This window comes from Pelodiscus sinensis, chromosome 7, assembly GCF_049634645.1.
Source record: "Pelodiscus sinensis isolate JC-2024 chromosome 7, ASM4963464v1, whole genome shotgun sequence".
Classification (NCBI taxonomy): domain Eukaryota; kingdom Metazoa; phylum Chordata; order Testudines; family Trionychidae; genus Pelodiscus; species Pelodiscus sinensis.
The window spans coordinates 56965342-57246733 of record NC_134717.1 but is presented as its reverse complement, the minus strand read 5'-3'; the positions used below and the strand labels follow the sequence as shown (position 1 = coordinate 57246733).

The following is a 281392-nucleotide window of genomic DNA, read 5'->3' as shown; positions in this document are numbered from 1 at the left end:
GCCTTGAAGTTGCTCACCGAGTTCTGCTTCTGGCTGCTTTTCGTGTAAGGCTGCCAGCTGCACATAGAGGCCCGTCTCAAGGCCTTCCCTCCAATCCAATCTGCCCTAACTCATGTCTGCAAGAAACCAATCCAGTGCACCCTCTTCCATCAGACCCTCCAACCAGTATCAGGTGAAGAAAGGGGACAGATATATTTGGACACTAAGCCCAGCCACCTCATGACATAACCCCCCCGAAAAGCCACACTTACCACAGCTGCAGACTTTTTCCAGGAGACGCCCCTGTAAGCTGCTCACTCAGTTCTCTCTGGCTCCAAGCTCCAAGCAGAGGGGCCCAGCTCAAAGCCTTGCCCCCAGGTCTCCTTTGCAACAAAGCAATGCAGTGCACCCTCTTCCATAGGATCCTGCAACCAACACCAGTGAACGAAGTAGACAGACATTTGGATAGTTAGCCCAACCGCCTCCCAGCAGAGCCCTCTCCCCTTCCAAACCACACTTACCGAGCCTCACTTACAGCGGTTGGCCTCAGGAAAGTCCACGGGCTGCTTACTGAAGTCTCTCTGGCTCCCAACACCAAGCAGGGGGCACGGCTCAAAGTCTTCCCTCCAATCCAGTCTCCAGGGACCTATCTGCAACAATTCACTCCCAATGCAGCCTCTCCCATCAGGCCCTGTAACCCATACCAGTGAACCACGTAGACAGACATTTGGATACTTAGCCCACACACCTCCCAGTAAAGCCTGCTTCGCCCCGCCCCATAGAAACCCCCACACTTACCTATCTCCACTCGGACTTTCCCTCAGCCAAGTGCTCTGTGGGCTGCTCGCTCAGGTCTCTGGCTGCCAGCTCCAAGCCAGCAGCCCAGATCACAGCCTTGCAGTCGATCTCATCTGCCCCTGAAGTTGCAAGAAGTTATTACTAATGGACCATCTTCAAACAGACCATCCAACCAACACCAGTCAAGGAAGACATTTGGATACCTTGCCCAATCACCTCTCAGCACAGCAAAAAGCCACACTTACCTGAGCTCCTCTTAGATATTTTCTACACGACTCCTCCAAGCTGCTCACTGAATTCCACTTCTGGCTGCTTTCCATGTAAGACTGTTAGCTCCAAGAGAAAGACATATCAAAGCCTTACCTCCAATCCAGTCGGCCTCCAGAACTTAACCTTCAAACACACACTCCCAATGCACCCTCTTCCAACAAACCTTATAACCAACAGGTGAAGCAAGTGGACAGACATTTGGATACTTAACCCAGTCACCTCAAAGCATAGCCCCCCCCCCCCACCCCTCCCAACCAAAGCCACACTTACCACAGCTCCATCAGACTCACCTGTAAGCTGCTCGCTCAGTTCTCTCTGGCTGCATGTTTCAAGCAGAGGGGCCCATCTCAAAGCCTAGCCCTGAAGTCACACCTGCAAGAAACCAATGCAGTGCACCCTCTTCCATCAGGCCCTGCAACCAACACCAGTGAACCAAGTGCTCAGACATTTAGATACCTAGCCCAATCACCTCGCATCACAGCCTCCCATTTCCCCCCCCCTCCCATCCACATTAAAAAAGCCACACTTACCACAGCTCCACTCTGTCCATTTTCACCCCGTCGCTGTATACCAGAATGTTGCGGGGAAAAAAAAAAAAAAAAAAAAAAAAACCTCAGTCGGGTGTGATAGCTGCCCGGGTTCTCTCTGTTGCCGTTTACAGCAACGTATGGCCGTCCCGTTGATTTTTTTTGGAGTCCATACTTGGGGAATGGCCTCATGCAGGGGCTTAGCTTGATTTACAGCATCTTTTAGAAAAATTTCCAATCTTGATTTACTAGTGATAGAGAATTTAGACAACCCTTGTTACATTGTTTCCAAGTTAATTACAGACCTTGTTATACAATGGTGAAAGGCAACTTGATTCTTACATTTGTTCCAGTAGGCAGCGTCAGGACCAGTGTCTGGCAAATTAGAAGGACGCTCAGTGGTGGGCCAATTTGCTATCAGGAGCCATTTTTTTTTCTTGCTCGCTAGGGGTTATAAGTAGCTTACGCAGTTGCAGGAGGTCTGCTTCAGAGGATTCATAGGCATTGCACACTAGCAAAAATTCCTCTGCAAATTTGGTAGGGTTTTCCTGGGGCTCTGGAAAACCTTTTACAATTGAGTGGAGCTCCGTGTGGGTCCAGGCTTTATAGCTCCAAGTGGGACAGGTCTGAGTCTTCTCGGAGGACGGGGTAAAGGGAAGCGCTTGGTCTGGTGGTGGGAGAGGAGGTTTCCAATAAAGCTTTTTACTTATAATTAGAATTTTTAAGGGAGGCGAACTTCGATTCAGTCCATCTAAGATTTGCCTCGGCCCACCACTGCATGAAGCAATCTACCTCTCCTCTAGCCAATTTAGTTTTGGGACGGCCAAGTTTGTCTTTTAAGACGTCCACTTGGTCTTTGTTCCAAGATCCTAACAGTGGCCACTGAGTTTTGGGATCCCCCAGAGTCAATCTAGATCATTTTTCCAGAAGTTTACAGGGGTCCGGACCCTTTCTAAAATATATAAGCTGAGCCGGGGTCCCTTGAGGGAACTGCCCCCCGCTTAGACGTCTGGTTACCCATACAGGAGGGCTTCACACACCAATCACACAAGGAGGAAATCTGGGTTCATCAGAGCGGTGCCCAGTGCAACACACAAAAGAAGCCCACAGGCTACTGCCTCAATCGCCCTTGCGTTCACTCCAAGGATTTTATCCAAGATGCGGTGCGGCTGCGATAGTACAGATTCCAGTCACGCAGACCGCGGGGACAGGAGCCCCTTGGGTCAGCCAGTCCCTGGACAGGGATGGCTCCCAGACTCACTCACACCACAGGGAAGACGGATAGTCACAGAGACAAGACAGTCCTCAGTCCGGACAAAACACAGAAGTGACGACCTGACCAGAGTCCTGATGTTAGATCCCGGGATCCCTACCAGAACCGAGCGGGAACCAACAGGTTCCATGGCGTAGACTTCGCTGTGGTTGTGCACCTTTCCATTCTGGCAGAGGACCGCTCGGGCCAAATGCCCAGGTGCCGGCTGCCACGGTCATCCTGCAAGACAGTCAGGGATCACACAACCTCAGCAAAGACGGTTGCCATCTCGGTGGGACCTCCAAATTGTCAAAGTCATACAAGACTCAGATTTGTCAGACCGCTCTGTTTATTAGCAATGCCGCTCTGCTAAATGCACCCAGAAAATGTGAGTGCCATACAAAGTTCAAACCCCTTGATTTATACACTCAAAAGAAAGCCAAAATTAACAGGATTAAAAGAGGGGGCAAAACTTCACACGATTAGTGTGTGAGGCTAGTCAAGTATCTTCATTTCCACGTCAAGCACACAGCAATCTCCTGTCCATATCTCCTTGGTGATCTCACTTGCTTTCTCCCTAACACCTAATGTTCCTTTGCTAGCCAGGTGGGCCTGAGTTAATAGGAAATCTGATCTGCATCCCTACAGACAACAACAACATACTTTTCTTCTTCCTGTTCAGAGAAACAATATTCCTTCAGCTTATTCAATTACAGCATAATTCATCTTTCTCTTACAGTACAATTCTTTCTACTTTCACAGCTGCTCACTCAAGTCTCTCTAGCTGCCGGCTCCAAGAGAAAGGCCCAGCTCATGGGCCTTGTCTCCAATCCAACACTGCAAGAAACAAATCCAGTCAGATTCTCCCGAAAGACTCTCCAACCAACACCAGTTAAGGACATGCATGGATATTTGGATCCTTAGCCTGCTTCTCCCCAACCCCAAAAAAGCCCAAACTTACCGAGCTCCAGTCGGACTTTCCCTCAGCCAAGTGCTCTGTGGGCTGCTCACTCAGGTCTCTGGCTGCAAGCCCTGCCTCTGATCTTCGCTGCCCCTGAAGTGCTAGCTGCAAGAAATTACCACCGATACACCATCTTCAAACAGACCCTCCAACCAACACCGGTGAAGGAAGGGGACAGACATTTGGATACTTAGCATAGCCACCTCGCAGCATAGTGCCCCGAAAAGCCACACTTACTGCAGCTGCATCAGACTTTCCAGGAGACTCTTCTAAGTTGCTCACTCAGTTCTCTGGCTGCAAGCTCCAAGCAGAGGGGCCGGTCTCAAAGCCTTGCCCGCAGGTACCACCTGCAAGACACCAATCCAGTACACTCGCTTCCATCAGGCAACCAACACCAGTGAACAAAGTGCGGGGACATTTGGATACTTAGCCCAACCACCTCAAAACACAGCCAAACGCCACACTTACCAAACTCCACTCCGAATTTTCCCCAGGAGATTCACCTGTAAGCTGCTAAGTCAGTTCTCTCCAGCTACCAGGTCAAAGACAAAGGCCCGGCTCATGGCCTTCTCTCAAATCCAATCTGCCACAAAGTCCGATCTGCAAGAAGCCAATCCAGTCAGATTCTCCAACCAACACCAATGAAGGAAGTGAACAGACATTTTCATATCTTGGCTAACCACCACAGCCAAAAGCCACACTTACCTGAGCTCCCAGGCGACGCCTTGAAGTTGCTCACCGAGTTCTGCTTCTGGCTGCTTTTCGTGTAAGGCTGCCAGCTGCACATAGAGGCCCGTCTCAAGGCCTTCCCTCCAATCCAATCTGCCCTAACTCATGTCTGCAAGAAACCAATCCAGTGCACCCTCTTCCATCAGACCCTCCAACCAGTATCAGGTGAAGAAAGGGGACAGATATATTTGGACACTAAGCCCAGCCACCTCATGACATAACCCCCCCGAAAAGCCACACTTACCACAGCTCCAGACTTTTTCCAGGAGACGCCCCTGTAAGCTGCTCACTCAGTTCTCTCTGGCTCCAAGCTCCAAGCAGAGGGGCCCAGCTCAAAGCCTTGCCCCCAGGTCTCCTTTGCAACAAAGCAATGCAGTGCACCCTCTTCCATAGGATCCTGCAACCAACACCAGTGAACGAAGTAGACAGACATTTGGATAGTTAGCCCAACCGCCTCCCAGCAGAGCCCTCTCCCCTTCCAAACCACACTTACCGAGCCTCACTTACAGCGGTTGGCCTCAGGAAAGTCCACGGGCTGCTTACTGAAGTCTCTCTGGCTCCCAACACCAAGCAGGGGGCACGGCTCAAAGTCTTCCCTCCAATCCAGTCTCCAGGGACCTATCTGCAACAATTCACTCCCAATGCAGCCTCTCCCATCAGGCCCTGTAACCCATACCAGTGAACCACGTAGACAGACATTTGGATACTTAGCCCACACACCTCCCAGTAAAGCCTGCTTCGCCCCGCCCCATAGAAACCCCCACACTTACCTATCTCCACTCGGACTTTCCCTCAGCCAAGTGCTCTGTGGGCTGCTCGCTCAGGTCTCTGGCTGCCAGCTCCAAGCCAGCAGCCCAGATCACAGCCTTGCAGTCGATCTCATCTGCCCCTGAAGTTGCAAGAAGTTATTACTAATGGACCATCTTCAAACAGACCATCCAACCAACACCAGTCAAGGAAGACATTTGGATACCTTGCCCAATCACCTCTCAGCACAGCAAAAAGCCACACTTACCTGAGCTCCTCTTAGATATTTTCTACACGACTCCTCCAAGCTGCTCACTGAATTCCACTTCTGGCTGCTTTCCATGTAAGACTGTTAGCTCCAAGAGAAAGACATATCAAAGCCTTACCTCCAATCCAGTCGGCCTCCAGAACTTAACCTTCAAACACACACTCCCAATGCACCCTCTTCCAACAAACCTTATAACCAACAGGTGAAGCAAGTGGACAGACATTTGGATACTTAACCCAGTCACCTCAAAGCATAGCCCCCCCCCCACCCCTCCCAACCAAAGCCACACTTACCACAGCTCCATCAGACTCACCTGTAAGCTGCTCGCTCAGTTCTCTCTGGCTGCATGTTTCAAGCAGAGGGGCCCATCTCAAAGCCTAGCCCTGAAGTCACACCTGCAAGAAACCAATGCAGTGCACCCTCTTCCATCAGGCCCTGCAACCAACACCAGTGAACCAAGTGCTCAGACATTTAGATACCTAGCCCAATCACCTCGCATCACAGCCTCCCATTTCCCCCCCCCTCCCATCCACATTAAAAAAGCCACACTTACCACAGCTCCACTCTGTCCATTTTCACCCCGTCGCTGTATACCAGAATGTTGCGGGGAAAAAAAAAAAAAAAACAAAAAAAAACGTCAGTCGGGTGTGATAGCTGCCCGGGTTCTCTCTGTTGCCGTTTACAGCAACGTATGGCCGTCCCGTTGATTTTTTTTGGAGTCCATACTTGGGGAATGGCCTCATGCAGGGGCTTAGCTTGATTTACAGCATCTTTTAGAAAAATTTCCAATCTTGATTTACTAGTGATAGAGAATTTAGACAACCCTTGTTACATTGTTTCCAAGTTAATTACAGACCTTGTTATACAATGGTGAAAGGCAACTTGATTCTTACATTTGTTCCAGTAGGCAGCGTCAGGACCAGTGTCTGGCAAATTAGAAGGACGCTCAGTGGTGGGCCAATTTGCTATCAGGAGCCATTTTTTTTTCTTGCTCGCTAGGGGTTATAAGTAGCTTACGCAGTTGCAGGAGGTCTGCTTCAGAGGATTCATAGGCATTGCACACTAGCAAAAATTCCTCTGCAAATTTGGTAGGGTTTTCCTGGGGCTCTGGAAAACCTTTTACAATTGAGTGGAGCTCCGTGTGGGTCCAGGCTTTATAGCTCCAAGTGGGACAGGTCTGAGTCTTCTCGGAGGACGGGGTAAAGGGAAGCGCTTGGTCTGGTGGTGGGAGAGGAGGTTTCCAATAAAGCTTTTTACTTATAATTAGAATTTTTAAGGGAGGCGAACTTCGATTCAGTCCATCTAAGATTTGCCTCGGCCCACCACTGCATGAAGCAATCTACCTCTCCTCTAGCCAATTTAGTTTTGGGACGGCCAAGTTTGTCTTTTAAGACGTCCACTTGGTCTTTGTTCCAAGATCCTAACAGTGGCCACTGAGTTTTGGGATCCCCCAGAGTCAATCTAGATCATTTTTCCAGAAGTTTACAGGGGTCCGGACCCTTTCTAAAATATATAAGCTGAGCCGGGGTCCCTTGAGGGAACTGCCCCCCGCTTAGACGTCTGGTTACCCATACAGGAGGGCTTCACACACCAATCACACAAGGAGGAAATCTGGGTTCATCAGAGCGGTGCCCAGTGCAACACACAAAAGAAGCCCACAGGCTACTGCCTCAATCGCCCTTGCGTTCACTCCAAGGATTTTATCCAAGATGCGGTGCGGCTGCGATAGTACAGATTCCAGTCACGCAGACCGCGGGGACAGGAGCCCCTTGGGTCAGCCAGTCCCTGGACAGGGATGGCTCCCAGACTCACTCACACCACAGGGAAGACGGATAGTCACAGAGACAAGACAGTCCTCAGTCCGGACAAAACACAGAAGTGACGACCTGACCAGAGTCCTGATGTTAGATCCCGGGATCCCTACCAGAACCGAGCGGGAACCAACAGGTTCCATGGCGTAGACTTCGCTGTGGTTGTGCACCTTTCCATTCTGGCAGAGGACCGCTCGGGCCAAATGCCCAGGTGCCGGCTGCCACGGTCATCCTGCAAGACAGTCAGGGATCACACAACCTCAGCAAAGACGGTTGCCATCTCGGTGGGACCTCCAAATTGTCAAAGTCATACAAGACTCAGATTTGTCAGACCGCTCTGTTTATTAGCAATGCCGCTCTGCTAAATGCACCCAGAAAATGTGAGTGCCATACAAAGTTCAAACCCCTTGATTTATACACTCAAAAGAAAGCCAAAATTAACAGGATTAAAAGAGGGGGCAAAACTTCACACGATTAGTGTGTGAGGCTAGTCAAGTATCTTCATTTCCACGTCAAGCACACAGCAATCTCCTGTCCATATCTCCTTGGTGATCTCACTTGCTTTCTCCCTAACACCTAATGTTCCTTTGCTAGCCAGGTGGGCCTGAGTTAATAGGAAATCTGATCTGCATCCCTACAGACAACAACAACATACTTTTCTTCTTCCTGTTCAGAGAAACAATATTCCTTCAGCTTATTCAATTACAGCATAATTCATCTTTCTCTTACAGTACAATTCTTTCTACTTTCACAGCTGCTCACTCAAGTCTCTCTAGCTGCCGGCTCCAAGAGAAAGGCCCAGCTCATGGGCCTTGTCTCCAATCCAACACTGCAAGAAACAAATCCAGTCAGATTCTCCCGAAAGACTCTCCAACCAACACCAGTTAAGGACATGCATGGATATTTGGATCCTTAGCCTGCTTCTCCCCAACCCCAAAAAAGCCCAAACTTACCGAGCTCCAGTCGGACTTTCCCTCAGCCAAGTGCTCTGTGGGCTGCTCACTCAGGTCTCTGGCTGCAAGCCCTGCCTCTGATCTTCGCTGCCCCTGAAGTGCTAGCTGCAAGAAATTACCACCGATACACCATCTTCAAACAGACCCTCCAACCAACACCGGTGAAGGAAGGGGACAGACATTTGGATACTTAGCATAGCCACCTCGCAGCATAGTGCCCCGAAAAGCCACACTTACTGCAGCTGCATCAGACTTTCCAGGAGACTCTTCTAAGTTGCTCACTCAGTTCTCTGGCTGCAAGCTCCAAGCAGAGGGGCCGGTCTCAAAGCCTTGCCCGCAGGTACCACCTGCAAGACACCAATCCAGTACACTCGCTTCCATCAGGCAACCAACACCAGTGAACAAAGTGCGGGGACATTTGGATACTTAGCCCAACCACCTCAAAACACAGCCAAACGCCACACTTACCAAACTCCACTCCGAATTTTCCCCAGGAGATTCACCTGTAAGCTGCTAAGTCAGTTCTCTCCAGCTACCAGGTCAAAGACAAAGGCCCGGCTCATGGCCTTCTCTCAAATCCAATCTGCCACAAAGTCCGATCTGCAAGAAGCCAATCCAGTCAGATTCTCCAACCAACACCAATGAAGGAAGTGAACAGACATTTTCATATCTTGGCTAACCACCACAGCCAAAAGCCACACTTACCTGAGCTCCCAGGCGACGCCTTGAAGTTGCTCACCGAGTTCTGCTTCTGGCTGCTTTTCGTGTAAGGCTGCCAGCTGCACATAGAGGCCCGTCTCAAGGCCTTCCCTCCAATCCAATCTGCCCTAACTCATGTCTGCAAGAAACCAATCCAGTGCACCCTCTTCCATCAGACCCTCCAACCAGTATCAGGTGAAGAAAGGGGACAGATATATTTGGACACTAAGCCCAGCCACCTCATGACATAACCCCCCCGAAAAGCCACACTTACCACAGCTCCAGACTTTTTCCAGGAGACGCCCCTGTAAGCTGCTCACTCAGTTCTCTCTGGCTCCAAGCTCCAAGCAGAGGGGCCCAGCTCAAAGCCTTGCCCCCAGGTCTCCTTTGCAACAAAGCAATGCAGTGCACCCTCTTCCATAGGATCCTGCAACCAACACCAGTGAACGAAGTAGACAGACATTTGGATAGTTAGCCCAACCGCCTCCCAGCAGAGCCCTCTCCCCTTCCAAACCACACTTACCGAGCCTCACTTACAGCGGTTGGCCTCAGGAAAGTCCACGGGCTGCTTACTGAAGTCTCTCTGGCTCCCAACACCAAGCAGGGGGCACGGCTCAAAGTCTTCCCTCCAATCCAGTCTCCAGGGACCTATCTGCAACAATTCACTCCCAATGCAGCCTCTCCCATCAGGCCCTGTAACCCATACCAGTGAACCACGTAGACAGACATTTGGATACTTAGCCCACACACCTCCCAGTAAAGCCTGCTCCACTCGGACTTTCCCTCAGCCAAGTGCTCTGTGGGCTGCTCGCTCAGGTCTCTGGCTGCCAGCTCCAAGCCAGCAGCCCAGATCACAGCCTTGCAGTCGATCTCATCTGCCCCTGAAGTTGCAAGAAGTTATTACTAATGGACCATCTTCAAACAGACCATCCAACCAACACCAGTCAAGGAAGACATTTGGATACCTTGCCCAATCACCTCTCAGCACAGCAAAAAGCCACACTTACCTGAGCTCCTCTTAGATATTTTCTACACGACTCCTCCAAGCTGCTCACTGAATTCCACTTCTGGCTGCTTTCCATGTAAGACTGTTAGCTCCAAGAGAAAGACATATCAAAGCCTTACCTCCAATCCAGTCGGCCTCCAGAACTTAACCTTCAAACACACACTCCCAATGCACCCTCTTCCAACAAACCTTATAACCAACAGGTGAAGCAAGTGGACAGACATTTGGATACTTAACCCAGTCACCTCAAAGCATAGCCCCCCCCCACCCCTCCCAACCAAAGCCACACTTACCACAGCTCCATCAGACTCACCTGTAAGCTGCTCGCTCAGTTCTCTCTGGCTGCATGTTTCAAGCAGAGGGGCCCATCTCAAAGCCTAGCCCTGAAGTCACACCTGCAAGAAACCAATGCAGTGCACCCTCTTCCATCAGGCCCTGCAACCAACACCAGTGAACCAAGTGCTCAGACATTTAGATACCTAGCCCAATCACCTCGCATCACATCCTCCCATTTCCCCCCCCCCTCCCATCCACATTAAAAAAGCCACACTTACCACAGCTCCACTCTGTCCATTTTCACCCCGTCGCTGTATACCAGAATGTTGCGGGGAAAAAAAAAAAAAAAACAAAAAAAAAAAAACGTCAGTCGGGTGTGATAGCTGCCCGGGTTCTCTCTGTTGCCGTTTACAGCAACGTATGGCCGTCCCGTTGATTTTTTTTGGAGTCCATACTTGGGGAATGGCCTCATGCAGGGGCTTAGCTTGATTTACAGCATCTTTTAGAAAAATTTCCAATCTTGATTTACTAGTGATAGAGAATTTAGACAACCCTTGTTACATTGTTTCCAAGTTAATTACAGACCTTGTTATACAATGGTGAAAGGCAACTTGATTCTTACATTTGTTCCAGTAGGCAGCGTCAGGACCAGTGTCTGGCAAATTAGAAGGACGCTCAGTGGTGGGCCAATTTGCTATCAGGAGCCATTTTTTTTTCTTGCTCGCTAGGGGTTATAAGTAGCTTACGCAGTTGCAGGAGGTCTGCTTCAGAGGATTCATAGGCATTGCACACTAGCAAAAATTCCTCTGCAAATTTGGTAGGGTTTTCCTGGGGCTCTGGAAAACCTTTTACAATTGAGTGGAGCTCCGTGTGGGTCCAGGCTTTATAGCTCCAAGTGGGACAGGTCTGAGTCTTCTCGGAGGACGGGGTAAAGGGAAGCGCTTGGTCTGGTGGTGGGAGAGGAGGTTTCCAATAAAGCTTTTTACTTATAATTAGAATTTTTAAGGGAGGCGAACTTCGATTCAGTCCATCTAAGATTTGCCTCGGCCCACCACTGCATGAAGCAATCTACCTCTCCTCTAGCCAATTTAGTTTTGGGACGGCCAAGTTTGTCTTTTAAGACGTCCACTTGGTCTTTGTTCCAAGATCCTAACAGTGGCCACTGAGTTTTGGGATCCCCCAGAGTCAATCTAGATCATTTTTCCAGAAGTTTACAGGGGTCCGGACCCTTTCTAAAATATATAAGCTGAGCCGGGGTCCCTTGAGGGAACTGCCCCCCGCTTAGACGTCTGGTTACCCATACAGGAGGGCTTCACACACCAATCACACAAGGAGGAAATCTGGGTTCATCAGAGCGGTGCCCAGTGCAACACACAAAAGAAGCCCACAGGCTACTGCCTCAATCGCCCTTGCGTTCACTCCAAGGATTTTATCCAAGATGCGGTGCGGCTGCGATAGTACAGATTCCAGTCACGCAGACCGCGGGGACAGGAGCCCCTTGGGTCAGCCAGTCCCTGGACAGGGATGGCTCCCAGACTCACTCACACCACAGGGAAGACGGATAGTCACAGAGACAAGACAGTCCTCAGTCCGGACAAAACACAGAAGTGACGACCTGACCAGAGTCCTGATGTTAGATCCCGGGATCCCTACCAGAACCGAGCGGGAACCAACAGGTTCCATGGCGTAGACTTCGCTGTGGTTGTGCACCTTTCCATTCTGGCAGAGGACCGCTCGGGCCAAATGCCCAGGTGCCGGCTGCCACGGTCATCCTGCAAGACAGTCAGGGATCACACAACCTCAGCAAAGACGGTTGCCATCTCGGTGGGACCTCCAAATTGTCAAAGTCATACAAGACTCAGATTTGTCAGACCGCTCTGTTTATTAGCAATGCCGCTCTGCTAAATGCACCCAGAAAATGTGAGTGCCATACAAAGTTCAAACCCCTTGATTTATACACTCAAAAGAAAGCCAAAATTAACAGGATTAAAAGAGGGGGCAAAACTTCACACGATTAGTGTGTGAGGCTAGTCAAGTATCTTCATTTCCACGTCAAGCACACAGCAATCTCCTGTCCATATCTCCTTGGTGATCTCACTTGCTTTCTCCCTAACACCTAATGTTCCTTTGCTAGCCAGGTGGGCCTGAGTTAATAGGAAATCTGATCTGCATCCCTACAGACAACAACAACAACATACTTTTCTTCTTCCTGTTCAGAGAAACAATATTCCTTCAGCTTATTCAATTACAGCATAATTCATCTTTCTCTTACAGTACAATTCTTTCTACTTTCACAGCTGCTCACTCAAGTCTCTCTAGCTGCCGGCTCCAAGAGAAAGGCCCAGCTCATGGGCCTTGTCTCCAATCCAACACTGCAAGAAACAAATCCAGTCAGATTCTCCCGAAAGACTCTCCAACCAACACCAGTTAAGGACATGCATGGATATTTGGATCCTTAGCCTGCTTCTCCCCAACCCCAAAAAAGCCCAAACTTACCGAGCTCCAGTCGGACTTTCCCTCAGCCAAGTGCTCTGTGGGCTGCTCACTCAGGTCTCTGGCTGCAAGCCCTGCCTCTGATCTTCGCTGCCCCTGAAGTGCTAGCTGCAAGAAATTACCACCGATACACCATCTTCAAACAGACCCTCCAACCAACACCGGTGAAGGAAGGGGACAGACATTTGGATACTTAGCATAGCCACCTCGCAGCATAGTGCCCCGAAAAGCCACACTTACTGCAGCTGCATCAGACTTTCCAGGAGACTCTTCTAAGTTGCTCACTCAGTTCTCTGGCTGCAAGCTCCAAGCAGAGGGGCCGGTCTCAAAGCCTTGCCCGCAGGTACCACCTGCAAGACACCAATCCAGTACACTCGCTTCCATCAGGCAACCAACACCAGTGAACAAAGTGCGGGGACATTTGGATACTTAGCCCAACCACCTCAAAACACAGCCAAACGCCACACTTACCAAACTCCACTCCGAATTTTCCCCAGGAGATTCACCTGTAAGCTGCTAAGTCAGTTCTCTCCAGCTACCAGGTCAAAGACAAAGGCCCGGCTCATGGCCTTCTCTCAAATCCAATCTGCCACAAAGTCCGATCTGCAAGAAGCCAATCCAGTCAGATTCTCCAACCAACACCAATGAAGGAAGTGAACAGACATTTTCATATCTTGGCTAACCACCACAGCCAAAAGCCACACTTACCTGAGCTCCCAGGCGACGCCTTGAAGTTGCTCACCGAGTTCTGCTTCTGGCTGCTTTTCGTGTAAGGCTGCCAGCTGCACATAGAGGCCCGTCTCAAGGCCTTCCCTCCAATCCAATCTGCCCTAACTCATGTCTGCAAGAAACCAATCCAGTGCACCCTCTTCCATCAGACCCTCCAACCAGTATCAGGTGAAGAAAGGGGACAGATATATTTGGACACTAAGCCCAGCCACCTCATGACATAACCCCCCCGAAAAGCCACACTTACCACAGCTCCAGACTTTTTCCAGGAGACGCCCCTGTAAGCTGCTCACTCAGTTCTCTCTGGCTCCAAGCTCCAAGCAGAGGGGCCCAGCTCAAAGCCTTGCCCCCAGGTCTCCTTTGCAACAAAGCAATGCAGTGCACCCTCTTCCATAGGATCCTGCAACCAACACCAGTGAACGAAGTAGACAGACATTTGGATAGTTAGCCCAACCGCCTCCCAGCAGAGCCCTCTCCCCTTCCAAACCACACTTACCGAGCCTCACTTACAGCGGTTGGCCTCAGGAAAGTCCACGGGCTGCTTACTGAAGTCTCTCTGGCTCCCAACACCAAGCAGGGGGCACGGCTCAAAGTCTTCCCTCCAATCCAGTCTCCAGGGACCTATCTGCAACAATTCACTCCCAATGCAGCCTCTCCCATCAGGCCCTGTAACCCATACCAGTGAACCACGTAGACAGACATTTGGATACTTAGCCCACACACCTCCCAGTAAAGCCTGCTTCGCCCCGCCCCATAGAAACCCCCACACTTACCTATCTCCACTCGGACTTTCCCTCAGCCAAGTGCTCTGTGGGCTGCTCGCTCAGGTCTCTGGCTGCCAGCTCCAAGCCAGCAGCCCAGATCACAGCCTTGCAGTCGATCTCATCTGCCCCTGAAGTTGCAAGAAGTTATTACTAATGGACCATCTTCAAACAGACCATCCAACCAACACCAGTCAAGGAAGACATTTGGATACCTTGCCCAATCACCTCTCAGCACAGCAAAAAGCCACACTTACCTGAGCTCCTCTTAGATATTTTCTACACGACTCCTCCAAGCTGCTCACTGAATTCCACTTCTGGCTGCTTTCCATGTAAGACTGTTAGCTCCAAGAGAAAGACATATCAAAGCCTTACCTCCAATCCAGTCGGCCTCCAGAACTTAACCTTCAAACACACACTCCCAATGCACCCTCTTCCAACAAACCTTATAACCAACAGGTGAAGCAAGTGGACAGACATTTGGATACTTAACCCAGTCACCTCAAAGCATAGCCCCCCCCCCCCACCCCTCCCAACCAAAGCCACACTTACCACAGCTCCATCAGACTCACCTGTAAGCTGCTCGCTCAGTTCTCTCTGGCTGCATGTTTCAAGCAGAGGGGCCCATCTCAAAGCCTAGCCCTGAAGTCACACCTGCAAGAAACCAATGCAGTGCACCCTCTTCCATCAGGCCCTGCAACCAACACCAGTGAACCAAGTGCTCAGACATTTAGATACCTAGCCCAATCACCTCGCATCACAGCCTCCCATTTCCCCCCCCCTCCCATCCACATTAAAAAAGCCACACTTACCACAGCTCCACTCTGTCCATTTTCACCCCGTCGCTGTATACCAGAATGTTGCGGGGAAAAAAAAAAAAAAAACAAAAACAAAAAAAAAAACGTCAGTCGGGTGTGATAGCTGCCCGGGTTCTCTCTGTTGCCGTTTACAGCAACGTATGGCCGTCCCGTTGATTTTTTTTGGAGTCCATACTTGGGGAATGGCCTCATGCAGGGGCTTAGCTTGATTTACAGCATCTTTTAGAAAAATTTCCAATCTTGATTTACTAGTGATAGAGAATTTAGACAACCCTTGTTACATTGTTTCCAAGTTAATTACAGACCTTGTTATACAATGGTGAAAGGCAACTTGATTCTTACATTTGTTCCAGTAGGCAGCGTCAGGACCAGTGTCTGGCAAATTAGAAGGACGCTCAGTGGTGGGCCAATTTGCTATCAGGAGCCATTTTTTTTTCTTGCTCGCTAGGGGTTATAAGTAGCTTACGCAGTTGCAGGAGGTCTGCTTCAGAGGATTCATAGGCATTGCACACTAGCAAAAATTCCTCTGCAAATTTGGTAGGGTTTTCCTGGGGCTCTGGAAAACCTTTTACAATTGAGTGGAGCTCCGTGTGGGTCCAGGCTTTATAGCTCCAAGTGGGACAGGTCTGAGTCTTCTCGGAGGACGGGGTAAAGGGAAGCGCTTGGTCTGGTGGTGGGAGAGGAGGTTTCCAATAAAGCTTTTTACTTATAATTAGAATTTTTAAGGGAGGCGAACTTCGATTCAGTCCATCTAAGATTTGCCTCGGCCCACCACTGCATGAAGCAATCTACCTCTCCTCTAGCCAATTTAGTTTTGGGACGGCCAAGTTTGTCTTTTAAGACGTCCACTTGGTCTTTGTTCCAAGATCCTAACAGTGGCCACTGAGTTTTGGGATCCCCCAGAGTCAATCTAGATCATTTTTCCAGAAGTTTACAGGGGTCCGGACCCTTTCTAAAATATATAAGCTGAGCCGGGGTCCCTTGAGGGAACTGCCCCCCGCTTAGACGTCTGGTTACCCATACAGGAGGGCTTCACACACCAATCACACAAGGAGGAAATCTGGGTTCATCAGAGCGGTGCCCAGTGCAACACACAAAAGAAGCCCACAGGCTACTGCCTCAATCGCCCTTGCGTTCACTCCAAGGATTTTATCCAAGATGCGGTGCGGCTGCGATAGTACAGATTCCAGTCACGCAGACCGCGGGGACAGGAGCCCCTTGGGTCAGCCAGTCCCTGGACAGGGATGGCTCCCAGACTCACTCACACCACAGGGAAGACGGATAGTCACAGAGACAAGACAGTCCTCAGTCCGGACAAAACACAGAAGTGACAACCTGACCAGAGTCCTGATGTTAGATCCCGGGATCCCTACCAGAACCGAGCGGGAACCAACAGGTTCCATGGCGTAGACTTCGCTGTGGTTGTGCACCTTTCCATTCTGGCAGAGGACCGCTCGGGCCAAATGCCCAGGTGCCGGCTGCCACGGTCATCCTGCAAGACAGTCAGGGATCACACAACCTCAGCAAAGACGGTTGCCATCTCGGTGGGACCTCCAAATTGTCAAAGTCATACAAGACCCAGATTTGTCAGACCGCTCTGTTTATTAGCAATGCCGCTCTGCTAAATGCACCCAGAAAATGTGAGTGCCATACAAAGTTCAAACCCCTTGATTTATACACTCAAAAGAAAGCCAAAATTAACAGGATTAAAAGAGGGGGCAAAACTTCACACGATTAGTGTGTGAGGCTAGTCAAGTATCTTCATTTCCACGTCAAGCACACAGCAATCTCCTGTCCATATCTCCTTGGTGATCTCACTTGCTTTCTCCCTAACACCTAATGTTCCTTTGCTAGCCAGGTGGGCCTGAGTTAATAGGAAATCTGATCTGCATCCCTACAGACAACAACAACATACTTTTCTTCTTCCTGTTCAGAGAAACAATATTCCTTCAGCTTATTCAATTACAGCATAATTCATCTTTCTCTTACAGTACAATTCTTTCTACTTTCACAGCTGCTCACTCAAGTCTCTCTAGCTGCCGGCTCCAAGAGAAAGGCCCAGCTCATGGGCCTTGTCTCCAATCCAACACTGCAAGAAACAAATCCAGTCAGATTCTCCCGAAAGACTCTCCAACCAACACCAGTTAAGGACATGCATGGATATTTGGATCCTTAGCCTGCTTCTCCCCAACCCCAAAAAAGCCCAAACTTACCGAGCTCCAGTCGGACTTTCCCTCAGCCAAGTGCTCTGTGGGCTGCTCACTCAGGTCTCTGGCTGCAAGCCCTGCCTCTGATCTTCGCTGCCCCTGAAGTGCTAGCTGCAAGAAATTACCACCGATACACCATCTTCAAACAGACCCTCCAACCAACACCGGTGAAGGAAGGGGACAGACATTTGGATACTTAGCATAGCCACCTCGCAGCATAGTGCCCCGAAAAGCCACACTTACTGCAGCTGCATCAGACTTTCCAGGAGACTCTTCTAAGTTGCTCACTCAGTTCTCTGGCTGCAAGCTCCAAGCAGAGGGGCCGGTCTCAAAGCCTTGCCCGCAGGTACCACCTGCAAGACACCAATCCAGTACACTCGCTTCCATCAGGCAACCAACACCAGTGAACAAAGTGCGGGGACATTTGGATACTTAGCCCAACCACCTCAAAACACAGCCAAACGCCACACTTACCAAACTCCACTCCGAATTTTCCCCAGGAGATTCACCTGTAAGCTGCTAAGTCAGTTCTCTCCAGCTACCAGGTCAAAGACAAAGGCCCGGCTCATGGCCTTCTCTCAAATCCAATCTGCCACAAAGTCCGATCTGCAAGAAGCCAATCCAGTCAGATTCTCCAACCAACACCAATGAAGGAAGTGAACAGACATTTTCATATCTTGGCTAACCACCACAGCCAAAAGCCACACTTACCTGAGCTCCCAGGCGACGCCTTGAAGTTGCTCACCGAGTTCTGCTTCTGGCTGCTTTTCGTGTAAGGCTGCCAGCTGCACATAGAGGCCCGTCTCAAGGCCTTCCCTCCAATCCAATCTGCCCTAACTCATGTCTGCAAGAAACCAATCCAGTGCACCCTCTTCCATCAGACCCTCCAACCAGTATCAGGTGAAGAAAGGGGACAGATATATTTGGACACTAAGCCCAGCCACCTCATGACATAACCCCCCCGAAAAGCCACACTTACCACAGCTCCAGACTTTTTCCAGGAGACGCCCCTGTAAGCTGCTCACTCAGTTCTCTCTGGCTCCAAGCTCCAAGCAGAGGGGCCCAGCTCAAAGCCTTGCCCCCAGGTCTCCTTTGCAACAAAGCAATGCAGTGCACCCTCTTCCATAGGATCCTGCAACCAACACCAGTGAACGAAGTAGACAGACATTTGGATAGTTAGCCCAACCGCCTCCCAGCAGAGCCCTCTCCCCTTCCAAACCACACTTACCGAGCCTCACTTACAGCGGTTGGCCTCAGGAAAGTCCACGGGCTGCTTACTGAAGTCTCTCTGGCTCCCAACACCAAGCAGGGGGCACGGCTCAAAGTCTTCCCTCCAATCCAGTCTCCAGGGACCTATCTGCAACAATTCACTCCCAATGCAGCCTCTCCCATCAGGCCCTGTAACCCATACCAGTGAACCACGTAGACAGACATTTGGATACTTAGCCCACACACCTCCCAGTAAAGCCTGCTCCACTCGGACTTTCCCTCAGCCAAGTGCTCTGTGGGCTGCTCGCTCAGGTCTCTGGCTGCCAGCTCCAAGCCAGCAGCCCAGATCACAGCCTTGCAGTCGATCTCATCTGCCCCTGAAGTTGCAAGAAGTTATTACTAATGGACCATCTTCAAACAGACCATCCAACCAACACCAGTCAAGGAAGACATTTGGATACCTTGCCCAATCACCTCTCAGCACAGCAAAAAGCCACACTTACCTGAGCTCCTCTTAGATATTTTCTACACGACTCCTCCAAGCTGCTCACTGAATTCCACTTCTGGCTGCTTTCCATGTAAGACTGTTAGCTCCAAGAGAAAGACATATCAAAGCCTTACCTCCAATCCAGTCGGCCTCCAGAACTTAACCTTCAAACACACACTCCCAATGCACCCTCTTCCAACAAACCTTATAACCAACAGGTGAAGCAAGTGGACAGACATTTGGATACTTAACCCAGTCACCTCAAAGCATAGCCCCCCCCCCCCCACCCCTCCCAACCAAAGCCACACTTACCACAGCTCCATCAGACTCACCTGTAAGCTGCTCGCTCAGTTCTCTCTGGCTGCATGTTTCAAGCAGAGGGGCCCATCTCAAAGCCTAGCCCTGAAGTCACACCTGCAAGAAACCAATGCAGTGCACCCTCTTCCATCAGGCCCTGCAACCAACACCAGTGAACCAAGTGCTCAGACATTTAGATACCTAGCCCAATCACCTCGCATCACAGCCTCCCATTTCCCCCCCCCTCCCATCCACATTAAAAAAGCCACACTTACCACAGCTCCACTCTGTCCATTTTCACCCCGTCGCTGTATACCAGAATGTTGCGGGGAAAAAAAAAAAAAAAAAAAAAAAAAAACGTCAGTCGGGTGTGATAGCTGCCCGGGTTCTCTCTGTTGCCGTTTACAGCAACGTATGGCCGTCCCGTTGATTTTTTTTGGAGTCCATACTTGGGGAATGGCCTCATGCAGGGGCTTAGCTTGATTTACAGCATCTTTTAGAAAAATTTCCAATCTTGATTTACTAGTGATAGAGAATTTAGACAACCCTTGTTACATTGTTTCCAAGTTAATTACAGACCTTGTTATACAATGGTGAAAGGCAACTTGATTCTTACATTTGTTCCAGTAGGCAGCGTCAGGACCAGTGTCTGGCAAATTAGAAGGACGCTCAGTGGTGGGCCAATTTGCTATCAGGAGCCATTTTTTTTTCTTGCTCGCTAGGGGTTATAAGTAGCTTACGCAGTTGCAGGAGGTCTGCTTCAGAGGATTCATAGGCATTGCACACTAGCAAAAATTCCTCTGCAAATTTGGTAGGGTTTTCCTGGGGCTCTGGAAAACCTTTTACAATTGAGTGGAGCTCCGTGTGGGTCCAGGCTTTATAGCTCCAAGTGGGACAGGTCTGAGTCTTCTCGGAGGACGGGGTAAAGGGAAGCGCTTGGTCTGGTGGTGGGAGAGGAGGTTTCCAATAAAGCTTTTTACTTATAATTAGAATTTTTAAGGGAGGCGAACTTCGATTCAGTCCATCTAAGATTTGCCTCGGCCCACCACTGCATGAAGCAATCTACCTCTCCTCTAGCCAATTTAGTTTTGGGACGGCCAAGTTTGTCTTTTAAGACGTCCACTTGGTCTTTGTTCCAAGATCCTAACAGTGGCCACTGAGTTTTGGGATCCCCCAGAGTCAATCTAGATCATTTTTCCAGAAGTTTACAGGGGTCCGGACCCTTTCTAAAATATATAAGCTGAGCCGGGGTCCCTTGAGGGAACTGCCCCCCGCTTAGACGTCTGGTTACCCATACAGGAGGGCTTCACACACCAATCACACAAGGAGGAAATCTGGGTTCATCAGAGCGGTGCCCAGTGCAACACACAAAAGAAGCCCACAGGCTACTGCCTCAATCGCCCTTGCGTTCACTCCAAGGATTTTATCCAAGATGCGGTGCGGCTGCGATAGTACAGATTCCAGTCACGCAGACCGCGGGGACAGGAGCCCCTTGGGTCAGCCAGTCCCTGGACAGGGATGGCTCCCAGACTCACTCACACCACAGGGAAGACGGATAGTCACAGAGACAAGACAGTCCTCAGTCCGGACAAAACACAGAAGTGACGACCTGACCAGAGTCCTGATGTTAGATCCCGGGATCCCTACCAGAACCGAGCGGGAACCAACAGGTTCCATGGCGTAGACTTCGCTGTGGTTGTGCACCTTTCCATTCTGGCAGAGGACCGCTCGGGCCAAATGCCCAGGTGCCGGCTGCCACGGTCATCCTGCAAGACAGTCAGGGATCACACAACCTCAGCAAAGACGGTTGCCATCTCGGTGGGACCTCCAAATTGTCAAAGTCATACAAGACCCAGATTTGTCAGACCGCTCTGTTTATTAGCAATGCCGCTCTGCTAAATGCACCCAGAAAATGTGAGTGCCATACAAAGTTCAAACCCCTTGATTTATACACTCAAAAGAAAGCCAAAATTAACAGGATTAAAAGAGGGGGCAAAACTTCACACGATTAGTGTGTGAGGCTAGTCAAGTATCTTCATTTCCACGTCAAGCACACAGCAATCTCCTGTCCATATCTCCTTGGTGATCTCACTTGCTTTCTCCCTAACACCTAATGTTCCTTTGCTAGCCAGGTGGGCCTGAGTTAATAGGAAATCTGATCTGCATCCCTACAGACAACAACAACATACTTTTCTTCTTCCTGTTCAGAGAAACAATATTCCTTCAGCTTATTCAATTACAGCATAATTCATCTTTCTCTTACAGTACAATTCTTTCTACTTTCACAGCTGCTCACTCAAGTCTCTCTAGCTGCCGGCTCCAAGAGAAAGGCCCAGCTCATGGGCCTTGTCTCCAATCCAACACTGCAAGAAACAAATCCAGTCAGATTCTCCCGAAAGACTCTCCAACCAACACCAGTTAAGGACATGCATGGATATTTGGATCCTTAGCCTGCTTCTCCCCAACCCCAAAAAAGCCCAAACTTACCGAGCTCCAGTCGGACTTTCCCTCAGCCAAGTGCTCTGTGGGCTGCTCACTCAGGTCTCTGGCTGCAAGCCCTGCCTCTGATCTTCGCTGCCCCTGAAGTGCTAGCTGCAAGAAATTACCACCGATACACCATCTTCAAACAGACCCTCCAACCAACACCGGTGAAGGAAGGGGACAGACATTTGGATACTTAGCATAGCCACCTCGCAGCATAGTGCCCCGAAAAGCCACACTTACTGCAGCTGCATCAGACTTTCCAGGAGACTCTTCTAAGTTGCTCACTCAGTTCTCTGGCTGCAAGCTCCAAGCAGAGGGGCCGGTCTCAAAGCCTTGCCCGCAGGTACCACCTGCAAGACACCAATCCAGTACACTCGCTTCCATCAGGCAACCAACACCAGTGAACAAAGTGCGGGGACATTTGGATACTTAGCCCAACCACCTCAAAACACAGCCAAACGCCACACTTACCAAACTCCACTCCGAATTTTCCCCAGGAGATTCACCTGTAAGCTGCTAAGTCAGTTCTCTCCAGCTACCAGGTCAAAGACAAAGGCCCGGCTCATGGCCTTCTCTCAAATCCAATCTGCCACAAAGTCCGATCTGCAAGAAGCCAATCCAGTCAGATTCTCCAACCAACACCAATGAAGGAAGTGAACAGACATTTTCATATCTTGGCTAACCACCACAGCCAAAAGCCACACTTACCTGAGCTCCCAGGCGACGCCTTGAAGTTGCTCACCGAGTTCTGCTTCTGGCTGCTTTTCGTGTAAGGCTGCCAGCTGCACATAGAGGCCCGTCTCAAGGCCTTCCCTCCAATCCAATCTGCCCTAACTCATGTCTGCAAGAAACCAATCCAGTGCACCCTCTTCCATCTGTGGAAGAAAACAAGCCTTCACTCTGCGTTGTGTTTAAGCAACAAGTAGCCAGAGGCAGTTTATTTGAGCAATATTGCAAGGGAAGATGTCCATAAGCGCATCTTCAAATACAAAACAATTAAAAGCCAATATATACACTTTTTCTATTACATATAACATTAAACAATTACTTCCCTGCCCACTCAGTTCCCATCAGACACTGTCTTATCTCAAGGCTCTCACTGAGGTAAGCATTCCACTCTTATCAATAGTGGGAGAGACAGAAAGGCGAACACAGCCTCTCTTCTGGCTCTCATGTTAAGAGGAGTCAGAGTGACCCAGACTCTTGCTCTGCTACTGACAAACTCTGAAATGGTCACCCAAATCCCCTTTCCCTTAGTCCTGCTTCCACAATCCCCCCTTTTGTGCTCTAGGCACAATTACTTCTTCAAATCTCTATATTCATTAAACATTGTATTTCTGTTTTAACATCGAGAGGATTGACTTCACAGGTATGGATTGATTGCAATGGTAATATAGGATTAGTATAAACATGAAAATTATTTCTATTAGTACATCCTCTATAACAATAAAATAATCCTACAATAAGCAAAAGCAATATAATCATTAATATCCCCGCCATAACTCTATGATGGGGTCGCTGCATAGCCTTAGTTACATAACACGATACATCATAATTAGTACACAGGAGGGATGTTCTATAAACTGTGTGGAAAGCATGTGCCTCAATATGATAGGTATTTTGGAGAACATGAATTTGACCTTGTAATTCAGAGATTTTCTGGACCTCTGGTAGGAGTGAAAGTAAATTCTGGAATCGGTCAGGTACTAGGGTAGTCCAGTCGAGGGGTATTTGGAATCTAAGGGCTGTTTGTAGGACCTTGTCTGCGGGCCAATAAATGACATGATTTCCCATAACTGTGGTGAGATGAAAGTGCATGTCTTGTAAAATGGTGGTATTAGTGTGTACACAGCTATCATTGGCCTGAAAGAGCAGATGTCCTGTTAGGGTGCATCCTTGTCCCATACCTTCCCAGCAAATGCTGTCGTGCACAGTTACAACTTCACCTGGTCTCAGCTTTCGTATGCACTGAAGCTGAGGGGGTTCTAAAGGCCAAAGCATCCATTGATTTCCTATCCCTATCCAAATATCAGGTGTTATTCCAGGAGCACTGACTATGAACCGGCCGGGCGCACCAGGTGGTTTAATTTCCCAGATGTCTCGGTGAATCACCCAGTCCCACATGCATCCTCCCAACGGACCCGGCAAGATTCGGTATGTGGGGGCCCACACCCCTCCAACCGGCCCGTATGCTTGGAAGGAGCACTGTGAGTGCCTGCATCTCCACCCTGAAAATCTCCAAGTGTGTCTCCAGGGCCACAGTTCTGACAGTATCCCTGAGGCATTTGCAAGGGCAGTGGGCCAGGTCTGATGCCCAAGATCACTCTGAATGGCCATTAGCTGGTCATTCAGGAAATCCTGAATTTCCGAACAAGCCAGATCCCACTGCAATTCCTTCTCTGCCTCAGTGATATCCAGTATCATTTTTGTTAGCAATTCCTGGGTCATTGAACTGAGGGTGGAGATAACATGCAATTCACCGATTCCAGCCTGAACTTGGGTTAGCTGTGCTCCAGTAATAAGCCCAGTGGCTTCCCTCTATCTGTCCCAGCCTTTCCTCATGTTGTTGGCCCCTGTATATGTTCCACACTGCTGCTGCACTATTGGCACCATCCCAGAGATGGTCTCCTAAGTCCCTTTTCCTCCTAGTGGAAACCCATGCCCTCTCTTGTGCCAACCGAATGGCAGCCCCTTTAGAACAGTTTGGATACAAAGAGGTGACCTGAAAGCTGGGCAAAGGCAGTGTAAATTTTACAGACCCTAGTGTGGCATTAACTATGGTCCATCGATATCCTAACACATCATCTCTTTTAGACACAGTATCATACCACATCTGTTGATTAAAAACTCTAATATAATTTTTAGCAACATTAATATCAATAGCATAAGAAGGAGTATATTGCAAAATAGCGCAGGCAAAATTATCAGTTAAGGGAATTATCTTAGTATAGGTAAAATTTCCATTAGGTGAACACATTCTCTGAATCTGAATTTGGCCTTTTGCTAACTGGGAAACCAAACAACAATAGGGCCCTCTTCCTGTCAACAGATTACAAACCCTGGGGATGGCCATCATGTCAACCCCATCAGAAAACCCCCTTACCTCAATGCTAGAATTTAGTGGCTCACGTTCATATACAGTAATATCATAAACCCCTATCTCCACTGATCCATCTGACTTCCATTTAATTGTTCGCTCAAATGAAAAATTTGGAACCTTGAAAAATAGATTTTCTAGACAATACTTAGCTATGTCACTCAGATGTGACGGCCTTGGCCATTGAATTTCATCAGAATACACAATATCATCAGTATTTGGGTATGTTACCGGAATGGCAGTGGAGGTGGAGGAGGTAGTGAGAGCGGTGGCATCAAGGTGCTTTTGGTATTCATCGTCCGAAAGCCAATTGGGGAGTGCAGTACATTCTGCTGGTATTTGCCCATAAGCACAGATCGCAGCTCCTGGAAGAAACCCACCAAACCACTCAACACCACACTCCCAACTGCGAGTCCCACAAGTCCCTCCTTGCCAGTGTATAATGCTCCGCCTTTTCCACCAGGGCCAGTTCTTAATGTCCTTTGTTGTTAAAAAGTTCTGGACTCTGGCAGTGTAAGGGGAGCGAATTTTTCTTCTTCCTTGAAATAGTAGTGATTCTTCTTCATGCAGGGGAGAGGTTACTAGCACATCACCCTGTAACAATTTGGTCCTTCTGACATATACCAGAGGTATATTAGTTCTGTTAGTGGGCAAGGGAGAGGTTACTAGCACTTCACCTTGCCCTCGTTTCCTGCTATTTAGTAGGAGAAGAAACAGGAACAGGAAGAGGGACAAACCCATCAGTAGTCGAAGTTGAGTCATCTCGAGGTGGAGTGGTCCTTTTACAGTGAGAAGTATGGGTCCAAGTAGGCAGCCCTTGGCACTTCACAGTGGTGTTGGTGGTCAGCAGGACCTGGTAAGGGCCTTTCCAGCATGGGGCTAGAGCAGTCTTTCGCTGATGGACCTTTATGTAGACCCAGTCGCCGGGTTCCAACAGATGACACGGTTGCTCAGGGTCCTTGGGTAACGCTTCTTTTACCTGTGAATAAAAGGACCTAATACTCTTCATTAATGTCTGGCAATACTTAAGCATAATATCATCCACTAAATGAATGTCCATTTGAGCAAGGGTCAGCGGGGGCGCTGCTGGTAATCTCATCGGGCGCCCTGTCAGGATCTCATGTGTGCTAAGTCCAGTTTTCCGATTCGGGCTGGCCCTCATGCTCATTAATGCCAATGGAAGGGCATCTGGCCATTTCAAGTTAGTTTCTGCACAAATCTTGGCCAGTTTGTTTTTCAAAATCCCATTCTGGCGCTCCACTGTCCCAGCAGACTGCGGGTGGTGGGGGCAGTGGAGGTTGTGCTGGATCTGTAAAGCTGTACACAATTCTTTTACAATCTGTCCAGTAAAATGAGTACCACGATCACTGTTAATACTAACAGGTATACCAAATCTGGGTATAAAATCCTTAAGTAAAAGTTTCACCACAGTCTTGGCGTCTGCCTTCCTACAGGGGAAGGCTTCAATCCAGCCTAAAAACACATCAACTAATACTAGTACATATTCATAATTACAGCATTTATACAATTGAATAAAATCAATTTGAATATTTACAAATGGTCCCCGCGGAGGGGGATGTGCTGCCTGTTTTACCTTAACAGCCTTACCAACATTGTGCTGTTGGCAAATCGTACACTGTTGGCAGTAGTGCTGGGCCACAGGAGAAAAATCTGGTGCAAACCAGTCTCGACTAACAGCATTAATCATCCCCCCTTTGCTCACGTGTGCCACCCCATGGTGCACGCGAGCAAAATAGGGCAAGAGCACCCTAGGCGCAACCAGGCGGCCGTCCGGGGAGCGCCAAAGGTGATCAGGGTGTAATATGCACCCAGCAACACTCCAAGAATGTTTCTCAGCTTCTGGTGCCATCTCCTGGATCCTAGCAAGATCGTCTAGGGAAGCTAGAGGAGGTTGTTCCATTAAGGCAAAAGTACATTCAGCCCGAGGGGGGGGCAAAAAGGGCCGCGTGCTTGGCCGCCTTATCAGCCAAAGCATTCCCACGCGTAACTTCATCATGAAGGGTTTGATGTGCAGTGCACTTTACAACAGCAATAGCTTTGGGTAACAAAAGGGCATCTAAGAGAGCAGACACATATTGACCATTCTTGATAGGGGAACCAGAGGATGTAAGAAAGCCTCTGTTTCCACAGCAAACCATAATCATGTACCACTCCAAAAGCATATCGAGAATCAGTGTAAACAGTGACAGTTTTATGCTGAGCCAAAACACACACCCTAGTCAAAGCAACGAGCTCTGCAATCTGAGCCGACAGGACAGAAGTCAGAGCAGCACTTTCAATCACAGTATGCAAAGAGCATACAGCATATCCAGCAATTAATTTCCCCTTAGAATCACGCGAACAAGAACCATCTACAAAGTATATACGATCAGGGTTCTGCAGGGGCATGTCAGTAAGGTCATCCCGTGGACGGGTAAGGAGAGAAGTTACAGACACACAGTCATGAGGTGAGCCGTCTGTCGGCCCGGGCAGAAGGGAAGCCGGGATTAAGACAGGACAGCGAGTCAGAGTAATATGAGATTAGGTTAACAAAATAAGTTCATATTTAAGGAGACGAGAAGTAGACAGATGCTGTGTTTTGGTTTTTAGCAAGAGTGCTTCTACTGCATGAGGCACAGCAAGCGTTAAAGGTGAACTTAAAACTATAGCTTCAGATAATTGTACAGCCAAGGCTGCTGCGGCCACAGCCCGAAGACAAGGGGGTAAGCCAATTGCTACAGCATCCAGAGCAGAGCTGTAATAGGCAAGTGGCCGGTGTTTATCGCCGTGTTTCTGTGTCAACACAGCCAAAGCAAATCCATCACGTTCATGACAGAAAAGAATAAATGGCTTAGTATAGTCAGGGAGGCCTAAAGCAGGGGCACTAGAAAGGGCTTAATAGCCACAAAGGCTTGTTCAGCCTCTTGGGACCATGGAAGGGGTTCAGGGGTACCTGTTTTAATAAGCAGTTGTAACGACTTAATTATTGCTGCATAACTTAAAATCCATTGTCTGCAGTACCCAGTCATGCCCAGAAAGGTTCTCATCTGCGAGATAGTGACAGGTTTAGGCATTCTTAAAATGGCTGCAATGCGAGCATCTGATAAATGTCGAGTACCAAGTGAAATATCATGACCCAGATAATGAACCCTAGGCTGGCACAACTGAAGCTTTTCTTGGGAGGCCTTATGGCCTTTTGTAGCCAATGCTTTCAAAAGAACCAGAGTATCAATTTTGCAGGATTCAAAAGAAGGGGAAGCTAACAAAAGATCATCCACATATTGTATGAGTACAGATTTTTCTGGAAAGACTATGTCATCGAGGTCTTTCTTTAAGATTTGAGAAAATAGAGATGGGGATTCAGTATACCCTTGAGGTAACCGGGTCCAAGTATATTGACGTTCCCTATAGGTGAAAGCAAACAAATATTGGCTATCTTGATCAATAGGAATAGAAAAGAAGGCTGAACAAAGGTCCACAACAGTAAAACAAGTGGCTGTAGAGGGTATACAAGAAAGAATGGTAGCTGGGTTTGGAACCACTGGAAAAGATGGCAGGACAACAGCATTAACTGCACGGAGATCCTGCACAAAACGATAGGTATTCTTTCCTGGTTTTTTTACAGGGAAGATAGGAGTATTACAAAGGCTAGAAACAGGAACAATTATACCCTGTGCTATTAAAGAGTTTATTACTGGAGCAATCCCTTCTTCCGCTTCAGGGCGCAGCGGATACTGTGGCACTCTAGGAAGAGGCTTCAAAGGATCAACAAGAATTTTAACTGGTTTAGCTGTCCAAATCTGCCCCACCTCATTCACATGTTTGGACCATAAGTAAGAGGGGACTTGTGATAGTAACTCAACAAGTTCGTTACTGAGAGGCAAACCCTGCTGGGCTGGTTCCTCGGTTTGCAGGGTAGCCAGCACTTGATTGGTATTCTCCTCAGGGACATTTAAGAACACTCCATCTGGAGTACAGTAGATAGTGCAGCCCAATTTGCACAAAAGATCTCGTCCCAGTATATTCACAGGGGAGGATGGACTAAGTAAAAAGGCATGCTGATCTGAAATGGGTCCCAAAGTAACAGAAAGGGATTTTGTGACAGGATGAGGAACGGGTTGGTTCGAAATACCAACAGCAGTGACAGATGAGCATGACAAGGGAACAGAGGGGAAATCTGCTAGCACCAGTATCTACAAAACAAGCTACAGACTGACCTGCTATTTCACAATTAACATATGGCCCTGCTTGAGAAATGGGGAGCAAAGGATTCATGATGCAGTTACGTTCCCTCAGGCTGTCCTAGTAAAAATTAACTTGCGGAGAAAAGGCAGGTGCAACAGGGTTTGGGAAAGGAGGAGGGGGAAGAGGCAACGAGGGGTGTGGAGATGATAGGTTCGGGCACTCATTTCTCCAATGACCCTCCTGGCCACAGTAATGACATGCCGTACTCCTTTGCTGGGGAGGGCATGAGGAAACTCTTCCTCTCCTCCGTGCTCCACCCCGGGCTCTTCCCCCCCTTCTTCCATAGGTCTGTAACCGTAAAGCCATAAGCTTTGATTCAGCATTTTCCTTCTTCTGCTCTAAGCAAGCTGCACAATGATTTGCAACTACTACCAATTCAGAAAGGGGCTTGGCTTGCCAGCCAATGCAAATTGTCTTTAGCTGTTGCTGAACCTTTGGCAAAAGTCCCTGTACAAAAGCAGCCCCTACTGCCTCTTTGGCATTATCAGCTGGTTGGGCAATCCCGGAATGTTGCTCAAATACCCTTGTTAGCCTATCTAAATAATCGGCAGGGAGTTCGCCTTTGTCTTGCTTACAGCCACTGATTTTTATCCAATCAGTTTTCTTCGGGCAAACCTCTGAAACGGCGTCCAACAGACGGCCTTTAGCGTCAGCCAGGGGTTGCCCATTTCCAGGGTCAGCATTTGGCCAGTTTGCCTGAGCTGTGAGCCGTTTTTGGGCTTCAGGTGGCAATATGACTCGTAAGAGCTAGTTAACGTCAGCCCATGAAGGATCATAACATTGGAATACTATCTTGAGTTCTTCTTTAAATTCCCCAGGTTCCTCCCTGAATTTTGGAAATCCCTGAGCTAGATTAAGGTCCCCTGGTGTCCAAGGGGCATGTACAGTAACTAGGACATCTCCAGAACCAGGTAATTGTCGTAAGGGAGCCATGACTAAAGGGGTACCCTGGACTGTTGTGGCTATTTGATTTCTAGTGCGTGCTGCAATTGGGGTGTAGGACCCGGTAGAATTAAACGAACCGGGGGACTGGTCAGAATCAACCCCCCCGGTTTGTTGACTGCTAGGCAGTGTTGGTGAAGAAAAACTCTCTCCAGAAAGATGAATCTGTGGGGGTGAAGCCTGGGCTGATGAGTTTGATGCTACAGCCAACTGCTCGGGAGAGACAGCCTGCCAAGAGAAAGTTGAAGGGGGATGGACCGGCGGCGGCGGCCTTTGAGCAATGCTAAAGAAATCCACTATATCTTCAGCTGTCTCTTCCTCCCTCTTAGTCTTAATTAACTGGGGATACAAAGGAGCCAAGGGAGCTAAGGAGGTGGATTGGATGGGAAGACATCCAGATGCCTTACATTTTAATTTTAAATCCTGTACTTGTGTTTTTAGTTTTTCCTGAGAGTCCTTTAGACTCCGCATTCGGGACTCATGGAGTCTTTGTGGCTTCCTCCCAGCAATAGACAAATGGTCCCCACTGCTCATTTGGGATTTTTGGTGAACTAAGGGTTTCTCTGAGGTATAGAATCTTATCATAATCAAAAGTACCCTGGACTGGAAACTGTTTAGATGGATTACCACTTGTGAAAAGATTCCAATCATTCAAACACCTGCAAGTGTTTGAATTATAATGCATGTACATATAATGCGCAGGGGTGCCTTTCGAAGGCGAAGAACCTTGTTTAGACTGACCTCCCCCCATCCTAGTACTTAAGATTTAGACTTTAGCAGCAGTTCGTAAAATAAGGAGAGTCGTCACTCTCTCATATATCCGCTCGGTCTCGAGGTTCGGCTGACCCCCCTTGCTTTCAGAACTCCCTCGTGGGAGAGCCCTGGTGCGGCTGGAATCAGCTTACTTCTCAGAGACCTAGGCAGCGGCATTCATACTCATTACATTTACACTCAGCATGCTTTTTACACAGAAATTTCTTAAACATTTAGATGCATCATTCTTTGTGGACCTCGTCCACATTTGGGGCGGCAACCAACACTGTTCCCCCCAGGGGCAGCAAACAACACGTTTCCCCCCAGAACCACAGCAGTTCCCAGCACTGCATAAACCTAGGTGCCTTACGTCCGGACGCAATACAATTTCCTCCCGTACCCGGGGCGGCACCACCAATACCACAGCAGTTCCCAGCACTGCATAAACGTAGGCCTACTCGGGGGTAACAAAACAACCTCCCCCTAACCGATTTGCGTCTGACCTTGTTGCAGATTCAAGATGTTCGGATGGCGTGAGCCCAACGAGGCAGACGGCTCGACGGGCAGTCCTCCCTCTGACCCCCTCAGAGATTTCAAAAGGTCTCTTACCTCTCGCAAGGCGCCTTGGGGTTAGCAGGGGAGACGGCCCGCAGGAGCTGCCGCTGCCCTCACCCGGGCGTTGCCATCCGAGTCACGGCACCAAATTGTGGAAGAAAACAAGCCTTCACTCTGCGTTGTGTTTAAGCAACAAGTAGCCAGAGGCAGTTTATTCGAGCAATATTGCAAGGGAAGATGTCCATAAGCGGATCTTCAAATACAAAACAATTAAAAGCCAATATATATGCTTTTTCTATTACATATAACATTAAACAATTACTTCCCTGCCCACTCAGTTCCCATCAGACACTGTCTTATCACAAGGCTCTCACTGAGGTAAGCATTCCACTCTTATCAATAGTGGGAGAGACAGAAAGGCGAACACAGCGTCTCTTCTGGCTCTCATGTTAAGAGGAGTCAGAGTGACCCAGACTCTTGCTCTGCTACTGACAAACTCTGAAATGGTCACCCAAATCCCCTTTCCCTTAGTCCTGCTTCCACACATCAGACCCTCCAACCAGTATCAGGTGAAGAAAGGGGACAGATATATTTGGACACTAAGCCCAGCCACCTCATGACATAACCCCCCCGAAAAGCCACACTTACCACAGCTCCAGACTTTTTCCAGGAGACGCCCCTGTAAGCTGCTCACTCAGTTCTCTCTGGCTCCAAGCTCCAAGCAGAGGGGCCCAGCTCAAAGCCTTGCCCCCAGGTCTCCTTTGCAACAAAGCAATGCAGTGCACCCTCTTCCATAGGATCCTGCAACCAACACCAGTGAACGAAGTAGACAGACATTTGGATAGTTAGCCCAACCGCCTCCCAGCAGAGCCCTCTCCCCTTCCAAACCACACTTACCGAGCCTCACTTACAGCGGTTGGCCTCAGGAAAGTCCACGGGCTGCTTACTGAAGTCTCTCTGGCTCCCAACACCAAGCAGGGGGCACGGCTCAAAGTCTTCCCTCCAATCCAGTCTCCAGGGACCTATCTGCAACAATTCACTCCCAATGCAGCCTCTCCCATCAGGCCCTGTAACCCATACCAGTGAACCACGTAGACAGACATTTGGATACTTAGCCCACACACCTCCCAGTAAAGCCTGCTTCGCCCCGCCCCATAGAAACCCCCACACTTACCTATCTCCACTCGGACTTTCCCTCAGCCAAGTGCTCTGTGGGCTGCTCGCTCAGGTCTCTGGCTGCCAGCTCCAAGCCAGCAGCCCAGATCACAGCCTTGCAGTCGATCTCATCTGCCCCTGAAGTTGCAAGAAGTTATTACTAATGGACCATCTTCAAACAGACCATCCAACCAACACCAGTCAAGGAAGACATTTGGATACCTTGCCCAATCACCTCTCAGCACAGCAAAAAGCCACACTTACCTGAGCTCCTCTTAGATATTTTCTACACGACTCCTCCAAGCTGCTCACTGAATTCCACTTCTGGCTGCTTTCCATGTAAGACTGTTAGCTCCAAGAGAAAGACATATCAAAGCCTTACCTCCAATCCAGTCGGCCTCCAGAACTTAACCTTCAAACACACACTCCCAATGCACCCTCTTCCAACAAACCTTATAACCAACAGGTGAAGCAAGTGGACAGACATTTGGATACTTAACCCAGTCACCTCAAAGCATAGCCCCCCCCCCCACCCCTCCCAACCAAAGCCACACTTACCACAGCTCCATCAGACTCACCTGTAAGCTGCTCGCTCAGTTCTCTCTGGCTGCATGTTTCAAGCAGAGGGGCCCATCTCAAAGCCTAGCCCTGAAGTCACACCTGCAAGAAACCAATGCAGTGCACCCTCTTCCATCAGGCCCTGCAACCAACACCAGTGAACCAAGTGCTCAGACATTTAGATACCTAGCCCAATCACCTCGCATCACAGCCTCCCATTTCCCCCCCCCTCCCATCCACATTAAAAAAGCCACACTTACCACAGCTCCACTCTGTCCATTTTCACCCCGTCGCTGTATACCAGAATGTTGCGGGGAAAAAAAAAAAAAAAACAAAAAAAAAAAAACGTCAGTCGGGTGTGATAGCTGCCCGGGTTCTCTCTGTTGCCGTTTACAGCAACGTATGGCCGTCCCGTTGATTTTTTTTGGAGTCCATACTTGGGGAATGGCCTCATGCAGGGGCTTAGCTTGATTTACAGCATCTTTTAGAAAAATTTCCAATCTTGATTTACTAGTGATAGAGAATTTAGACAACCCTTGTTACATTGTTTCCAAGTTAATTACAGACCTTGTTATACAATGGTGAAAGGCAACTTGATTCTTACATTTGTTCCAGTAGGCAGCGTCAGGACCAGTGTCTGGCAAATTAGAAGGACGCTCAGTGGTGGGCCAATTTGCTATCAGGAGCCATTTTTTTTTCTTGCTCGCTAGGGGTTATAAGTAGCTTACGCAGTTGCAGGAGGTCTGCTTCAGAGGATTCATAGGCATTGCACACTAGCAAAAATTCCTCTGCAAATTTGGTAGGGTTTTCCTGGGGCTCTGGAAAACCTTTTACAATTGAGTGGAGCTCCGTGTGGGTCCAGGCTTTATAGCTCCAAGTGGGACAGGTCTGAGTCTTCTCGGAGGACGGGGTAAAGGGAAGCGCTTGGTCTGGTGGTGGGAGAGGAGGTTTCCAATAAAGCTTTTTACTTATAATTAGAATTTTTAAGGGAGGCGAACTTCGATTCAGTCCATCTAAGATTTGCCTCGGCCCACCACTGCATGAAGCAATCTACCTCTCCTCTAGCCAATTTAGTTTTGGGACGGCCAAGTTTGTCTTTTAAGACGTCCACTTGGTCTTTGTTCCAAGATCCTAACAGTGGCCACTGAGTTTTGGGATCCCCCAGAGTCAATCTAGATCATTTTTCCAGAAATTTGCAGGGGTCCGGACCCTTTCTAAAATATATAAGCTGAGCCGGGGTCCCTTGAGGGAACTGCCCCCCGCTTAGACGTCTGGTTACCCATACAGGAGGGCTTCACACACCAATCACACAAGGAGGAAATCTGGGTTCATCAGAGCGGTGCCCAGTGCAACACACAAAAGAAGCCCACAGGCTACTGCCTCAATCGCCCTTGCGTTCACTCCAAGGATTTTATCCAAGATGCGGTGCGGCTGCGATAGTACAGATTCCAGTCACGCAGACCGCGGGGACAGGAGCCCCTTGGGTCAGCCAGTCCCTGGACAGGGATGGCTCCCAGACTCACTCACACCACAGGGAAGACGGATAGTCACAGAGACAAGACAGTCCTCAGTCCGGACAAAACACAGAAGTGACGACCTGACCAGAGTCCTGATGTTAGATCCCGGGATCCCTACCTGAACCGAGCGGGAACCAACAGGTTCCATGGCGTAGACTTCGCTGTGGTTGTGCACCTTTCCATTCTGGCAGAGGACCGCTCGGGCCAAATGCCCAGGTGCCGGCTGCCACGGTCATCCTGCAAGACAGTCAGGGATCACACAACCTCAGCAAAGACGGTTGCCATCTCGGTGGGACCTCCAAATTGTCAAAGTCATACAAGACTCAGATTTGTCAGACCGCTCTGTTTATTAGCAATGCCGCTCTGCTAAATGCACCCAGAAAATGTGAGTGCCATACAAAGTTCAAACCCCTTGATTTATACACTCAAAAGAAAGCCAAAATTAACAGGATTAAAAGAGGGGGCAAAACTTCACACGATTAGTGAGTGAGGCTAGTCAAGTATCTTCATTTCCACGTCAAGCACACAGCAATCTCCTGTCCATATCTCCTTGGTGATCTCACTTGCTTTCTCCCTAACACCTAATGTTCCTTTGCTAGCCAGGTGGGCCTGAGTTAATAGGAAATCTGATCTGCATCCCTACAGACAACAACAACATACTTTTCTTCTTCCTGTTCAGAGAAACAATATTCCTTCAGCTTATTCAATTACAGCATAATTCATCTTTCTCTTACAGTACAATTCTTTCTACTTTCACAGCTGCTCACTCAAGTCTCTCTAGCTGCCGGCTCCAAGAGAAAGGCCCAGCTCATGGGCCTTGTCTCCAATCCAACACTGCAAGAAACAAATCCAGTCAGATTCTCCCGAAAGACTCTCCAACCAACACCAGTTAAGGACATGCATGGATATTGGGATACTTAGCCTGCTTCTCCCCAACCCCAAAAAAGCCCAAACTTACCGAGCTCCAGTCGGACTTTCCCTCAGCCAAGTGCTCTGTGGGCTGCTCACTCAGGTCTCTGGCTGCAAGCCCTGCCTCTGATCTTCGCTGCCCCTGAAGTGCTAGCTGCAAGAAATTACCACCGATACACCATCTTCAAACAGACCCTCCAACCAACACCGGTGAAGGAAGGGGACAGACATTTGGATACTTAGCATAGCCACCTCGCAGCATAGTGCCCCGAAAAGCCACACTTACTGCAGCTGCATCAGACTTTCCAGGAGACTATTCTAAGTTGCTCACTCAGTTCTCCGGCTGCAAGCTCCAAGCAGAGGGGCTGGTTTAAAGCCTGCCTCCAATCCAGTCTCCCGGGAATCCATCTGGAACAAAACACTCCCAATACACCCTCTCACATCAGGCCCTGAAATCCACACCGGTGAGAGAAGTGCAGGGACATTTGGATACCTAGCTCAACCACCTCACAGCACAAACCAAAGAGACACTTATCTGAGATCCTCTTAGGTATCTCCCAGGGTACTCCTCTATGTTGCCCACTGAGTTCTGCTTCTGGCTGCATTTTGTGTAACGCTGCCAGATCCAAGAGAAAGGCCCAGCTCAAGGCTTTGCCCTGAAGTCTCACCTGCAAGAAACCCTCTTCTATCAGGCCCTGCAACCAACACCAGTGAACAAAGTGCTCAGACATTTGGCTACTTAGCCCAGTCACCTCACATCACAACTTCCATTCTTCCCCATCCACCCAAAAATAGCCACATTTACCACAGCTCCACTCTGACTCTTGCCAGGCAGGCTCCCCTATTGGATGGTTATTAAATTCTCTTTGGATACTACCTGGAAGGAGGGAGGCCCATCTCAAAGCCTTGCCTCCATTTCAGTCATCCTCCAGAGGCCTATCTTCAATGAAGCACTCCCAGTGTAGCCTTTAACAACAGACCCTGCAAACAACAGCAGTGAAGTAAGTGCTCATTAGGGTAATTAGCCCAACCACCTCATACCACAGCCCCTCCCCAGAAGCACCCTCACACCGCTCCACTCCCTCTTTCCCCCGGCCAGCTGCTGTGGGTTGTTCTCTCAATTCTCCCTGGGCACCGGCTCCAAGCAGGGGGCCTGGCTCACAGCCTTGCCTCTTGGCCACACTGCCCCAGCCCCAATTGCAGGAAACCAACCCAGTCAGTCTCTTCCCCCTCTACCCAGCGGGGGAGGAGGGATCCCTGCGCCCCGCCCCCTCACGCTGCCCCCAAAAGCCGCACTCACCGCTCGCCACTGCAAGGCCAGATGCTGCGCGAGACCAACGCGCGTTCTTCGCGCCGCCATGTTAAGCCAGCCCAGGAGGGAGCCGCACGCGCCGGCAGCCCCACGCGCTGCAGCTGGAGACCCGGGAGCGGGCGGGGCGGGGCCCTCGCTGGGAGCCGCGGGACCGCTCGGTGCTCTGATCCCCCGCCCGGTTATTCACCAACCGGAAACATGAAGCCGGCTGCTTGAAACGTGCCGCGCGAGTCAATAACCAACTTTCTGCCAGGCAGCCAGCGGCACGTGCCAGGACAGCGAATCTGTTCCTGTGTGATGAAGCACGCGCCAGACCGGCCCTTTTATATGCTGGGCGATACCATCGCCTCACGAGGGCGGGGTTGGGGGAAACAGGTGGTGTTAATCCCGTTAAATGCCCCACCCTCTTTTGGCGCGAAAAGGTGGCTCTCGCGCCTGCGCAGTTGGGGAGCGTCTGTGTGCGCCAGAAGTCCGGCGGGGGCACGTGCTATGAGGTCAAGTCCCCGAGCAGGGGGACGCCCCCGCGGCGCGTGGCCCAGCGGCTCCGGGACCTGTACAGCCGCGGGCGAAGGGGCTACGCGGCGCGGCGGACGCGCAGGGCCTGGGCGGGGGGTGAGGCGGCGGCCGGCAGTTTCCAACGGGCGGAGGGACCCGCCGCTGCGGCAGGGCCAGGGGACCTTCGGGGGGAGCGGGGCGCGTTCTCCTGCTGGGCCAGGGGCGGGCGGCGCCGCGTGGTGGGCGGCTGCTGGGGGTCAAACCCGCGGGGCGTCTCCTTGTCTCCGCTGGGCTCCTCTGTTGCCGGGGGGAACTGCCCTGGGGCGGCCCGAGACGAGCTGCTGGCAATCGGCGCCCCCATCTCCAAACCTCTCCACGATATTGGGCCGCCTAGTTCTCCTGTATGGACGGGCGCCCCTGATTGCCCCCCCCCCCCGCGCTGTGACCCATTTCCACTGTCGCTTTGCAAACGTTGTTTCGGTGACTCCTTACTCTGCGCAAGGTGTGTCCCTCTCCCATTGGTTTGTCTTGTAATGGCCAATGGGAACAAACACAGGAGCAAATAGTAGGGACTGATTTTAGCAAGTCTTTCTGTGATTCTCTCATCTGCTGTGCTCCGGTTGGTTTTGTTATAGGGCTGCATGCTAGAGGGCATCATGTCCAGCCATGCAGACTCATGGAAAAATTGCTCCCTGCCCTTCCCTGTCTCTGCTTGCACTAAAGCCAGTCAGCAGACATAGGGGAAGACCCCCTTCTTCCCCTGCACCCCCCAAAGCTCCAGTAGCCACATGCGCATTGCTGCATTGTATACAGAATGGAGAACAGAAAGCTCAACAGAGGAACTGCACTGAAATCAGGGAAGCATTGCATGATGGGAAATCCCTGCTCCAGCTGATAATGACCCCTCACCTAACTGCACCCAGCTGCCTAATGATCAGGCCAATTCTAGGAATAAGTCCTTTGATATCCCAAACACTGAAGCTGCCTAATTGTATGATGAGGTCCTTCCAAGGCACTATTTGACTGGAGGGCCTGCAGGCTGGAATGCTCTATTCCCGCCCCTCCCCTGCAATAGGGCAACACTGCATTGGTGCTCCAGCCATGTGGGGGGAGGAGCTCTGTGGCTTGTTGCCCCCTTTATCCTGCATAGCTGCAGCACCAGCATGTCTTGCCCTATTACACGGGACCATGAGCTTGATAGGCTGAATCCTGCACTATGTGCTCCATAATATAAAGCTCACACTGCACAGCCTTCGGCTAGGAGCCGGTGCCTTCAGTGAGGAGCCGGCTTCCAACTTGCAGCTGGCGGCCATGCTTCAAGGTAGCCAGATTCTCTACAGTGTAAAGCTGCACAGTCTGGAGTGTGTATGATTGGGTAACTAGTAAGATTTTAACAGTTACATGCTTAACATTTTAGCTGGTGTTTACATCCCTAATGTATCAGTATTTGCACACCTATGGGAGATGTCCCAGGTAATTGGCCCTCTATCCCATCCTGTCCAGACCCTGCACCTCCACCCCTTAGCCCGCTCTTGCACCCCACGTCATGCCCAGACTGCCCATCTGCGCCTTGTTCTTGTACCCTATGTCCCAACCAGACCCTGAATCTCCACCACCCTAAGCCCACATCTATGCCCTAATGTGACCCACACAACTCGTGTGGTTCGTTGTCCCATGCAGTGGCACTTAGACCGCTTACAGCAAGAGATAAAAGTGAGTGGGCTCTACAGCCTAAGCTAAGAGCCAGCTTGCTTTTAGCTCAAGCTGTAGAGGTTCCCACACTAAGCTCCAGAGGGCCAGGTTCAAGTCTGCCCAGTGGCAGACAAGTGGGCATTTCACTTCTTTCACTGTCCATCATACAGTCTCCTCTAAAAACACAACTCAGAGAGAATAAACATGGCACAGACATCAGACTGTTTCCCTGATCAGGAGAATGCTTCTGAATACTTCCCCAGTCCTTTTACTTTCCAGTAGGGAGGTAGGGAACAAAAATATCTTGAGATGGAAGGTCAGCATAACCCCCATTCATAGCAGTGGGGTTGTCAGCCTCTAGTGGCTGGACCACACAAAGAGATTTATGAGACGGTACATTCCTCACAGGTGACCCACCCAAATGGGTTGTGACAAACACTCAAGCTACTTCCCCAGACTTCTTTCCTACAGAGCGATGATCTATGATAGGAATTCCTTCCAAGCCCCTCCCCATCCTTATAATCCCAGGAAGAAGGGTCACCAAGCCCCTAAGCAATCCTTTTGCTCAGTGCTGCAAAGGAAGGCAAAAACCCCTTTTATGAAAAATCTAGGCACACTAAACAGATATCGGGGGCTGGGGGAGAGGAATAACTCTAAGGCTGTGCCTACACTGGCATGAATTTCCGGAACTGCTTAAAATGGAATACTATTCCGTTTTCAGTTTTTCCGGAAAAGGAGCGTCTACATTGGCAGGCTGCTTTTCCGGAAAAGCCCTTTTTCCGGAAAAGCATCTGTGACCAATGTAGACATGCTTTTCCGGAAAAGAGCCCCGATCGCCATTTTTGCGATCGGGGCTTTTTTCCGGAAAAGACTACTGGGCTGTCTACACTGGCCCTTTTCTGGAACAGTGTTCCGGAATAAGGACTTATGCTCGAGCAGGAGCAGAATAGTTTTTCTGGAATAGCGGCTGATTTTGTACAGTAGAGTGTCGTTGCTTTTCCGGAAATTCAAGGGCCAGTGTAGACAGCTCGCAGCTTATTCCGGAAAAGCGGCTTTGCTTGGCCTGGAGTCCCTGCCCCCTGACTTTTGGGCAATGGAAAGGACCTGAAGCCGATGGGAGGGTGCTGGGGGCGATCCTCCTCCCAGAGTTGGAGGCTTAGAATTCACATAATATGGCTGGCAGCTCCTGGCCCCTCTGCTAATCTGTTGCCTGGCAGCCACCCAACAGGAACAAGCCCTGTGAACAGAAGCAGTTGAAAGGGCTCATGCCTCCCAGGCAGCTCCCAGGCAACAGGCCAGTGGGGCTGTGAGCCCTTTCAGCTGCTTCTTTTCAAAGGGCTGGAACCTGCCAGGTGGCTGCCAGGCAATTCAGCTGCCCAGCAAGCGCGAGCGCTTTAAATAAGCGGTTGAAAGGGCTTGCACGTGTCTGTCTCCCGGACAGTGCACTAGGGCAGTGGTCAGCAACCTTTCAGAGTGGAGTGCTGAGATTTCTATTATTCACCGCTATGTATGGGTCCAATTGCCAGTGATACTTTTTAATGTCACTAACAGTCCTACTTACAGCAGCTTAATTAATAAATTAAATCCAGATCTTACCTTTTAGTGCAGAGGTCTGCAACCTTCAGAAGTGGCGTATTGAGATTTAATTCATTCACAGATCTGTGTGCCGAGGGGAGAGGAGAGGCCAGGGCAGGCTGGGTACGGTGACCTTATTATCTGAACCAGGTGCAACTAGTGAGAACGGATTAAATTATGAAACAGATTAAGCGTTTTAACTGTCTAATGTTAGTTTATCAAACTTCATTTTAAATAAAGTAAAATATGTCCAACACAAAAGGTTTCAATGTTTTCTTTATTTATGGTAGGGGTGTGGAACCCTTTTTGGGTCAGGAGTCACTGACCCACATAAATATCAGTTGGGGACCACACAAATGAGAAGCAAAAAACTCCTCTAAAAACCCTCAATGCTCACTGATGTGGCCCTTAACTGTAATTAGTTTGCAGAAACATATCTACAGTTTGAAGACATCAGCAGAATACAGACCACATGAATGGCGCTAACTACAGTCAGAAGAAAAATAGCAATTTTATTAATGAAAGTCAGGTAACAGTAACAGAGTCACATTCTTAGTGGGATCCTAGCATATAATACCAGTATTAGTTCTCTAATGGTGGTTCTGCATGAATAATGTTTGGAAATACTATTTAAAATGTGGTGGGAGTGAAGGGTGCTATAGATACAGCAGGGAAATCTCTTTGGATACTATTATAATCACCATCATTAAACCAAAATGGGTAGAAACATAGGCTGGGTCTCCAAATATAATTTGACCCATGAGCCCCACTCTCAAAGAAAAGTTTGCAAAAGAGTTAATTTGTAATGGAATTGATGCTACTGAATAAATCAAGATTCTATTTAAAGTTTACATTGTAACCGTGCTTTGTCCACCTTTCATTGCTTTGTTTCAGAGAGAGCAGAGGACTATTGTTTATATTGCAATTCTGTGACTAGTAGTTAAAAAAAAAACAGCTGGAAGGATGTTAAGAAATACAAACTGGTGTGAGAAATTGAGCCCTGCAAATCCACAAACATCCGATTTGGATCCGGGAGTATCCACAGCCGCGGATGCAGATATATGCAGTTCATTTTTGTGGACTTAGATGCAGATACCAATTCTGTATTCAGAATGGAGTCTACTGAGAAAAACACAAGCAGTACAAGCACAAAGTTGGTAGCCAAAAATGTAACCAGTTGCCTATTGTGCCAATGTAATAACCTGTTTAAGGATCATGTTTCATGTAATACATTTCATAGACTCATAGAATACTAGAACTGGAAGGGACCTTGAGAGGCCATCAAGTTCAGTCTCCTGCATTCACGGCAGACCCAAGCACCATCTAACTTATCCCTTACAGATCTATATCTAACCTGCTCTCAAATATCTCCAGTGATGGAGATTCCACAATCTCCCTAAGCAATTTATTCTAATGCTTAAACACTCTGACTGTTAGAAAATTTACATTAGCAAGTATTTCTTCTCATGTGCATAGTCATCTTCAGTGGGGATTATCTGATGAAGAAATATTATTTTGTAATGTTTACCATTTTGTGAAAATTTGTATAATTGTGACTTTTTAATTTAATTTTCTCATGTATTATCAAGGAGAAGTGTGACTTTTGTGAGCATATGTGCCCTGCACTCCAGAGAACTGAAGAGAACCTGAGTGATGAGAATAAACAGTGCAGATGCAAGAAATGTGCATAGTCCCATTTTATGTAGCTAAAAGGTACATTTCACAGGGACTCTGAAAAGTTTTCTGCAAATAAGACTTCTGATTATATAAATGAGAACTAGAGATGTGTAATGTTGCCCTATACTTCAATACTGGAAAAACTATGAATAACTATGTAGAAGGACCAACATGATTATCCCTCAAGTATCAGAGGGGTAGCCGTGTTAGTCTGGATCTGCAAAAGCGACAAGGAGTCCTGTTACACCATATAGACTAACAGATGTATTGGAGCATAAGCTTTCGTGGGCAAAGACCCACTTCATCAGATGATTATCCCTTGAGACTTTAACTATCTAGAAGTATGTGCAGATGTTTGCTGTTCCAAAAAAGTTGAAATGAAAAATAAAATGTTCCAGTATATATATGTCTTATAACAATAACAGTTTTATATTTTAAAAAAAACACCTCTATCATAGTTTCCATGTGTAAAACTGACTGTTCCTTCCTAAGTGAAGCATTTTACATTACTCCTGATTGAATTTCATCCCCTTTAACTCTAATAATTTGCTACAAAGGCTACGTCTACACTGGCAAGATTTTGTGCAAATACTTTTAATGCAAGAGTTTTTGCATTAAAGTATTTGCGCAAGAGAGCATCTACACTAGCATATGCTTTTGCGCAAAAGCATCCGTGCCAGTGTAGATGCTCTCTTGTGCAAGAAAGCGCCAATGGCCATTTTAGCCATCAGGCTTTCTTGCGCAAGAAATTCATGTTGCCTGTCTACGCTGGTCTCAAGAACAGTTGCGCAAGAGGGCTTTTTCCTGAGAAGGAGCATCATAGTTCTTGCGCAAGAAGCACTGATTTCACACATTAGAACGTCAGTGTCCTTGCGCAAGAACTCCCCGCCAGTGTAGACAGGCAGCATGTGATTGTGCAAAATCATGCCAATGTAGAGACAGCCATAGTGTTTGCCTGCACCTCCAGCCACCCTGGTCATGAGGAAAACCTGAAAGTGGTGGCCCACGGGGAGGGGCGCAGGGAGCTGCCCCAGTCCTTCAGCGAGAGTGAGCTCAGGGCCCTAGGGTTGCCAGATCGTTTCACAAAAAATACTGAACATTTTGGGGAAAAAAATTGATTTGTTTTTTCACTGGACAGAAGATTAAAAAACCAGACACCTGGCAACCCTACAGGGCCCAGGGATGAATATTTAAATAGCAATCATTAACCATTCCGTTTCCCATGTGAGCACAGAGAGGGAAAGACACAGCCCAGCCCCACTCCTGCTCGTGCTGTCTCCCCGCCACAGGCAAGTGCTGGGGGGGAGGAATGGTGGTCTGCATTGTTAACCCCAGTAAAAAGGAGCCAGTCCCAGAGAGCCCAGGAATGTGTTCTTGTCCCACACGGGGAGCCCCTTGGAGCTAGTCAGCAACACCAGCCTGTTCCAAACACCCACCGTCCCCTGGGACGGGCCCTGCTGTGTCCTTTCGGTGACTTCCATGGACGGAATTTCCAAGAGTCCAAACGCCTTCGCCCCGGGCTGGTCCCTATGCGGTTAGGGCACGTCTACACAGCAGGGCTAACCTGGAAAAAAGCTGCACAACTGTAGCTATGCTAATTGCATAGCTGCAGTCGAAATAGCTGATTTCAAATTTGGGAGCGTCTGCACCGTACTTATTTGGAGATGGAGCCCTCTGCCCCGACTTCCCTTACGCCTCGTGCGAGGAGGGTTCCAGGAGCCGGAGTAGCTGCCCTCCAGCTCGACAGGATTTCGCCATTCTGTTGTAATATTGGCTTGTGTGTAGATGCAGGCCGTGTGATCTCAGAGTAACGTCCGTTATTCCGGAATAACGCTGCCGGGCAGATGGATGGGATGGGAGGGGCAGGGCGGAGCTGGGCAGGGCTTAGGGGAAAGGGTGCAGTGAGGGCAGAGCAGGGGTGGGAAGAGGCAGGGCTGGGCCTGCAGGGAGGGGAGCTGTCCTGGGCCTGGGGTGTGGAGCAGCCACATTCCTGCCCTGACTCCTTGCTCTCACTGGCTGGAGGGACCATTCAGGGGCCTCCCGGCCGTTTCCCCGAGTGGCTGCGGGAGGCAGGGCCCTGCGCGGAGCCGGGATCTCTGCTCCCACGGTGCCTGTGGGGTGGCCAGGCCGAGCGGTGGGTCGCTGTGTTCATGCCGGAGGCTGCTGGGCATGGCGCTCGCCCCCGCCCGACAGGCAGGTGATGGCTGTGTGTCACCCGCTGCCCAGCAGGAGAAACTCCAGGAGCCCTGGTCCTGCTGAGGAAGGCGCTGGCGAAGGGCCTGGCACTGACGTCTGAAGAGAAGACGAAGACCATGGAGTTGCAGGTGGGTGTCTGGGTTTCTCTGGCTGAGCTCTTCCCCCGGCAGGGCCCCAGAGGTTTGAAGGTGCGAAGCTCCCGGACGAGGCTGCAAATCTGCTCTGGACACTTGTCCCGTGACAAAGGCCTGGTGCCGGCAAGATCAGGCCGTGTCTCCGGCAGGGGGGCGGTCTCAGCACAGCTGCTTCCTGGCCCTGCTCTGGTGGTGGAGACTCACCTCCAGCCTCTCCCCTGGGACAAATTCTCACCAGTGGGAGCAGGTTGTCAAAGAACAAGCATCACCCGCATTCTGCTGTGATGGCTCCCATGAGTGGGTATGCGCCTGGCCCTGGACACCCAAATCCCCCCCAGACACCCTATGCAGCCCCCTGCACATCACCTCTGTGCCCTCAGTTTCTCCACTATGGAGCTCTCTGTGAACTCCGAGCTAAAACAAACCCTCTAGGGTTCAGAGAACCAGGAGTCTGGACTCCTTGTTTCTGGGGCAGCAACTGACCGGTCCCTGGCAGGAACTTTCTGGTGCATTTCCCAAGGAAGTAACTATCCTCCCACTCCTCCCACAGATCGGATCTCCTCTACTTCTCGGGTGCCTGTTTGCTCTCAGCTTTTCCTTCTCCAGAGGGAAGTACAGGCGAGGCAGGAGACAATTGCAGCTGGATTTAACAAGCTGCACATGCTGAGGAGGGACGAGGAGCAGCTGCTTCTGCAGAGGAGCAGAGGGATACTCTGCTGACCCCCATGGCTGGGTGGGGTTCATGGCCAGGGGAGTTAATGGCTGAGGAGAGTGGGGGGGGGGGCAATGAATGGCTGGGTGGGGTTAGTGGCCAGGGTACGAATGGCTGAGTTGGGGGTGACAGGACAGGGTCGTTAGCTGTCAGGTGGGTAGGGGTGAGGTTACTGGCTGAGGTGGGAGGGTTACATGCCAGGAAGGTTAGTTGTTGAGGTGGGGGATTTGAGTGCTGGGAGGGTGATAATGGAGTTGGGGGGGTTAGCAGTGGGGGAGCTAATCACTGAGGTGGGCAATTAGCAGCCTGGGCGGTTAGTGGCTGAGGTTTGTGTGGGGAGGCATGTTACAGGCCAAGAAGGTTAATGGCTGAGGTGCGGGGGGGTTAGTGTCTGGGGCATTTATTGGCGGACAGGGAGAGCTAGCGGTCAGAGGAGTTAATGGCTGATTGGTGGTTTAGTAGCCAGGAGGGTCAATGGCTGAGGTACAGGGGTTGGTGGCTGAGGTGGGGGAGAGTGGCCAGGGGGACTCATGGCTGAGGTGGAGGGGTTAGTGGCTGGGGGGTTAAAGTCTGAGGAAGGGGGTTACAGGCTAGAAGGATTAATGGCTGAGGTGGGGATTTATTGCCAGGAGAGGTAAATGGCTGAAGTGAGGGGGTTAGTAGCTGTGGCAATTAATGGCTGGGTGGGGTTAGTGGCCAGTGTGGGTTAATATCTGGGGGGAGTTACACACCATGGGGGTCAGTTGCTGGGTGGAGGGAATAATGGCTGAACTGAGGGGGTTACAGGCCAGAGGGGTTAGCGGCTCAGATGGGGGATTAGAGGTGAGAGGGGTTAGTGGGGGGAGTGGTTAGTGGCTGAGATGAGGGGGTCAGTGGCTGGGGCGGTTAATGGCCGGTGGGGTTTGTGGCATGGGAGTTAATGGCTGAGAAAGGGGGATGCATGCTAGGAGGGTTTATGGCTGAGGTGAGGGGGTTAGTGGTTGGGTCAATTAATGGCTGGGTGGGGTTAGTGGTTGGGGGGTTAATGGCTGTGTTGGGGGACAGACAGGACAGGGGCGTTAGCTGCTGGGCAGGTAGGTTATTGGCTGAGGTGCTGGTGATAGAGGCCAGGAAGGTTAGTGGTGGGGGGAGGAGGAATTGACAACTGAGTTGGGGGGGTTAGCAGAGGGGGAGCTAGTGGCTGAAGTGGGCAGTAGCGGCCTGTGCGGTTAGTGGCCAAGGTGAAAGGGGTTACAGGTGGGGGGGGGGGGGGTTAGTGGTTAGTGGCCGGGGCATTTAATGGCTGAGGGGAGTGGGGTTAATGGCTGGGGCTGTTAATACCTGAGTGGGGTTAGTGGCTAGGAGGGTTAATGCCCGAGGTAGGGGGATTAGTGGCTGAGGTGGGGGGGGGGGGGTTTACAGGCCAGGAAGGTTAGTCATTGAGATGGGGGGGGGTGAGTGGCTGGGGGGGCTCATGACTGAGTTGGGGAAATTAGCAGTGCGGGAGCTAATAGCTGAGGCGGGCAGTTAGCAGTGGTTAGTGACTTAGGTTTGTGTGGGGAGGGATGTTGCAGGCCAGGAGGGTCAATGGCTGAGGTGGGGGACATTAGTAGCCAGGGGGGTTATTGGCAGGGGGGGCGGTTAGTGACTGGGACAATTAATGATTGAGGTTGACGGGGGTAGTGGCCAGGAAGGCTAATGGCTGATGTATGGGGGTTAGAGGGTAGGCAGGTTATGGTGGAGGTTGGGGTTTAGCGGCCGGAAGTGGGGGGTAATGGCAGTGTGGCCCAATGGCCAGCGTCAGTACCTAGCCCCTTTTCTAAGGGCTGTGTGGCCCAATGGCCAGAGTTAGCCCTTTGCCCCTTCTCTCAGGACAGTGCATCCCAAAAGCCAGTGACAGTTTTTTGCCCCTTTAGTCAGGGCTGTGCAGCCTAATGGCTATAGTCTGCAAGCTGGTCTTGACTCACGAGGTTGTGCAGGTCCCTGTCCAGGGACAGGGGATGGGTGGGTGGTTCCATCCCCCGTGGGGGGCAGCCCCCCCCCCCTCTAGGGCCCGGCAGTGGCAGCGGCTCCAGACCTGGTGTGATCCCGCCGGCGGCTCCCTCCCCAGCTGCCTGGGGCAGCCCCTGCTGAGTTGTGGGCACCTGGGGCCAGGGTCATACGGGGGGAGCTGGCGCATCCCTGTGGCCGGGCTCCTCCTGTCCCAAGAGAGCAAGGGCCTGTCAGACTCAGTGTCTGGGAACCAGGGGGGCAGTAGGATGGGCGCAGTGCCGCTCTAGTGCCCCCAGGGCCAGACCGCTCCCGGGCTATCAGCATAGGAGTTACTGATGCCCTACTCCCACCCAACTCCTGCCCCTCTCTCTCCTCCCCACGCCAGCTGTTTCCCTCAGCTTTGTCTGGCTGCCCCATGGCCCTGGCTGGGGCTGGGTTCCCAGTGGGATGCCTCACTGGCCCCACAAAGAGCCGGCGCCTTGGTGCCTGGGAAGGGGCTGGTCCTACATGGAGCACAGGGGAGGGGAGGGGAGAGAGACAGACTCACCCTCCCGTGGGGCCGGTCCCAGAGGCTCTGGTGCGTAGCGACAGGGCTCCCATTCCCTGAGAGGGGGGCAGTCTTGGGGGGCGACATTTCAGTAAGGCTCCTGGCCTGGCATCTCAGTGTCAGTGCTCGGGGGCCCGGTGCCCAGCGGGGTCCCTTACCTCTGGCACAGAAGCAGCGGGCAGAGGGGCCAGACCCCTCCCTGGCCGGCCGGTGTCCTCGGCTGGGCCCGAGGGACAGTCCCAGCTGGGCCCCAAGCTCCCTAGTGGGGGCTGTGCTGAGCTGGGATGGAAGGGAGGAGACGGGCCTCATCAGTGTCCTGCTGCCAGCTCCCAACCCCCCTGGGCCAGCTGCCTCCCTCCCCATGTCCCTCTGCTGGAGCCACTGGGGAGAGGAGCTTACGAGACTCCCAGCTCCTGGAGCTTACGAGACTCCCAGCTCCTGGAGCAAAGGGGGGTGGGCAGGGCCCTCGATGGGAATTTGTACCCCCAGATGCTCCAGGGGGACAAGGGCCCAGGTCAGGGCAGGAAACTGGCTGCAACATGGGCCCTTAACGTTCCAGGGTCTCTCCTGAGCCAGAAGAAGATGAACTGGGCCCAAGTCTGGCTCAGGCCTGGGGTTGCCAGATGGTTTCAACAAAAATACCCGACACACTTGACCTTCCATCACAACCAACATTCCATTGTCCTCGGGAAATCCCATTGTCTCATTTCTATTGTCTCCATTTCTGTCCCACACAGAAACCTCAAATACTGGCCTATCTGGTTCCAAACCAGACAACTGGCAACTCTGCTCAGCCCCAGCTCTGACTCTGCCCTCCCCAGGGGTCGCTGCCAGCCCCCAGCCCTGCCACTGCTGGCCCTGTGGGAGCCACCTGCCCATCCCAGAGTCAGGGGGCCGGCTCAGAGGTCACACCTCCAATGCAGGGACGGGGGGAGTTACAACTGGGCTCTGCTGCTCCCTGGGGCCTTGGCTCTTCCCTAGGACACTGGGTGCGATACAGGAGTTGACGCGCTGCAGGGGAGAGAGGTGGGGCAGGGTCAATAGACCAGTGCCCAGGCTGTGTCAATGAGCTGCCCCTTCCCCTCCCCCCAGGTGTGTGGGATTTGAGGGTCCCTATCCCAAAGCCAGCCAGGCCCTGACTTCAACTTCCATCTCCTTCCCCTGTCCCTGATGGAGGAAAGTCCCAACACAGCCCTGCCCCAGGGTCCCCAGTCTCCCCTTCCCCCTCGCCCAGCACTAAGGGAAAACTGCCCCCCTGCCCAGCCCATGCTCACCCACCAGCTCTCCTGGCCTGTGTGGGGCTCTGCCCGCAGGTCCCCTTGCAGGGCCAGCTGGAGGCCCGACCCCGCTTGTGCAGAGCCTGCAAAGGAAGGGCGGGGGGTCACACCCGGCAATCTGAGAAACCTCCTCCCTGTCTGTGGCCCCCTGCTCAGCCAATCAACAGCGAGATTGGGTGAGGGGGCGGGAGAGACGTCTCAGGGACGCCCCAAGGGCTGGCCCAGGTCACCCCCAAAGGGATCAGTCTCAGAGCGATTCCAACCCAGCCTCTTCGGGGGGCTCCCACACAGCCAGAAAGGGTAGGGGGGTGACTGAGGACCAAGCACTGTTAAGCCCATTGCTGCTTGTCCTCTTCTTGGAGGCCAAGGAGAACAGTTTGTCTCCTCCTCCCTATAACCCAATTTTAGGTACTTGAAAACTGCTCCCCTGTCCCCTCTCAGGCCTTGTGTATACTGTGGTATCCCAGAAACACCCCCCACACACCCTCACCCCCATTGCCCAGCGGGGTCCCTTACCTCTAGTGCAGCAGCAGTGGGCAGAGGGGTCAGGCCCCTCCCTGGCCAGCTGGACAGTGTCCTCAGCTGGGTCCCAAGCTCCTTAGTGGGGGCTGTGCTGAGCTGGAATGGAAGGGAGGAGACAGGGCCCCATCAGTGTCCTGCTCCCAGCTCCTGGAGCATGGGCCCTTAACGTCCCAGGGTCTCCCCTGAGCCAGGAGAAGATGAACTGGGCCCAAGTCTGGCTCAGGCCTGGCCCTCCCCAGGGGTCACTCCCAGCCTGCAGCCCTGCAGCTGCCAGCCCTGCAGCATGTCGGAGCCGCCTGCCCATGATGAGGTCAGGGGGCTGGCTTAGAGGTCACTCACCTCCAATGTGGGGTGGGGGTGAGGTAGTTACAACTGGGCTCTGCTGCTCCTTAAGGTCAAACTGCTTCCTCTCCCCCACCCATGCTCACCTCCCAGCTGTTCTGGCACCTGTCTGGGGTTCTGCCCGCAGGTTCCTCTGCAGGGCTGGCCAGAGGCCAGACCAGACCTGTCCAGAGCCTGCAAAAGAAGGGGGGGGGGGTGTCACTGCCAGGAAACTGGGAAACCTCCTTCCTGTAGCGAGACTGGGAGAAGCAGCTGGCCAAGAGGTCACAGGGGACATCCCAAAGGCAGGCCCAGGTCACCCCCGAGGGGTCGGGCTCAGAGCAATTCCAGCGCCCCCTATTTGGGGGGCTCCCTTCCCATGGCTGGTGTCCTGCCCCCAGCCAGCCCCTTAGGACACATGGACAGTCAGAGCCCAGAGCTCTGAAACCAGCTGCAGCCCAATCACCGCTCATGGGCACCCGTCATCAAGTGTGTGAATAGCCCTGGCCCCTTGGAGAGACTCAGGAACTGTGCCGAGAAGCAGGAACTGCAAAGAAGCAGCTCAACCCGCCCCCAATCCCTGCTGCTCTGGGACTGATCGGTTTGGTCTGTGAATCACAGAACAGTAGAACTAGAAAGGACTTAGAGAGACCATCAAGTCCAGCCCTCTGCCCTCACGGCAGGACCAAGCACCATTTAAACCATCCTTGACAGGTGCCTGTTCAACCTGCTCTTAAATATCTCCAGGGATGGAGACTCCACAAACTCCCTACGCAATTTACTCCAGAGTTTAACCACTCTGTCCAATCTAAACTTCCCTTGCTGCAGTTTAAGCCCATTACTTCTTGTCCTATCATTAGAGGCCATGGAGAACCATTTTTCCCTCTTCCTTGTAACACCCTTTTAGATACTTGAAAACCACTATCGTGTCCCCTCTCAGTCTTCTCCTTTCCAAAGTAAACAAGCCCAGTTCCTGCAGTCTTCCCTCATAGCTCATGCTCTCTAAACCTTTCATCATTCTTGTTGCTCTAGTCTAGACCTTCTCCAATTTCTCCACATCTTTCTTGAAATGTGGTGCCCAGAACTGGACACAATACTGCAACTGAGGCCTAATCAGTGCAGAGTAGAGCAGAAGAATGAATTTGTGTCTTGCTTACAACACACCTGTTAATGCATCCCAGAATCATGTTTGCTTTTTTTGCAGCAGCATCACACTGTTGACTCCTATTTAACTTGTGATCCACTCTGACCCCTCAATCCATTTCTGCAGAACTTCTTCCTAGACAGTTGTTTCCTGTTCTGTGTATGTGAAACGGATTGTTCCTTCCTAAGTGGAGCACTTTGCATTTGTCCTTATTCAACTTCATCCTATGTACCTCAGGCCATTTCTCCAATTTGTCCAGATCCTTTTGAATTATGACCCTCTCCTCCAAAGCACTTTCCACCCCTCCCAGCTTGGTATCATCTGGAAACTTAAGAAGTGTCCTCTCTATGCCATCGTCTACGCCATCGTCTACATCACTGATGAAGACTGAACAGAACCGATCCAAAAAAAGACCCCTGCAGAGCCCCCCCTTGTTAGGCCCTTCCAGCATGGCTGGGAACCGCTAACAACGACTCCCTGAGAACAGCTTTAAAGAGAACAAAAGGCCACGAGTCTCCCCCGTCAGTAACCACCTGCTCGGCCAATCCGCAGTGAGACTCTGGGAGCTGGGAGGCAGGTGGGGTAGGTCTCAGTACACTCCTAAAAGCACAGGCCAGGTCACCTCCGGCTCCCAGCGCTCTGTGAGCCCCAGCTCTGTGTGAGGCCGCCCACAGCCCAAACCCACCCACCCACCACCCAACACCCACCTACCCACCATGCTTGGTGGGGCAGGGAAATGGGAAGGGGGAAGACACAGGAGAAGGCGAGACAGAGGGAGGGGAGGGGACAAACCTCTCTGAGGCGCCGACCATCTTACTGGGCCCAACACGATCGGCCGCAGGGAAGGAGAAAAAAGCTGACGAGGCTCCTCCTGCCCCCGCCCCTAGGTCCCAATTGTCCATCTGACCCCTGCAGAGACCTGGGAAGGGGCCGCGTTGCTGCCAAGCCGCAGGAATCTCTGAGCTTGCCCCGGCCTTGCATCTCTGTCCTGATTGGCTGTTGTCAGGGTCTTTGTGAGGTCATCCCTGTCCCCAGTCAGCTGAAATTCTGCCACAGGCCTTTGTGATGTCACTGCCACCTCCACCCCTCCCACATAAGGCCACTGTCCTGACCCTGGCCAGCCTCTGTGGATATTTGAGGGGTTCCCTTGGAGCCCCACTGAATGTCAGCTGGGTGTGGGGCTGAGCAGGCCAGGCAGTAATACCCATGGGGCTGCTCCCTCGGACCCACCCAGCTTGTCAGTCCTTAGCAGAGTGTAAGGCCAGAGGGGCCCACTCTGGATTCACAGGGAAAGTTGCCCCTCCCCCCCTTGGCATTGGCTACCCTGGGGAGTCAGGGGTGGCCAGAGAGTGGCCAGAAGGCTCTGGGAGAGATGCAGCCCCCGTCTGACAGCCTGGAACTCACCTTGAGTTGCAGGCCAAGCACCAAGCCAACACCAGAGACATCAGACCAGTGTAACGAGGGGGGATTGTTAACGATACTGGTCTAAGCCCTGGCATGCACACATGGGCACTGCTATAAAGGGCCCTTCTCTTGCTAGAGTGTAATGTACGTCTTGTGCTGGAATCAGCCCCTGCTAAAAACTCTTCACATGGGTAGGACCTACTCCCTGGTAGTTTTTTCTTTCCTCCACTTTATCAGTAGTTAAATGATACATTGGCAATTGCCTTGAGCTTGCCTCATCCGCAGCGCTCAACTGACTTTCCAAAGGAGGGCAGGTTCATTATGGGGAAACTGAGGCATGGAAAACGGTGGCACCTTGCCCAAAGTCACCCTGCTGGAAAGTGATAGACCCAGGTCTGCTGAGTCCCAGTCTAGTAGATCATCATAATTACTGCCAGCTTGTGGTATTCCCCTGAAATGGCACTGAGATGGAGGATAAGCTTTTTTCCTCCTTCTGCCATGATTAAATCATTTCAGTTTCAATTCAACAAGAATAAGCTATTTGTCTCTTTTCTTCAGGAGACAGAAAATCTTGAATTTGGGTCCTAATATAGGTCCCGAGTCTAATGGGGGCACTGAACTATTAACAGATTCAGTAATTTATACCTGTATGCTTTCCTTTTTGGTTTGACTCCTGGCGGTAGCCAATTCGTGAAGAAATAGAGTTATTTTTTGAACTTTACCTGGTAGACCAAAAGGATGACAGGTGACAGGTTTGTCACCATCATGTTTAATTAGTTTTTCTTGTCCTCTGGGACTTGGTGACAGGTATACCTAACTGCTATAGTGGCGAATTCTATGAGACTTAAAAATAGTAAATAAAATATTGTCAAAAGCAATATCCACTGATCATTTATCGAGAACCCGAGATCCATTGAAGGCAAATCCTAATCACTATTACCCAACAAGCGAGGAAGCAGAGGATTGCTAAATACATTTAAATGACTTCCTTGTAAATGTTATTGACAATATTGTCTCCTGTGAATTTTATAGAATAGGTTTTTAAGTAACTGTATCCTGACAAATCAACCTGGTCTCTTCTCCCTCATTTTATGTGCTGGATGTTTCATGCTAGCCAATGTTTTACAGGGAGCCTGCACAGAACGCCTCTCCAACACTCTCCTTTGTTTATTGGGCAGGGTTGGTTACCGTATCTGGGCGGTGGTGAAACCCAGTTATCACTTAAAATAAAATGCCTTTCGGTATATTCTCCGGATTCTATATTAGTAATTTTTAAACAAAAAAAATTAGCTGTTTTCGCCAAGGATTAGTAGGATCGGACAAACTCGGAGTCAACAGACCTGCCGTGATGCCGGTCTTATTTACTGGAATAATCAGAGACGGGGATAATATGAAAATAGAACCCAAATCTATCTAAAGTGTTAGAAATAATCTGTTTTATTTTAGGGTTTCCTTCTAAAATTTTCTCCAATTGAGTATGAGCTACTTTGGTATTATCCCAATTATAGTCTGGATTACTGGTACAATACTCCTTCCACTTATCCTGACGGTGCTGACCTAAGTATATTACTATAAATTGAACTTTATTGCGAGTGCACTTACACTGATAAAACAATAGCGACACCCTTTGTCTAGGCATTAACACATCCTCATTGGGATCAAAAAATCGCCTCCCCATATCCTTCTGACTACGCCAAGTGGAATTTTGAATACCTATGCATACCAGTAGGAGGAGCTAAGGGCCCAAATCATGCTCTCCCTCTGAATCGTAGAGGCATTCAAAATTCCACTCCGCTCAAACTTTTCCCTTGTTGTCTGTAATTCACAAACATGGATGGTTTGGGAGCTGACCCCATTAAATCCTGCCACTGTTGCTTTTGGTAGGAAACAGCTGCCCCGAATCATTTCCCCACATACTGGATGTGAGGGTGCGTTAGATGTTAAACTGCCTATGATCAACTACCATACGTGATTAAATCCCTTCTCCTTTAGTTCTTAGTTATTGATCTGAAATACTTCCTGCTTAGCATCTTCAGTCTAATGTCCAAAAACTCATCTAACATGCCGTCAGCCCCTTTTCTCACTAATCAAATTCCAACATAAAATCATCTCCGATTTTATTCCCTTTCCTCTCTAATCCTTGAATGTTGATATGAAACTGCTTCACAAATAACTTCTCACTGTCTTTATAGCTACAATATAGATTAGAGCAGTGTTTCCCAATTGGTACTCCACAGAACCCTGGGGTTCCGCGAAGCAAAAGTAGGGGTTCTGCGAGGAGCCAGCACAAGAGCTGCTGTAGCTGTTTCCCTCAGTCAGCCCTTACATGGCTTCAGGGATTGCTGCTGGCTGTTTATCATCATTAAAAAGGAGTTTAGGGGGCAAATCGGAGTGGGGGGAGGGGCAGGGTGTGAGCAGGGGGCAGAAATTTACAAGTTTGGGTGGGTCAATTAACTGTCTGGAGTGGCAGAGCGGGGGCATGAAGGGAAAAATCAGGCTGGGGGGGAGGGATTGGAGTTGCAGTGAGACATGACAGCCCCTGTAGTGAGGTTTTGCCCCCACCCAGGGAGGGACGGGGGGGGGGTGCTGTTACACAGGGGGTGATTCCCCTGCCAAGGGTCCAAGTCTGGGGGTGGGGGGAGCACGAAGGGGGATGGAGAAGGGTTTTTATTTGCCTTTTCAGAGAGAGGTGTGTCTGAGCACAGGGCAGCTTCCTGTTTGCTTTTAAAGGTCCAGCTGCTCTAAAGCCTTGTCTCTCCCTACCAGCCCCTGCAGCCCCTCCCTCTCTGCACTGCTACAGGACAGCAGGCAAAATGCTGCAAGCACCCCACATGCAGCTGTGAGAAAGAATGTCATACATTCTGAAGATTTATAAGTCTCATTCAGTTTAAACATGAAGTCTTATAATACAATAATTACTCGTTTAACACGTTTTCACAATAGGGAATGTTTTTTGAACAACACGACCGTCCTTGAAATAACACGAAAATAATCAAGTGATAGACTACTTCACACAGTGGTATAAGTTGGTAGAAACAGTGGGAATATACGAGCCGATGAATACATGTGGTCACAGCGCTCCTCTGCTCACTCACGTGTTTATCTTTGTATTTTAACAAACCGTGGCAACTTGTGTTGCTAGATATCTTGTGTTGCTAGATATCTAATGCTGACATTGACGACCCAGCACCAACAAAAAATTGACTTTGCCACCAGCACCTGAGACACAACCCCTACCTTTTCCATTATTTTTAATGGGAAAATTGACCCCACATAGCACGTTTTCACTTAGCACAAGCATTTTCAGAAACGCATCTATTGTGCTAAATGAGGAATTATTGCAGTTAAAATGTGTGTTCTCTTGCAGCGAGTCCCTGAATTACATTCTCAACCTTCCAACACACTTTAATAGTAGCTTTGATCTTTTATCAATGTTATTTTTATTACTCTTCTTAGGGGGCTGCATCTTCTGCTTGCTATTCTTGCCAGTCAAGCCCCCCTCTAGTTTGGGAGGTTTGAAGGGGTGGGGTGGGGTGGCAGTGTGGGTCTGAGCTTGGAAAGTGGGGGTCACTTTCATGTGTCTCCCAGCACCATAGCTCAGGCCCTGTCTAACAACACTTTTAAAATCCAGCTAATTTATTTTGCATTAATCATTTGAATTAATTGTGAACCTTACTTTTCATGGGATTCTATAATTTGAGAGTTTGCCCTCACCTGCACAGCTGTGTTCACTTTTGTTCACCCTACTCCAAGAAGAGGTAGCATATATGGGGAGATTTCCAAGCCAGGAAGGTAAAATGCTTAGAGACTCTGAAAGGTTTTGTGTAAAGACACACTGGACAGGTTAGGACTGCTTTGTGCTGCCGGCAGACAGCCCTGTGGCATGCCAGTATTACACATGGCAATGAATAAGCAGTTACATGTTGGTGTCCCCAATGGTGTAGGGGTTGGTGCCAGGGCTGGCTGCAGCAGCAGAGGCATGTGATGATGTCAGTCTGTCATCCACACGCAAATTCTTTTATTTGCATAGTGAGCGCTTACGCTGGATGTTTGTTTCATTGTGCAGCTGGACTAGCATTACTCATCCTGTCGGATAGTAGCCGTACCCTCCGGTTGGCCTGGTGCGTGTCTTACCTCTCTGTGCACACTGAAGAAGGGGGAGTCCGCTAGCCTTTCCAGAACATGTTGGTGAAACCTCAACTGCTGCCCCCCCGCAGTCCTCTCAGTGGGGCTCAGCCCCTCTCTCAGGTGGCTCCCACCGAGGCTCTGAATCCCACTTGCTGCCACTGGCCTGACACCCTTCCAGGGTGGTCCCCACCACAGAGCTCAGCCCCGTTCCTGGGCGGGCTCTGCTGCATGACTGAAACTCCTTCACCCCCTTTGGCCTCAGCCCTGTCCCCACATCTCCCCCACTACCCCCTACTGAGGGGTTGAAGTCCTGTGTGGTCCCCCCAGCAAGCTCAGCACTGTTCTCATGCAGGCCCTGTGTGGCTCTGCAGCCCTTTGGCCTCATTAGGCTCCGCATCATTCCCAAGTCCCCCGCCCCCGGTAGTGCTCAGCCCCCTGCTCAAGTGGCCTCCACCACTGGGAGGAAGCCCCTTCACCACCATGGGGTTGAGCTCTGCAGGGGGGAACAGCTGGGAATAGGGCGTAGCTGTGTCTGGCAGTGCCACCCAGGAACTGGACTGAGTTCCACAGCTTGGGGGACACCTGTGGATTCAGCTGAGTCTGAGAGTAGGAAAAGGGCTTCAGCCTACTGGTTTTGTCACTCTTCCACAAAGAGGCATGTGTGGGTGGGGTAGAGGAAGTTTTCAAAAAAAAAAGTAAAAGAAAAAGCACAGGTGCCTTAGCAGCCATTCCATCCATTTTAATCAAAGCTTTAATGTGAAAGAGCATCCAATCACTGTAGATGCTGTGCTTTTTCAACAGACATCACTTTTTCAACATGCTTTTCCTGGCTACAAAGTCACTACAAGGTTTTTGTGCAAAACTGGCTGTTTTTGTGCACAAACCTGAGGAGCATCCATGCCTCAAATGTGTTTGTGCCAGAAAATCTACAGTCAATTGACAGAACAGAGGACTTTTTGCAGTGTAGGTATGCTTCCTTCGGAGGCATAACTCAGCTCTTGCACAAAAAGGCATGTGTGGACATTCCACAGGGGTTTCTTGCACTAAAAAGAGCCTATCCGAAGAAGCACAGGTGCTCTGACGGCCATTCTATTAATTGCCATTGGAGCTTTCTTGTACAAGAGCATCCATGCAGTGTGTACACTCTTGTGCAAAAGCACTTTGCACTTTGAGGTCTGGATGTGCTTTTGCACAAGACGTTTTTGTGCAAGAACTCTTCCACTGAAGTCTTGAGAAAAATTTTTGTACTGTAGCCATAGCCCTGGTGTTGACACTTTTGAAAGAATTTTTCTTCTTTTGAAAGAGCTCTACTGAAAAGGCTTGTTTCTATAGAAGCCTGCTGTCTAGATATACACTCTAGAGAAGGGTGATAGAATTACTGAAACACCCCTCGCCTCATCTGCATTGAAGATAGGACAGAAAGACCTCTCTATAAGCATACAGAATGGAGAGCATATCCAAAGCATAAGCCACTCTGAACCATGCAATACTGAAAGAAGGAAAGCATTTCCTTTTGTGATATCTGCTCCAGATGATAATGCATTCACATCCACACACACTCATCAGTTATCAGACCCATTGTTGTAAGAGATGTTCTATTTATATCCAAAATAGAGCAAGATAATGCAGCTTCACTCTCAAAGCATACCACCAACGATTGGTTTCTATTGCCTAGCATAAATAAAACTGTACAATACTCCCTGAATCATCTGTTTATCTATAAAAATATATTCAGTGTAACGTTTAGCATTGTTATGTTCTGGGTCCTTGATATAAAGTGTACATCAGGTCCATTTGGACTTCATCTGTTCCAGACTCATTCTGCTGTGAGCTGGGCCCTGCTCTGCCTGTCCTCCATAATTCTGGACTCCAAGCTACCATCTGTATTAGTTTAAGCTTCATGGGGTTGTATGCACTTTCCTCTCTTATTCCCATTCCCACCTCCACCCCCTCTATGCATAGCCTCCTGACCCTGCCTTATGTGGTCATTTATATAGTTACAGTGTTAACAAGAACAGTTTCAAATGTAAATTTATTCTGCTTGCAATTATAGCGTAATGTCTGATTATTTCGCTTCCCTTGTTTCTCTGTCTCCTACCCCCCAGGAATGCTTTGGCTTCCCCCTGTGGCACATAGAAATCTGGTGCAGTTTGTTCACCTACTGGATTAACATCTGAATGATTGTTATGAATGTGGGGATTGGGAGGTGTCGAATTTTGGCCTCCATGAGGGTGGCAGCTCAATGTGCTGTTTAACCCAGGCCACTGAGTCCAAGGGCATGTAATGGGTACAGCTTGGCATTGCTGTATAATCCAGCCTACTGATTCCAGGGACATACAAGAAGTTAGTTGGTGATTGCTGGTGAACTGGTCCTCTCAGCTGCGCTCTGCTACTTAATGTCAGTCTCTGTATTTGTCTGACTCTAGGCTCAGATGAAAAAAGTTCTGGGAAACATTGTTCCTACAGAAAAGCTCCATTGATAGGGAGTTGGCAGCAGGGAACATTCACCTCCTTATGAGCGCGAGCAATAACACAAGCAGCACACTGCGGCTATGTCTAGTTTTTTTATCCTGGAAAAAACTGTTCCACATCCAGGGAACATGGTTGCTTTTCCGCTTTTTTTTTTCCTAGGAAGAAACACACTCTTTTGGAAGCCCCTGTATTTCTCGTGCCACGAGGAATACAGGGACTTCCAAAAGAGGGGTTTTGTCCAACGTGTGGCCCAGAGTAGATGGGCCAAATGTCAGAAAAGACTTTCAACCAAAGAATCCACAAAAAATTATGCAAATTGCAGAGGGCATTTCGAATACTTTTTTTGAAAAAAGGCAGCAGTGTAGACCTAGGCTGACAGAATTAATAACCTCCCCCTTTCACTCAGAAGTGAACATATCAAGACTCAATTGGATTGAACTGGGGGCGGGGAGGGGGAAGGGGAAGGAAGAAGCAGCAGGCTACACGTCCTCCAAGAATGAGCTGTAAGAGTGGTTCAATCTGTTTCTCTCCTATACATTCCTGTTCTAATGACAGGACTAAATCAGACTCCATGAGGGGTCTTTTGATTATCTGCTCACCTCCACTGTGGGTCAAGAGCTGAAATCACTGAGAATCTGAGCTCAGAGCTACATCATGCCCACTGGCCAGCACTGCTGTAATCTTTTCCAATGCCTACATTTAGGGTTAACATTATTTGTGACCACACACAGCCAAATTAGTTACAGTAGGCAAAATCCCATTCTAACAATTGACCATTCGTCATGCATATAGCACTGGCTAAAATTGAATGACATAACCACACCCAGGATTACTTCTTTATTTCAGCATGATGTAAAATGCTAGTCTACTATTTGATAAGGATTTGCTTATCAGACAGTATGTTGACTAGTCAAGTCAATTACCCCACCTCGTTGATGCCTCTATAAAATGGCACTGCCACTTTGAAACCCACAGTGGCTACTTCTACACTGTGCTGATCTTGTGGAAGAGGAAATGCAAATGAAGCACAAGAAGTTTCTAATGAACACTTCATTTGCATGTCCTCTTCTGCAAGATCAGCACAGTGTAGATGTAGCCCATAACAGCTTTTCTAAGGGGCAGACATTGCACAGCTGATCCCCAATAAACTGTGTGGTGGCTGTCACTTTAAAATGCCACCTGTGTGCCTTTCAAATGAGGAAGCTGTGGAGCCGGAGATCAGCTGGGGATTTCCCAGCTGATCCCAGGCTCCTGGCATCAGCTAGTGAGTCCCCCAGCTGACCCTGGCCTCCATGACAGCTGCCCCTTTGAATTGCCATGCCACCTGGGACTCTTGTGCATTTCAAAGCAGGCACCCACATGCAGCCTGGCGTCGTCGGTGGGACTTCCTGCTGGCCCCAGGCTGTACACACAGAGCCACATTCCTCCTTTGAAATGTACAAGAACGCCTGTACATTCCAAGGGAGACAGAAGTGCACATCAATTAGTCAATGGAAATTCCATCAACTAGTCAACCACTGTGACAAGGTCAGTCCTGCTCCTGGGCCCCAGACCCATATGCCATCCACAATCTCCTGTCTAGGTACCACAGCTCGGCTGTGTCAAGACGGGCAAGTTTTTCCCGCAAAAAACAGCTGCTTTTGTGGAAGAATTGGCCAGCTGTCTACACTGGCCACTTGAATTTCCTCAAGAACACGGACACTCTCATGTAAGAAATCAGTGCTTCTTGCAGAAATACTATGCTGCTCCCATTCAGGCAAAAGTCCTTTTGCACAAAAGGGCCAGTGTAGAGAGCTCAGATTTGTTTTGCGCAAAAAAGCCCTGATCACGAAAATGGCAATTGGGGATTTTTTTTGCAGAAAAACACATCTAGATTGGCACAGATGCTTTTCTGCAAAAAGTGCTTTTGCAGAAAAGCATCCGTGCCAATCTAGACACTCTTTTCCGCAAATGCTTTTAACAGAAAGCTTTTCCATTAGAAGTATTTGCAGAAAATCATGCCAATCTAGACGTAGCCCACAGGTTTTGCCTACCCCCTTCTTTAGTAAAATAGCTGTCAGCTTCAGCTGGGTTACCAGTCCTCCCCAGTTACCTCCTCGCTTCTCTGACTACTGGGGAAGGGAGACCAAACACTCCCTGGCAGAGCGCCTACCTTGCCTCTCCCTTGGTAAAAGCTACCATTCTTTTTAGCCACCTCTTCTATTCCTTGTTTGTTTGTTTGTCTGTCAGTCAGTCCTCCACCTCCCACCCAGGGAAGGCTTTTAAAGAGGTCCTCGGGCAGCCTTAATCAGCTCACCTGGCCCTTATTTGATTTACAGCCACCCTATATCAGCTGCCCCTAATTAACTAGGGCAGTTACTGTTTTTAAAGCTGCCTTCCCCTCCCCCGTTTTAGAAAGAGTCCTATAACCTGTCCTATCACATCGCATTTTAAGCTCCTTAATTTACACATTAAGAGTAGAATTCCTTGCAGGGCTATACAACTGAGACCATGTCTGGACTGCAGGCTTTTTACACAAAACTCTTTTTAAAGAAGAGCTCTTCCTAAACAATTCTTATGCAAGAGAGTATCCACACTGCAAAAGTGCATAGAAAAAACAATCTTTTTCTAAAGATAGCAAAATTGGGTCTAGTCATGATGGTGTCCAGGTCTCCGACACAGACAGTCCTATGCAACCGCTCCGAATTGATGGCTGTCACCATCTGCAGAAAGGGACAATTAGAAACACACAACAGGAAATTAGAGGGCATGCCAGAGCTGTTGAGAGGTGCTCCCCCACCCCTCCCCTCCAAGACTCCAGGAGCCTCTCCTCAGGTGGACCCCCTCCCACCCCTCGGCACCAGGGCAGGGTAAGGCCAGGGTAAGGCCACTCCCTCTGCCCTTTCCTGCCCCCCCTTGGACTGTCCCGAGAGTGACTTACCTCCATCAAGATGGCCCCAACACTAAACCTCCCCATGCCATCTGGTGTCCCACAGAACGGTAGCTCTCGGAGGTCGCCAGCTTCCATAGGGCAATAGCGACCTGCTTCTCCAGGGGGGTGGCGGGCTGCAAGTGGATGTCCTGGCGTTTTAGGGCAGGGGAAAGCCAGACACACAGGTTGCGTCTGGTAAGATTATAAAAGATGGGGTGTGTTGCATGGTTCTTGGAGTCATGCCAAGGTGGGAGCATTACTGTGGAGAAGCTCAGATCCTCCCTTGAATTTGATGTTGCTTTATGTGAGCAACAGACTGGTAACTATAACATCAACAGGACTGTGTGTGTGCATGCATGTATGTGAATATAGTATATGCATATGACAGAATGTTACATTATCAATAAATATGGTGTTCTGCCTTATTCCCCTGAAAAAGATCCATGGGCTTCTTTCAAGTTAGCATGATGACATTGAGGCACTGCAAGATCTTGAAGTGCCTTCTGAATCATCAAAGATGAACTTAGGTTCAGCATAGTTTGTGTTGTGTATTTTTAGGAGTCTGGGTGTATGCCATGTGCTGGCCATAGTGATATGTAGAGTCATAAGGTAACTGATTGTATAGGAAACTTTACCTATGTACACCTAAGTGCTTCAAAAATCAACCACTCTGCAGTGCCCTACTAGTGGATTTGTGAGTACCTGTTACTATTGCATACTTTATTTGGGTGGGTTTTTTAATGAATTCTAAATCTTTGCACGCTGATGTCCCAGTGGGAAAGTAGAAGTTACCAGAATATTCAAGGAACCGGCATCCCACCATATGGGGTGTGTCGGGGGGGGGGGGGGGGGGGGGTAGATTATGCAAGGCACAGGACGCTCATTCCCAGGTCCTTATCCCACCTCTTCCCTACCCTCTCCCCCCTCTTGCCCCCATTCCACCCCTGTCCCCGGGGGTGCAGCCTGGCCCCAGCCGCTGGAGCCGGGCCCATGTCGGCCCTGCCGGGCGGTGGTAGGAAGCACTGCCCCATCGCCGGCCCCCAGATGCATCGCTCCGCGGGCGAGTGCAAGGGGGGGGGGGGGCGGCTCGCTCTGCTTCGCGGGGAGGGGGCAGGCGGGCTCGCGCGCGCCGCTGCTGGCAGCACGTGCAGCGTCCTCCAGCGCAGGGCCCGGAGCCTGTCGCACGCCATGCGCAGAGCCCCTGCGGCCTCGCGCTCCCCTCCCCTCTCCGGCCGGGCGCGCGCGCGGGCAGGAGGCCGTTGCGGCTGCGGCGCGATGCCGGGCCCCGGGGCGCAGGGCTCCCAGGCCCCCGCCAGCCGCGCCTCCCCCCGCCTCGGCTCGCTGGACTCGGTGCTGAGCTACTTCAGCCTCGAGGCGGCCAAGCTGGGCAAGGCCCGCTCCGTGCTCAAGGTGGGGGCGGGGCGTGGGCCGCCAGTGGGGGCGCGACCCTGCTGTGTGGCCACCTGTCTGAGGTGGCCCTGTGGGGAGGCGTCCGCCTTCGCCCGTGTGCGCGGCAGCGCCGAGGAGCCCGGCGCCGCAGAGACGAAGGGGGTCGCTTGGGCCCACTCTGGTGGAGAAAGACCCGCGTCGCCGTCTAAGCTCGCGCCCGAGTCCCTCACGTCCTCTTCGCCGCTGTACACGCGTCCTCCGTTTCCAAGTTCTGTGACTCCCAATAGGCCACGTCGTCACTTGCCCGAAGATCGCGGCTCTGGCGGTTGTTCCTACGGAGGTCTACGTAGTGGGTCGAGTAAAAACCCACCAAAATTGAACGCTGAGGGTGCCCCCATCAATGCTAGAACTCCCGCTCCTTGGCTGTGTCTACACTGGTGGCGGTTCTTGTGCAAGATGTCTTGCTCAAGAAAACGTCCCCACTGCCGTGTGCGCGCTGTGCTTTTGCGCAAGGGTGCCCATGGCAGTGTGGACGCGCTCTTGCGCAAGAAAGCTCTGATGGCCGTTTTAGCCATACGGCTTTCTTGAGCAAGAAATCCCTGCTGAGTGTCCACGCTGCCCTTTTGCTCAAGAGTTCCTACACAAGAGGGCTTATACCTGTTAAAAAAGTGTAGCTCTTGCACAAGAAGCCCTCTCATACCATGCCGTACTGTAAATCTTCTTGCGCAAGAGCAGGTGGGCAATGTGGACACTCTGCAGATTCTTGCGCAAGAACAGCCATTCTTGCGTAAGAACCCACCAGTGTAGACATAGCCCTCGTGAGGGAATAGAAGGGTGATTCTCCAGTTCACCTCCTGCTGTACAGACAGCGCCAAGGCTCAGCTTAAGGTAAGTCCACTCCAGCTATGTTTTTTACATAGCTGGAATTGCTGACCTTCGAGCGTGGACCTGGCCTAAGATTAAGTAGAGCAACATGTGTTATTGCCCATGAAAATCAGAGGTATGTCTATTAATATACATAAACATGTTTACAGTCCAAACAACTGTGTCAGGATGCTTTCCTATGGAAGACTCATATTATTATACTGTTTTAGACTTTATTGGTTTCTGTTCACTGGTAGAGTCATAGGAGTGTTTTCTTCTGTTGGAAGCTGCATAATATACTTATTTGGTAATGTTGTAATCTTGGAATTAATTAGGAAATATTGTACTATATTTTCTCTTTGAAAGGTCAGTTGCAAAATCTTTTTTATTTCTTTTGGTAGTTGTTGCAGAAAATCCTGAAGACATCTGAGAAAGGAACTGAACAAACTGCTAATGTCCATAGTTTAGTCCCTTGTGGAGATGTGGTATGTATACCACAGATCATTGGTTCTTCAACAGTGGTCTGTGGTACTTCAAGGACTAGCTGGCAGTCAATTAAGAGTTGGCCGGTCTTATAGGGCTGCATTTATCTCTTTATTTCCAGCTACTAAATTACATTTAAGACATATAAAAGTAATATTAAATTAGTGTTTTGTGAGTTTTAGTTAAGTACTTATTCTAGCGGTTACATGGATATTAATGTGACGAGACAATTCTTAATTAGAGGGGGATTGTTCATGTGATCGATAATGAGAGGAGGTGTGAGTCTATGAGAATCTTTATTAAGATATCTACAAAACAATGAAGTTTGAAAATCCCTTTAAGTTTTTACAGAGATTTAAAAATTACTATTCAAATCTTGCTAAAATTTAATCGCCTAATTTACTTGAATGTACTTGTTCAGGAATGTGCTTGAAATTGTTTATTGCAGAATAGTTATTGATGTTGATTTCACTAAGCTTCTGCATTCTCAGCTAAAGCCAAGGAAACAAATTGTTTGGTTTACTAGTAATTTTTTGACTTGTGGATCAGACATTGTGTAACTATAAAGGGAGACATAGGGTGTGTCTAGACTACAGAGTTTTGTCGACAAAAGTGGACTTTTGTCGACAAAACTATACGTGCATCTACACTACCGCTGAGTTCTGTCGACATAACGTCGACAGAACTCAGCAGTTTTGTCGACACTGGTAAACCTCATTTTACGAGGCATAACACCTTTTGTCGACAGAGTTCTGTCGACAGAAGGTGTTATTGCATGTAGGGTTGTGTCTAGACTACAGGGTTTTGTCGACAAAGCAGCTTGCTTTGTCGACAGAACTAAATGTGTCTAGACGCTCTTTGTCGACAGAAGCCTGTAGTCTAGACGTACCCATAGCCTCCATCTATATGAGTTCATTGTCTTTTATAAAGCAACTCCAAATTTTGCCTTTACCAAATGAAGATTTAATACCAGATCTATCGATTGGTCTATAAAAATGTGTGGAGGCAGGAAAAAGGGAATAAGTGGATTTGTGTGCAGCCATCTTAGTCTTGTTGGCAAGAGAGCAAGAGTCAGGCTAATTCTGACTCTTGACAATGCGAGAGCTGTAATAAAACTCTGCCTTCGCCTCTCGCCTCCATACAGAGATAAGGATGGAATGCTGACTCCAGTGAGAACTTTGAAGATAAGGTAGCATCTGGGTGGAACTAAAATAACTGTTAGACATTGGTGTTTGTAATGGGAAGGAGACTAATTGTTTATTGTTATTATATGTAATGCATAGTCTATAAGCTGCTTCATAATTATTTGTGTTCGAAGATCTGCCTGGGGGAGGGGGCCTTCCCCCCACCCCGTCCAAATCAGGCTTCCCTTGCAATATTGCTCGAATAAACTGCTACTTGTTGCTTAAAAACGCAGAGTGAAGGCTGTTTTCTTCCACAAATGTAAATAAATATTGTATTTCTCAAACCAATTATTTAATGTTATTTAAAACATTGTTAAAGAAGTAATAATATCTTGCCTAAAATATAGATATGTTTGGGTTGTGTCCCAGATGATCTCCAAAATGGAATTTATTCACCATCTCGTGTACTTTATAGTGCCTTATTACTTTTAAAAATAACTTTTATGCTGTTATTTTTTTTCTCTCACTATATGTCTTTCAAACTATTATATTTCTGAGACATATGTTTTACCTTTCTAAAAGGAGTAATGGGTTTCTGTGTTGACTGAATCCTGAAATACTCCCTTAGGCTGTGTCCAGACTCAGGGGTTTTTTCCGAAAAAAGTAGTCTTTTTTCGAAAAAACTTCACCTGCGTCTCACCTCATTAAATCGAAAGAACGCGGCTTTTCTTTCGACGGCGGTAAACCTCAATTTACGAGGAAGAACGCCTTCTTTTGAAAGTTCCTCTTTCGAAAGAAGGCGTTCTTGAATGTAAATAGGGCTTCTTCGAAAGAGAGCATCCAGACTCACTGGATGCTTTCTTTCGAAAAAGCAAGCCGCTTTTTCGAAAGTTCAACGTGCAGTCTAGACGCTCTCTTTCGAAAGAGGCTCTTTCGAAAGAGGCTTGCAGTCTAGACATAGCCTTAGGCAAAATTAAATAAGGGTTCCAGGATTTGTCCCAATAGTTAGAAAGAAAAGCTTTCAGCCTTTGTGGGTTTTCTGGAAGCTTGTATTTATCTGAAACGCTATGTATCTTCTCACCATTTTATAAAGATTAAGTTATTACATTGTTTTGCCACAAAGCAAAACATGAATTTATAAATAACTTCTTGTGTTAAGAAGTGCTTACAAAAATTGCTGTTATCAGGGCCTAAAGAAAGTTTCAAGATTTTTCTGGAATTAATTTATCATTTGTCCTCTTTTGTGTTTCATTAGGTTGGTTGCCTGGCTGTTCACGTGAAGTTGTGTAAAGATTTTACGTCAAAATGTATCCCTTTTCTATTTCCCTACCTTCTGCTAAGCATATTTTCTTCTATCTTTGTATTGACAACACCTTTAGAATACAACACCTTTAGAATACTCTGGGAAGTATAGAATATCTCACTTTGTGGGTTAATATAGTTCACTTAAGAGATAATGCTTTCTTTTTCTATCTATTGAGCCTGACATTCACGTAATGTATGAGCATATGAGGAACATAGCAGAGAACCAGACTCCAGTAATAGAATCCTAAGGAGTCTCACTGAGTAGACTTCCTTGTTCATGTACTATAGAAACAAAAGGCGCATTTAAATGGAGAGAACAGTTATAATTTAAAAAAGCAAAGGTATTAGAATTGTTACATAGCAATCAGCATTCTTTCTAGACTGAATTGTTGACTCGTGAAAGGGTGACAAATTATTTTAAAACGATTCACATTGTTACTGTTAGTGACCGGACGATATTTGGGAAAACTGAAATACAGTTTGCAAAAAACTTCCTGTTTGAATAAATAGTATGTTGTTCACATATTTATATTTTTAAGTTACCTTATTTTTATTGTAAAAAATGAATATACATGATATAAAGGCAGTGATGGGGGATTAGGCGGCTCCCCACCATTACCAGCTCCTGCCTGTCTGCCTCCCCGCACTGCTGCTTATGATACAGAAGCAGCAGCACGGGGTTGGGGGGGTGGAGGAGGGCTATCTGTAACCATCCACGTTAACTGATGATCTCAGGCTCATTAGTTAACCGTATACATGTTTACACTTTCACATCCCTAGTTCGCATACAAGCAGTGAGGAAAATTACAGCTCAGTGTGTATTGCTCATTATTTTCATTTACCATGTAATAAACCCGTTTACTGTTCCTGGCTCACTAAAAAGATTTATCTGCTTCCTAAATTGATGACTTTCAGTTAATGTACAGCATAACACAAACTTGCTGCTTCGCATTAGTGTTAATGAAGTTATGAAATGCACAAATCCACAAACTTTCAAATCACAGCTAAAGAAGAGCAGAAAAGACATTGTGATTCATTTTGAAGATGTGAAGTATTTTTCCGTACAGGTATTATTACGGCTTCTGCTTTTTGGTAATGTAATTCTCATTATTGGTTTAATAGCATGGTAGCCCTAAATATCTAGAGCTGGCTTTTTTTCATTCTGTCACTGATCAAGCTAAATTGTGAACAGGCATACAGTTATTCCATAGTTTAGAGTAGAGAATAAAAGGGCAGTTTTAAGATTGCTTTGGGTATTTAAATTCTGCATTTCTGTGATTTCCAGTGTTTGACTCAAGTGTAATCTTAACTAAATTTCTGGGCTTTCAGATAGTAGTATTTTTTTAAAATTGCATGTTGTATTAAGATTTTTTTCTCTTATGTTATTGATATATATGTGCAACCTTATGTACAGCTTAACTTTTTTTATGTAGACTTTTTTTTGGCTTATTTTTAAGAATAGCATGTAGGTGTATGTTACTAAAAACACACTCTTCACTTCCCCCAAACTCCTTCCCCCCAGGGGTGCAGCCTGACAGATTGCTGGGGGGCGTGGCCCCAGCAGTTGGGATCGGTATGTTACTCAAAACACACTCTTTACTCCACTTTCGCCAGTTGTACTACACCGCACCATCTTTATCACAATAAGCATGCTTAACCTGGGCTGTGCCACCAGGAGGGAGAAGGTAGTGGGATTGATGTGAAGCATGACTGGGTGTTATGAGGGAAAGTCAGGATTCTTATGCTAGGGGGTGGGATTAGGCTCTCCATTTAGCCTTTTTCATGGGGAATGAATTTCTATTATTTCAGGTAAACAAAACTTAGTGTTACCGATGTTTAATCAAAGTGATAAGCCAAAATTCAGAATGTTTTATATTGTTTCCTTTATGAAAACTTGATGTAAGTCAGATGTTTGTGTGATGCAGTCCTGTTTACTTACAAAGAAGGTACACAAAGTCCTGTGTATTTACAAAGAACATGTACACATCTTATTTCTCTGAAGGCAGTAAGGTCAACCAGCAGGCGGTAGCTTCCATTCTCATAATTCCAAGCCTAGTTCTTCATTGGAAGTTTCCATTATTTCAACTATTACTAAATAAAGGGGCATTTAAGTATTCTCCCGTTTAGCCTGAATGGAAGGTGCATGCTATCACGGCATTTGTTTCAAAGAGATCTGTGGGAGTCTAGCCTGCACTTGTCCTCAGAACTCTGCAGTAAGTACTGTAGCAGATAGGTCAGTTTGCCCCAGATTTAACCCTTTTCTCCATGCAACAAAAATGGTGGTAATTATGTGGATAGCATGTAAACATTGTGTTTTAACTGTCAGGTTCCAAGGCAGCAGCGGGATGAACGGAATAGAATTATACTAGAATTGGTGGGATTTCAAGGTCCAAAAGACTTTCCAAGGTTACTGGGAAGTGCAACTGTACACCTTTATGAAGTCATTAAGGTGGGTCTGGCAGAGGAAAAAATTATCTGGGTTCTAAATTGTTTCTTCCACACATGCTTTGGCGAGTAGTACACAAGATAAACAATACTGACAACACCAGGATACAAATTAATACATAATATTTGTATGCTGGCATATTAAAACAATAGAGAAGTTAATATAAGAAAGCAATATTTCCTTGTGTGTCCAACTGTTAGTTGAGTGGGTGATAGTGTACTATAATAATAATAATAGTTGGTACTTATATTATGCTTTCTATCTTTAAAGTGCCTACAAAAATGTAATCTCCACAAGACTTGCAAGATAGTGTAGATAATTACATTTCAATAGCCATAAGATACTGTGGGCGTAAGCCCAATTTTTCAAGCTTGGGTGTCAAAAATAATCATAGTTCCTAAAATAACTGCTTGAGCACCTGTAGTGTGGCAGCGTGGCTTCCTCTGACCCAGAAGGGTAAGAAATCCCCAGGACATGCTGGTGGGCAGGGCCAGTCTCACCCCTAGGAAGCAGAGGGCCAGTGCCAGAAGTATAAAGGCTGGAGATAAGAGCTCATTTGGGCCCCAGCTCCAGAGGAAACCAGATGCCTTGCCCAAGCTCCCGAGGTGGGAGGCTTGGCCACACGACTGGGAAGAGGAAAACTGGCCAGGACTGCTGGCATGTCCAGACAACTGGCTAGGACCATTGACAATCCCAGGCCTTAGCCGATGGAAGCTGCCATAGTTTTTTTTCCCTGCAGGCCTGAAAGAGTGGGGACCAAGCCAGGGAGGACCACAGAGGGAGCTGGGAAGTAGCCCAGGGGTAGCCAACCCATGTCTGGCTGAGGATATAGAAGTGAACTGGTCCGCATGTTGTGGTCAGGATCCCGCTGACGCAGCAGCAATCTAAGCCACCATTGTTAGGGTCCTGGGCAGGGATGTCTCCCCCTGCCTACTCCATCCCACTCACTGGGTGGCAGTCTACTCCTGTTTTTGGCAAAATGCCCACTAATTGTTTGTTGCCCAGCCCTGAACTAGGGCCAGGACATACTGACTTCTGATCAGCCTGCACCCAGGCCTGCGTCTCTAACTATTTGTTCCCCCACTCTGAACAAGGGCCTGGGCCTATTAATAGTAACTCTGCCTAAGCAGAAGCCTGAGCGCCTGAACAATATGTTTCCCCGCCCCCTAAGCTAGGACCTGCGTGTATTGATTGCTGCTCAGCCAGAAAATAGGACCAAGACTCTTGTTGCCCTGCTCTGAACTAGGGCCTGGGCCTCTTGATAGTTGTACAGCTTGAGTATAGGCCAGAGTATCCAAACTATTGCAGGCCCACCCTGAAATAGAGCTGGGTTGAACTGCTAACCTGATCTGCTTTCTTGTGGTGTGCAGCTTGGCCTCCCTCTGGACCCAGGCCAGTACAGCACCTCTATATGGAATTGTGTCCCAATCCTGCAATAACTGGCATGTGCATAACTTATGTGATTAGTAGTATTAAACTCTGGGGGACTATTTGAATGCATAATACTGGACTCTTGGCACCTAATTTTCACACTCAGGTTTGACAATCTGGTTCTAAATTACTTTCGTAAAGACAAAAAGTGACGGTGGCAGGATTAGGATTTGAATTCGGGAATTGCTGAATTCAGGAATTGCTCACAATCTCAATGCCAAACATCTAGAGTGCTTAACTACCTTTCCATGCATGTAAACTATAATCATGAATGGGAAAAGAATGTGATGTCTTCATCTGTTGTAGTTGCAAATATTGTGTATTCCTTTACGTACTTGATTAATATATTGCTATAAAACACTAGTTTTGGAGCTTTGTGAGTCTAAATTGTTCATTTTCTTTCTCTCCCCACCTACCCAGAAAGGCCAGTTCACTGAAACATGTGCCATGAGGATTGGAAACATGGTAGGATTTCTTTGGTGAAAATTACAAATTAATAACACAGGTGACTTCATGTCATTGCAAAATTTGAGTTGCATACAGACACATGCATATAAATTGAACACTTCCAGAAGCACTAAATGTTAAAGTGACTAAAAAGAGAGAGAAATGGATAGTGAAAGAGAAGATGGTAAGTAGACCCCAGTCCTTGACTGAGGTAAATCAGCATAACACCAGTAAGATCATAAAGTTTACATACAGTGCATAGACCATAGTCTACTCCCAGTGGTGTCAGCTCAGCCTCATTGACTTCAGAGGAGTAAGTTGCACTAATATTACTGACAGCGAATTTAGATAAAGTCTGTATCATAAAATTTCAGACTTAAAATGATCAGGGAGAAGTAATACACAAAAATCAGTCTCTGAAAAACACTGTGCTAACCTACTGTAGGCTATGTACATTTTCATAATCTTCTAAACCAAGTGTGGGGAACCCTTTTTGAGTTGGGGGCCCCCTGACCCTCAGAAAAATAAGTTGAGGGCCGCACACAAGTGAGGGGAAAAAAGCCAAATCCTCACTGATCCAAATCCAACCCCACCAACTGAAGAAGACACTCCCCTTGCACACCAGAGCCTAGTGGGGCCCAGGCTAGTAGATTTTATGTGCTCCAGTCCACAGGAAGGTGGCAGGGGGGCTGGAGCACCAGCTTGGGCTCCCCAATGCCAGGGATGGGAAGGGCAAAGACATGAGTCTTGGGGGACTGGATCCAGGCAAGTTGGGGGCTACATCCAGCCCCCGGGCTTTAAGTTCCCCACCTCTGTAAACCATCTCCAGTTTCTGACACACATTGGTTTGTAGACTTGGCAGTGTAATTCAGGCCAGGATTGAGATTGTGGGAAGATAGGGCCTTCCCATGGTATAATCCTTGAGAGCAACAAAAACTGCAGAAAAACCCATTTGCCTATTATATCCACAACAGAGGATAGTGCTGAGTAGAAAGAGGGCATAGCCAGAATGAACAGACAATTATCAGTGGAGTGCACCCCCTTGCAGACTCTTTTTGTGAAGGTCCAATGGAATCCTTGATCGAAACTAAACTCTCCTTCCAACGGCATTACTCTTGAGGAAAGTTGGCATAAAAACAATGCCTGCTCTTTCCCCAGGATGTATTTCCCTTTTACGCTGCATAGGTGAATGTAGCCCAGGGTGGGCAATAATTTTTGCAGGGCAACCACTTAATGAATTTTGGTACATGGTCATGGGCCAGCTGCACTACCCGGAAGGGGCAGGGCTGGGGATTAGCCTGCCCCCAGAGTTGTCTGAGGCTGAAGGCTTTGAAGTAAAAACAGAGCAAAGGGCTCGTGGCTCCTGGACTTGCTGCTACCACCAGGGCCAGCTTGAGCCATCCCCCTGGGCACCCTGTGTACCTTACAGCTGCAATTGGGCGCACGGCGCCTGATTGCAGCTCTAGGGGGTGCCGCACAGCCCCTGGCTGCGGGCGCACAGCTCCTGATGGCGGTTCTAAGGAGTGCTGCGCAGCCCCTGACCCCAGGAGCACAGCACCCCCTACAGCTGCAATTAGGCACCCCTTCCATAAGTTGGCGCCCCAGGCAGCTGCCCGGCTAGTCCTCCCCCCCCTTAATCCGGCCCTGGCTACCACATTGCTTGGCAGCCATCTGGGATTGCTGCAGCTATTTAAAAGGCTTGCAGCTCTGGCTACTTGCTGGGTAGTGTCGCGGCCATGAGCCATTTAAATAGGATCCTACTGCCTGAGCCGCCACCTGGAAATTCGGTGTCACAGGCAGGAGGATATAAATAGAAAGTGGCCACGTACTGTCTGTGGGCCAGATCAAAGTGTTAGGCAGGCCAGATCTGGCCCCCGGGCTGTATCTTGCCCAGCCCTTGTCTAGCCCATTGTGTCTATACTATCTAGAGAATACAGGCTGGTAAGATTAATATTGCCATTATGTATGAACCATAGCAGTATGAAATTAGCAGTATGTTACTTTATGTATTTTATTAATGTATGCCATGTTCTATGAGAAGTTTGAAAATGCATCAGACAGATTAAACAATGATTTTTTTTTTTTTGGTACATTAACCTTTTGAAGACAAAGTCTGTAAGCGAACCTGGACTTTCTGAATTCAGTGCTTAACTGAATGTGTGTATTATCAGGAGCAACTGATACATGAAAGTAGACAGGGGAAAAGTTCTCCTTTGAGTGATAGTATCAGAAGTATATGTACGTGTGCCCAGTGCACACGAGAATTTGTTGGCCATACCCGCGAGCAGCAGATGGGCTCCCATTTTTCTAATGTGCAGAGCCCCTATAGGGCTGTGGTTGCCTGTTCCCTTTCTGTTGGATTTTACTACCCATGGAGAGAGATGGATTTCCCCTTCATCCTTGAACTACAGATAGTAAGCCTTTGAATATAAGAAACACTTCTTTTATAGAGCTGTACAGTTTGAACCTCTGTGTTCTGGGACACTCTGGTCCAGCAGTACCATGGATGTTACCGAACTAGTGAACCCCAACATAAAGGAGTGCACCAGAGCCTTTAACCAGCTAGGCTGGGAAGCCGGTGGGGTTGTTGGCACCTGGGGGGCAGCAGAGCTAGCAGCTGGAGGGGCTGGGAAGCCAGCGGGGCCACTGGAGACCACAAGACAGGGGGACTGCCGAACCCACAGCCAGTGGGGCCAGGAAAAAGGGACTGCAGAGCTCACACCTAGTGGTGCCACAAGTGCCAGCAGGGCTAGTGGGGTAGCAAGTGCCTGCGGGGCCGCCACTGGAGTTTATGGGGCTGCCAGAGCTTGCAGGGCTGCCGAGCCCACATGGCTGCCATAGCCAGGCACCTGAGGGAAGTGGTACCAGGTAGCTAGGGAGAGGAGGCCAGCGGAGAAGTTGGCACCCTTCCCCCGTAGACCTTCCCTGATCTGGCAAACTCCGTTGTCTGGGACCGGTCAAGTCCCAAGGGAGCTGGACCAGGGAAATCCAACCTGTTGTTTAGTTTAGTGTAGTTAGTAAATTAGTTTGTGGTATTTACTATGCAGAGGTATTAAACTATGTGCCACATGGAAGGCTGTGATCCCTGTTAGTTGCCTAATCTGCTTATGCAAGGGGTATGTGAAGGATAAATGTCCTATTAGTTCCTCTTTCTTCACAAGAATAAAGAAACACAGGGATTTCTGCCTTAAAGTACATTTTTTCAGCGAGGCAGTGCATCTTTCCTCAGAGACTGACCCTGACCACAAGAGGTCAGTGAATTTTTCTGGAAGAGTGCCTTCCCACTGCCTCAGCCACTAAGCTGAAATCCAGGAAGAAATATTACTATGTTTCTCGTTTTCCTCCTCAGCCTCTTCGAAGCACTCAGAGCTAGCTTTGCCATCACAGACTGATATACTTTTGATGACTCATTCTTGACCTATCAAAAAGGCTCTGAAAAAGTCATCTGTGCTCTACTTGGAAGCACTGACACTCACCACCATCGTACGATGTGGCATTGTTGACTCCAGATTCAATGGCTCTGTTAAAACCAGTGCCTATACTGCTACCAGAGAGATATTCGACCCTGTCACTTTTGTCCCAGCACCTTTGGTGTCAGCCGCCAAGCCCTTATCTCCACAGTCAGTGTCATTGATGTCCAATTCATCTGATGAAGTAGGTTTTACCTACGAAAACTCATGATTCTATATATTTTGGAAGCTTCAGAGGGTAGCCGTGTTAGTCTGAACAGGATAAACTTAAAAAACAACAAACAGTCTGGTAGCACTTTAAAGACTAACAAAACATGTAGATGGCATCATGAGCTTTCGTGGGCACAGCCCACTTCTTCAAATGACTGGTCATCTACATGTTTTGTTAGTCTATATATTTTGGTTAGTTTTTAAGGTGCCACAGGACTACTTGTTAGTGTTGACCTCATAGGCTTTTTCATGACAAAAGATCTTTTCTCTCTCTTCCAGGGTCTTCCTTGCTCTCTTGTCTAGTCCTGATCTCACTGGCTTCCAATCCATCTGCGCTACAGATCACTAGGACTCTGTGTCCGCTGCAGCAGTCAGCATGGCTGACCCTGTATGGCTCTAGTCCCCAGCCTCAGTCTACTGCTGGTGTAGTCCTGGCTGTCCGCAATACTGGTCTCTGCTCTGGTCGCCCCAGCCAGCTGGCCCAGGGGACAGCCTGAGCAGTGCCTGATGTGGCTGGCCCCTGGGACCACCTGAGCAGTGGTCCCAGGGTTGGTAGGAGCAGCCAGAGTAGTGGCTTGATCCAGGCCTTGTGTGCCTCCTTCCCCCCCCCCCCCCCCCCACCGAACTCTCTTTCCTGGCAGCAGCCAGAACAGCTGCTCTTCCCCAGGGGCTACCTCCCCCACTAGAAGCTGGAGCAGCAGTGAGGCCCTCTGGGCTTCCTCCCACTGGCAACTGGTGCCATCAGCCAGCAGGGCTCCTAGCCACCAGGCTTCCTACCAGGCTTCCAGCTGCTGCCCCCCGCCAGCAGGGCTCCCGGCCAGCAGCGCTCCTGCCATTTGACTCCTAGCCACAGATGTTTCAGGACCAGAGAGTCCCAGTTTAGAGAGGTGCAAATTGTGTCAAAGCAGTCAAGGGAGCACAGCAGGCTGGGGCTGGGTCAGGGTCACTCTGCTTCTCCCTGCCATCAGTGAGTGTAGTGATGGGCTTGACTGCTACTGGTGGCACTAGGCACTCTGGTAAACCCCATGCTGTGTTGGGCCCAAAACTATCCTATAGATGGGACAGCTCTGTCCATGACCTTCCCACCTTCCCTGCAGCTTTGGGTTTAGTTTACCAACTGTGCAAAAGAACAAAGAGAGGGACATGTATTTTTTCCCTTTACTTACCATACTTGTATTTGTTTTCTGTGGAACTTGTTTGGGAATGTATTTGCTGTAAGAGTTAATTACTTGTTACATTTAAAAAAGAAAAATGTTACATTTTCAGGTTTTCTGCACAGCGGAAGTGGAATTTATGTTCTGCTATGGAAGTTTCGGATATGGCTACTCGCACCAGGTTAGGATCTCTCTCTCTCTCTTTCTCTCTCTCTCTCTCTCTTTTTTTTTGGGGGGGGGGGCTCTATAATAACTTTGGAGTAGAGCTAGTCCATTCCAAAACTCAGACATATAATTTCCATAAAAATATTTGAAGATGATATTTCTCAAACTTGAACTGATCCTTATGTGGTATCCTTTTGTAAAGATTGGACAAAATTATTTGATATGGTATTTGAGTGAGATGAAGATGAAAAAAGTATGCTTAAAACTATATTTAGTCAGTAATTATATTCTAATGGTGTAAGCAGGGTCAGGATAAGCTCTACCCTGACATCTGGTGGTGAACTGTGGCAAGTGGTGCAAAGAGACTTCAGGGGCTGATCTCATTTGCATAGATACACCCAATTTGCATAGACACACTCACCCTGTCTAGTATGTGCTCACAGCAGCCCAAATGGTCACTTTGGTCACTATGGGATCCCCAGTCTCTCTGTTATTGAGGCGGGGGGATAAAAGTGTTGTTACCCTGATTATGTGAATCAAGGACAATGGAATGGTGGAACTGTTTATGACAAAGGGATTTGCCATAAACTAAGTAGCACTTGTTAGACAAGGGGCATGGGTTCCAAACCCAGTCAAGTTGAGAGAGGCTGGGGACAAGTCTTCATACCTGGTGGTGGGGCCCTGTCTGAGGGCCTAAACAACACTGATTGCACCCACTCCTCTCTTCAGTGTGGAATATCAGAACTAATTTGGATTCCATTAGGAGTCTAGTTGTGAGCTGCTGAGTTGACTTCACTGTGGGCCAGTGGAGCACTAGCACTGAGGCTCCTCTATTATGAGCTGAGCTTGCTGAACAGCTGAAATCACTGTATGCTGTGGGGAGCTTGGCGCTATGCTGCTGAGCTATTAGCAGAGCAGTTGCAGGGACAACCAGCAAGTGCAGGCGGACAGCAGAGTGGTTTGCGGGGATGACCGGCGGGTTCAGGCGGCCAGCAGAATGACTGGCGGGGACGACCTGCGACCGGTAGGAGTGGCAGCAGACAGCCAGTGGAGCAGCTGCAGGAGCAACCAGCTGGAGGCCCGGGGTGTGGACTGAGATGGCTGGCGGAGCTGGACAGTTCATGGGACAGCTGAGACGGCTCACTGGACGACAGGTGGAATGTGACGGAGTGACTTGTGTTGACGGCGGCAGCAGAACCCTACGGAGAGGCGGAGCTATCGGCGGACCTCATAAGGTGTATCAATCCCTGCCCCCTCCAGGTTGGGATGGTAAAACCCTGCTCGGTGAACTTTTGAACCCTGGGGTGGCACTGACCCGGGGCAGAGACTTTTGGGGTGTTGGACTTTGGGACTTTGGGTGATTCGTGGCTGTGCGGTGGGTCTTTGCTCATGTTTGGTCTATGAATCCAAGTTGTGGTGTTTTCCCAAGTTAATGCTGATGTCGGTTACCTCATGTTATTAAAGGTTTTCTGCTATACTGAGGCTCTGTGCTTGCGAGAGGGGAAGAATTGCCTCTTTGAGGCGCCCAGAGGTGTATGTACGATTTCCCAGGTCACTGGGTAGGGGCTCGAGCCGGTGTTGTATTATCTTGTTGGGAGGAGACCCCTAGATACTGAACCCGGCCCTTGCTGCTATTAACTCAGCCTGGCAGAAGGATTACAATGGTATAACTTGGCTTTCTGTACTCTTGATAACTCTCATAGGGTGTATAGAACCCATGCTGACATGAGAGTTGGGAGTTAATGCATTACCAGCCAGTGTTGACTGACACAGCCTCACAACAGCTGGAAAGAATAAGGGTATGTCTACACTGCCACCCTAGTTCGAACTGGGAGGAGTTTAATGGTAGTTCGAATTAGGAGCTTTAATTCGAACTACCTAGTCCGTGCCGCGTGTAGCCGGGGGCAGGTAGTTCGAACTACGGGCATTTAAACATGGCGCCTGCCCGGGAACATGCAAATGAAGCCTGGTATATTCAAATCCCGGGCTTCATTTGCAAGTTCGAATGCCTACATTAGCCACCCTAGTTCGATCTAGACATACCCTAAAAGGGCTGAGAAGCACGACGGAGTGGTTTCCAGAGGAACAAGCAGCCTAGAGAAAGGAAGTCCTGCTGGCCAACTGGTGAGAAGTCAGCCAGCGACAGCCCTTTAGAGAGGGGATGGTTGGCCCACAGGCTGAAGAAGCCCCCAGAAGCAAAGAAGGTAGGAAGGTGTCATGTTACTGGATTTTGAGGGGAGCAGCCAGATCGCTGCTGCACCCATAGGTGGGGATGTTGGCCCCAGAAAATGGTATAAAAGGGGGGCCATGTGGGGTGTTGAATAGAAGCTCACTGTCTGCTAATCCTATGTATGCTGTTCATGTGTTTGTATAATGTCTGTGTGTGCAATTATAAGCATGTGCTTGTATGGATACTGAATATTTCCCTGCATGTGGTTGAGCATTGGGCAGTGCCTGGCCTATGGACATGCTAATCAGCAAGGCCCTGTGGGACAATGGCACTCAATGGGCCAAGGACAAACCTTAAGAATGAGTGGTGACTCATACCTAAGGGCTGCCAGCAGCCCACCAAGTCTCTGTTATCCCAATTAAGTCATATTTCTTGGTCTGGGCCAGGGCCTCCAGTTCTTCCTGTTTGTTGCCCAGGCTTCTCACATTAGTGTACAAACACTTCAGGTAACCAGTTGATTGTCCTATCTTCTCCATTCGAAACAGGGGTCCTCCTTTCTTGCCCCTTTCTCTTTGCATTTCTTCCCGGCATCTGACTTTCCCACTCCCCTCAGGGTTTTGGTCACCGTCCCCCGACGAACCTAGTTTAAAGCCCTTCTCACTAGGTTTGCAAGCCTGCCCGCTAAGATGTTCCTTCCTCTCTTCGTTAGGTGGATCCCATCTCTTCCTAACAATCCTTGTGCCCGGAACAGAGTCCCATGGTCTAAGAAACCAAAGCCCTCTCTGCGACACCACCTGCACAACCACGCATTTACGTCCTCAATTCGACGATCTCTGCCCAGTCCTTTCCCTTCAACAGAGAGGATGGACGAGAAAACCACTTGCGCTCCGAATTCTTGGATCCTTCTTCCCAGCGCTACATAATCCGCAGTAACACACTCAAGATCATTCTTGGCTGTATCATTAGTTCCCACGTGGAGAAGCAGGAAGGGGTAGCGATCGGAAGGTTTGATCAACTTGGTAAGCCTCTGTGACATCCTGAATGTGAGCTCCCGGTAAGCAGCACATCTCTCGAGATTCCAGGCCCGGACGGCAGAGGGTTGGCTCAGTCCCTCTTAGGAGAGAGTCCCCGACCACCACCACCCGTCGCTTTCTTTTGGGGGTGGTGGCTGTGGAACCCCCATCCCTAGGACTACGCATCCCATGCCTTCCAATAGATGTTGTTCCCTTCTGGTTTCTTGCTTGTGAGTTCCCTTCCAGAGCTTTCAGCACTGTAGAGGCTGTGGAGAGAGCTTGAAAGCGATTACTTACCTCTATAGCATCGGGGGATTCCCGTGCTGGCCTTTTTCCCCTTCTAGAAGTTACATGCTGCCAGTTCTCTTCTTGGTCACATACTGCCCTCTCTGGCTCTTCCACCTACCATGCTTGAAGGATTAAACACTGCCTTCTATCGAGGAAGTCTTCATCCTCTCTGATCGAGCGTAGGGTCGACACTTGGGCCTCCAGTCCTCTAATTTTTTCTTCCAAAATGGCGACCAGCTTGCACTTCGTGCAGATGAAATCCGTTCTTTCTTCCGGGAGGAAGACAAACATGGCACACACTGTGCAGGTAACAACAGCAGACCCATCACCATCCATCGCTGCTGTCCTGGAGAAGGGATTTAAAAGAAAGGCAAGAAAACCTCCCGCCCTTCCCAACTCCCTCTCACAACTCCCTGTTAGCACTCACCTGTTCGCAAGCTCCTTGGTTGCTTGCCCACTGCCTTATAAAGCTCCTCCCCCTACCAAGGCTCAGCCAATCAGCAGAGGCTTCTAGAATTGGGAGCAGCATAGTATTTCCACAAGAACACTGACAATCTTACATGAGATCATCAGTGTTCTTGCGGAAATTCAAGCAGCCAGTGTAGACAGCTGGCAAATTTTTCCGTAAAAGCAGATGCTTTTGCGGAAAAACTTGCCAGTCTAGACGCAGCCTTGAAGTCTAGCTGTACCCTCGCTGGGTAGAGACAGGATATATAGACTCTGGGGTGGAAATGAGGGATTTGGGTGTGGGAAGGAGTGAGAAGTGCAAGCTCTGGGAGGAAATCTGGATGCAGGAGGAGGTGGAGAAGGGGACTCTGGCTCAGGGAGGGGGCTCCAGGCTGGGCAGTGTAGGGGTACTAAGCAAGCCACAGGCTTGTGGATGTGAGGGTGCAGGAATTTGGGGATGGGGTATGTGAGGGGCTCAGGGCAGGGGGTTCCAGTGTTTGATAAGCTCAGATCTATGGTCTGGGGGAACGGGGAGTGCAGGAGTGACTGTGGCCAGATGGGGGCTTGGCCCCAAATGGGGGTTTGTTGGCCAGGCTTCATTTTTAAATAAAATACTATGTCAAACACAAAAAGTTTCTGCATTGTCTATTTCTGAGACAGGCAGGGAACCTGTCTTGAGTCAGGGGTCACTGACCCACAGAAAAGTCAGTTGGGAGCAGGGGACATGGTACTGGGGAAGGGTGCTAGGGGGTGCTGGGATAGGGAACAGGGTGCCAGTGGGGGCAGGGGCGAGGGAACAGGGTGTGGGGAGGGCAGGGGACAGGTTTCTGTAGTAGGGGAGAGGGGGCCAGTGGGAACACAATTCTGTGGCTGAGGGCAGGGGAGAGGAAACAGGGTGCCATGAGGACAGGTTTCTGCAGTGGGGGGCAGGGTGTCGGGGACGACAGGTTTTTGCAGTGGGGCGTAAGGTGCTGGGGGGCAGGTTTCTGCAGAGGTGAGCGGGGGGACAGTTCTGTGGCTGGGGGCAAAGGAGAAGGAACGGGGGCAGGAGGGGAGGGGACAAGGTTCTTCGGCAGGGGGCAGGAACAGGGTTCGGGGGCAGGGTGCCAGTGGGGTCAGGGAGTCCCCTACACCAGCCTCAGAGGGAAGCCTCCGTCGCACGCTCCCTCCGGGGCTGACCCCTCTTCCCACCAAGCAGAGAAGCCTGCGTACATGACCCCCCCGCCCGGACGACCTCCCCCCTCCCGCTGCCACCGCCGCCAAGCAGAGAAGCCTCTGTTGTGCGCTCCCTCTGGGGCAGGACCCCCTCCCCCGAGGAAGGAAGCCCCATTGCGTGCCTCCGCCGGGCCTGACTCCCCCCATCCGTGGAGCCGGGAAGCCCACACATGGGACTCCTCGGGGCCAACCACCCCCCTCCCACTCCCGCAGAGCTGGGAAGCCCATGCACACGCTCCCTCCAGGCCCAACTCCCCCCTCCCACAGAGAAGGGAAGTCCCAGTGCGCGCCTCTGGAGACTTACCTGGTAAGTTCCCAGAACACCAGGGAGCTGGGGCAAGGAAGCAGCTAGTGCATTTCCGCAACACCCAGAAGTGATGCACAGCTGTAGGACTTCCATTCACCACGTGGGAAGCTGCCACTACCTCCATTGTTGCTCGTAGTAGGTAGTGGGGCTTCTTGGAGGTGGGGGAAAATGGGGGGCCCAGAACGCCATGCAATCAACTGGTTGGTGACCAAAGCCTGCATCTGTTGTTGCTCCTGTACCTTTGGTTGCTGATCCAGTGCAGGGAACCCACTGCTCGACTAGCAGTCTGAGTGCTTCCTCCATCTTAGGCCTTGCTGAGGGTTCAGACACAGTGAAACCCTGCTTCTGGTACCATGTGTGAGCTGGTGTGCTAATATATTGTAAGGGGACTGTTGGCTCTTTACTAAAACTCAGTGGCGTTTTTTGGTTAATAAGCTTTCAGTATCAAAAGGAAGGAGAAGGGTCTATATAGTTGGGATTATGTTTTCCAATGCTAATTTTTTTGCATTTATCAATATTGAATTTTATCTGCCAGTTTGTTGCCCACTCACTCAGTTTCGTGAGATTCTCTCTATAACTTCACAGTCTGCTTTGGACTTAACTGTCTTAACTAGCTTGATATCATCAGCAAATTATTCCAACTCACTGTTTATCCTCTTTCCAGATAATTTGTAAATATGTTGAATAGGATTGGTCCCAGTCTGTGCCCCCAGGAGCACAATTTACCTCTCTCCAGCCTGAAAACTGACCATTTATTCCTGCCCTCTGTTATTTTTTAAGCAGTTACTGATCCACGAAAGGACTTTCCCTCTTATCTCATGATAGTTTATTTGGCTTAAGAGCTTCTGATGAAGGACCTTGTCACAGGCTTTCTAAAAAAATCAGAGTATACTATACTATATTGAATCTCCTTTGTCCACATGCTTGTTGTCCCCTTCAAAGAATTCTAGTAGATTGGTGAGGCATGGTTTGTCTTTACAAAAAACATGTTCCTTCTTCACCCAACAAATGTTTATCTGTGTGTCTGATGATTCTGTTTTTACTATAGTTTCAACCAGTTTTCCTAGTACTGAAGTTAAACTTACTAGCCTTTAATTGCCAGTGTAGACACCAACTCTGGGGTGCTGCAGGGCTAGAGTGCCCAAGAAAAACAATTAGCGGGTGCTTAGCGCCCACCAATAGTCAAGCTCCCCCTCAGTGCATCCCTCCTGCTGGTGGCCTTTCCAATCAACTTTCCTTCTCCCATTGCCCCAGAGCTTCTGCCTGCTGCAGATCAGCTGTTCTGTGGCATGGAGGCACTGGTCAGTACATTCAAGGAGGTCTTCCTAGAAGTGCATGAAGTTCCACTACATGGAGAACAAGCTAGGGAATATTGTGAAAGAAACCATACATATAGCCCATACCTGAGAAAATACAGGCGATAGTCAAAGAGGAGTTAGTGAAGATACAGAAGTTAGGGATCATATAATCACAGAGTGTGTGATGAAACAGATAATCCTTGTCCCTAAGCCCAATGACTCGGTCAGGTTTGTATAGATTTTCACAAAGTAAATGAAATAGCGAAGTTCTGTGTCTACCCAGGGCCTAGATAATCTCATCAACATCTGGGATAAGCACATTACATAACAATCTTAGATCTGACCAAATATTAGAGGAGGGATCCTTGACAAGAGCATTATGGGAAAAGACCTCTTTCTCCATCCATTGGACATTGTTTGAGTTCAGAGTCATGCCATTTGGTCTACTGCTTTCAGCCCCTATAGGACAAGGTCCTGTGGCCGCATAACAGGTATATAACGGCTTTTTTAAACACTGTAGTGGCTGCATCTAGACTGGCAAGTTTTTCCGCAAAAGCAGGTGCTTTTGCGGGAAAAACTTGCCAGCTGTCTACACTGGCTGCTTGAATTTCCACAAGAGCACTGACTTCCTACTGTCTGAAATCAGTGCTTCTTGCAGAAATGCTATGCTGCTCCCGTTCGGGCAAAGCCCTCTTGCGCAAATGCTTTTGCGCAAGAGGGCCAGTGTAGACAATGTGGTATTGTTTTGCGCAAAAAAAAGCCCTGATTGCGAAAAAGTGCTTTTGCGGAAAAGCGTCCGTGCCAATCTAGACACTCTTTTCCGCAAATGCTTTTAATGGAAAACTTTTATGTTAAAAGCATTTGCGGAAAATCATGCCAGTCTAGACGTAGCCTAATAACTTTCCAGTGGGTCTGGGAAACATACATACAGAACATAATTAGAGTGCTATGTTCCTTAAAGACTACTGGTTGGAAAAACCCAGCTAAGTATTTATTAGCAAAAAAGAGATACAGAACCTCGGGTACCTACTGGGTGAGGATGATCAAGCTCATAATTGACACAATTAAGGGACTGTCCCACCCCATGATTCAAAAGAAATGTTGTCATTTTTGGGACTAGTGGGCTGTGACAATAAATTAGTAACTATGTGTACAATTCTAGTAGCACGTGACTGAACTAACTAGGATTTCTATCCTCCAAAATATGTGGTGGACTATAAATGCCAGGCATCCTTCCAAAAATTTAAGAGGCTCTATTTAGCCATTAAGTTCTGTGGATTCTAGACTTTAATAGTCCTTTTGTACTCCAGACTGATGCCTCTGAAGTTGAAATAGGTTCAGTACTATCCCAAGAATATTACAGTGAAGGGCACCAGAATCGAACCTAAGATGTAACTTACTCTCCTGTGGAAAAATACAATAATTGAAAAGGAATTGGGTAGTTGAGACATTAAGGTATCTAGTGACTGACTACACCACATTAAAATGGCTGAGCCACATGAAAGAAATAGTCACAAGAGTAATTAAGTGGTCCCTTGGCCCACAAATCATACTTCTCAGTAGAGCATCGCCTGGGCAATCAAAGCAAGAATGAGGATTTCTTCTTTCAAGAAGTGGGGAGCACTTCCACAGAGACCACTTCCATCCAAAAAGGGAGATCTGTTGTTGGGAGTATAAACCACTATGCTGGCCTGGCCAATGCAGCAACCACCAGCTATCATCAGTTGGCATCCTTTCAGCAGCTGGAACAATAGATGAACCAAGAAGTAGTGGGGTGGGCCAGCTATAAGAGGAGCAAACAGACTAGAGAAGTACTGTCCTGTCAGCAAATCAGTGAGGAGCCACCAGATACAGTTCTTTAAAGAAGGTATGAGGGGAACCACTGCAGCTAAGGAGGTGGTCAGGATTTACTGCTGAGGTGTCCTCACAGGTTTCTGGCTCTGTTGATGATGAGAACCAGAAGGCTGCTTGTGTGTGTGCTCAGTGATGTGTGCGTGTCGACTTGTGCACTTAATCTCCACAGCAGACCCTAAGAGAGCCCCCAAAGACCACAAACCAGATAAGGATTGAAGGTGCCAGGCCAGGTTTATTGTTAAGCGAAGTACAGTAATAATTGTCAGTGGACTCTACTGAACCAGGATGCATAACAATGGAATGATTCAATCAGGGGGAAATTTCCATTGCCCCCAGGTCATACAAAAACTGTCCCCCCAAGACACCACTTTACAGGTACAACAAATCACACATCACTGCTGACACTGTTAGGTTGCCATCCTCTGATGCTACTTAGATACCACCCATCACCCTATACTTCGTGGTTTGGTTTGATTAGATCATCTCTATCCATCATGCTGTCATTTTAGACCTGTTCCTGAACCTGAGTTTGTATCTGTGAGGAGTGGGTACCAAGATCTTTTTTAATGAGCTAGGGGTATCATGTGCTTTCCACTTACAACCAGTACCAATTATTGTTCCGCAGTTGGTATCTAGCACCAGTTAGGCTATGTCTACACTGGCGCGATCTTGCGCCAGAAGTATGCAAATGAGGCTAAGCGTGGAATATTGCTGAGCCTCATTTGCATACCTAATGAGCCGCCATTTTTGCAGAAGAGGCTCTTGAGCCAGAAGGAGCTGTCTACACTGCCCCTTCTTGAGCAAGAAATACCCTCTTGCGCAATGCCACTACGCTGATTATTTTCAGGAATAACAGCATTGCGCAAGAGGGTTTTTCTTGCGCAAGAAGGGGCAGTGTAGACAGCTCCTTCTGGCGCAAGAGCCTCTTCTGCAAAAATGGCGGCTCATTAGGTATGCAAATGAGGCTCAGCAATATTCCACGCTTAGCCTCATTTGCATACTTCTGGCGCAAGATCGCGCCAGTGTAGACATAGCGGTCGGTAGGTTTTCGGTATAGGGTGGTATTGATATGACCGTCACTTATTTGTATCGTGGTGTCCAGGAAATGGACCTCCCGTGTAGATTGGTCCATGCTGAGGTTGATGGTGGGGTGGAAGCTGTTGAAATCATGGTGAAATTCTTCCAGAGTCTCCTTTCCATGGGTCCAGATGATGAAGATGTCATCGATGTAGCCTAGGTAGAGAAGGGGTGTAAGTGGACGAGAGCTGAGGAAGCATTGTTCCAGGTCAGCCATAAAAATGTTGGCGTATTGTGGGGCCATGCAGGTGCCCATAGCAGTGCCACTGGTCTGGAGGTATATGTTGTCACCAAATCTGAAATACGACCGCTATACTGACCTGCATGCCTCCAGTTTCCATCCCGGACACACCACACGATCCATTGTTTACAGCCAAGCACTGAGGTACAACCGCATATGCTCCAACCCCTCAGACAGAGACCTACACCTACAAGATCTTCAACAAGCATTCTGTAAACTGCGATACCCAGTTTACAGAATGAGGAGTGAGGAGACAGATTGACAGAGCCAGACGTGTACCCAGAAGCCTCCTGCTACGGGACAAGCCCAAGAAAGAAACCAACAGAACACCACTGGCCATCACCTACAGTCCCCAGCTAAAACCTCTCCAACGCATCATTAGTGATCTTCAGCCCATCCTGGACAATGATCCCTCGCTTTCACAGGCCTTGGGAGGTAGGCCGGTCCTTGCCCACAGACAACCCGCCAACCTGAAGCATATTCTCACCAGCAACTACACACCGCACCATAATAACTCGAACTCAGGAACCAATCCTTGCAACAAACCTCGGTGCCAACTCTGCCCACATATATACACCAGCAACACCATCACAGGACCTAACCAGATCAGCCATACTGTCACTGGTACATTCTCCTGCACATCCACCAACGTAATATATGCCATCATGTACCAACAATGCCCCACTGCTATATACATCGGCCAAACAGGACAGTCCCTACGTAAAAGAATCAATGGACACAAATCTGATATTAGGAATGGCAACATACAAAAACCTGTAGGGGAACACTTCAATCTTCCTGGACACACAATTGCAGATCTAAAAGTAGCCATCCTGCAGCAAAAAAACTTCAGGACCAGACTTCAAAGAGAAACTGCTGAGCTACAGTTCATCTTTAAGTTTGACACAATCAACTCTGGATTAAACAAAGACTGTGAATGGCTTGCTAACTACAAAAGCAGCTTCTGCTCTCTTGGAATTCACACCTCCAGATCAGCTGCTAGAAGTGGGCCTCATCCTCCTTGATTGGATCCACCTGGTCATCTCCAGCCTGATCCTGGCTTGCATATTTATTCCTGCCTCTACTACATGCATCTGACGAAGTGGGTCTTTGCCCACGAAAGCTTATGCTCCTACACTTCAGTTAGTCTATAAGGTGCCACAGGACTCCTCGTCGCTTTTGCAGATTCAGACTAACACAGCTACCCCTCTGATACTTACTACTTCTGACTTTCAATACAGAATCTCTATAAACAGCAGCTATGTGCCACTCCAGTTCATTGCTGCTTGTTCCCTGAGCCTCTTCCCACCTGCACCTCAGGCTCTCCCAGGTTCAGCAAAATGCAACCTGACCCAAACTCTGATTGCCCTCCAAGCTTTTTGAGCAGAGAGGCACATCCTTCCTGGCTCCTGTGTAATCCCAGCTAGTCTCTACATCCACTTTTATCTGAGCCATCTGGCATATGATTCACTGCTTTCGTGCAGCCTCTCTAAGCAGGGACCTGGGGGATCCATCTTCTCTGCTCCTTTGCTGGCACGGGTGTATGGCAGGACCATACGGCCTCCAGCAGGGAGCCACAAAGGCCTGTAATACCCTCTCACACACCCCAATAAAATGTATGGAAAAACACTTTTGCTCTGGAACTCTTGGAGAAGTGAAGATTGATTTTAATGTGACTCTTTACAGAGGTATTAAAGGCCAAAATAAGCCAAAAAGGCACTGAGGAAAATTTGAATGACCTAGAAATTGTATGCCTCTCGTGTCTCTAATAGTCCTGGTTTGATTTTAAAAAAAATCTAACCTAGAATGGGATAGGAGGTAAGAAATTTCATATAGATTGATTTGTTTTTAGTGAGATAAGGTTTGGTTTTGATAATCAATCTTCTAATGACTTTCACCTTTATTATGGAACTAGCATCCTTCTATAATAGGAACCCTATGACTAGGTTTTATAAAATATTTTTATTTTAGTACTGTGCAATCCACAAATTTGTTTCAGTAATTGGTTTTGATAAATTACTAGCAAATCTGTATTAGCCTCACTTCTACAGTTTTTTCTTGTGCCCTCCCAAATTTTTTATTTTCTCTGGTTTTACTGAAGAATTCAGATATTTCCTGAGTCTATCAAATCATTAGGGTGGAACTGTCTATAATACCATTGCTATTTATTTGCTATAATATCAGTGTTTTTCTTTTGTAGCTAAAATATCCTGAGGCAGATCTTCGGAAAACACTTAAACATTCCATGTTTATTCGGATTCCAACACCTGAAGACAGAACAGATCCTCAAAGGTTCTTAAGAATCATATTTGTTTATGATATGTGAAAATTCCATGGACTTGGGATGTCAATGAGTAGTCGACTATGTGATTAACCAATAAGCCTAGACTTATTGGTTAATCTTGTCAACTACACACGTTTCCCCCTCTCTTGCTGCCTCTGTATCTCTTGCTGCCATCCTGTCCCGTGCTGCTGCCTCTATCAGAAGCACAGTAGAGAGTGATAGTCTGTCCTGTTCTGTATCCTGCCACCCTTCTACCCCCTTCCCTGTCTCTCGTCAGGGACTCTACTCATGAGCAACTCCTTCCTCAAGAGGTGTAATCACTCCTTGCTCTAGGGGTGATAGAGGAGGTTTCTCAGGAATTCAGGGGTAAGGGGTTCTAATCCTGATATTTCCTCATCCCCAAAGCCAAGTGTGGTCTCAGGCCTATCTTAGATCTGTGAGACCTCAACACATTCATAAAGAAAGTGAAGTTTCACATGATCTCCCTGACCTCCATCATTCCTTCCTTGGATTCAGGGGACTGGTACTCTGCTCTCAACTTGAAAGATGCATATTTTTCATTATCCTGTCTCATAGTCCGTTTCTGCAGTTTGTGGTTAGCGATCAGCACTACCATTTCATGATGCTCCCTTTGGGCTCTCAGCATCCCCTCAGACATTCATGAAGTTCATAGCAGTCATGGCAATCTTCCTCTGCAAATGTCAGGTACAGGGTCTTCCCTTACCTAGATTATTGACTCATCAAGGCCAAGTTGTAAGCATGATTAGAGGAACGTGTGTCTCTTTGGCTCATGCACCTTTCTCAGATTGAGCCTCATACTGAACATGCCCAAATCCATTCTAGCCCCGACACAGAGAATAGAATTCATAGGGACTCTTTTAGAATTCATGCAAGCCAGGGTGTACCTGACACAGCTAGGCTTCCAAGCCCTCAGGGATATCATAAAGAACCTTCACTGAGTCCCAACAACAATGGCTGGAAATTGCATGGAATTACTGGGGCATATGGCAGCTTTCACATACATAGTCCAACACACCAGATTACCTCTTCAGCCCCTTCAGGCATGTTTGGTGCAGGACTACAGGCCCTGCCAGAACCCCAAAGAATACTTTCCCTCCCAAGCAGGGGTGAAAGTAACTTACATTTCTTACAGATACTGTTGTATAGCAACTCCCCATCGGGGGGAGGACCCTCAGGGCAGGAAGAAGGGGGGGTTACAATACGACAGTATCTGTAAGACATTTAAGAGTGGGGGAGAAGTGCGGAGAGCTCACGGCAGGGGATTGGGGAGTGTTAAGGTGGGCGTAGGGCTTGTGGCAGGGGGGCAGTATATGGGGGTTGCAGGAGTCAGGGTTGTGGGAGTCAGTAGGGGCTTGATGATGATGGAACTTTATGAAATCGAGTTTTGTAAAAAAATTATAAAATGATTTTTCTCTTGGCTGAGAGAGAGCATGAGAAACTCAAACTAAAGGGGTTCTTTTTTTTTTAGAAAGGGTGTGAAAACAATGATTATACAGAACACACTCTTAACCATAGCTATAGCATTTTTATAATTTAAATTTATTTTTTTAAAGAATCCCTTTAAGGCCCCTTCCAAAATAAATTCTTAACATCTAAGGTCTTGACAGGGGAGGGAAATCAGATTTATTACCTGCGACATTATAATAACACTGAAGTAGCATAGAGATTATTCACTGTTTCTGTAAAGATGATTTTTGCATTATCTTTATTCAGCTTTCTTTTACTGCTTGAACTTTCAGTGATTTGTTTTATTGTAGTAATACTATCACATCACAACACAGGGGATACTCGGCATTCCTTTCCCCAGATATGAATGTGACAGAAGAGACTCTTGAGAGGGATATTCCCACAACATCTGGTGTGCCTTCTGATGGTTTAGAAATACTTCAGAGTGCTCTGAATAAAATGTCTCCTCGAAACAGGCAAGAAATGTGCACTTTTGTATGAGGATACAAAATGGAATTCTTATTTTACTTGTGCACTTAAGCCTCATTGTTTTGGGGTTTTTTTAAGTAGCAGTAATTTGGATATGGAAGCATGAGTAGGTGGTAGTTCATTTTGGTACTTATAGTTTCTGCCTTCATGCTGTTCAGAATCATGTTTCACAATCTGCGCTGATAGCAGACCAGTGATTTGCAGTTTTCCCCTTTATCTGGTAATTTTACCATCTGTGACTTAGACTCATAGGCTACGTCTACACTGGCCCCTTTTCCGGAAGGGGCATGTAAATTTCACTAGTCGTCGTAGGGAAATCCGCGGGGGATTTAAATATCCCCCGCGGCATTTAAATAAAAATGTCCGCCGCTTTTTTCCGGCTTTTAAAAAAGCCGGAAAAGAGCGTCTAGACTGGCCCCGATCCTCCGGAAAAAGTGCCCTTTTCCGGAGGCTCTTATTCCTACTTCAAAGTAGGAATAAGAGCCTCCGGAAAAGGGCACTTTTTCCGGAGGATCGGGGCCAGTCTAGACGCTCTTTTCCGGCTTTTTTAAAAGCCGGAAAAAAGCGGCGGACATTTTTATTTAAATGCCGCGGGGGATATTTAAATCCCCCGCGGATTTCCCTACGACGACTAGTGAAATTTACATGCCCCTTCCGGAAAAGGGGCCAGTGTAGACGTAGCCATAGACTTTAAAGTCAGAAGGGACCATTATGATCATCTAGTCTGACCCCCTGCACAGTACAGGCCACAGAATCTCACCCATCCCCTCCTAGAAATTGATTATAGACTTGATTATACCAAGGCAGACATTCACCCAGAAAAGATTTTGTTTGGGAATTGACAGAGTTGGTCTTGTAAATAAAGGTAGAACTATAATAAAGGTAATGTGCTAAATTAATTTATGGAAGTACTCAAAGAGCAACAAGACTTAATGAGATGAGGAGGACCTCTTTGACCATCTTAATTGTAATTGCTGTCACCTATCTCTCCGACAGCATAGTGGAAGAATATTCTTCAAATTGCATTGATCAAACTGCCATTGAAACTGAGTTAGTTCATGAGGAAAATGTCTTTTTGTGTATTGCAAGTATAGATATAAACAACTTAGCTGATTCTTCACTTTAGATTGGAAAAAATGAAAAAGGAATATCGAAGTCTGAAAACATGGCCCGAAAAAGCTGAGTATTTAGACCAACTCATCATGAAAAGGGGACCTAAAATGACTACAGAGCAGAATATGGTAACTAAGGAGCACATAGACAGCATTTATTAATGTTGCTCTTCTTGTTGGTGAAACTTCACAAGTAAATCAGACTAGTTTTCATTAAATTTTGGATTTATTAAAAGCTCAGTATAAACTGGAGAACATGTTGGTGCATGCAAATATTTCTCAAACAATATCCTCCTAGGGCCTGGTCTACACTAGGAGTTTACGTCAAATTTAGCTGCATAAGGTTGATTTTTCTAAACAATGAGTCTACACTAGTGATATAAGCGAGTAGTTGACTGCTCGCACCTCCCCTGCTGTGTCAGAGGCAGCAAGGCAGGGGAGCAGGAACTGGTGCTGGGGGGAGCCGGCTTCAAAGCTGGTTTTCCCCCAGCACTGTCTCTGCAGTGCCACCTGCCCCACCCCCCGCCTCGCGAGCTGCTGCCTCTCTTAGAGGCCAAAGTGCAGGCGGTGGGGAGGGCAGGTTGCTACGAAGCAGCTGCTGTTCACATAGGCCTGGGCTGGCTGTAGGCAGAGGCTGCTCTTGCAGCAGCCCCTGTCGGCAGGGGATCCCAGTGAGAGTGCTGGGACTCCACGCAGACAGGGGCTGCTGGACCCAGTGCAAGCTGGGATTGAGCAATCCTGGCTCAGTCCTGGCTTGTGCTGGATCTGGGAGCTACTCCTTCTGCGCCTCTGGAGTTTAAATGGAGTAGGAGACGGGCTGGCTGCATGCCTGGCTCGTTCTATATTTAATCTCCAGAGGTGCAGCAGGAGTAGCTCCTGGACCCAGTGTGAGCTGGGACTGAGGAAGTCTTACCTTATTGACTAATCATGTAGTTGATACAAATTTTATCAACTACATGATTAGTGGATTATCTGCCTCTTAACATTCTTAGTCTACACCCGTGGTCACCAACCGGTCGATCACAATTGACTGGTCGATCGCGAGGCCTTGACCAGTCAATTACGAGGTGTTTGGGCCCCCCCATGCTCCATTTTCCCCCCACCCCTGAGAAGCCCCACTACCTACCTCCAGCGTAGTGCTGGCTTCCCGCGGGGTGGACGGAAGCCTGCAGCTTCGCACCACTTCCAGGGGTTCTGGAAGTGTGCTGGCTGCTCCCCTCCCACAGCTCTGTTGTGTGCTGGGCACGCTGCAGGAGGAGGCGTCGGCCCCGAAGGAGGAGTGTGGTGGCTTCCCTGCGCTGCAGGAGGGGTGAATCAAGCACAGGGATTTTCCTGCACCGCGGGAGTGGGGGTCGGCCCCAGGGTTTGGCCTCAGGGCAGGCAAGTGCAGGGGTTTGGTTGCCTGGCCTGGAGCCCCCTCCCCGAGCCAGCGTTCCCTTATCCACCTCCTCCTGCATCTAGATTTCCTCCCAGAACTTGCACCACCCACCTCTTCCCACACCCAAATCCCTCATTCCCACCCCAGAGCCTACACATCCTATTTCAACCCAGCGAGGGTCCAGCTAGCCAGCAGGACTTTTTCAGGATTCCAGAGATATCCCAGAAAAACTCTTCTGCATCCAGGGATGTGTTTGTTCTTCCACTTCTTTTAGTGGAAGCGCAAACATGATATTTCGGTCACCCCTATATTCCTCTTTCCACGAGGAATAAGGGGGTTCCAAAAGAAGGGGTTTTTCTGACATTTGGTCCAGTCTAGACAGGCCAAATGTTGGAAAAACTTCTTCCTACAGAAGAATTGGGGGAAAAAAGCAGCAGTATAAGGGTTGGGGATAGCAAGTGATGGAGAGGAGGAGAATAGAGAGGGTGGGCCTTCAAGCAAGGGGCAGGGCTTCAAGGAAGGGGCTGGGCTACAAGGAAGGGGTGGGGCAGTAGATCTTGGCTTGTTCTGTCATTTAAAAAGTGATCTTCGGTGTAAAAAGGGTGGAGACCTCTGGTCTGCACTATCAAGCCGGTTCCATCGGCTTTAAGGGCTGCTAAAGTCAGTATCACAATTCCTGTTTTTCACAGGGAGTAATGCTAAATTAGACCTTGCTTGATTGACTTTACGGTAGTGTAGATGCAGCATTGCAAAAGTTGACATGTTGGCCTCAGGAGTCATCCCACAGTGCCCCACTGTGACCACTCTGGCCAGAACTTGTGACTACTATTTTCCAGGTGAACAGGAAAAGCCCCAGAAAACTTTGTATTTCATTTCTTGTGTGGGCAGCCTGGCAAGCATACCTAAGAGCAGGCAGCACACTTGAGCAGCACATCTGTGTTTGTTTGGTGTGTGGTGGTGGTGTTTTTTTTTATTATTATTTATTTATTTATTTATTTATTTTCTTTTCCTGTTGCAGTGAGGCTTTAGAGAGGGAGTTCTCCAGGTAGAGGAGAAGCAGATACAGGAGTCTTGAGGGAAGTAGGTGTTGTGTTTGGGGCTTTCTTGCTGTGTGCTGAGCTTGTGTTTGTGAGTGAGGGTTGGTGTGTGTTCTTTTTTGTTTTTTGTTTGTTTATTTATTTATTTTCCCCTGTGTTTGAGAGTGAGGCTTCCCCCCGCCCACCTCCCCTCTGCCCTCCCCCTCCCCTTGATGGAGTTTGTGCTGTGATTGGCAGGTGGAAACTGTTGGCTTCTAATTAAAGTTTGAATTCTAGAAGCCTCTGCTGATTGGCTGAGCCTTGGTAGCGGGAGGGGCTTTATAAGGCAGTGGGCAAGTGACCAAGGAGCTTGCGAACAGGTGATTGCTAACAGGGAGTTTTGAGAGGGAGTTGGGATGGGGAGAGAGAAGGGCGGGAGGGTCTCTTGCCTTTCTTTTTAAATCCCTTCTCCAGAACAGCAGCGATGGTTGGTGATGGGTCTGCTGTTGTTACTTGCACAGCGTGTGCCATGTTTGTCTTCCTCCCAGAAGAAAGAACGGATTTCGTCTGCACCAAGTGCAAGCTGGTCGACATTTTGGAAGAAAAAATTAGAGGACTGGAGGCCCAAGTGTCGACCCTACGCTTCATCAGAGAGGATGAAGACTTCCTCGATAGAAGGCAGCATTTACTCCTTCAAGCACGGCAGGCAGAGGAACCAGAGAGGGCAGTACGTGACCAAGAAGAGAACTGGCAGCATGTAACTTCTAGAAGGGGAAAAAGGCCAGCACGGGAATCTCGAGAGGTGTGCTGCTTACCGGGAACTCGCATTCAGGATGTCACTGAGAGGCTTACCAAGCTGATCAAACCTTCGGATCGCTACCTGCTTCTTCCTGCTTCTCCACGTGGGAGCTAATGATACGGCCAAGAATGATCTTGGGTGTGTTACTGCGGATTATGTAGCGCTAGGAAGAAGGATCCAAGAATTTGGAGCGCAAGTGGTTTTCTCGTCCATCCTCCCTGTTGAAGGGAAAGGACTGGGCAGGGATCGTCGAATTGAGGGCATAAATGCGTGGTTGCGCAGATGGTGTCGCAGAGAGGGCTTTGGTTTCTTCGACCATGGGACTGTTCCGGGCACAAGGATTGTTAGGAAGAGATGGGATCCACCTAACAAAGAGAGGAAGGAGCATCTTCGTGGGCAGGCTTGCAAACCTAGTGAGGAGGGCTTTAAACTAGGTTCATCGGGGGATGGTGACCAAAACCCTGAGGGGAGTGGGAAAGTCGGATACCGGGAAGAAATGCAGAGAGGAAGGGGCAAGAAAGGAGGACCCATGTTTCGAATGGAGAAGATAGGACGATCAACTGGTTACCTGAAGTGTCTGTACACTAATGCGAGAAGCCTGGGCAACAAACAGGAAGAACTGGAGGCCCTGGCCCAGACCAAGAAATATGATTTAATTGGGATAACAGAGACTTGGTGGGATGACTCGCATGACTGGAGCGCTGTCATGGAAGGGTATAGACAGTTCAGGAAGAACAGGCAGGAGAGAAAAGGAGGGGGAGTTGCACTATATGTAAGAGAGCACTACGATTGCTCTGAACTCCACTATAAAGAGGGAGAAAAACCTGTTGAGAGTCTATGGGTTAAATTTAAAGGAGCAAACAACAGCAATGATGTTGTGGTTGGTGTTTGCTACAGGCCACCGAATCAGGTGGATGAGGTACATGAGACTTTCTTCGGACAACTGAGCAAAGCTTCCAGATCGCAGGCCCTGGTTCTCGTGGGGGACTTTAATCACCCTGACATCTTCTGGGAAACCAATACGGCAGTACACAGGCAATCCAGGAAATTTTTGGAGAATGTTGGGGATAACTTCTTGAGACAGGTGCTGAAGGATCCGACCAGGGGTCGTGCGCAGCTTGACCTTCTGCTCACAAACAGGGAGGAACTAATAGGGGAAGTGGAGGTGGGTGACCACCTGGGAAGCAGTGATCATGAGATGGTAGATTTCAGGATCCTGACCAAAGGAAGAAAAGAGAGTAGTAAAATACACACCTCGGACTTCAAAAAAGCAGATTTTGACTCCCTCCGAGATCTGATGGGCAGAATCCCCTGGGATGTTAGCATGAAGGGGAAAGGAGTCCAGGACAGCTGGCAGTATTTTAAAGAAGCCTTATTGAAGGCACAGAAAGAAACCATCCCGACGCGTAGCAAGAGAGGCAAACATGGTAGGAGACCGGACTGGCTTACAGGGGAAATCCTTGGTGAACTTAAGCACAAAAAGGAAGCTTACAAAGAGTGGAAACTTGGACAAATGACCAGGGAGGAGTTTAAAGGTATAGCTCGAGAATGCCGGGGAGTTATCAGGAAGGCGAAAGCGCAAATGGAATTGCGACTGGCTAAGCATGTGAAGGATAACAAGAAAGGTTTCTACAGGCATGTTAACAAGAAGAAGGTGATCAGAGAGGGTGCGGCCCCTAATGGATGAAGGAGGTAACCTAGTGACAGATGATGTGGGGAAAGCTGAAGTACTCAATGTTTTCTTTGCCTCTGTATTCACGGACAAGGTCGGCTCCTGGACTTCTGCGCCAAGTGACGCAAGATGGGATGAAGATGGACAGCCCGTGGTGGGTAAAGAACAGGTTAGGAACTATTTAGAAAAGCAAAACGTACATAAATCCATGGGTCCGGACTTAGTGCATCCGAGGGTACTGAGGGTGTTGGCAAATGTCATTGTGGAGCCTTTGGCTATTATCTTTGAAAAGTCATGGAGATCGGGAGAAATCCCGGATGACTGGAAAAAGGCAAATGTAGTGCCCATCTTCAAAAAAGGGAAGAAGGATGATCCAGGGAACTATAGGCCGGTCAGTCTTACCTCGGTTCCTGGAAAAATCATGGAAGGGATCCTTAAGGAATCCATATTGAGGCACTTGGATGAGAGGAAAGTGATTAGGAATAGTCAGCATGGATTCACAAAGGGCAAGTCATGCCTGACCAATCTGATTAGCTTCTATGATGAGGTAACTGGCTCGGTGGACGTGGGGAAGTCAGTGGATGTGATATACCTTGACTTTAGCAAGGCTTTTGATACGGTCTCCCACAATATTCTTGCCAGCAAGCTAAGGGATTGTGGATTGGATAAATAGATGGTAAGATGGATAGAAAGATGGCTAGAAGGCCGGGCCCAGCGGGTAGTGATCAATGGCTCGATGTCAGGATGGCGGTCGGTTTCTAGCGGAGTGCCCCAAGGTTCGGTTCTAGGACCGGTTTTGTTCAATATCTTTATTAATGATCTGGATGAGGGAATGGATTGCACCCTCAGCAAGTTTGCGGATGACACTAAGCTGGAGGGAGAGGTAGATATGCTTAAGGGCAGAGATAGGGTACAGAATGACTTAGACAAATTGGAGGATTGGGCCACAAGAAATCTCATGAGGTTCAACAAGGACAAGTGTAGAGTCCTGCACTTGGAACAGAAGAATCCCAAGCATAGTTACAAGCTTGGGACCAACTGGTTAAGTAGTAGTTCTGCAGAAAAGGACCTGGGGGTTACAGTGGATGAGAAGCTAGATATGAGTCAACAGTGTGCCGTTGTAACCAAGAAGGCTAATGGCATATTAGGTTGCATTAAGAGGAGCATTGCCAGCAGATCCAGAGATGTCATCATTCCCCTTTATTCGGCTTTGGTGAAGCCGCATCTGGAGTATTGTGTCCAGTTCTGGGCCCCCCACTTCAAAAAGAATATGGACGCACTGGAGAGGGTCCAGCGGAGGGCAACCAAAATGATTAGGGGGCTGGAGCATATGACTTATGAGGAGAGGCTGAGGGACTTGGGTCTGTTTAGTCTGCAGAAGCGAAGAGTGAGGGGGGATTTGATAGCAGCCTTCAACTTCCTGAAGGGAGGTTCCAAAGAGGATGGAGAGAGGCTGTTCTCAGTAGTGACAGATGGCAGAACAAGGAGCAATGGTCTCAAGTTGTGGTGGGAGAGGTCCAGGATGGATATTAGGAAAAACTATTTCACTAGGAGGGTGGTGAAGCACTGGAATGGGTTACCTAGGGAAGTAGTGGAGTCTCCATCCCTAGAGGTGTTTAAGTCTCGGCTTGACAAAGCCCTGGCCGGATTGATTTAGTTGGAATTGGTCCTGCCTAGAGCAGGGGGCTGGACTTGATGACCTTCTTAGGTCTCTTCCAGTTCTATGATTCTATGATTCTATGATCTGGCCAAGAGTTCCAGGAGTGTTCATGTTTTGTAAGTCCCATGAGCTCCAGTTCCCATGGGCACAGACGAGCACCAGCATGGATTGTGAAGGAGATCTTGGAACACATCCGTGTGTGGGAGAGGAATCCTTTCTTGTGGAGCCCCAAACCAAGAAACAAAACACAGAGATCTATGCAAATATCGTAAAATCCATGGTAGTAAAAGGATACACCAGAAACGGCCAGCAGTGCTGTGTGGAAAAAAAAAGGAGTTGAGGCAGTCCTTCCAAAAGACAAAGGAGGCAAACAGACACTCTGGAGAATTGCAGCAAATATGCCACTTTTACAAGCAGCTACATTCACTCCTGGAGGGGGCGGAACCATACCCGCTTCCCAAGCTAGACTGTGGAATCCTTCCAAGACACTCAGGGCAGCATCAGAGAAGATAGCATGGTGGAGGAGGAGGATAAGGAGGAGGAGAATGGTCAGCAGGTGAGTGTGTCAACCAATGTGACCAATAGCCTAGAACTTTTTATAACCTTGGAGACAATCCCCTCCTTACTGATCCTGGGGAGGACCCTTCTAGTGAGTTTACATTTTGTATCTTGCCATACACAGGTTAAGGCATTTTGGTGAGATGAGTAGTGGATTCTGTGAATACACAGTGTGGGGGGGTCCCAGAACAGATTGTTAATTTGTCTGGAGACAGAACGGGAATCCTCCCTGCACATCTTCATAAAGTTCTCATACAGGAACTCTTTAATCCATATCACAAGGTTTCTGGGGAGACCTGCCTTATTCCATCCTTCATGGTAGAACACCTCCTCATGCCATGTCACCAGAAAATGGTCTGGTATCACTGCAGTATAAGGACTGGTTGTTGGCCACGTTCAGTTAACATCAGCTCCCTATCTCTGTGTGTGATTTGGAGATGACTGGTATTTCGCATGGCAACGTGAATGAAGGAGGGGAAGCTACTAGCTGCTGCCTCTACTGCTAACCTCCAATTGCCCACCCCAGTGAAGCATGACTTCAGCCTCTGCACACCTTCAGCCTAATCCTCCTACACTCCCTCCTGTCTTCCCACCCACAGGCTCCTGTGTGGAGTTGGAAGTAGCACTCTCTTGGCAAGTGGAGTGTGCTGGACACAGAGGGTGTGTCTAAACTACATGGCTCCATCGATGGAGCCATGTAGATTAGGCTGATCGGCAGAGGGAAATGAAGCCGCAATTTAAATAATCGCAGCTTTATTTAAATTTAAATGGCTGCCACGCTGCGCCGACAAAAAACTGATCAGCTGTTTGTCGGCTCAGCGCGCTAGTCTGGATGCTCCTGCGCCGACCTGAAAGCCCTTTATCGACCTCCCCGTTATGCCTCGTAGGATGAGGTTTACCGGGGAGGTCGATAAAGGGCTTTCATGTCGACAGGGGAGCGTCCAGACTAGCGCACTGAGCTGACAAACAGCTGATCAGCTGTTTGTCGGCTCAGCATGGCAGCCATTTAAATTTAAATGAAGCTGCGATTTAAATAATCATTTATTTCCCTTTGCCGAACAAACATGTTTAGACGTACCCAGAGGGATGCAACGTGAACTGCTGCCCAGCCTCACCAGCACAATCAAACCCCATCCCCCTCCCACCCACAGGCTCCTGCAGGATTGGGGAAAGTAGCACTCTCCTGGCAAGCAGGGTGTGTCAGACACAGAGGGGCACTACACGAACCACTGTCCTGCCCTGCCAGCATGACTGTCTGGACTCCATCCACCTTGCGGCTCACAAAATAGTGCCCGCAGGTCCCTTACCATGCCTGCCACCAGATCAAGTCCAGATGGTCCCTTGAGAACTCTGTTGTGTACTTGCTGTATACTGGCTACTTTAAAGCATAACTGTGGCCTTGCAGAGAACACATCCTCATTGTTTTTAAAGAGACCTTCACTGTATGTTAACAGATTAGATTTTAGGCTCCACACTGAATCTCCTATAATGTGTGCCCTTGTGACTTTTTGTTACAGTAGTGAACTTGCTGTACACTCCCCCAGCTCCAGTAGGTGTCTGTTTCGCACAAATCCAAAGGCAGAAACAGACAAGATGTGTGGAAAGAGCAAATATAACCTGCCTACTTGGATAGGGAGTGTGTAACAGAATGGAGGAATACACTAATGGAGGAGACTTGAGCAGAATGTCAGAGCCAGAGAGCGTGCAGTCAACTCCAAATGCAGCACCAGGAGGCTGTCTTGTCATCCCTGACGTCTGTGATGGACCACATGGCAGCTTTCCAAGACACAAAGCTGGACAGGTTCTACTGCCACCCCTTACAGATCAGCTGTAATGCTTTGTGGTCCAGTGACCCCCAGACTACCTGTTGGTGGCTTGGCATGGGAAGGTGTCCTATCGCAAAGGATAGATTAAGGCTGGCCTCCCCAAAAACCTTGTGTGAAAGGTCAAAGAGTTTCTATCTGAGAGCTTCATGGAGAGATGCAGGGGAGACTCCCTCCGCATCTGCAGACACATTAACAAGCTGTTCCGGACACCCCGTGCTGTGTAGGCACAGAGCAATTCGCACATCATACCCAATTGCCTTAATCCGCTTGTAGGAAGAAAAAAATTGTGAACTCAGCAAAAGTACCCTCCCCAAGGTCAGTGCTCAGCTGGGAGACATCCTGGAAGGAGGCGACCAGCTCCAGCATGATGAACAGATCTTGGGGATTGCCGGCTGGTCATTCTCCTTCTCCTCCTCCATCACCATGATGATGGCAGGAGTGTCTTGGCTGTACTGCCCAGTCATGCTTAGGAAGCTGGTTGGGTCCCTCTTCCCAAATTGCATCCAGCTGCTCTATTACTGGTATTGGTGTGGTGCTGCACCAGACCATCTATTAGCTTTCTTCACTTTGTGGTAGGACTGCTTCAGTTCCTTGATTTTCAGTCTGTACTGCTGGGCATCCCTGAAATATCCTTTTCCACCAGGCAGCTTGTGATCTTCACGTAAATGTCTGTTTTGTTTGCTTGTCGGAGGTCAGAGAGAATGGATTCCTCTCCCCACACCTCAATGAGGTCCAAGACCTCCCAGACTCTCCACGCTGGCGCTCTTCTGTACCCCTGGGAATTGGAGCCCACGGGACAAGAAATATTAGAAATCATGGAAGTGTTTGAACTGTTAGATGTCGTGGCCATGTGTGCTGCAGTGTACTGCTCGTTCTGAGATGTGCTCACAATGCTGGTCATGCGGGAAATGAAATTCAATTTTTCCCAGGGCTTTTCCTCTTTACCTGGAGGGCAGCAGAGGCACAAGTTCTGGCCAAAGTGTTCAGAGTAGGGCACTATGAGGTGTCTTGAAGAGGCCAATAGCTTTGACTTCTTGTCAATGCTGTATCTACACTACCATAAACTCAACCATGCAAGGTTGGGAATAGGGTTACTCCTCGTGAAATCAGGAGTAACTAACAAACTTCAGCAGCCCTAAATGTCGACACAACAGGCTTGGTAGTATGGACGCATTGTTTAGAAAACCAACCAGATGCAGCTAAATTTTATGTTAAGTCCTAGTGTAGAGCAGGCCAAGTCTTAACTAGACTTGCTAAATTGAACTCTGGAAGATCGATTGCAGCCGCAGTGATCTGTTGTTTAGTATGGATAAGGCATTAGTCAGTTATTAGTAACATACAAATTGTTGCTAGCCTTTTTTTAACTCACTGATAGGTTTTGCGGAAGTAACTAACTGTGAAGAGTTAAGGTTGTTTGAGTGCCCTACCATAGCATTTGCGTAGTTTAAATGTTTAGCGTTTCTTTTCAATTTAATCTTAACTCTGAATTTCCTGGATTTATAATGCTATTTGGGGGGATAATTACATCATTCTCTCTCTCTCTCTCTCTCTCTCTCTCACCACTCCCATTGGAGGGGAAACAGATTATAAACTTTACTTTATATTGTGTTGAACACATCTAAACTTGCTCAAAATCTGTCTGTTTTATTGAATTTCACATAGTTGCCTTGCCCTGTAAAGTGTGTCATACTTCCTTGAAGAACTGTTAGGAAAAGCTATCAAAATTGCATTCTGAGATTTTGAATGTCAACTGCTTGCTCATTCCCATGGAACGATGCGCCTTCTGCAAAGACACCCACATGGGGGATAGGTGCAAGCATGATTACTGGGGACAATCTGGAGCTCTTGAGTTAAGCACATGACTCGGGAAGAGACCATACGTAAGTGCAGGGTTGTGCTCTTTGTATGAAAACCTATGATCACCACATAAACAATGGTCACCAAACATATCACAGTTGACCCTCCTCCTTACCCTGTTCTTGCCCACTTACCTGAGGCCATGGCTTGGGGGCAGAAGAAGGGTACACAGACAAGGATAAAGAGACTAAGGCTATGGCCATAGTTGGGGGCAAGTCTAGGGCTGAGAAGAGAGCCACAGCTAGGGCCAAGGCTGGGATTAGGAGTGAAGCCTTAGCAGCCTTGCCATTATCTGCTGTGACAGGGTCAGGAAGGTGCTGAGGAAGACCATGGGGAAGTGGCCCATTGATTCATAGTTGACATGTAGCTGATACCAGAGACGTTACAGACAACTGCTATCACAGGAACCCAGAATGGAAAATGGCCCTGGGTTGCCCCCCCTCAACTCCCCATTTATTCATGGGGAAAAGACTAGCTTTGGTACAGGGGTATGTTTTGCCCAGTACCACTTGGAGGGGCCATAGAGACTATAATGATTGGTTTCCCCTCTTTTCTTCATGCTGGGCAATGATGAGAGTTAGTCAACAAACACCAGGCTGATGTCTAAATTGAGAGTTGCTATGAGTCTCAGAGGCAAATATCTGCCTGAAAGCGTGGGAACCACCAAGGTTGAGGAGCAACTTTGTCACAACTGGTGTCAGGAGTGGGACTGGTACACAGCGCTGTGGAAGAAAGAAGCTATAAAAGAAAGAAACTACCACAATGTCTGTGGTAGTGCAGACACAAGTACAAGCTACAGTAGCTCAGCAGGAAGTTACTGGAGTGCAGGTGAATACCTAACAGGAGGCAGTGAGGCTACAGCAGGAGAGCTATCAAATGACGATGAATCAGGAAGCCCAAGATTGAGCCCTCCTGCAAGAAGTAGTGGCCCAAAACCTTAGAGAACCAGGAGTGAAGAAGTTCTGGAAACTAAATTCCCCAAGCCAAGAGACCGGGGGATGTCTAGAACTTTGTATAGATGTTACGCATGTGGAGATGGGGACACACAGCCGGGCACTGTCCCAATACTGAGGAGCCAATGCAGTACAGTTTAGGAGACTGGGTATACTCATACTCCCTGATGCACCTTGTGTGTGGGTCACACTAATCCCATATTAATATAACAGACCAGTGAGATTAATTGGGGGAGAAACCACAGCACTGATATAATTCAGATAGTGTTATCATGCTCATCTCAGGGAAGCTGGCGATGCATAGTCAGTTGCTCCAAGTGAAATGTACAGAGGTAACGTGTTCATAGGGCAGTTTGTTAATACCCCATTTTCCCAATAATGATTGAAATCCAAGGGAACACTACTGGAGAAATGGTGGGTCTAATCCCTCAATTTCCATACCTGATGCTCATAGGAAGGTACTTCCCAGCAAGGGAACTGGAAAAGAGTGAGACCTCTGAGTCAGTGAAGTGTCCACTGTATACTGTCTCCCAATTTTTTCCCAAATATCCCCAGATTTGTTTCTCAATCCCAGGAGGTCTTGAAAGACAAAAAGGGAAACCAGAGCAGGTAATGCCTTGGGAATACAAATTCTGACCCAAAACCAGAAGGTTGATCTCGTGGGTAGAGACTTGGGCAGCAAGGAAGGAGGCTGTCCCAGAAGGGGGAGGCACCAACGTATATTTGTCATCCTGGACTATGCAACCCCATATCCAGAAACCATTTCTCCGCAGAACACGGCCTCTAAAATAATAGCCAAAGCACTCCTGGAGATCTTTACCAGGGTAGGACTGCTGAAGGAGATGCTGATGGACCAAGGAACTCTGTTCATACCAAAATTAATGAAGGACCTCTGTGCCCTTCTCCCTGAGGACCTCAATCTATCATCCCCAAATACATAGTCTGGTTGAAAGGGCTACACGGTGCCAAATTTTGAAAAAAGTGCTCTTTTGACACATCCCTTCTTCCTCGTAAAACAAGGTTTACGGGGATGGTGAAAGAGCACATCTAGACATAGCCAAAGTGTTGTGGAGAGTCTAGGAGGAAAAAATGCAACCAGGTACCAGGAGGAAGGACCTGTGGTTAGGAAGGTGCTGAGGAAGGCAGTGTTAAAGTGAGCCAGGGATTCTTAGCTATCATATAGCTGATACCAGAGATATCACAGACAGCTGCTATCACAGGGTCGCTGGGATGGAACCCGGAGTAGAGGGCAGCCCCAGGTTCCCTCCCCCAACTTCCCATTTTTGCATGGGAAAAAGACTGGCTTTGGTACAGGGGTTTGCCCTGTACCACTTGGAAGGGCCACAGAGACTACGATGTTTGGTTTCTCCTCTTTTCTCCATGTTGACCAACAATGAGAGTAGGTCAACAAACACCAGGCTGATGTCTAAAATGAGAGCTGAAAGTGCAGTACCCACCAAGGTTGAAGAGGAACTTTGTCACACTGCCATCCCCCAAAGTTGCTCAGTGCCCCACCAGAGCACGTACCCCTCTAGTATGGGGAACACATGAAAGACATGTGGGAGCATGACAAGTGGTTTGAATCTTTAGATGTGTCCTAAGACCCCAGAGCTAGAAATAGTGACTAGAAAGTGCCCAGATACAGCTGTCGTAGCAGCCAGCAGTTGGGCTCACTTACAACAGACTAGTGACCATACAGAGTAATAATGGGCAAATCTGTAATAATCCATAGAACATATATGTTGAACCACTTTAATCCAGCACACTCTGGTCCAGTAGTATCCATGGCCTGGCATTATAGTTAGCTGGATGTCCATTTACCATGAGTATGGCCAAATTTCCCGTGGCCCCATAAAGTTTCTTTACAGCCATGAGTCCTGGCTTTCAGTGTTTTATGCTGTTATTTAGCTCTAATTTACCCCTAAATGTCTTGTAAGATCCCAGTAAGCAGTGGAAGTGTTGGTAATGCTGCTAGACAATATTGGCCTCTTATAGCCTGGCAAATTCTCTGGTTCAGCATCAGTCAGGCCCCAAGGGTGCTGGAGAAGAGAGGTTCAATATGTATTTTTTTTAAAGATTACTGAAATGTACTTTCAGCCTTCTAATACCATTCTAACTTAATTTTTAGCATGGCATTACATTATTATAATTACTAAATTAATTAGTGCAGAAGACAGCAACTTTTATTTTGTATGCACAATCTCGATAGTTTGCTTCCCTCTTCCCTGTCTTGAACTTCATGTAGCAAGAAAAGAGACTTTCTTTTGTGTGTTTGGCTTATGTTTGACAGAATGAGCTGATGAAAAGAAAAGTTGTACAGATAGCAATAAATGGTCTCTTTCTAGAGTTTAACAACTCTGTGCAGAGCTATAGTATGTATGTACATCACAGATTTTAAAAGACCCTCCTAAAATTCAGGAAGTGGCTCTCTGAGAATTTGCAAACTGTGACTTTGTAATGACGATAATGCAGGAGGAGAAATTCAGATACTGACAAATAATTTTCCACTTTTCACATTTTGTGGGTTTTAGGCTTCTCGCTTCAAGGAAATGGTTGGAAAGATACAACATACTGCTGAGGAAGGAATCGAAAGCTGTTCGGACACATCAGGTTTGGAGAACATTAGTATTTCTTATTTTAAAAAATGGCATGTGGTAAGGACTGTACCAAAATATACGTTTTTTGAGCTTCTTTGCAAGTGCAAAATATATAATTATTTCTGCTCAGAATTTTAAGTATTGTTGGTTTATATATAAATGAATATGAATAAAATAAGGAAAGTGGCAGTATTAGAGAAAGGAGATTGTCCTAGTCAGAGTGAGAATATGTGCTCCAGATTTTGGTCTTAGTTCAATGTGGTTTAAAAGATACTGTCATGCAAACCTCTGAGGTGAATTTTAAGGTTTGTGACAGGCTGTTTGTTATGGTCATGATTAGGCAATGGATGACTGGCTAGAACTTGTGCAAATATTGGGAGATTAGGCATGAGTGAGTAAGCAGGTCTTGTGGATGACCTGTTGTGAGCTACTACATTCAGTTTTATTAAATGTGTTATATATGTGATGGCATTGTAGTATTGGATATTGTAGTATTGGATATGAGATTTGACCAAAGCAAAAATCTATTATGGTCTGTGTTTTCAGTTGCTTATACAGTAGTACACAATCAAATTACATATGGAGACGGGGCTATACTTACAAAACCTAAACATTCCTTCTTTGAGTGCTTGCTCATGTCCATTCAACATAGATGTGTGTGCCTGCAACATGCACCAGCGTTGGAAGTTTATCCCTAAGTAGTACCCATAGAGGCCGGGGTCCCCAGCGCCAGTTGGAGTGCTGCACACATGCTGCACTATATAGAATGCTCCCGAGACCTCCCTCCTCGGTTCCTTCTTACTGACAGTGACAGTGCTTGGAATAGCATGCTCGAGCCTTAGCTGTAGTAAGCATTCCCTTTCTATTCAAAAAGTTTGACGGGTAGCCAAGTTAGTGTGTAACAGGAAAAACGTAAAAAACAACAAAAAGTCTAGTAGCAACTTTTTAAAGACTAACAAAACATGTAGATAGTATCGTGAGCTTTTGTGGGCACAACCCAGTTCTTCAGATGACTGGAGTATTAGAAGTCCAGATCCAAGAATAAATAAGGGAAAGGGGGGAAGGGGGAGAGGGAAAAAAAAGACAGATTGTTCAAGTAGCTACAAGGGGCTGATAAGCTAGGTAAATACAACTTAGATGGGGCTACTATAAGGTGGGTGCATAACTGGCTGAATAACCATACTCAGAGAGTAGTTATTAATGGTTCACAATCCTGCTGGAAAGGCATAACAAGTGGGGTTCCGCAGGGGTCTGTTTTGTGACCGGCTCTGTTCAATATCTTCATCAACGATTTAGATATTGGTATAGAAAGTACACTTATTAAGTTTGCAGATGATACCAAGCTGGGAGGGGTTGCGACTAAGTTGGAGGATAGGGTCATAATTCAAAATGACCTGGACAAATTGGAGAAATGGTCTGAGATAAATAGGATGAAGTTTAATAAAGACAAATGCAAAGTGCTCCACGTAGGAAGGAACAATCAGTTTCACACATACAGAATGGGAAATGACTGTCTGGGAAGGGGTATGGCAGAAAGGGATCTAGGGGTTATAGTGGACCACAAGTTAAATATGAGTCAGCAGTGTGATGCTGTTGCAAAGAAAGCAAACATGATTCTGGGATGTATTAACAGGTGTGTTGTGAGCAAGACACGAGAAGTCATTCTTCTGCTCTACTCTGCGCTGGTTAGGCCTCAATTGGAGTATTGTGTCCAGTTCTGGGCACCGCATTTCAAGAAAGATGTGGAAAAATTAGAGAGGGTCCGGAGAAGAGCAATGAGAATGATTAAAGGTCTAGAGAACATGACGTGTGAGGGAAGGCTGAAGGAATTGGGTTTGTTTAGTTTAGAAAAAAGAAGATTGAGGGGGGACATGATAGCAATTTTCAGATATCTAAAAGGGTGTCATAAGGAGGAGGGAAAAAACTTGTTCATCTTGGCCTCTGAGCATAGAACAAGAAGTAATGGGCTTAAACTGCAGCAAGGGAGGTTTAGGTTGGACATTAGGAAAAAGCCCCGATCGCCATTTTCGCGCTGGATGGCCTGGGGAAGGGATGTAGGTGGGGAGTGTAGGGTCTGGGAGGGAGTTGTGATCTGGGACAAAAGGGATACAGAGGGTTTTGGGGGTGGCCTGGGGCAGTTGGGAAAAGGGGTGGATGCCAGAGGCAGGCTTATGCTGGGAGTCGCTTACTTAAGCGGCTCCCAGCCAGCAGCCCTGCAGGAACCTGAAGGCTGCAGTCTCAAGCTGCACCCCGTGGCTCTGCTCAGGGCAGTGTGGGAGGGGAGAGGCTTCATTGACTGCTATTGGTTGGAAACCGGCCAAAAATACCTGCGAGATTTTGCTGGAGGGTGAGTCACAAAGCCTCCCTCTTCACTCCCAGCATAAAGCAACCACATTTAAAGCAGCTGTAGCTGTGCTGTGTTTAAGCATCCCAGTGAGGCAGCCACAGGCTGGATCTGGTGGCTTGGTGGGCTGGATCCAGCCTGATAGCTTTCTCTTGCCCACCCCTGGACAAGAGGGTATTGAGGAGAGAGGAGCTAGGGAACGTCCTATATAGTGTGGCTTGTGTGCACCACTCCAGAGGGCACTGGGTGTCCTGGCCCCTATGGGTACTGCTTAGGGAAAAACTTCTGGCACCAGTGCATGTGGCAGGCACACACATCTATATTTAATGGATATGTGCAACACATCTTGAAGAACACCAGTTACAAAACAGGTATCTGTCTTAGCTGTATAAAGTTCTCATGTTGGCAAATATTGATTATTTTCAACATAAAGAAGTGAATCAAGAGATTGGACTATAATTGAGCCTTTTGTGAACAAGAATGTTGGTTTGTCAGTTGTTATAATAAAAGCTTTAGAATACAATGTTTAAAAGCTAGAAATGAAAAATTAAAGAGCATATTGTTAGGTATCTCACCAGTTATATGAAATTGCATAAAGTAAATTGTCATGCTGGTGATCTAGCTAGGTTAGGAGCTGAAATTAATAAATCAATTTTTACCTGCTGTGTGTAACTTGGCTGTGTACTTTTAACTTATTAAAAAATAAAATAGAATTTAAACATTTTTCTGTGATGTACTTCATATCTTGTTAGTAAGATTAAGATGGTAAGTAGTTTCTAATAATTCTTTTCTCACTTGAAGCTGATTCAGAGTTACAGGAAGAACAGCTGTTTGGAATTAAGGTAAAGATGTTTATTCCTTAAAAATTCATTGTATTTTCATAGAATCAATTGTTAAAGTTTATACTTAGGGGTTAAAATATCATACTGCCCTGAAACCATTAGTTCAAATCCCAGCAGGTTTCAGCTCAGCTCTTTGCATTTCTGAGGTAAGTGTATACTCAATGGATGAAAAGTTGGTCTATTGAAGTCCATGGCAAAACTTCTCTTGGCTACCAGGTGGTCAGGGTTTCACTTTATCTTCAAATGGTGATTCTGGTGGGGGTCACTGGGAAGATATGCTATTGATGAAGGATCTGTTTGTCCTCAGTAGACATTAAAGATCCCATATCATATTTTGTCCAAGTAGCTATCATTGGCCAACTTTTTTCCTGCCCATTCCAATTAATATTTTGACTGCCACTCTTCAGTGCAACTGTAGCTAGAATTCACTTTTTGTATATATTGTGGACAAGGCTTGGAACACTTGCCTACTATTTATGATGGGTAAACACCCTTTGCCCCATCACTACAAGCACACACTCTCGTTGCACCCTGCAGCTGCAATGAATAAGACACTTGGCAATATGTTAGAATAAATTATGTGCAATACAGTTTTTAAAAAGTAACTTGAGTGTCTCTGATTTGTTGCTTTCTTTCATTTTCTCTGTCATTGTTTTTTCATGCTGGATTGTGTTCATCTTTGTGTACATTGTTTCCAGTGTCTATTTTCTTTGATTCCTCTCTCTCATTTGCAGCAGCTTCCATCTGCTTTATGGTGTTGAGATAGACTGGTCTGCCCCTCCCTGCTAAAGGCTCTTCTTCAGGTTTATCTTGAGTATCCTTATTTCTTGACACCGGTTGGTTTCCATTTGACAGCTTCATGTGGGATTCTGTCTGTTAGCATGCAGAACGGATGCCCCAGATATATTCAGCGTTTTCTTGTAGTGGAGATGAGAAGCTGATTGGTGATTTCTCAGATCTCTTAGCTGGTGATAAAGTCTGTCCGTCCATTGCCCAGAATTTTTAATAGGCATTTATTTTGGATGACATTAATTTTCTGTCTAAGATTTGTATAGCTTTCTGGTTCTGACAGTTACACACTACCATTGAGATGACATCTGAATTGAAAACTCTTGAGTTTTTTGGAAGTATATATTTTTTATATCTTACTTTGTTGAGTTTAGTGAATACTGTGGACATCTCTCCTATTTTTTGATATCTCACTTGCTGCATTTTAGTGATAGAAATGTAGCCGTGTTAGTCTGGGGTAGCTGAAGCAAATTGTTGTGACTACTTTCTTCCACTATTTGATCTGAGGAAGTGGGTCTGGCCCACAAAAGCTCATCATCTAATAAACCATCTTGTTAGTCTTTAAAGTGCTACATTGTTGCTGCATTTTGACATTGATACTGCTGGTTCCAAGCTCAGATAAAATAGCATTATTTAAAACAAACAAACAAACCACACACTTCACTGGATATAGAAAAGATTGCTTAATAAAAAAAAAACCTTTTTGACCCCTCATATTTCATGAAATCTCCTGGTGAAAGCCTGTCCCCTGAAGATAGAATACTCAGCAATTTGAGGCTGATACCAAGAAAACATTTCAGAGTCAAAAGACAGGACTACGTAGCACTTTAAAGACTAACAAGATGGTTTATTAGGTGATGAGCTTTCGTGGGCCAGATGCACTTCCTCAGATCAAATTGTGGAAGAAAATTGGCATGACCATATATACCAAAGGGATACAAACAAAAAAAAGTGAACACATAAAATAGACAAATCAGATTTTAGAAGAGAGGGGGAATGGGGGGGAGAGAGGTTAATGTCTATGAGGTAATGATATTAGAGGTGATAATTGGGGAAGATATCTTTGTAATGGGTGAGATAATTAGCATCTTTGTTAAGCCTCAATTGATAGCTTCCCCAATATGGTCATGCCAATTTTCTTCCACAGTGGGTCTGGCCCACGAAAGCTCATCACGTAATAAACCATCTTGTTAGTCTTTAAAGTGCTACCTAGTTCTGTCTTTTGTTTCAGCTAGACCAGACTAACACGGCTACATCTCTATTACTTCAGAGTCAGTTAGTGGAACATGAGAATAATGTCTCAGATATCAAAGATCTTTCTAATCACGAGGGAGGTAGATAACTATGGACTTGAAATGCTAGGCAGCTGTGAGAGCAGACTGACAGATTTGATTAGGAAGCACTTCCAGCAGGAGAAAAAACATATAATCTACTCAGGTAGTCAAAACAATGTATACTCAGGCCACATCTTCAATCTGTGGAAGATCTCCTCTCCTGCGATCAATCTTCTAGAATTCATTTAGCGAGTCTAGTTAAGACTTGCTAAACCAAACTCAGAGTGCGTCCCTGATGGTGTCCTGTACTCCTGCTCTTGCCAGGAGTAAAGGAAGCTGATGGGAGTGTTTGCTCCCATTGGCCTCCTATGGGGGACACACCAAGCTCAGCTTTAGGTAAGCTGACTCCAGCTACATATGCTGCATAGCTAGAGTTCCATACCTTAAGCTGAGCTGCTAGTGTAGACCTGGCCTCTGAGACAGTAGCACTGGACAAATTTTGTAGGAAAAGCCCTTACCTGGGAACCTATCAGCAAGTAATGCCTGTAATATGTAGGGATTAAAAAAAATGCTAACTTTGATCATGATGTTTACCTTTGCTAGGGGCCTGATTTTGGTGGGAGCAGGCTGAAGTCCTTAATAGAAGTACTGTAATGCTGATGCAAAATGCAGGACAATGTAGCACTTTAAAGACTAACAAGATGGTTTATTAGATGATGAGCTTTCATGGGCCAGACCCACTTCCAAGCTCATCATCTAATAAACCATCTTGTTAGTCTTTAAAGTGCTACATTGTCCTGCATTTTGCTTCAGCTACCCCAGACTAACACGGCTACATCTCTACCACTATTCTGTAATGCTGATGAATTTTATTAATGTAACATTTCTCATTTCATATACTTACATCATCCTTTTTTGTAACTTCTGTTTTATTGATTGGCATAGTGTTGGACATTTAATAGCTAATGACATAAATTATTGTTAAAGGGAGTTACTTATCTTTATTTTCAAATGTTTATAATACAAAACTATATTATATAAGCTAAAAATCTAGACTCTAGGCCAAATTAACCAATTACATGAATAGTGGTGCTAATTGATTATAAAACAGATGTGAGAGGTAAAGTACAGCACTCAATGGTACAGAATATGTAATTTGTAACGGTGTAGTATTCTTTGGGTAGTAGTTCAGTCCTAATCTGAGTGACTGCAGCTCTTTTTAAAATCAGTGGGAATTATATACCTGCTTCTGTTGGGACTGAATTTAGCATGTGGTATTGGGAACATAATGGGCTTAAGATAAAGTAGGAGAGCTTATTTACGTTCCACCCTTTTGTTAGCTTTCCCATCCAGTGACCAAGTTTTGTTCTGCTACACTGTTTGTAAATTAATGGAAGTTAATGTATAAAGTGTGATTGTTTTGCAAACTGCTGAATGCCAAATTAGAGGAATTTAACTAATTTCCCATTTACAGTGTATCAGCTTAAATCCAATGGTTAAGTTTAGCTCATTGATGAAATTAACACAGACTTCTAAGAGATATATTTATTTATTCTAGGCTGTGCTTTGGGCTCTGACCATTAAAAGACATTAGTAATTATTAGAGAAAGTTTTATTTTATTTTTCTTTCATTACAGACTGAACTCAGAGAAGATTCTGGTCTGTCCTTGAGAATTACAGAGACAGTATTGAGAAGTGTGGAAACAGATTTAAATTTTGTGCAGGAATATGAGGAATCTGAAGAAAATCTTTCTATTCCCGTGATTGCAGTGTCTGCATCTACTATTTCTCAAAAACTGTCAGCTGAGAAAGTACCTGAAAATCTTACTAGGAAATCCTCAGAAGATGAAGGCACAATTATGGACTCACAAAGTATTATTTCTATAGCTCTAGAGAGAGAAACAAAGCAGGAAAATAGTCATGCCAAAGAAGAAATAGAAGATCTGAAACCAGCAGGCATGTTGTCAAAGGGGTCTGACCTTTCAGGTTTAGAAAAGTATCCAGTAATACAAATACAGGTATCTCTGCTTGCAATATTATATAGACTGTTTCAGTACATCAGCATCAATGGTGAATTTATTTAAAGTGCTCCAAACCTAGGTCTTGATAGTTCTCTCAAACATTACCACTTAAGTGATTATTCTCTTTAAAATTCAAATGAATTTCTGGTTATGACTGTTCTGAGATGTACATTGCGGCCCTTCATAATGACTCATCCATCCTCCTCTCCACAGAGTGTTGAGTCTGTATGTATTTGTCAAATAGTTTTTTAAAATAAATAGTTTCCATCTTCCTTTCAAAGGGAGTTACAACTTGAGGCTATGGTAGGGGCATTGTTTCTCAAGTGGTCTGAGGACCCACTCTGAGAAAACTTCCCTTACTCCTCATGGAAACAGGACTACTGGCATTGATGGGAGTCCCTCTCTCAGTTCGAATTAGCTGTCTTAACTAGACCTGCTAAATGGGACCCTGGAAGATTGATAACGGCAACTTCAATCTTCTCTGTAGTGTAAACAAACCCACAATTACTGACTTGCAAGTTGCCATTCTCTTACAACAAAACTTCAGAAACAGACTGCAAGGAGAAACTTCAGAGCTGGAATGCATAATGCAAATTTGACAACCTCAGAAGAGGTTTAAATAGAAACATGGAATGTCTTTCTTATTACAACAGGAAATTTGCCCTGCAGGTATCTTCACCTTCTCATCACTGTTAGAGGTGAGCCATATCCACTCTAATTAGTACTAATGTCACACTCCCATCTCTGCATCCTTTTCTTTTTTCTTTTCTCCTCGTCTGAAGAAGTGAGTTATGCCTGAATATATTTTTTAAAGTGCCACTGTACTCGTTGTTTTTGCCGAAACAGACTAACGCAGTGTAATGGGGTTGGCTCTCACCTCCCACAAGTGTCCCCGTTTGGCCAAGTGCAGGTTAGGGATGTACGGTGTAGTTGATTAATCGATAAGCAAAAGCACACATTATAGTGGAGCTGGGTAAAATATGGCCTGGAGACCAGATCCGGCCCGTGGGCCACCTTGCTCGGACCCTCAGGCACACAGTTGCCACAGGTTTAAAACACAGTCTGGCAGCTCTCTGCTCTGGAGGGAAGGTTTCATGTGATTTCCCATCCACACCCAATCCTCAGCTCCTATTGGCCAGAAACAACCGGCCAACAGGAATTGACCCCAACTGGAAACAACCAGCCAGTAGGAGCTGAGAGATTGGGATGGGGGCAGCACAAGCTGAGAGCCAAATGGAGAGAGCAGCCTGCAGTTCTAAGTGATCTGGAGCTGCAGCCGGCAGGGACCCCAGCCTGCCTTGGGGATGCTGCAGGGAATCTGGCTTAGGTAATCGCCTCCCAGCCACAGCCTGCCTCTGGCACCCCTGCCCCTCACACACACCAACTCTCTCCCCCAGGTCACCATCCAATTTTCTGACCCAGGTCATAACTCCCTCCTAGGCTCCAGACCACTTCCTATACCCCTTCCCCAGGCCAGCATCCTCTCCTGCACCCAAACTCCCTCTCAGACCTCACACCATCTCCTGCACCCCAATCCCTCCCCCCGCCCCTCCGGACAGGGGCTGCTGCCACCCCACACTGTTGCTTCTGTATCAGAGGCAGCAGCGTGGAGCTGGCTTTTAAACTAGCTCCCCTCATAAACCAGCTCCCACCTGGCGCCCTGCGCGCTGCTGTCTCTGATACCGAGGCAGCAGTGTGGAGTGGCATGAGGCTCCTCAGGAGTGGGGCCGGAGCGCGCTGGCTGCCGGCCACATCCCCAGGGACTATAGAATAGTTGAGTAACTGATAAGAATTTATGAGGTTAATCGATTATTCAGTTAACCAGTATTTAATATCTCTAGTGCAGGTTCCTACACAGCCTCAGTTTTAAAAGCCTGGTGGCTATTCAGCCCTCTGGCAGGGTCATACACTGTGCCATCACAAACCAGTCCCAGGGTACACCTTTAACACAGACCCATTCTGGTACCCCCTGTAGAGTGTCTCTTAATTCAATGTCATGCCCTTGGTTCTGAACAAGAGTGGTGCCTCCAGGGCTTCAACTCCTAGAGACAAGTCCTTGGCTCTTTCCTCAGGGCTTTACCTTCAAGCCCATTAATCTCTTAACAGTCTCTCCTCTGAGAGCTGTCCCAGTTCTGCCAGCCAGTCACCCATGACCTTCTCCCTTCTAGGTCTGGGCTGCAACTGAGCTACCATTAGTTCCACAGCTCCTGTTATATAGTCTCTCCTGGCCCCTGATTGTCTGGTTTCCTCCTAGCCACCTGGAGGACTTCTCTATGGCTTTAGGGCCCAGCCCCATTTTACATTGCTACCCCTTTGATATCCCATGAAGACAGTCCAGTATATATTCCTTTTTTCAGGTTAGCTTATGTCACTTGGGAAAAACGATTTAAGCTAAACAAACAAAAAATCTATTTTAGCAGAATACGTGTGTTCAAACAAGCAGTTATACCTGTATGACTTTATCAGTATAAATGATAAAACTTTCCCTTGTTGTCCTATTAATAAGTAGTTACAGTGGAGAGGCATGCTGCTTTTCCGGAAGGGGAGCTGCGATATACTCTGAGCCAAATTTTCACCTACTCCTTCAGTTACAGTAATAACTAGCAGACTTACCTGTTGTTGTCCACGTCCTGAAGGGCAGGGGACTGGTGGTATGGGGGGATGCAGGAGTCAGGGCAGGCACATTGGGGATGTGGTGGGGAGTGCAGGAGGCTGGAGATGGGAGGATGCTAGAGTGAGGGTTGGAGTGTGAGGAGAGGCTTAGGGTGGGGAGGTCACAGAATCATAGAGCTGGAAGAGACCTCAGAAGGTCATCTAGTCCAGCCCCCTGCTCTAGGCAGGATCAATCCCAACTAAATCAACCCGGCCAGGGCTTTGTCAAGCCAAGACTTAAACACCTCTAGGGATGGAGACTCCACTACTTCCCTAGGTAACCCATTCCAGTGCTTCACCACTTTCCTAATGATATAGTTTTTCCTAATATCCAACCTGGACCTCTCCCACCGCAACTTGAGACCATTGCTCCTTGTTCTGCCATCTGTCACTACTGAGAACAGCCTTTCTCCATCCTCTTTGGATCCTCCCTTCAGGAAGTTGAAGGCTATCAAATCCCCCCTCACTCTTTGCTTCTGCAGACTAAACAGACCCAAATTCCTCAGCCTCTCCTCATAGGTCATATGCTCCAGCCCCCTAATCATTTTGGTTGCCCTCCGCTGGACCCTCTCCAATGTGTCCACATCCTTCCTATAGTGGGGGGCCCAGAACTGGACACAGTACTCCAGATGTGGCCTCACCAGAGCCGAATAAAGGGGAATAATGACATCTCTGGATCTGCTGGCAATGCTCCTCCTAATGCACCCTAATATGCCATTGGCCTTCTTGGCTACAAGGGCACACTGTTGACTCATATCCAGCTTCTTATCCACTGTAACCCCCAGGTCCTTTTCTGCAGAACTACTACTTAGCTGGTTGGTCCCCAGCCTGTAACAATGCTTGGGATTCTTCCATCCCAAGTGAATGACTCAGCACTTGTCCTTGTTGAACCTCATCAGATTTCTTGTGGCCCATTCCTCCAATTTGTCTAAGTCACTCTGGACCCTATCTCTGCCCTCAAGCGTATCTACCTCTCCCCCTAGCTTAGTGTCATCTGCAAACTTGCTGAGGGTGCAATCTATCCCCTCATCCAGATCATTAATAAAGATATTGAACAAAACCAGTCCTGGAACTGAATCTTGGGGCACTCCACTAGAAACCGACTGCCATCCTGACATCGAGCCGTTGATCACTACCCTCTGGGCCCAGCCTTCTAGCCATCTTTCTATCCATCTTACCGTCCATTTATCCAATCCACATTCCCTTAACTTGCTGGCAAGAACATTGTGGGGAGACCATATCAAAAGCCTTGCTAAAGTCAAGGTATATCACATCCACTGACTTTCCCATGTCCACAGATCCAGTTACCTCATCATAGAAGCTAATCAGATTGGTCAGGCATGACTTGCCCTTTGTGAATCCATGCTGACTATTCCTAATCATTTTCCTCTCATCCAAGTGCCTCAAAATGGATTCCTTAAGGATCCCTTCCATGATTTTTCCAGGAACTGAGGTAAGACTGACCGGCCTATCGTTGCCTGGATCGTCCTTCTTCCCATTTTTGAAGATGGGCACTACATTTGCCTTTTTCCAATCATCTGGGATTTCTCCCGATCTCCACGACTTTTCAAAGATAATGGCCAAAGGCTCCTCAATGACATTTGCCAACTCTCTCAGTACCCTCAGATGCATTAAGTCCGGACCCATGGATTTGTGTACATTTAGCTTTTCTAAATAGTTGCTAACCTGTTTTTTACCTCCCTAGTCATCTGTCCAAGTTTCCACTTTTTGTAAGCTTCCTTTTTGTGCTTAAGTTCACCAAGGTCCCATCTAGCACAGGCCTTTTCTCTCCCTCCAGTGCTCCCTAGTCCCCAGGGCATGTTTTCTCCCTCCAGTCCTGATGTCTGATTTGTGCTCATTTATCCTTTTTCAAGAGACTGTCCAATTTGGCCAATATACATGGCAGGGGGCATTGCTTAGGAATGGTAACACTCATAAACCTGCAGGGGAACATTTTAACCTACCTGGACTCTCAATCATGGATTTAAAAGTAGCCATTCTTCTGCAAAGGAATTTTACTACCTAATTACAGAGAGAGATTGCTGAACTAGAATTCATTTCAGTTACCTTGGCCTTGAATAAAGTTATTAATTTGTTAATACAGGCAGTCCCCGGGTTACGTACAAGATAGGGACTGTAGGTTTGTTCTTAAGTTGAATTTGTATGTAAGTCGGAACTGGTACATATTGTAGGGGAAACTCTAGCCAAACATTTTTTTTAGTTTTGGATAGCATAGGGAAAGGTTAACTCCCCTCTAGTGTTTGTTTTGCTGTCTGTTCCCCTGTTCAGAAGATTTCACATCTATTTCTGTCCCTGTGACAAACTCAGGACTAAAGGAGTAACTCATCAAATACCAAACAGCTCTGCACCATGCTTTGAGCTAATAGCTTTATTTCCACACACCACCCAGGGTTCTAGGAGGAGGGTCCTTTTTTTGCTAACACAATGAGGCCAGCACTTTGTTTGTTTTGGTGGAGTCTTTGTTTGCCCAGGGAGCCCAGCATGTATAGGGGGAGGAGGGGCGGAGAGGCTGCTTTGGTCTGCTGTTCGGCAGCCTGTTGCTCAGGGGAGGGGGCAGCCTGTTGCTGGCAGGGGGGGAGGGGGGAGGCGTGCAGGATGCGAGGCTGCGGGGGGGGGGCAGCGGGCGTGGGGAGGCACTTTTCCTCTGCCCGGCAGCTCTGCGGGATCCCTGTCCCTGTGTCCAGCTGCTGCAGGCAGAGGCCAGTTGGAGCCAGCCAAAGAGGAGGAGGAGGTGGATTCTAGGACCCAGGTGAGCGAGCCCCGGGGACGCTGCTGCGCTCCGGGAGCCCGGCATGTATAGAGGGGAGGAGGGGCAGAGAGGCTGCTTTTGTCTGTTCTGCAGCCTGTTGCTCAGGGGAGGGGGCAGCCTGTTGCTGGCAGGGGGTGGGGGGAGGCAGCGGGCGTGGGGAGGCACTTTTCCTCTGCCCGGCAGCTCTGTGGGACCCCAGTCGGAGCCGGCCCGAGGAGGAGGAGGCTCCTAGGACCCAGGAGTGCGAGCCCCGGGAATGCTGCTGCGCATGTGCGGGAGTTGCTTCACCCCGTTCGTATCTAGGGATCCGACGTAAGTCGGATCCACGTAAGTCGGGGACTGCCTGTACACTACAAAGCCAATTTTCCCTGCCTTTGACATGTAAATTTTCACATCAAAAGCTACAAATTAATTAGCTTCTAACCCACTTAATTAGCTTCATTTACACGGTTTTTACAATTGACAACTGCTTTTGCTGTTTTATATATCTTGGATTCTGCTATTTCCATATATCTGACGAAGTGGGTCATGAAAACTCCAATAAATCTGTTAGTCTATAAGGTGCCACAGGACTCCTCATATTTTAAAATAACTTATTTGAAATAAGTTATTTCAAAATAATTTCCTAGTGTAAACATACCCTATTGTGCCACAGGACCAAATTTTTTTTTTTAAGTTACAGACTAATTACCATTCTGAGATTTTTTATATTTGGGGGAGCGGGGGGGAGGGGGTTATCCAGTACATTTTCCTGAAGAAATAGCACTAAACATGGTCGAGTATAGTGCTAAAGGCACAGAAAAGGGAGCCAAACAATCCAGAATTTTAATCTCAGCTCTATCACTAACTCTCTAGGTGGCTTTGGAAAATTATTTAGGCCAAATTTTTAAGTATTGGTGCACAATATCAAGGTTTTAAACAAATATGTAGACTTTTTTTTAAACTGCTCTGATTTTCACAGCGGCTTATGACCCATAGCTTCTATTGGAAGTAACAGTAGTTGCCTCTGAAGGTCTAGACTCTTTTTAAGTGAATAAGAATTTAAGTGGTCAACTTTGGGCTCTAAAGTTTGAAAATGTTAATATTAATCTGTGTTTGTTTCACTGTTAGGCATTTATTTTCATTTTACAACCTCACAGAAATGTTATTTGGATTAATACTGAAATTTCTCATTACATATTTTTTCTTGCTTATGTTTGTTTAATTAGTCTTGAATAATTGTTCTGAGGAAATTAAATAGGTATGCTGCTGTAATATAAGAAACTATGTTAATTAATCCACCCTGAAAATATTTTCTTAATCAGTTTGTGTTTTATGTTACAGTACCAGCAACCTATTCTTAGTGGAGACAAGTTTGAACCTTTTTTGAGAAATATAAGTAGAATGCAATCAAATACACAGAATGAAAAGGAAGATGATCAAGAAGTCCCTATTTTCACTCTTCTGGAAAGCAAATTTTCATGTGTAGAGATTAAAGAAGACCAAGATCCACCTTTCAAGGCATCTTCAGCAATTGCAGAGAGTAGTTCAGATGTTAATTTAAGCAAGAATGGTCAGCACCTATCCATATTAAAACTTATAGAATCAAAGATGGAATTAGAGGAGGGTGGAATTAATGGTGAAGAAGAAGAGTCCCCAGCACTGGCTATAAGAACAGATTTGCCTGAGAAATGGCAAGAGGAGAGACTTTCAGAAACAGAAATAGTACGTCTAAACTCTTTTTTAAGTAACACTCTTGAAGACTTTCTTATAGATAGACTTATAAACATAATAATGTTAAAATCTGTTTTAAGCAAAAATCTGGAAGTGTTTATTGCAGAGAAACTTTCAGAATTAGGTATAGTCACAGAGGTAGAATTAGGAGAAGAATTCCAGAACCTACAGAGGATCACAGATGGCTCACCAGTTTTTTTAGAGAGAGATTTACTGACAAAAAGAAAAGATACCTTCAAGAAAATGCTTTCAGAAGCAGAAATAATAAATTTAAAATCTGTTTTGAGTAAAAACCTGCAAGATCGTCTGATAGAGAGATTTTCTGAAACAGGAATAATCACCAATTCAGAGTTAGGAAAGCAGCACCAGTATCTGTCATTACAGGAAAATAAAGATAGATCACCATTGGTTTTGATGACTGATTTAGCTGAGAAAATGCATGACAGTTGTGAGCAGAGGCTTTCAGAAATGGAAATAAGTCTTAAATCTGTTGTAACCCAAAATGTGCAAGATCTTCCCATAGCAAGCCCTTTAGAAACAAGGCTAACTGAAGAGAAAAAGTTACTAAAGGAACACCAGAACTTTTCTTTCTCAAGCACTGAGAAGAGACAACCAAAGTCTGATGCAGAGTTATTGAAGAAGAGGAATGATAAATCCAGGGGAAAATGTTCAGAACCTGAAATAATAATAAAATATCTAAGTCAAAACTTACAGAACAATGGCACAAAGAGACATTCACAAACAGCAATAAACACAAAGATGGAGTTAGAAAAAGAGCACCAAAACCACTCATTACCGATCACCAAAGTCAGATTGCCAATGACTATAGAGACAAACTCACCTACAATAGGACAAGATCATCACAAGCAGGGTGTTTCACAACAACAAATAAATCTAAAATCTGCTTCAGACAAAACTCTCCAAGATTCTCTTATAGAAAGACTTTTGGAAACAGAAATAATGAGTTTAAAGGATTTTTTAAACAAATGTCTCCATGATCATCTCCTAGAGAAACTCTCAGAAACAGGATTAATTATGGAAGAAGAGTTAGAGACAGTACATCAGAACTATTCCTTGATGAACATTCTGGAACGACATCCAGGGGCATTGGAGACAGAATTACATAATGTAAGTCAAGTTAATTTTGGTAAGAGTCTCACTAAACCACATATAATAAAAGGAGAACCTGTTTTAAGTGGACCTATACAGGACTTCCTTCTTGAGGTACTCTCAGAAACAGAAATAAGGAATCTAAAGTCATTTTTAAGCAAAAAGATCCAAGATCATCTTGTAGAACGACTCTCTGAAATAGGGTTGATCACAGAGGAAGAATTAAGAAAGATACACAAGGATTTGTTTGTGCTGAGAGCTAATGAAAGACTGTCAAGGGATGTGGAGTCAGATTTACACAAGGAAGAACAAAATCTAAGTCTAAAATCTGTTTTAACCAAAAACCTTAAAGATAGACTTTCAGAAACAAAACTGCTACAGTTGAAATCCCTTTTAAGCAAAATACTGAAAGAAGGTCATAGAAACAAACTTTCTGAAACAGAAATAAAAAGTCTAAAATCTATTTTAAGCAACAACATGCAAGATCTTCCTATGGAATGTATTTCAGAAACTGGGTTAATAAATGAGAGGGAATTAGAGGGAGTATGCCAGAATCTGTTTTTGCAGAATGCTAAAGGAAAACCACTGATAGTTACTGATACAGATATACTTCAGAAGGGGCAGTTTCATTCTAAGCAGAGCTCTGATAAATTCACTGTAATAAATGAAAAGCCTATTTTAAGAAAAGAAAAGTTAGAACTTCCTGTAGAGAATGTTCCAGAGCAAGTAACATGTGTGGTGCCTAATCTAATCAATGAAGCCCAAACCAACAGTGTAATACACCTACCTCAAAATAATACTTTAGAAAGAGAGAGTCAAGACCCACAAAGTTGTTTTGATAAAACAGAAGTAGCACATTCACAGACATGTTTCGACAAATCATTAAAAGCAAAGTTCCCGAATGAGAATTTGAAGGGAACACTTGAAACAACAGGGTCTCCTTCCTTAAATGCCCATGATATTGCTATCCAAACAGAACTTAAGGAATATCTCTGTAAACCAACACTATCCTTTCCTGTAAACCCTCAAACATTTATCTTTGTACATTCAGGATCTGAGGAAGAAACTAAGTCACCAGATAAGTCTCATGAGAAGTCAAAAGGGAAAAAAAAACGTGCTAAGCGTTCTAAGAAGCATGCAGCATCACGTTACCCACCACAGGGACAAGTATTAATGTGCACACAGTTTAAAAAGGAAAAACAAATTGGTTTGAATAACTGTAAGGAGATCTTAAAAGAAAAACAAAGAAAACATTCTGAACCACCATCTCCAAGATCATGTGTTTCAGGAGCCAAGAAGGATTCAAAACACTCCACACACTCAAACATTTTGAAAAAGGAAAGCCTGACACAGAAAGCTGAACAAGAAAGAGAGGATGGAAGACCAAAGAAATCACTTAACAAGTCTATTAAGATACCAACAGCCACAGTGTCTGAACTGCAGCTACAGCACTCTGCAAAAGCATTGCAAGAAAAATCATATGTGAGTAGTTTCCATTTGATTCAGTGTGCATATGGAAATAGCCCTTTAAGAATGATATTTTTCTCTGTTTTCCATCTCATGAGTGTCTCATGTATTTGGTTTTCTACTTCACTTTCTAAATATCTGGAGACAGAACAGTTAGAACAGTGTCTCTTCATAAAAGGGTAGAACAGTGTCTCTTCATAAAAGGGTAGCTTCTAAGTAGGCATGGCCAACACTGAATCCTTGTTACCACTCAGTCCTACTTGCCCCTTCCCCCCAAAAATGTGTTTGTAATGTAACCCAAATAAGTAAGAAAAACCAAAACTAAATACCTCCCACTTCTTCACCCTCTGGCTGCTGAGGCATTCAAAAAAACCTCAATATTTAAATTTTTCTGGCATGTTAGTGAAATAATTGTGAATAACCGTAAATAGTGTATTAAGTTTATAGAGAGTAAATAGACTGGGGTGGGCAAGAGACTGCTAGCGGGCTGGATGCAGCCTGCCAGGCCACTGGATCCGGCCTGCGGCTGGTCCCTGGGATCCTCCAGCACAGTGCAGTGGCTTTGAATGAAGCTGCTTCATTCTGGGAGGGAGGGAGAGGGGCTTAGTGCTCTGTCCTGCATCTCAGCAAAATCACTCAGTTCCATTGTCTAGTTTTTCACCAATAGAGACAGAGAGATTTTGCTGGCAGCCGGGGCTTCCAATGAAGCCTCCTCCCCCAGAGCAGAGCCATGTGGAGCAGCTTGCTACTGCAGCCTTCAGGGTCCTGCAGGGCTGCTGAGTGGCCGCTGCTAAGGTAAGGGCCTCCCAGCCAGAGCCTGCCTCTGGCACACGCACCCCAACTACAGGCAGTCCCCGACTTACGCGGATCCGACTTACGTCGGATCCGCACTTACGAACAGAGCTTTCTCGCCCCGGAAGTCGGGGCGAGAAAGCCCCGTTCGTAAGCTGCTCCGGTGCCCCTGGTCTGCTGGAGACCGTCTCCAGCAGACCAGGGGCACCGGGCGGGTTCCCGCGCTTCTGAGGCTTTGCCAGAGCAAAGCCTCAGAAGCGCGGGAACCGCTGCTGCTGCCCCTTGAGACCCGGTGCCTGTGGTCTGCTGGGGACGGTCCCCAGCAGACCACAGGCACCCGGACTGAAGCCGCAGCCGCGGGGGGTCCCGCGCCTCTGAGGCTTTGCCAGAGCAAAGCCTCAGAGGCGCGGGGAACCGCGGCTGCTGCCGCTCCAGTCTGGGTGCCTGTGCTCTGCTGGGGACGGTCCCCAGCAGACCACAGGCACCCTGACTGAAGCCGCAGCCGCGGGGGGGTCCCGCGCCTCTGAGGCTTTGCCAGAGCAAAGCCTCAGAGGCGCGGGGAACCGCCGCTGCTGCCGCTTTGACTGAAGCAGCAGCAGCGGCGGTTCCCCGCGCCTCTGAGGCTTTGCTCTGGCAAAGCCTCAGAGGCGCGGGACCCCCCCGCGGCTGCGGCTTCAGTCAGGGTGCCTGTGGTCTGCTGGGGACCGTCCCCAGCAGACCACAGGCACCCAGACTGGAGCGGCAGCAGCGGCGGTTCCCCGCGCCTCTGAGGCTTTGCTCTGGCAAAGCCTCAGAGGCGTGGGACCTCCCCGCGGCTGCGGCTTCAGTCCGGGTGCCTGTGGTCTGCTGGGGGCCGTCCCCAGCAGACCACAGGCACCCAGACTGAAGCCGCAGCCATGGCGGGGTCCCTGCCTCTGAGGCTTTGCCAGAGCAAAGCCTCAGAGGCGCGGCACCCCGCTGCCGCTGCGGCTCTGCTCCCCGTGTCCCTGGTCTGCTGGGGGGGGGGCGCAGCTAGTGTGCTCCCCCCCCCCAGCAGACCAGGCTTTTGTTTTGGACTCTGGGGCAGAGCAGCTGGGGCGCTGCCGATTGGTCCTGCAGCGCCCGTGGGCACTACTGGACCAACCCGGCAGCACCCCAGCTGCTCTGCCCCAGGTCCTGATTCAGCTGCTGCTGGTCAGTTTCAGCAGCGGCTGAATCAGGACGTCTGGGGCAGAGCAGATGGGGTGCTGCTGGGTTGGTCCAGTAGCACCCCAGCTGCTCTGCCCCAGGCGTCCCCAAGTCAGCTTCTGCTGAAACTGACCAGCGCTGACTATAGGAAGCCCGAGGCAGAGTTGCTCTGCCCCGGGCTTCCTGGAATCAGCTGCTGATCAGTTTCAGCAGCAGCTGACTTGGGGACGCCTGGGGTTCTTAAGTTGATTCTGTATGTAAGTCAGAACTGGCGGTCAGTTTCAGCAGTGTCTGAATCTGGACGCCAGTTCCGACTTACATACAGATTCAACTTAAGAACAAACCTACAGTCCCTATCTTGTACGTAACCCGGGGACTGCCTGTACCTGCCTCAGGCAGCCACCTAAACCCTGTTTACCCCTTTCCCCCAGGTCACAGCTCCCTCCCTGCCCCTCCACTAGAGCTCCTCCCTCAGGCTAGAATCCTCTCCTGCACCATACCCCCTCCTGGACTCTGCACCCTAATCCACTGCCCCAGATCACAGACCCATCCTTCACCCAACTCTCTCTCACACTCCACACCCCCTCCTGCACCCAGTCTCATATCGCAAGCTCCCTTCTCCATCCAACCACTGTCCCAGACCTCAAACCTCCTTGGTAGAAATGCAGCCCTTGACCACTTGCCAAAATCTTGCAGTGACCCCCCATTAAAAAGTATTGCCCATCCCTGATGTAGTCTCTAGCCTGCATTTGCAGAGGGGGAATAGAGAGGGTGTGGGTTTTTTATAATTTTTGGGTTGCCTCAGGCACTGAAAAACATCTAAGAATTTGGAATTTTTCTCACTATATTCTCTACTTCCAATGGACATGAACAAGGATTATGCCCCATTGTAGGGTATATGACCAATGACTGTAATATCTGCCAGTCCTTCTCTGATAGAGACTAGAAGCACCAAAGGCAATCTATTTAAAAAACTTTGGAGGTGAGAGTATGGATGACTTTTTTCAAGGTTTCACATGCACATGTACTGTGACTTGTAAGTGTCCCTCAGTCCTTCAGCTTCAGACTGACAGGGAGCTGTCTCGTTGTAAAAGCTCCCTTTACCTAGGAAAGTGAGGAATATTCTCTTGAATTTGTTTGCTGGAATTGACTTTAATGGAACTGGCCAGGTGAGTAAAGTATGAAGGATTGAGACGTGTTGTATTAAATTAGATGGAATATACGTATATGAGATACTGTCCAGTATTAAACAGTGTTAAACAGGATTCATGCTTGGGTACGCAGACATTTTAGACTGCATGGTACCATGGCAAAAAAACCATTAAAAATCTTTTAAAACCTTTTTATATAGACACAAAGGGAGAAACAGGTAAAAACCATTTGAAATTTAAAGTATTTTAACAACATTTCTTGTTCCCTCTCCTTATAGCTGAAAAGAGTTTTAGAAGGTCCTCCACCCTATGTTTGAGAGTCTTTTAGATGATATTAAGGATGGAAAAATCGGTTCTTTTGGGTAAAAGATTTTAGTTGAGATAGGCTGGAGCTGCTGCTGCTAAGTCTGATCCCATTTTATTTCAGGTGGTATTTGGGATTTAGCTGGAGCTAGTAGGGATGGATGTTTCTGTGTCCTTCTCTCCTTATCTGGTCAGAACATCTCTCAGGATTAGGATGATGAAGGTCTGGTGTCCCAAAAGGTGGGGGAGGGGCACAGGGGGCAGGCATGATGGTGAAACTCATTTCACTAGATTTAATCTGTTTTTCTATCTTCCCATCCAAAAGCCTCTTTCTTTAAGGACTCATAAAGGGAGTGATGGATGGAATATCAATCCCGCCTTATTATGTCCACCAATGAGGCCTAATCTTTGACATACTAATTTGGTTAATTAATTTTGAGATCCACATTTTCTGTTTTTACCAAGCATGATTTTAACGCAATCCTTAAATTGTATCAATGTGTTTTTTTTGTTTGGAATTATTTTTTTATGGATTTTTTTGCAGTGTTTGTAACCTTCATTATTAAAAGCAATTTAACTTACTATTTATTAACACTTGTTATAGGTTATTGTAACAGGCTATGAACTTTTATATACTTTTTACAATTAAGCTTACAATTAGTGTATTTTAGGCCCAATTATTAGAATAGCCCTCAATACTGATTCAGTCAAAACTCCCAGGGTATGTCTACACTACAAAGTTAATTCGAACTAACGGACGTTAGTTTGAATTAACTTTGATAGGCGCTACAATAGCACTATGCTACTTCGAACTTAATTCGAACTAGCAGAGCGCTTAGTTCGAACAAGGTAAACCTCGTTGTAAGAGGACTAAGCCTAGTTCGAACTTACTAGTTCGAATTAAGGGGTGTGTAGCCACTTAATTCGAACTAGTGGGAGGCTAGCCCTCCCCAGCTTTCCCTGGTGGCCACTCTGGCCAACACCAGGGAAACTCTATTGCCCCCCTCCCGGCCCCGGACCCCTTAAAGGGGCACGGGTTGGCTACGATGCCCGTGCCAGGTGCAAGCCTGCCAGCACCCAGCTAGCAGACCCTGCACCTGGCACGGCTCGAGCCAGCCACCCGATGCCCCCCAGCCCTTCCCCTCTTCCCGGGACCAGGCTGGCGGCTCCCGGGAGCTTGCCCAGGACCGCAAGAGGTGGGTATCCGCCTGGTCTAGTGCAGACATCGTGGACCTTGTCCACGACCTCCGCACTAGGCACAGGAAAGTGGCCGTCTAGGGCAGGAGAGCTGTCAGCCTGGCCACCCAGGAGCAGGTGTGCATGAAAATCAAGGTGGTCCACTGAGACCCCTGACCCTGAGCCCTGAGCTTACAATGGCCGCACTGGGTCAGACCAAAGGTCCATCTAGCCCAGTAGCCTGTCTGCTGACAGCGGCCAACCCTAGGGATCCTGGAGGGGATGGACCGAAGACAGTGACCAAGCCATTTGTCTCGTGCCATCCCTCTCCAGCCTTCCACAAACTTTGGGCAGGGACACCACTCCTACCCCCTGGCTAATACCACTCCATGGACCCAACCTCCATCACTTTATCTCACTTCTCTTTAAACTCTGTTCTATTTCTAGCCTTCACAGCCTCCTGCAGCAAGGAGTTCCACAGGTTGACTCTTTGCTTTGTGAAGAACAACTTTCTGTTACTAGTTTGAAGCCTGCTACCCATTCCTTTCCTTTGGTGTCCTCTAGTCCTTCTATTATGGGAACTAATGAAGAACTTTTCTTGATGCACCCTCTCCACCCCACTCATGCTTTTATAGACCTCTATCCTATCCCCCCTCATTCTCCTCTTTTCTAAACTGAAAAGTCCCAGTCTCTTTAGCCTCTCTTCATATGGGACCTCTTCCAAACCTCTGATCACTGTAATTGCCCTCCCCTCTCCCACCCTCTCTCTTCCCCTCTCCCTCCTCCTTTTCCCAGTCTCTCCGAGTTTTGTTCAATAAAGAGAGATTCTATTTTTGACCACACGTTTTCTTTATTTTGTACATCAGGAAGGGGGGCTAGGGAAGGGTAAGTGGAAGGAGGTGAGGGAGGAATGGGGTATGAGCCCCCGATGGGGAGGACTGGGCTGGCTCTGCGGGCTTCTGGGGGTGGAAGCTCTCCTGCAGCCCCCCAATTGCCCCCTCTCCTCAGATGGCAGCCTGCGGCAAGTGCAGCCGGTCTGATGGCCAAGTGCTGTGATGTGCCCAGTGTGGGCACTCAGGGCACTCCAAGCCAGGACTGCTTTGCAAGCGGGAAACCCCTGAGAACTATCTGTCCGGGGTGGGGGTCGGGTCCCTTTAAGCATAGCCCTCGGCTAGCCTGAGCCAGCAGCTCCACGCTCTAAGTCCTCATCTGATGCCCTTCCGGCACTGCTTCCGGCCATCCTTAACCCCGGTTCAGGGTCCACTTAATGTGGACATGCTAGTTCGAATTAGCAAAATGCTAATTCAAACTAGTTTTTTAGTCTGGATCCGTTAGTTCGAATCCGTCTAGGTTAGTTCGAATTAGTGCTGTAGTGTAGACATACCCCCACTGATTTGTGGACATTTGCTCTAAGGTAGGAAAAACTTTAGATATTTATGGTTGCTTATGGTTACATTGGAAAAACATAAGTGAATAGCTGAGAGTTACTGTGTCTTTGTGAAAGGTAAAACTGAAATCTGCCTGGTATAACTGAGAGGCGAATTTGACTATTATATCTGTTAGTTACCTTCTATCTAGATCAATGGAAAATGAAATGTTTGGCTGAGGACAAATATAGCCCACTGTATTAAAAACAAATACTTGGATGTCTGTATGAAATGTAGTAGGTTATTATTACCAAGTCTATTTCAGACATTTGGGCCTTCTCTTTCTATGTCTACATTTTTGTGTATTTTTTTATAATTATCTGTTTTTATTATTGTTTGGTTATATTTATAATATCTGTGCAGATACTCACTACTGAAGAAGGCATTGTGATGGAAAAAAGAAGTTATTGACTTCCTGCAGTAATGATGGTTCTTCATGTATACCTGTGGGTGTTCCACTGTAGATGTGCAAAATATCCACTAACATGTGGTGTGACTTGATCACCTCTTGTAGTGGTATCTGCAAGTGTCGGTCACTGTTTCTGTGTCAAGTCCTGGTACAGTTGGAAGTCATCTGCCATAGATGATGGAGGGGGGATATCACTGTCTCATCTGGCAATGTTGATGAGAAAATGGACTTGAGGAGTAACTTCCTCCATAATTCCTCCTGTCCTTCCCTTGCCTTTTTAGGGGGTTCAGATGCGCTCAGGTTTCTGTTAGGCAACACTAGTACTACAAGAGGCCTGTTACCTTGGAGACTGCCAAGGATCTCAGTGTGGCCATTGCAAGGGTGGAGAGGAACCTGGTGGTTAGCACCATGGATGTCCAAACCCAGGAGGATGTGGATCAGAAGGATGATGTGACTGAAGTCCATAGTGAAATTGGGCACTGTTCAACAGATGAGAAGAGCAGTGAGAGACCATGTCCTTTTTCTCCCTTTCTGACTTGGAATACAAAAAGGGCACTGCGTGGTAAAATGTCATTGGCAAGTCAAAGGCTCTGAGTGAACTCAGTACTAGGGCTCTCATAGACTCATAGACTTTAAGGTCAGAAGGGACCATTATGATCATCTAGTCTGACCCCCTGCACAGTGCAGGCCACAAAATCTCACCCACCCCTCCTAGAATAATCCTCTTACCTATATCTCAGATATTGAAGCCATCAAATACTTTGAAGACCCCAAGATGCAGAGAATCCTCCAGCTGTGATCTGTACCCCATGCTACAGAGGAAGGCGAAAAACCTCCAGGGCCTCTGCCAATCTACCCTGGAGGAAAATTCCTTCCCGACCCCAAATATGGCGATCAGCTAAACCCTGAGCATGTGGGCAAGATTCATCATCCAGACACCCAGAAAGTTCTCTATAGTAACTCCTATCGTCCCTCCATTGACCTATTTCCCACTGATAATGGTCAATTAGGGTACGTCTGCACTGCATCCCTAGTTCGAACTAGGGATGCAAATGGAGACGACCGAAGTAGTTAATGAAGCGGGGATTTAAATATCCCGCACTCCATTAACATGATCTCGCCGGCGCGCTAGTTCGAATCACGGCTGATTCGAGCCAGGAAGTGCGCGCCGGGACGCGTTAGTTCGGACTAAAGCCCTTAGTCCGAACTAATGTTACTCCTCATTTTTTGAGGAGTAACATTAGTTCGGACTAAGGGCTTTAGTCCGAACTCACGCGTCCCGGCGCTCACTTCCTGGTTCGAATCAGCCGTGATTCGAAGTAGCGCGCCGACGAGATCATGTTAATGGAGCGTGGGATATTTAAATCCCCGCTTCATTAACTACTTCGGTCGTCTCCATTTGCATCCTTAGTTCGAACTAGGGATGCAGTGTAGACATACCTTTAGTTACCAAGATCATGTTATCTCATCAAACCATCCCCTTCAGAAACCCATCTAGTTTAATCTTGAAACCAGATAGATCTTTTGCCCCCACTACTTCCCTTGGAAGGCCGTTCCAGAACCTCACTCCTCTAATGGTTAGAAACCTTCGTCTAATCTCAAGTCTAAACTTCCTACTAGCCAGCTTATATCCATTTGTTCTTGTGTCCACATAGGTATTAAACTTAAATAATTCCTCTCCCTCCCTGGTATTTATCCCTCTAATATATTTAAAAAGTGCAATCATGTCCCCCCTCAGTCTTCTTTTGGTTAAAGTAAACAAGCCAAGCTCCTTGAGTCTCCTTTCATAAGACAGGTTTTCCATTCCTCAGATCATCCTAGTGGCCCTTCTTTGTACCTGTTCCAGTTTGAATTCATCCTTCTTAAACATGGGAGACCAGAACTGCACACAGTATTCCAAATGGGGTCTCACTACTGAGCAGAGCCCATATGTCAGATGCCAAAAGATCTGTTGTGCAGTGGAAGTCTGGCTAAGATGAAGGCATCTGTCAGTACCAGTAGTGGTTGTCGGTGTCAAGAGGCCTATACCAGCAGGGTGGTGATGTGGACCTGATAGTATGATCTGTCAGTGCCTGATGTATCACAGGCAGTACCAACGTCTGTATCAGTGGACCCTTCCTTGGGCCAGATTTTCTGTGTTTTTTTTATTCCCTGATGGTACTGGTGTTTCCTGGCCTGTAACCATTGGGTTCTTGGGCACCCAGACATGGTCTAAGAATCAGATTTAGATGGTTTTGGTGCTGTCAGTATTGATTATACTGAGCCAGACACAGTGTTTGGCTCAATGGGGGCTCACTATGGGAACTCATGGACCTTTTCTTAGAGATCTTATATGAGTGACTTGTGGGAATCTCCTTGAGCTCACCTCCCTTGGAATTAGAGGGTTATGGTGAGGTCTGTTGTGACTCAGCTGGTTGAAGGACTGACTCTTCAAGTAGGAATTTGAGCCTCAATTCTGTCCTTTTTGGATCTGGACTTTACATGTTGACACAAACTACTGCGGGATGTGTTTCTCTTAGGCACCAATAGCACTGACAGCATCCATTGGTCACTTGGATAGATTCCTTGTAAATGAGGCACTTTTTGAAGACCAGGAAGTTGGGGTGCCCTGTCCAAGGGGTTTCCCCGCAACATGAGGTTGACAAAAGAACAAAGTATTTTTCTTTCTCTTTTATTTGAGGGGACACACGCCTACAGTAGAGCATCCATAGTGACACTACTTGAAGAAACAGCATTCTCTGAATTTGGATTGATTTCTTATCATTTGTACTTTGAGTGCCTGATTTACACCTTTGTTTGGTTTTATTTCAGTTTGGATTTTTCAGTTCATGTTGATGGTTCAGAATGCTTTCATTTATGTATAATGTGACAGGATCGGTTCCACTCCTGGGTCTCAGACCCGTGTTCAGTCTACAATCTCCAGTCTAGATACTGCAGCACAGGTTTTGCTTACCCCTTTCAGCGTTTTAAGTGGAGGGTTGTCCCTTGGCAAAATTGCTGTCAGGACAGATGCTTCTGGCCGGCTTGGGCTGGGTTACCAGTCCTCCCCAGTTACCAGCTGGACTCTCTGCTTGGGGAAGGGAGACCAAACACTCCCTGTTGGAGCTCCTGACCTTCCCCCTCTTGGCAATGCTGCCATTCTCTTTGTCAGTGTCCCCCATTCTAACCTTATCTGTTGTAATTCTGCTACACCCTCCCACAAAGAGAACGCTTTAAAGAGGTCCTGTGGCTGGCTGAAGTCAGCTCAGCTAGCCCTTATTTGCTTTAGAGCCACTCAACTACCCCTAATTAACCAGGGCAGTTACTATTTCAGAGCTGCCTTTCTCCCCCTTTTGATCAAGCTCTCTAACCTGCCCTGTCACAATAAACATCCTTTTTATTGGCAATATGAGATCACTTTTATTAAGTTTATCTGTTGAATGTTGCCTGATGTCTATATTATTTAAGTTTTACGGCTCAAATCAGTTTATTAATTAGATGTTTTTACCTTAATATTTAGAATTATGCAGATAAAAAAGAATTAGACATGGAAATGTTTAGGCATCTTGAAAAAGCAGTAGAAAGAGCTCTGTGTGATTTAGGAAAGGTTCCAGAAGTCAGCATGAGCCAGCCATTACTCTCTGCTGCAAGACCACACACTGCTCCAATTATTTGCAGTCCAACTAAAGAGACCCACAGAGTACAACCTGCAAGTTCTTACACAACTTCACTTGATTCTTCTGACACTGATGATCCAGGAAATGCTACAAGTTCAGAAAGTGATATTCTAGAAAGTCAAGCACAGCAAGTAGAAAAAGCTTCTGAAAAGTGGGCAGAGTTTTGTAAGATTGTCCAAAGAATATTACATCAGAACTTGAGACCCCAAAAGGATGGCTAATTAACTTAACCACAGATAATTGATATGGCTAAGAAAAGTCTTATATAGGGGATGTTTCATCTTCTAACCTTTTCCCCCCACTGTAATGATTAATTAAATGTTCTTGCCGTATATTATTTGACTGTGTGTATTCTGTTATTAACCGGTATTAAAGATGCTACTTCTTCAAATATCTGTTGCTATGTATGCTCCACCATAAGGTGTGTCCATGTCTGTGCACTCTTGACTGAAAACTGTAAACAGTGGCCACAAGCCTATGCTTACACATATTGGGGCATATAGGGAGTTCTGGATCTGCCACAACCATTGTTCTTCTTTGGGTAGTCCCCGTCGGTGCTCCACTTCTGGCGTTGGGCTGGTCCCGGCGCCGTAAATTGGAGCTTGCCAGAGCTGTGTTCAGCCGGACCGCGCGTGCGCGAAACAGTTTCGCGCCTTTCATCTGCCGTGCACGGTCTGGCACCCAATTTCCTCTCATCCGCCTTGGGTCACACACGGAGCTCCCCCTTTCTCCTCAGACAGTTACCTGAGTGGAAGTTTAGAAACATTTAGATAATATTTCTTTAGCTGTATATATCCCGTTTTCTTGTTAGCTCTTGGTTGCAGGCTCTTTGTTTAAAAACAAAAACCTGAAACATCAAACAAACAGAAGGAAGAGAGACATTTCTTCTCATTTACACGCTGTTTTCTCTCTGTTACTGTTGCTATTCAACTTAGTAGTTTCACTGTTTAAAAAAAAAACCCGTCAGAGTCAAACGCGGCGGCACACAGGAGGCGCAAACTCACACTCCTCCCCCGGTTTTAAAAAATGTTCCACGTGCAGGGAGCCAATGCCGGTGTCCGACGGGCACTCTGCTTGTGTCCGTTGCCTGGGGGAGGCACATATTCCCCAAAAGTGCACACATTGTGCCAGGCTAACGACGAGAGCGCGTAAGGAGCGGGAGAGACGCTTAAAGGAGATCCTGTTTAGTAAGGCTCTCATGCCTGCCAATGTAACAGGCTCCTCTGCCTCGGACCCCACGCCAGAAAAGCGGAGAGCTCCTCCCCAGCTGTGCTGTCTCCTAAAAGGAAGACAGCCTCTCCTGCTCATTCCCTGCCAATTGCTCCGCAATCGCGGGTGAGCGCAGGTGATAAGCCGGGTACCTCGGGCTCGAGGATGACCCGTGCACCTACTTCAAAAAAGCCGGCCGGCCCTTCCTGGTCCCGGCAGCCCTTGACACCACAGCCTACAGCAGAGCTTCTTAAAGGGCCAGTTACAACGGCACCGAGAAGCTTCGTACCGACCTCTGAGATCCCTGCAGTCACTCCTCCTCACAAGGAGCTGTCCTCAGCACCTGCACCAGAGGAGCATGCTGCCGCCCAGGTGCCTCCTTCATTGCAGACAGCTGATCACTCTGCATGCTCAGAGCAGCTTCCACCAACCTCTACTAAAGCAGCAGCTAAACGAAATGTCCAGGAGGTCTCTCTCTCTCCCTCCCCAGTTTTCTCTCCGGAACCATCCCCTCACCCTTCTACTTCTGCACATCATACAAGGGCTCAGAGGGAATATCATGGGCGAAGCGTGCCATCTCGCCACCATTATTATAGGGAGCGCAGCTGCTCACACCACAGATGCTCTAGATCTCGTTCTCCATCAAGACACTCACGCTCGCCGATCTGTTCACCACGGAACGATTACTATGTCAAGCATAGCAGTGTTAGGTCTTCTAGACATTCGTCGCCTGCAGGCTCTGATCGACATTATATGCATTATCATAGACCTTACTACACTGAATCATTTCATCACAGTCACTCTTGATCTCACTGCAGATCACCTTGTTCCTGTCAGTCGATCAGTCCACGCTCCGTACATTCAGAGCTTCAGAAGCAGTCTCCGCTTTGGGATACGCTACCTCCACGTTCTCCGGTCCCTCGATCACAAATGTCAGACCTTGAGGAAGGGCAACTCTCAGAAACCGACTCAGACATTTCTCCTAATGCCTGCTCGTCCGTGCTCTCAAGGGATGAACCGGTGACTCTGGTGGAGACGACACCTCCTGACGACCTCAAGGAATTCCAAGATCTCTTTAAACGTGTTGCGCAATCCCTGGAGGTACAACTTACTGAGGCCCAGGTGAAACAACATAAGCTGTTCAAGAATTTACACCCTAAACAGCAGCAAAGGATTGTCCTCCCGATAGACGACGCTATCATGGAGGTAGCAGAGGAAATCTGGCAAACGCCAACATCAATACCGCCTTCCAACAAAAAAGCGGATAAGAAGTATTTCGTTCCGTCCAAGGGGTTGGACTTTCTTTTCAATCACCCACAGCCTAACTCATTGATAGTGGATGCGGTTTGCCATAAGAATAAGAAGCCCCACTTCAAAAACTCCCTACCAGATAGGGATACTAAGAAATTAGACCTTTTCGGGCGTAAGATTTACTCTTCCTCAACTTTGACAATTACTCCAAGCTTCCGGAACTTATGCAACACCTTCTCGACAACAAGAGACCCCTTTTTAAAGCAGTTGTCCAAGAAGGGTTCACGGCATGCAGAACATCACTTCAAATCGCTGCTGACGTCGCGGACACAACCGCACAGGCTATGGCAACAGATATTGCGATGCGAAGAGCCTCCTGGCTATTGTCGGCAGGAGCCCCAAAGGAGTTGCAGTCTAAAGTAGAAGATTTACCCTTTGATCGTCAAAAGCTGTTTGCCTCCACTACTGATGAGATTCTCCATTCTGGGAAGGATTCTCGTACTACCCTCCAGACTCTAGGAATGTACACGCCGCCTTACAAACGCAGGCGATACTACCCCTTTCAAAGGAGATACGATTACTCATCCTACAAGCAGCAACAACAATGCGGACCTGACCAGTCTAGGTTTAGACAGTGTCCTCAACGCAAACGTCAGCAGCAGAATCACCCATCAGCTCGGCCTGCTCAGAAACAGCAGGTTTGACTTACGTGCGAAGGACTCGAACACGTCTCCAGTGGTCAACACACAAAAGCCTGCCACTGGCCTGTTCTATCACCGGCTGAGGCCATATCTTCATCAATGGGCCAGTATTACTTCGGACCAATGGGTCCTAGAGGTCATATCATCAGGCCTAATGATCCCTTTTACCTCAGTTCCTTCCACTACCCCTCCCACTCCGTCCCTGCTGAGGGACCCATCTCATGGGGTCGCTCTTCAAGGAGAAGTCCTTCACCTCCTAGAGATCGGAGCCATAGAGCGAGTACCTGTGGAATTCCGGGGGAAAGGTTTTTACTCCAGGTATTTCCTAGTCCCCAAGAAGTCTGGGGGGGTTGAGACCTATCCTCGATCTGAGAGGTCTAAATAATTTCATCCGGAAGCAGCGCTTCAAAATGACCACGCTGGCCAAGATCATTCCAACACTAAACAGAGGAGACTGGATCGCAGTCCTAGATTTACAAGACGCATATTTTCATGTGACAGTACACGTAGCTCACAGGCAATTTCTGCGATGCGTAGTGGGGAACAACCACTTTCAGTACAGGGTACCTCCGTTTGGCCTTATCTCAGCCCCAAGAGTGTTCTCCAAAACAATGGCGGTAGTGGCTGCCCATCTATGCAGAACAGAGGTCTCAATTTTCCCATCTCGATGACTGCCTCATCAAGGGCCACACTCAGTCAGAGACTCATCACATGGTAGTCGCAACTCGAGATTTATTCGGCTCCCTCGGCCTTATTGTAAACATTCAAAAATCGCGTCCGCAACCGACGCAAGCCCTAACCTTCATAGGAACACAGCTCAACTCCTGATCAGAGAGTTCATCTGCCAGCTAAGCGTTTTCAACTCATACAAGACTTGATAAAAAGGTCTTGCAATCTCAAATGCTCCCAGTACGCGTATGCCTACAGCTCTTAGGTCATATGGCAGTAACTACAATCATAGTGCGCCACGCACGGTTACACCTGCGGTGCCTGTAACATTGGCTGAGCACAGTATACAATCCCGTCAGGCACAGCATCCGCAAAACCGTTCTGCTACCCGCATGTGTCAAGGACTCCCTACATTGGTGGACCAACCCCAACAACATGCTGTCAGGAGTCCCCTTCCATTCGGCGCAACCGTCAAGGGAGATTACCATGGATGCTTCTCTCATCGGCTGGGGAGCCCATATGGGCGCAGAAACAGTCCAAGGCCGTTGGTCCACGAGGGAAATGATGCTCCATATCAACCTTCTCGAACTCCGAGCGGTGTTTCATGCCTGCAAACACTTCAAGATGCGCATAAGAGGAACCGTCACCAGAATTCTCACCGACAACATCGTGGCGATGTATTATGTAAACAGGCAGGGAGTTGCCCGCTCCCGCTCCCTTTGTACAGAAGCAATCCGCCTTTGGACCTGGTGCATTCGAAATGACATTTTTATAGTCGCGTCATACTTACCAAGTGTGAACAATACCATTGCGGATGCACTGAGCAGACATTTTCATCAAGACCACAAGTGGGTGATCCGCACGGACGTCCTCTTACCTCTCTTCCATCGGTGGGGTCGTCCGGCGATAGATCTGTTCGCCACTCGTGCCAATGAGAAATGCAGAGCTTACTGTTCCAGGGCAGGAGTGGGCGCTCACTCCCTGGGAGATGCATTTCTCCTCCACTAGGGGACATCACTTCTGTATGCACTCCCCTCTGTTGTGCTCATTCCCAGAGTACTCAAGAAGATCCTGATGGACAAGGCACGGTGATACTCATAGCCCCAGTGTAGCCCAGACAGCCATGGTACTAAACTCTCCTACAGTTCTCCGTCTGGGCACTGTACCGATTTCCTTACCTACCAGACTTGCTGACACAACAGAAGGGCTCCCTCCTTCATCCGAAGCTGGACACTCTGCACCTAACAGCGTGGATGATAGATGGTTCAGCATGTCCGAGAATCTTTGCTCAGACCAGGTGAAGCGTGTCCTGCTACACAGCAGAAAGGACTCCACCAGGAAAACATACCTCTCCAAGTGGTCTAGATTCACATGCTGGTGCGCTCCTAAGCACCTAGACCCTGCTATTTCACCACTACATGTTTTACTGGATTATGTCCTCCACCTACAGGCGACTGGACTCTCCATGTCATCACTTAAAGTCCATATGGCAGCGATTGCTGCTTTTCACGATCCCGTCGAAGGGAGGTCGGGTTTCTCCCATCCCATGATGATTAGATTTCTCAAAGACCTGGCTAACCTTAACCCACCACTTAGGCCTCCGCCACCTACGTGGAGTCTTGACCTGGTGCTGGATATCCTAACTCGGCCACCGTTTGAACCACTGGCTACGGTACCCATGTCAATGCTTACAGTGAAAGTACTCTTCCTCCTTGCTATAACATTGGCACGGAGGGTGAGCAAATTAGCTGCATTGATGTCAACGCCCCCCCATACAGTCTTTAATAAAGAATCCGTAATATTGAGATCTCATCCAGCCTTTCTACCTAAAGTCTGCATAGAATTTCATATAAATGAGCCAATCATTTTACCATGTTTCTATCCAAAACCTCATGCCTCGCAGCGTGATGCTCTTCTGCATACTCTGGATGTCCGCCGAGCCTTGGCATTCTATATTGATAGAACCCGCACTCTTTGAAGACGGATCGCCTCATTGTTTCGACATCAGGGCCTTCTAGGGGCCAGCCCCTATTGGCCCAGCATATTTCTAAACTCGTTGTATCTTGTATCACAACTTGCTACACTATTTGTAAGAAGCCACTCCCATCGCAGCTTAGGGTCCACTCGACACGAGCAGTTGCTGCGTCAGTAGCCTTTGTGAGAGGAGTCCCTCTGCATGACATCTGCCGAGCAGCGACCTGGTCTTCTAGTACCACTTTTTCAAGACGTTATGCAATACTGCAGCACTTTGCCTCCGATTCGGCGGTAGCTTTAGCAGTACTGCCTAGTTATCAGAATCGTGATTCCGAAGCCCACGTCTAACTGGGATTACTGCTTCGGAGTCACCAGAAGTGGAGCACCCATGGGGACTACCCGAAGAAGAAGAAGAGGAAATTACTCACCTTCGTGCAGTAACGATGTTTCTTCGAGGTGTGTCCCCGTGGGTGCTCCACGACCCGCCCTCCTCTCCGCTTCGGAATCTCGTCTCTTTCTGTCTTGCAGATAGGCGGTGAGAAGTACTGGTGGGTGCCGGACTGCGCGCGGTAGATGAAAGGCACGAAACTGTCTCGCGCACGCGCGGTCTGGCCAAACACAGCTCTGGCAAGCTCCAATTTGCGGCGCCAGAACCAGCCCGACACCAGAAATGGAGCACCCACAGGGACATACCTTGAAGAAACATCGTTACTGCACGAAGGTAACTTCCTCTTCCCTCTAATCTTTCCAGACATGTGCAAAATGGTATTTTGACGTGCACTGAGGCATGTGTGACTGTGCACCACCAGCAGACACAAAATTCTTGCTAATCTACTGGGCAGAATTTGACTCTCTTCTGAACTGCCACACAAGCACAAGCTTACAAGGAGCACTGGCCACAACTCATTTCCTTCTCAGCCCCCATGGTGTGATATGGAACACTTGGGCTATGTCTACACTGGCGGGTTCTTGTGCAAGAATGGCCGTTCTTCCGCAGAGCATCCACACTGCCCGTCCGCTCTTGCGCAAGAAGATTTACAGTAAAGTGTGGTAAGAGAGGGATTCTTGCGCAAGAGCTACGCTCTTTTTTAAAAAGTGTAAGTCCTCTTGCGCAAGAGCTCTTGTGCAAGAGGGGAGTGTGGATGCACGGCAGGGGTTTCTTGCGCAAGAAAGCCCTATGGCTAAAATGGCCATCACAGATTCCTTGCGCAAGAGAGCGTCCACCCTGCCATGGATGCTCTTGCGCAAAAGCAGATGGCAGTGTGGACATGTTCTTGCACAAGAACCTGCCAGTGTTCCGTTCTACAGCTGCCTGTCTTTTCTCACTTACTATGAACTTTTCTGTCTTATATTCAGCCTTGAAAATTTAGGCCCAAAAGTGTGGAATTAAAAGAACTCATCTAATGTCTGGAACTTGTTTGCCTCTAGCCCCTTCATTTAGTGCCTAGATAATTGATGTAGGCAAACTGAACAGTCTGCAGACAAGTATTGAATGGACTTTATTCTGCTTTTAAGCATTCATGAAAGTTTGGAATAGGGAAAGGATACAATTCAGCAGCCAGTAATTTCAAATATGTAGTCTAAATAATATGTAGGATTTCAGTATTTTAAGGCAGGGGTTCCCAACCTGGGGTACGTGTACCCCCAGGGGGTACGAGAAACTTGTCAAGGGGGTACGGGGAATATTTGATAAATAACTAGATTATCCTAATTGAAATTTTCCAAAACTAGTAGTGTTAGTGAAAAAAGTTTGGAATCTAGAGTCTAGAATTTATTTCCTTTCATATTGAATAGGGAGTACGGCTTACTAAAAGCCAAGGGGGCATGGGGACCAAAAAAGGTTGGGATCCCCTGCTCTAAGGTATGTAGGATTTCTTTATGCACTATATGTTATTTAATTATTAACATACATTAAAGGGACATTTCAGAAGCACCAATCATGTTCTGCTAGTAGTACTTTGAATTTTACCCTGCATTATAATAATTGGTAATTGGAAATATGAAGCAATAAAGCAGAGAGTGTGGTATCCAATGCACAATCCTGTATTAAGGCAGATGCAACTACTGCTACTCTGGAAGAGTCAGTGTTCAGTTGCAAAATGTATAAATTTCTCTAGACAACAATATTAAGCTGCCAAAGTGACTCCGGTGAGTTGCATAAAACCAAAAGGATAAAGTCTTAAAATGCAAGATTTCCATCATGTGTCAGTGGAATAGCACGCAAAATCAACTAAGATGAGGCGATGCACAAACTGTGGCATTTATACACATAGAAATAGATTTAATAAAGTCCTTTATCAATGGCCAAAAGTACATCCTCTAAAAGGTTACCAAAAACACTGAGATCCTTTGAGGGCAATGCAGTAAAAGAGTTGATACCCCAATACTGGGATTAACAAACCAGTTGAAGGCCAAAGGCTCCATATGACCCTGAATGTAGTGGTGCAGTACTTGGGAATTCAGATGGCACTTGATTGCAATATTCTTCAAGTAGAAATTCTATGAATACGTACAATAGTAGATCAGTCTATAGAAGGAGACTACTAAGGGATATCAGTCGAAGGGGATAGGGAGAAGGATAATAAGCATCAATAGTTTTAAGATGGGCTTTTTCTGCAGTGTGAGGCCTACTGCATTTTACAGTGCTAGGTGTTCAAGTATAGCTCTCGTATTTGTACTTAAACCAGTACAGAGAAAAACAGCAAGTAGAAATCACATTTTCCTTCTTTGAAGCATTGAGGAGGTATGATGGTTTATCACTGTTTTAAAAGTTCCACTCTGTCTGTCTTTCATTTGTGCAAATACATCCAAGCTCAGGCCTGATTGCTCTTGAGGGCAGTGGCAGGAATTGTGGTCTGTTTTGTTGAACAGGAGGTGGTAACAGTGAAAGTAAGGAACTCCTTGTTTGTTCTTTTACCTGAGAGAGAGGGGGGAACGAGAGAAACAAACAGAATAAAACAGTGCTGTACATACAAGTCCCTTGAAACACTAGACTTTACTAAAAATGCATGAAAGAGTATAGCAATAACCTTGTATACTAGGATGATATTGGAGGAAACAGAGTTTGAGACTAGCTTTGTCACTTCATAGTAGATTGAACATGAATGTTTGTGTATTTGTAGTCTATTAAGGGTGGGGAATCTTTTTTGGGGCAGGGACCAATGACCCACAGAAAAATCAGTTGGGCAGGGACTGGAGTGCCAGCGTGGGCTCCCCAATTTTGGGGGGTGTGGGGAGCCCTGAAGGCCAGATCCAGGCAACCCAGGGACAGCATCTGGCCCCTGGGCCTAAGGTTCCCCGCTCCTGAGTACAATGACTAGCTTGACTTATTTTGGTTGAAAAAACACAGTTTATCTTAATGGTTACGCTCATTACAATGTATTTTAATCTTTTAAATAAGTTTTCAAATTCTGTTTAACAGAAAACTTGATTGCTGTGTTATGCATCCTAGAGGATATGACATTTTGTAAGAGTTGTCTACAGCATCCTGGCTGTTAAGGGAGATTTTACTTTACAGTGGTTTTTACTTTAATTGTAACCCAACTTTTTAATATTCTGCCATTTACTTCTGTCTATTAGTTCATCTCAGCAATAAGAATTTAGTACACTCACCTGTCTGAAAAAAGTGTGAGACAGCAAACTGCTTGCTGATGGCCTGGATCATAAAATGGGAAACACAAGATTACGATTTGAAAATAAGCGTTGGTGTTTGTGGAAGATGCCAGATTGACCATGCAGTCTAGCCCTAGGGTTAGAGAACAAGCTTCCTTCATTCTGTGCCTCAACTTTGCTGGGAGGGCATTACCAGAGGCAATGAGTTCACTGGTCCAGGACATTCAATTCTGGACCTCTACAGAAGGCATAAAGTGATAGAGGGATATATCATCCTGTTGAAATCTACCAGAATTTAACAGTATAAACTAGCTTCTGGAACTAGCCCTTTCTGAGTCTTCTTGCTGATATATGGTTTTCAAAAGTCGTTTTTAGACATAAGCTCCATTATTCAAGAAAGCTTTTAGATTCAGTAATGAAATAAGATTTTAAAAGCATGTTGAAGGCTATTCTTCAGACAAGACAATACTGGCCTGGCACTTTGACAATGTAGTGCTGTGAAAATAAACCCAAATGCACTTAATCTTAACACTGAATTTATCATTAGGTGTATATGATTTAGTAGATCCCAAGTTCACACTAGGTTATATCTTATTTTGAAATAATAGTGAATATTAGTATTTACGGGTAAGTTACCTTTTTTCAGGGTCCTGTTGCAAACAGAGTTCTACCAAGTTATGGAAAGCAGGAGAAAATGTTTTTGAGGATGGAGTTTGCAACCTCTCACTAGTCATTGTGTGTGTCATACTTTCACCAATCCCAGAATCTACACCTGACTGGGAGTTCTTCATTCTGGATTCCCCACATGGAAAGGTGTTTATATCCCAAGGACAGTAAGTCGGACCTTTCAGCTTATGAAGCAGCATCTGGTAGAAGGGAAAGGTAGTGTGAGTCCAGTGGCTATATTAGCCTCTTGATGCTGTGATGAATTGGCAGTAACTTTGTACAATTTATGAAATCTGATTAATACTATGAAAAAAAACAAGTGCCTGCAGGTAGATCTACCTTTGACAGGTTCTATAGCAAATTCACAGCAAACAGGAGAGTGGGAAATATCTCAGATTAACCACAGTATTTAAACCACACAAAGATTATGCTCCAAAGCAGCTGCATTCTTGAGAAAAACCCATTTAAACTAAATCCCTGATGAGAGGGGTCAGACAAGAACAGAGACAGAATCAAGGAAGCCAAGGGCAGGTGTAGTGTTAAAAACCAAACCAGACAGAAAAAGGAAGTCTTGGACAGAAGAGAGCAAGTTCACAGAAGCTGACGGAAAGATTACCTACCATGTCACTTCCTGCATGAGGCAAAGGATGCTCTCGAAGGACTCCCAGGGGAAGGTAAGCTACAAAGTGGCACTGTGGTCAAAACGGTTGTTTTGTATGATTTCTTCTCCTATGCTTTATATGATTTAGTATTTAAAAAGAGCAAATGTGTGTGTGAACTGCTTCACAACTGCTACATGCCTCTGAGAGAGTTTCACCATAAGCTGGGGGTGGCATTCTGAAAGAGGGTGTGAACAAATGGTTCCTTCATTCAGAAGTGTGTCACCTAAGTGGGTACCATAAAATTGTGGTAGTGAATGAACTCTCGTCAGGCTCCAGGGATAGAGTTTTCTAATACAGGCAGTCCCCGGGTTACGTACAAGATAGGGACTGTAGGTTTGTTCTTAAGTTGAATCTGTATGTAAGTCGGAACTGGCGTCCAGATTCAGCCGCTGCTGAAACTGATCAGTTTCAACAGCGGCTGAATCTGGACGCCAGTTCTGACTTACATACAGATTCAACTTAAGAACCCCAGGCATCCCCAAGTCAGCTGCTGCTGAAACTGATCAGCGGCTGATTCCAGGAAGCCCGGGGCAGGGGCTTCCTGTAGTCAGCCACTGGTCAGTTTCAGCAGCGGCTGACTTGGGGACGCCTGGGGCAGAGCAGCTGGGGTGCTGCTGGGTTGGTCCAGTAGCGCTGCCGCTCCTCGGCGCTACTGGACCAACCCAGCAGCACCCAAGCTGCTCTGCCCCAGGCGTCCTGATTCAGCCGCTGCTGAAACTGACCAGCAGTGGCTGAATCAGGACGCCTGGGGCAGAGCAGCTGGGGTGCTGCCCGGTTGGTCCAGTAGTGCCCAGAGTGGCGCTACGGGACCAACTGGCAGCGCCCCAGCTGCTGTACCACAGGTGTCCGGAGCAAGGCCGCGGAGCACGGGGGCAGCGGGACAGCCCAGCCGTGCCGTGGCTGTCCTGCTGCCCTTGGGCTCCGTGGCTTTGCTCTGCTTTGCTCCCCGTCCCCCTGGTCTGTAGACCAGGGGGACGGGGAGCAAAGTGGCGGAACACGCGGGCAGCTGACAGCCCAGACGCGTCTGGGCTGTCAGCTGACCGCGCACTCCGCGGCTTGACTCTGCTTTGCCTTCCCCCTCCCCCCCGTCCTCCTGGTCTGCAGACCAGGGAGACGGGGTGGGAGGGCAAAGCAGAGCCAAGCCGCGGAGCATGCGGCCAGCTGACAGCCCAGACACGTCTGGGCTGTCAGCTGGCCGCGTGCTCCGCGGCTTGGCTCTGCTTTGCCTCCCCGTCCCCCTGGTCTGCAGACCAGGAGGACGGGGGGGGGCAAAGCAGAGCAAAGCAGAGCCAAGCCGCGGAGCGCGTGGGCAGCGGACAGCCCTGTCCGCTGCCCGCGTGTTCCGCCGCTTTGCTTCCTCTCCGTGGTCTGCTGGAGACCAGGGAGAGGAAGGGCCCCGTTCGTAACTGCGGATCTGACGTAAGTTGGATCCGCGTAACTCGGGGACTGCCTGTAGGACTTCTCAGGAGAACCAGGAGTTGGAAGATCATTTGATCTAGGAAGCAGCATGTATGTTTGAAATAAAAAAAGCAGCCCTTTAATATATTTAGTAGTAACTCCTATTATGTATGAGAAAAACAGACCTGTGAATGAAGTTCTGAGAAGTATTTAGGAGTATTTTTTATTTTACCTTTGCATGAGGTATATCTTGAAATGGTACATATCCATTGGCTAATTCACATGCTGTTATCCCCACACTGTAAATGTCAGACTTCACATTATATCCATACAAATCCTGTGGGAGAGAAAAAGCATTATATCATCACGCTGGGAACTACTGAATATGCACTGCAAAAATATGCATATGCAAATATACTATAGGTATAATACTGTTTCAGGACCCAATCCTAATATCCCATAGCTAACAAGTTGTCAGTAAGCTAGTTATATAAGATCGGGCCCTCTGACTGTAAGAGTGATTTAATGCACACCATTCTTAATAGATTTCACAGTTGATATTTGTACATAAGAAATAGTTAAGAGTCAATGCAATTATTTTTAGGCTGCCATGGGGGGAAAAATCTGTGTCCATTAGAATCATATCCTTTAGAACTTTTGTAACTGGCAAGAGGTAAAAATATTAAGCTACATGGATCCCCTAAAAAACAAATTTTATTTTAAGGTTCTTAAACAATTTGCATACCAAATCTAGCTTGGAAGTTTGAAATGAATAGCCTTTACAGCTGTTTCACAAACCTAGTAAGTACACATTTTTAAAAAGGAAACAGACATCTTGAAAGACTCAAGGCAAAGTGAAGTGGTTATACTGACCTGTCTCAGTAGCTCAGGACTCAGCCAAGGAAGCACTGACGTACTAAAATGGGGGAAATCATACACAACCTTTGACCTCTGTCCATTGTTAATTAAACTGTAAAGATGGTTTAAGCCAGACAGAGAAACTAGACCATTCCCTGAAATCAGAATGTGGCTAGCTTTAATATTCCTGAAACAAAGTGATAAAATGTAGTTATAAAAAATCACTCAAATTAATATTACTTATCGTTACAGTAGAAAACCTGCTATATAGTCATAAAATATTTATGAAATGGTCTGACTCAAGGCATATTATAGCCCTCTTGAGGGACATGTTAAAAATGAAGAGAAACTATATAAACGCTGAATCTATTATCCAAAATGTATGGTCACAAAACCCCAACTTTGGTGTTCATTCTAAAAACTGAATTTTGTATGTAAAATTTTCACACACCTCAAACAAAAAGCATGTTTGGATACATATAGATCCACAGTGCCTCACTGAGTTTTGAAACACTATCAAAACTAAGGTTCTGCGTGCCACCATAATCATATCCTCATTAGTAGGGTTCAACAAACCGTGGCAAAATCCACTTGCCAGCACTGCACTGCACATGTGCCAGACCCGCATTGCACATGAGTGTACCCCCGGTGAACAGGGCGACCGGCTGAAATCTACTCACCACAGGCGAGTAGATAAACAGATTTGTCGAGCCTTGCTCATTAGCATTCACCTACACTGGAATACAGATACAGATTGAATCTCTCTAGTCCAGAACCATGAGAACCTGACTAGTGCTGAACCAGAGAATTTTCCTAACCACAGAAGGTTAATATTGTCTAGCATCATTACCAACATTTCCATTCCCTACTGGGCTCTTGGAAGGCATTTAGGGGTAAATTAGACCTAAACAAACTTTATGGGACCGTGGGAAACTTGGCCATATTCATAAATGGATATCCAGCTAATTAAAATCATGTTGGACCATGGATGCTGCGGACCAGAGTGCACCAGATTAAAGAGATTGAATTTGTAATATAATACAACAGATTAAACTTTCCCTAATATTCAGTTTTATTTGTAGTTAAATATTCCCCAGTGGAGGAGACAGGCAAGCCAATATGCATGTAAAATATACATAGGTGTCAGTAAACATAGTTCTCTGGCATCTGCAGTCAATATGTACAGTGAATGGGGGTAGCGGTGCATCCAAAGGAGCTATACAAAGAAAAACGAGGAATGCATGTAAGGGTGTCTGTATAGAAAGGAGGTCAATGAGGAATAACTAGTTTACAATGGATTTGAGGGATAGGGAAGGAAACATTCTCTGAACCCTATTCTGGAGTTAAGATCCAAGATGTTATCTCTAGAGTCAGGTTGGGCTTTTAGCTGGTACTTGGTGATGCCTATGTCAGATACAGTGAACACTATATAAGAAAACAGGTACAGAAAAATGAATGCTGGATATGTAGAAGATGGGCTGTTTCTTGTCTACAGGATGAACTGAACTGGAGTTTAAATTAAGGTTTGTTTACAAATTATTTCTCTGCATTTCAAGAGTAGGTATGTAAGTGACTAGTCGTAGTTGAGCAGTTACTTGACTAGTCACTCTCCCTCCCTTGCTGCCTCTGTCAGAAGCAGCAAGTGGGGGCGGGGGAGGACGCAGGAGCCAGTGCCTGGGGGGACAGCTAAAAAGCCGGTTACCCCCCAGTACCATCTCTTCGGGGGAGTTAGAGGAGGAAGAAGCATAGCAGGGGGACAGGGTGTGAGCCAGGAATCAGCTGCTCTGTCTTGTGCCTGGTTCCCCCTGCTGCGCCCCTCTGTCTTTTAAGAGCCTGGTGGCTCCTTCTGGTTACCATACATATATATTATGGTGATACTACCTACAATATAAAATACAAGCATTTCCGTATACATAATATTAAGCATTAATATAGCAATTATATAGCCCAAATTGACCTGCACCTTTGTTATAATTCTGTTCACTTATGCTAAGTATTCCATAACAGCTTGCATTAGCTAAAGTAAACTTTGTCAGAAGAAAACTGTTAGTATCAGGATGTTTTTGCATAGCAACTGAAAAAGAGTTACCCTCGCAAACCTGTTTCTCCTGGTAGAGGCCTAGCCTTAGGAGATGTTTTTACACCCTCAGAACCTGGACTGCGTGGGTTTAGAACAAGATAAGTGGGTACCCTATGGTATCACAAACAAATAAGATAAAAAATTGCTTATTTCAATCCGATTTCAGGTGATGTGTATATAGTATCTCTTTTTCTGGTAAACAAGTATGTTATAAAAAGATGGCTTTAGTGATGTATCTTTGGGGAGCGCACTTTCCATGTAAAGGTGAATGTAGTATTGCTTCACACTCCTGCCCTGGAATTGTATTGAACACTTTAATTCCTATACCATATTAATAAACCCAACAATGTTTATTTGGTTTTTTGACTACATTTTATAACAAACCAAAGTGAAGTCAAGACATTGTCTATACAATTTATCAAGCACCATAGGACTACTGAAAACTCTGAGTGCTTTACACCTCTAAAGTGCAGTATAAACAGTAAAACTTGACCAAGCAGATGCTGCCATTCCTCAAGCCCCACAAAAGAAGAGGAAGCTATTCAATTAAGTTGAATAGCAACACATTGGATAAAGGGAAATTTGTTACAAAGCATTATAATTCAATCTCTGCAATGTACTGCCACAGAAAATCATTGTGGTAGGAAGGCTCAAAAGTGACTAGACTTTTATGGGAACGGAAGTACTATCTTCAGCTAAACTAGTTGGGCCAGAAAGCCTGAAGGGTATCAAACCAAGAAAGTGCTCAGAGAGGTGGTGTGTCTATTCCACACTGCTGAACAATTTGTGAAATATTAGTTAAAAGGGAACTCCCTTTCCTCTAAAGCAGAGGGAGCAAACTACAACCCATGGGCCCCTATTGTCCAGATCTTGAGCTCCCATCTGTAGGGGCTGGCCCCCAGTGCCTCCTTTTCTTTCTCCCCTGTGGGGCAGGGCTTCAAGTTGCCCAGCCACTGGCACCGATGCTCCGGGTGGCATGGCTGTGAGCTCCAGCCAGATGCACAGCTATAGCACCGCCAACCTTGGTGCACCAGACATGATGATCAGAAGACTGGGGTTTGGAGGGCCAGTCATGGAGCAGAGTGGTTGGATTGGGGGCAGGAGACAGTGGGGGGAGGAAGCAGGTGTCAGGGGTTAGATTGGAAGCAGGGATTCTTGTGGGGATGGGGACCAGGAGGGCTGGATAAGGGGCATAGGCTGGGCCATGCCTGGCTGTTCATGAAGACAAAGCCTCCCATATCTGGCCCTCCATTTGATTCTGGAACCCTGCTGTGGCCGTCATGCCAAAAATATTGCCCACCCATGCTCAGCGACAGGCTTCTGATAACTGAATAGTAGACAAATGAGTAGCTTCAGTTTGGAAGCTTGTGTGCTGCTATAACTTCTTACTTATGGCATCGACTCATACCTGTGAATGTAACCATTTTGGTGCATGTAATTTAACCCTCTAACTGCACCAAACAGAATGTTTCCTATCAAAGCTTCACTCATTCCTTCAGGAAAGTAGGTCCTTAGTAGGTGGCTAGCTGAATCTGAAAAGAAAAATTCATGCCAAGAACACAGGTCTGGTTAGTGACAAATCTTTATTCCTACTACACTACAGCACATTCTTCACTGGGCATGTACCCTCTAGCAGAAACACTGTCCTCTCTTTACAATGGCTTATACAGAGAGGTAACTTCTGAGGAAGAAAGTCACCGCTGAGTATATCACTGAAAGAAAATGATTCTTCCAGTAGTAAAAGATAAAGCCTACCACCTCCTACATTCAGTTTCCATGAACTGGAAACCTGCTGTTTCACCCCTATAGCCAATCCACAATACCTTCTATGAGAAGCAAAATGCATGTCTGGCACAGGGCAACTAGGGCATAGCCAAGGTCTATAAGAGTAGAGATGCTGAAAGGAAATATACAATTGCTCTCTCTTATGCTCTTCCATAGCCGCAGGCTTGGCATTAAGGACTGAGCGATCTAATCCAAAGTAAGCTTTTTCCCCCAAGTTGTAGTTACAATTCTTACTGTAAGCCATGAATGGAGAGATGACCCAAAGCCAGCTGCCAGCAGTAAACACTGTCCAAAGTGTCATTATATTGGGGTGCTGGAAAAAGTGGGATAGCACCACCTCACTCTAGGGAATCAAACAAAAGTGAGTAAAGTTATTTGGAAAATAATTATCTTGACAAAAACCTCAACTGCAACAGGTACTCAGTAATTTTTAAAAAGTCAATTTTGTAAATATACTTCTACTAGCTAACAAGTTTGGAGTCAAATAATGTAGCTTGTTAGACACTTTGCACAACTTGCAATGAAAATTCAAACAAGCTGTTGAAGCTTTCATTGTCTAACAACTAGAACTGTTGTTTATTTCTTGTTAATTCAGAATCCTTTATTCTAGTGAAGAGTATGGAGTTTGTATTTCAAACTGGGATTCTTGCATGAGCAGAGAAATTGTTTTATGGCAGAACAATTCAGTTTATTCCCTAATCCTATCAAGGAGCCGCTTAACTTAGTTTGCAACAGTTCATACAACAAAGCTATCTCTAGTACTGGTTAACTGCAAGATATATTCACATACATTATAGTTCCTGGGTGAGACATTGATACAAATCCCACTATTTTACCTGTAAAGCTTTCAAATGTTCTTCAGAACAGCTTTCTAAGTCTGTGATCCTTACAGCCACAGGTGCTCCTGTAGGTGTGTGCCGAGCAAGGTAGATTGAAGTTAAATTGTTGAATCCTCTTCCTATAACCAGAAGCCAATTGCATTTCATTAACATTATAAAAGGTAATTTAAAAAAGAACCCAAAACATTCCTTCATCACTTAGTAGTCAGTCTTAGGCTAGGTCTACACTACAGAGCTTTATCAGAAAATGCAACACAAGTTGTGCTCCACAATTTGTGTAGCTTCTTCTGATCACTTTTTCAAATGAGGCTTTTTTGCCATTTGGCCCAGTCTAGATGGGGCCAAATGGCGGAAAAGCCTCTTCTTTCGGCGGAGCCCTTATCCCTTATGAAATGAGGTACAGGCAGTCCCCGGGTTACGTACAAGATAGGGACTGTAGGTTTGTTCTTAAGTTGAATCTGTATGTACGTCGGAACTGGCGTCCAGATTCAGCCACTGCTGAAACTGACCGCCAGTTCCGACTTACATACAGAATCAACTTAAGAACCCCAAGCGTCCCCAAGTCAGCTGCTACTGAAACTGATCAGCAGCTGATTCCAGGAAGCCTGGGGCAGAGCAACTCTGCCTCAGGCTTCCTGTAGTCAGCGCTGGTCAGTTTCAGCAGCAGCTGACTTGGGGACACCTGGGGCAGAGCAGCTGGGGTGCTGCTGGGTTGCTCCAGTAGTGCCGCTCCTCGGCGCTACTGGACCAACCCAGCAGCACCCCATCTGCTCTGCCTCAGGCGTCCTGATTCAGCTGCTGCTGAAACTGACCAGCAGCGGCTGAATCAGGACACCTGGGGCAGAGCAGCTGGGGTGCTGCTGGGTTGGTCCAGTAGCGCCCAGAGCGGCGCTGTGGGACCAACCGGCAGCGCCCCAGCTGCTCTGCCACAGGCGTCCGGAGAAAAGCCTAGTCTGCTGGGGGGGGGGAGAGCGTACTAGCTACGCCCCCCCCCAGCCCAGCAGACCAGGAAGATGCGGGCGGCGTACCGAGACGCACCGCGGTCCCGCCGCCTGGGTCCTCCGCGGCTTTGCTCCGTCTCCCTGGTCTGCTGGAGACCAGCAGACCAGGGAGACGGGGAGCAAAGCCTCGGAGGACACCAGCAGCGGGACAGCCGCGGGGAGTCTGGGCTGTCCCGCTGCTGGCTTCCCCGAGGCTTTGCAAAGCCGTGGGGGGGGGGGGGGGGGGGGGGCTCGGGCAGCGAGGCAGCCCAGGCGCGCCTGGGCTGCTCCGCTGCCCGCTTCCCCGAGGCTTTGCAAAGCCCCTCCGCGGGCCCCTTCCCGAGCCCCTCCGCGGCTTTGCTCCACGGCTTCCTGGTCTGCAGACCAGGGAGATGCGGAGAAAGCCCCGGAGTACATGTGTGGCAGGACCGCGAGGTCCCGCAGTCCGTGTCCTCCGGGGCAAGCCCCGTTCGTAACTGTGGATCTGACGTAAGTCGGATCCGCGTAAGTCGGGGACTGCCTGTATACAGGGCTCTCCGAAAGAGCACGTTTGCTCTTCCATGAATAAAAGTGGAAGAGCAAACCGCTCCCTGGAGGTGGTGGGGGTTTTCCGGGATACTTCCATTATCCGAAAAAACCCTGTAGTCTAGACGTAGCCTTAGAATTCTAACGAAAAGATATGTCTGCTGACCACATTGAATTTACAGCTTTATAGGTGCTTTTGTTTAATCAACACTGTTTAAAAAAGTCATATTTTCAGGATCGATAAAGTATCTTACAAATGCTAACTACTTTGCAGATGTTCAACTTATAAGATCTGCTACCACCAGCACTCGCCTTACACACAGTGAGGCACTACAGCCATTTTTAGGACCATCGACTAGGTCTACTGGCAGATAAGAAATTGAATCCTGTCAAGTACAACAGGCAGTAGAATAGTAATCCTGATTTGCTCTCTACTAAGACTTACAATCAATGTAACAGATTTAGAGAGTGATCACTTGTTAAAAAATATTAGGAACAAGTTGGAAGGAAAATCTCTTTAAGCTGGAATAGAGAGATCACATTCAGGCACATTTTTATATATCTTTATAAATTTGTATTGTATTTTTAAACATTAAGTGAAATTCGTAACACTAGAGAAATAATCAGCTAAGATCACAGGTCAGAAAATGTGCAAACATTTAGAGATATTTAAAATAGTTTTTCGTGGCTCTATAGCAAGGAGAACACATTTTCTCAGCTTATTTTTCCCCTTGTGTGATTTATATAGATATAGATATAAAAAAAGAATGGATATTTGCAGGAAAAATCTTGTATGGACAAAGCATATTTCAGCATAGAACTAAATTACCTATTTCCACCTGGAGTTCATAATGTGAGACATCAGGAGAACAAAGTGACATTTCATCTCTTCCAGATGGATGAATCCAGGATAACTCCGGTTCATCTGCCTAGTAGTGGAAGGATTTGTTTTTAATATTGGTATAAATACTGGTTTGTGTGAGAGTATATGTAAAAACAAACACACTCTAGTGCAGTGGCTTCCAACCTTTATGAGCACAAGATCACTTTTTGAATTTAAGTGCAATCCAGAATCTACCCCAAAATCAAATATCTTTGCCCTGCCTCCTTCCCCAAGGTCCTGCTCCTCCCCCACACCTCCAGGGCACTACCCTTGTCACTTCATTCCTCCTCCACACTCACTTTCATCAGCTTGGGGTAGGAGGTTAGAGTGCATGGGGTGCTGTGGGATTTGGGAGTGGCTTTGGGATGAGGTTGGGCTAGGGGGTTGGGAGTGCAGGAGAGGGTTCAGGGTAAGGGCTCTGGGAGAGAGTTGGGATGCAGGGGCAGGTTCAGGGCTGGTGCAGGAGTTCGGAATGCAAGCTCTGGCTGGACACTGTGGTGGCTCCTGAGATGTGGGGCTAAGGCAGGTTCACCCCCACCCTGGCCTTCACCACTCCTGAAAGTGGCCAGCATGTTGCTTGTAGTATGTAGCTGTTCCTGGGCGGGAGGGGCAGGTGGCTTCACATTCTGCCCCCGTCTGCAGGCACCACTCCCACACCTCCACTTGGCTGTGGTTCCCTGTTCTCAACCAATGGGAGCTGCAGGGGTAGTGCTTGCAGGTCAGGGCAGCGTGTAATGATCCCCCTGCCCTGCTACTTTTAACAGCCACAGAGATGTGCCAGCTGTTTCCAGGAGCAACAGAGGGCGGAGGGGGAGAGGCGGGGGAGTCTGCCTTAGCTCTGCTGCACTGCCGGACTGATAGCAGCCTCTCCCCCAGTTTAGCTGCAGGAGCCCATAGGAGGTCAAACCCGATTCCAGGAGACTCCCAGCAATTATTCTGCCCATTGAGGTAATGTGAGATGTACACTCTCAGTAGAACCCTAAAATAACACACTTTAAAAGGAGTAAAAGATGTAGCGACATTAGCAACTGTTGGGTTGGGAGGTGCATGTGAAAGACAGAGTGTGTTTGTGTGAGTGACAGACACACACACCGTGTGTAAGAGTGACAGAGATTCGCATTGTCCCTTGAAGAATGCTGAGCGCGTTCAGACAGAGAAGCATCTGCCAGCAAGCTCACTCCATCCTGAGCCCTATTGTGAGCTCCTTTCTGTGGAGATGGCATACAGGGGTGGGGAATAGGGGATACCCTGACATAAGTCTCCCTCACACCTTCCGCTCTGCTTCCTCCATCCTGCAAAGCAAGCAGGAGGCTCCCAGGGCACAGCTCCAAGGCAGAAGGCAGGAAAAACACAATAATGGGCTGAAGTGCTGGCTCTTGATAGCCTCCCAGCCAAACCAGTCAGAATCACCTGTCAGAAGCTCCAAGATCTACCAGCAGATCCCGATCCCCTGAAGCGTGTGTGTGAGAGAGAAATCGAGCACTCAAATCTTGAGATTCAAGAAGTTAAGGTTTCTGTCACAGTATGAGACTTGGAGAAAGTATTCATTCCAGTTTTTTCTAATACAGATTGAAGAGTAATGAACTTGGGTTTAGATGCAAGAAAAACTGGAATAGAAAATACTACATATTCTATCCAAAACCTTGCCAAGTTAATATTGCAATAGTAAGTTTACTCTTTGGAAATTCCTGACATACAGTGCTTAATTTCTCAGCCTTACATTTTTTCCATTTTAAATGTGCAGGTTACCTCTTATTTCAATCTGAACTTCTTCTTACCAAATATTGATGGATGCTATTTTCACATTGCTTTTCTGGTCTGATTGATTCAACAGTTGTCCGCAGAATACAGGAACAATCCTTGAAATACATAGTACTGTATCAGTAACTGAACTGCAATGGATGTACTTAAAATCAATAGAGGGTATTACGGGGGACAACACATTACTCAAAGCCATGTTCCAATTGTCCAGGACCTCATCAAAAAGAATCTCTGTGCACATCATGTTAATGGAGTGGTCCCCAAAAATTTTGCTTGTGCCATCCTTTACCTGGTCCATCCCCCTCCCCAAGTGATGGGGCTCCAATTGGAGCCAGAGCTTCTGATGGGGTTGAGGCCAGGGCCTGTGCCGGGGGCAGAGTGAAGCTGGGTGACACTCCCTTCCCCATTTCTTGGAGAGACTGACCTGGGCTGCACCATACCCCCCCAAACAGTCCCCCGTGCTCCACAGTTTGGGGACTACTGTGTTAGATAGTCTATTGATATAAGTAAAGCAAGGAACACAGAGGGTAGAAGAGTTCCCCTAAGAACAGTAGCACTTAAGGGTCCAATGTAATTGCCCTCTTCCATGCCATTTTGCTCTTCTAGGATCTACCTTTCAAAATTGAGAAATATACAAATTTCAAAGCTGTTTAAGGTTTTTCTTCATTTAAAATGAATAAGCCCCACTCCAATGAGCACCAACAAGTTTACCAGCTCTCTGCATTAGTGCATGGTGCTAGAAGAGAAACTTGCTCTCTCCTGAACTCTTTACTAACATCTACATTAGGAATTTGTTATTGTTCACTGCTAGAATCACTTGAATTGAGTTTTCCCTCAGCAAATAGCAAGACATTTCAATGGGAGTTTTATTTCAGTTAGATACGTGACTGAATTACAAGGTGCAACTATGAAAAACTATGGCATAAAACAAGCCCTATTGGATACTGACTTACCAAACAAGACATGGAACTGCTTTAGTTCAGGGTTAGGTCAAGCATACCCATTTATCCTAAAAATAAAATATGACAATAATATCAATGCAAAAACGAAGTATTTCTTCACGTAGCACCCAATCAACCTATGGAACTCTTTGCTAGAGGATGTTGCAAAGGCCAAGATTGTAAAGTTTGTAACAGGATTCAAGAACTAGGTAAGTTCAAAGGAAAATAGGTTCATCAATAGACATGCCCCTAGGCTCTGTTTGCTGGGAATGGATCAATTGATTTACCTTTTCTGCTTATTATTTCTGTAGCATCTGACATTGGGAACTGTCAGAAGACGGGATATTGGGCTAGATCAGGGGTGGGACCTAATGGAAAGGGCAGGGGCAGGATGCTTCCTGGCTTCCCCACCCACAGAGCATGATTGGTCTTGGGGTGGGAGAGTCTCTTTGCACCCCCATTCCCACTAAGCACCCATACCCCTGGCAAGGTGGGAAGAGGCTTTGCATGCTCCCCCACCTGCAGGCCAATTAGGGTCTGGGGGCGTGGGAACTGCACAAAGTTTCTTCTGCCCTGCCAAGAGCACATAGCACTTTGAAATGTGGTGCACTTCTTGCAGAGCAGGAGACTTCATATGCTCCCTCTCCCGCAAGCCCTGATTGGTATGGGGGCGGTGGGCATGTGCAAAGTTTTCTCCGCCCTACCCCCACCCAGGGAGGAGCATGCGGCACTTCAATCCGAGCTTAGGGGTGGAGGAGTGCACAAAGCTTCCTCCACCCTGCCCCCATCTTGGGAGGCGCGCACGGCACTTCAAAGTGCTACGTGCTCTTGGCAGGGCGGAGGAAACTTCATGTACTTCCCCTGCCCCTGGGCCCTCACTGGCCCGGGTGCGGGGGAAAGGCAGGGCTTCCACGGGCCGGATCAACCTGCTTAGCAGGCCGCATTCGGCCTGCGGAGGCCCATTTGCCCACCCCGGGCTAGATGCACCACTGGTATGACTTAGTATGGCTACTCGTATGTCCATCCGTAAAACAATATTGGAACAAAATCCCAAGCTAAATGTCAGTCTCTCAGTTACAAGCTATGGAAGTCCAACATTTTATATAAGAAATGTCTCCAAAGCATCCTCCTCAGCTACTAATTCTTTCATAACGGTACATAATGGTGAAAGCTTACAGTATGGCAGCATATGACTTGCCTATTCTCACCAAAGTTTCTGGACACTAATGTTAAACAGTTTATAGAGGCACTGCTCAGACATACTGATTTATATCATATAGACAACTTCATCCTAAAGCAATTTCTCCCTTCTAATTCATGTATTTGGAGTCACTCTTTGAACAGATTGACTGTTTACCTATACATCAACTACAAGAAAAGAGACACTGAAATAGAAAGAATGGATTTATGGATCATTGGTCATGCGTAGGGAAAAAAAACACATTGTTATTCCCTGAGTTCACCGAACCGCAGCGAGCCCTGCTCGCCAGCTGCGCTGTCCAGCGATCTGTGCATGCACAGATCGCCCAAACCCGGTTCTTCCGGGTTGCAATCTACTCACCACAGGCGAGTAGATTGTATTATTTGTTGAGCCCTGGTTATTCCAATAGGAAGGAGAACAGCTGTGCTAATCAGGTTCCAGCAGAGCTTGCACTCAAGAAAAGCAAGCCAAAAACAATTTCATACTGCATTTCAGAAGTTAACAGAGAAGATAACACAGACGTTAGAACCACTTAGAAAAAAGGGGGCTCAGGGAAACACAATCACTTCACTGTACTTACTTTAAAAAGACATCATAATTTAAAGGGAAATTCAGGATTCATCACCAACTACCATGCAGAGGAAAAAAATTAGGCTATTGGAGTTCTTTGAAAAATCTGAAAACATGAAAAAACAAAGGTACAATTATACCTTCTCCAGCTGAAACTTATTTAAGTTGATTAATTGTGCAGTGGAAGTAGCAAAATTGCTTTAGCAAGTGTTATTTTTCTAACTTTCTGTCATTCTTAGCCAAGCTGCTTACCACTCGTTTACTAGAATGTGATTCCATTTTGATATGTAATAATGGGTGGAGAGAAACAGCATGTCATGGATACTATGAAGATTCTCATTCTGTAGCATAATAATACCCCACAGAATAGTGAGAGCTGTTGATAACTATTGCCGCATATTTATCTAAACAAAAGCTCACTGTTGTAATTATTGTGTTGCTCCTGTTATTTACTTGACAAGGATTTGTAAATTTGCTAAAATGCCCTAAACAAATGCTTTTTTAAAAAATCTGGTGGAAATTTCTTGAAACATCAGAGTCTAATGTCTAGTTACCAGCTCATTTTCCCTAAAATTATCACTTAACCACCGAAACATTGGCTCTTGAATTTATATCATTAATATAAATCACAGATCCAAGGATTGATTTACAAAAAATCACCAAAGAAATAATCAGAGTATCCTTGGAACAGATGAAGAGTTTTGGGTAAATCCTCTAGCACTTATGATAGGATGCCATGGTTTTATCGTATATGTGCTAATTATTTCAATACATCTCTCCTTCCCCATTGAAATTGCAGTGGAGGTCTAGGTTGGCTATTAGGAAAAATTACTTTACTAGGAGGATGGCGAACCACTGGAATATGTTACCTAGGGAGGTGGTGGAATTTCCCTCTATAGAGGTTTTTAAGTCCTGGCTTGACAAAGCCCTGACTGGGATGATTTAGTTGGGATTGGTCCTGCTTTGGGCGAGGGTTTGGACTCCAACTCTTCCAACCCTATGATTCTTAAGAACAAATGAATGGTCATACTGGGTTAGGCCAGTGGTCTTTCTAGCCCAGTATCCTGTCTTACATCAATGGCCAGTGCCAGATCTTTTAGAGAGAATGAACAGAACATGGCAATTATGAAATGATCTATCTGTTCCCTATTGTAAGAGATCCCTTTGTAACTCTTCACATTTTCTTTTGCTCTTCTTGGTGCGTAGGCTTAAAAAAAAGAGATATTATCTACATTTTTTATCACATGCAGGAATAACCCCTAGTAAAGTAACCCACTATTAGTAAAGATGTTGGCGAAACACAAAATATATCAGCTAACAAGTCAGTTTATCCGGGTCTTTGTTTTTATTATATAACATTTAATTTGATCAAACATTTCAGCGTACTTATATGGCCCCCACTACCATAGTATATGAGCATTTCAGAATCTTAAAAGCTTGATCCTCAACATCCTTGTGTAGCTGTTGTGCTATTATTCTATTTTATAAATGGGAATGGAAGTAGACAGAAACTGACTTACCCAAGATCACACAAGAAATCTGTGGCACAACAGGAAGATTAATCCACATCTCTCAAGTACCAGACCAGCATAAAAGCCATCGGACCATCTTTTCTCTCCTAACAGGGAAAAAATATGATATTCTATTCCCGGCATCTCAAACTCAATTTACCTTAGGGCCAGTGCCAGTCCTCAAATCCTCCTAATGGGCGAGAGAGGCATTCCCCTCTGGCAGGTCTGTGGGATGTCTCTGTGCCTACCCCCACCATGTGTCTCCTGGCCCATGCAATCGCACACCCTGACCCTGCTTGTAGCTCCCAGGCGGCCCCCTGGTGGCCTTCAATGCCACCACCAGTAGCACAGCGGGGTTAGAGCAGCTTCTGGACCCATTTCTCTGTTGTAAGGCCCAAACAGCCTATTATGATTTGCCTGCCGAAGATGCAGCCAAGTACCCCTGGCTGAAGGAAGAAATCCCAGCCTGTTCAGGGATGCAGGCCCAGGCGGGTAAGCCATAAACTACAAGGTGCAACAGCCAGGGTGCCAGAAAGAAGAATGGAATTTCCATGTGAATCTCTTAAAACTTTGGCAACCCCAAGAGACGTGTGGTGACACAAGAGGTCCCAATCCAGGAAGACTCCTTACCCAAGCAGACCAAGATATCCTCTGAGCAGTCACCACGCCAGAAGAATGAAGTAGCAAAGATGATCAGCCAGTACCAGGAGTTATTCTCAAATAAGCCAGGCCGAATGACCAAGGCTTATCACATTACCACAAACCCTGAAATCAAGGTAACACTAATACCCTAACGAGTGCCAGGAGCAAAGAGGGAGGAAATTAGAGCCAAAGTAAAGATGTTGTTGGAGGTGGGAATCCCACAGTGAATGGTCTAGTCCAATTGTTTTGGTGCTAAGCCCAACAGCACCACTAGTTTTTGTAATGACATTAGGCAGTTAAATGAGGTATCCAAATTTGATGAACATCCCATACTCTGCACTGATGAGTTGGTGGACCACCTGAGCAATACATGTTTTCTAACTGCTCTCAGTTTAACAAAGGGTTATTGGCAGGTCCTTTTGGCCAAGGAGGCAAAAGAAAAAAATGGGTATACTGTTCCAGTATACTGTTCTCCCTTTCAGATTGCACAGGTCACCTGCCACCTTCGAATGTCTCATGAACAAGCTCCTATGCCCCTATATCAGTTATGTGGCAGCGTACCACACACTGTAATCATCTGTACACCTAACTGGGAGATTTACTGGAATCCATACACCCAACTAGGAGACTTACCTGGTGGAAGCAGTGTTGGATATCTTAAGGCAGGCTAACCAAGCCCAGGGTGCTATAGGCCAAAGCTAAATACTTTGGCTATATTGTAGTAAGGGAAGTAATTAAACCCCAAGCGAACAAGCTGTAGATCATCCAAAATCAGCCACAGCCAAACAGGAAAAAACAAGTCCAAGCATTCCTCGGTGTGGTGAAGTACTATAAACTATTAGTCCCCCATTTTGCTACCAAAGCAAATATCCCAATGGACCTGATAATATCCCAGGCTCCTGACATGGTGTAGTGGACCAGTGCAGTAAAGAAAACATTCATGGATCTACGTACAGCCCTCTGTAGTAATCCTATACTTATAGCTCCGTACATTAATAAGGAATTAATTCTGCAGACAGACGCATCTGACGTAGGAGTGGGAGCTGCCCTCTCTCAGATGGCTGGAGATGAAGAACAACCAGTCTTCTACCTCAGTAGAAAACTCCTTCAGAGAGGGAAGAAATTTGCAGTGGTTGACAAAAAGTGTCTGGCTATAAAGTGGGCTATGGAGACACTCCAGTACTACACCTACTTGGCCGACAATTTATCCTCCTGACCGACCATCCATCCTTTCAACAGATGCAGCATAATGAAGAAAACACGAGAGTGACCTGCTGGCTTCTGTCCTTGCAACCTCTCCAATTCACCATATAAAATTGGGCTGGAAGATGCCATGGTAATGTGTCCTTTAAATCAGCTTCTGTACCTAATGACTGGAAGATAGCTAATTTGGCACCAATATTTAAAAAAGGGCTCTACAGGTGATCCTGGCAATTACAGACAGGTCAGTCTAATGTCAGCACTGGGCAAATTAGTTGAAACCATAGTAAAGAATAGAATTGTCAGACACATAGATTAACATAATTTGTTGGAGGAAGTCAACATGGTTTCTGTAAAGGGAAATCATGCCTTACTAATCTACTAGAGTTCTTTGAGGGGGTCAACAAACATGTGGACAAGGGGGATACAGTGGATATAATGTACATAGATTTCCAGAAAGCTTTTGATGAGGTCCCTCAGCAAAGGCTCTTAAGTAAGGTAAATTGTCTTGAGATAAGAGGAAAGGTCCTCTCATGGATTGATAACTGGTTAAAAGTCAGGAAACAAGGATAAGAATAAATGGTCAGTTTTCAGAATGGAGAGAGGTAACTAGTGGAGTCCCCCAAGGGTCTGTACTAGGACCAATCCTATTCAACCTATTTATAAATGATCTGGAGAAAGGGGTAAAAGTGAGGTGGCAAAATATGCAGATGATATTAAACTACTCAAGATAGTTAAGACCAAAGCAGACTGTAAAGACCTTCAAAAGGATCTCACAAAATTAGATGACTGAGCAATAAAATGGCAGATGTAATTCAATGTTGATAAATGTAAAATAATGCATATTGGAAAAAATATTCCCAACTATAACTACAAAATGATGGGGACTAAATTAGCTATTGCCACTCAAGAAAGAGATCTTGAAGTCACTGTGAGTAGTTATCTGAAGACATCCTCTCAATGGTGTAGGTGGAGCTTGGTCCTGCCTTGAGGGCGGGGGGCTGGACTCGATGACCTCTTGAGGTCCCTTCCAGTCCTATTATTCTATGATTCTATGTGCAACAGCAGTGAAAAAAGCAAACAGAATGTTAGGAATTATTAAAAAGGGATAGAGAATGAGACAGAGACTATCTTATTGCCTCTCTATAAAACCACGGTATGCACACATCTAGATTACTGTGTACAGATTTCGCCTCATCTCAAAAAAGATGTATTGGCATTAGAAAAGGTTCAGAAGAGGTAAACAAAAATTATTAGGGGTTTGGAATGGGTCCGATATGAAGAGAGATTAAAAAGACTGGGACTTTTCATCTTAGAAAAGGGAGTATATCATACAGATCTATAAAAATCATGATTGGTGTGGAAAAAGTGAATAAGGAAAAGCTATTTATTTGTTCCCTTTACATAAGAACTATGGGTCAGCAAGTGAAATTAATAGGTAGCAGATTAAAAGAAACAAAAAGAAGTTTTTCTTCATGCAGCGCACAGTCAACCTGTGGAACTCCCTGCCAGAGCATGTTGAAGACCAGGACTTTAACAGGGTTCAAAAAAACCCCCAACAACCTAAATAAATTCATAGAGGCTAGGTCTATCAATGGCTATTAGCCAGGGTGATTAAGAATGGTGTCTCTAGTTTCAAAGGATGACAGGAGAGGGATCACGTGATGATGATCTCCCTCTGGGGCATCTGGCATTGGCCACTTTTGGAAGACAGGATTCTGGGCTAGATGGACCGATGGGCTATGTCTACATTGTCATGATCTTGCACAAATACTCTTTAACGCAAGAGTTTTTACGTTAAAAGTATTTGCGTAAGAGAGCATCTACACTGGCATGTGCTTTTGCACAAGAGATGTGCTTTTGCACAAGAGCATCTGTGCCAGTGTAGACGCTCTCTTGCGCAAGAAAGCTCTGATGGCCATTTTAGCCATTGGGCTTTCTTGCACAATAAATTCATGTTGCCTGTCTACACTGGCCTCTTGCGCAAGAACAGTTGCACAAGAGGGCTTATTCCTGAGTGGGAGCATCACAGTTCTTGCGCATGAAGCATTGATTTCTCACATTAGAACGTCAGTGTTCTTGCGCAAGAACTCCCCACCAATGTAGACAGTGACTGCTTTTGAGCAAAATCATGCCAATGTAGACAGAGCCTTGGTCTGATTCAGTATGGCCTTTCTTATGTATGGTCTGTCATGAGTACATTGCATGATGTCTCATGTTGCCAACCCATGGTGTTGAGGGAAATGTGACAGGGTCAGGCCAGAAAGGTTCTAATCTAGAGAGTGGTAGAAGGACAGTATATTAACCCTAGACTGAGTAAGTCTCTGTATGCAGAGTGAACTAACAAGAGCTAATCCAGAACCAGAAGGAACCTTCTAGAATCAATCAGGCTAGTTGGGGCACCTGGAAACAATTGGCAGGTTTCCAGAGTCAACTGGGCAGGACTAATCAGAGCATCTGGGGTCAATTAAGAACTAGTTAAGACTGGTTAAAAAGAGCTCCTCTGCAGTTTGTTGGAAGCTCATGAGGAGTTTGGAGGATGGAAGGAGCCCAAGATGAGAGTGAGAGATGTCTGAGTGAAAGCTGGTGATCTGCAAGTAAGGCAGAGTGCCATGGAGGAGCAGGATAGGTTAGCTTAGGTACCAAAGGAAAGATACTGGGAGGGATTATTTGGGGAAGTAGCTGCCAGACTGGGAGCAGAAGAAACCTATGGCTACGTCTACACTGCTGGTTTTGCTGGCAGTGAGTATGCAAATGAGGTGAGGATTAGCATCTCACCATGCCTCATTTGAATAATTTATGCATGCCATTTTTGTGGGGGGAGTCCACACTACTTCCCCCCCTGCAAAAATGATGTGCATAAATTATGCAAATGAGGCACAGTGATATGCTAATCTGCACCTCATTTGCATACTCATTACCAGCAGTGTAGACTAAGCCTATCTATTGCTGTTCCCCTAGCATCCCTGCTCCGGAACCTGGATTTCTACCAAACCCTCCCCACACTACCTGAGAGTCTGCCCCAAAAAGAGGAGACCAGGACTGTGCAGGGGTTTGGGGCTTAGTAGGCTGCAATCCTTGCCTCTAGTAAAGGGCAAGAGACTGTGTGGAGGGCCACAGCGAGCTTCTGAGGGAAACACTGTCCACCAGAAACAAAGGACCCACAGGGCACAGTTGGAGTATTGCCATAGCATCTGAACATCTTGCCAAAGAGTACATAAACCACAAAGGGTACTTCTTGATTGTGTTGCAGGCACTGGTGGATCACAAGGGCCATTTCATAGTCATCAACATGAGATGGTCCAAAAAGGTGCATGATGTGTGTATCCTTAGGAACTCCAGTCTCTTCAGAAAGCTGTAAAATAGAACTTTCTTCCCAGACTAGAAAATTACCATTGGAGACATTGAAATGCCAATACAAAATACAGGACTATGTAGCACTTTAAAGACTAACAAGATGGTTTATTAGATGATGAGCTTTCGTGGGCCAGACCCACTTCCTCAGATCAAATAGTGGAAGAAAATAGTCACAGCCATATATACCAAAGGATACAATTTAAAAAAATGAACACATATGAAAAGGACAAATCACATTTCAGAACAGAAGAGGGATGCGGGGGGGGGGGGGAGGAAGGAAGGTGAATGCCAGTGCGTTAATGATATTAGAGGTGGGGAAGGGTAGATGTCTGTGAGTTAATAGTATTAGAGGTGATAATTGGGGAAGCTATCTTTGTAATGGGTAAGATAGCTGGAGTCTTTGTTAAGTCCCCTGCGGAGAGTGTCAAATTTTAGCATGAATGCCAGTTCAGAGGATTCCCTTTCAAGTGCAGATTCGAATGTCTTCTGAAGTAGGATGCAGGTTAGCAGGTCATTGAGACAGTGTCCTTTCTGGTTGAAATGACAAGCAACTGTTTTTTCGTTGTGATCCTGTCTAATATCTGTTTTGTGGGCATTGATTCTTTGGCGAAGTGTCTGAGATGTTTGTCCAATGTACATAGCAGACGGACACTTCCGGCACATGATAGCATAGATTATATTTCTGGAGGCGCAGGAATATGTATTCTTGATCTTATAACTCACTTGGTTAGGTCCAATAATGGTGTCATCAGAGTGAATATGTGGACAAAGCTGGCAGCGGGGTTTGTTGCAAGGGAAAGTACCAGGGTTGGTATTAGTGTGGTATGTCCTGTGGTTGTTGGTAAGAATCATCTTGAGGTTAGGTGGTTGTCTATAGGAGACTATGGGTCTGTCTCCCAGAGCTTCTTGGAGTTTAGTGTCCTGTTCCAGTATAGGTTGTAATCTATTGATAATGTGTTGGACAGGTTTAAGTTGGGAGCTGTAGGTGATGACAAGTGGTGTTCTATTGTTGGTTTTCTTGGGTCTGTCTTGTAGTAGATGGTTTCTAGGTATTCGTTTGGCTCTTTCAATTTGCTTTTTTATTTCTCCGGGTGGGTAGTTGAGGTTTATAAATGCTTGGCAGAGATCCTGAAGTTTCTGGTCTCTGTCTGTGGGATTAGAGCAGATGCGGTTGTATCGAAGGGCTTGGCTATAGATGATGGATCGTATGGTGTGTGCTGGATGGGAGCTGGAAGCATGTAGGTAACTGTATGAGTCAGTGGGTTTTCTGTAGAGGGTGGTGTCTAATTTTCCATTGTTGATTTGTACTGTGGTGTCCAGGAAATGGATCTCTCGTGTGGAATGGTCCAGGCTGAGGTTAATGGTGGGGTGTAGGTTGTTGAAATCTCTGTGGAATGTCTCCAGTGTTTCTTGGCCATGCGTCCAGATCATAAAGATGTCATCGATGTAGCGTAAGTAGAGAAGGGGTAAAAGGGGACGGGAGTTGAGGAAACGTTGTTCTAGGTCAGCCATAAAGATATTAGCATATTGAAATGCCAATAGTGATCCTTGGGAGACCCAGCCTACCCCTTGCTCCCATGGCTCATGAAGCCATACATGGGCAGTCTAGACCCCAGTAAGGAGCATTTCAATTACAAGCTGAGCAAGTGCAGAATGATGGTAGAATGTGCTTTTGGACCTGTAAAGGGAAGGTTTTGCAGTTTATTGACTAGGTTAGAGCTCAGCAAAAGCAACATTCCCACTGTTGTAGCAGTCTGCTGTGTGCTCCATGGAATCTGTGAAAGTGAGGGGGAAATGTTATGTCAGGGGGAGTGTGTGGAGGGTAGGGGGTTCTCAAGGCAGATCACCTAGCCAGTACTTATGAGCAGCCAGACAACAAGGCAATAAGGAGAGCACATCGAAGAGCACTGCAAATCAGAGAGGCTTTGAAAAACAGCTTTGTGAATGGCCAGACAGCAATATGACAGTCATGCATGTTGCTCTTGATGAGGTGCCCCCTCCATTAAGTGAACTTCCCTGTAAACTACCCCTTCCCCACAACACAAGCAATAAAGATACTGATGTTGAGAAAACATGCATTTTTATGTAGGGAACACAAGAAAGCGAAGACAGAAAAGGGGTTCAGGGTGGGAAACAAGGGGAAATGATGTATTACAACCCCCTGTTCAGCAATCGTGTGAGAATGACAGCCTTTTGTTCCCGGAGACACCCCTCAGAGTTGAATCGAAGGCCATCTTTGATTCCTTGCTGCACCCTCCCGCATTCTAGGACGCCTGGGAGAAGAGGCTATAGAACTTGGTGAGGAGGGAATTTGGTTCAGTATGGGCCGGAGGGGGTCTCTGTCCATCTGACTCTCCTGTGACTCCACCAGGCGCATCAGCAGCTGCCCCAGGAATCTCAAGATGTCCTCCTGTATCTTCAGTTCATGTTCCCTATATGCTGTCCTCCAGTATTATTCTCTTCCATGCATTTAATTGTGCTTTATCTGCATGGGCGGATTGCATTTGCTCATTGAACATGTTACCCTGATTACGTTTTCGCCTTCGCATCTCCTGCTAGCCAAACAACTGGAGGAGCTGGGGGAGTGGGAACAGGCTCACTGTTGCACCCGCTGTAATGAAAAAAAATGAAAGGCAGATTTTACTGGAGATACAGAACCTACAATCTTAGCATAAGAGCATGTCTCACCAAGACAATAGGCATGTGCTATGTACAAGACCAAAGTTATGCTTTTAAGCGCCCACCATGAAGCAGGTTCATCACAGATCTTAAGAGAGCATCTGGATTCAGTTTGGTGGCAGGCATGGTAAGGAATAGGCCTGGGCTCACTCTTTTGCTTCTGCTTTGAAAGCACATGCAACACAGTGCCTGTAAATTGCAGCTAGGCAAGCATCTGCATTTGCAAAAGGGGGGCTGTTATGATTCCCCCCATGCTTTATCAAAAGTGGCTCACGAACATAAACATGCACAACTTGGAGAAGCTTTCCACAAAATACCTCGTTACCTATCAATTTTAATGTTACAATTTACAGAATCCGTATATCCTATTTTGGTGCATGTATCATTTTCAGGGCTCGACAAATAATGTAATCTACTTGCCCGTGGCGAGTAGATTACAATCCGGAAGAGCCAGCGCAGAGCGATCTGTGTATGCGCAGAGCACAGAACCGCACAGCTGGAGAGCGGGTCTCGCAACCGCTTGGCGAGCCCTGATCATTTTTATATGTGAAGTTAGAAATATGAAGTATGAAAGGATATATAGTTTTAAATGTACTAATGAGAGCCATTACAGGCGCCGCCCCCTAAAGCCTTAACAAATTGATGATCAACTTAACTTGTAAACAGCCGTATTTGTACTGTACGTCCAAAGGTGATTGGACTAATAAGACATGTGACCATACCACCTGGTATTGGGATTCCATTTTAACCCTGGTAGTTTTCCAGCGAAGGGGGAGCTGCAGAAAAAATGGTTCCTGCCTGGGGAAAATAATATTTAAGCAATGGGAAGCTATCAGTCCTTTGTATTCAGCTGGCCTGGAAAAACCTGAAAGAATATAAAGGGCTGGGGACCCATGTCATGGTAAAAGAGGTGTAATTAACCTGAAGATAATGCCTGATATAAGAACAGCTCTTTAGGGTAAGAATCTGCTTGCAATACGTTTTTTAGTGATTTAGAACCAGCTTATGTTTTATTTTCATTTTAACTTAGTAATCTGTTTTCACTTTCAACCACGTATTTACAGTTATTTACAAACAGTACAATTTAAGTGTAAATAATTGTTACCTGGGGGAATGACCAGTATGCATCTCTCGCTTTCCTTGATAAAGAGGGCAAACCGCCTCATGAACTCTCACTATGTAAAACATTTACACAAAGAAAGACATCTTTATTTGTAGCTTCGATCCCTTTTGGGGGTTGGTTTCCTAGGGTGCTGTGCCTTAGAACTGCATCCTCACAGAGCTGAAGTAGTTCAGTGTCTGCACTGCTCTACTAGTGTGGGGGCAGTTACCCCAACTCTGTGCCTTGTTTGGGGGAGACCAAGAGGGTCTGGCCCAGTAGACAGGGTGGTGAGGAGCCCAAAGAGCAAGAAGGCAGGTGTCAGTGCATGATCAGCATACCAGAGAACAATCCTAAGAGATCTTTTATGACTGCACCCTATCATAGGGGTCACAGTGACATGGGAGCAGGGCTGAGGCTCATGCAGTGACCGTGTGTATGGCGCCTCTTGCTCCCCACTTGCTGGGAGAACTCAACTTTCTCTTCTCACAAAGCTTAAACAATGCTTTGCTGGGAAAGGTCAAATGGAGGTGTTCTGCCTCAGTGGCAGTGTTCCCTCTAAGCTGTGCAACAGCCCAGCTTCACAGGTGATTAATCAGCCCTGCCCAGTCAGTTAGCTCCATGCAATGAGCCCTGAGCCTTTGACTGGGCACGGCTGATTAATCACCTGTGAAGTTGTGCTACTGCACAGCTTGGCAGGAACACTACTTAGTAGTACCAATTACATAGGTTCCCTACTTCATTTAGGTTGCTTTGCATGATATCAGCCATCTCCAAATCAGCCAGACTGTTAGGGAGCGAAAACTGACTAAATGTTGCCAGAAATCTGGATCTTATGTTGCAATGATGCCAGACTAGGGATGTAAAAGAGTAGTCAAATAGTCGACTACTCGCATTTCCCCCCTGCCTTGATATTGGCGGGGGGAGCAGAAGCAGAAGCCAGTGCTTGGGGGAGCTGGCTTAGAAGCTGGTTCTCCCAAGCACCATCTTCAGGGTGAGAGGCGGTGGGTGAGGGAGGCAGAGGCGCAGCAGGGGACCTGGCCTGAGCTGGCTCTTACTACATTTAAAAGGCAGAGCTGCAGCAGAGGTAGCAAATGCCCCCTCCTTATCGACTAATTGAGTAGTTAATGGAAATGCCAGCAACTACTCGATTAGCTGCTTATCTGCAATTTCACATCCCTATGCCAGACCACTTACTGCTGGGTTGGCATGGAAAGGGGTAGTATCAAGGAGAATGAAATAAGGCAGGCCTCTCCAAAAACCTTGTGGAAAGGATAAAAGAGTACTACTGAGAGCTTTATGAAGACGTGCAAGGAGGATTCCTGCTCTGTCTCCAGACAAGTTAACAAACAGTTCCATGCACCCCTACTGTGTAGGCAGCATGGCTGCCATAGACCATGCCCAACTGCCTTAACCCACTTATGGCATGATTAAAAATGTGAACTCACCAGAAGTGCCATCCCTGCCATCAGGGCCTGGCAGCAATATGTCCTGGGGGCAAGGCACTGTCTTCAAAGTTATAAAAGGGTTGTCAGTGATGTTGGAAGTGCCACTCGCCTGCTGACCATTCTGCTCCTTTTCCTCATCCACAATGTCCTCCCTGCTGTTGCCTAAGGCTGCACGAAGAGTCTCTCGGGAGAAATCCACACACTGGGTGGGGACACTGGTTGGGTCCCCCCCTAAAATCCCATGCAGACGCTCATAGAAGCGGCATGTTTGCAGCGATGATCCAGAATGTTCGTTTGCCTTCTTTGTCTTCTGGTACACTTTCCTGGGCTTCTTTATTTTCACACAGCATGCTGGCGTATTCTTTTTCCATCATGCCCTTTGTGATCATGGCAAAGATATAAGTGTTTCTTTTACTACTTTATAGTTCTCCCTGAACAGATTCTTCACAGCAATGAGGTTCAGGATCTCTTCAATGCTTCATATTGGAGCTTATTTGCAACCCTGGGCATTCATGGCCAGGTGTGCTGATGAGGGGTGCTGCCAGCTCTGAGTGTCTGCTCGCCACACTGGCCAAACAGAAAATGAAATTCAAACTTTCCTGGGCTTTTTTCCCGTGCACCTGGAGAGCAGCAGAGTTGAAAGTACTGTCCAGAGAGATCACAGTGGGGCACTGTGGGACATCTCCCAGAGGCCAGGAACATAGTTTCACTGCTCTAAAATCAACCGTGCAAGGTCTAATTGCCCTATCTTCTCTGATCCCTTTCTCTTCTTGCTTACCCTTATAACCAGTAAAAAATGAGAAAACATAGCTACTTTTAAAAGTGATGGGGCCCTGGCCCGTTTTCTCCCAGGATCCAGTGCTCTCTTTTCAAATCTCTGGGTTTCTTTTGTTTTGTTATCATGACTTTGATGTTCTTAAGCTTCCTCTGAGTCTATGGATGGTGCATGAGTGGAAAGCAAATGGATTAGCTGACTTCTTTCAGGCTTCACACACAAAGGGATTGAAGTGAGGAGAAAGTGACATCCCTATCCAAATGGATGCCTCTGGGAAACCCAATACCAGTAACGACTTCGAGGCTACGTCTACACTGGCATGATTTTGTGCAAGAACTCTTTTGAGGACGAGTTCTTGTGCAAAAACTCTTCCAGAAGAAAGCGTTTACACTGGCATGTGCCTTTGCGCAAGAGATGTGCTTTTGCAAGAGCAGCCATGCCAGTGTAGACGTTCTTTTGCGCAAGAAAGCTCTGATGGCCCTTTTAACCATCAGGCTTTCTTGCGCAAGAAATTCATGTTGCCTGTCTACACTGGCCTCTTGCGCAAGAACAGTTGCGCAAGAGGGCTTATTCCTGAGTGGGAGCATCATAGTTCCTGCGCAAGAAGCACTGATTTCACACATTAGAACATCAGTGTTCTTGCGCAAGAACTCGCAGCCAGTGTAGACAGGCAGCAAGTTTTTGTGCAAAAGCGGGAGCTTTTGCGCAAGATCGCACCAGTGTAGACACAGTGTGAATGTGTAAAGTCCATTGTAAATCATTGCCACTAACAGGCTGCTCATTGATTATTCTGAATGTCTTAAACAGTTGTTTAGTTTTATAAATAAAGACCAAAACTGCAAGGAGGTAAGGGGTTGTGGACGGAGAAGCTGTGGGGCACGGAGGACCTGCAGAGCAGGGAGGTCCAACTGCAGTCCCGGGGGTAGGTGAGATGCACAGGCTGCACCAAGGAGAGAGCATATATGGAACTTTCATTTTCTCTTAGACTCAGCTAAATAAGCAGTGACTGCTGCAACTGAAATCTGGAGGAAGGATTGTTTTAACCATAAAGCCCTGCAGGGGAATTCTGGGTTTTAGGGCTAGTTCCCTTGCAGATTTCCTTTGGGACTTGAGGCAAGTCACTTGGGCTATGTCTAGATGGCAAGCTTCTTTCGAAAGAGCCTCTTTCGAAAGAGCACGTCTAGACTGCATGCGGAATTTCAAAAAAGCAAGCCGCTTTTTCAAAAGAAAGCACCCAGTGAGTCTGGATGCTTTCTTTCTAAAAAGCCTGTTTGCTGTCAAGAACACCTTCTTTCGAAAGAGCACTTTCAAAAGAAGGCGTTCTTCCTCGTGGAATTAGGTTTACCACCGTCGAAAGAAAAGCCGCGTTCTTTCGATTTAATTTCGAAAGAACGCGGCTGCAGTCTAGACGCAGGTGAAGTTTTTTTCGAAAAAAGGCTACTTTTTTCGAAAAAACCCCTGAGTCTGGACACAGCCTTGGGCCCTGACTCTCAGAGCTGAGTTCCCACCCCCACCGCTCCTGCTACTTTAGCTCACGTGGTGGCTACCTGCCACCTCTGGAAGGCAGGGCCCGTGCTCTGAGTGACTGTATGGGGGGGGGGGGGGGCGCTCTGCAAATGCGGCCGTGCAGACACCCCCCCCCCTCAGCCTCCGGGGCCACAGAGGGCAGGCGGCGTGGGGGAGGGGCAGGGCTACACTCGGGGCTGCGGGGGGGGGGGGGGGGCGGTCCCGGCTGGGGGATGGGCCTGGCCACGGGAGCCCGCAAAGCTCCACGCGCGGCTACGTCGGGCACCGCGAAACGGGGGGGGAGGGGGGGGGGGGAAGGGTGGTCCCCGGAGAGCGACGTGAGGGGAACGGCCCCGCCCCTGGCTCCTCGCCCACGTTTTAACGGCCTGGCAGGGCCACGCCCCCTCCCCGTCCCGCCGGCAGCTCCGGGGACGCCCGAGGCTCCTCCCCCGCCGCTCCCGCCTTCGCCGCTCACCTCAGCGCGGCGCGGCCGGGCGGGAGCAAACACCGGGGGAGGGGCCGGTCCGCCCTTGCCTCGCTGTCTCCGTCACCTCCGCCCGGCCACTGCCTCAAGCTTTGAGCCCCGCCCCTCGTCCGGGCCCGAGGCGGGGGAGCGGGACTACAAGCCCCAGCCTGCCGCGCGGCCTCAAGTGCGGGCTGGGACTCGTCGTCTCCCAGGCGAGCCGTGCCCCGTTGCATGCCGGGATATGTAGTCCCCGGGCCGCCCGCGGAGTCGCGCTCTTATGACGCAGAGGGGCGGTGCTCGCTTCTTCCTCGCCCGCGAGGCGCGACGCCTGATCGCCGGAGCCGCAGCGGCCGGAAGGGCCGGCATGGAGGGAACGCGGCCCCGCAGCGGGTAAGAGCGGCCCCCTCACTTGCACCCGGCGTGGCGGTTTAACCGCCCTTCGCCGTCCCCCCACCCCTCGCAGCGCGCGCATTCCCCTAGCCATAGTCCGTTGCCTCGAGACCCGGCTCAATACCGGCTGGCTCAAGGGGAGTTCTCTTCCTCCCTGCGCGCCGGGACGGGGACTTCTTCCCCACATATCGGGTGGGGGAGCTGTGCTCAGTCGGAAGGGACAGTTTATAAACCTGGCCTAAGAACTACGGGTCACCAAGTGACATGGACAGGCAACAGGCTTAAAACAAACCAAAGGAGGTTTTTCTTCACACAGCGCTCAGTCAACCTGTGGAACTCCTCGCCAGATGATGACTAGGATTATAACACGGTTCAAAAAAGAGCTAGATAGATTCATGGAGGTTAGGTCCATCAATGGCTATTAGCAGCGCTCAACAAATAATGCAGTCCGCTCGCCCGGAGCGAGTAGATTGTAACCTGGAAGAGCTGGGTTCGGGCAATCTGCACATGCGCAGATCACCAGACAGCGCGGCTGGCGAGCGGGGCTCGCCGTGGTTCGGTGAGCCCTGGTTATTAGCCAGGATGGGTAGGGATGGTGTCCTAAGCCTCTGTTTCTCTGGAGGTGGGTAATGGGAGTGTTCCCTCCCTCTGGGGCATTTGGTATTGGCCACTGTCGGCAAACAGGATACTCTGCTAGATGGACCATTGGTCTGACCCAGTATGGCTGTTTTTATGTTCTTTCCATCAATTGTGGGAACCTTCACTGTGGTTTTATTATAGTAGGGCAGAAAAAATATTCTAACAATTCATTGCTTGGTAGCAAAAAATTAAATCAGAATAAACATTTGTAAATATATTTTACATATAGTTTGGATAAATTTTGTATTTTCCCTAGCAAAATTAATCAAATGGTGTTTTTTTATTTATTTGTATAAAAAGGATAATTTCCTTGTTCATGGTGTAAAAAAAAATGTCTTGTTTTCCTGAGGCAATGTAAAACTTTCATGTTTATATATTCCATGTCCTTTATGTGAAAATAGTAAATTCATTTTTTATGGTATGAGACCTCTTACACGTGACTTAAGTTAGCACCTCAGAATATTAGAACTGGCAGGACTTGCAAAAGGTGTGTCTGGGAAGGAGTAGTTGGCTTTGGGTTTTTAAACACCCTTTCCTCTGTTGAGGATTCAAGATGCAGATTGGTAAGGTATTAGCAGATAAGTATGGCTACGGTGCATTTAGAAACTCTAATTAAAGTGGCTCTCAGTCCTCCCCCACTGTGGCTATACTGTCAATGTTGAATATGTTTAGCTTTTTCTCAGTAGAATATTTTATTCTTGGTACTTGCTGAATAAAGTTAATCAAGGGAGGTTTGTTTTATTGTACGCTTTGTTTCAGAGAGAATACAACTGTGTAGGCTAGAGCATGAGTCTGAGTCAGAAGGTCTAGGTTTTGTTTCTCCTTTTGGTGTTGACTTACTACATGACATAGGGAAATTATTGCTTACTCTCACATACTCTCTATTTTATTGTCCTCCTTTTGTGTGTGGGGGGGAGGGGGATTTTACCATTAGTAAAAAATTAATTACAAAGGTGTTGTATTTTGGAATGTGAAAAATATTTAAAACTATTAACTCTGTAACCAATGAAAATTTTAGTCAGTTAAACAGGCTTTGCAGGCTCTCTGCGTTGCCAGCCCTGGGGGCTCCCAGCAGCCACCAAACAATTTACAGAGCATTCCAGACTAGGGATGTAATAGTATAGTTGATTAACCGATAAGCTAAAGCTTATAGGTTAATGCTATAGACTCCACGCATTTCCTCCCTGCCTTTCTCCCTTGCCAGTAAATTTTTTAGCAGGCTGGTCAGCAGCCTGGCTCAGTCCTGCCTTGCACTGGGTTCTGGACCTACCCATACTGCGGCTCTGCATTTAAAGTGTATTAGGAGTCAGGCAGCCTGGCTCAGTTCTGGCACAAGCCGGGTCCAGGAACTCAGACCCCCTCCCCCCTGGAAAGGGGTTGCCCAGGGACTATAGACTAGTCAACTAATCAATAAGAATTCATGAGGTTAATAGACTGTTCAATTAATTGATATTTAACATCCCTATTCCAGACTAGGGATGTGAAAGTGTAATCGTATGCATGGTTAACAGATGAGCCTGGGCTATCCGTTAATGTGCACAGTTACACGCAGGCTCCCAGTATGTGTGGGGAGCACCTGCCTCCTCTGCGCTGCTGCCTCTGTATCAGGAGTTGGCAGTTGGGGAGCTGCCTTAAAAGTTGGCTCCCTGCATATAGTAGCTCCAGGGAGCTGCCTGCCCCCTCATGTAACCATCTAACCACTGAAAAATGTCAGCGGTTCTATGATTACTTAAATGCATTTTACATCCCTATTCCAGACAAAGGATTACATAGTTACTAGAAGGCACAACTTAGTTTGCAATTGTCTAATGAGAAACAGAGTGAAATAGAAGCATACAGGATAAGGATGTTAAAATGCATGTATTTTTGTAAATGTGTAACTGCTTGGTCCCATGTGAAGAGAGATTGAGAAGACTTGGACTTTTCAGCTTAGAAAAGAGGACACTAAGGGGGATATGATAGAGGTCTATACAATTATGACTGGTGTGGAAAAAGTGAATAAGGAAAAGTTATTTACTTATTACCATAAGACCTTGGGGTCACCAAATGAAATTAAAAGATAGCAGGTTTTAAAACAAAAGAAAGTTTTTCTTCACACAGTGCACAGTCAACCTGTGGAACTCCTTGCCCGAGGATGTTATAAAGACCATGTCTTTAACAGGGTTCAAAAAGAACTAGATAGATTCATGGAGGTTAGGTCCATCAATGGCTATTAGCCAGGATGGGTAGGAATGGTGTCCCTAGCCTCTGTCAGAGGCTGGAAATGAATGATAGGACAGGGATCATGTGATGATTACCTGTTGTGTTCCCTCTCCCTCGGGCATCTGGTATTTATTGGCCACTTACATATTACTTATGTGGCTCCCCCGTTAGCTGATGTCTCCCCTCCCCAAGACAGAAGTAGATTGTGCCCACAAAAGCTCGTGATACCGTCTACATGTTTTGTTAGCTTTTAAGGTGCTGTTAGACTGTTCATTGTTTTGTTTTTTTAAGGTTTTTCCATATTGTCTGTGTTCCATGCCATAAGACATTACAAGTGAGATTAATGCATACAGCAGTTTACAAGCATTTCATAGATACTTAATCACTTGTATGGGTTGGGTTGTCAGTTCTTGGCTAATGACTGCAGCCTGGCCAAGAGCTGGCATCTAGCCTGCCAGCATCACAATGGGTATTAATGACTCTAGTTAAACTAATTATTATTGGAAATGGTGGCATTTGGGAGACATATACATGTGGTTATGATCTGTTCCCAGTTGCTTTACGCTCTACAGAAAACTGGTAGTTTTACATTCATTGCGAAAGATCTTGCATACACTGAGAATATAATCAGATTAGTTATTTATAGAATAACCTATTTTTCAAGAGCTCTTCTCCCTATTCTGTAACAAATTTGACTTTTATTGCGGATGCTTCTGATGTGGAGTAATTATTTTGGAATAAAAGTGATTTTATTCCCGAGTAAAGTACTCAAACATGTAGCTGTCATGGAATAGTTTATTCTACAGTATAGGGATGTAAGCAAGTATTCAAATACTCAATAATCCTAGGCATATCTCTCACCCCTTCCTCCCTCTGTATCAGATGCAGTGGGGGAGGGGGGAGAAGCAGGAGCTGGTGTTGGGGGAGGCTGGCTGGCTTAAGCCAGTTACCCCCAGCACTGTCTCTGCAGTGCTGCCTCCTCCTCTTCCCCCCTTCCGCCCATTGCTGGGGGGAGAGCAGGGGAGGCTGCCGCGAAGCAGCCACTGTTTGTGGCAGCCCAGGCTGGCCACAGGCAGAGGTGCTCCAGCAGCAGCCCTTGTCTGTGTGGGATCCCAGCTTCCCCACTGGGACCTCCCATGGACAGGTGCTGCTGGTGCTGATGTGAGCCAGGACTGAGCAGTCCTGGCTCACGCCCGGTCCAGGACCTACCCCTCTGCACCTCTGTAATTTAAACGTAGCAGCAACTGCGCTACCTGTGCACCCGGCTATTACTATATTTAAACTGCAGAGCCGCAGTGGGGGTAGCTCCTGGGCCCAACGTGAGCTGGGACTGAGGAAGCATTCCCTTATTGACTAATTGTATAGTCAATAAAAAATGTATCAACTACACGATTAGTGGATTGCTCACCTCTTAACATCTTTACTGCAATAGCTATTTTGGTCAGCTTTCCCATGTCCATGTCCTTGTGATACTTTGTTCTCATATGTTTATGGAAATGTTTTGAATATGCATAATTCAAATATGCAAAACAGGTCAAGTAACATATCGTTCAAGAGTCTATTACCCCCGAATGTGTGTTCTGTTTATGTACATGTATCATTCTTGAATGTGAAGTTAGAAATATGAAGTGTAACCCTAATTATTAATCTAGTATTTCTAGTGAGAGCCCTTAGCAGTGCTTAAAGGACTTAAAGGTCTGGTACTTGAAGCAATGATGTATAAATGGTTTTGTTTTTCCTGTAAGCCCAAACTGTGATTGGTCCTCCAAAAATGTGACCATGCCACCTAGTGCTGGAATCCATCCTGAATTTGATATTTTTCCGTGGGGTGAGGGAGAGTTAAACAAAGGATTCCGGTTCTGGGGAAATCCTATTTAAGCAATAGGAAGCAATCAATGATTCTCTTTTGCTGGCCTTTGAAAACTTCCTTCCCACCCTAAGAAAACACACAAAAAGCTGTTGTGATCTTTTCTCTGGCCTGGATCTAATCTGACTTGAAGGATTTACCTGAGATGAGAATCTAGAACAGTGGTTCTGAATCTGCGGCTGCCTTCCAGGTGGTCCATGGCTTGAGTTCAGTTCAGCTCCCTTCCTTCTCCCTACAGCAGGGATAAGCAGAGCTAATGTCCAAATATCTGATTTTTCTCCAGTAGACAGTTTTTGCTTTCTCATCTGATATGAAATAAAATTGGTTTTTGCTCTTCACATCTGAATGGCGGTCACATGAACACTGGCAATGATTCATGTGGTTGCACTTGATATGAGACCAGGAGCCATTTCAAGAGCATTCATTATCTTAACGATAAAGCAACATATTCACTAGTTGCAAATTGCCATTATCATGTGTGTCAGATAGTTGAACAAGGTCACAATTCTAATTATGCTAGTAATAGATTAACTTCATTTTTAAGACTTAGTGACACATTAATTTGTTTTATATTACTGTTACTCAACATTCTAAGTTTATTTATTTATTGTTCTGGGATCTACTAACTCTGTTTAGGAAAATCAATGTAATATCATTAATCTCTCTGTTTCCTCTTTTTCAAAATCCTCTTTTTGCTTGTGTTGATGAGTTGTCTTGCATGTCATACCCATGCACCATGACAGTCTGCCAAGTTATGCTTCCCAAATACTTGTAAGAAGTTTGATCCCCATCTTTAAACTGAGAGCTGAGGGAATAGAGCTATTCTGAGCAACAGTAGTTTGAGAGCTGTTATTTCTAGTGTATTCATGGATACAGTTTTCTCTTGATTTGCAGGAAACTAGGTAAATGAAGGGAGTTGCAGTTAATGCATCAAACTGAAGCTTTGCCCTTATGAGTTCTAGGTGTAGAAAATGTTCCCCTTATCTTCCTGGTGTGTCATGTTGAGGGATGTGAACGACTAGTCAGCTATCCAATAAGCAAATGCTTATCAGATAGACATCAGGCTAGTCAACTAGTCGCTCCCTCCCCCTTTTGCTGCCTCTATCAGAAAGAGGCAGCAAGAGGAGGGGGGGAAGAGGAGTGGGTGCTTCAAAGCAGCAGTGCTGCCTGGAGCATGGAGCCAGACCCCGGGCTTCATGCGGCGCTGCCTCATGCAGCTTGGGGCCAACTGGGGTGTCCCCAGGCTACATGTGGCATTTCAAAGCAGCAGCACCACATGGAGTCTGGGATCAGCTGGGGACTCCCTCTATGACCCCAGGCTCCATGCACCGCTGCCACTTTGAAACCCCATGTGCATCCTGGTGCCGGACTCCCCGCAGTGTTTCAAAGCAGCAGTGCCACATGGAGCTCAGGGTCAGCGGGGGAGTCCCTAGTCATGTTTGAATTTCAGGATGGACAGAGTGTGTTTTAGAGGTAGGTTTGAGATTGTGAGATTAGGGTAACAAAAAATGAGATGATGTAACTGCCTTTTTGTGTTCTGTCAGTTATTTCATAAATATGGTCAGGGAATTGAGACTTGCAAAATTTTTTAATCTCCTGTATTTACAGTTATATCTACGTTAATGACCTTACACTGACACAGATGTACTTCTGAATCTGTGCTGCTATAAGGTTTCCCATGTAGCTGTTCTGTGCACATAGGCGATGTCCCATTGACAGGGCTCAACAATTAGGGCAATCTACTCACCTATGACGAGTAGAGTTTAGCCCAGTATGGCCGTGCAGCGCGCCAAACCGTGCGGCTGGCAAGTGGGGCTGGCTGCTGCTTGTTAAGCCCTGCCCATCGACATAATTAAACCATCTCAATGAGCAGGAGAAGCAATGTGAGAGTGTATCCCATGTGCATAGTGTTGTCCACACTGGCACTTCTGTCCGTATAATTTGTGTAGGGCAGGTGGATGCTTTTATTGAGCAGAATCCATCATCAGCATGTCCTCTGATATGGAGGTTGATGCATGAAGGAACATAAGAATTTTTAGTGCATCTGGCACATAAATATATTGTGACAATGGCTGCAACAGTGCCATGCATGCAAATGTCTGGTCTCATTGTCAGGTGACCGTGTAAACAAGAAGCAGGCAGAATTATTCCCTTCATATGTTTAAAAAAAAAAAAAAAAACTTTAAGCAATTAGCTGAACAAGAAATAGGACTGAGAGGACTTATAGTGAGGACTTATAGTTTCTAAAGATTTTACATTGTATTTTTGAATGCAGTTATTTTTTGTACATAATTCTAAATTTGTAAATTCAACTTTCATGGTAGTACACTACAGTATTTGTATTAGGTGAATTGAAAAATACTTTCTTTTTACAGTTCAAATATTTGTAATAAAATATAAAGTGAGCAGTATATATTTTGTATTCTCTGTAATTGAAAACAGTGCTCAAAAATGTGTAAATCCACGAATATTTAAATAAAGCTCTTCTCATCCAAGAGCTGTGTAATTGTTTAACAGCGTAATTCATGGCATGATTAATCCCGATTAATTTTTTAACCATTGACAGCCCTAGTTTTTTCACACCTCTGATCAACCAAAGTGCTAGTATAGACATAGCCTAATTATGTCTTCTATTTGAAAGAGTTTTCATCAACACTGATTTGGCTAGTGATGGAATCAATTTGTCCCGACTTATCAAAGAGGAAATTTATCTTTGTCATGCTATGACCAGCTCACATGCTGGTAAATCTAGAAATTACTGGATTATTCTGGTGTTTATTTCCTTCTACTTTCTCTGTAGTATTACGCTAGCTGGACTTACCCGGCATTGCCTGGGAAACCGGAGGAACAAAATTTAGAAAAACTGAAGCTGGTCCTGACAGCCTCCAGCTACATGGAGTGCCTGACATCTGGCCATTATGGAAGACCCCCATGCTTTTCTACTGCTGCATACAGCAAAATCTCTGATTCAAAAAAGAGGCATTGCAATGTTGAGAATCAAAGCTATTTGACTTGCAAACTTAGATACAAAAGTCACAATAGAAACTATGTCTGTTTTCTTCCCATGTCATGAGTCTTAGAGCCATTAAAAGCACAGTGGAAGGGAGAGCCCCCAAATCACCATGGCTTGTTTCCCCACCATTGCTGGAAGCATATGGAGGCCCCTCTTCAATAGTGCAATGTTTTGCTTCCTAGCAAATGGTATTTTTGCCAATTATACTTGTAGAAGCTAATTTTTTTTTGGTCGGGAAGTAGGGGATAGGCATGCTGGGTCTGCAAATTCTCATCCAAGAGTTGAGTTTAGGGATGCTTCAGTCAATGGGGCTGGCCCTACTGAATGTGAGAGATTTCAAGGTGACACCTCAGACACTTCTCCTATCTTTTTTGATGAAACTTAGTCAACTACCTGAGCCTGCTGGCACCTCTATTGTCCCTCCTCCAGCACCCCCCGGATCATCCAGTATCAAACCTAGGACCAGTGCCCAGTTTTGAGAGATCCCCCTTCCCTGGCCTTAGATTAATTTCTCACCCACTCAACATCATCCAGTGCTGCCCCTAGGGCCAGTGCTCCTCAAAGGAGACACCTCCCTCCCCCTACCATGGGCTTCATTTCTCACTCACTTCCTGCAGGATTGTCCAGCCCCACTTCCTTCATTCCCCTACAATCCTGCCCTCGCCCCATGCACACCCAACGATCCAGCCCCCCAATCCTGCCCTTCCCCCCACGTGCTCCCCAGCGGTCCAACTCCCCCCCCCCCCATACCAGCCTGCCGCCCAGCGATCCAGCCCCCCAAACCTGCCCTACCCCCCACTTGCCCCCAATGGTCCAGCCCCCCCGGACCAACTCCTTCCCCCATTCATTCCCTCTTTCCTCCCCCCCCCCCCCCCACCTCTGGGTCCCCGATGCGCCTCCTTCAGGACATTTTTTCAAAGTGGCAGCTGGACGGTAACAGCAGCCCCACCCCCCTCAGCCTAGAGCGAGCCCTGGCAGCAACCTGCCCACCCATTGGTCGGCCGCCAGGCCTGGAGCCAGTCGCAGTATTGAAGAGGGGCCTCCATATGCTTCCAGCAATGGCAGGGAAGCCGCTTCTCCCTGCACTGCCAAGCTCCATGCAGCTCCAGGGTGAAGCGTCGGTCTCTCATCTCTTCCCTCCCACAGTACCTTAACCTTTCCTCCAGGAGAAGGTTTTATCCCATGGAAAGTTTGGTTGCGGTAGGTCCTATAGTGTCTAAGTTATTAGAGCACAAACATACAAACATTCTCCTTTATATATTAGATTATAGAATTGTACTATTTGTAGCTAGTGACTTGTTGCAATTCTCTTAGGGGTGTTTAAAGGAATCAAGTGGTACTTTCTTCCCTCTACTAGGGATGTGATAGGGTAACTGATTAACCAGTTAGCCAGTAGTATCACTCTTACCAGGTGATGTTTACTGAGTAACAATTAACTGGACAAGTGATAACACTTGAGAAAGTAGTCAGAATCTTTATCCTTTCAATTACAACAGCAGCCTGCTGGGGGAAGAGGGCTGCTCCAGTCCCGGTTGGCTCCATGCAGGGCCACAAGCTGGCATGCTGCCTTGCATGGGGCTGGAAGTGGGAATCATTTGGGCTGAAGATTTCAGGAACCTGCTTAGTTGATTAACCAGTTAAACATTAGGATTAACCATGATTTTACATCCCTACCCTCTACCCATTTCGTCTCCAGATGACCATGGTGTACTTTTTTTCATTATTTATAGTATTGTAAGAATCAGTCCTTGGCTATCATGTACTTTAAGGCTCTAATCCTACAAATATTTAGATGCCTGCTCAACTTCATGAACTTGCATAGTCCCACTGATATCAGAGTCTCTGATGTCTCTTGAAGTGCTCATTTGACTTAAACTATTGATGTGTGGGACTGTTCACAGGATTGTCCTTTAACATTCTTTTTTCATTTTTGTGGTTGAAAGGTGATAACACTTGAGAAAGTAGTCAGAATCTCTACCCCTTCAATTACAAGCATATCTACTATCTATTTTAGAGAGTTTGTATCTGTCTGTGTCCATCTGTCTGCAAGTCTGTTTAAGAACTCTTCAGGGGTAAGAGCTAGGACCACTATATTTGGTGTGCAGCTTCCTCGGATCATAATTTAAAGAAAGGTCAGGGTTCGGTTGTGCCAGGATAATGGGATGAGCCTGGAATGTAACTTTTTCACATCAAAAGGAAAGGTAGGGGGTGTGGTAGTGAGGCCAGTTATACTCATGAATAATCCCAAGGGGGCAGCAGGCACTCTAGCCATGGAGCAGCTCCTCACCACTCTGTGCCAGCACCGGGGAGAAGCAGCGGGAGGCTTGCATGCGCCTTTCCCTTCTCAGGCCAGGGCAATGCCAGGTACGTCTTCTAGCGTCGTTTAAAAAAAAAAAAAAAGCCAAAATAGTTTTACATATCACACCACCTCCAGAGACTCCCTGTCAATTTTCAGTTGATTTAGAATCACACTTTACCTTTTAAAACATTTTCCTATTAAAAACTTTTTAGAAGGATTTAAGGCTACTGCTGCACAATTGTGCCTTCTCTTCCTCTTACTCCTGTGGGACATGAATCTTCAAAACCCCAAATTCAAATTTTAGGAAATATTCCATCTAAGATCTTGTATATTTCCAGAAAGAAAGGTTAATAATTCAGAAACAAGCCTATCTATGTGGAAGATCTATATAAATGAGAGAGAGAATGGCTATAAAGGGGAAACAGTGTTATTGGGCACAAAATTATGCTAAATGGACAAAATAAATTGGACATAGATTTTTTTTTCTTCAATATCTTTTACTTGTGGTAACTTTATGTGGTGGTAATAATAGTTAAAAAGTTTTCCAACTAGTTTGTGTGGACTTGTTAAACTGATACAGCCCTTTTACAGGCACTGAGAGAGCTTACGATCCATAATGAGACATTAATCTTTCAGTGAAACCAAGTTTTACATTAATTTTTTTCTAACCTCCCTCCCAAAAATCAGTAAGAAGAAAAGTGTTTAAGGCCACACGAAAATAGGCCCATGTTCTTTTAATAATTTGTGTCTCCTTTTAGAACATATGATGTTTCATTAGCAATGGAGGGCTGAAGATTTTGTTCCTTCTTGACAAAGAAGAGGAGCGTGGGATATATCGTTGGCTCTAAAACCCAGTTGCTTAATGAGAGAAAAACACTGTCTAAGCAAAAGGTGCTAGTCCTGTTTATTATATAATCATCATGACATTGATATTAATAAGGGGGAGGTAATATGCAAATAAACATTTTTCACAATCAGGTAAATTCTTAAGTCACTTAAAGGGAAGTGCTGTACAGACGAGAGACACTTAGGACAGCTTTCATAGTATGGCAAAGTGACAGAGCCAGAGGCAACTCCCAGATCTGTCACAACAGCAGTCTTAAGAATAGAATTGAAAGAGAGCCAGACAGTGCATGAAAAATAGTATCCTACTTGGCTTCTGTGTCTGATAATCAGTAGAGCCCTGTTGGTCAAAAAAAGATCCAAAATGGATGACATTCTAGTTCACGGGTGGGAAACCATTTTTGGGTTGAGGGCTGCTGACCCACAGAAAAATCAGTCTGTTGCCACATACAAGTGAGAAACAAAAAAACAAAACAAAACCCCTCACTGACTTGGTCCTCGACTGAGGAAGAGACAGAACCTCCCCACGTTCCCCTCACACACCAAAGCCTAGGGAGGGCCAGACTAGTAGATTTTTGTACTCCAGCGCTGCAGGAGAGTTGGGGGGTCTGGAGTGCCAGCATGGGCTCTGCAATGCTGGGGAGCAGCTCAAGCCTCGGGGGCTGGATCCAATCCAGACAAACCAGGGGCTGCAGGTTCCCCGCCCCGTTCTAGTTGTTTCCTCAACTTTCTGAATCAGAAAACTGTCCCCTACCTACACGTGGTAAGAATTTGCAGAACATACTATGTTTTGTTAAAACAAAAGACAGGACTATGTAGCACTTTAAAGACTAACAAGATGGTTTATTAGGTTTTGTGGGCCAGACCCACTTCCTCAGATCAATTTGTGGAAGAAAATTGGCACAACCATACATACCAAAGTGATACAATCAAAAAAAGTGAACACATAAAATTGACAAATCAAATTTTAGAACAGAGTAGGGGTGAGGGGGGAAGGTTAGTGTCTGTGAGGTACAGGCAGTCCCTGACTTACGCGGATCCGACTTATGTCGGATCCACAGTTACGAACGGGGCTTTTCTCCCCAGGAAGACGCGGAGCAAAGCCGCGGAGGGGCTCGGGCAGTGGGGCAGCCCAGGCGCACCTGGGCTGTCCCGCTGCCGGCTTCCCCCAAGGCTTTGCAAAACCGTGGAGGGGCTGGGGCTGCGGGGCAGCCCAGACACGCCTGGGCTGTCCTGCTGCCGGCTTCCCCCGAGGGCTTTGCAAAGCCTCGGGGGAAGCCGGCAGTGGGATAACCCAGGCGCGCCTGGGCTGCCCAGCTGCCCGAGCCCTTCTGCGGCTTTGCAAAGCCTCGGTGGAAGCCGACAGTGGGACAGCCCAGAAGCGACTGGGCTGCCCCGCTGCCCGAGCCCCTCTGCGGCTTTGCTCCTCGTCTTCCTGGGGAGGATGCGGGCGGACCGCAGCGCATCTCCGCAGTCCCGCCGTCTGGGTTTCCCTGGTCTGCTGGGGGGTGCAGCTAGTGCGCCCCCCAGCAGACTAGGCTTTTCTCGCCTGGGGTAGAGCAGCTGGGGCTGCTGGGTTGGTCCTGCAGCGCCACTCCTCGGCGCTACTGGACCAACCGGGCAGCACCCCAGCTGCTCTTCCCCAGGTGTCCCCATGTCAGCCGCTGCTTAAACTGATCAGCGGCTGACTACAGGAAGCCCGAGGCAGAGTTGCTCTGCCCCGCGCTTCCTGGAATCAGCCGCTGATCAGTTTCAGCAGCGGCTGACTTGGGGACACCTGTGGCAGAGCAGCTGGGGTGCTGCCTGGTTGGTCCCTGCAGCACCGCCCCTGCGGGGACCTACCCGGCAGCGCCCCAGCTGCTCTGTCCTAGGCGTCCAGATTCAGCTGCCGTTGAAACTGATCAGCGGCTGATTCCAGGCAGTCCAGGGCAAAGCAACTCTGCCTCAGGCTTCCTGTAGTCAGCCACTGGTCAGTTTCAGCAGCGCCTGAATCTGGAAGTCAGTTCCGACTTACATACAAATTCAACTTAAGAACAAACCTACAGTCCCTATCTTGTACGTAACCCCAGGGACTGCCTGTAATTACATTAGGGGTGATAATTGGGGAAGCTATCTTTGAAATGGGTGAGATAATTAGCATCTTTGTTGACCCATACATAAAGTTTCAAATTTAAGCATGAATGACAATTCTGAAGCTTCTCTTTAAAGTCTGGAGTTAAAATCTCTCTGAAGCAACATGCATGTTTTAAGGTCATTGAGAGAATGGTCAGTCTGGTTGAAATGGCAAGCAACAGCTTTCTCTCTGTGACAGCCCGATGTCTGTTTTATGTGCATTCATTCTTTGGCAAAGTGTCTGAAGTTTGTCCAATGTACATAGCAGACAACACTTCTAGGCACATGATGGCATAAATTATATTTCTAGATGAACAGGAATGTGTTCTTGATCTTGTAATAGGCATGGTTAGGTCCAATAATGGTGTCAGCAGAGTAAATATGTGGACAAAGCTGGCACCGGAGTTTGTTGCAAGGGAAAGTTCCAGGGTTGGTATTAGTGTGGTATGTCCTGTAGTTGTATGTAAGAATCATCCTGATGTTAGGTGGTTATTTATAGGAGACTATGGGTCTGTCTCCCAGAGTCTCTCGGAGTTTAGTATCCTGTTCCAGTATAGGTTGTAGGTTATTGATAATGCGTTGGACGGGTTTAAGTTGGGGGCTATAGGTGATGACAAGTGGTGTTCTATTGTTGGCTTTCTTGGGTCTGTCTTGAAGTAGAGGGTTTCTGGGTATTCGTCTGGCTCTTTCAATTTTATTTTATTTTTTTTTATTTCTCTGGGTGGGTAATTGAGGTTTATAAATGCTTGGTAGAGATCCTGAAGTTTCTGGTCTCTGTCCGTGGGATTAGAGCAGATGCGATTGTATCTAAGGGCTTGGCTATAGACAATGGATCATATGGTGTGTCCTGGATGGGAGCTGGAGGCATGTAGGTAACTGTAGGAGTCAGTGAGTTTTCTGTAGAGAGTGGTGTCTAATTTACCATTAGTGACTTGTACTGTGCTGTCCAGGAAATGGATCTCTCGTGTAAAATGGTCCAGGCTGAGATTGATGGTGGGGTGTAGGTTGTTAAAGTTGCCGTGGAATTCATCCAGTGTTTCTTGGCCATGGGTCCAAATCATAAAGATGTCATCGCTGTAGTGTAAGTAGAGAAGGGGTAAAAAGGGACCGGATCTGAGGAAACGTTGTTCTAAGTCAGCCATAAAGATGTTAGCGTACTGTGGGGCCATGTTGGTACCCATGGCTATGCTGCTGATCTGGAGGTATAAGTTGTCCCCAAATTGGAAATAATTGTGGGTGATGTTGCACCTTGGTTCGGTGATGTGGTGGAAGCCTCAAGGGTTAAAGCCGATTACCCAGTGAAAACTACTGGATGATGGTGTAAAACAAATGATCTTTATTAAGTGGAATGATTCTTTTATCAAAACTAACAATTAGAAAATGGTCTTTTTAACTAACAATTGCCCAATGCTTTTACAAGGTAGAAAACCCTAAACTTAGCTATACTTAACTAATTACAAACTTCTTTGATTACAATTCAACTATACCAAATCACTGTCTCTAATTTGCTTAACAAAATTACAAAAACAAAGCTAATATAATGATAATAAAAACTTCGTCCAAAGCCAGCCCCTCTATGGTTATTTTAGGGCAGCTGGTGGAGTTAGTCATAAATCTGCTTTTACAACTTAACAACTCCGGGGCTTCTATTTCTAACACTTGTATAGTAGTGTTGTATTTAGGTTAAATATAACACACAATTATACAGTTTGCACAGTGTGGTTAACAGAACTTAGATACACTTTACAGAATTACACTGTGAAATTAACACAATTTAATTATTAATTAAACCAATAACGAATACATTTAAGCAATACTTACAAATCCAGCAAGGATAACACAAAGACACACTAGAACTCAGAGCATGCTCAGGACTCGTGCACCTCTATATTTGACTTGAAGGGTGGGGAGGCAGCCTCAGGGTGATCAATCCTTTAGCTGGGCAAAAAAACCCACATGCCCTCAATACACGGAACCTCCGTCGAACAAAGGGGTTGAGGGTCTTTTATAACATAACCTGATATCCGGTACCTTATTAGGGTCAGTTCCCTGGCTGGGCCTGATAGGCTGGTAATGAGGTAACGTAAAATACTGCCCTATAGAATTTTTCATGATGCCCGGCCTGATGGCCCCGTGGACAGTGCTGGGTGTGGGCATGGTCAGTGTGCATGGCAGTTGCGTCTTATCTCCCTATGACTACCTCCCTGCCTTCAAGGACTGGTCGAGAGAGTCTTATTTATCTCTTGCAGCTGTGTTCTATTTTTTCATGCTCACCTCCCTGTTCTATGATGCCTGCAAGGCCAAATTCTGTTTTACAGAAAGCTGCATTGTGCTTCCCATGCTTCTCTGAGTATCTCACAGTCTGGGTTTTCTGTGAGGGGCCTTGTGTGGCAGGATGGGCTATACGCGAAGGCCATGGACAGAAAAAGCCTGCTTTACAACAGGTGAGAACAAAGTTACATAGGTCTGCTACCAGATTGGCAGTGGTATCCTCTGGGATAGTGTTTCTAATTGCTTGTAATCCATCTTCATGTGGGATGCTGGTGTATAGAGCTTCTACATCCATGGTAGCAAGGATGGTGTTATCAGGGAGGTTATCGATGTTTTGTAGTTTTCTCAGGAAGTCAGTAGTATCTCGGAGATAGCTGGGAGTGTTGGTTGCATAGGGTTTGAGAAGAGAGTCTACATAACTGGATAATCCAGTAGTGAGTGTGCCGATACCTGAGATGATGGGGTGTCCAGGTTTATGGATTTTTGAGAAGCAGATAGAACAATCCTGGTCGGGATTCAGAAGGCGTGCCTGTTTGGATTTGGTCCTGAGTAGAGGTAGGGAGTTTAAGGAGACAGTGTAGTTTCTTTTGGTATTCTGATGTGGGATCAGAGGAGAGAGGTTTGTAAAATGTGATGTTGGAAAGTTGTCTCATTGCCTCCTGGTCATAGTTGGACTTATTCATAATGACCACAGCACCCCCTTTGTCAGCTGGTTTGATTATAATGTCCGGGTTGTTTTTGAGACTCTGGATGGCATAGTGTTCAGCGCGGCTGAGATTGTATATTGATTGTGAATCATGTCAGTCTGTGCATTGTTGCAGAAGCATTGTGTATAGAAGTCCAGATTGTAATTCCAACCATCAGGGGGAGTCCATATAGAATTGTATTTCTTTTGGTGTTGATAGGGGGGATCTGGTTGGTCAGATTGATGTTCATTGGTAGTTTGAAAATATTCTCATAGGCGGCGAAAGAAAGCCTCAAGGTCACCACAAAATTGAATCCAATTAGTGGGGGAGGTGGGGCAGAAAGAAAGCCCCCGGGATAAGACAGACTCTTCTGCTGGGTTGAGTTTGTAGCTAGAGAGGTTAACAATATTATCCAGTGGGTTGAGGTAGTTGCTGTTGTAGCCTGTGCTGTGGAGCAGTTTAGAAAGTTTACTGTCTTTGTGATACTAACTTCCATCATATTTGCTGGAAGATTATCCCCCATTATTGCAAGCTCATATATTAGTCTTGTTACTTGCTTGTAGAATTACTCATCAGCTTTCCTTTCCTGATTTAGTAACCTTTAATAAATTCCCACTACAACATCATTACCATTCTTTTCCCTTTTTATCCTTACCTAGAGACGCTCAGTAGCTTCTTTCCTTAAGGCCTGATTAGATTGAAATGACAACTGAAAAAGCTGTTGCTTAAGTCATTACTTTGGTTAGGTACTGCAAATGATAACTGAAGCTTTTTTTCCCCACTGAGAATACAATTTATTTCAATAAAGTTCCACATTTGTGTGTCTAATATATTCCACTGAAGTATAACATGCTCAAGGAGACAAAGTCAGTAAAAAAAAAAAAAATCATCTTGCTTCACAAAAGGAATGGATATGAAGAGGAGAGTTAATTAGCACATTGTAAGAAGAGTTTGGCAGGAAAGCAGAAACAAACCACAGCATGCAAATAAGAAAAAGAGAATAGGAGTTAGAGCAGGGCTGGGCAAAATACGGCTCAGGGGCCGGATCCTGCCCATCCAACCACAGGACCTGGCACACGGACTCCCCCCTCGCCAGGACCCTCAGGCACACGCAGCTGCCAGGGTTTAAAACAGAATCCCTGTATTTCTCTGCTTTGCAGGGAGAGGGAGGCTTTGTGCAATCTGCCCGCCCCCAGCTGAATCTTCAGCTCCTATTAGTGAGAAACAGCTGGCCAATAAGAACTGACCTCAGCCAATTTCTCAGTTCCTATTGGCTGGAAACAGCCAGCCAATCAGAGCTGCGAGATTGGCCTGAGAGAGTGGGGCAGCTGGAGTTGAGCCATCTGGAGGGAGCAGCTTGTATTTTTCAAGCGGGCTGGGGCTGCAGCAGGCAGGGAGCCCAGCTTGCTTTGGGGGGCTGCAGTCTGCTGGCCAGGAGACATTTAGGTAAACTCTTCTCAGCCAGCACCTGCCTCTGGCATCCCAACACCCCAACTCCCTCCCCCAGATCGCTATCCAAACCCTCTGCCCCAGATGACAACTCCCTCTCAGATTCTGTACCCCCTTTTACACCCCTCTCCCAGACCAGAATCCTCTCCTGCACCCACACTCCCTCCCTCACCCTACACCCCAATCCCCTGACCCAGGTCACAACCCCCTCCTTCACCCAAAAACCCTCTCAGAATCTACACTGTCTCCTGAACCCCAATCCTTTACCCTGTGCGCCCTTCTGCATCCAACTTGGACCCTGCAACCCCTCTACAGAAAAGTGAAGTCTTTGACCACTTACCAAAACCCCCACCAAAAATTATTGCCCACCACCCTGAGTTAGAGGAATGAGATCAGTATTAAGAGGAGTGAGATCAGAGAATTAGACATTGAGCTGGAGAGCACAGGATGGATTTTTAACAAATTTTGGAGTAAATATAAAAAAGGAGTCTGTGTACAGATCGGAAAATATTGTTAGTCTGCCTATATTAATAATATGGCTATTTTTTCCTGTTTTCCCCTTGCTTCCGTGGACTGGTGAAAAAGCATAGGTGCAGTTAAACATTTCCAAAGTGGACTGGCCAATTTCTCTGTTGCTAACGAATTTATACTTTTGATTCTGATGTTCTGGTATCTGAACTGCAAATGTTGTAAGAGAATGTTTATATTCAAGTTGTGTTAATTATGGATTCATTTTTATTTCACACAAAAACTTGTTATGGATAGACTTTGGTCAGTTTTTCATCAAAACTTAAATTTGTGGCCTAGCTTAATTCCTGGTCTTAAAGACAGCCTTATATTGTTGCATAGTAGATGCTAGAAATGGAAAAGGCCTTTTACTAGGTCTGACTTGAAGTCCAAATAAAAGACTGCCAAATTGGATTAAAAAAGTCCCAGTGACTAACCTTTCTATTTTTATCATTTTTAATCCTATGGTCTGAAAATGGAAGGCTGGAAGGGACATCTTAAGTCGAGACATATTAGTTAGTTTTATAGACTTCTAGTTTAGATGAACTCGAGCACATCTAAAGGACATTTAGAGAAGAATGCAGAATAGTCAATATTAAGGCAGTGGGCAAGCGACCAAGGAGCTTGCGAACAGGTGAGTGCTAACAGGGAATTTTGAGCGGGAGCTCTCCAAGTAGAGGAGAAGCAGATACAGGAGTCTTGAGGGCAGTGGGTGTTGTGTTTGGGGCTTTCTTGCTGTGTGCTGAGCTTGTGTTTGAGTGAGGGTTGGTGTGTGCGCTTTTTTGTTTGTTTGGTTTTTTTTTGTTAGAGTTCTTTGGCACTGTATGTGAAAGATAATGTAGAATCAAATGAAATAAAAATATTAAGTGAATCAACATGTTCCATAGAATCACTATGGATAGAAATTCCATGCTCCAATAATAAGAAATTAGCAGTAGAGATATATTACCGACCACCTGACCAGAACAGCGATACTGGCATAGAAATGCTGAGGGAGATTAGAGAGGCTACCAAAATAAAGAACTCTATAATAATGGGGGATTTTAATTACCCCCATATTGACTGGATAAATGTCACCTCAAGAAGAGAAGCGGAGATAAAATTTCTCAATGGCTTAAATGACTGCTTCTTGGAGCAGCTAGTGCAGGAACCCACAAGGGGAGAGGCAATTCTCGATTTAGTCCTGAGTGGAGTGCAGGATCAGGTCCAGGATATAACCATTACAGGACCGCTTGGGAATAGTGACCATAATATAATAACATTCAACATTCCTGTGGTGGGAAGAACACCTCAGCAGTCCAGCACCCTGGCATTTAATTTCAAAAAGGGTCAATTAGGCAAAAATGAGGAGGTTAGTTAAGCAGAAATTAAAAGGCACAGTGACTAGAGCCAAATCCCTGAAAGCTGCATGGAAACTTTTTAAAGACACCATAATAGAGGCCCAACTTAAATGTATTCCCCAAATTAAAAAACATAGCAAGAGACCTAAAAAAGAGTCACAGTGACTCAACCACCATGTAAAAGAAGCAGTGAGGGACAAAAAGGTATTTTTTAAGAAGTGGAAGTCCAATCCTAGTGAGATAAATAGAAAGGAACATAAACACTGTCAAATCAAGTGTAAACATGTAATAAGAAAAGCAAAAAAAGATTTTGAGGAACAGCTAGCCAAAAACTCAAAAAGAAATAACAAAATGTTTAAGTACATTAGAACCAGGAAGCTTGCTAAAAAACCTGTAGGTCCCCTAGATGATCGAGCTATAAAATGAGCAATCAAGGACGATAAAGCCATTGCGGAGAAACTAAATGATTTCTTTGCTTCAGTCTTCACGGCTGAGGACGTTGGGGAGATTCCTGAATCTGCACCGTCCTTTGTGGGTGATGAATCTGAGGAACTGTCCCGGATTGAAGTGTCATTAGAGGAGGTTTTGGAACAAATAGAAAAACTTAATGTTAACAAATCTCCGGGACCGGATGGCATTCATCTAAGGGTTCTAAAAGAACTAAAATGGGAAATTGCTGAGCTATTATCTGTGGTTTGTAACCTATCCTTTAAATCGGCTTCCGTACCTAATGACTGGAAGGTAGCCAACGTGACACCAATATTTAAAAAGGGTTCTAGAGGCGATCCTGGCAATTACAGACCGGTAAGTCTAACTTCAGTACCGGGCAAATTAGTCGAAACAATAGTAAAGAATAAAATTGCGAAGCATGTAGAAGAACATAATTTGTTGGACAAAAGTCAACATGGTTTCTGTAAAGGGAAATCCTGTCTTACTAATCTGCTAGAGTTCTTTGAAGGGGTTAACAAACATGCGGACAAGGGGATCCAGTAGATATACAGGCAGTCCCCGACTTACGTGGATCCGACTTACGTCGGATCCCTAGATACGAGCGGGGTGAGGCAACTCCCGCACATGCGCAGCAGCATTCCCGGGGCTCGCTCACCTGGGTCCTAGGATCCTCCTCCTCCTCGGGCCGGCTCCGACTGGGGTTCCGCAGATCTGCCGGGCAGAGGAAAAGTGCCTCCCCATGCCCGCTGCCCCCCCTCACCCCCCTGCCAGCAACAGACTGCCCCCTCCCCTGAGCAACAGGCTGCCGAACAGACAAAAGCAGCCTCTCTGCCCCTCCTCCCCTCTATACATGCCGGGCTCCCGGAGCGCAGCAGCGTCCCCGGGGCTCGCTCACCTGGGTCCTAGAATCCACCACCTCCTCCTCTTCGGCCGGCTCCAACTGGCCTCTGCCTGCAGCAGCTGGCCACAGGGACAGGGATCCCACAGAGCTGCCGGGCAGAGGAAAAGTGCCTCCCCACGCCCGCTGCCCCCCCCCCCCCGCGGCCTCGCATCCTGCACGCCTCCCCCCTCCTCCCCGCCAGCAACAGGCTGCCCCCTCCCCTGAGCAACAGGCTGCCGAACAGCAGACAAAAGCAGCCTCTCCGCCCCTCCTCCCCCTATACATGCTGGGCTCCCTGGGCAAACAAAGACTCCACCAAAACAAACAAAGTGCTGGCCTCATTGTGTTAGCAAAAAAAGGACCCTCCTCCTAGAACCCTGGGTGGTGTGTGGAAATAAAGCTATTAGCTCAAAGCATGGTGCAGAGCTGTTTGGTATTTGATGAGTTACTCCTTTAGTCCTGAGTTTGTCACAGGGACAGAAATAGATGTGAAATCTTCTGAACAGGGAAACAGACAGCAAAACAAACATTAGAGGGGAGTTAACCTTTCCCTATGCTATCCAAAACTAAAAAAAAATGTTTGGCTAGAGTTTCCCCTACAATATGTACCAGTTCCGACTTACATACAAATTCAACTTAAGAACAAACCTACAGTCCCTATCTTGTACGTAACCCGGGGACTGCCTGTAGTATACTTGGATTTTCAGAAAGCCTTTGACAAGGTCCCTCACCAAAGGCTCTTGTGTAAATTACATGGCCATGGGATAAGAGGGAAGGTCCTTTCTTGGATTGAGAACCGGTTAAAAGACAGGAAACAAAGGGTAGGAATAAATGGTAAATTTTCAGATTGGAGAGGGGTAACTAGTGGTGTCCCCCAAGGGTCAGTCCTGGGACCAATCCTTTTCAACTTATTCATAAATGATCTGGAGAAAGGGGTAAACAGTGAGGTGGTAAAGTTTGCAGATGATACCAAACTGTTTAGGATAGTCAAGACAGAAGCAGACTGTGAGGGACTCCAAGAAGATCTCACCAAACTGAGTGATTGGGCAACAAAATGGCAAATTAAATTTAATGTGACTAAGTGTAAAGTAATGCACATCGTGGAAAAATAACCCCAACTATATGTACAGTATGATGGGGGCTAATTTGGCTACGACAAATCAGGAAAGAGATCTTGGCGTTATCGTGGACAGTTCTCTGAAAACTTCCACACAGAGTGCAGCATCAGTCAAAAAGGCAAATAGGATGCTAGGAATTATTAGAAAAGGGATAGAAAATAAGACCCAGAATATCTTACTGCCCCTGTATAAAACTATGGTACGCCCACATCTTGAATACTGTATACAGATGTGGTCTCCTCACCTCAAAAAAGATATTTTGGCCTTGGAAAGGGTTCAGAAAAGGGCAACTAAAATGATTAGGGGTTTGGAACGGGTCCCATATGAGGAGAGGCTAAAGAGACTGGGACTTTTCAGTTTAGAAAAGAGGAGACTGAGGGGGGATATGATAGAGGTCTATAAAATCCTGAGTGGTGTGGAGAGGGCCGATAAAGAAAAGTTATTTATTAGTTCCCTAAATAGAAGAACTAGAGGACACCAAATGAAATTAATGGGTAGCAGGTTTAAAACTAATAAAAGAAAGCTCTTCACCACACAGTGTGTTGTCAACCTGTGGAACTCCTTGCCAGAGGAGGCTGTGAAGGCTAGGACTATAATAGAGTTTAAAGAGAAGCTGGATAAATTCATGGAGGTTAGGTCCATAAAAGGCTATTAGCCAGGGGATAAAATGGTGTCCTTGGCCTCTGTTTCAGAGGCTGGAGAGGGATGGCAGGAGACAAATCGCTTGATCATTGTCTTCGGTCCACCCTTTCTGGGGCACCTGGTGCTGGACACTGTCGGTAGACAGGATACTGGGCTAGATGGATCTTTGGTCTGACCCAGTACGGCCGTTCTTATGTTCTTATTTATTTATTTATTTTCCCATGTGTTTGAGAGTGAGGCTTTTTTTTCCCCCACACCTCCCCCTCCCCTTGATGGAGTTTGTGCTGTGATTGGCTTCTAATTAAAGTTTGAATTCTAGAAGCCTCTGCTGATTAGCTGAGCCTTGGTAGGGGGAGGGGCTTTATAAGGCAGTGGGCAAGTGACCAAGGAGCTTGCGAACAGGTGAGTGCTAACAGGGAGTTGTGAGAAGGAGTTGGGAAAGGCGGGAGGTTCTCTTGCCTTTCTTTTTAAATACCTTTTCCAGGACAGCAGCGATGGTTGGTAATGGGTCTGCTGTTGATACCTGCACAGCGTGTGCCATGTTTGTCTTCCTCCCGGAAGAAAGACAAGTCTGCACCAAGTGCAAGCTGGTCGACATTTTGGAAGAAAAAATTAGAGGACTGGAGGCCCAAGTGTCGACCCTACGCTTGATCAGAGAGGATGAACACTTCCTCGATGGAAGGCAGCATTTAATCCTTCAAGCACGGCAGGCAGAAGAGCCAGAGAGGGCAGTACGTGACCAAGAAGAGAATTGGCAGCATGTAACTTCTAGAAGGGGAAAAAGGCCAGCACGGGAATCCCCCGATGCTATAGAGGTAAGCATTCGCTTTCAAGCTCTCTCCATAGGCTCTGCAGTGCTGAAAGCTCTGGAAGGGACCTCACAAGCAAGAAACCAGAAGGGAACACCATCTACTGGAAGGCATGGGATGCGTAGTTCTTTGGATGGGGGTTCCACGGCCACCACTCCCAAAAGGAAACGACGGGTGGTGATGGCTAGGGACTCCCTCCTAAGAGGGACTGAGCCACCCCTCTGCTGTCCGGACCTGGAATCTCGAGAGGTGTGCTGCTTACCGGGAGCTCGCATTCAGGATGTCACTAAGAGGCTTACCAAGCTGATCAAACCTTCGAATCGCTACCCCTTCCTGCTTCTCCACGTGGGAACTAATGATACGGACAAGAATGATCTTGAGCGTGTTACTGTGGATTATGTAGCGCTAGGAAGAAGGATCCAAGAATTTGGAGCGCAAGTGGTATTCTCTTCCATCCTCCCTGTTGAAGGGAAAGGACTGGGCAGGGATCGTCGAATTCAGGACGTAAATGCGTGCTGGGCAGGAGGTGTCGCAGAGAGGACTTTAGTTTCTTCGACCATGGGACTCTGTTCCGGGCGCAAGGATTGTTAGGAAGAGATGGGATCCACCTAACAAAGAGTGGAAGGAGCATCTTCGTGGGCAGGCTTTCAAACCTAATGAGGAGGGCTTTAAACTAGATTCGTCGGGGGACGGTGACCAAAACCCTGAGGGGAGTGGGAAAGTCTGATACCGGGAAGAAATGCAGAGAGGAAGGGGCAAGAAAGGAGGACCCACGTTTCGAATGGAGAAGATAGGACGATCAACTGGTTACCTGAAGTGGTTGTACACTAATGCGAGAAGCCTGGGCAACAAACAAGAAGATCTGGAGGCCCTGGCCCAGTCCAAGAAATATGATTTAATTGGGATAACAGAGACTTGGTGGGATGACTCATGACTGGAGCGCTGTCATGGAAGGGTATAGACTGTTCTGGATCAATAGGCAGGGGAGAAAAGGAGGAGGAGTTGCACTATATGTAAGAGAGCACTACGATTGCTCTGAACTCCAGTATAAAGAGGGAGAAAAACCTGTTGAGAGTCTATGGGTTAAGTTTAAAGGAACAAACAGCAGCATTAATGTTGTGGTTGGTGTTTGTTACAGGCCACCGAATCAGGTGGATGAGGTAGATGAGGCTTTATTCGGACAACTGAGCGAAGCTTCCAGATCGTAGGCCCTGGTTCTCATGGGGGACTTTAATCACCCTGACATCTGCTGGGAAACCAATATGGCAGTACACAGGCAATCCAGGAAGTTTTTGGAGAATATTGGGGATAATTTCTTGACACAGGTGCTGAAGGATCCGACCAGGGGCTGTGCGCAGCTTGACCGTCTGCTCACAAACAGGGAGGAACTAATAGGGGAAGTGGAGGTGGGTGACAACCTGGGAAGCAGTGGTCATGAGATGGTAGATTTCAGGATCCTGACCAAAAGAAGAAAAGAGAGTAGTAAAATACACACCTTGGACTTCAAAAAGCAGATTTTGACACCCTCCGAGATCTGATGGGCAGAATCCCCTGGGATGTTAACATGAAGGGGAAAGGAGTCCAGGACAGCTGGCAGTATTTTCAAGAAGCCTTATTGAAGGCACAGAAAGAAACCATCCTGACACGTAACAAGAGAGGCAAACATGGTAGGAGACCGGATTGGCTTACAGGGGAAATCCTTGGTGAACTTAAGCATAAAAAGGAAGCTTACAAAGAGTGGAAACGTGGACAAATGACCAGGGAGGAGTTTAAAGGTATAGCTCGAGAATGCCGGGGGGTTATCAGGAAGGCGAAAGCGCAAATGGAATTGCGACTAAGGATGTGAAGGATAACAAGAAAGGTTAACAAGCCTGTAGAAACAAGAAGGTGATCAGAGAGGGTGTGCGGCCCCTAATGGATGAAGGAGGTAACCTAGTGACAGATGTGGGGAAAGCTGAAGTACTCAATGCTTTCTTCGCCTCTGTATTCACGGACAAGTTCAGCTCCTGGACTTCTGCGCCAAGTGACGCAAGATGGGACGAAGATGGACAGCCCGTGGTGGGTAAAGAACAGGTTAGGAACTATTTAGAAAAGCTTAACGTACATAAATCCTGGGTCCGGACTTAGAGCATCTGAGGGTACTGAGGGAGTTGGCAAATGTCATTGTGGAGCCCTTGGCTATTATCTGTGAAAAGTGGTGGAGATCGGGAGAAATCCCGGATGACTGGAAAAAGGCAAATGTAGTGCCCATCTTCAAAAAAGGGAAGAAGGATGATCCAGGGAACTATAGGCTTACCTCGGTTCCTGGAAAAATCATGGAAGGGATCCTTAAGGAATCGATATTGAGGCACTTGGATGAGAGGAAAGTGATTAGGAATAGTCAGCATGGATTCACAAAGGGCAAGTCGTGCCTGACCAATCTGATTATAATACTAACTCAACCTGTGGATTTTCTGTGTAGTGACTTTATATCCTCTTTACTGTTTTTACATTTAGTGTATATAGGTTTTCTCTTTTTATTATTATTTTTAAAGTGGGAATCATCAGATTTTGTGGAGCCTGATGGGTGGCTAAAGAATTAATATTACCGATACCAAGCATGTGAGATTTGATTAAGTGAAAAATGAAATGTATTTTTATTATGTTTCTTTTTTTAACACCTATTTATTTGAGAGGGGGCGGAATCTTTAAGGATTCAAGACATGTTTCTTTTTATTTAATGTGTAGCCTTTTATTCTATTGATAGTTCATCATATTTCCCTGGGTTCCACTCTGGCAGTTACAATCTTAAGTTCAACAGAGTTGTCTGCTGATTCTAGATCTGGAGCCCTGAGACACACAAATTTGTAAGCAATGACACACAAATCACAAGAGCATTTGTTTGCTGCTTGAACCTCTATAGTCTGGCACACTCTGGACCTGAGTGGTGCCAAACCACACGAGGTCAGTGTTGTGTAGCAGCATTACCTACACTTCCACTGCTTACTGGATTCTTAGAAGACATTTAAGGGAAAATTATTTAGGGAAAAATTAGAGCTAAATAATAGCACAGAACATTGAGAGCCAGGACTGGTGGCTGTAAAAATAATGTTACTGCAGGAAACTTGGCCACATCCATGATAAGAGGACATCTGGCTAACTAAAATCATGCCAGACCATGGAAGTTACTGTCAGACCACGGAAGTTACTGTATCAGAGTGCTGGATTAGAGAAATTCAACCTGGACTAGTTTTATTAAAGTTGCCAATAAAATCATAAAAGCAACAGCATATCTAATTTCCCTACAAGATATGTTCTAGGCACTAACACGGCTACATTTCTATCACTATTCTAGGCACTAGTATGACTACAGACATACTCACATCCTCCAACATGGTGTTAATCTGTCGACCCTCACATGGATTGATTGTCAATATGGGAGTGGCTCCTGCTGGAGTCTCCCATGGGAAACTCAGTTTGCCTATTCTAGGTACCCCCTTTTAGACATGATTCTGTCTACACCTACACTCAGCGCATGCACATGCCGTCATCATCCTTCCTTATCGGTCTGTATCCCCTGGGGACTTGAAGGGTCCCAAATTATATAGGCTGTATGGCAGGGATGGGAAACCTTAGGCCTGGGGCCAGACACAGCCCCCAGCTCGCCTGGATCCAGCCCCCGAGGCTCAGCATTGAGGAGCCCACGCTGGTGCTCCAGGACCCCACCTGCAGGACTGGAGCACACAAAACATACTTGCCTGGAGCTCCCAGGCTCTGGTGTGCTAGAAGAATGTGGGGAGTGACTTTCTCTTTCTCAGTCAGGGACTTCTCACATTGCTTCTCACTTGTGTGTGGCCCCCAACTGATTTTTCTGTGGATCGGCAGATTCCAACCCAAAACAGGTTCCACACCCCTATTGTAAGGATTGTCGTCCTACCATCATCCTGTGGTTAAGACACATGTTATACATGCATTTTATTATTACTAGGGGTGTAAAAAAATCCTCAGTGGGGGCTGTTCTACAAGTAGCGAAGGCAATCAATACCGTTGTGTGGCAGAGTAATGACTCTGGGAAACATGGATGCTACAGCGGATGGCTTTGCCACTATGGGATTCCCTAACAGAACACACATCCCCATCTTGGTACCCAGCCATCTTGCCATGGAGTACATAAACCACAAGGGACATGTCTCAATGGTGCTGCAAGCACTGGTGGATCACAAGGGCCATTTCACCAACATCTCCAGAAACTTATTCCTTCATTCTCTTTGCTCATTGAATGTCTTTGCTTTTCCATTTTTATCTGTGGCTGTATGCAAGACTGACATCTGGCAGGGCCAGGGGAGTACACAGCAAGCTGCCTGCTATAACAAAAAGTTACAAGGGTACACGTTGTGAAGCCTAAAACCTAATCTGTTAACATACAGCGAAGGTGTCTCTAAAGACAATGGAGATAACTTTGGCCTTGCACAGAACATATGCTTCAAAGCAGCCACTGTACAGAAGGTACACAGAGTTCTGAAGGGAACATCTGGACTCACGCGTTTGGAGGCAGACATGTTAAGGGACCTGCCAAGGCACTCTCCTGTGGATGGGAGGAGGGACGGGGGGGGGGAGGCAAGGCGGTGACTCACATGGCTTCCCTCCTCTGTCCGTGCCACACCCTGCTTCCTGAGAGTGCTACTTTCCCATCCCACAGAAGCCTGTGGTTGGGAGGACAGAAGGGAGGGAGGAAGGGAATGCCACAGACCTTACCCCACTTGCAGCAAGAAGAAGATTGTGACCTCACTAGAAGCCCCGCTCCCCCCCCCCCCCCCACACACACACACTCTCCCTCGTCTTCCTATGATCAGTGCTTAACTGAGAGACATCCTGGGATGAGGGGATTGGCTCCAAAGTGGTGAAAAGTTCTTGGCTCTTGCTGTTCTCCTTGTCCTCCTCCCACCATGCTGTTCTCCATGCTTTCCACCCCCATGGAGAGTCTTGGGCAGACTCCATGGTCTGGCTTGGGAAGCTGGTCAGTTCTCTCCCCTCCCGCCCCCCTGCCACGATTCCATGCAACTGAGCAAAAAGATGCAATATAAAATAGGTATATTTTATAATGCAAATAGATCAAAAGCTTAGTTTGAAATTTAATTTTTTAAATTAAATCAGACAAATGGCCATCTTGATTGTCTAGTGGGCATCTTAATTGCCTCATGACTAGATAACTCAAGAAATCTGAGACTTTCAGGTTTTAGTTTTTGGAGTGGCATTTCTGATTTAATGTAACAGCCATGTTTTTAAAATACACCTTTACAAAACATTTTAAAGTCTCTCAGACTCAATGCAGTTAGCTCACTAAGCAATAAAATCAGCACTGCAAAAGACCTATTACGGATATATTGCAGAATGTCCTATCAGTTGTGTGTTATATAGGTTTTAGAAGGCAGCCTGGTTTCCTATTTAAATTATGGCCTCCATGATCTGAGACAGGAACTCTCTTCTTTGGAAATACTATTTGATCTGAGGAAGTGGGTCTGGCCCACGAAAGCTCATCATCTAATAAACCATCTTGTTAGTCTTTAAAGTGCTACATTGTCCTGCATTTTGCTTCAGCTACCCCAGACTAACACGGCTACATTTCTATCACTATTCAAAAATGGGGGACACTTGAAATGTATGTAGAAAATTAGCTGATGATTAGTGAATATCTGAGGTAATAGATAATATCTTGGATTCTATTATTTATTTTAGAGCAGCTGAGTATCTTTTACTTAAAAAAGAGGGATCTCAGAGCAGGTAGATATTGCAACTGGCAAGTCTGAATCAACTTTAATGGATGAAAGTCCATTCTTGGGTCCATAGATTCTACAGATAGGGAGTCTGGCATTTCCTCTGTAGGAAGTTTCTGCCTTATCTATTGTGATCCTGCCAAATGAGACATTACTGTAGATAGCAAATCAAATCCGTGCTAGCTGTGGTAGATAATGGAAGACTGATCATCTAAAAAAGTAAGCTTGAAACATATCTACAACTTCAAAAAAAAATTCAGATTGCTGAAGTTAGCAAAAGAGCTTAAGATGCAGAGACCTTTTTATCCTTGCTTTTTTAGTTAAACTCGATATTGATATTTTTTGTAAGTTTACGCAATAAATTAACAGTTGTGGCTAGTGGACAGCAAAAGCTTTGTTTCCTTAAGCTGTTTTGGTAGTTCGCTTCAATTTTAAACTGCAACATCACTTCTGTTTTAGACATGTGCTGGTAACCAGGCACAACCAATTGTGTGAGATTTTTATGATGAACTTTTATGATTTTTTTTTTTTCTGTTAGGACTCAGGCTTCATTTCCCCCCCCCCCCCCCCTTTAAATAAAATAATTTTACTAAAGAGCAGAATTATACAGCTTTGTGTTTGTTAGTGTTGCTTTGCTTTCACTAAAGAGATGTCTAAGTTCTGCCTTTTAGAAACTATTACTTGAAAAATAACTTAAACCCTTTGTCTATGAAGCTGCAGGAAATCTACTTAGCTGAAGAAGCTTTATCTTAGAGCAAAGGAGATTTGTCTTATAGCAGTGAACAACCCTGTCCTGCATTAAATGTTTTATTAGTAGAAGGGGAACAAGTATATAGCAATAGATGAGAACTGTGAGTTACCAAAACAGTGAATTACTGTCTTTGTAAAGAATTGGGAGGGGATGGGGGGGAGGGAAGGGAGCATGTTTCATTTTATGCAGCTCTTTGCATTTAAGGTACACATTATGATACATGTTCCATGTCTTTGATTTCTAGATGATGGCTGATCTAAGAGGAACCATCACGTGAAGCTTGCACAGTATATTATATTCGTAGACCAAGAATATAACCCGTCTGTAGAAGTGATTTAAGAAAACCAGAGTAATTAATGCCTGAGTAGCTTGATGGCTTTCACTTCAAACCAAAGCCATTCTTCAACCAAAGCAAGAAAGGAACCATGCACAACCTGATCACAGAATGCCATTCTTAAAAAACTGAAGTGTGAAGAAAACCTCATGAATATCAACCACGGAGATCTGGAGAGCATCACTGGTAAGTTAGAAGGGCAACTCCAATCTGAAATGCTAATTCTTGGAGTATTTTCAGTGTGGCTAGCCTGGAAACCCTCATCTCAGCTTGAAATTGTATGCATTACTTATCCATCAGTGCACATGAACAAGAATGTTAGATCTTTCATAAACTAAATTAATTCATTTCCCCTTGCTCCAAACCATCAGTTTTTATTTTTCTCATCACATACACATTTTCTGCAATAGATAAATGTGTTCTTATCTGGAACAGAATGAATTAGAATTGGAGACTTTTTTTTGGTAGAAGTGGTTGGAATTGACAGAAAAAGAAAGATGCCACTTCAAATGTGATAGTGGAAGCCTTAACAATATGCTATATTTTTAGATAAAAAGCCTGACAGTAATCCGGGCTGCTGTTGCCTCTCCCTTCCCATCATGGTGAGTGGAGAATTGTGGCCAAATTCTTTCCTTCCTCCTGGACCTTTCTACTGTAATTTATCCAGACTCTCCTGCATTCTGTGACTTGTTAATATTTGTAACCTGAAGGAGGTTGTGCCTCAAAAATGCCAGAGTTCATTGATCTAGCTTTGAGGTTTCTAAAGAATGCATATTAAGGTACAAATGCAGCACTTTAGGGGACAGCTTGTGGGGTGTTAACCAACTTGTGGTGCTTAAGAAGACAAGGTAAGTACAACCACAGAAGATAATGCAACCTAAAGCAGGTAAAATACAACATGGAAATTAGGAGAGCTAAGTGGTGGACTTGGAGAACTAATAACCAGATACTTAACTTTTAATTGTTTTTGTATGTCAGAGCTAGGAAGCCTTTGAGAATCAATGAGTCTGCTAGATTTACTATAAGTAAAGGGGTCAATTAAGGAGAGTGAGGATATTGCAAATACCAATATTAAAAAAAAAATCAAGCTACTAGTGCAAATTCAAGCTACAAGTGCTAATTTGCACAATTATCCTTATGTAATCTCTGTTATGCAGAGCAATTCTTTTCAAACTTTTTCTCTGGGTGGGTTTTAAAAATAGCTTTAATGGTAATGTTCATGCTTTGATTTCATGTCACTTATTCATCTTTAGATGTCTGCTCCAATGAGGACCTTCCAGAAGTAGAACTGGTGAACATGCTGGAAGAGCAACTACCACAATATAAGCTACGAGTGGACACTTTGTATCCATATGACAGGCAAGACTGGCTCCAGTCCCCTATTTGCTCTAGCCATGCCTCCAAAACCGTCTCTCCTGTTCTTGCTGAAGAGACCTTCCGTTACATGAGTGAGTATTTATGCTCATCACTTGCGTCATGTGAAATGAAGTGATTAGAGCGATTTAAAAAGCACTTTGTTACTGAAAGATTCAGAGCATTGTGACCACTAGGAAAACAAGCTCTGTTCACAAGGAAATGTTTCTAATTCACTATTTCAAGAAGCTAGAGTCTATGTACAAGCAATAAAAGTTCTTGCTGTAATGCTCCCAGAGTCATAGATATAATCCTGTTTTAACTGCAGTTGAAGTCATTTGGGCTTCATAGAGGAATTAAGAGAAGAAACCATATGGCTACGTCTATATTGGCAAGTTTTTGCGCAAATACCCTTTAACGCAAGAGTTTTTGCGTTAGAGTATTTGCGTAAGAGACCATCTACACTGGCATGTGCCTTTGTGCAAAAGATGTGCTTTTGTGCAAAAGCATCCGTGCCAGTGTAGGCGCTCTCTTGCGCAAGAAATTCATGTTGCCTGTCTACACTGGCCTCTTGCGCAAGAACACTTGCGCAAAAGGGCTTATTCCTGAGCGGGAGCGTCATAGTTCTTGCACAAGAAGCACTGATTTCTTACATTAGAACGTCAGTGTTCTTGCTCAAGAACTCGCAGCCAGTGTAGACAGGTGGCAAGTTTGTGCGCAAAAGCAAGTGCTTTTGCGCAAAATCTTGCTAATATGGACACAGACTATTAGTGGATATATCTCATTTCCTTAAGCATGATGACAGCAAACTTGGAGTTTGCTTGGAGCTGAGCCCAGGCTCCATGCAGTGCTGCTGCTTTGAAACACTGCGCGCAGCCTGGGGACATCCTAGCTGTTCCTGGGCTGTATGCGGTATTTCGAAGCAGCAGTGCCTCATGGAGCCCGGGGTCTGGCCCCTCTCTCCACTCAGCATTACTGCTTTGAAATACATCCTCCTTTTTCTCTCTTCCCCCCCCCCAGCCCCCTTCTGCCTCTTTCTGATAGAGGCAGCAGGATGGGGGGAAACGACTAGTCGTTCACATCCTTAATGAAAACTGATTAGTCAGTTTTACTTTTGTCTGTGGACAGTTTGACTTTGATTCTTGTGTAATAGCTCTTGCCTCACAGATTTTGGGGTGCAAGGAAATATTTAAATGCGAAGATGTTTCCAATGAAATTTGAAACACAAAATAACATTTCTGCTTTTAGTTTGGTAAAACCTTGTTCTTATCATAACTAAATTGTAGCCTAAGTCATTGTGATGTGGTGTCCTGTTCAAATTTGATGTGCCCTTTAACGTTCACTATATACATATAGTGTCATGTTCTCTTTCAGGAAAAACATTTTTAGAAAACTTTTATTCTTCTTTGAGTGATCGCTCATGTGGATTCCAACTACTTGGAATGAACATGAGCAACACATGTTGAACAACCATTACAAGAGGCAGGTAATCATTTTTACATAAAATGTACATTTGTAACTTATAGAATGTATTAGGTTGTGAAATAACCAAAAGTTAATTTCTGCTTAAGTTAGGCAAGTACCGTATAGAGGAGTATGGGAAACTTAGTTTGTTAATTTGAGTAAAAGTTCAAGATAAGTTGGAGACAATACGATGAGAAAATTAAAGTTAGCAAGGAAGTGACCCAGAGTTATGTTATAACTGGTTCTAGTAGGGTGTTTTAGGAGTGTTGAGAGACTTTTAAATATTTTATTAGAGTGCTCTCTGTACCAATGACATGGAAGGATATCGGAGTAGATGTTAAATTTGTAATGAAAAGCCAATGAAAAGGCGGTAGAAATCTGAATATAGTTAGGGCCCTCCCAAATTCATGGCCATGAAAAATGCATCATGGACACTGAAATCTGTAATTGTATGGTTTTACCCTATACTATACAGATTTTGCAGGGGAGACCAGCATTTCTCAATCTGGGGCTTTAGACACAAAAGAAAGTTATTAGAGGGGATGTTGCAAGGTTATTTAAGGAGTGTTGGGGTATTACCTTCCTTCCTTCTGGACTGCCTTCACAGTTGGATGGCTGGAGAATGGCAGATGTTAACTAAGGGTCCAATTTTGCAGGCAGCAGTGCAGAAGTGAAGGTGGCAATGCCATCCCATGTCATCTTTACTTCTGTGCTCTGTTGGCAGCAATGCTGCCTTAAGATAGCAGAACAACAAATGACCCCTCTAATAACCTTCAACTCCTCTTCCCCGCCCGCCCCCCGACACACACACTCACAACTCATTTTTGGGTCAGGACGCTTACTATTACAACGCCATGAAACTTCAGCTTTAAATAGCTGAAATAATGACATTTTTAAAATCCTATGACCATGAAATTGACCAAAATGGATTGTGAATTTGCAGTAGGGCCCTAAATATATTAGTATTATATTATTAAATATATTATAGTATTTATAAGAGGATAGAAAAGGAGTAGCTTTGTTATATTGTGGAGTGTGCAAATTAACACCAAAAATACTGTTAAATTACAGGATTATAAGGCTAAACTTCAATCTGTTGTCAGTGATCTGATCATCGGTTGATGCACCATTCCTTATTTGCATGCGAGTATAATTGTTGCATCTGTGTAAATGGCAATTGTATGCACGTTTTACTTCATTAATTATTTTTCCATGAAGTTTGGTTCTGTCATTCCTATTATCAACCAGAATATCTAGAGCAGGGCTACTCAACTTTAGAAGCCCCAGGGGCCACAATGATACTCACAGCATCTGCTGAGGGCTGAAACATAAGTGTGGTTGCATGTACATGCAAATATATATATGCAAATAGCTTCTTTTACACTGATGGGCATGAATCCAAAGATTAAGGCAAGACTACACAACACGCAGGCTCCATTTGAGTCAGTTCTGCTGATATTAATAAAATGCAATATTGACCTGATTTCCACACATATGACAGCACGTTTAATGAGCAATGACAGTCCAGGAATTTAACTACTAAAATGCATCTCAACAGAAGACCACTATATTGATTACATTGTTGTTTTGGCTTCAAAACAGTCCAGGATTTTAACTACTAAAACACATATCAACATGACAGTGTGCTGAGTGAAGAAAAAAAAAAGGTTGTGCATTTCTTAACTTCGGCACTGCTGCCTCCAAACCGGAGTGCTCCAACCTACAGACAGGATAGTTGAGGGTGGCTGTCTCAACTGATTTTTGGAAGGGACCCACAGAGCCCAGGGCAGCCTGAGGGATTACCAGGGGATCAGGCAAGGGGTGGCAACAGGAGTTAGCCATCTCCACTCACTGTGCTGGCAAGAGCTGTAGTGACCCAGTAGATGGCTCCACTGCACAGTAACAGTGGCGCAGAGCTCAGCACCCTGGGAGAAGGCAGGGGGACACAACAGAGCAGGCTCCCGCCACTTCCATGGTTCTCCTCGGGTTGCACCCTGAATAAAATGGACACTGGGTCCTCGGCCCAGCCCAGGTGGCCTGACACCGCACTCCCCCCTCCCTCCTAACACTAGGTAGGGAGGGATCCAGCCTGAACGGACCCCAGCACCCAACTTCGCTCGAATGCCAGTGCAGACCTTTCTCGCCCCAGCCTCACTGCCTGACTCTGGCGCCGCCTCTTGCCTCGCTGCCTGCCTCTTACCTCTTGCTGCCCCACTGCTGGCAGGCAGCTCCCACACATGCGCCGACTGGTGGTACTGATCAGTGTAATCCTCACATGATCCCTCCCCTGTCACCCATCTCCAGAGAAACAGAGGCTAGGGACACCATTCCTACCTAGTCTTGCTAATAGCCATTGATGGACCTAACCTCCATGAATCTATCTAGCTCTTTTTTGAACCCTGTTAAAGTCTTAGCCTTCACCACATCCTCTGGCAAGGAGTTCCACAGGCTGGCTGTGCACTGCGTGAAGGAAAAACTTCCTTTGGTTTGTTTTAAACCTGCTGCTTGTTAATTTCATATGGTGACCCCTAGTTCTTATATTGTGGGAATAAGTAAATAACTTTTCCTTAATCACTTTTTCCATACCAGTCATGATTTTATAGACCTCTATCATATCCCACCTTAATCTCCTCTTTTCTAAGATGAAAAGTCCAAGTCTTTTTAATCTCTCTTCATATGGGACCCATTCCAAACCCTAATAATTTTTGTTCCCTTTTCTGAACCCTTTACAATGCCCGTATATCTCTTTTGAGGTGAGGGGACCACATCTGTATGTAGTATGCAAGATGTGGCTGTACCGTGATTTTATAAAGAGGCATTAAGATATTTTCTGTCTTATTCTCTATCCCTTTTTTAATTATTCTTAACATTCTATTTGCTTTTTGACTGCTGCTGCACAGTGAGTGGATGTTTTCAGAGAACTCTCCACAATGACTCCAAGATCTTGAGAAGTTGTAGCTAAATTAGTCCCCATCATATTGTATGTATAGTTGGGATTATTTCTTCCAACGTGCATTACTTTACCTTTATCAGCATTAAATTTCATTGGCCATTTTATTGCCCATTTTATTTGAAGTTCTTGACAGTCTGCTTCAGTCTTAACTATCTTGAGAAGTTTGGTATCATCTGCAAATGTTGCCACCTCACTGTTGACCCCTTTCTTTAGATAATTTATAAATAAGTTGAATAGAATTGGGCCCAGAACAGACTCCTGGGGGAGACCCCACTAGTTATCTCTCTCCGTTTGGAAAACTTACCATTTATTCCTACCCTTTGTTTCCTGTCTTTTCACTAGTTATCAGTCCATGAGAGGACGTTCCCTCTTATCACATGACAACTTACTTTACTTCAGAGCATTTGGTGAGGGACCTTGTCAGAGGCTTTCTGGAAATCTAAGTACATTATATCCACTGGATCCTCCTTATCTACATCAGTGGTCCCCAATGCGGTGCCCGCGGGTACCATGGCACCCGCCGGGGCATTTGTGTGCGCCTGCCGACAACCTGGGCCGGCGCCGGCCCCAGGCGCGCAACATGCACTAGCGCCTGGTGCGCGGCGCTCGCGCAGCTCCAGCCCCGGGGCACACGCGGGCGTGCGACGCTGGTGCCGGCCTCAGGCGCGTGGCTCGGGCAGCGGTGCCAGCCCCGGGCCCACGGCACAAGGCGCTCGGGCGGCCCCGGCCCTGGGGCACATGTCGGCGCCGGGTGCAAGGGCTTCCCCTCCCCTGGCGTGCCCCAGGACGCGCTGCCCCACCCCGGGTGCCTGGCGCGTGAGTGGCCCTGCCCCCAGGCGCCCGGGAGCCTGTATTGGTTGGGGACCACTGGTCTACATGTTTGTTTCACCCCCTCAAAGAACTCTAGCAGATTGTAAAGGGGAACTCATGCCTTCCTAGAAACCATGTTGACTTCATCCAACAAATTATGTCCATCTAAATGTTTGACCATTTTATTCTTTACTATAGTTTCAACTAATTTGCCCAGTACTGACATTAGACTTATCTGTCTATAATAGCCAGAATCCCCTCTAGAGCAGTGGTCCCCAACCCTTTGAAGCTGCTGGGTGCCAGGGCATGTGGCCGTTCGCCTGCGGGGCACCAGAGGGCGGGGACACTCATGCACCCGGGGGCGGGGCTGTGCATACGCCACACCCCCACGTGCCTGGGGCCAGCAACCCTATGTGCCACGTGCCCACAGGCGGGGGGGCTGCCCATTCGCAGCAAGCCTGGGGCCAGTGTCCTCCAGAGCCGCGCGCCCAAAGCCAGCACCCCCCAATAGCTGCGTGGCCGGGGGCGGGGAGACCAATTTGCCATGCTCCTGGGGCCGGGGCCCCCCACAGCTGCGCGCTGCTGGGGCTGGGGCTGGCTCTGGCCCCGCGCGTGTGCCACGTGCTTGAGGCGGGGCCGGCTCTGAGCACTTGGCGGTTGCAAATAAATGCCCCTGTGGGCACCATGGCACCCACGGGTACCATGTTGGGGACCACTGCTCTAGAGCCTTTTTAAATGTTGGTGTGTCACTAGCTATCATCCAGTCATTGGGTACTGAAGCTGATTTGAAGGATAGGTTACAAACCGGAGTTAATAGTACCGTAATTTCCCCTTTGAGTTCTTTCAGAACTGTTGAGTGAATGCCATCTGGTCCCGGTGACTTGTTACTCAAGCCACAACAGGTTTGGCATGTTACAACTCACTACTCAAAGAATTCAATTTAAGTGTAAGAGAAACGAAAATTATGAAATGCACTAGTCAAAAACCCCAACTAACCCACTTTGCAAGCATTAAAAGGAGTAACAACCCCCACCCCCACCAATGTATGTGTTGGGAGAGGAGAGTGAAGGACAATGTATGTTTCACTCACACACACACACACACACACACACACACACACACACACACACACACACACACACACACACACACACACAAAATGAGTGACAGATTTGCATTGCCAAGCTCCCTCCATCCCCCTCTCTGTGTGGAGATAGGGTACAGGAGTGGGGGGAGGACGGGCATCAGCACCTCCCCCCTTCTCCCTCCTACACTCTGCACAGCAAGCAGGAGGCTCCCAGAGTGGCAGCTCCAATGCAGAGAGCACAAGCAGCATGACAGTGGGTGGAGGGGCAACTCAAGTGCCAGCGCTTGATAGCTTCCCAGCCAAACCAGTCAGGATCTACCGGTTACTGACCACTAGTCTAACCACTGGAGGTAGGCATGGATTCCCGAGACCAGGATTGGATGATAAGAAAACAGCAGTAGCTGCTGTTGCTGTATTTGTGTACCTCCATAGGTATTGGGCAGTCTCAATTGTTGTTGGCCCGTGGATCACCGTTCGCGGTTAATGGGAGGGGCAAAAGCGGCATCCCAGTCCACCCTGCTTCCCACCATTCCCATTGGTCACGAATGACGATCTGCAGCCAAAAACAGCTGTGATCACCCAATACCAGCCAAGGTGCGAGTAAATACGGAGGTGGGGGTCTGTCAGGAACTAATCCTGTGGACAAGATCTGGCTTGTGGGCTTGAATTTGCCCACCCATGCCCTAGACTCACAGGTTTAAACTCACAGCAGAGTTGTCCTGGAGGTGTACTCCTCAAACAGAGAAACTGGTTACGGGAAATTGCAGGAGTTAGAATCTTACAAATGAAAACACAATTGCTATCTACTATGCATGAACCGTAATGATTGTGGAAGGTTTTATAAAAGTAAGGTTTTGCCTTAGTGCCTTTTGCAAAATTTTTCATTCTTGTCATGCTGTATAGTGGATTTTTGAGTGTCAGTTCATTGCCCCTCTCTACCTCCGAGATGGCTGCTTTTCATTGCTGCTGAGTGTGTGTACAGCCTGATGCTACAAGATACTGAACAGGGGGTGGAGTTCAGGGATAGCTCAGTGGTTTGAGCATTGACCCGATAAACCCAGGAATGTGAGCTCAATCCTCGAGGGTGCCATTTAGGGATCTGGGGCAAATCTGTCAAGGATGGTACTTGGTCCTGCCATGAGGGCAGGGGACTGGATGCTAGGACCCCTCAAGGTCCCTTCCAGTTCTGTGAGAGGTATATCTCCATATTATTTGTTGTTATATTGTAATCTCTTTTCCTGTTTGTTGTTCAGATGCAAGAGTTCTTAGTATCTTGCAGGATGGGACTCAGATATAAAATGCTTTGGAATTCCTTGTGTAGCAGAAGATTCCATGTAAGGAATCCAATAGGAATTTGATCAGAATTGATAATTTCACGTGCTGGAATGGCAGACTAATTCAAAGTGACTAGCAATTGATTCTGTTCCCATAAATCATGGTGGTAAAGCTGGCAGTTTTTACAGAGAGAATGGCCCAGTCATGGAGCATTCTTGAGGATTATGAATTTGAATTTGTTTAAAAGTGAAAGGGCATAAGAGGCTCACAAAAGATTGAATATGAAAGAGGAGAATCTTTGACTATTTTGATGAATTAGTGAATGGGAGTACAAGGTACATATTTTCCCCAGGAAAATGACTTCTCATACTGCAGCTAGAAGAAAATAGCTTTCAGTAGAAGTTATATTGTGTTTGGACATCATATATATAGTAGCCCAATGTCTGAGTCTGTAACCCTATAGCATTACAGACTCGTCTCTGGGGGGCGCTCTTGCCTCCCGCCGTGGCGCTCGGCTGAGTTCTGCGCTGCTCAGCTGGGCCGCAGAGGGGAAGCAAGTGGCAGCAAGCGGCCACTTGGGGTCCGCACTCCCCATGCAGCATGGAGCCCAAACGGCCACTTGCTCCCCCACGGTGGCCCAGTTGAGTGGCTCAGAACACAGCTGAGCACCACGGCGGGAAGGGAAGGGGGTCGGGGTCGTGACGTACATGGCCAGGGGGCGGGGCCGTGTATGTCACCACCCTGCCCTCCTTCCCCTCCCGACATGGTGCTCGGCTGAGTTCTGCGGCGCTGAGCCGGGCCACCACGGGGGAGCAAGCAGCCGTTTGGGCTCCCCACGGCTGCCCGGCTGAGCACGCAGCATTCAGCCGAGTGCCACGGCGGGAGGGAAAGGGCGGTGGGAGAGGGAGAAGGAGACGGACCAGGAGAGAAGACCAGTGTGGGGGAGAGACCTGAAAATCCCGTCTTATGACGGGCTACTTGGCTAGTTATATAATATTAACCATGAAACAATAAATTTTCCATGTACATACCTTTATTAGGAAGCTTTTGTCAATAGCTGGTGGGCTTCCTGCTTTCTAGAGTTTAGTAAATAAAAAGAAATTATCTGAATTTGGCTTGAGATGATATCCCACAATTAGAACAGAATGTTGTTCTCTGATTCAAAGGTTCAGTTTGGAATTCAAATTAAATGTCAGATGTTTAAATATTGACTAAACTGTTTATTACCCTAGTTTTCTGATAAGAAAATTTTAAAAACAAGTAGAGCGAAAGGTTTACTGTTGCCCTGAAGCACATTGTTGTGTATCAATAGGGTGTGTTCTTGGCTCTGAGTACAGAAAAAATTGAGACCACAGTTCACTTAGATTTGAAAACAACTTTACAAGATTTACCAAGGAACTGTTGTTGTCTGTGTCTGAAAACCAAATTTTTCAGTATTCAAGTGTTCTCAGAAAAGTGGTCCTTTGAGCAGTCCATCAGAGACTGAATTTGTAATCTTCAAAGTAAGACGCAAGGCTTTTAAAACAAACGATCTCTCGGAAATTTAATTATTCTGGTAACTGTTTGTAATCAAGGCAGTAGAGTGGGTGGTATTTTTGCAAACAGAGACAGTAATTTTATTTATTTATTGGGATTCTTTCCTTCCACAAAAATCCCTAAAGTGGGACTAAACATGACTTTCTAGTTTATCCAGTAGAGATTATTTTTTCTGAAATCTTAAAAAAAGGAACTTCAAAGAAACAGTACCTCTTCTAGAAGGAAAAATGTAATCCAACCAGAAAGACTCTTGGAGTTTTCAAAACAAAGCATTCATTAACTACATCCAAGTTAAATACATTATTGTTAAGAGCCAGTCCATGTTAAGATGTTGAGTCCCATGTAATCTTAGTGTATTCTTATTGTTAGGATTTATCCTGACAATGTCAGCAGGCACCCAGCAGGAATTAAAAATATAACCATTGTACACGATAACTAATCCTCTTATTAATGGCTCTGGCACTAAACACTTTCAGTGAGTGTTGTCATTTTCCTGATGCAGACATTGGCTGGGAGTAACAGGCAGTGGATTCTGAAAGCCTGGATACCAATCCCTACAAGTTCAATCTTAAAGATAACAAGAAGGGCCCCAGCCAGTAGATCCTGAATCAGAGGACATTGATAGAATTGATCTGTGTACAGGCAGTCCCTGGGTTACATGGATTCGACTTACATCAGATCCCTACTTACAAACGGGGTGAGGCAACCCCGCACTAGCTGCTTCCCCCCAGTAGACTAGGGAGACGCAAAGCTAGCGCCCCTCCCCAGCAGACCAGGGAGACACGGAGCAGCTTTTCTCAGCAGACACCTCAGCTTGAGAATAAAGGACTGAGGGAAGTGAGGTGTGGGAGAATAAAACTGAGCTCTGGAGAAATGTTTGGCTAGAGTTTCCCCTACAATATGTACCAGTTCTGACTTACATACAAATTCAACTTAAGAACAAACCTACAGTCCCTATCTTGTACGTAACGCGGGGACTGCCTGTACTGTACATTCATTCCATTCAAAAAATCTTGGGTACATGTATAAGCTTAAACAGTTGTTAGGCAAAGTGGTCTCCTGTAGAAGTGATAATTGGGAATAAAATAGTAGAAGATATCATAGTTCAGGTTACCTGCACCTGTATTCTCCTGCTGGTGTTCAGCAGCCTAGGCCTCTGGCTTGCATCTTTTGGGTTTCTTCCTTCTGACCAAGGTATTTCCAGGCTGCATAGCTCCCATATTATACTGTACATTTGTTGGCAAAGCGAGACTGCCCAAGCAGCCCCATTTGCTTTCTCTTTAGGGGCTAACCGTGTAACTGGCCACACCTCAGACACCACGCTGTTCTTTCTGTCCAAGCCTATTTGTTCTTATAATAAAAGCATTACAAAGAATGGAGATCACCCAACTGCACCGGGGGTCTGTCAGAAGTTTCCCCCTTCAGACCTCACAGAGGGGCTCTCGATCACAAGTTCGTTACAGCCTCAGTTTAGAACTACCACACTCACAAGGAGTTCAGTACATCCTTCATATAATTCATCAGTCTTTGACCTGGGGTTTCCAGAAGCTGGTTATTGGTAGACAATGAGCTTTTCTCGAGGGCAGCTTTAAAATGATGGACTCTGAGGCACAGATCATTTGCATTCTCCTTACCCCAATTATTTTCTAGGAAAGCCACTTCATACTTATCTTAATGGTGCTTTGAAGCTCATAATCCTTCCCACATTGCATTAGCCAAACTTCTAGAGTAGTTACTTAGAATTCCGCTATACCACATACATAGTTGCATTTTTAGAGCAATGAACTCTGAAATGTAATCCAGTAAGGTTTATTAGAATTGTTGAAGATTTGTCCTGTATGTTGCATGATATTGTCATATCTGTCACAGAAGAAATTACTAATCCATGTTACATCACAGAGTCAAATGCACATTTTTAGATAGGTTTCTGAAAAAAAATAAAGCAGGAAAATACAACCAATAATAAGCCAAAAGTTATATTCTAGTCTGTTTATACTTGTGTACATTTTGAGTACCTGAATTGACCTCAGTGAAATTATTATATTGGTGTACTGAGAGTGGAATATGGCCTAATCGGTGTAGAACCCAGTATAAGCCAGTCTTTGCAAAATGCTTTCAGCTTTTTCTAGGCCACTTCCAAAGAGCTTTTGTATGCTATCTGAAAAAGTTATTTTTAGATGGTTCTTCTGAGATCATCTTCAAATCAGTAACATTTGTTACTGTAAAAATGCCAATTCTAAAGTGAATTGGGCCCATACACTAATAGTAATAGCTCACACTGTAGAGGCTCATGCACTAAGCTCCTAAGGTCCCAGGTTGAGTTTCGCCTGTTGGCGTTACACAAGCAGCTTAGATCCTGATATTGTATAAATACTAATGTAAACACTGGAAATTTGGCACTCTGGGCTTGTCCACACAGCACAACAATGAATTCCACAAGGATGTGCTGTCTAAAGCACACTGTTGCACTTGAATTTGTCTACATAGACCCAGCTGATGCACAGTAACTCTGTCAGCAATGAGCCACCTTGAACAGAGAGTGGGCCACATGCGTGGCCCTTTACCTCAGAGGGCCACAGCTGCTGATTCAAGGCATTCCAGTGGTGATTCATGTGCTGAAAGGGATGGGGAGGAGCAGGGAAGTGTGGGGCTTCAATGTTGAAGTGCACGAGAGAGGTGTGAGGATGGAGGTAGCTGGGGTGTCCGCAGGCCACAGGTAGAGCTATGTGTTAATGCTGAAAACTAAATTGTACACCAGCTCATTTCTGTGGAGTTAAAGATTAAAATTTTCATCTTGTGCTTGTCGGAAAGAAAATGTGATAAAGTTTCTGAAGCATGTAATGTAGGCCAATTCCCAGTGTCAGACTCTAGGGGAAGTCCTAGATGATTGCTGCAAAGCTCCTCCTTTTTATGGCCACTGCTGTCTGAAAAGCACTGCCCTGTGTGTACTCAGTGGTTTATTAGAGAAACATTCTTTCAGTTAGCTGCAGGAGGACTCTGCTGTAACAGGAGATGCTAGTTTAGTAATCCTCCTTCTTTAGCTCTGCTTTGTATATGTCAATGGAGACAAGCAACATGGCACTAGATAACAAGGACACAAATCAAAATGAAGAGTTGCTTACAGCATTCGCTATACAAGGTGAGAATGTGTGTGTGAGGAAAGCATAACAAACTGTGTGATTGTGATCCTAAGCTGTCTGGAAGTATTGAGGATATGAAGCAAAGCACCAAAGCCATTCTCTCTCCATCAGTTACCAGGTTAATATGTATTTGTGGGCAGGGTGGAAATCCCAAAATGACCTGAATATTGCACCTGCGAGCTGAATATAAACCTTAACTGAGAAGTGTGGGTACTGATTAGAACACTGGCTAGATTTGGTTAATGATGTATGGTAGAAACATCTATCAAAGCAGAATTGCTTATGCTCTTTCATCTGCAATGGCTAAAGCTTGTATGTGGATGGGCACATGGATCATGAGAACTAGGGAGCCAGGACAAGGTTTTGGAACAAGGATAGTCAATTATTTTTTGTCAAGGTACAGGCAAGGTCCAGACTGCAGAGAAAATAACAATAATCTTTACTATATTTTAGAAATGTGCATCTGTGTGTCCATCTGAGAGTCTGTCCGTCTTCAAAAATGCCTCCTAAATGTAAGAACTAGGACCTCCAAATTTGGTATGGAGCTTCCTCTTATCATAACTTAAAGCAGGATCAGAGTTTGTGTGCATGGAATTCGATTGTTTTGCATCAAACAGAAGGGGAATGGTGTGATAGCAGGGGCAGTTATACTCGTGAATGCTGCCTTCTCCCTATGGTCAAGCTCCTCAGCCCTGAAGAGCAGCCCCCTGGCTGGCAGCACAGCCCCTGCAATCCTAGCCTGCCCCAGGAAACATGCAGGGGTATGCATGCAGCCCCCACTGCCCTGGGCTGCCTCCGAGGGACTGTACTATGTGGCCCCCACTACCTCTGGGCGGACCCCATGAAGAAGTCACCAGGTGGCCATGTCACACATGCCCCCGCCCCACTGCACCCCTGACTTGGACTGGCCCTGGTCAACACTGGGTAAGTCTTGTAGTAAGTAAATTAAAAAAAAAAATGGGGGAGGGGGGGAGATCTGTTCAAAAGCATCTATCTGGCTGGTGGTCTGGATTTGGCTTGCAGACTGCTTGTTGATTTACCCATGCTTTGGCACCTCTTCTTTTAGTAAATATAGTTGACTCTTGTTCAAATGCTAGAGCAAATCCCACTCATTGAATGTACAACTTGCTAATAAGAGAGGTGAATATTTGTCATTTGGCGAGGAGGCAAGACACAACTGGTAATTTACATTGCAATACCTTGAGAGTTCCCCAAAAAAGCAATGTAAACCAGAACAAAATTATTGACTGCAGTGAAGTATTCAGAATTTCTGTCAGGAGGCAAATAATTAGCTAATATTTTTGTCAAAGGTATTTTAAAGGCTTTTAAACAAGCAAGGTTAACTGAGAACTCTACTTTTCCCTGAACTTTGTAAATATGCCTTGCATAGTGCGTCCTAAACAGGTATAGCATGTCAGGGAAAAGAACGATGTCTTTGGGCTGCACAAGGGAATCCTTATGTTCCTGGCTTTTATCTCTTGTTACAGGGGGATGCTACAGACTTTACTCTGTCTTAATACAGTAATTCCTAGTGATTTGTCATTTGTAATGTACATGGTGAGATGCAGACTATATGGTTTTGTGTGTTGCATTTATCTGTACATACAATGAAATTATAGGAGCACTTGTGTATTTCACATGCTAATAGGATTGTTTGGAAACAATACATGGTTCTGGAATTTACTGCATGTAAATAAAGAACTGTATTTCTTCAAAAACATAACTTTATGCTAGCAGACACATGTTTACGGAAACCTCATTATATTTGAGCTAGAAGAAATAGAAGTATAATGAGACAAGCAAGAAGGAATAAAGCACTTAAAAGGTCACAAACATATGCTGTATGCCCAGTATTGTGAGAACTAGTACTAGAACACACACACATTATGTACATACATACGTGTAATAGAAACTGAACGAGCAGTAATATGGAAAGTTGGTTTAAAATGCCTGCTGAGTTACTTGGGTGAAAAATGTTTGATTTAGGGTTTTGGTTTGTTGCACATTTTAGGGAACATGTTTTAGAAAACAATTCAGTGCAACTTTGTTCTCCTCCTTTGCTCTTCTTTCATTTTCTCCTCTCGTTTGCAACTCACAGCATAATTACTCCTTCCAGACTGAACACCCAATCTACTTTACTTAATTTATTCTAACCCTGGCCTGTGTTCCCCCACCTTAATAGTAAACTTCTTCTCAAAACAGCATATTTACATATAGTACTGTATATTTCCTAATCTGCTTCACCTATGTGTTGCAATTAAGTATAAGGCCCAAAATGGACATATTCTATATAAGTGCATGTTTGATTTAATTATCCCTTTTATCAAAACTAAAAAAAAAAGTAGTTTAAAGCAGCTTACATAATGTAAATGAAGCCTTCCTTGAGGAAAGGTGGTATTACCGCTGATAGGAAAAAAATACCACTTGTAAGGAGTAGTTCCTGCACAAGTTGAGAGACATTTGGCTGATGGAAAAGTTTCATAACTCTGTTAACTTTTATTGCTGCTATAATCATGTAGCAGCTTGTTTTTATGGCTTCAGATAATGAAATCTATAAATCGAAAAACTCTGATCAGAGGCCAACCACCTACACCCATCTGCAAGCACGGAGTGTAGTTCTACTATTAGTGCTTGTATCCCATAATAATCTGATTCTTTTAAAAACATAATTCATTGTTGTTTGTAAAGAGCTGTAGGATCTACTTTAATGGAAGGCTTTTAGAAGAGAAATTACTAATTTATATATAAAATGCATGAATCAACTATAGTAACTGAAACAAATTCATAGTAATCTCTTTTTTTTTTAATTTCTAATTCTTTTTCTCTTGCCCTTTTTCTGTCTTTCATTTTCTGCTATTCTAGCTCTTATTGAATTTCCTCCCTCCTTGGCTGGATCTCAGAAATTTGCACAAGGTAATTCAGGTGTTTTTCCATCTTCACCTTTTTCTCATAAGGACCGGCAATAATAGACACTGGTACTTCATGTTTTTGATGTTCAGTGTTGATGGTTATTACCACTGATTCCTCCTTGATTGTTAGAACTACTTTTTGATTCAGCCTTGTGTTTAAAGTATTTTGAAAGTGTAGTTTCATTTTGCAATACAGGCAGTCCCTGGGTTATGTCAATCCGACTTAAGTCGGACCCCTAGTTACGAACGGGGGGGGCCCAGCTAGTGCGGGGTGCCTCTCCCACTGTCGCCGCCTCTGGCAGCGCAGGGAGCGCTCCCCCCCCAGCAGACCAGGGAGCTAGTGCCCCCCCCCCCGCCCCCCCAGCAGACCAGGGAGACTCAGAGCGGCTTTTCTCACCGCAGAGGACGCAGGCGGTGGGACCACCGAGACGCGCCGCAGTCCCGCCGCCCGCGTTCTCTGCAGTGAGAAAAGCCGCTTCGTGTCTCCCTGGTCTGCTGGGGGGGGGGGAGGAGGGCGCAGCTAGTGCGCCTCCCCCCCCAGCAGACCAGGCTTTTCTCGCCGCTGGTCAGTTTCAGCAGCGGCTGAATCAGGACGCCTGCGGTAGAGCAGCTGGGGGGCTTCCGGGTTGGTCCCACAGCACCAAGGTGCGGCGCTACTGGACCAACCCAGCAGCACCCCAGCTGCTCTGCCCCAGGCATCCCTGAGGCAGAGCTGCTCTGCTCCAGGCTTCCTGGAATCAGCCGCTGATCCGTTTCAGCAGCAGCTGACTTGGGGACGCCTGGGGTAGAGCAGCTGGGGTGCTACCGTGTTGGCCCCCGCAGTGCCGAGGTGCGGCGCTGCGGGGACCTACCTGGCAGCACCCCAGCTGCTCTGTCCCAGGCGTCCAGATTCAGCCGCTGTTGAAACTGATCAGCGGCTGATTCCAGGAAGCCCGAGGCAGAGCAGCTCTGCCTTGGGCTTCCTGTAGTCAGCCGCTGGTCAGTTTCAGCAGCGGCTGAATCGGGGACACGTGGGGTACAATATGTACCAGTTCCGACTTACATACAAATTCAACTTAAGAATAAACCTACAGTCCCTATCTTGTACGTAACCCAGGGACTGCCTGTAATACTTATTTATAATAGTTTTCAACAGAATCTCAAAGCTCGTTAGCTTTCCAAATCAGATGTGGTTCTCCTAAGGAGCTTGTGCTAGTAGGCTGACTGGAGGTGCAGGTTTTCTGCTTATCATATAACCTTAGGGCTCGATCTTGTAAATACATGTACAACAGAATGTGCTTGAATTGCTCCCTGCGATCTTAGTACACTTAGGTTTTTCTGGCTTTCTGTTCATAACTACCAAACAGTCACCTTGATTTCATTTCAAGGGTAAAGCCCGCAGACCTCCTCAGATACTTGGGTGTGCAAGACTGCCCCTCTCACAATCAACTGCAGTGTGGATCAGATCACTCAATAATTTAGCTTCATCCAAAAAAAATGTGTTTTTGTTTTTTTCCCCCTCCACTTATCTCAATAAAGACCACATTCTGAGATGTTCTCTCTCAACTCCAACTGACTTAACTGGGAATTGCACCTTCCTGGATCAAGCTTCATAGGTGCTGCTTTAAATGGGTTTTCTCTCAAAGATTCTCGTATGGCATAAACAAATAATCAATGCAAGTTTTACATCTATCGTTGCTTGTATTCTTCTATATAATCTGTTGCATTGAGTGTTTCTGGGTTTGCTTTTCAGTTCTCGGCACAGAGAGAGTGGAGCAGATGACAAAAACCTATAATGACGTTGACATGGTCACACATTTGTTAGCTGAGGTATAGTCATCTCCGCTTATTGTTGCATTAATGTGTAATATGCTAAGAATACATTTGCATACAAATTTTCCTTCAACATTTACAAGGAACTGACTGGAGAAACTATTCAGACAGGTGAATGAGCATCAGTTGTCACTTAGGAGAAAAGGAAATGTCTCTTGCCTTTCAGTCTTTAGACCTAGTAGCACGGGACTCTTAAACAGTGGGACATCGGGCATGCGTGCACAGTGACCTGCATCAGCTGAGAAACAAAATAACTTAGCAAAATCCTGCAAACCTAGTGGAAGCCCAGGAGGAAGAGGAAGGTAGCAACTTGCTCTCTATCCTCTGTCCCTTTCGTCCCTCTCCCTGTCCCAGAACTATGCTCTACTCCAAGGGAACTTGTGGAGCTAGTATTTACAGCTCTTTAAAATGATGCCTCAGTAGAACCTGTGAAGTCCTCACACCAAACTACACAGGACTACAATAAAAAATTCTAATAATCCCCCAAAAATGGTTTTACTGTGACCCCAGGTTTTTGATGTTGCAAAGGACTATGGGAATGGATGAGTCCTGTCAAGAAATCAGTATGTATTATTCTAGATCCCAAATGGTTAAAGTTTGAGAAACACCGCACTAGCACAGTCAGTGCAGTTTAAAATGAGTTGGCGGCATGTCCTATTATTTTTTGGTTTTCATGAGTGAAGCAGAAACATCTTAAATTAAGCTGACTTTAAATTGAAGTTGAATTTAAATGTACTCTGATGAAAAAATAATTTTTTTTACTCTGATTTTTTGCTCCTGCTGTTTGTGAGTAGCGGGAACGGGACCTGGAGCTAGCAGCACGGATTGGACAAGCCCTTCTGAAGAGGAACCATGCCCTGACAGAACAGAATGAAGTACTAGAAGAACAACTAGGACAAGCTTTTGACCAAGTGAGTGATAGTTTACCCTATATACCTTAGCTTTCTGTATTAAAGGGGTTTTATTACAGTTAAAGGCAGGAAATTGCATTTATTATACTGCTCCAGAGGGAGCCTCAAAAAAATCCCTCTAATTTATCTAAACTGAAGTATTCCAGACAAGTGCATAATTCCAATAACCAACAATGAAGTTTCAATGAAATTTGTTAAAAATTCACTACAGTGGTTGTTATGGTGGATGTGTTGTGTTCATTTTGTAAATCTAATATATCACACTTAAAATAGTCTTTCAAGAAAGTCCCTCTAACTGATCGTAATGGTCCATTCTGGCCTTATCTCTGAATCCAAAAAGCTTAATGTATTTTTTTCAACAATGAATTCAGTTTCATTCACCTTTCTGAAATAGGGTGTACTGACAACAAACAGCCAATGGGATGCAATTGACTTGTTGAGGATCACAAAAGAAGTCTGTAGTGAGAGACCTGGAATCTCTCTTCCAAATTCTGCCTCCATCTTATGCTTTAAACACAAGCTTTAAACAACATCTTTCTTTCCTTGTTTGTTCAGTCTGTCTCATGTTACATTTTTTTCTCAGGGCTCGTCTAGACTATGCTGAAATTTCAAAAGAAGATATGCAAATTCCATTTTAAGGAAGAGCGGCTTTTCGAAAAAGGGGACGGTTGCCAAAAAAACGATGTCCCAACTACTTTCACTTTCAAAAGTGAGATCAGAAGAAGATATGCAGAGTATTTGCATATCCTTTCGAAACTTCAGCATAGTCTAGACATAGATTTGAACAACACTGAGGCTCTCAAATGCTGCCATCTCGACAGAGGAACTAACAAAGAATGAAACTGTTATCAAAGTGTGACATTTGCCAGGGATACCCAGGGCTGTGAGGCATCTCATTGCTGCCAACCCTTAAAATGAGGAGGCTTGGGGGCAGCTCCCCACTCCACTGGCCTTGGACAGCATCGTTACTCCCCTTCAGATCTGACAGATACCATTCTTGCTTTACAATTCATCATTTGATTGCATATGTCAAAATATACAAGGCGAGTAGCCTTACATCAAACTCTTAAGAAGTTCTGAAACTTCCTTTGCTTAATGATAATGGCTGGAAATACTTTTGTTGGTTCATGTGTGTGCACTGAAATCATCTGTTGACACTTAGGAAAATCCCCACTGGCACCCTGTTCCCTGCTCCAGAACCCACTAGCACTCCTCCCCAGTACTGTGTCCCCTGCTCCCAAATGACTTTTCTATGGGTCAGTGACACCTGACTCAAGGCAGGTTCCCTGCCATTCTCATAAATAAAGACAATGCAGAAACTTTTTGTGTTTAACATAGTATTCTATTTAAAAATGAAGCCTGGCCAACAAGCCCCCATCTGGCCACAACCACTCCTGCACTCCCCCTATCTGAGCCTATCAAACACTGGAACCTCATGCCCTCAGCCCCTCACATACCCCAACCCAAATTCCTGCACCCTCACGTCCGCAAGCCTATGGCTTGCTTAGTATCCCAACACTGCCCAGTCTGGAGCCCCCTCCCCGAGCCAGCGTCCCCTTCTCCACCTCCTCCTGCATCCAGATTTTCTCCCAGAGCTTGCACCTCTCACCCCTTCCCACACCCAAATCCCTCATTCCCACCCCAGAGCCTACACATCCTGTCTCAACCCAGCAAGGGTCCAGCTAGACTTCAGGAGTTTTTCAGGATTCTGGAGATATCCCAGAAAAACTCTTCTGCATCCAGGGTTGCGTTTATTCTTCCGCTTTTTTAGTGGAAGAGCAAACAGGCTCTTTTGGTCACCCCTATATTCCTCTTTCCACAAGGAATAAGGTGGCTTCCAAAAGAAGGGTGTTTTTTTTCTGACATTTGGTCCAGTGTAGACAGGCCAAATGTTGGAAAAACCTCTTCCTACAGAAGAATAAAAAAAAAATAAGCAGCAGTATAAGGATTGGGGATAGCAAGTGATGGAGAGGAGGAGAATAGAGAAGGAGGGGCTTCAAGGAAGGGGTGGGACAGTAGATCTTGGCTTGGTCTGTCATTTAAAAAGTGATCTTCGGTGAAAAAAGGTTGGAGACCACTGCCTTAAGATAATTTTCAGTATAGATATATAACTCATTAAATATTAAACATTCATATTTTATTGTGATGACCAATGCTACTGGCTTTCTGTAGTGATCTTGCATACCACCTTTTGGTGAGCTATGATGCATATACCTCAACTATGGAATCCCTATAAAATCTTGTGCACCTGCTGTGTCCACTGACAGTTGGTACCAAAAGGACATTGGGTCATGCAAAGGACCTATTAACTATATCACAGTCGCTTTCCCCTTGTTGATATGACCAGTGCCTCTCATGGCCAGATTTTTCAGTGAAATGGTCACAATTGCAAACAGATCAGCATACAGATACCAAATATGTACACACAACTGCCTATATATATGTTCAAAGACTTAGTCTGTGTATTCACATCACGTATTTGTACCAGAACTTGGAAGCACAAGGATGTACACAGCTAACTTTGAAAATCTGACCCAGAGACACTGGAAAGGGGGTGGCTGGGGAACCAAAGTGCCATGGCCCTCCCGCTTTTTTGAAAGTGCACAGGCATGGCCCCCTGCCTCTCCTCTTCGCCCCCCTGAGCTCCTTCCAGGGTCCCCAGCCAGGCTCTAACTTCTGGCTTTCATCACATTGGCGTTCATTGTAGTAATGTTCCCATAGCTTGTCTTACATAAGGTCTTAGTTCCAGTCTACTATGACACCATAATTTCACTACCTCTGTAGCAGCATAGTCTTCAAAGTTAGATAAAGCCTGAAATTTCCAGCATAAAAATAAATAAAAATCCAGTCACAATATTTGGATTGTCTTTACCTCAATTCAAACTGGAACAAATTTGCTCCAAGAATTCAGAAACTATGTAATATCCTATAATACTTTGCAATGTGAATTTATTTACAAAACCTACCTTTTTAAATATAGGTTAACCAGCTGCAGCATGAACTATCGAAGAAAGATGAGTTGCTTCGTATTGTTTCAATTGCCTCTGAAGAAAGTGAAACAGACTCCAGCTGCTCTACACCACTCCGGTTCAATGACTCCTTTAATCTGTCACATGGTCTTTTGCAACTGGATGTCTTGCAGGACAAACTCAGAGAACTGGAGGAGGAGAACCTGGCTCTCCGATCAAAGGTACACTTAATTTTTAGTAAGGATGTTAAATGTAGTTGAATCAACTAATCAATTAGTCGGGAAGCTGCAGCGAGGTTTAGCTCCCAGCCCCACGAGCTAACCCCACTGCGGCTCTGCTTTTTAAATGTATTAAGAGCCTGCCGTCTCTTAATACATTTAAAAAGCAGAGCTGCAGTGTCTGAGACAGGTCGCGAGCTGGGAATCGGCTGATTCCTGGCTCGCACCCAGTCCATGCTACCCCTCTGCCTTCCCTGCCCCCTGAGGAGATGGTGCTGGGAGCTTTTAAGCCGGCTCTCCACAACACTGGCTCCTGCTTCCCTCTTCCTCCCCTTCTCCCCCCCCCCCCCCCCCCCCCCCAAACCTCTGGTACCTCTTGCTTCCTCAGATGGAGCCAGTGGGGCAGGGGAAGTGATTAGTTGAGGGACTAGTTGACTATCCCATTAACTTATGCGTATTTCTAGTCGCTTACATCCCTAATTTTAAATATGTGCCACAAAGTTGTAAGACTGTTATAAAAATCCAGCTTCCCGTGCTTGGTGGGGTGACTACTCTACCTGACATCCCGCTAGAGACAGACTGTAAATACATCATCCCACCCCAGGTCTGCATTCTTAAAACGTGGCCCTTTACTCTTAGTTGCTTTCAAGTTTGGTAATATCCAGCGTGTTGAGAGACTGTGTAGAGGGATCATGTTACTCTCCAGATTTGCTGCTTGGCGTGTACTGTGTGTGTGCACATGGACAGAACACTGTGAAAAGGCAGTTGCCCTCACTTTGCATTCTCTACCTCCCTCACCTTCTCCCAGTATTGGCAGGTATGGGTCCTCTCTACCAGTGTGCAAAGTTGCTAACTCCAGCTGTTCCCAAATGTGTCTATGGTACAAGATAATATAGACTTACATTTTAACTACCCACCCAAATTGCACTAGCCTCTAGGACCTGCTGAGTTATATGATCCACTATTGTGTGATGGTGTGTTCTTCCGTTAACACAGGCTGACATGACTAAGTTTCATTTAGTCGATCTGAATTCTAGATAAGGAAGTTACAATTTAAAGCCACAATTGTGACGCATGTGCAAAAATCTGTGCACTTTATTAATTGAGTTAAATGAGAATATTTTTATCCTTTGGTTTTTTTCCACGTGTTTAAATTTTTGCAAGATCAACGCCCAATATTTAAGACAAAATGCAATGAACATGGTGTTAGTAGAACTAGAGAAAGGGGGTTAAAGGAATAGGATAAGCAGTTGCTTGGGTTTGTGATGCTCCATTTCTGGGTTACACACTTTTGTTTTGGTGTGCCCCATTATTTTTAGCATGAAGGGATCTTGTTTTACCCATCATTCTGTAGTTCCCAACAGGATAGGGCCTTTGTACTCAGGAAAACCTATTTAGGTCACAGAGTTTAAGGCCTGGGCAATGTGGGAACTATGCCTTCTTTAAGGCCTTAATTTTTCTCCTTTTATCTGACTTACCCATAAGGTACTTAAACCCTTTTCAGTCATAGATATTATCTACAAATCTCTCTACTCTACCTTATTATGAAAGTTGTCATTACTTTCAAATTAGCTCTGTGCCTTAGAAACCTATTGCTCTCCTGCAAAGTAGTCGCATTAGATGTTAAATCATAAAATCAAAATTGATTCAATCCCACCTCCTTTAAAGCAGTCTCTTCTGCTGTATGGGATTCCCTTTTCTGTGCAATGTCTCACACTTTAAAAGTCTCTGTGGGTATGTCTACACTACAGAGTTAGTTCAAACTAACTTACTTCGAAGTAGTTAATTCGAACTAAGCTAATTCGAACTAACGCGTCTAGAACTAAAAACTAGTTCAAATTAGCATGTCCACATTGAGTGGACCCTGAACAGGGCTTAAGGATGGCCGGAAGCAGTGCCTGCAGGGCATCAGAGGAGGACTTAGAGCGTGGAGATGCTGTCTCAGGCTAGCCGAGGGCTGCGCTTAAAGGGAACCGACCCCCACCCCGGACAGACAGTTCTCAGAGGTGCCCCGCTTGAAAACCAGTCCTGGCTTGGAGTGCCCGGAATGCCCACACTGGGCACATCACAGCACTCGGCCATCAGACCGGCTGCACTTGCCGCAGGCTGCCATCTGGGGAGAGGGGGCAATTGGGGGGCTGCAGGAGAGCTTCCACCCCCAGAAGCCCGCAGACCCAGCCCAGTCCTCCCCATCGGGGGCTCGTGCCCCATTCTTCCCTCACCTCCTTCCACTTACCCTTCCCTAGCCCCCCTTCCTGATGTGCAAAATAAAGATAACGTTTCTTCCAACATTGACTCTGTCTTTATTGAACAAAACTGGGAGAGACTGGGAAAAGGAGGTGGGAGAGGGGAAGAGAAAGGCTGGGAGAGGGGAGGGCAACTACAATGATCAGGGGTGGGGAACAGGTCCCAGATGGAGAGGCTACAGAGACTGGGACTGTTCAGCTTAGAGAAGAGGAGATGGAGCGGGGACAGGATAGAGGTCTCTAAAAGCAGGGGTTGGGTGGAGAGGGTGCATTCAGAAAAGTTCTTCATGAGTTCCCGTAAAGAAGGACTAGAGGACACCAAAGGAAAGGAATGGGTATCAGGCTTGAAACTAGTAAGAGAAAGTTGTTGTTGACAAAGCAAATAGTTAACCTGCGGAACTCCTTGCTGCAGGAGGCTGTGAAGGCTACAACTAGAACAGAGTTTAAAGGGAAGTGAGATCAAGTCATGGAGCTTGGGTCCATGGAGTAGTCTTAGCCAGGGGGTAGGAGTGGTGTCCCTGCCCAAGGTTTGTGGAAGGCTGGAGAGGGATGGCACGAGACAAATGGCTTGGTCACTGTCTTTGGTCCATCCCCTCCAGGGTCCCTAGTGTTGGCCGCTGTCGGCAGACAGGCTACTGGGCTAGATGGACCTTTGGTCTGACCCAGGACGGCCATTGTAAGCTCAGGGCTCAGGGTCGGGGGTCTCAGTGGACCCCCTTGATTTTCATGCACACCTGCTCCTGGGTGGCCAGGCTGGCAGCTCTCCTGCCCTAGACGGCCACTTTCCTGTGCCTAGTGCGGAGATCGTGGATGAGGTCCACGATGTCTGCACTAGCCCAGGAAGGTGCCCACCTCTTGCGGTCCCGGGCAAGCTCCCGGGAGCCGCCAGCCTGGTCCCGGGAAGAGGGGATGGGCTGGGGGACATCGGGTGGGTGGCTCTGTGCTGTGTCAGGTGCAGGGTCTGCTGGCTGGGTGCTGGCAGGCTTGCACCTGGCACGGGCACCGTAGCCAGCCCGTGCCCCTTTAAGAGGTCCGGGGCCGGGAGGGGGGCAGACGAGTTTCCCTGGTGTTGGCTAGAGTGGCCACCAGGGCAAGCTGGGGAGGGCTAGCCTCCCACTAGTTCGAATTAAGGGGCTACACACCCCTTAGTTCGAACTCAGCGCTCCGCTAGTTCGATTTAAATTCGAACTAGCGGAGCGCTAGTGTAGCGCCTATGAATGTTAGATCGAACTAACGTCTGTTAGTTCGAACTAACATTGTAGTGTAGACATACCCTGTCAGACATCTGGGCTTTGGCAGATGGCAACCCCAAGATTCTTTATATAGCTTAGGTAGACAGTGGACATTTACAGGATTCAAACCAGCATCATGTCTTTGATTTTTAAAATTCCAAGTTGCCCCAACTCCTCCATTTAAAATATTAAATCCTTTTAATAAGGCTGTGTCAGTACGGGGCTGGAGTTGCAGGTATTTTGGAACTAAAATGTTGGTCTTCTCCTTTCCTTTAGCAACCTATCCCCTGTCTCTTGCCACCTCCTTTTCCCAAACTGCTTTGCTTGACTAGCAGTTGAATGACACAGAAGAGACTTTGTTGTTGTTTGTATGAGAGTGGTTTGTTTTCATCCATTACTGCTGGGCCATTCTTTCTGATTGTCATTCTGCTCGCTATGGGATAAGTGTTGTGTGGAGCCTAACACTCCTGAGGTGTGCACCTCAGTGTGTGGCAGCAGCCCAGACAGTGTGCCCACCAGTATAAACCAGCATAGGATCTTCCAGATTGATTTGTGGGGAGCTTGCTTCTGATGGGTCAGCTGGTTTGGCTTTTCAGGTGTCTGGAAGCCATGTTCAGCTCGCAGGCTTGCTAGTAATTCTGTCATCTTTCACCCTGCTGCCTTTCCACCTCCCCCATCCTTCTGTGTTTTTGCCACTGCTGTGAACCAACGTTGTGTTGGAATCTTCCACATTTCTCCTCTTTAAGAGCAGGATTTTGGTATGTTTCCAAGCCCTATTCCACTTTAGCAAACCATAAATAATCAGTTTGAGAGAGACACCCAGCATTGAAATTTTCAGCTCAAACACTTATAATTTGACAGTTACAAGGAATGGGAAAGGCTCTGGTAGTGGGGAAAGTGTCAGGCAGCTATAATAATTAGTTGTGCAACTAACCAAGCCTAAAATAAAAATATGGTTAAATTTTTGCCCTGCCATTTTGCCTGGTCCCTTTTAACTAAGTCTTTTCCATAGTTTTATTACTGTGTTATATAATTTCATCTTTGTCTTCTTTAAATAACCTCAGGCATACTAAGCTGCTTATTGGTTGGCCTGATTTAATGAGAAATGCCAAGATCTATTTATAGTTCATTGTGATAATGTTATGTGGAACTGATTTTATTTGCAGTTCCTTTCTTTGAAATAGATTTCCAATCTCAGGCACTGAGGTTTCCGATAAGCCAGCACTAATCAGCAAACTGTCCCAAAGGAAAATTCTCTGATGGAGAGAAGCCATTATTATTGATAGTTTTGGGGTTTTTTTGGTTTTTTTTGTTTTTTTTTTTTTCCTGGTAGTATCCAGATGCTGCAACCAAAATGGAGATCTCTGTATGCTTGTTGTTGCACATACTTGCAGAGCAAGACAATCTCTGGTCTGGAGAACTTATGATTCTAAACAAATGGAAGGAGGGGAGAAAGGAAAGTTGTATTCCTATTCTGAGTGTGTTTCAGTGCCTTTGTGGCCTTTGTAGATGTGACTAATGTATCATTCAGTTTCCAGACTACAGGATTCCTCTGTTTTGAGGAGACATATTTGCAGTAAATTCAAGTTGTCTAGTTCCAGGTATGGCATCTGCTGTTGAGTTTCTCTACCAAATTTTGAGTTATCAGTACATTTTCTGTGGCTTTTTGTTTAGGTTGCTGCCCTCTTTCCTATTTCTAACATAAGGGAAGTTAGCTGTAGTGGAAAAAAAACCTAGCAGAAAGTACAGTCAACTGCACGAAGTAATCACATTGGGGGAAAAAATAAGGGGGATTGTTTTTTCTAATCTTTCATTGACAGTCTCACATATTAGTAATTACTGCAAGTAAAACATTTTCAGTTGGAAGTTTAATTTTTCATTTGATGTTGTCTCTCTAATTTTTTTGAAGGCTGCTCATCTAAAGACAGAAACCATTACATATGAAGCAAAAGAGCAGGAGCTTGTCAGCGACTGTGTCAAAGAGCTCCGTGAGTATCAAGATTGTATGTCCTAGTAAAAACAGGAAAAGGCTGTTTGATCACTTGGCATTTGTAATATTTTGGCTATCCCCAGGTTCGGATATGAGTTTAATAAATTTATGCAAACAGTGTTTTGCTTGTTACTACTTGACCACTTCAGAATGAGTCTGTTTCCAAGTACTTATTTCTTTCTGCCTCACTGTGGCACTGAACTTTGGTTTGGAGACCAAAGCATGGTTGTGCAAAAGATGAAAATAGATGTTTACCGAAAATGGAAAGCCTCTTGCAGACCTGAGCTCTTAAAAACAGAGCTAAGCTCAGTGCTCCTGTGAACTTCCACACTGATTTCAGTCTCCCCAGATAGCAATCTACAGGACATATAGTGATTCTGAATAGTAGATGTGACAGCTATTCTTGGGAATATTAAACTGATCATTATCTAACCTCCTGGATACCCATTCTAAATTTTCATAGCTCCATGAACGCACATGAAACGCTCCCTGTTATAAATGCATAATAAAGTATTAAAATCAATTGTAGTGCATTCACAGTAAAATCTCTGCAAGGATGCTTTGCTTTTGCAGTTACTTACAGATATGTATCCTTCACTACCCTTGTACAAATGTAAGTAAACATTCTCTGTTGCAGTTGGGAGTGACATGAACTTTCTTTGGTAATTATGTAATCTGGAAGTTTAAACTTTAAACCTGTATTCACTTGATCGATGCCTCCTCCCATATTCACTAGAAATCTAGGCTTATCTTATGAGATTCTTTCCAATAATCCACGTGATGAACACTGCACTGTTGCATGCTTTTATTTTGAAGAACAAGAAAGTATTCTGGATCGATGCCCGTTTGATTGTCTACCTGCTTTATTTTATCCTTGTAGAAGCTGTGTAATCTCAATGGTGGAGGTTGCTAGATACTGTCCTACACAGCACTTCACTGTACCACCAATAAGAGGGATGTAATTCTTGTTTAACTTTATAGCATCCAAAGCTGCTCATGGCATTTCAGAAACTTAAAATGGATCTCACCTTCTGCCTCCTTTTTAGTTTTTAGCTATTAAAAATCATCCCCATGTTTTATTTCAAGCTCTCTTGGGCTGATCAGGGTTGAGTTTCTCATTCCAGCTTTTAAAGGCCCATTTGAGGTGTGAGCTTATGCCCTTTAATGAAGGGGTTGGTAGAAATTATGAATTATGTCTTCAGAGCCAAAGAAGGATGTGTTTTTCCTTGGTATAACTGACATCCATGAGTTGCCCCACCGTAAGATCATAATGGAGACAGATTTATTGCAATATAAACTCTGTGAGGTGTCCTGCCATGGACAGAGGCTGCTCCAGTGGGCCCCACAGGGCTGGAGCAGCCCCCTTCCTGAGGCAGTTGAAGAGCTGCTCCAGCCCTTTCTGGTGAATCAGCATCTTCCGCATTGTCCCTCAATCTCTGCCACAAGGGAATCCTGTAGGGAACAAACCTTTTTGTTATCTGGGTAACTATTTACATCCCTAGTTCAGAGTGTCTATATACTTTTCATCATATTAACAATAAAAGATCCACTGTGCACGCACTGAATTGATTCCTTAGGATTTTTGCTGTCCCTTTGAAGACTACAGTGTTATGTTAGCCAAGGGTGTGTGTCAGGGAAAGCTGTATACTAAGTCTATGTTTTACTCTCTTTTTAGGGGAAACACATGCTCAAATTGCCCGAATGACAGAAGAGTCATCTGAAAAAAGTGAAGAGCTGATTCGCTATCAAGAAGAGATTTCAACCCTCTTATCTCAGATTGTTGATCTTCAGCATAAACTCAAAGAGGTGTGTGCATACAGTAGGTGAAGCTGAAGGGCAGGTTGTTGTTCTAGGAACATGGTCATTTCAGAGAATATACTGGAGAAGAGCAACTTTTTGTGTGGAGGAAATAATCTGAACACCCTATTTTGCTTTGCTTTTTGTACCTACAGCATGTGATTGAAAAGGAGGAGCTGAAACTTCACCTACAAGCTTCCAAAGATGCCCAGAGACAGCTGACAGGAGAGGTATTGGGGGGCTTCTGTTTATAATTTGAAATAGTGAGAAAAAGAAGTGCAAGCTTAGAGGGAAAAGAGAACAAGCTTTTGGTTTTCTTTAAATGCCAGGGGGGTACAGAGTCAAAGAAAAGAACAGAACACTTCTAATAACTCATCCCGATTGTGTTTACAATCCATGTGAGTCTAAAAGCAGATGAGTTGTCCATAGAGAGAGGTCTTACTGCTTCAGGCATTTATGAAGACTATATCAAGTGAATGTGTACAGTTTGGGTTGCAGCTGGCTAATTTTTAAGGAAATGCTCTTTGTTCTGCACTTGGTATTGCAGTACTATTCACCTGTATAGATTTATTCCAGGGTACATTCATTTGATCATTGCAGGTTGTGGATTGGTGGTTACATTAATGACCTCTGTTTTCTGTTGCAGCTGCATGAATTACAGGATTGGAATGCAGAGTGTCTGGGGTTGTTGCATGAATTACAAGAAGAAGTGAAGGAGCTGCGCAGCAGAACCAGTCCTGCTGTACATCTCTGCCGCCCCCAGTCATGTGGGGCGTTTCCTTTGGTAATGAATCTTGGGCTTTCTCTAGCATGGTGTATCCACACTACTATGTTGTAGAGCTGTAATACTACCACCAGTCTTTAGTAACGTGGAATTACAAGGACAAAACCACAGTTGCTTGTTCTAATGAGGAGAATGCCCAAGAAAACAATCCTGCAGTTGTCAGAGGGTTGGAGTGAATGATCTAATCTTTCCTATTTCTGATCCTAAGATCTGAAGTTATCTTTTAACCGTTCCACATTTGGGCCATTCATTCACTATAAAGTAACTTAAAAATGAACTCCGCATTGTGTTCCACACTTCCCTTCTCTTTACCTTGTATCACCACCAAACATGTCACAGCCTTTCTTTTTTAGAAGTTGATCCCAGTTGTATATAATGTTGACCACTATGAAATCCAAATGATTTACAAGATTGGTTTTTAACCAGTATTTTATGAACCTAGTCTCTCTACACCTAAATTGTTTAGAGATTAGACTGCTAGCATGTTATATCGGGGGAAGTCCCAAACAAGTATGCTATGGATTGAAATGGCTGTCCTGCTGCACACATGACATGGCAGGTTTCAGTAGTTCTTTTGTAGGAAATTGAAGAAAATGTGCCCCCAATTCAGCTAGTGTATTTCCCCAAGCGGTGAGGCCTTAGTAGTTTGACAGCTTCTCTTTTTTTGTTTTAAAAAAAAAAAAAACTGTTCCTGAAAGTAATGAACATTTTATAATGCCCTATGTTCGTGAAATACTACTCTGCCATCTCCTTGTTGTGAAATCGGTGCTGAGCATCCATAAAAATGCATAGCATTGACATGATTGTAAATGATCTGTGGCAAAATTGAGATCTGTGGCAAATCTTGGTTTCTTTTAGATTAATGTTTTGGGGGAACTTTCTTTGGCCAGGTCTACATTAGAAACTTCTGTTAGCATTAGAGATGTTAAATATCGGTTAATTGAATAATCATGAATTAATGAATTAACCGATAAAAATTCATGAGGTTACTCGATTATTCTGTAGTCCCTTGGAGGTGGGGTGGGGTGGGCAGCCAGTGTTCTCTGGCCCCACTCCTGAGGAACCCCTTGTCACTCCACGCTGCTGAGTTTCAGAAGGTAGAGCTGCGAGGAGAGCCCATTTTAAAAAGTGCAGGGTTGCAGCAGCCCCTGTCCCAGATGAGGAGGGGGGCCTGGGACTGATCTGGGCTGCCTGCCTGGATCCTAATATGCTTTGAATGCAGAGACACAGCAGGGGTAGATCCCAGGCCCGTTGCAAGCCAGGATTGAGCTGGGCTGCTGGCCAGCCTGCTAAAAAATTTACTGGTAGGGGGGCGGGGAGGTGCATGTAGTCTATAGCATTAACCGATCGGTTAATCAACTATACTATTATCCCTAGTTAGTATAGTAATTAGCATGTGTAATTTTTTTACTTGGTATGTGTTGCCAAACTTGTGGAGGAAAGCATTTGACGATCTGTTTTGATTTGTTTGTTCTTTACAGGATTCCCTTGCGGCAGAGATTGAAGGGATAATGCGGAAGGAGCTGACTCTGGATGAAGAATCTGCTCTTGGTAAACAAAAGTAAGTTGGCTTTTACCTTCCTACACACATTCTCTTTTGACATTTTGCTAGACCTGCCAATGCAAGGGCTAAGACTAATGTCAATGAGATTCCAGTAATTGCTGGGAGTGGGTGAATCTAGATATTCTGTGCCTTATGCAGAGTTTCCATATCATTCAATAGCAAATCACCTTTCTAGTGTTGAGGTTATTTTCAACAATTTTATGGAATTTAGTACAGTATTTAGCACAATTTGCATACCTCTCCTAATTGAGGTCTCCAGGATGGTTAAAAAAAATCTACTGAAAGGATATTATTCCCAAGCTCTGTAAGTTTTAAACTAGTTTCTGCATTATCACATTGGTTTCATCCCTATTAAAATCTCTGGAAATTATCTATAGGGGAAACTAGAACTAAAGAGAGATAATATCACTTCCCAGTATCTTGAAGGCCTTTTTCTGGAGCCCTTACTCAGGAATAAGGGCTGAACCTAAAACATTTTGTTGACCTTGAAAGTTCCTGCATCATATTAATGCTACCACTTCTTGTTCTTTCAAGCCCTTACAAGGTGTCTTTTTCCCACCAGGAGAGAGCAGTTTCATCACTCAGACAACAGCCACTCTTTTTGGGCTCTGCTTCCTTACTATTTACTGGACGTGTATAGCTCAGTAAAAATCTTGTTATTGCCTGAAACTATTCTTTTTTTTGTGTCCTACCAAAACACTCTCAAAACATTATTAGACATTGATCAGTTCCTTCCTATAAGGATGAAAAGGGAATTGTGTGTGTGTTTGTTTTTTCTCTCTCTTTTCCAGGGTGCAGCAGAAACGGGCGTTCGATACTGTCAGGGTTGCTAATGTTATGCGTGGTCGGTCGTCTTCATTTCCCGCCCTACTACCAATCCCTGGATCTAATCGTTCAAGTGTTGTGATGACCTCAAAGCCCTTTCAGTCTGGCCTACAACAAGTGGAGGGCAAGGCACAGCAAAGGAGCAGTTCCAAGGAAATCTCAAAGTAGGAGACTGTGTATTAGTGTGGGTTTAGATTGCCTGTATGCATGCATAGGAATTATCAGTTTTCAGTGCCAAACTATCATCCTATTGCTCTCACCAAAACTAGAGGAGATAGTTGCCATGGCGAGTCAGGCACCTCTGTGGTGTGATTGACACTCTTTCCCTTATTCTCTTAACTGCTAACTGTAGCAACTTCCTGATCTCATCCCATGGGATATTGTGACCCTGACATGTAATATTAAACCTGTTAATGATATTCACACCTATTGGGTTGGCAAGTCCTATGTGGCTGTAGCTTTATGCCCCGAGATTGAAAGGGAAAGAGATTAAATGGTGTTTATAAGGCAGAAGAGTATGCATGTGAACAAGCAAACAATACAAAGAACTATAAAGATTCTAATGTAGCTAATTCATGACTGCAGAGAAAAAAAGCAAGCCAACAGGTTATCTTGTACGCTGGTTGTCTTTGTTCCTAAATAACGAAACTGTGAGATCTGCCACCACACAAATGTGTCTGCAGATTTAGTCTGAGACCTTGCAAAATACTGTGATACTGACTACACCAATTAAATATAAATCTTTTTAAAGCATCTTTTTTCTTCAGCCCAAAACTACATCCAACCCAAGTTCCTCTTTACTTTAGCAGATTTAGTCTTAATTCCCTATTCTGATTTCATGTTCCCTGAAGGGACAACCAAAAGCTGGGTCAACCTGGAACCCCTGGAGACAAAGATTTAGCTACAGCTCTGCACGCACTTCGCCTCCGTCAGCAGAACTACCAGAGTGAAAAGCAGTTCTTTGAGAAGGAATGGGAGCGTAAAGAGCATTTGGTGGCTGACGGAAAAGAAGAGGCTGATGGCTGTTGCACATCAGTAAAGAGTTGTCTGTGTGGGGGTACAAGCTCAGGATTCACTGACTTCTCTGGGAGCTCTCCCTGCCTGCGTCTGCTCCTGCCAGAAAAATTACAAATTGTTAAACCTCTCGAAGGTAAGAGAATAGTCTGTCTTCTCTCTCTAGCAGAAGGAAATGTTGTGCTTTGCTTATGATGGAATCGGTGTGCTTGGTAATTAATGTTGCTCTGGGAATGAGTTGGTACTCAGGAATCAGAAGCCCTTGGAGAAAGACATTTTCATTAAGCCAGTTATCTAGCTTGGTGGTAACACAATGTACATCAAGGTAAGAGACCCAAGTGTAGGAGCAAATGTGTTTCAGTACTAGGCATTCCTGTTTAACTCTCTAATTCTCTTGGTCTAAATTTTTCTCGTGTACCAAGATGACAGCCCCAGTGGGCCAGGTTATTTTGATATTGTGTCCTGGCCACTCTTTATCATTTGATCGAATGGAAGAGAAACATTGCAGTGCACTCTTTTTTTCCTCCCCAGGATCTCAGACTCTGTTCCACTGGCAGCAGCTTGCTCAACCCAACCTAGGTACCATTCTCGACCCACGGCCAGGTGTGGTCACAAAAGGCTTCACACCATTACCTGAGGATGCTGTCTACCACATCTCTGATTTGGAGGAAGATGAGGAAGAAGGGGAAGGAGGTATAATGTTTCAAGTCCAACAACCCTTTCTGGAGGAAGGGAAACATGCAGTGCCAAAGCCAGCGGCAGGGATCTTCCTACCAGCTATTACTTCAGCAACAGTGCCACCCATCGGTAAGTATCATAGAAGTTTATTGCATCTGACAAAGTGGGTCTTTGCCCACGAAAGCTTGTGTTCCAATAAATCTGTTAGTCTATAAGGTGCCACAGGACTCCTCGTCGCTTTTGCAGATTCAGACTAACACAGCTATCCTGCTGATACATGACAGTTTATGGTTTCACTTCTCATATCTCACTTATTATGGTTTATACTCCACTCTCCAAGCTGCCTTATGATGCTTATCTTTTTATTGCATTACCCCTGCCAGATTTTAAAGCTAAGTAGAGTTAGGTCAAGTCAGTTCTTGGATGGGGAGCTCCAGGAACACCAAGGATTTGCAGGATATAACACTAACAGTTCAGCAGGTGGCATTGTCCCTCTAAGCCTGTGGTGATACGGAAGCACACAGCTGGTGGAAAAATTGGTTATGAATGTGATTGAAAATTAAATTTTCAACCAAGTACTATATGTCTGTCAAAGGAAAACTCTGGTGTTCTTAATAAATATTGTATCAGAAACAGTTGACATTTTCTTATTTAAAATAACAAAAATGAAGTCTGGATTTGTCTCTGGGAAATTTAAAGGCAAACTTCTTTGCAGAGCTCGATTTTGTACTTGGTTGGAGAGAGAACATCTTGGGAGTCTTTGTTTTCATCCAAGTACCAAAAGACAGCAGTCATAAAACGTTAACTGAAGCACGTCAGTAAAAAAAAAAATCAGATTCACTTCTTGTGCTCTCCATCTTCAGAGCACTTCACAAAGAGCAACTAGTTCTTGGCACATGTGGGAGGAATATAAGTATTTTTCTCTCCTATTTTACTTATGCGAAAACTAAGACACAGAGACTTGATGTGTCCAGTGTCATGGGATGAGTTTACATCAGTGTGGAATGAACCTAGATTCCAGAATCATTCCTGAACTCAGAACACTAGGTATAGCACTCTCACGAATGTCCAAGATGCACACGCTAAAGAAGCAGAAATTCTAATGTTGAACAGTCTGTTTCGCTTCATCTTACACTGAAAAAAGTAAGGAATGGAAAGCCTCTTAAAATAACATATTTTCAATTTGGGGGAATTCCTTCCTTGGTCTTTAAACGTCCCAAAAATCCTAGAATAATTGTACCTTATCTTAATTAGACCCTTTCTCTCACTTTCTGTCCTTACTGACTGTGTTTTGTGTGTATTGCAGCCTCAAACCCAGGGAAGTGTCTTTCCTCCACAAACTCCACATTCACTTTTACTACCTGTAGGATCCTTCATCCCTCTGATGTCACTCAGGTTACCCCCAGGTAAGATGTCTGTTAATATTCAGAGAGCTATTGCACAGAATCTGTTGCCCCGGTATATGGAACCAGGTGCAGAAAAGAGGGGGAAAATGCATCTTCCCAGAGAGGAGTACTCAGGACTCCTCTGACTGATGTCCTGACTAGCAGTTTTAATTACCAAAGAATGATGAGAACGTCCGTGTATGTCATCCTCAGTCCATTTGCACACAAATCCCTAGACCTCAATCCCTTTAATTTCACCACACAACAGTTCCTATTGTGGAAGTAAATTTAGAGCAGTAAATGGAAATATAACTTTATGCAGCAAATAGTCTACTGATGGGATTCACTATTGCAGGGGGTAATTGAGATCTCTGCCGTGACTGGGTTTTTAAAAAGAACTAACTTTTTACATGTAGTTTATCCTCCCACATAGCACCTCTGTAGCTATCCAAACTTATGCCATTGTATACTTCAGGAAACATGATGCAAGATGACCCTGTTGCATTTGGGATCATGTACAGCTATACATAATTGGCAAGCAGTGTTAATAGTTGGTTGTATGTTGGATCTTGGAGTTGGTTGGTGGGTTTCCCCTGAGGTGTAGCATAGGGGAGGAGGTCCAGATGTATCAGTGGTCTGATCTAGATACATCTAGTGTCCTGATCTAGATACAATTTAGTGTTCTGCGATTTTAGAATGTCAGAGACTTCTTACCCGAAGGGATTCTAAATCTAGTCTGGAGCTTTCTTTCTATGCCCTGCAATAAAGCGGTGCACCAGAAACCAGCACCTACCTTCTCAATTAAAACTAGATCAGATTCTCAAATGTCATTGCACTATGATCCATCCCCTTCAGACAAACTTACTATATGACTCTAGGATAGGGCACTACACCCCAAGGCCATCTGAGCCCTGCTGCCTCCCGGGGAGGCAAAGCCAAAACCTGAGCCCTATACAGGATGCCGATAACTTGCGCCCTGCTGCCTGGAGCTGAAGTCCTTGTGTTTCCTCATCAGCCCTGGGCAGTCGGGCTAAGGTTTTTGCCTTGGCCCCAGCAAGTCTAAGCCAGGCCTGGCAACCCATGTAAAATGGAGTCCCAACACATTTTGGGGTCCCAACCAACAGTTTGAGAATTGCTGAACTAGATGTTGCTTCCTGAAGCACTGAGGAGTTATAGTAGCAAATGCAGGTGGGGTATGATGATGACAATGTTTGTGCATTGGAGATGGAAGATGAGAAGATATGTGGGAGAGAAGAAAACTTTGTACAGGTTGGACCTCCTTAGTCCGGCACCCTTGGGACCTGACTGGCCCCGGATGAGGGACTTTTCTGGACCAAGAGAGGTCATTTCATGGTCCCCCTTGCTGTCCCTCTCTCTGCTTCCTGGCTCCCCTGCAGCCCAGCTGAGCTGTGCTCTTGGCGCTCCCCCATAGCTCAGCTGAGCTGCGTGCCCTAGAATGTCTGACGTCATGTTGGACCAGAGGATCTTGGATTTCAGAAGTGCAACCTTTACTGCATAGAGTGTTGAATCCTCTTACCAGCTGAGGTGGCAGCTCTACAAGATCCTTCAGGTTGCAGCTTGGAGAACCAGATTTGCAACTGCTTTGACCTGTTAGCCTCCCTTCACCAATGTATTTTTCAGCAGAGCAAATGTTTTGTATGCTTTTATAATTACGTTTCTATGAAATGTATCCAGTAGTCCTAAGACATAATTGGCTTTAGAACGTTCTAAGTCATGGTGTTACCCTTGGGGCTGAAGCTAAAAAAGTAAACTCCTCCAAATTAAGATTTGTCAAAGAAATGAGTTTAATATGTGCTGTGGCCCTTGGCAGTCAATCCCGTTCTTAAATATACTCTTGTTAAAACATTTTTAGTAGTAGGATTCTTCCTCCATGGTGATTTTAATACTCTTAAAAGTGCTAGACTGTAATTATTTCTGTAATTTGGTTGTGTAGGATCCTGTAAAATTTGTTGTTTTCTCAATGTCAGTGTGGTGCCTTCTAACTTTTTTCCTCATGGCTTATGTCTTTCAATGAGGGATTTGCAAATCACTATGCTTTGTATTTCTGACTTAAAGGCTGAAGTTGTAATGAATCTTGTTATATGCAGGTATGAAATCGATAATCTACTTTTTAATCCGAGCACCACAAGCGTTATTTTAAAAATTATTACCTTACCCTGTTGTATGAAAGTTTCCAGAGGGAGGGCAAGGTGCAATAATAATGATATCCAGTGTGTGTGTGTGATTGTGTTGTTCTTTTTCAGCTCCATGTACCCTCCATTGTCCTGTGGAAGTAGTGGGAATAATACTGTCAATGCAATAGTGAGCTCCCCAGCCATGTCTTGTAGCCTTACGATTGGAGAATCCCTCACTAACAGAAGGGACCCTACCACCACCTTGAGCAGCACCACCAGCCTGGCTAAACTCTTGCAAGAACAAGGCATCTCTGCAAAGGTTTGCGATAGCCCCATCCCAGAAAAACTGCCTATACTACAGCCCCCACGAACCTTTTCCATTCCTTCTACTCCACCAAATTCTCCCTCGCACTCACCTTGTCCTTCCCCTCTGCCTTTTGAGACTCGAGCATCTCTCTCTGAAAACTTCCTAGCATCGCGACCAGCTGAAACATTCTTGCAGGAGAGGTGTGGCCTGAAACCACCCCATAACCCTCCTAACTTAGACCAACTGAAGATGAACCTGGTGGACAGATTGAAGAAGCTGGGTATTGCCAGAGCAGTCAAATCTCCAGAGGCAGGGGACCATGGGAAAAATCAAGGGCCAGAAATTGGCTTGCAGAGGCATGATTCGGCTGTGTTTTTAAGTGCAGGTAGCAATCTGATGGGTGGACTGAGAAGAAACCAGAGTCTTCCAGGCATGATTGGGGCACTTGGAGCTCCATTTTGCACATCATCAAAAATGGGTATCTTAAAAGAAGACTGAGTGGTTTCTATGTAACAGACTTCTAGCAGGACAAATAATACATTAAGGCTGAACATCTGATACGGGTGTGGAATGGGAAGTTGTTGAAGGAATGTGTATGTTAAAGTGGGCAAAGAGGGAGATGGCGTAAGAGAGAGTGCATGGAGTTGAGGAAGCAAGAAGAAAGAATTCGGAAGCGATCACAGGAAAAAAGAAACCAAAGGTTAAATTTTGAGACTCTTTAGGTATCAGACTTCCCTGGCTTGAGTAAGGGGAGACAATAGCAAATGCTTTTCAGTATCGTCAGCTTTCATATTTGTGTGTCTGGGGCAATACGTTGTCTAGTCCCTTTGCCCCCATGATTGCATTTTACAAATGTTAGCAGTCAGATTATACCACTAAAGGTTCTAGGAAAAGGAACAAGGAATCTGTTCTATAATGCACCAGAATAATTGGTCCTAACCCATCTTTGTACTGAAGAACAAGCACAGGAACAACTCAGGTTCCTTTGTTGTTTGCATTTCCAATTTAGAAATTAATCTGAACATCTTCTAAAAATATTTTGTATGTTAAGTTTTATACTTTTCTATGCATGTACAAAAACAGGGAAGGATGTTTATTTTGGGTAAGTGCAATGATAATGGAGTATTAACAGAATAACATTTCTCTGAACTTTCTGAAGGCTGCTAAAGCACGCTCAGGAAGTGCAATCAGTACGAGTTAAGCAGGAGATCTTATATTTTAGGAAAAATTGTTTATTTTAAGTGAAGAAACCTTTCCAAAGCATGCTATGCATATATTTTTAATTAAAGAAGGTTTATTTGTGTGCGCACAAAATCTCAGGCACATTCTATTGTATTAAAAGGGAGTAAAACATAAATGCTTGATTCAAGGTATAGACCTAATGGATTTGATATTTTAAAACACTTTCTATTTCTAGGCAGTATTCTGTTACACAGATTTCACTGAGGAAACAGTACACGAAACTTGTTCTGGAAGTGTGGTTAGTACAAAAACTAATATTAAAGACCTGACATTGAAGCATCAAGTAAAACAGAAATGAGTAGTTTTTGTAACCACTATATCAAATTGAAATGAGTTTTGTGTTAATCAGAAGATAATCTGCTTCTTCTTTATTGATGGAGAGCAGTTCAAAGCCTTCCTGTTTTGAGTGAAATGAAAAAAGATTTTAGGATGCAGACTCACTTGATTGTAACATTTAATGGATGGGAATCTACAGGTCACCTGAAAAAAAAAAATTAGTGTCTTTGGGTACTAAATAGCAAGACGCTTTGAACCTATCATCGGGGGATTTACAATAATTCTAGCTATCACTAAGCATAAACATTTGTCCCTTTAAATAATCTCTATCATGATTTATAATGCACCTACAAGGGAAAAATCTGTCCAAAACTGATCAGTGCTGATCTCTGCAAGTGATTCTATTGTGAACAAGTCCTTAATCTCTGTGAAACAGAGTAGTTTATTCTATTCTATTCCAAATGTTATTACAAGGAACTTTCACTTATTTTAAGAATCCATTTCTGTACAACTCAGTTAACAATTATACCTTTACCTTAGTTGTTAAATGCAGTTGTGGCGGACTTAGGGGAACCAAGCCAGCATGAGTAGTGAAAGGGATCAAACCAGAGTTCCAAACTGTGTTTGGCTGAGTGGTCTTTACTTGCACTGGAGCAATTTTTACAGATGTTTTAATGCTCTTTGGGCCCATTCATTCTGACCAGTCACACAATGATAAGATCTGATTTGGCCACAGCCATGTTTTAGCAGCCTTGGTTAACTCGGATGGCTAACCTTGTTTGTGAGACATGTGTAGCTGGGGCTCTTGGTGGCATTCTCTGGAGTCCACAGGAGTGAAGGAATCATATGACAGGTTCTACGTTATAACTGGCAAGAGGCACAACCATCCTAATCTGGGTTCTTGGCACTGCAGGACTGTAGACACTGAAAAAACTTGAAACGGGACAGATCAGAAAATATAATGGCTTTATAAATGGATTTTATAACATTTCCTACTTTCACACTCTTAGGTGTCTTAAGGGTGCTTTGTGATATAACGCTTGTTTCTAAAAAGGGAAAGTAGTCACCAATCCAAGCACTCGTTACTTCACAACACTTCTTACAATCCACTGCATTCAGTAGTTTCATTGGTTGGCCTTTAGGAGTTTGCTTAGCTCACATAGTTGTAAAAGATTAATCTGTTAATTTAAAATAAAACAGAATTAACCTATATACATTAAATGACAAAAAATGTTCCTAATTTTTAATTCAGAGCATTTGGGTTGTACTTCCCTCACCATGAGCAGGGTCTTAACTCACTTGGCAATTTGCTCTCCAGTGAACTGAGCATTTGGTTTATCACCTGTGTTTTGCAGTTCCCAGGGGAATATCGGGTGACAAAGCAATAGGAAACTAGACAGGCTGATGTCTGACAACAGTTGTGTAGAATTAATGTCCAATGTATGTACACTTATTATATAAATACTTGTAAAATATAGCTAGGCTTTTACATGTATTAAATCTTGTAGAATTAATATATATGTATTTTAACTAGCTTTGTAAGATTGCTATAGCTATAGCAGTGTATTCACAGCAGAAGAATCACTGAGTCTGACTTCTTTTCAGACCAGAAAAGTACAATAATTAAATGCATGTAAGTTTGGTTTTGAAGCTTTTTAAAAACATACTTTGATTTGAATGATACCAAGTTGTCCCAGCCTAATGTACAATAAAGTTTCCATAAAACAATGTCTCAACTACCTGTCCAAATCAGGAATGTGATAAAAGCAGAACTCGTGCACTGTAGTAGCTGCATATTTATCTGTTCAGTTGAAGTTTCTTTTATCTTGCATTTGTGTCAGTGGATATTTTACGTTTTCTATACTTGTGCCTAAATTCCATGGTCAAGGAAAATTAGACCTGAAGGATGTAGCAGGGGTTTGTGCCAAAACTAGAGGACAAAATTTTGTGATAAGCCTTTGTGGTGGTGATATTGGTAGCATATTTAGTTCCTATGAAGTTGAAAGAAATGGTTACCATCTCCTGCCTCCCGCTAGTTATAAGTATTTACATGAATGATCTACGAACAGTCTCCTGGATGGAGCTAGTAGGAATAGCAACAAACAGTTGAAAAAAAAACTGGTGTTTGTTCCATCACAAGTTTGTGGACATGGAGAAGACAAAGGAATTTAGCCATTGTTTTTAAGAAAGACCCAGAAAAAGTTTCCTGTGATATCACTCTACTACTCTGTCTTATTCAAGTTTTGAGCATATTTAATTTTCTGCCTTTGGAAACACAGGGCTGTAGCTTCATTAATTGAATTTGAGTTGAAACATACAAGCCTATTCACTAAAGGCACACATGGAAGTAGGTTGGAATATCTTTTAAGCAGAAGAAAACCTATTTAATCAAAGAAAACAGCACAGAAAAGAGCCAAGGTTTAGTTTTAAGACCCATTTAGCCATTGCATAGGATAGTTACACAACATGTTTTGAGAAACTGAACTTTTTTGTTCTTCTACTTTTTGCATGTAAATGTTTCATAGTGGAATGTAAATTTGTTAATAAACATGTACAAACATGCCTTTTTACATTGCACTGGTTGCACTGTGGTTTTTTCCATGTATCCTTTCTAAAATACACAGCAAATAATATATATATATAGAGTTTGGCTATTTGTTTGTTCAAGAATGCCTCCCAAATAGTAAGACATAAGACCACCAAATTTGGCCTACAGCTTCCTCTTAACTTAAAGCAACATAGGGGTTTGGTTGTGCCACGAAAACAGGATGTGCTAGGAATAAAATTAACAGAAAAGAGTCAATCACCAAATCAAGTGTAGTCCTCAAAACTGACATTGTTCAAGATGGTTTACCTAAAAGGGGGAATGTGCACACTGGTTTCCTCCCCAGGTAACAATTATTTACACAGGGCTTGATAGAAAATAGAAGTGATTTTATTAAGTAGAAGCAGTGGGATTTAAATGGTGATAAGGGAGAACAGGCAGAACAAAGTAGGTTACAAATCAAAAGAAATAAAACGTTTGGCTAATTCTACACTGAAACCTCAGTACAAACTGTTGTATCATGCAAGCAAGTTGCTAACAAACTTCAACAGGGCTTTACCAAAAGTTTAGCCTCTTTACAAAGCTGCTGCATCCCTCAGTAGCTCACTCAGCCCCTGCCAGTCTTCCTGCTTCCCAACAGCCAATGCTCCCAGTTCTAATCATTACAAGCAGCATCTACAACTTACTCAAACTCACCCTTAAACCTCTTTTCCAGCTGCCCCACCACACCAGGGCTGTCTCCTCACCCTGGGGTCTTTGGCTCCTTCCTTCAGGTGCAGCCCAGCCAAAAGACCCAGGCCTCTGCTTTCTTAGTCTTTTTGTTAAGGAAGTGAGGGCCCCCCCATCAACCACTGCACAGACTTAAGGACAAAAGAGATTAACAACCTTCCTGTCTCTCATTCACACATTTGAAAGCCACTAAGTATGTCTCCCTATGTCTAATTATACACACGCAAATGATACACACAAAGTAAGATAGACAGACCCAGCGGATTGTGACTCGGAGGTTGATGGGTTACACAAAATAATTCCCTCAAAGCACCTTGTATCTTGTATATTCATGTCCACAAGTCCATTTAATAAAGCGGGGAGGGGGGCCTCATCACACTGCACATAACATCTGGGGCTACTTCCTACACCTGAGCCCTGCTCCTTCTAGCCCTTAATTCACACTCTGCTCCCCAACCCCTTACATCACCTGGGGCTTGGGATCTTGCTACTAGCCCAGTACCTAACCCCATCCCCCTGCTCTCAGGGTCCACACTGGCATCTACCCTCCCCAGCCAGTTGCCCCATACTCAGGCCTCTGAGTCTGGCCCCCCACTGCCAGGTCTCTGCTCTTGGCCCACATGTGGGGGTCCCAGCTGTCCCTTCTGGTCCAATGCCCTCCCCACACCCTTATTAAAAAATCTTCCAGCACTGCTGTTGCCCTCATGATGCTAAATGTCCCGCACACCTGTTGTTAATTAGTAATTTTCCCTTCCTTAAGTGCCATGCTTTCACCCTTGGGTTCTGGGGAAAGAAACCTATTTCCTTGTCAGCCAGACCCCATCTCTGCACACGGGTCCCTCTAATGCTTCCTGAATTGAGCCCTCTTTGTCCTTGAGCACCTGTTTTCCTAATTCATCCAGCAGCCAGTCATCAGCAAATGGGCATTTTCAGATGAGAGCAAACCACTTGTGCACCTAATCAGCCTGCCAGCGGATATGCTGTGTTTTCCTTGCTGAGCCCCTAGTCCTGCATATACAGCATTCATGGATCTTTTACTTCCAGGAGTGGTCCTGCAGTATTCTCGGAGTTTGCTCCCTGATGAAATATTACATGTTTGCATGTTTTCAGGATCAGGGTCTAAGATACAAACTTTTGAAGTCCTTTAAAAGAACCTCTTGATGAGTCAGTCTCAAAATGCTCAAGCAATGTAACTCTAGATGTCTACACAGTGCAAGTGTTGAACTAAAATTGGGGGGGGGGGGTGCTTCCCACACCTGTGTCCTTCTCCTGGCCATCGACCCACACTCAGTATCCCAACCCTTCACATCACCAGGAGCTTGGATCCTAGCTATTGGCCCAGTGCCTGGCCCCATCCTACTACTCTCAGCACTCATCTTGCTCCAAGCCCCACGTGCAAGGTTGTTTGTGATTCGGGTCTTCAAAGGGGATACAGTCCTTTTGTGTTTTAGAAACTAAAGAACTTGAAACTGCTGAAACCCAGATATTTTTTAAACCTGTGACATCCAATAGAGTGTTCAGATAAATTTCTTGAGGGATGGGGCCCCAAAAGGCACCAACTATACTTCAAATTAGGACTTACTGGAAATAACCTTTGCAAACCATTTCAAATAACCCCACAGATATGGGGAGGGAGACATTTGAAATTGCCGTCCTAAAGTTGTTACTTGTGGAAGGCTTTTGACTGCGTGGGTGGTTACTATCTGGTCACATTGCAAAGATACACTGCCAAAAACAATCATTTTTCATCCTTTTGCCGGTGTCACATAGAGGCCAAGGACTGAAACTTTTAACAAGGGGAGTACCCTCCTCCATTGTGGTGTTCCCGCACCAGTCCGTGGTGGGAAAGTGTTGGGATCCCAACAGAGTCTTGCAGGGTCTTTTGCTGGACAGAGGATGAGAGTCTCTGGGCTGTCAATTCAGAACTTCTCATGTGAATTAAATGTACCTGAAAGCATTATTTCTGCCTTGCAATAATGGGCTTCTTACACTCTACCCCTATTTCTCTCTCAAGTTTCTTGTGCACGATTGAATAATTTCCGGCCGTGTCTGTGGGCAGAAGAGGTTTGTACACTCTCTCTTTAAGATGGAATGAATATGCGTAGCCAATGAAGTGGCCCTGTCCTGTTTCCATGGTGACAAGGGAGACTAACCGTGCCTAAGGAGAGGCAAAGACCTTGCTATGAAACAGGACCCCCAGGGCTGCTTTTTGATACACTTCAGAGGGTTCCAGTCTCTGGACCCTAAGAATCAAGCCAGTGGCTGTGTGAGAGTGACAAACCGTGAGTCTCCCTGTGGCGGGGCACGGTCACAGACACCCCTCGGGGGTGACTCCTGGGATGCTGACACGGCCACTGCCACTCCCCTTCCCACTCTCTGGGGCTCCTCACCGCTCGGTCCTGCTGGGCCAGCTCCACTGGCTGCCCCAGCCAAGACCCCGAGCTGAGATCCCTGCCCCCACCGAGAAGCAGCACAGACACTGAACGTCTTCAGGTGGAAGGAGAGTGCAGCATCGGGCCCAGCTTCCCAGGATACCACTCCCCAGATGGGCTCAGACCCCAAAGAATTAGATACGCCCCCTTTAGCAATGAAAGGGAGAATGGACACACTGGTTTCCCCCCTCCCCCTGAGGTATCAATTTCTTACACTGGGTTTGATAGCAAATAAAAATGATTTGAAGCAGAAGCAGTGAGATTTAAGTGAGAATAAGTGAGAACAGGCAGAGCAAAGCAGGTTACAAATCAAAAGAAACAGGGCTTGGCTAATTCTCCTCTGAAATGTCAGTACAAACTTACGCACTCACCCTGAAACCTCTTTTCCAGCTGCTCCTCTATACCAAGGGCTGTCTCCCCACCCTGGGGTCTTCGGCTCCTTCCTTCAGGTGCAGCCCAGCCGAAAGACCCAGGCCTCTGCTTTCCTATTCTTTTTGTTAAGGAATCCCTACCAACCACTGCTCAGCCTTAAGGACAAAAGAGATTGTTTAACACCCTCCCTGTCTCTCACTCACACATTTGAAACCCACAAAGTATTCCCCACGCCATAGGTCTAATTTTACACACACACAATACATATGTTAGAGTATGATAAACAGAACCAGTGGAGCATCACATGAAGATCGATGGGTTACATACACGAAACAATTCGCTCAAAGCACCTTTGAGTTACATAAATTCATGTCCATAAAGTCCCTTTCATAAAGCATGGAGGTGGGGGGGGGGGTCTGTCACATTCCCCCTCACACTTTTTGTTTGTGATTCAAATCTGCAAAGAGGACACAAGCTAGTGTCCTTGGGTTTCTGTTCTAGAGAATAAAGAACTTGAAACTGCTAAGGGCCAGAATCTAAAAACAAAAAACCTCTTAAATCCAATAAAACATTCAGACCAATTTCTGGACAACTGGGCCCCCTGGAGGCCCAAATAGATTTCCAGTTATGTCTTACCAGAAATAAGTTGGTGTTGTCCAAGTAGAGGGAGCCTGATGGTTTTGAGGTGCCAGGTACCAAAGCTCCCATTGGCGCTGGATTTGTGGAGTTGAGGTCTGATTTCTTTGTTTTATCTTTGTTGTGGGCTCTCTTCTGCCATGTTACGTTTCAGTTTTACACACCTTGGAATCAGGAAGTTTTGCCTGAATAGTTGGCCTAATTTTACCATTTCTAAATGTGATCCCATTACTCTCAGTTCTACCTTCCCCTGTTAGCATGCACAGTGATCCTTAGTTATTTACACCCTTGCAATAGTTATAGTCTACCACCATGATCCACTCTTTCCCTTAGCCCTCTCTTAGGTAATTATGCCAGTCTAGGCTACTGCCGTCTTTCCTGTATTCCCCAAGAATTGTTCTCTAAAGTGTCCCAGAATTCTTTATCGTGTGATGGTTCCACCGCTGAGTAGTGTCAGCAGAGGGCAACATGGTACATTTGTTGCTGTTTTTCCCATCTTCTGCTGAGGGTGTCAGTGCCCATGAGGAGAAGATAGCTCAGTGGTTTGAGCAGTGGCCTGCTAAACCCAGGGTTATGAGCTCAGCCCTTGAGGGGGCCATTTAGGGATCTGGGGCAAATCTGTCAGGGATGGTACTTGGTCCTGCCATGAGAGCAGGGTACAGGACTTGATGACCTCTCAAGGTCCCTTCTAGTTCTGTAAGATGGTCAAGATTTCATGGTAGTTTGGAAGAATGGCTCACAAGGGCAGGATGCCAGGCAGCTGGAGAGTGTATCATGGAACCCACTGGTTGTGCTCAGACCTCAGTCATGATGCACCTAGCATGCTACTAGGCACTATGTTAGACCATGTTGGGAACCATGGCAAGCCAGAGCCTTGTAACTATGGTTACACTAGTGACCACCAGTTATCCTGGTGTGGTTGCACCACAGGCATATACAGCCAGATGATGGCTGGCCTTCTCACTGATATTACAGCGCTCAATGCAGGCCAAAAGTGCAGTGATCTTTCTTTGGATCCCAAAAGGATGAATGTCTCCCAGGCTTACTCATCGATGAATGTGGTGAATCTCCATGGCCCACTTGGAAGTAGGGATGTAAAATCTCGTTTAATTGGCTAACTGGTTAAACATATTGTTTAACCGGTTAGCCAATTAAAAGGGGACAGAGGGCGGCCATGGCCCCCTCATGCACCGCTGGCAGGGGCTACTCCAGTGCAGTGAAAGCAGCCTCTGCCTGCAGCACAATCAGGGCCTCCTTGCTGCAAGACTGGAGCCACCCCCTACCCATTGTAGACAGGGAGCTGCTCCAGCCCCACCAGTTAACTGGTTAAACTTTCACATCCCTGTTCAAAAGTAGCCCATAGAAAAAAGGTGATACCCGACTTACAAACAAAATCCAAGACTGGTGAATGCTTCTGAATCCTCATATCTTTGTTTCACTCCTGCCTTTTGCCCAGCCAGGGTTCCTGCTTTGCAAATATGTCTAATTCCCACTTTGTGTACTGTGCCTGTTGGGACCCTTGGAATGTGAGAGGTAGAAGGCTAATAAAGACCAGGCCAGGATTATTGAATCAGAGAGCCAGGTAAGCAGAAGCAAATTGGAGGAAGAGGGAATTCCATTTTTCTGATTCTTTAACACCAGTTTCTTGCACTTACCTTTATTTGTGCTCCATTGGGAGGAGCTAAGTTTTATCTTTACTATATGTTTGAGAGAGTTTGTGTTTGTCCATCTATCCAGCTGTCTATGAGTCTGTTTCAAGAACTCGTAAATGGTAAGCGCTAGGACCACCAAATTTGGCAGGCAGCTTCTTCTCATCAGACCTTAAAGCCAGATCAGGACTTGGCTATGCCAGGACAAGGGGATGTGCCTGGAATGTGATTGTCTCTCATAAAATGGAAAGGAGGGGTCTGCTAGAAAGGCCCACTTTACCACAGGGAGGCAGCAAGGGGCCAGAGATGGGGACTGAGACAGCTATCATGCCAGTGGGGCAAAGCTGGAGAAAGGGACAGCTCTCTACTATATATTTGAGAGAGTTTGTTCATCATGTATCTGTCTTCCAGCCAGGATGTCCTTCCCCCGGCTGCACCCACTGCAGCGGCCATGGAGAGGCATTTCTTACCTGGCCCCAAGTGAGAGAGGGGGCTGGGAGTTGACCTCTCTCCCCAGCCCCACCCCAGAGCAATGATTTTAAATGAAGAGAAACAAAAATTATTTGAGTTAAGGACCCGAGCAATGCCGGATAACTCTTAAAGCTACAGGTAACTTATGTGCATACTGATTTTTACACAAGCATCGTGTGACATTTTGGGTTGTATACACCTTTCCAAGTGTATTTTACCCAGATGCTATTGGCATTAGCCTTTAGTGCTGGTGTCAGGTGCTGTGTGCGTGTGTCATTTTTGTCCTGCTGCCGTGAAGTCCAGAGGGAAGAGATGGGACTAGAGGATTGCACCTCTGCAAGGCTCTTGTTTAGATACACAATGCCTTCTCTTAGCAGAATTCCAAGAGGCACAATCCAAGCCAAGTAACTGTAGACTTGCTGTAACATCTGAGTATAGAGTCAGGGCCAAAGGCTGCCCAGAATGGTGTCCAGTGCAACCATATTGAAGGCATTGTGACTGTAGCTGGGGTTTGGCAAGAATGCGGCCGGGCCCCAATATGAAGCAAGCTGGCTAAAGGGTTGCTGCCTTCAGAAAGTATGAATTGTTTTTGCTCCCCACAGGCTTTGCTGCCATGGTTATATAAGCCCAGTTTGTGTCACATAAATATGTCTAAATGCTATTCGTATTTTTAAATCAGGTCCTCCTCACTGGGCATGATCTTGAAAAACCAAAACAGTTTCCTGTTTGCACTGAAACCTCCCAGCACATCAAAGTGAGTATTTGCTTTTAGCGAAACAACGCAGGAGGGGCTTCAGCGGGCTGTGACATGAATGGCTTTCCAGCATGGGCCAGTGATGAGCTGTGGTGTGTGGCAGAAAGCAGATCACTCTTCCTAGTACAGGCAGTCCCCGAACGGGGTGAGGCAACTCCCGCACATGCGCAGCAGCATTCCCGGGGCTCGCTCACCTGGGTCCTAGGATCCTCCTTCTCCTCGGGCCAGCTCCGACTGGGGTCCCGCAGAGCTGCCGGGCAGAGGAAAAGTGCCTCCCCACGCCCGCTGCCCCCCCCCCCACTCCCCTGCCAGCAACAGGCTGCCGAACAGCAGACAAAAGCAGCCTCTCTGCCCCTCCTCCCCTCTATACATGCCGGGCTCCCGGAGCGCAGCAGCGTCCCCGGGGCTCGCTCACCTGGGTCCTAGACTCCACCTCCTCCTCCTCTTCGGCCGGCTCCATCTGGCCTCTGCCTGCAGCAGCTGGCCACAGGGACAGGGATCCCGCAGAGCTGCCGGGCAGAGGAAAAGTGCCTCCCCACGCCCGCTGCCCCCCCCCACGGCCTCGCATCCTGCACGCCTCCCCCCTCCCCCCCTGCCAGCAACAGGCTGCCCCCTCCCCTGAGCAACAGGCTGCCGAACAGCAGACAAAAGCAGCCTCTCCGCCCCTCCTCCCCCTATACATGCTGGGCTCCCTGGGCAAACAAAGACTCCACCAAAACAAACAAAGTGCTGGCCTCATTGTGTTAGCAAAAAAAGGACCCTCCTCCTAGAACCCTGGGTGGTGTGTGGAAATAAAGCTATTAGCTCAAAGCATGGTGCAGAGCTGTTTGGTATTTGATGAGTTACTCCTTTAGTCCTGAGTTTGTCACAGGGACAGAAATAGATGTAAAATCTTCTGAACAGGGGAACAGACAGCAAAACAAACATTAGAGGGGAGTTAACCTTTCCCTATGCTATCCAAAACTAAAAAAAATGTTTGGCTAGAGTTTCCCCTACAATATGTACCAGTTCCAACTTACATACAAATTCAACTTAAGAACAAACCTACAGTCCCTATCTTGTACGTAACCCGGGGACTGCCTGTAGACTTAAGACTTCACATCCCTAACTGCCCAGTGGTACTGAGGTTGTGGTAATTTACCCATGAAGCGCTAAAGCCTCCATGGCATAGAGTCTGACCAGTGAACACATGTGATGGAAACCACGTTTGCTGCACCATCTCCTGCCTTCTGCTTTGGGTTGTCACCATTTTTAAAAAAGAAACAACAAAGTGGCACCTGGACACACAAGCTAAAACCAAGAACGTCCAGATGAAAACCAGACAGACAGCAACCCTCCCAGACACATAAGCCAAACCCCAGACTCTCTGGCTGAAAACCAGATGGGCAGCAACCCTAGCTGAGTGGTGGTACCTGCCTGGTACAGAGCGCCAATAGCTCAGGGAATGTGGCTGGTGTTGTACATACATGTATGATATGGGATGAACAAAATCTCTAGAATCAGGTAAAAGTAATAACATACAGGGCTCACAACAGCTCTCGGGGAAACTGGTTGGCAAGCTCAGTATTGCTGTGCTCGTGCACCACTACGATCCCTTTGTGGTTAAGCTCTTCACCCCCGTTATCATCCATATAAGGGAGCATCAGGCAATGAGGGTTAATCCTCTAGCTAAGACCCATCAGGGACACCTTCTCAGCTGTTCCTGGAGGCTGCTAGTGGCTTCTGTTTGTACAATGCCAGACAAACTCCTCATCTTCCGTGGAGTGAGCGTGGTAACTTTCTGCACTGCACTATTTTAAGGCACGCTCCCCGCCCCCGTCCCTCTGCCCTTGCAAACTCGGTGACTCTCCTGTGGTATTATTCTGGCTTGTGTCTATACTCCAGAGACCAGTGACTCTCCGCCTGTGGCCCTCCAAGCAGGTTGATTTAAGAGGAAGGTGATTCATGAGTGTGCTTGTTTTCCCTCTCTGGTCTTGCCTAGGAGCTCACATGCTCATTGTGTTCTACCTGGTCCTGGGAAGAAGCCCCGTGGAATGTAAAAACCTCTGCCCATAGCACTTCTCTGGGAATGACCCTGGAAACTTTTGAAGCTCTGTGGGAAATTGCACAGAGACATCTGGGAAGGCGCAGTGGTGAGATTCTGGCTGGGAGCTCAAGCTATGTGGATGACAGTGGCTAGCTAGCGCTATCCCTAGTCAGCACATGCAGCCAGCTTCAGTTTTGCAGTCTCCACTCCTGGGGCAGCCCTCATCTGAGGTTGCCCGTTATGCCTCAATCTGCTGCTATTGTAAAAATGCCCCGTTGAGAACTCCAGCAGCTTTGTCTCGCGTGCAGTAACTGAGTGAGGTTGGCAGGTACAGCCATGAGCTGATTGCCAGGGTCACTGCCAGAGAGTTACCATGTTTCTTGAGCCTTGCCCTGGCTGTCGGGTGCCCCTAGCTGCTTTCTTAATGCTGTTCATCATTTCTCTAGAGTAACAATTTAGTGTCCAGCCTCATCCCCCACAGAATGCTTCTGGCAGTAGCAAAATGTGGCTTAAGTGCCTATGGGGCTGCGCGCTGCAGCGTTCAATGTGAGGCCTGTCTGTCTGTCCAGGTGGGGGCAGGTCTGGCAGAGAATGCAGGATAGAAGCTGTGGAATGAAGCTTTCTCTGTCCTGGACACTGTTTCTTCTGTTTTCTTTCATCTAAAATACATGGCCCAGTCCAGGGTGGGAACCTTTTTTGAGTGGGCGGGAGGGGCACTGACACTCAGAAAAATCAGCACAAAAAACCCTCACTGATGTGGCGCCCAACTAAGGAGGAGCTAGACTCGCTCCACATTCCCCTTGCACACCAGAGCCTGGGGAGGCCCAGCCTAGCAGATTTTGTGTGCTCCAGCCCTGTGGTGGGGCAGCAGGGGGGCTGGAGTGCCAGCACGGCTCCCCAGTGCTGCGGGAGGCCCTCAGCCTCAGGGACCGGATCCAGGCGAGCTGCAGGCTCCTTGCAGGAGGACTAACGGGAGTTCGAATTAGCAGCTTTAAGTCGAACTACCTAGTCCATGCCGCATGTAGCCGTGGACAGGTAGTTCGAACTACGGGACATTTAAAAATGGCGGCGCCTGGGAACATGCAAATGAAGCCCGGGATATTTAAATCCCAGGCTTCATTTGCAAGTTCGAATGCCTACATTAGCCTCCCTAGTTCAAACTAGGATGGCAGTATAGACGTACCCGGAGTGTCCCTGGCTCTGATGTTTGAAGTGGAGCAATTTTAGTCCCTGAGCAACTCTGCTTGTTTGCAACTCTCTGAGGAGGCACTTTTCATTTGCAGAGGGATATTGCCCACCAGAAAATGTGGCTATCAACTACGAAGCAGAGAACCCCCTGACGTGAGTAGAACAGGCGAAAGGAATCATTGCTGCTGTAGAATGCTAACAAGACTTTCTTCTTCCAGTGATTGCGCATGTGCCTTCTGCCCTTGGCGTGCCCATGCCTCGCACACAGCACTCAGAAGTGTTTTCATTAGCCGTGTTCATCAGGGTAGCTTGAGAACCTTCTGCTGCCTCCCACCACTTGTAGAGTTATAAAGGGCCCAGCTTCCTGCGAGTCCCCTCCGTTCTGTCTAAGTCCCCGTGCAAATCATTGGAATCCTGTCTCTTGTCTTAGACAGTGCTCTTGGTATGTTCATTATCAATTATTTCTAGGTAACTTTCTAGACTCAGTACTTAGTGTGAGTTCTCATTTTTGGCCCCTGTTGGTTTTTTTAACCATTATGTGGTGCCAAAGGATGTCTTGGTCATTGGACCTCAAGCCCCGCAAATGCTTATTGGCTAGTCGACAGGACTTCAAAGCAGCAGTGCCACTTGAAGCCTGGGGCAAGACCCCGGGCTCCATGCAGTGTTGCTGCTTTGAAATGCCATGTGCAGCCCTGGGCCAGCTGAGGTGCCCCCAGGCTGCATGTGGCACATGGAGCCCAGGATCAGCTGGGGACTCCCTTGCTGAGTCTGGGCTCTGTGCAGTGCTGCCGCTTTAAAACACTGCGGGGAGCCCAGCGTCAGATTCCTCGTGGTGTTTCAAACAGGCAGCACCATGTGGAGCCTGGGATCAGCTGACCCCAGGCTCCATGCAGCGCTTTCGCCTTTGAAGGGTAACAAGAGCCCTAGGGCTGTTGCTACACTTCAAAGGTGGCACGGCCCTATCGACTAATCGAATAGTCGATGCAAAATGCATCGACTATTTGCTTAGTCAGTTAGTCCATACTTAACACCCTTAACCCTTGGCACGTCAAAAGCTGGAGCGCCAACCCCTCTCTCCTGAACAAACTTCCACTTGGCTTATTAGCATTCTGCCCGACTTCCCCATGCAGTTAATCTGGGCAAGAAATTCTTTCCTTCCTGTCCTCTACACTGAGAGCCTACTGGAGGCACCAGGTCAGCAGCAAACTTAAGCCAATTGTAGCTGCCTGGCTCCTAGATGCAGAGATGCTGTGTGTGGTGAATGCTGGCCTGGGAGGTGATGAGTTATCTTGCTTCACTGCTGTGAAAATAACTGGAGGCCCTGTTGCAGGAATGTGTGGGCTGCCCTTGATCTGTGGGCTGAGCATAAAACACAAAAGTAATAGCATGGTGCAGATCTTGGATTCTACTGGATTTTGGGGACTGGTCCTTGGGCAGGGGAATCCCATTTTTTCAGAGAATACTTGAGAACGGGCAATAATTTTTGACAAGGGGCCACGCCAAGATTTTGGTTGTGGTCAAGGGCTGCACTTTTCCATGATATGAATGGAGGAGATGCAGGGTCTGAGATGGAGGTTGGGTGCAGAAGGGAGAATGGAGTCTGGGAGGGAGTTTGGGTGAAGGAGGATCTGGGGCAGGAGATTGGGGTGCCAAATCTGGGAGGGAGTATGGGTGCAAGAGGCAGGCAGAGGGTTTGGGTATGTTGATGGGGGTGGAAGAGGGTTGGGGCAGGGAGGGGCTGAGGTGCCAGAGGTAGGCTCTGGCCAAGAGACTTACCAGCCAGCAGCCAAGCCTGCCTGCCTGCAGCGCTAAGGCTTGCAGAGCTTAAAATGTTTCCCAGCCACCCAGCCTGCCTACCCGGCCATGTGCTTGTGTGTGGTTCTTCTTGGCTGCCTGTTATTCAAACAGGCAGCTCCCATTGGCTGGTTTCTGGCCAGAAACCAGCCAATGGGATTGTGCTGGGGTCAGGGGCAGCTCCTGAAGCTTTCCTCCATCTCCTCCAGTTTTGAAGTAGCCACATTTCTGAGCGGCATGTGAGGCAAGCAGTGGAGCCTACCTGGGGCTCACTGCTGCCGCCGCGTGCTACATCCGACCCAGGCCTGCTTTAGAAACCTCTCTGAGCAGTTTCAGAGTGAGCGAGAGCCTTTGAATGGATTTAGGGTTCTAGACCCTGGGTTTCCTGGGCTGACTATCTTCTCTTTTGGCCCCCAGGCTTCAGGAGAGTTCATAGAAATCTCACCTGGCTACACCCTAACTCGGAGTAAAGAACATCTCTCCGTCACACTCGGGGAGGAATTTTTTGAAAGAAAAGTAACTACTGACAAACCAGCCCCCCCTTTTGTTCCCAGGTAAACTTAGCAAATGAGTTAAATGGCACAAAAGGTTGTTGACTCTTAAACTGGTCTTGGTTCTCTCTTCTCCCCCTTTGCCCCCACATAATTGTGTTTGGGGAAGCTGTGAATGCTTGAAAGAGGGAGATGACCCTCATGAGCACATGCTACCGAGGGGTCAGAAAATGGGAGAACCCCAGGCTGGCATGAAAGGATCATTCAGGTCCAAACTGAAGATCCTCAACGTGTAGAAGCAGCAATTTCTGTAGGTGAAGGAAGTGTAACTTGAGTGCACCTGCCCAGAGTGTGTTCATAGCTCTCTGCTTTCAGGCAAAATACAAGATGAATAAATGCTTTGTTTCTGATTTTTGCCTTGAAATGCCTTCTCATCAAGCATTCCCATCCACTCCATTGGCTATTTTGAGCACCCACCAGCAAGGATTTAGTGGATGCTGAGGCTGAAGAGTCTCAGTGCTAGAACAATTATAGGGTTTTGGGTGCTGTAGGGCATCCTGCATTATGGAGGAGTCGCTAATGGAATAAACGTTAGAAGACACTTAATAATGATCCACCTCTTAGATGCAGTCAGCTTTTCGCTTTGCAACAAACTCATGTCACCTGCTCTAATTCCACCTGCAGAAGTTTGAGAGTGCACATTTAATCTTTCCATCTCTTTGCAGAAGCCCAGTGAAACTTGAGACGTGAGTATTGCTTGCTTTCTCTTTTGGGTCCAATCAAAACTTGTAAACTTTATGTACATAGTTTGCTGCTTCCTTCTCACCACAAGCTTCAAGAACTTGGTTTTGTCCCTTACTCTGAATGCTGCTTCTTGGCTGACCAGTGACAGCAAGAGGTGCTGTAATGTACAGTGGCTCCTTCACGTCCTTTCGTCTTGCAGATGCCACACTGTTGTCCCACTGTTTTGTTTTATGTTGAGGGCTAGAAACTAACTCTAAAGTTTAGCTCTCCTAAGGAAAGCAGATGTTAAGGTAAGAAAATGGGCTATGTCTCTACTGGTGCGTTCTTCTGCAAAAACTCTTCCAGAAGAGAGCGTCTACACTGGCATGTGCTTTTGCACAAGAGCATCCGTGCCAGTGTAGACGCTCTCTTGTGCAAGAAAGCGCCGATGGCCATTTTAACCATCGGGCTTTCTTGCACAATAAATTCATGTTGCCTGTCTACACTGGCCTCTTGCGCAAGAACAGTTGCGCAAAAGGGCTTATTCCTGAGTGGGAGTGTCAGAGTTCTGGTGCAAGAAGCCCTGATTTCATACATTAGCACGTCAGTTTACTTGCGCAAGAACACGCGGCCAGTGTAGACAGGCAGCAAGTTTTTGCGCAAGAGCGGCTGCTTTTGCGCAAGATCGCACCAATGTAGACACAGCCAAGGTGTATAGTTAGGTCTTGTTTGGGCCTTCGCCATTTATAGTGAGTGAATACACTTTGTAAACTCCTGTGACATAAAGTTCCCTCTGGTGAAAAGAAAATCTGGAGTCCACTACCCCTTAACTTTGTTTAATTTGGATTTGAATGTTGTTTCCTGGGCCTGTCGCAGATGCTAGTACTTGAATCATGTGGTTGGAAGAGACCTCAGGATGTCATCAAGTCCAACCCTCTGCTAAAAGCAGGACCAGGCCAGCTAAAGCAAATGTTGCAGCCCATTAAAATGTCCAAGTATTCTATTTAATAATTTGATCATTAAGTTTGAGCTATTTCTTAATGTTCTCGTCCCTTCTATCGGGAGTGCTCTCATGGCCTCACTGCCCCAGGCTGGGGCCACGTGGAGGGTTGCCAGCTCTCCCACCACTGCCCCACAGGGTGCCTGGCCCGGGAAACTTGGCAGGCCTCGTCAGAGCTGAAGGCGCTGCAGAGCCCCGGGTGGCAGCGGGACCCTCAAGTCGCAGCGGAGGCTCCAGGGCCAGGGGCCCAGACCCTGGGGACCATGGACTATAGGGACAGGGGCACCATGTCTGGGGGGCTGCAGCCATGTGTTCCGGGGGGCTGCTCGCTCTTGTTCCCATTCCCCTTCCAAATAGGGAGCGATGGGAAGGGGCACAGCTTGTCACTCATCCCTCTGTCCCCTCCCCTCCCCTCCCCTCCTTTTCCCTCCCCTCCCCTCCGCAGCCGGCTGTGCACTTTCCCCTCGCTCCCTGAGAGTCAGGGCAAAGGGAGAAAGAGCAAGCAGCTTCCTGGTATGCGCAACTACAGCCCCCCCACACCACCTTCCTGCAAAGGCGCCCTCACCAAGGACAGCAGGCGCAGGACCCTCGGGAATGGTGGGGCCGGTGGGACCCGGAATTGGACTGGCCAGGACACTGGCAAACCCTACTTTGCAGCCAGGGACGGGTTCGCGTAGTGATATTTCTTCAGTGCCTACTACTGCTCCTGTCCAAACACCAGTGTCCCCGCCATGACAGAGAGATGATGTCTCTCGGCAGGGAAGATGTTATTACCGACTTAGAGGAGCAGATTGCTGAGCTGTCCGATATGATGGAGCAACTGCGCAGAGATCACCAGGCCTCCCGCAAATTGGTGAGTTCACCCTGTCGCCGTCTTTCCCTGCTTCTCAGGAAGTGCTCTTTGTAGTCCCACAGTCAGAGGACGTCGACCTGCAAGGGACTGACTAAACCATACAGCACTGCCCGGAGCCTTTTAGTGCCATTGTTACTGCTGAGGGAATGAGGCGCCAAAAATGAAAAATGCTGGGCACAATGTTGTAAAATTCAGCATCGTTTGTGTTAAAACAACAGGGAATAATCAGCCCAGTTCTAACTATTTTAGTAACTTATTTCAAAGTGCCTGTTGTTTTACAAATTACCAGGCCTAGCGATACAAAACCTTGAGTAATAATTAATGTAAACTGCAAAAGAGCACTATATTTCTCCCACCACTCAGCAGCTGTGCAAAGGTTTGAGGAGTCGGGGTAATGGCAGAAATGAGAGAGGGGGAAGTAACTGTGGGAAAGGATCCTGGATGTGAACTTGGAGGGCTGTTGGGTGTGGGTGGGAGAAGTATGGATCGTTTTTTTAGGGGGAGAGGGACAGGGAGAGATTGTTAGGGAGCGTCCCCCATGCAGACCCTAGCTGGCCCCCAGCCTTGCCAACGCAGTCCCCTGTATCTCTGCATTCCAGTGCCCATGTGTCTTTTCTGTTCCCACTGAACCCGCACCTTTCTTCCGCTCTGATAAAAGCAATTATCAGAGGGGTAGCCGTGTTAGTCTGAATCTGCAAAAGTGACGAGGAGTCCTGTGCCAACAATGCCCCACTGCTATATACATCGGCCAAACTGGACAGTCCCTACGTAAAAGAATCAATGGACACAAATCTGATATTAGGAATGGCAACATACAAAAACCTGTAGGGGAACACTTCAATCTTCCTGGACACACAATTGCAGATCTAAAAGTAGCCATACTGCAGCAAAAAAACTTCAGGACCAGAGGTCAAAGAGAAACTGCTGAGCTACAGTTCATCTTTAAGTTTGACACAATCAACTCTGGATTAAACAAAGACTGTGAATGGCTTGCTAACTACAAAAGCAGCTCCTGCTCTCTTGGAATTCACACCTCCAGATCAGCTGCTAGAAGTGGGCCTCATCCTCCTTGATTGGATCCACCTCGTCATCTCCAGCCTGATCCTGGCCTGCATATTTATACCTGCCTCTGGAAATTTCCACTACATGCATCTGACAAAGTGGGTCTTTGCCCACGAAAGCTTATGCTCCTACACTTCAGTTAGTCTACAAGGTGCCACAGGACTCCTCGTCGCTTCTGATAGAAGCTTTTGCTCTGATTGGCACCGGCTTGGGTAAATGAAGAAATCTCTTCATAACCAGCCTAGGATGGAAAACATTTCTGAGCCCACTGTGGACAGAGATTTTAGACTCCTGACTGGAATCATGTCTGACTGGAACAGATATTTTCTCACAAATAAATGGCCAGGTAAAGAGGTTTATACCTTAGTACAAACTTGTTCCCTTTTCTTTTAAGCTGGAGAAAGATATGGAAGAAAAATGCAATGAGATGCGACAGGAGCACGGGAATAAGATCAGGTACAGCTGCTGTGCTTTGTAAGGGGAACGCACCCATGTGAACTGCATGCTGGATACCACACATTATACATCTTGTGTGGTTTTGACTGTTAAAAATAAGGGTCAACCTAGCAATATGTCTTCTATAAAATGAGCTGAGTTTGCAATTGATGCAGTATGATTTCTGTACCAGAATTATTATTGGGGTATGTGGAAAAATGTTGAAACTTTAATTATGAGGAGTCCGATTTGGGGCATCCAAATACTAGAATCCTAGAACCGGAAGGAACCTCAAGAAGTCATCAAGTCCGGTCTCCTCCTTTGTGTCCAGTGGCTTTCATTCCAGACCAGAGTTAGACTCACTTTATGGTCCTGAATACCATGAGAGCAGCAGTATCATGAAGGCAGCTGTATTATGGCTAGTAAAAAATAGTGTGAGATTTGATATCCTCATCGTATTTCCATCATCCATAGGACAAAATGTGATGTGAAGAGCTGTTCTTGTGGGATTCTGGGCTGGAAACTTTCATGGGAGGATGTAGCTGCGTGTCTGCCCGTGACTCTGTGTTTTCCTTTGCTGACTAGTGTAATTTTGACTTTGTGTTATGTGTAGGACATCTGTGTTTGTTTCATGCCCCTGACTAGCCCAGACATTTAAGGCATGCTGCCTTCAGCTGGTGAAGTGCCATCTCCATATTGTTTGTCTCTGAACTTACAGCATGACTTGTTGAACGAGTGGTGACCAAAGAAGAAAGAATAGAGCCAGCTTGGCACAACTGTGTCTCTCCCTGATAGGAGAGATCCAGGTGGCCAGCAGAACCTTTTGGTCCAGTGTGCTCTCCCTCCTCTACCCAGCTAGGAAGTCCGTACGGGAAACGATCCATCTCCATTTTATATTCGGTTTCCTCCTCAGTGTGGTATCAATGGACAGCGATGATCTCATCAGCCTGGGAAAGGTTATTGAGAAGGTGTAGAGATGGGCTGACTCTAGCAACACCTGACTTCCTCCAGCATCCCCACAGGCTGGAAACGCTGACTGCTCAGACAGGAAAATACACATTTGAAACAACTATCAAAACTGACTTTAGACACCCCACGCACAGCATCACTATGTTCTGCTCGTATCGATTGCCTCATTAGAAACGAACGCACTCGAAAGAGAGAGTGCAGAATGAAAGAGCAAACATAGGGCCATGAGCAGATACAATAAGGTAAATGATTGGCTAGGATATGCCCAGCACAAACAAAATAGATGACTCTGAGATGCCATAAAACTTATACCAGTTACTGGTTTAGGAGGAGCTGCATGACACCTCTGCTTATTAAATTACACCCCAAGTTACTTGTTTTCCACACACAAAGAACAACCCCGTACATTCAGCCTGGTTGACTTTTATTTTAAAATCTGTGTGGGGGGGGGGGCCCAAAACGAGAAAACAAAAGTCAAGTCTCCAGCATGACCACCATGTGTGACTCCTGAGGCAATCCGCCTCTGAACGGAGCGCAAAATATCAGCCACCTCCTGTAGATTCCTAGAAATTTTGAAAGCAAAGTACACAGAAAAAAAATGTACCCAGTTACCTTCACCTGGCCATTCACCTTCTGTGATTATTCCATCGCTGTGAATGGTCCAGTGGCTGGAAGAGAGAGAAGTGGGCTCTAGGGACGGCTGCACTGACGTGGTTTGCGCGTGTGTCGATCACACAGGGAACTCCAAGAAGCTCACCGTGCAGAGCTCCAGGCATTGCAAGAGTTCTACAAGAAGGAACTGAAGACTGAGAGGGCCACTGCACAGGAGAAAATGGGTATGCACAGACCCTGTGGGAAACCCTTCCTCACGCAATACCGATCCCTGTTGTTTTCCTGGTTACTCTGAGCTGGGAACTCCTGCCAGGTTCTTTCCCTCTCTAGCGGTTTCCCAGCAGCAGACTCGCTTTGGAAGCCTCCCGCCCGCCCCCTTTGGTACTGAAAGCAAAGAGGGTTCTGAGCCACGATGGTCAATATTACGTTGGAGAAGAGGGGAAGTTGGGAAGGAAGTTGCCTGGGGACTGGCAGCATGTCATTCCTGTAAACGCTTGTGTTGTGCGGGCGTTCTCGATGGACTGTGGCAGGCCTGGTCAGATCTGAATTGGGTTTAGACTGGAGTCTGTGTTTTGAGGCTGAATTGAAGCTCCTGTTGAGATTATGCCAAAGTCTCCTGCAGTTCTTGAGAGAGTCCACAATGGCAGCTCAACACATTTCTTGACCAATGCTCAGTTTTCCAAACAGATACTGGTTTCGGGGGAAGGCTGCCCAGACAATTTCATCAGCTAGACCTTCCATTGTGTGCTGGGCGCCTGGGAAAGATTTTCTTCATTTCTGTTTACCAATGAGTGTAGTGCAGCTATTTATTTAATGTTCAGTGCCATTGGATGCTCACAAAAGTCACTGAGAGAATTGTCTTTAGGCAACTATAGGGCCAGCAACCTGCCCCAGCACAATTCAGTTCCCTTCCAATTCTGAGTCTCCTTTAAAACAAAGCAGTTAATTTCTTCTCTCTCAGTCCCATGCCATGTGGTGGAGTCTATGGCATGTACCTGTACGGGCTGCACTGAGGTGCCTACCCCACTTTCGTGTTACCTATCCAGGATGTGAGTCCAAATCCCCATTCATGTGAAAATTGCTGGATTACCGATGCATCTTTATCCTTCTCTTGTTGCTCAGAGGGGATGCAGAAGGAGTACAAGTACCTGAAGAACGCTTTCCGAATGTACCAGGTGAGATTTGAGCAACCCTGCAGCAATCACCAAAGGTGGAGCGGGTCCTGTTAGTCTAATGCTCAGGGCTTGGCTACGCTACCGCCTAAGTCGACCTAACTTATGTTGCCATGAGAAGGCCTCCTCCCCAGCAACACAAGTTGCAGCAACCTAAGTGCCGACCACTCTGGTGTTGTGTCAGCAGGAGACGCTCTCCCTGCGGACGTGGCTTGGTGGAAATGGTGTAATTATGCAATGGAAAAGCGCTCTCCTGTGGCATTTCACATCTTCACCAGACACACTACACTGGCACAAGTGTACTGGGACAGCTGCCCTCCAGTGCGACAACTCTTAATTTCATAGGAAGGTCCTGGAGTGAGCACCCTCATCACATTCACCCCTCATCCCCATAGGCCCACAGGGTCCCACATATGCTGGATTCAGTGCATAGACTCATAGACTCATAGACTTTAAGGTCAGAAGGGACCATTATGATCATCTAGTCTGACCCCCTGCACAGTGCAGGCCACAGAATCTCACCCACCTCTCTTAGAATAATCCTCTCACCTATATCTCAGATATTGAAGCCTTCAAATACTTTGAAGGCCCCAAGATGCAGAGAATCCTCCAGCTGTGATCTGTGCCCAATGCTACAGAGGAAGGCAAAAAACCTCCAGGACCTCTGCCAATCTACCCTGGAGGAAAATTCCTTCCCGATCCCAAATATGGCGATCAGCTAAATCCTGAGCATGTGGGCAAGTCTCACCAGCCAGACACCCAGAAAGTTCTCTATAGTAACTCCATTGACCTATTTCCCACTGATAATGAATGGTCAATTAGTTACCAAGATCATATTCTCAAACCATCCCCTTATCATAGAACTGGAAGAGACATCAGAAGGTCATCAAGTCCAGCCCCCTGCTCTAGGCAGGACCAATCCCATCTAAATCAACCCGGCCAGGGCTTTGTCGAGCCGGGACTTAAACACCTCTAGGGATGGAGACTCCACTACTTCCCTAGGTAACCCATTCCAGTGCTTCACCACCCTCCTAGTGAAATAGTTTTTCCTAATATCCAACCTGGGACCTCTCCCACCATAACTTGAGACCATTGCTCCTTGTTTTGTCATCTGTCACTACTGAGAATAACCTCTCGCATCCTCTTTGGAACCTCCCTTCAGGAAGTTGAAGGCTGCTATTATATCCCCCCTCACTCTTCACTTCTCCAGACTCAACAGACCCAACTCCCTCAGCCTCTCCTCATAAGTCATGCGCTCCAGCCCCCTAATCATTTTGGTTGCCTTCTGCTGGACCCTCTCCAATGCGTCCACATCCTTTTTGTAGCAGGGGGCCCAGAACTGGACACAATACTCCAGATGTGGCCTCACCAATGCCGAATAAAGGGGAATAATGACATCTCTGGATCTGCTGGCAATGCTCCTCTTAATGCAACCTAATATACCATTAGCCTTCTTAGCTACAAGGGCACACTGTTGACTCATATCCAGCTTCTCATCCACTCTAACCCCCAGGTCCTTTTCTGCAGAACTACTACTTAGCTGGTTGGTCCCCAGCTTGTAACTATGCTTGGGATTCTTCCGTCCCAAGTGCAGAACTCTACACTTGTCCTTGTTGAACCTCATCAGATTTCTTGTGGCCCAATCCTCCAATTTGTCTAAGTCACTCTGGACCCTATCTCTGCCCTTAAGCGTATCTACCTCTCCCCCCAGATTAGTGTCATCCGCAAACTTGCTGAGGGTGCAATCCATCCCCTCATCCAGATCATTAATAAAGACATTGAACAAAACCGGTCCTAGAACCGAACCTTGGGGCACTCCACTAGAAACCGACCGCCATCCTGACATTGAGCCATTGATCACTACCCGCTGGGCCCAGCCTTCTAGCCATCTTTCTATCCATCTTACCAACCATTTATCCAATCCACATTCCCTTAACTTGCTGGCAAGAATGTTGTGGGAGACCATATCAAAAGCCTTGCTACAGTCAAGGTATATAACATCCACTGACTTCCCCATGTCCACCGAGACAGTTACCTCATCATAGAAGCTAATCAGATTGGTCAGGCACGACTTGCCCTTTGTGAATCCATGCTGACTATTCCTAATCATTTTCCTCTCATCCAAGTGCCTCAAAATGGATTCCTTAAGGATCTCTTCCATGATTTTTCCAGGAACTGAGGTGATCCTATAGTTCCCTGGATCATCCTTCTTCCCTTTTTTGAAGATGGGCACTACATTTGCCTTTTTCCAATCATCCAGGATTTCTCCCGATCTCCACCACTTTTCACAGATAATAGCCAAAGGCTCCTCAATGACATTTGCCAACTCCCTCAGTACCCTCGGGTGCACTAAGTCCGGACCCATGGATTTATGTACGTTTAGCTTTTCTAAATAGTTCCTAACCTGTTCTTTACCCACCACGGGCTGTCCATCTTCATCCCATCTTGCGTCACTTAGCGCATTAGTCCAGGAGCCGACCTTGTCCGTGAATACAGAGGCAAGGAAAGCATTGAGTACTTCAGCTTTCCCCACATCATCTGTCACTAGGTTACCTCCTCATCTAGCAGGGACCACATACCCTCTCTGATCACCTTCTTCTTGTTAACATGCCTGTAGAAACCTTTCTTGTTATCCTTCACATCCTTAGCCAGTCGCAATTCCATTTGCGCTTTCGCCTTCCTGATAACCCCCCGGCATTCTCGAGCTATACATTTTAACCTTCCCTGGTCATATGTCCAAGTTTCCACTTTTTGTAAGCTTCCTTTTTGTGCTTAAGTTCACCAAGGGTTTCCCCTGTAAGCCAATCTGGTCTCCTACCATGTTTGCCTCTCTTGCTACGCGTCGGGATGGTTTCTTTCTGTGCCTTCAATAAGGCTTCTTGAAAATACTGCCAGCTGTCCTGGACTCCTTTCCCCTTCATGTTAACATCCCAGGGGATTCTGCCCATCAGATCTCGGAGGGAGTCAAAATCTGCTTTTCTGAAGTCCAAGGTGTGTATTTTACTACTCTCTTTTCTTCCTTTGGTCAGGATCCTGAAATCTATCATCTCATGATCACTGCTTCCCAGGTTGTCACCCACCTCCACTTCCCCTATTAGTTCCTCCCTGTTTGTGAGCAGACGGTCAAGCTGCGCACGGCCCCTGGTCGGATCCTTCAGCACTTGTGTCAAGAAGTTATCCCCAACATTCTCCAAAAACTTCCTGGATTGCCTGTGTACTGCCGTATTGGTTTCCCAACAGATGTCGGGGTGATTAAAGTCCCCCACGAGAACCAGGGCCTGCGATCTAGCAGCTTCGCTCAGTTGTCCAAAGAAAACCTCATCTACCTCATCCACCTGATTCGGTGGCCTATAGCAGACACCAACTACAACATCAATGCTGTTGTTTGCTCCTTTAAACTTAACCCATAGACTCTCAACAGGTTTTTTTCCCTCTTTATACTGGAGTTCAGAGCAATCGTAGTGCTCTCTTACATATAGCGCAACTCCTCCTCCTTTTCTCTCCTGCCTGTTCTTCCTGAACAGTCTATACCCTTCCATGACAGCGCTCCAGTCATGCGAGTCATCCCACCAAATCTCTGTTATCCCAATTAAGTCATATTTCTTGGACTGAGCCAGGGCCTCCAGTTCTTCCTGTTTGTTGCCCAGGCTTCTCACATTAGTGTACAAACACTTCAGGTAACCAGTTGATTGCCCTATCTTCTCCATTCGAGAGAGGGGTCCTCCTTTCTTGCTCCTTCCTCTCTGCATTTCTTCCCGGTACCCGACTTTCCCTCTCATCTCAGGGTTTTGGTCACCGTCCCCCAATGAACCTAGTTTAAAGCCCTTCTCACTAGGTTTTCAAGCCTGCCCGCGAAGATGCTCCTTCCTCTCTTCGTTAGGTGGATCCCATCTCTTCCTAACAATCCTTGTGCCCGGAACAGAGTCCCATGGTCGAAGAAACCAAAGCCCTCTCTGCGACACCACCTGCACAACCACTCATTTACATCCTCAATTCGACGATCCCTGCCCAGTCCTTTCCCTTCAACAGGGAGGATGGAGGAGAAGCAGGAAGGGGTAGCGATCGGAAGGTTTGATCAGGTTGGTAAGCCTCTCAGTGACATCCTGAATGCGAGCTCCTGGTAAGCAGCACACCTCTCGAGATTCCAGGTCCGGATGGCAGAGGGATGGTTCAGTCCCTCTTAGGAGGGAGTCCCCGAGCACCACCACCCGTCGTTTTCTTTTGAGGGTGATGGCCGTGGAACCCCCATCCCTAGGACTGCGCATCCCATGCCTTCAGTAGATGGTGTTCGCTTTTGGTTTCTTCCTTGTGAGGTCCCTTCCAAAGAATTCACCTCTGCAGAGCCTGTGGAGAGAGCTTGAAAGCGATTACTTACCTCTATAGCATTGGGGGATTCCCATGCTGGCCTTTTTCCCCTTCTAGAAGTTACATGCTGCCAGTTCTCTTCTTGGTCACGTACTGCCCTCTCTGGTTCCTCTGCCTTCCGTGCTTGAAGGATTAAATGCTGCCTTCTATCGAGGAAGTCTTCATCCTCTCTGATCGAGCGTAGGGTCGACACTTGGGCCTCCAGTCCTCTAATTTTGTCTTCCAAAATGTCGACCAGCTTGCACTTCGTGCAGATGAAATCTGTTCTGTCTTCTGGGAGGAAGACAAACATGGCACACGCTGTGCAGGTAACAACAGCAGACCCATCACCATCCATCGCTGCTGTCCTGGAGAAGGGATTTAAAAGAAAGGCCAGAGACCCTCCCGCCCTTCCCTCTCCCCCTCCCAACTCCCTCTCTAAGCTCCCTGTTAGCACTCACCTGTTCGCAAGCAGTTCCACTGTGGGCAAGGAGGGCAGGATACCAGGAATCAGGGGACACACACACAGTGCATAACTTCAGCGAGTGCTAGTGGGAGCAGGCACAATGGATGCCCCCCGGCAGATCTCCCACTACATAGGTGCCTCTCTCACCCCTATGGAAGAATAGTGATGTCCAGAGGCCACACAAGGGTCGCTCCTCCCTTCTTCCTTCTGCTTCTTGCTGAGAGGTCCCTGGGGAAGCGCCTCAGGACCTGTAGGTGGAAATGGCTAGCTAATTGCTAACTAGCTTTTTATAGCCTCACTGGGCTCAATGTAGGAGCCCTCTGAGTTTTGGAAGATGGACTGAAAACGTGCCTTGTCTGTGTGGGTAGGACAGTGTTTCTGATGAGATGGAGGAGAAGTGGCTGAGAAGGCAGGTGGACTGGAAGAAGAGCGAGAGGACCGAGCGGGAGAAGGCACTATTACAGCAAAGTGAGTGGACCAGGGGACACGTGCGTTGGCCTGGGAGGCTGGACAGAGCCACAGCTGCTCACGTGGGGTAGCTCAAAAAGGGGTCTGTGCCCACTCCCGCCAGATGAAGATCTCCTGAGCGGTGGCCGTGGACTCTGTCCAGAGGGACGCCTCAGCGGGGAATGTAGTGTATTAAAATCAGTGAGTTGGAATGAGTTTTAGGCATCACACTTGTCTGAGTCGTTTCATTGTTGGAAACCTGTCTTGGCTGCTGGGGTGTGAATACTTTCCCTAGCTTATGACAGTCAGTTTTACCGACTCCTTTAGCTTTGGCTACAATAGAGTAACTGGTTGTTCTCCAGGATGCAGTGGCTGGAGAAGACCCCAGGAATACCTACTGCTCTAGTTATTGATCTGTGATAGCAATGGGTTTCCTGAAGATTTTGTATATCTGAGGCCACTGAACCCACCACTAGTTACAAAAAATCACTTTGGGGCTAAGACCAAACATTATGCTTTCTGGGCAACAAAAGAACCTTTTGATAAACAAGGGCTTAGCTTGGAAGAGCCACTTCCTCCAGATTGTCCCGTCAGCAATGTGCTTAGCTGTGCCCCGCTAGCCTATTCCATAGGGAGCGTGCCCCTGGGTAAAGACATTGGGCCATGGCCGTGCTTTGTAACACCAAAGGCAGCTTCCAAGTGACCGCGCAAAGAAGAGCAATAGCGAGAGGGGAGGCAGGGGATGACTGGAGACATGACCCAGTGTGCGGGTGGATGTATGTACCCACACTCAGCATCCAGGCATGGATGGAGAGTGTGAGAACGTTCTTTGGGGCATGCTCAGTGCTGTCATGCATTGTTGGCAGGTAGCAGTGTGTTAGGGCTGTAGAAATACTGAATGTAGTTGGAACGGGTCAATGATGATGGTCAGGAAAAGCCCTTCTGACCTCTTTCTCGCACTCTCCACAGAGCAGGAATTGATGAAGAAATTTGAGCTGGAGAAAGAGCAGCTGAGGAAGTCGCTTCGGAGTGGTGACACCATGATGAATAAAGATATAGAGGTAGCTTCTTCTGGGGGGAGTGTAAAGCCATAAACTGAGGTGCAGCAGTTCCCATGAACTTCTATTGCCCCTACAATAGGAGCAGGGTTCTTATAAATCCCTGCGTTCATTTATAAGGCTCCTGTTGCTCAAAGGCTTTCAGACCCAAATGCTGCATGTAGCAAGGCATTGTTGCCTGCCAGGGGTAGCATGCAGGAAATCACCAGAATCTCTTCGCCCCCAATTTCTTAGGGCTTCCCATCAAAACTGAGAAGCCCAGTGGTTTGGTTCATTTGGGCTTGTCTCAGAAGCAGTACCAGGGTAATTGCTGCCCTGGCATATGCTGCTATAGTGGTGACAATTACATACAAGATGGACTAGCCTCGAATTTGTTGTGGTAAAGGTGTCCCCCTCCCTACTTAATAGAGTTGTAAGTTAGATGCTGGAGAAGAAAAATTTGGGACATTCTCACACAGACCCTCTCTGCCTCAGTTTGCCCATCTATAAAATGGAGATAATTACTACCTTCCAAAGTGCACAGCACCCACTGTGTTTTCAGCAATCATGTTTTCTGCACCCACAGTCCAAGGGGCTAGAAGTGATGTACCAGCATAGACAAGGGAGAAGGCCTTTGCAGCTGCAGGCCCTTGAAGAGCTGGTCATCCCCAGAGGGTGCAGTTATAGGCTGGCAGCTCCCCTCAACGTGATCCGGGGGGCTGAGAGCCATTGAACTGAACTGTAAACCTGGTCTGTAATGGAAACCACTTTAAACCAGGGGATGCTGCACCTCCTCCCCCCCTCCCCCGCATCCTTGCTTGCAGCACCTATGATGTATCAGCTGGGGCGACTGCATGTGATCCCTTCCTGAGCGTGCATGAGGCCGTACTGTCCCACGCTGGAGACTGCTGGCATGGCAAGGGGCTGAGGGCCCTGAGCAACAGGGTGAGATGGGAGCAGACTGGATTTGGACCATAATAGCAGGATAATTCCCCAGGGGTGTGGGACGTGTCAGACACCTTACGACTCTCCATGCACTTGTAGTTCTGCCTCGCCCTTGTCTGGCTGGTCGTGCGTTCAGATTGGGTGGGTGTGTTGGAGTCGGCTGTTCGCTGGCAAGCCCACGACATGACTTGAACGGTGCATGTGCTGTGTCCCCTTTTTAGGATTATATTAAACAGCACCAGGCAGATGAGAAGAAAATTCAAGAGCTGCAAAGCATCAAGGAGGCAAGTATAGGGGGAGGGGATAGTGCAGTGCAACTGGAGTGTCTGGGTAGGGGCGGGGTGTGAGCAGTTCACGGTCTGCTAGGCAGCTCAATGGCCCTTACCTGAGGCATTCAAGAGTTGGGAGGGTGCTGTGCAAATGGAGCCGCTCCCCTTCTGTGCCTTGTTTGGCAACAGGAGCAGGAGCTGCTCAGGAAACGAAGCTTTAATCTGAGTTCTTGGCCCTCATGTTTTCGTAAATCAAGTCCATGTGCTGGCGAGTTTAGGCATCACTCTCGTCTCGCCCAATGAAACGCAAGGCCAGCCTGGGTAGCTGATTGGACTTTACAAATCCAGCCAGTAAGCCAGGGGGCGGTTACCTTTTCTCGGCCGGGGGGCCACTGACCCACAGAAAAATTAGTCAGGAGCCACACACACGTGAGAAGCAAAAAACAAAAAAACAACCACAAAAACCACTGACTGAGAACAAGACAAAAAAATCCCCCAAACAAATGCAAAATAGTCTCATTGACCTGGCCCCACTCACACACCTCAGGGCACCAGGGCTCCCCTCGCACTCCAGCCCCACAGGGGAGGGGGAAAGGGGATGTTGTGCGCCGAGGGTCAGGACTTCTCCCGGCAGCTGGGTGAGCCGACGCTCATGCTCCGGCCCTGAGTCTTGCTGAGGGCTGGATCAAGGTAAGCCCGTGGATCATAGGTTCCCCACTCTGGCTGTAAGAGCATCATGACGATCAAGGCGATGGTACGTCGGGGCTTCTGCTCAGGCCAAGCCTGGCCCCCTGTAGACATTGACATGGGTATTGGAGAGGGCTGGTGAGGCTGGGGGTGGGGGAGATGCACAGCACGTTGGACTAGAAAGAGGAGCCTGTTTTATCCATGTGAATGTGTCTGTTTTCTCCAAGTCTCTGACTGTCGAGGTGAAGGAGAAGGACCAAATTCTCACGGCTCTCACCGCGACCATGCAGAACGCCCAGGTGGAACTCAAGAAAGAGGTGTGTGTGGTGCTAAAACCGGGCTTAGGCTCATTCCTCTGGGCTGTCCTGGGCAGCGGGGTCCCTTCTGTATGGCACGCGGGAAGCTTGGCTGCTGTTCTCGGGCTTCCAAACACCGTTGACAAGTAGCACGAAAGATCTTTCTTCTAAGGCGGGCTGTGCCGTGGTGGCTGAGCATTGGCAGCTCATCTCATGCTCACCTGCACAGTCCCATCTGCTGAACAATGCCAGTATCCCGAGCCATCCTGTTAGAGGTGCAGGGGAGCTGGGCATATGCCTGCACTGTTGTGGCTAGATGGGAATGGAGGGCTGGCTGTGTTCTCTGTTTGTCCTTGGAATGCAGTCAGTCCACCCTGGGATGGGACTGTTGGCTTCTGGAGGAATTAAAAGCTGTCAGTAGCAGATGGCTGAGGCTTAGGAGGGCCACGTGCTAGAGTGGGCAATGCTATGGATTTTCTGAATCTGTGGTCTGCTGGGCAGCACTGTAACTAGAGCATCTTGCTCTCCTGTAGAACAGGATGATTCTATACTTAGAGAGCCCACTGAAAGCCTCATATAGCTCTGACCTGAATGCCAGGACAATCCAAGGGACGATAGAACCACATGGCTCACAGCTGTAGCATAGACAATAGCTAAAGATCAGATGAGCTTGGCAAACATCTGAAATATTGGCGTAGAAAGGGTGGGGTGACGAAACAGGCTTTCAGGCTCACCCCAAACTCCTTGGCTTTTATGCATTTAAATGCGGCCCTCAGACTGAAGTTTCGCTTTGAAGCGAAGCCATGTAAAGATGATGCTTTTTTCCTTAGCAAATCTGCTCCCTGCTGCTTAGTCAAACCTCCTGCGTTTGGTAATCAGGGTTGCTGCTTTTTCAGCCTGTTAATACAGCAGAACCCAAGTGGCTATGAGGAGAGTGCTGGGTTTAACGCCAGGCCAGCTGTGCAATCCACTTGACTGCAGTAGGGTTAGCGAGAGGTCACTGAGAGCATAAACCGACGGCCATCACTTTGCTTAGGTGTCACAAAGGCCTGGAGGTAGCATGAAACAAATCTCTTTGGACTAAAGGTGTGTTTGCAGGGCTAGCAGTTAAAGAAAAAAATGGGGTCTGTTTTCCAAACCAACTTCGGTACTAAGGAGCCTCCGCACTGCTGAGCTTATGAGACTGGGGCTCCTTAGTACCTGTCACTTTTGAAAAGGAGATGTAGGCTCCTTTCTTTTGACAATGTTACCGGCCATATTTTGCCTTTGGTCTGGGAATTACTGTAAACAAAGGCCCCGATTCCCACATCTCTAATCACTTCTCAGGGCAGAGCTAGAAGCACTTTCTTGAACCTGGATCATGGGGGTCGCTCAATATTGGTTTATCTGAGCAGGTGCAAATGTAAGGCTGTTTAGCCTTTGCACAAACAGCATACTCCAGCAGATGGGCTGTGCGCTCATAAATGAAGTGCTACTGTTGGGGTTAGAATTGCAGTTAACCTTTGGTGCAAAGTTCCACACCTTACAGTGAATGGGGGGAAGTTATTGAGGTGTGTCATAAGCCATCGCTTTGGGCAAGCACTTGTATACTTCAACGGTTCCCATCCAATCCCCACTGTCAGCTAATTTCCTTTGTTCTTAATAGGCCCTGAGGAGAGTGGTGTTGGGGGTCTGGAGAAGGGGATGCAAGTGGCAGGGGGAAGGAGTTAAGGGGGATATTATTAGGCACAGGATGGTTTTGTGACTTACTTTTGATAGGATCGCTGGGGAGAGTTGAGAATTATGAGCCTAGGGAATAGGGAATCCAGCGGGAAATGTTAGAGGAGGAGAACCTGTTTGGGAGTTAGTGTCGTCAGGATGTTGCAGGAGAACATAAGGCCTTGCGGTTTCTCTGTTCTGAGGGAATCCTTTCTGACGTTAGTTGGGAATTCCCTGAGGCCATGCAGGCAAGATTTCCCCTGTGCTGACAAGTGGGGAGGGGGATGAGTTGGGAGGAACTTCTAGAATCTCATGCTCTGCTCTCACAAATTGAGACATCCAGAATTAATGGCCATGTCTGAAAAGGTGGGCTGAGTTTGCACTTCTAAAGCAATTTTCTGGAGTACTGTAACCGTGAATTTCTTTGACATTGCTGCTGGACTCAGACTTTTAGTGGTGGTGGATTGTGCGCTCAGTGCACAGAACAGAATCTGTGTGAAATTGCAACAAATGACTCTGCTGTAGGCTGGCGGACGACTTACCCCTTTAGCCCACACGATAGAGGCCAATGCTTTTGGTGCAAGAGGAACGGAATTCTATCAAGTCCACAGTTGTCACAAAGTTTCTAGGGCTGTGTCTAAACTATATCCCTTTTCTCCAAAAAGGGGTGAAAATTAGACACTCTGAAATGGCAAATGAAGCCAGGATTCAAATTTCTTGTGCTTCATTTGCATAATGGCAGCCACATTTTTCTTTTTCAAAAAGGGGCTTTTCGAAAGAAAAATGGCTGTTTAGATGGGGATTGTTCAAAAATAATACCCTTTTTTGAAAGATCCTGTACTCCTGAAAAAATGAGGCCTCTTTTCGAAACCTCCCCCCCCACGGCTGCCATTATGCCAATGAAGCATGGGAAATTTAAATACCAGCTTTATTTGCAATTTCGAAGTGTCTAATTTACATCCCTACTGTGGAAGCAAATGGGAAATTAAAAGCAAGTGTCATCGACTGTGCTGGCATGTCAGCTTGGCTGCTCCTAGTGCAGAACACTTGGTCTGGAGGAGGTGAGGGGCACACATCTGTGGCTGCTTAGACTGGTCCAGACTGATTTCTGTGGTTTCAGTCATCCCTGTCTTGCGTCCTGCCATCGTGTAAAATGTCAGATCCTGTCTAGGTGCAGCCAGGGAATAACTACCTCCCTGGTGCTTCCTATCCCCAGAAAAGCAACCTGCTGGCGATGGAGAAAAGCATTCAAGAGAAAATCTCGGCTGTTGAATTAAAACACCAACTCAACATCTCCTCCTTGACAGACGAAAACGTCGTTCTGAGGTAGGAACAAAATCTCAGAAAAATTATGCACAGGCCAGAATCAAGAAACTCAGGTAACACATTTAGCATGAGTTCATAAAACAGTGTTACTCTTCAAACGTGGATCTGTTGTGTGCCCAATGCCACAGGCTCCTTCACCTTGGCGGCGTTACCAAATTCAGACTTTACGCCTCTAGCTGTCTGGCAAGAGGAAACTGCAGAGAGAGTAGAGAGCAACCCTGCCCCACAGTAGGGACAGTTTCTACCTCCAGGTTTAAGTATTGCAGCCAGGGTGTTAACATTTTTACAGGTCCTGTCCTATTGCAGCTCAGGTCCCTGCAGCTCTTTGAATAGCTGCCTGCTGGCTTTTGCTGTAGCTTAGCCAGCTCTTGCTGGAGCACCCGCTTGCTTTCACCTCTGATTTCAGACCAGATGGCTTCAACTAGCAGCACCCAAGTACCTGCGCATTTGACAGTTCACTCTTTTTAATCATTCTGACTTACACTATGAGGCTTTCTCAGTTCTTATGTCGCAGTCACGGCTGGTACATCCATTCTCATGCAAATGCTGCCTGCCAAGCAGTTTCAGCGGAGCTGGGCTCTTCACAGGGAATCACCAACATGCATTTCCCCACAGCCTGTCAGCTTCCTGAACATGGGCTTTGCAGTCAGCACAGCTGCATGCCGTTTGGCTTTGGTCGTCTTCATTTTGGTGACTAGGTCTGGCTGTATCGCCCCTGCTCATGGGCCTCTGGTACCCTCTGGGCAGATGAGCTCCATAGCTGAGCAATATGGACAGACAGTGCATTCTGTGAGGAGAGTGAGCAACCATGTCCTGCCTTTGTGCACCATTGCATCTGTACCCCTGCAGCCTAAAGGTGACTGAGTTCCAGTTTTACTAACACTAGCTCAAATATTTTTTAGATACCACCACAGTATCACAGGAACTTAATTCAGGACACCTGTAATGTCCCAGTTTTTATTGACTCACTCGTGTATTTGGTTAAATTAGAACAACAAAACGTTAAAGACACAAGACTATGGAGCAGAGCGTGCTCTGTTTCCACAAGGATTGTCTGTCCCTGGCAAAGTGCTTGAGCAAAAGAACAGCTTCGACACATCTCAACAGAGAATGTTAATTATACTTGTTCTTCACGACAAACCCGTTCTGACACAAAGTTAGTGGAAAAATCCTCCCCTCCGAGCAGTATGCACATCATAGAGGCAGAGGCTGGCAGCAACAATGCCAGACACATTTTTAAACGTGCACGTTTTTCACATGAAACACTTCTGCAAACCCTATCACAAGCATCCCAGCCCTTAAAATAATGGTCACCTTCAGCAGAGAAGGTACAGAAAGTGTAACTAACCAGTCTAGCTTCATTAAGGTAAGTGAAGTTTAAAGAGGAAAAAAACCAAATGGAGATGACAAGGTTAGAGTGTTTAAAACACATTTTTCTAGTTTTAATACATAAAACAGTGCTAACGTGGTAAAAAATGTGTGTCTTTTGGAGGGAGAGGAGTTGTTTCCCATTGGTCATTTAATCTCCATTTCTTTCTTGAATTGTCACAGTTTACTGGAATAGTTAAAGGGAGACAGAGGATGCTGTGAATTGTTGGCCTTCCACTGGCCAGTTTGATGGCCTCATTTTAACTCATCAGTGATCTTTCTCACTGCGGAAAATGGCCTTCAGGTTCCTCAGGAACCAAGATGAATGTGTGGTGCTGGGCCAAGATTTAAGCATGTTAATGTATTGTTTACTAAAGACCGGGGCGTAAATTACAATGGAAATAGAGCTTCCTCTTGTACCTGGGAAAGGAAACCCTCACATTGAAGTTGTGTGGGATCTAAGCATGCGTCCTGTCGGGCCAGAGATCTGGATGAGATCTGCTCAGTAACTGATCACAACTGTGAGAGTTCTGAAGGCAATGGAATTGCACTTGCTTATTTAGCAGTCTTCTAAATTCTGTCGCCTGTGTAGTAAACATTGTCAATGAGTTTATTTACTGATAGGATTAACACGGTCCTATATAACCACTGTAAACTAAAGAGAGTTAAGTGGTAGAATTACACAAGTATAGGAGTGATCAATATGCAGAAGGAATACAGTAATCATGTATTAAGTACCTAAGTAAGTAGGGCTGAAATGCAAGGCCTACGAGCTAAGGCCTGTAAGGCATTAGCTTAGCCATTCGAAGCCATAGAATTAAGAATTGCTGATATAACTAAGTGACCAAAGAATAACCCAATGCCTAAGATTACAGGAAAAGATGTACCAATAGGTATTGCAAAAAGTTAACAGAAAAATATGACTCTTGGGAATTTTGTTAGCAAAAATTACTCTTACTAACCCATGCCCTAGCTGTAGGGTGCACAATGTATCAGGGATGTTAGATAGTGTGTAACTGCATCAGATTTTAGTGGTTATGTGACTATTCAATAGTCCCCGAAGGTGGACTCCACTCCCAGGGAGCTCCCTGCCCCACGCTGCTAACTCTCAATCAGAGACAGCAGTGTGGGGTGGCAGGCAGGAGCTGGTCCACGAGGGGAGCTGTTTTAAAAACCCTGCCCAGACTGGCTCCTGCCTGCCACCCCGGCTACGTCTACACTGGCACCCTTTTCTGGAAATGCTTAAAACGGAACAGTTTTCCGTTATAAGTATTTCCGGGAAAAGCGCGTCTACAGTGGCAGGATGCTTTTCCGGAAAAGCACTTTTTCCGGAAAAGCGTCTGTGGCCAATGTAGACGCGCTTTTCCGGAAAAAAGCCCCGATCGTCATTTTCGCAATTGGGGCTTTTTTGCGGAAAAGACTACTGTGCTGTCTACACTGGCCCTTTTCCAGAACAGTTTTTCCGGAAAAGGACTTTTGCCCGAACAGGAGCAGCATAATTTTTCCGGAAAAACACTGACAATTTTACAGTAGATCGTCATTGCTTTTCCGGAAAAGCAAGCGGCCAGTGTAGACAGCTGGCAAGTTATTCCGGAAAAGCAGCTGCTTTTCCGGAATAAGTGGCCCAGTGTAGACACAGCCCCTATGCTGCTGCATCGGACACAGAGGGAATGTGTGTAGTCAACAGGATTAACTGATAAGCCAAGGCTTATTGGTTAATCATGTAGATGTCTGCGTGTTGACATCCCTACAATGTACTTAAATGCTAATGAGGTACACACAGAATCACATTATAAAAGAGGGTACCCAGAGCAGGGAAATACGGCTCTCTGGGAAACACCTACAGGAACCAGCCTTCTACTGATGATCAATCCATGAAAGAGCTATCAATCAGACCTTGACGCTGTTGTTACGGATGTGAGTATATTTGTAACTTGTGCATATGTCTGTACGGTTGGTTATTTGTAACTTTAACTGTAAATTTAATAACACTTGTATGACAAATGAGATCTGGTACTTGTAAATGTATGTTTGGTCACTACCCAGGGGCAGCCCGAGGCGGGCTGCAAGCAGCTGGCGCCCCAGGCGGACTGCGTGATCGGCGCCCCTGTGCCCCAGGTGAAATGTGCAATCAGCGCCCCTGCCTCCACAGCCCTCAGTGGTGTGATGTCATCATTGGGCGCCCAGTTTAACGCGGCGCCCTGGCGACAGCCAAGTCAACCTATACGCACGGTTCGCCCGTCACTACCCTTGCTCTGTGTGTGTTCCCAGAGACTACATGTGAAGTAAGCTTGAAAATGTAGCCACTAGAGCTGAACTCACAATGGTGTAACACATTACAAAATTCACTTTAAAGGAAAAAAGGTTACGTAACAGAGGCAGATGTGAGAAGATCTCGCCTGTCCCTTTTGTAACACTTCTCTTTTTATCCCTCCAGACGCAAACTGATCACAAAGAATGAAGAAGCATATAATGAAAGAGTCCAGAAAAAAGAGTCAAATGTCAAGACAGCTCTAACGGGAATGTGACCTTATTAAGAGAAACTCTCTGCTGATGCTAAATCCGAAGTAGCACTATGCTCACATTTAGTCGCTGTTTCTGCAGGCAATGCCAAAACTGCAGTTCCTCACTCTTCCTCAGAAGAATTTCAAAACCACATAATTGATCATATTCAAGGTGTCATGTTTTTGTCCTGTCATTTCCTTATTCTCTATATCAGGGGTCTAAAATGCAATTTACCTTAGGAGCCAGTCCTCAAATTCTCCTAGTGGGCCAGCAGGCACCCCCACTATTAGGGCTCTGAAGGGGGTGTGTGTGTGTCTGAACATTCCCTCTAGCTGCCCCTAGGCAATTATGTCCCTTTCCCGCGGGGTCCCTGGTACCATACCAATAGCACAACGAGGCTACAGCAGCCTCTGGCTGCTAGCTCTGCACCATTCCCAGCACATCCCTGTGGCCTGGGGGTGGTGCGTGCAGAGTTGTCCCAGGCCCCACACTTTGGGGGTGCAGCAGCAGCCTCGACCATCCGATGGCTGGGATGGTCCCCCGTACTCAGGTTAGCCCATGGGGCCCTGGGTGGGCTGAGGCTGGCAGCAGGGGTCACACACACACACACACACCCTGCCTCATTGGGGGTGGGGTGGGGACTGCACACACACACACCCCGCCTTTTTGGGGGTGGGGTGGGGACTGCAGAGAAGTGGAGCTATGCAGCTGCCTGCTCCACTCTCCGAAGCCAGCCCACGCTGAGGCCGGAGCACTCTGCTTGCCACCATGCAGTGAAACACAGCGATCGGGCTGGCCTGGGAGGTGGCAGCAGAGCAGAGGCTGTTGCATGACTCCACTTCCCTGCAGCTCCTGCCACCATAGAGTATGCAGAGCAGCCTGCCCCCTGCTGCAACCCCACACCGGGCCCCCTGGTACTCCATGAGATCTCATCTCGAGGGAAGGTGTGACAGAGAAGGGGCTGGAAGAGGCGGAGCAGGGGCTGGATTTGAGGAAAGGGTACTGAGATCGCTTCTCTCCCTATACCGCTCGGGAACAAAAGGACTCACGTGCCAGTAGCCATGTGCAGGCTGGATTGTGGAGTTGCTCAGGCCACAGATGGCCTATGGGCCATGAGTTTGAGACCCCCTGCTGGATCCCGTATTGCTTCAGGCCACAAGTCTGCAGCAAATCACTGTTCTTGCCTCGTTTCCAGATGGAGATAGATGCTGGCTCTAAGTAAGTGTGCTGTATTCTGATGCTCAGCTTAGCCCTAGCTCTGCTTACGCTCTCTTACCAGAGTAAGCTGGATTGAGGTGTGGGTGCTCAGAGGCTAATGTTTTTATCTCTCTGGCTAATCTTTGCTACTGTTAATAGCGATGCTCTTCATCAGTCAGACTCCTAGCCAGAGTCCTTCCTACATTTGGCGGGGGAGGAGAGGGGGGTCTATGGAATGCACAGCTAATTGTGGTTGCAAACGGCATAA

General features: G+C 46.6%; 4 protein-coding genes and 8 long non-coding RNA genes across 37 annotated transcripts; 4 read left to right on the top strand and 8 right to left on the bottom strand.

Moving 5' to 3' along the window:
* Window positions 1-265: 265 nt before the first annotated feature.
* LOC142830309 (uncharacterized) lies at window positions 266-1231 on the bottom strand. 2 transcript variants are annotated; one of them, XR_012905473.1, is made up of 4 exons: window positions 1023-1231; window positions 778-896; window positions 501-670; window positions 266-404 (listed from the first exon to the last, which is right to left on the bottom strand). It is a non-coding gene; the product is annotated as an uncharacterized LOC142830309 (long non-coding RNA). The 2 variants fall into 2 exon arrangements; XR_012905472.1 differs by having other exon boundaries at window positions 778-1231.
* Window positions 1232-1687: 456 nt separating this feature from the next.
* Window positions 1688-5740, bottom strand: LOC142830225 (uncharacterized). 5 transcript variants are annotated; one of them, XR_012905292.1, is made up of 4 exons: window positions 5287-5740; window positions 5010-5179; window positions 4025-4913; window positions 1688-3892 (listed from the first exon to the last, which is right to left on the bottom strand). It is a non-coding gene; the product is annotated as an uncharacterized LOC142830225 (long non-coding RNA). The 5 variants fall into 5 exon arrangements; XR_012905290.1 differs by having other exon boundaries at window positions 1688-4387; window positions 4493-4913; XR_012905291.1 differs by having other exon boundaries at window positions 1688-4625; window positions 4761-4913.
* A 454-nt stretch (window positions 5741-6194) lies between these two features.
* On the bottom strand, window positions 6195-10210 carry LOC142830224 (uncharacterized). 3 transcript variants are annotated; one of them, XR_012905287.1, is made up of 3 exons: window positions 9518-10210; window positions 8533-9421; window positions 6195-8400 (listed from the first exon to the last, which is right to left on the bottom strand). It is a non-coding gene; the product is annotated as an uncharacterized LOC142830224 (long non-coding RNA). The 3 variants fall into 3 exon arrangements; XR_012905285.1 differs by having other exon boundaries at window positions 6195-8895; window positions 9001-9421; XR_012905286.1 differs by having other exon boundaries at window positions 6195-9133; window positions 9269-9421; window positions 9518-9780.
* A 459-nt stretch (window positions 10211-10669) lies between these two features.
* Window positions 10670-14725, bottom strand: LOC142830223 (uncharacterized). 5 transcript variants are annotated; one of them, XR_012905284.1, is made up of 4 exons: window positions 14272-14725; window positions 13995-14164; window positions 13010-13898; window positions 10670-12877 (listed from the first exon to the last, which is right to left on the bottom strand). It is a non-coding gene; the product is annotated as an uncharacterized LOC142830223 (long non-coding RNA). The 5 variants fall into 5 exon arrangements; XR_012905282.1 differs by having other exon boundaries at window positions 10670-13372; window positions 13478-13898; XR_012905283.1 differs by having other exon boundaries at window positions 10670-13610; window positions 13746-13898.
* A 1697-nt stretch (window positions 14726-16422) lies between these two features.
* LOC142830222 (uncharacterized) lies at window positions 16423-19205 on the bottom strand. 3 transcript variants are annotated; one of them, XR_012905279.1, is made up of 3 exons: window positions 18513-19205; window positions 17528-18416; window positions 16423-17395 (listed from the first exon to the last, which is right to left on the bottom strand). It is a non-coding gene; the product is annotated as an uncharacterized LOC142830222 (long non-coding RNA). The 3 variants fall into 3 exon arrangements; XR_012905277.1 differs by having other exon boundaries at window positions 16423-17890; window positions 17996-18416; XR_012905278.1 differs by having other exon boundaries at window positions 16423-18128; window positions 18264-18416; window positions 18513-18775.
* Window positions 19206-19614: 409 nt separating this feature from the next.
* Window positions 19615-33098, bottom strand: LOC102450425 (uncharacterized). Of its 5 annotated transcripts, none has more exons than XR_012905275.1 (9): window positions 32528-33098; window positions 32251-32420; window positions 32002-32154; window positions 31408-31606; window positions 25596-25837; window positions 25090-25223; window positions 22470-22636; window positions 22002-22364; window positions 19615-21869 (listed from the first exon to the last, which is right to left on the bottom strand). It is a non-coding gene; the product is annotated as an uncharacterized LOC102450425 (long non-coding RNA). The 5 variants fall into 5 exon arrangements; XR_012905273.1 differs by having other exon boundaries at window positions 19615-22364; window positions 32528-32646; window positions 32773-33098; XR_012905272.1 differs by having other exon boundaries at window positions 19615-22364.
* Window positions 33099-33441: 343 nt separating this feature from the next.
* Window positions 33442-52022, bottom strand: LOC112547519 (uncharacterized). The gene is made up of 7 exons (XR_012905271.1): window positions 51860-52022; window positions 50031-50118; window positions 49597-49698; window positions 40588-40722; window positions 36793-37094; window positions 36370-36473; window positions 33442-36160 (listed from the first exon to the last, which is right to left on the bottom strand). It is a non-coding gene; the product is annotated as an uncharacterized LOC112547519 (long non-coding RNA).
* Window positions 52023-63092: 11070 nt separating this feature from the next.
* Window positions 63093-133443, top strand: CATSPERT (catsper channel auxiliary subunit tau). 3 transcript variants are annotated; one of them, XM_075933885.1, is made up of 15 exons: window positions 63093-63392; window positions 64637-64720; window positions 67098-67149; window positions 68063-68214; window positions 69474-69596; window positions 71445-71489; window positions 76418-76486; window positions 88581-88672; window positions 90467-90607; window positions 91747-91861; window positions 105983-106061; window positions 109194-109234; window positions 112935-113315; window positions 120064-123045; window positions 132955-133443. In XM_075933885.1, the coding sequence occupies exons 1-15, from the start codon at window positions 63171-63173 to the stop codon at window positions 133330-133332; spliced, it is 4956 nt and encodes a 1651-aa protein (XP_075790000.1). In that variant the 5' UTR covers window positions 63093-63170; the 3' UTR covers window positions 133333-133443. The 3 variants fall into 3 exon arrangements, with proteins under 3 accessions (XP_075790000.1, XP_075789999.1, XP_075790001.1); XM_075933884.1 differs by having other exon boundaries at window positions 90443-90607; XM_075933886.1 differs by lacking the exon at window positions 63093-63392 and adding an exon at window positions 65863-65907 and having other exon boundaries at window positions 90443-90607.
* Window positions 133444-141170: 7727 nt separating this feature from the next.
* STRADB (STE20 related adaptor beta) lies at window positions 141171-172568 on the bottom strand. 4 transcript variants are annotated; one of them, XM_075933879.1, is made up of 14 exons: window positions 172369-172503; window positions 159197-159294; window positions 157687-157782; window positions 155918-155973; window positions 154982-155062; window positions 153150-153249; window positions 150813-150934; window positions 150211-150319; window positions 149600-149723; window positions 146127-146298; window positions 145486-145590; window positions 143164-143393; window positions 142528-142570; window positions 141171-141832 (listed from the first exon to the last, which is right to left on the bottom strand). In XM_075933879.1, exons 4-14 carry the CDS (start codon window positions 155927-155929, stop codon window positions 141680-141682), a joined length of 1251 nt encoding a protein of 416 aa, XP_075789994.1. In that variant the 5' UTR covers window positions 155930-155973; window positions 157687-157782; window positions 159197-159294; window positions 172369-172503; the 3' UTR covers window positions 141171-141679. The 4 variants fall into 4 exon arrangements, with proteins under 4 accessions (XP_075789994.1, XP_075789996.1, XP_075789998.1 ...); XM_075933881.1 differs by lacking the exon at window positions 157687-157782; XM_075933883.1 differs by lacking the exons at window positions 141171-141832; window positions 142528-142570; window positions 143164-143393; ... (8 more) ...; window positions 157687-157782; window positions 159197-159294 and adding an exon at window positions 163893-166997 and having other exon boundaries at window positions 172369-172568.
* A 48-nt stretch (window positions 172569-172616) lies between these two features.
* TRAK2 (trafficking kinesin protein 2) lies at window positions 172617-245201 on the top strand. Of its 3 annotated transcripts, none has more exons than XM_075933871.1 (17): window positions 172617-172749; window positions 202625-202900; window positions 203968-204162; window positions 219195-219245; window positions 220974-221050; window positions 221848-221964; window positions 224945-225154; window positions 230539-230617; window positions 232295-232425; window positions 232572-232646; window positions 233063-233200; window positions 234682-234761; window positions 235556-235753; window positions 236441-236739; window positions 237135-237410; window positions 238588-238687; window positions 240931-245201. In XM_075933871.1, exons 2-17 carry the CDS (start codon window positions 202864-202866, stop codon window positions 241604-241606), a joined length of 2739 nt encoding a protein of 912 aa, XP_075789986.1. In that variant the 5' UTR covers window positions 172617-172749; window positions 202625-202863; the 3' UTR covers window positions 241607-245201. The 3 variants fall into 3 exon arrangements, with proteins under 3 accessions (XP_075789986.1, XP_075789988.1, XP_075789987.1); XM_075933872.1 differs by lacking the exon at window positions 172617-172749 and adding an exon at window positions 188150-188168; XM_075933873.1 differs by lacking the exon at window positions 219195-219245 and having other exon boundaries at window positions 172618-172749.
* Window positions 204174-217318, top strand: LOC142830221 (uncharacterized). The gene is made up of 2 exons (XR_012905270.1): window positions 204174-216331; window positions 216786-217318. It is a non-coding gene; the product is annotated as an uncharacterized LOC142830221 (long non-coding RNA).
* Window positions 245202-245334: 133 nt separating the features above from the next.
* Window positions 245335-280540, top strand: FLACC1 (flagellum associated containing coiled-coil domains 1). 2 transcript variants are annotated; one of them, XM_014578856.3, is made up of 16 exons: window positions 245335-248182; window positions 250801-250922; window positions 252140-252214; window positions 255524-255581; window positions 257640-257776; window positions 258439-258459; window positions 260196-260289; window positions 261746-261807; window positions 263494-263591; window positions 264490-264542; window positions 269718-269817; window positions 270766-270857; window positions 272000-272062; window positions 272962-273051; window positions 275945-276054; window positions 279860-280540. In XM_014578856.3, exons 2-16 carry the CDS (start codon window positions 250819-250821, stop codon window positions 279948-279950), a joined length of 1248 nt encoding a protein of 415 aa, XP_014434342.2. In that variant the 5' UTR covers window positions 245335-248182; window positions 250801-250818; the 3' UTR covers window positions 279951-280540. The 2 variants fall into 2 exon arrangements, with proteins under 2 accessions (XP_014434342.2, XP_025045695.1); XM_025189910.2 differs by having other exon boundaries at window positions 250797-250922.
* The last annotated feature ends 852 nt before the right edge of the window (window positions 280541-281392 follow it).

Bases quoted from the DNA above. Each gene is read 5' to 3' on its own strand.
- CATSPERT (XM_075933884.1), top strand. From the start codon at position 63,171: ATGCGCAGAGCCCCTGCGGCCTCGCGCTCCCCTCCCCTCTCCGGCCGG. The intron at 67,150-68,062 runs GTATCCCTTTTC...GATGACTTTCAG, and splicing joins TAAAGATTTTACGTCAAAAT to TTAATGTACAGCATAACACA. The intron at 109,235-112,934 runs GTAAAGATGTTT...CTTTCATTACAG, and splicing joins AACAGCTGTTTGGAATTAAG to ACTGAACTCAGAGAAGATTC.
- FLACC1 (XM_014578856.3), top strand. From the start codon at position 250,819: ATGTCTAATTCCCACTTTGTGTACTGTGCCTGTTGGGACCCTTGGAAT. The intron at 257,777-258,438 runs GTAAACTTAGCA...ATCTCTTTGCAG, and splicing joins GCCCCCCCTTTTGTTCCCAG to AAGCCCAGTGAAACTTGAGA. The intron at 264,543-269,717 runs GTGAGATTTGAG...CTGTGTGGGTAG, and splicing joins ACGCTTTCCGAATGTACCAG to GACAGTGTTTCTGATGAGAT.
- TRAK2 (XM_075933871.1), top strand. From the start codon at position 202,864: ATGAATATCAACCACGGAGATCTGGAGAGCATCACTG. The intron at 219,246-220,973 runs GTAATTCAGGTG...TTTGCTTTTCAG, and splicing joins ATCTCAGAAATTTGCACAAG to TTCTCGGCACAGAGAGAGTG. The intron at 221,051-221,847 runs GTATAGTCATCT...GTTTGTGAGTAG, and splicing joins TCACACATTTGTTAGCTGAG to CGGGAACGGGACCTGGAGCT.
- STRADB (XM_075933879.1), bottom strand. The intron at 150,320-150,812 runs GTAAAATAGTGG...TTGATTCCCTAG, and splicing joins AACATTTGAAAGCTTTACAG to AGTGAGGTGGTGCTATCCCA. The intron at 149,724-150,210 runs GTAAGAATTGTA...TTTTCTTTTCAG, and splicing joins CTCTCCATTCATGGCTTACA to ATTCAGCTAGCCACCTACTA.